Source organism: Gopherus flavomarginatus, chromosome 8, assembly GCF_025201925.1.
Source record: "Gopherus flavomarginatus isolate rGopFla2 chromosome 8, rGopFla2.mat.asm, whole genome shotgun sequence".
Classification (NCBI taxonomy): domain Eukaryota; kingdom Metazoa; phylum Chordata; order Testudines; family Testudinidae; genus Gopherus; species Gopherus flavomarginatus.
In genome coordinates, this window is record NC_066624.1 from 19,418,245 (window position 1) to 19,706,602 (window position 288,358).

The following is a 288,358-nucleotide window of genomic DNA, read 5'->3' on the forward strand; positions in this document are numbered from 1 at the left end:
TGCTTTTCAGATCGTAGTCCAATGAGGCATTGCTGTACAAACAGATACTTTTTTCCTTGTCATACTCATTTGAAGACTGTTGTATGCATGTGACACATGTGCTCTCTTACACTTAGGTCCCTGGGTGATGCTGTTCATTACAGAGTCCAGGAATGGGTAGCGGAAAAGGCTTGAGGGAAGGCTAATAGTAAGTAGTAGTCCAGGAAGGCATTGGCAAGGTGTCTAACAGAGCAGTACTTGGCTGCTGTTTGTAGGGTCCTTGAACTGGGACCCTGTGTAATGCAAGGGCTTTTGTTCCTTGACTAGCCCTTTGGAAGATGGCATTAAGCTCCCTGATTTAAAGGCATGGATAAGGGCAACTTAATGCCCTGAGAGGAGGGTGTACGCATCATGGGGTAAAGAGCTGGGGTCAAAGATCAGATGTAAGGACATTCTGTCCACCCAGAAGAGGTGGGGAAAAAATGTGACTTGGTGAGAGAGACAAGTAGTGAGAAGAGGATCCAGGGGGATCCAGAGCAACTGTTGGTGGGGAGCAGCTAGAGAGGAGTCCACTCTTTTACTGCCCCAAATTTGTGTCATTGGGAAGGTGACTCTCCATAATTGTGCTGGGGTTTGGATTTGACACGTCCTTGATGTTATGAGGTAGGTATTGTTTCCATAAAGGCAAGAAAAATATAGGGTGTTTAATTAATAAAACATTAGAAATTTAATTAAGTCCATTTTTAACCTTATTTACACTGTGTATACCTGTTCCCTGCTTGGGTGATGCCACCAATTTTGAAATAATTGTATACTTTCTCTGTTGGTCCATTTTTTTTCTAAAGCTTTGTGTGTATTGGTTATTGATGGGCTGACACAGCTTGACATCACAACTGCTGTGAATACTACCTAAGGTGTGTCCCCTTGGGAGAATGTTCATTAAGGTGTCCTGTGTAAAATTCTCTGGAAAATAGTTTTATTCACCAGCCTCAGGGAAAATGTGCTTTCCACCATTAGGGTTTTTTTAAATACCTTTTAATTTCTTTTGCTCTGAATTTAGCCGCTGCTAATTGAAGGTTAGTAATTGCTGAAAGTAGACATCCCACCAACAGGACATGCTATGATCCCTATTTGGACAAAGGAGCTTAACTTTTTTTTTAATTGGGTGAATTTTTGCAATGTTATCCTTCTCCCCCTACTCCTACCCCTGCCACCTCAGTGCCATAGAGTACAAAGAATGGAAACTGCACTTTGAAAAGTTTTGTCAAATTCTATAAGAATAGTCATGGTGTAAGCAGATATTAGAGGACATGTCCTAGGATCGGTTCAGTATGTACAAACAGTTCAGAGTTGTTTATAGTTAAACTAGGTAAATTTGGATTCTCTAGAATTATTTCAGAACTTCTAGGTCCTTGGTTGGGTAGGAGGCTCTAACTAAGCCTTATCAGTTTATAATGGTAAAGACTTGATTTTGAGACTTTTAAAACGGAGGTTTTAAAATAATGGGGGTAGTGGTTGTCTTTAAATCCCCTACTCAGATAAGATCTTAACTTTACATTCTAAACCACAGAAGTCAGTGATTTTTATTTTTTATTTGTATCTGTTAATTTTTATGGAAAACTCAAGAATATAATTACTCAGACTTATAGCAGGATAAGCTAGTACATCACATCAGTACCTCTGCAACATCTTGCTTAGACTATAGGATTATTCTGCTTGAAAAAGGGAAGATTAGTTGTTGTGGTAAATTGAATGGCTCTTTCAGTGAAGATGAGTAGAGATTTAGATTTTATCAACTCTCTCTAGCTCTAAAGAGTTGCTACTGTCAGTTCCTTCTCTGGTCAACTTGTCCAGTCTGTGAACTGAAGCTGTGGAAGTAACTGCTTTGCTGCAAGAAATCATGTTGATACTTAGATCTCAAATCTTTAGTCGCTCAGAACAGTAAGATGGAATCACAAACAGGCATGGCTATGGTTTGCCATCTATTAGTCATTTTGGTACGCTGAAATTTAGCCAATGAAGGTGCAGTCATGCTGGTTGAGCTCTCCAATGGCAGTTAGAGGATTTGGATGTGCAGTCCTCATCTCCACTACTTTTAATGGGACTTAAGTGTCCAAGTCCCCTACCAGCCTTTGAAAATCAACTGTTGAACTGTAGACACCCCAACTTGACATCTAGTCGCTCTCTTTTTGTACATAAATATGTGTATATGTTCCCGGTTACCAAACACTTGATGGAAGCTTGTATCTTTTGACATGCAGCTTTTCTATTTTTTCTTCTGCCTACTTGCATATTTCAAAGAGCATGTTGTAATATTCAGAAAGGCACCTGCACATTCTCTCTTCCCCAGCCTCTTTTCTCCCCCCACCCCACCCCATAGGAAAGGAGAAGGGAAAGAGGTTACCTTTACACAAACCACTCCTCCTTGGAACAGTTGTTTGTTTTAACCTTTTGAGTCATGTGACTGACTTGCTCTTTTGTGTACTTTTTTAACCTGTCTGATCTTTATAACATATTAAAATGTTTGTATCATGGAGACATCAAATGTTGTTCCATGTCAGACAGCAACTCAGTCCATTGCAGGCACCACCTAACGCAGCCAAGACTGAATGAGACTCCTCAGAGCTGCTCAACTCTTCCTCTTAATGGTCATTGTTGAGCAGAATATGGAATTCCTTTTCTTTGCCTTGGTATCATGTACACCACCACCTTGCACTGTCAGTGAGGACTGAACCAGATACACTGAGCACCAAAAGCACAAGGCTTTTTCACCTTAGCTAAAGGAGTAACTGTTACTTCGTCATAGTAATAAGCTGTTGTTCTCTCTGTAGAGCAGTGGTTAGAAGGGGACATGAAACATCCAAACATCCAGCATGTTATACTTGGAAATATGTATGACTTACTACCTATGTAATTGGCATATGTATTTATTGGAGGGGAGACAGTTCCTTGAACCTGTAGTCCAAGTCTGGGCATGAAAATAATTTGGCTTTTAACTCGTCCGTAGGGTCAGGCAGTACCTTCACGCTTTTCTATCAGTAGGCTGGTAGAGCTCCTGGGGTTGTGGGTGGTTCCCGCCCCCCCCCCCCCCCCACTTTAATGGAAACACAATCCCTGTGCAAGTCAGTAACCTTATTGAAAGCCCTGAAATTTTAAAGGGACTAACAACAAAATACCACAAGTACTGAAACCCTTATTTTACTTTTGTTTGCTATAGTTACCTTAAATATTTCAGAAATCTCACGTCTTTTGTTTAAATTGCAGCTTTAGAAAATACTGCTCAGCTTAGATAACATCTTGATATACATTAGTGCCACCAGATGCCTGCCTTCAAGGTGCTTCTGATTTCTACCATTGTCCTCCTCATACTTGTAGCCTGTGGTAATATGGCCTGTTGGCCAATTCTTCCAAACCTGTTGCTACTTCAGAAGCCAGGAAATCATTCATAGGAACAACTATTTGCATGACCTTTTCTTTCCTTCCTTTCACAATGTTTGTTTGATCCTAGGTGCTGTCTGAAAGTGTTCAGGACATTTGCGGCGCTTTTAGTGTTTGTTTGGAGCCTGATGTTAGCCAAGTAACTGATTTAGCTCAGTCTGGCTTGTAATATTTGATTATCAACTCTGTTGCATTGTCAGTACAACTATCTTCACTGGTGAACGTAAAGTGTAAAATGTTTTGGGTATGAGTTTGCGCACCTATGTGATTTCACCTTTGGTAGGAAGGGGAGCAGAATAACTTAGTATTGATTTTCAGCATGGGCAATTATTTTCCTTAAGATTGGCTGTCTCTTCCCCCTGTGCTCTCTGAAGTACTCAGTATTACGTTGTATTTTTAAAGTGAATAATTACACTTGACACTGGTAATAGTGTGTTTTGAGTTAGTTTTTTTTTTTTTATTCTTACAGCATGTTCTGGCAGAGAGTAGGACCAGAGGGCTCCAAATCTGTACTAGTTTATGCTTGCTTTGTAGTTTTTCACACTTTTATTTTTAAGGCAGAAGGCCTACTGTAAATAAACTCAGCCACTTCACAAAAATTGTATGCGAACAACCCTATACTCTGTATGCAAACAACCCTGCACCTTAAGAAAATTCAGATCCAAACATCTCTTACTAAAGTACAGTATTGAAACACAGTGATCAACAGGGAAAGGTCCTGCATTGCTTGTACTTGAAGTAAGTACATGGTCAACCACACATTGTATATTTGGAGTGAGCAGACTATACTTTTACTCTGTATCTACACCTTGTCAGCAGACACTGGAATGGATTTAACCAGTTAGTGGGCTGTGGGAACCAGATTTTCATTTTAGTTACTCTGGATTTACAGCAGTGTAACAATGCAGAGTAACTCCACTGATGTTACACCAAGGTACCTTGCCCCATGCCTGTACCCTGCACAGGTGACTTTATGTGGGACCTTAGTGCTGCTTAGGCAGCAACTTTAACAGGTGTTCAGCAATCACTAGTGATAGCTCAAGTCCTGGTTCAATCTTTGCACACTAACATCCATAACATTCAACACTGTTCGAGGCAAGTGTCTTTTCAGAAGTCTTTCAATTTTAAAATTCATCCATTATTAAAGACAATTATCATAAATACTGCAGGAAAAAAATCTGTGTAATTCTGTGTGCCTGCAAAATTAGACGTCACTGTTACTAAAGATCAGGCTGCAGCAATGTGGTGGTCGCCCCCACTCCACAGGAGCACTAAACCAAAGGTGTTTGCAGTAAGCAGCATTTTCCGATCACTTATCTGTTTTACTCTGTGCCAAGCCTTCATTTTAATTTTTCTGTCCTCCTCAGTATCTCCCTGAATATGATGTCTTTTCTCATTGTATATTATAGAAATGTGCTCCAAGCAAAGCCTTTGATCCCAACATTGAAGGATGTTCAAATTAGAAATCCAAATCTATATTTTCCAAATGGCTCCTTTCTTCATAATGGAAGGAGATGATTACTTTGGGTGGTTTTGAAATTGGGATCCAAACTTTTTTTTTAAGCTTAGATACCGAAAATAGATAGGAACCCATCTGAGCCTGACCATTAGAGTGTTTGGATTTCCGGGGTGAAATTCTGGCTGTATTGAAGTCAATGGGAGTTTTGTCACTGACTTGGATGGCAGGACTTCACCCCAACATACCAGTATTTGCACCCCTCGTTGCATATGGTGTTACAAAATAGCTGTCATGGCTACCAGATGCTCATTGCCTTAGGTGCACAGTTCGTAAACCTAAGCACCTGCACAAATCTCCACAATATCACAGCCCTGGAGTTCTCCCAACAACGATATACTAGAGTTGAATGTGATTTGGGGGGTGTAGAGCCTTTGAAAAGGTTCTGCTGAACATGGTACAGATATACAGATCCAATGCTGTTCATAAATATTTATTATCAATAGGCAGCTGGAAATGTTACATCTGAAAAGGTAGAAACACCTTGAATTTCATTAGACATACATTTTTGGAAAAAAGTAAATGCTTTTTATTTTTTTTTTCAGTTTACAATTAAGCTAAAAATACACACAAAATAATTTCATTTGTTATGTACATCATTTCTCTGCATTTTTACATGTTTGGGAATGATACAGAGTTTGCACTGCTCACAGAAAATAGATAAGTAAAGCTAACTGTGGTCCCCCCCACCCCCACCCCCAAGGAGGCTATTATTTAATGGCCAAATCCTGAGCCCTCGCTTAGTTTTTACACAGTCAAAATTTCCACTTAAGGGAAACAAGATTTTGACCAAAGTTTAAAAAACCAAAATTCTCCCACCCATTGTTTTTAATCTTCTGGAGTAAAATGCCATTAAAATAAATGTGTTTTAGATTCTAAACTGTTTCTATGATTAAATTCTGAGAAGATGCAACTGAATGATAGACATCGCAAAAAGATGTTGTTTGGCAAAATAAGCCCATTCCCCTTGGGTCTGCCATGTAGGGAAATAGAATACTTAAACTTCCTACCATCATTTTCCCCTTCAGCAGATCAGTCTATAGTTCCCAGACTATATCATATAAATAAATACAGCTTAGCTTGTAAATGAAACTGCACAATACCCCCAAGTAGCTACACTTCAAAAAAGCCAAACCTCCAAACCAAATAAATTGACTGTTAATAGTCAAAAAGGCATCTCCTCTGAACTTTGTTGGCTAAAGATATCACAGTGTTTTAGCTAATTGTGCTTAAGAGTGGTTCTCTGATCATCATTCTGTGTGTGTGTATGTGTGAGAGAGCAACCACATCTTGTCACTCTGTCCATGCCACCAGTGTGAAAGTGAAAAAACAAACAGTGATGGAGGAAGATGTGTTCAGAAGTGGTCTCTGAAGACCATTAGAAGTGCTGTTTTTCATAGCTGCTAAACTGTTCACTAGAAATTGACCTCTGGAAGTTTTTCTGGAGGTCACTTTCAAGGTGGTTTCTAACAAGTGAGTTAATGTTCTTTTTCCTCTCTTTTGCTTTGCGCACCTTTAAAAATCAAAGGAAGATTGATAGTCCTTCATTCAACAGAAAAACTACGATTCTGAAAATAAGGATCCAGCACTTCCACCAAATTTCAAACACTTCTTTAGATAAAAGACATTATCTTTCTTTCTGCATCATGATTTGACTTGGAACTTTAATCACTTCTATGGCAAAACACATTATGAATAAAAACACAAATTGATTTAACCTTGTATAAATGTTAGTGTATAAAACAGGGGAAAGAGTTGTAAGCTAATTTGTACAGGAAAGGGAATAATATAGCCAGATAATATAATATAAAAGGAGTAAAAATGCTTGTTTTGAATGGTTAGCACAAGCCACAAAAAAAAAAAAATTCTTGTTTTAGTTCTGGAAAATGATTTGTAGTAATTGGGTTTCATTTAACATGTTTAGTAAACTACAGACTATTTTGGTAACACTTTATTTTAGAAGTTCAGTCGCTGAATTTGTTTATTATTCACTGTAGACTTACTGATTCTAATTAATTTCTCCATTATGCATCTGAGAGTCACAGGTGCTTCCCTACGGGTGTCTCTGCTTCGACATGCCAGCTACACTTGTGCTACCTCCCTCTATGACATAAGGCTGCAATATATTGGTGAGACTTGCTGTCCATTGAAACCCACTCTTGTGAGGAGAGGAAGGGATAAATTATACCTTGTCTATTTCAAAATTGGCAGAAGGCATTTTTTGTTAAACTATTTCTTTTAGTAATTCCAGGGTTTTAAAAATGGTTCAGACTTGTTTTCCCATGTGCCTAACCAAACCCATCTAAAACTAGTTTTTAAGTGTAACATGCCAGTGGACTGGTAGAAATACTAATGTAATTATGTGGAAATCAGCCATGGAGACTGGATAATGTCTCAGAATTTACGCTTGTGATAATGCTAATGAGCTAGGGATTAGCATCATTTTGGCACTGAACCAAATTCACCAACATTCAACCTTTTCCAGCTAACAAAATATATATATCATTTTTTTTCTTCTAAATTCTAGTCTTGGAGCAGAAAAGGGAAATGCTAAAAAAGCATGAAAAGCAAAAAGCCTTGCAATCCATCCTGAAGTAGGAAGTATAATAAGCTCATGAAATTAGCTGGTTCTTGCACAATTTTCCATGTCCGTTTGAAGCCCCAGGAAGAAGTCGATGCTTATCCAAACGGCTGGGCGCTTATCCAAACTGCTGGGCACTTATCCAAACTAAATGCAAAATTCTAAGTCTTTTGCCATTTGCCCATTAGTATAATGCACGGTTCACTTCCCCATAAAAATTCTCAGCACAATCCCAGTGTGAAATGGGCCAAATCTTAGGCCTGGTCTACACTGGGGCGGGGGGGGATGTAAGATATGCAACTTCAGCTACAGGAATACCGTAGCCAAAGTCGAAATATCTTATTTCGACTTACCTCCCGTCCTCACAGCGCGGGATCAACAGCCGTGGCTCCCCCGTTGACTCCACTACCGCCGCTCACTCTCGTGGAGTTATGGAGTCGACGGGGAGTGCGTTCAGGGATCGATATATCGCGTCTAGATGAGACGCGATATATCGATCTCTGATAAATTGATCGCTGCCTGCTGATCTGGCGGGTAGTCTGGACGTACCCTTAGAGTCCCTCTGCTCATTCAGTGTAATGGAATGCTAAACTGTATTGTACTGTTCAGCCACTAGCTGGCACTGTGTGTAAAATATCTTATTTAAAGCCAACCTTAGCCATACCTGGCAGAGTATCAAAGGATCTTTAATGAACGCATCTGGTATATATAACCAAGCTCTGTAGTCAGTCCATATCTGGTACAGGAACATGACATGGTGGCAAAAGTAGACTATGAACAGAAAGAGAAGGAACAAAGCAACAAAAGTTGCAGGATCTCATGACCCACAGAGAAGGTTTGTTAGACTGGAAACAATGTTTTGCAAGATTTTGCATTGCTACCAAGCTCCACAAAGAAACTGGAGATATACCGGTATCTTCTTTAATTTATGCTATAGGGAAACAGGCAGAGTATATCTTTAAATCCTTTGACTTTACTGAAGACAGCCACAGAGATGACTATGAAAGGGTTCTGGTGCTGTGTTTGATGTGTACTTTATACCCCAGAGAACTGTGGTTTATGAAAGTGTGTTTTCAACAGAGAATTCAAGAACTAGGGGGAAAGGTTGAATATTTTATAAGAGCATTGCATACATTGGCTGAAAACTGTGATTCGGGGAACGTAAAATATGAAAATATCAGACAAGTTCATTATTGGGTTAACATAAAAAATCCTTCCCAACAGGTACAATTAAAGAGAGATTGAATCCTAGCCAAAGCTATGCAGATAGCAAAGCAGTCAGAATTAGTCAAACAACGGAACAAAAGGCAAGAGCAACTTGAGAAACCTGAAACTATCTTAGAAACTGTAAACAGACATTGGAGTGTTAACAGCAGCAAAGAGTCCTGTGGCACCCTATATTCACCCACGAAAGCTCATGCTCCAGTACTTCTGTTAGTCTATAAGGTGCCACAGGACTCTCTACTGCTTTTACAGATCCAGACTAACATGGCTACCCCTCTGATACTGGAGTGTTAACAGCTATCATAAAACCCCTGAGGCAAAGAGAGAGAACACCCAAGCTAAAAGGGACAAAATCCAGCCTACATGCACAAGATGTGGAACAAGTAATATCTCAAGAGATGATGCATGTCCAGGCAGAGGCACATGGTGTAATAAATGCATGAAATATAGACATTTTGCAGCAGTTTGCTGCACCAAAGCATCAGAGAGTGCTCATATTAGAGACAATCTAGATCTATTGTTTCTGGGATCTGTCATATATGATGATGGAGAGCCTGCCTGGAAAGTAAAACTGAATATTCATGGAAAGACTATTGGCTTTAAAATTGCCTCAGGAGCTGATGTCACATTCATCTCAGAAGCATTTACAATCACCTTCAACCCCTCCCAGAGTTGCACTCACCTGACACAGCTCTGACTAGCCCGGAGATAGTCTGAACTGCAGGTTTCAGTTCATCACAGAAACAATTTACAGAGACAAAAGCCTTGCATGCAGAGTGCTTGTGATCCAAGGATCACAGACCAACAATCTTTTCAGCTGCAGTGCAGCCAGGATGGACCAAGTGAGAAAGGGATGGAGGATTTGATGAAAATGGACTTTTGAAAGGAGATCCAGAACAAATCAACTTAAGAGACAATTCTGAATCATACGGTGTAGAAACATCTCTACCAGAGATACCTTAGAAGAGACTAGCAGCAGATTTTGTGTGAATTCAAAGGACATTGTTACCTGGTTGTCATGGGTCGTTTCTCTATCGCTGGAAAAATAATGTACTTGAAAGACATGTCACAGTGTTATCAAGATACTGAAGTGCACTTTTGCTCACTTCAGTATTCCAGAACAACTAGTGACAGACAACAGACCACAATTAACTGCAGCAGAATTTGTCATTCGAAATTAAATATGATTTTGATCATATTACTAGCAGTGCACAATCCCCACAAGCGAGTAGGGAGGCTGAGAGAGCTATATAGGCAGCCAAGAAAATACTACAACAGGAAGATCCGTTTCTTGCTCTTCTGAGTTACAGATCTACACCAATAGCAGCTACTGGATGTAGTCCAGCACAACTCCTGATGGGGAAAACAACTCAGAACTACTGTTCCCACTTTGGAAAAGAATCTGTCTCCAAAGTGGCCAGGCATGAAGAAGGTAACCAAATCAGATAAAAAGGCTAAAAGAGCATATGAACATTTTTTACCACAGACGTCTCTCGAAGAACTACTAGGTCTAAAACCTGGTGACACTTTGAGTAAAATTGGATGGAGAAAAGGGGTGGACAACTCCAGCTGTCATAAAGAAAAAAGAATTCAGCACTCTGATTGTATGTAATCAAGACAGACAGTGAAGAGTTCAATAGAAACCATCAACATCTACAATTTGTTTAGCAGAAAAAGCAATCAACAAAACAAACTCTACATAGAACACGATGACTCAGCGATTCTCGAATGACCGCAGTCAGTTGTTGCAGCTAATGGACAGCCAGATGACCAAATTGTTTCGTATTCGGGTCATATGATTAGAAAACCAGTACAATTAAGAGACACTTAACACTGATATGTATTGAACTTGAAAGACAATGTGATATTGTAAACATTGTAAATGGTAGGCATGTCGAACTTTAAGCCCACATCCAGACTAGGTATTAAAATCGATTTTAGATACGCAACTTCAGCTACGGCAATAACGTAGCTGAAGTCAAATTTCTAAAATCGAGGTACTCACCCGTCTGGACGGCGCGGCATCGATGTCCGCGGCTCTCCGTGTCGATTCCGGAACTCCGTTCGGGTTGATGGAGTTCCGGAATCAATGTAAGCGCGCTCGGGGATCGATACATCGCGTCCAGACTAGACGCGATATATCGATCCCCGAGCAATCGATTTTAACCCGCCGATGCCGCGGGTTAGTCTGGACGTGCGCTAAGGGGGAGTGTAATGGAATACTAAATTGTATTATACTGTTTAGCCACTAGATGGTACTGTGTGTAAACACCTTATTTAAAGCTAAACTTAGCCATACCTGGAAGAGCATTAAAAGATCTTATGATGATCAGGTCAGGTGTGTATAACCAAGCTCTGTAGCTAGTCCATATCTAGTACAGGAACATAACAGTATGCACTCAGATTAAAATCCTTTTGAAGTAGATTAGAACTTTTCGCTGAATAAGGACTGCAGAATTTGGACCGAAGATGGAAGCAAATAAAAAGATGTAAGCTATGCCCATGCAAATCTTTGGCCACATTTGGAAGCGGTGAAGGAAGAAAAAACATAAGTTCAGTGTAATGTATGTTATATAGACAACAATAGAAAACATTTCTAGCAGGGTAGGATCTGAATCTCTTCCCACTGAAATAAATTGGTTTGAAATTGATGTCACAAGGATCAGGATAGGGCTTCACTCACAACTTCTCTGGGAGTTACACAACTTTTTCCTTGTACACCGTGCTGTGCTACATTTCATAATACAATTGTAAAGTGTAATTTATGTAACTGTACAGTGGTTACACAATTCCCATACTATATGAGCATTCCCTTTTTTGTGTGCTACCGTACGTATCCCTACTGATTATGTTAACTCCATGTCAGTAATAGTGATTTCAGACATAGCTCCTATTGCCAGCAATGGGTGATGCATAAGACCACTTACTTTATGGGGTTAACTATATATGTAAAAGTTATCCTATTCCTATTCAGATTGCTTGCCATGTGTACATGCAGTAATGCTAGACTGTACATGAAGCCCTCTTGTTACATCTCTAGTGCATTAACCAATTTTAATCTCTTTAAAATGTAAGGTTTTATTGATACACTAATTATATATCACTTATTTAAATATTACAACTCTTAATATTTACATTTCTTTCTATTTCTGCTAAAAATATATTACATATCATACCATTAGAAAAAGAATGTGGAACACACAAAAAAAAATACAATAAAGTAACATTAAGGGTGAGACATAATCCCATGAAAGCAAAGATGTTCAGAGTTTAGGCGGCTAGGTCACCCTGCTCTTGGTACCTGTCAACTGCAGACATTTTCCTAAATCCCTCTGTCTGACCAGCACATTATTTTTTGTTTGTGGAAAACTGTCACGTCACAGTTGACAGATAAAGCCTTACCTGAATTAGTTGTAAGAAAATAAATGAAAATATTTTACTAATATTGTCTGCTTACTCTATATAGCGCCTTTAATCTGAGGATCTCAAAAGTGCTTACAAATATTAAATAATTAAAACTCACAGCCCCTCTCCCCTGCGAGGTAGGTAAGAATATTATCCCTATTTTACAGATGGGGAAACTGAGGCATAAAGAGGCTAAGTGACTTGCCCAAGGTCACCTAGTGAATCAGTAGCAGAGCTGGGAATAGAACCCAGGATTCTTGACTCTTGGTCCTGTGCTCCAACCACTAGATATGCTTCCTCTGAAGAGATCACTTACGTAAATATTCAAGTATTTGTATATCTACTTTTGTCTGCAAACATGTTTACTTAATTTTCTGTTTCTGAAATGTGTTCATTAATCTCTGACATCAGTATAAACACCTCCCTTATACTACATCTTAAATGTAATTTTGTGGTGTCATCATCATCAGTGGTTCCTTTATGGCGAGTGTCACTTTGAAGAGTTGGGAGATGATGTGTAATTTAGGACCAATCTCACATGAAAAGAAATCTAAAGATCTGAAAAAGTGAGGAAATCAAGTAAATATTCTTAACTTTAAGTTTCTTTGCACATGTTGAGAGTTAGTGTTGAAACACAAAGAATAAAGGCCAACCAGAGCTGTGAGTGCGGAACTGATGCGTGCAAAAAGATCTACCTCCTGCTACTACTTTCCTAGGAAATTCTCAGCATCACACTACATTTTACTCTCAGGCACACCTAGGGGCAACCTAGAGAACTAAAAATGTTTCAATGAATATTTCAACTACAAAATTTCTTTTCAACCAAAACAAAATTTTTAAATGGAAAAATCGTCATTTTGGTCAAAGTTTTTGGATTCTTTGATTCAATTTTTTTTTAGCAAAAACAATTTTTAAATAAGAAAATAACTTTTTTCTCCAGTTTTCACTTTTGGTTTTTATTTAAGAAAAGATTTTTTTCCTCAGGAAACTTACCATAAGAAATAGTTGGTGTTTTTTAATTGGCTTTAGTACAACTAAGTCCAGAGGGGTCCTACTGCCATAGTTGAAGAGAAGTTGGCCCTTTTCCTGGCAGGTAAGAGCAGGGTGAAAGTTTTATAAATGCCCAGTCGGGTGCTTTACTCTTTATAGCGGGTTCTTCTTTGTAATTAAATAGTTGTGTTCAGTTGAAAGGCTTGATGTAATTTGCTCTTATTTAGGGAGTGAAAAAAATCTGAGCCACCAAACAAATCCCCAGAAGACTCAGCCAAGGGGCCATGGTGGCACAACATATCTCTCACCCTCAACTTAACTTTACCATGGATCTTTGTGTGCAGCACTCTCTTGTTCCTATCTGTGTCCTTTGCAGACACAGCAGGGCAAAACATCTAATGCTGTTTGCACAGATGGGGTTTATGAATCCAGCAGTCACTGTTGCATTCTGTTTATGCACTGCTACAACGTGGCAACTCTGTTGCATTGTTTGATGTGTGAACTGGCTGATACAAAAATGCTGCAGTTGAAAGACAGGCTGTAATCACGGCCACTAGCAGTGTGCTCACTGTCCTGATGGAAGTAAAACCCCTTCCACACTCAGAGCCATCAACCCTGATTGTAGCCCAGTTTCCTTGAGCTCAGCGGATAGAATCTGCATTGCTATCCCAGGAGTGATTTTTATTCTTACTTGCTAGGCAGGGAACAGCACTATGGCTGGCCAGCCCCGTTCAGAGATTCATAAATTACAAAGTCGGCAGGTGAAGCATGAAGGGATTTCAGACACTATCTCTGCCTCCAGCTAACTGCTCTTTCAAATGCTTGCATTCCTAAACAAATGCTCGGTCAGATTGGTTTGTAATCTTCAGAAAGTGCTTGCTCTTGGGTGGGGATGCTCCTTTCATTATTCCCTCCAATCCACCCTGAATACCATCCTTCTGCATAGCTGGCTTTGGGGTATGAGTATGAAGGGAGGGTGGATTTGTTTATGAATGAGCAGGAACCTCCCTCTCGTCCTGGGAATTTGCATATTTTTGGTGTGCAATATTGTTAGTGCTTCGTTCTCCCTCACAAGAAGAGAAAATGTAGCATCAAAGACAATTTAAACCACCTTGTAAGCATGAGAGCCTGAAAGCTGTTGAGCTGATGGTGAAAGGTGCTTTTCACTGTGCCTTAACTGCGGGACAGGCTTAAATATTTAGGGGTGAATGTTGCATTGGGCTCAAGCAGCATAGTCAATGCAATTTGCAATCAGGAACTCGACACCAGTGGCTGATCTTGCTGAAAACCAGAGCTCACTTAGAGCCACAAAGTCCAGACTGAGCTGCACTGAAACGTTCCACAAGGCTTGCGTGCTGAGACCCAAGGTTTTGTTTTGACCCATAATAGCGATAGAGGCTAACTGTGAATTCGATTTACAGCTGCAATTTCCTGTGTAAGATCCCAGATTTTTGGTTTGGGCTCATCTGTACTGAAAGGCGATCTCATTTGTAACTATGGGTGTCCGAAGGAACCATCTGCCGAAACAGCTTTCCTACTGGCAGAGAAACTGATATTTAATAATCAGGCAAAATGTGTCATGCTTGGGTGTTTTAAACCAGGAAAGGAGCTACTGTAACTGGGAGTCCCTGGAGCTCCAGCCACTTTTCAGAAAAAAGGGGTGTCGCCAACTGTAGACTCAGATGTTCACAATGTTATTACAGTAAACTCTCCTCCAAACACAATCCACAGCCATGTGCAGTTCGGACCTGATCCTGGAAGTCTCAATTCCATTCCCTTCAGCAGGACCTGAGCTAGCTTCACACCTCATAGGATCAGAACCCTGAAGATCACTGCCCTGAGCTATCCAGGGTAGCTTTCTTTTAAGGGAATCTATGTATCGAATCATGGGTGCCCCTTACAGCTGTCTGTATTTCTCTTGGGGAGAATACATGCTGCCCCACGTGCTCTCCTGAGCACCCTTCTTGAGCCACTTTCCTCTGCACATTCAGGCCCTGATATAAGCAAATCACTTAATATCCTCCTGATGGTCTACTTCCACCGTGATTCCTACAAGAGAGCAACTGACTAATAATGGCAAGAGAGAGGGGTGATTGGTGCTAGTCTACATATCTCAGCAGCAACAACCAAGAAAGTTCTGTTATCAAGCACTGCGTTATCAGAATCACCTGTATGTTGTATTACATCCCCTCCCGTACGTCTGTGTGTCTCCTTCAGACTGTGAAGCTGTTTGGGCCAGGGACAGTACCATCCTTTATGCTTACACAGTGCCTAACACACTGTAGCACTACTGGAAACAAATGATAAGGGATATCTACTGCTGTGTTCCACTTTGGTGCAGCTAGAATAGAAACCGCATGGGCAAAGTTCAAGCTGGTATTGCTTAGGCTGGTTTTAAGGAATGCGATTAATGAAAACAAGGAAGATGGTCTCTCTTAGAGCTTGATAGCACAGCAGGAGAGCAGTTTTCTACCTAAAACATTGTACTATCCAGGACTGAAAAATCTGTAGACCACAAAAAGTCAAGGCAGCACTAAAGATGGGCTCAAGCCACAAAATTCAGATCTGAATTTCAAACACCAAAGATTCAGGGCAGCTCATATGTGGGGCTTTGGTGCAACCCAGTACAAAGAGCCAGCTGTAAAATTCAGCCAGTGGGTTGTATTTCAAACACAGGCAGGGAAGTTTGGATCCTGGATTTTAGTGCAGTCCCATCTTTATGCAGAGCCCTAGAACTATGCCAGGCCCTCGATTTCTCTTTCCGTGTAAAAGGAGTAAGTAACTCTACTTCTAATGACAGGAGTAACGGATTGCTAAATGTATCTGATAAATGAAAAATGAGATCAATATGAGCAGAGCACGTAACAACAGGTGATGGTAACTGGCTGATACACTTCTCTCATTTCAGTAATAGTTTACATTGAGACTGTAATGTACAACCTTAAAAATGCACACAAGGGAAATAATCAGAGGCTGTATTGCTTAAAAAAGAAAAAGGCCAGTTATAACAGGAAACCCCTTGTGACAATTCTTCCAGTCTGGTTCTTAGTCTCCAGTTAAGCTGCTTTTCACTAGCTGGTACCGTGGAGCAGTGAAATGAGGAGAATGTGCAACATACAGCAGGGGTGACTTGAGCACAGGTCCATGGGTTTCACTGCACCCACAGAAATGAGGCCCAGATGAACTGGTGCGCACTGGGGGCACTTCTTCAGGGCCCTCATCTCAGGTTTGGCCCGGCTGCCCCTCCTTGGTAATAGGGGGGCAACTGGGAGAAATTTGAGTTGGGATGGTGTGATCTGGTACACAGGTTCACAGACCCACTTGGATTTTGTGCCTGCCATTGGTAGTGCAGGAAGTAACTCACCCACCCTGGCCAAATCCAGATCTCACTTTGGATGAGGTCCAAGGTGGACTGGGTCAGGGATACGGCTCCCACCAGCAGCGGGCCTGGAGCTCAAGGAGAGGCTGGACCAGCCCCCAGGCTGCATACAGAGCAGAGGTCCTCCAGTCCCCATGGAGAGGAAGTAACTCCCCTAAGCCTGGGCCCTCTTTGACTTCTCCCATTCCTGTAGGGAGAGAAATGACCCCTCCCCCGGCCCTCTTTGACTCCCGATCTCCTCCCATTCCTGCAGGAAGAGCAGCAACCCTAAAAGGCCTGGGCCCACTATGATCCCCATCCTCTCTCCCCGTCAATCCCTGCACCCATTGAATCAGGAGGCAACATCTGTCTCTGACATCCAGTGAACAACCAGATAGTTGGATTAGGAAAGAAGCTGTACAGGTCCTTTACTCTGCCACCAAAATAGCTGAGGTTTATGGGATCTGAAGACTGGATCTGCATCAATAAAAGAACCTTGGGGTTTACAGTAAGCACCTACAAGCTAAGCATAGCAATTGGTAGGGAACAGCACTCTGCACCTCTGCTGCATAGTATTGAACATCCTTAACATTGGCCCAAACTGGTAAATAGTTCAGCACTGGTGAGTGTAAAAAGGCAAATAAAAAAATGTGGTAAGGGTGGCTATAAAACAGGCTAAAATGACTAGATTCTTACACCCAATGCTAGGGACCGAAAGGGACTCCTGACTCTGAACCATCGGTGATAGCAAACAATGACAAATATTTAGCTACGTCCTATAGCAGGTGTTTAATAGCTTTACTTATAGCCGAGTTGTAATATGATCTTCCTGCCCATCTTTCCACTGGTTTATAAGCAAGTCACGGGTCTCTCCCCAGGAGTCAAACACATCCTCGGTGGAGTCTATAAGTTTGGAATTAGAGGAGCAAATATTGGAAGCACAGTGAAGAGAGCTGGTACAAACCATAGGGCATTCCTTGCTCTGTCCTGTAAGTCTCATGTTCCCACTGTAGTCCACCTCATTGAGGTTAATTTCACTTTTGGAACAGTTCTCTTCTCTCTCTTTATCAATCTGAGAATATTTAATGTCTTGCCACATGTAATGTGGCTGAATAACTCCATCTGAAATAGTGTACATAGGCTCTGAATCTGGCTCAGGCACGTGTCCATTCATCTTCGAGAAGAGGAGACCCAGTCTTTTGAAAGACTCTTTCTTGGAGCTCGAAAGCCTCTGAACCCTATTCCCGTTTCGGACGAAAGAGCGCTTATTTATTCCATTGCTTTTTGGTTTCTCTTCCACAATTTCAATCCCAGACATAGTTTTAATCAGAGCTGACACATTGAAATCTTTTTTCTTGTTGTCTATATTGAAAGAAACACTCTTGGCTTTAGCTTTTTCTCCAGCACCATCCTCGTTGGTTTCATCCTTTTGGGAGACCTCTGTGCTGCTAGTAGAGTAACTTCTCCTCTGGGGTTTCCTGTTTCCCAAGAGGTCAAGAACTTCATAGCGAAAGCTAGATATGTCCTGCTTTAATTCCTAAGGCAAGAGGGAAAATGAGTTACACTCAGAAGCTTCATCTGTGACATGAAAGAATGATTGTATTCCCCTGAGAGGAGTGTTCAAAGTTATGCAAATATCTGACACCAAATCGCTATGTACAAGAATACCAGATAAATCTTTCATTATTCAGCGATTGAAGGAACATTTTAGTAATTCCATGCCTAGCGAGAGAGCCTTTCTAGATCTCTCTCTCTAACAGCCATTAGGCCAGCCCTCTTGACACCAAGAAAAAAAGGAATAATTGTTTTTTAAAAACCTAATGAAGATGTTCACCCAAGGGGTGAATGGGGACGGGAGGGGGCTCTGCTGAAATTTACAAGCATTAATGTAACTCTGTCTTAGTTGATGTGCCCCACATTTAACTTGGGTGACAAATGTTTCACTCTTTGGGGCTGACTCCCCCAGAAACTCAAGCATACTAAGAAAAAGACATAGCCCATCTGTCACACACACACTGTGATGTTTCATCTATTAATTGTCATCTAAGTCTGTTTCTTCATGGCTGCCTTTGATTGGTCTGCGATCTTGCATAATCATATTCCTTGCTACTGGTGTTATTGTTCATACACACAATCTTTGGTCTTATCTAGACTAGCATTTAAAAGTGTGATGTTAAATGAAATAAGATCAGTCCGATTAATACCTTCTAAAATCCTAGTCCAGACAAACCTACTGCACTTTAGAACATGCTAAACTGCTAAAGCCTAGAGGGAACCAGAAGGAGGCGCAGACCTTGCCTGCTCACAAGAATGCATATAGACATACATGTCACAGGCATGCTCAGAACAAATAATACTGAATAATCCTTTCATCAGTAGGTCTCAAAGTGCTTTACAAAGGAGGTGGCATCACTGAGGTGGTGTCACTGAGTGTTATGAGAGGCAACTGTATTACAGAATAATGGATTACCTTAAAGTTTTCTTCAGTTAATCCCTCGTTGGTTTTGGAATTTCGTATCATTGCTGCAACATATCTTTTCACTAGATTTCTGATCACTTCCTGAAACATAAAAGAACATGAACGATTCCGCTACCTACTTATTGAGGCCAAACAGGGCAGTCTCATTGTGTTTTCACTATCTGTAACGTCTCTGTCCCACTGTTTGCGGAGTCATAGACCTGCCTTTGGTGTTGAAAAATGGGGCATGTTCTTTCAAACATAATGAAGCATTATAAAGAGTTATAGATCTTGCATCTTGAAAGCTCAGCAGTTAAGCATAAGTCAAAGTCCTGTATTTGCGTTGTGTGTATGTAACAATGCTTGTGTGAGAAGAGATTTCATGCCTCAGCCTTCTTAATTTGACACATGACTTCAAGCCACTTAACCTCTCTGCCTTGCTTTCCCCATTTGTAATATGAGGATAATTACCCACATCGCGGGGATAATATGAGTCTTAATTGGTTAAAGAATGTCAAGTGCTTTTAAAATTACAGTACAAGTCTCATATATATGCCAGGTATTATGGAACTGTTAAGTATGTCACTTGGAGATTTGTTTTTCCCACACTCATGAGTCATGGACATCTCCATACTTAAACAAATACATTTACTGAAGAACAGCCAAAATTTGCTGGATTCATTTAGAGCCACATGAGCCCACATGGATATCAGCTGGGGTCCCATGGAAGTAAATGGGAACCATGGACATCTATCTAAGGGCATAGCCTATCCTGAGGGTGATCAGTCTAACATATGTTAACGGCTCCATCCTGCGAGGTTCCCAGACCTTGAGCACCTATTACTGGTACTGGGATCTGAAGATTCTCCACTTCACAGGATAAGCTCTTAGTGACTCGCCTTAGGTCTCTGACTCCTTCTGTGGTCCTGGGCTATTCAATTCAGACTGAATTTTTGGTGGGAAGAGATCCATTTGTAAGTAAAAGTATGTGCCCATTTGCCCCTGCCTTTGCGTAGGTCATGGCTATCATTACATAAGCAAATTGGTTTTTAGCCACTGTAGATGTGTTCACAAACATAGGTGTGCAATTGAACACACATTTTTCAGCATGCCAGTAGGTCTCTTCTCACTCCAAATGTTGCCCTCAATCTCTCTGTGTCTGTAAGTGGGGAGAGTAAATCTATGATACATGTCCCTCAGGCAGATTGCCAAGCCTTAACTCCAGGGGCATCTTTGAAAATCCTCTTTGTCAACAGCCCGGTGAAGTCAAAAAGCTCTGAGAACTACATTTTCAAGAGTGACTGTGGATGCCTTGACTTTGTGGTGCCCAGCTTAAGACATATAAGAGAGGCCTGAGTTTCAGAAAAGTACCAAGTGCCTGTTCTCTGAAAACTAAGCCCCTTTAAGGTGTCTCAATTTTAGGGTATGGCTACGCTTGCAGCTGTACAGCGCTGGGAGTTACAGCTGTCTTCATACAGCTGTGTAGGGAAAGCGCTGCAGTGTGGCCACATTTGCAGCATTTGTAGAGCTGTTGGGAGTGGCTGAACAGGCATTCTGATACCTCCGAATACCTCTGGAGGCCAATTACAGCGCTTTTGGTGGCCACAATGGCAGAGCAGCGCTGCATTGGCAGAGCAGCGCTGCATCACCAGCGCTGCAATCGTTATACCCCAGGCAGAGCAGGAGTACAGCCAGCGCTGCAGCCAGGGAGATGCAGCGCTGTATGTGCCTTGCAAGTGTGGACGGTGAGTAAGCTGCAGCGCTGTAAACCCACCACCAGCGCTGCAACTCTCCAGTGTAGCCAAGCCCTATGACACCTAAAAATTGAAGCACCCAAAATCATCAGTCACTTGTGAAAATGTAGGCCTGATGTACTATGTAACAACATTCAGAGGATTTATTATTATTATTGTTTTTCCTCCCAGAATAATGCATTCAGTGGGGTTCAAGCAGCTGGTATTGTAAATACGCATTCATCCTGTTATAAGTTGAATCTAATGAATTCTTGAACCCGGGCAGGCTAAGAATAAATAGAAGCTACAAAAGTCTTTGCAGCAGAAGAAAACATTCCTCTCATCTGAGCCTTCCTAAGTCATAAACAGACCCCAATTGCTCCTTATTTGTGATGAATCTCAGAATTCATTGCAAAAATAAGGCTAATCTTTTTGACTTTTTAAAGCAGTAATTTTGATAAGGATTTCCCTTCACTGCATGACCAGGCATGAAATCTTGGCTCCACTGAATTCAATGGGAATTTCACCCAGCGTTTGCACTGTATTTGAAGAGGTGAAAGGCCACATGTGAGTCGCTGACCCGAGCCGCACAGACTGTTTGGAAGAAGCCATGCATATTTTATTCCACAATGAGCCGAAACCTCTTAGAGCTTGTACACGTGTCAAAATACATTACAGCACTTTGCAGCCGGCAAGGTGTCACGAATCAAGCACAAGCAAGAAATAGGCAATAAATGACTTAATGTACTGGAGGCTTTACCTGGTAATGTTGATTCTGAATCAGGTTGTCAGCATGCCGTTCCTGCAATTAAATAGGTAGATGTATATTACATGGGCATCAGTCACTTCTCCATATCTCCCACTGGCTCTACCAAAAGCAAAGGGATACTGGACTCTGTGAGCCTGAATTAATAAATAATACTCTGGGCAAATGAAATACTAAAATATAAGCCTCCTTACTGTGAATGTTTTTAGGTTTTCATGCCTCTTCTGTTCATCCTCAGAGTCCATGTCGGGGCACAGCTGCTTGTGGATCCACTTGCAAAGGTACCAGATTGACTTGGGACTTGGGATAATATTAAATGGAGGGGGCAGAGTGCCACCTTCATCAAAGTAACTCATCCACAGCTTTGTCCGTGCAAACTTCCACTCAATATCCGCGTGGTCCTGGGAAAGATGGACACAAAATGTTACTAGCTGCAGGCAAGCTGCATTAGAGGGCACATTGAGAACCACTGGATATGTATCAGCTTAAAGGTTGAGTCCTGCGAGAAGATATCTGCATTAATTCCCATGTACTGAAGGGGATCTCACATGATGAATGAGAGACAAATTCAATTCCTCTGTAGCCCTTGGCCATGTAAATACAAAATTGGTATGAAATGTAGCACAATACCGAGAAATGCAGCAACACCAACATTTAGTGAAAAGTGTTTCCCATGTCAAAACCTGGGTTCATCATTTAAGATTTGTCCTGCCACTATTAATGGTTTCACTGACACCTAAAGCTGAGCAAGGAAAGCCATTCCTTACGCTGAGGGTATGGCTACACTTGCAGCCATGCAGCGCTGCTGTGGGAGCACCCCTGCGGCAGTGCTTTGAAGTGCGAGTGTGGTCGCAGCGCTGCAGGTACTCCACCTCCCTGTGGGGATTAGCTTACAGCACTGGGAGCTGCGCTCCCAGGGCTGGGGCAGTGTTTACACTGGCACTTTGCAGCACTGTAACTTGCTGCGCTCAGGGAGGTGTTTTTTCATACCCCTGAGCAAGAAAGTTGCAGCGCTGTAAAGCGCCAGTGTAGCCAAGGCCCCAGCTAGCACCAGTGAAGTCATCCACTATGAGAGGAGAAAAAAAAGAACTTTTCAACTCTTATTTTCAAATATCATTGTTTTTCCTTTCCTAGTCAGCAGGTGTATTCAGACACTTCTCTGGGAAAGGATCTTAAACAGTTGTGTTTTGCTTTTAAAGCTACTCTTATTTTAGCTCTTATACATTTTAGATACAATAAAAACAATCTTGATAAAAAGGATACATTTTATTGTGCACTAGAATTGAAACCTGGAGTCTGCATCATACTGATGCAAGGTTAAAAACACAATTAGATGCATTTTGCCTATTTTTCCATTTTCATCATCGTTGGAATAGTTCACATGTCTGGTGCATTACATCCAAAGACCTCAAAGCGCTCCACAAAGATGGGTAAGGTATTAGACCCTTCTTCCTGCTGCACAGAGAGGTGACCTGACTGGCCTAAGGTCACAATCAAGAATGAGGGCCCTACTTTGCTGGGTACTGTATTAACACGTAACACAAAGATGATGCCTGAGCCAAAGAGCTTAAAATATAAATCTGTGAAATGTCTATCCATAAAAGGCGTTTGGAAGCATTGTTTCCTTTCTATGGTAACAAATCTCACATTAACTGGAGAGGGACACATCTGATTTGAGCCAGGATTTATAGACACCCTCCAGCTTTTCAAACTGGATCATGTGCTATGTCTTTTGTACTTTAATTTAAAAAGTGTCACTGTTTCATATGCTATGTAGAAATCATACCTTTGGGCACAAAAGAAGATTGCTTGAGTCCTTCGATCAGAACAGTACTCTACACAGCTTACAATGTGACTCTGAATTGCAATGATGAGGCTGTACGTTTTGTATTGTTACCCACACAGGGTAAAGCACTGGGCTGAGAGTTGTGACGCTGAAGCTGTTTGGCTGTTTAGCATTTATGTTAACACTACCTGACGTCAGATGACAATATGGCCTGATTCACACTGCGCTGGGAGGGGGCAGCCATGGAATTTTCTGCTTGTGCAGCCAATTCCATGAAGGGTGGCATCTGCAAACCCATTGGACTGGGATGCTGGTCCCCAGAGCCGAACACTGGAGGAAAAGTGTAGGGTGAGGTGATGTGATTGGTTGCATGTGAGCATGTTTGTACTAAGCATTCACCAACTACAGCACAGCACTGATGCTGGCTAAGGTTCCCCTACACCATGAAAATGGGCACACTGGGTTCTTGGCTACATGGCATTGCCCTGACTTGATTAAAATACAACCAGGTCTTGCCAGTTGAGATGGAACAGAACCATGTTTTGATCATGCACCCACAGCATGCTACAGCTCTGGATTTCAATAGGGCTGCAGCATAAGTCAGGAACACGTTCAGTTCAGCCCACACAGGAAGCATGTCAGATCAGCACCACACTATAGCAGGGGCATTGAGACCATTGACCCAAACTGCAAACCCCATATATGATGGAAACCACTTCAAGCCGCAGCACCCCTATTTCCAGCACCTATGCACTGCAGCCAGGTTTTCCGCACTGGTAGCTTTCTAAACATAGGTGGGATCATAGAGGCAGTTCGCCTTGCCTTGTCTTTTGGCCTATGTTACATTTTGGCCAGATCCTCTGGATGGGCATAACAATAAGTAGCACCAAAAGGCATTAAAAGAAACAGCATCTTAACTTAACACACAAGCTGGAGCCGAAATATATGCAGCCGCATGAAAGCTTTATAGGCAGCCTTCTTCCAGGGAACCTACTGGAGCTGTGCAGGAGGGTGGCCAGAAAGTAACGAGACCCACATAACCCTGGCTACTATAATAGCCAACCAAGATTTCTCTTCCTTATTGTGCAGAAGAAATGTACTACCCGGAGTACAGAGAGGCTAGGAACAGCAGCCTGAGCAATGCTAATACTTTTGAATTGCCTTTGTTTACTGTAGAAATGAACTTTGCACTGTATGATAATGAATTTTAAATGCAAGATAAACTTTTGGAAAGGAAAGGTGGGAGAGAATCTTTTTCCTGGCACACATCTCTGTGTGCGTACTTGCACAGACGTTCAGAGTATCACAGATACACTTCCTGCAATTTGCAACATTTTGTTATATGGTTGCAAAACCTTCATGCTGATACCTAATTCCCCCAGCAAAACTCAGCGCAAGGCCGAACATACTAAACACTTACATGTCGAAAATCAGCCCAAGTGGTCTTTTATTAGCCTTTTTTATCCATGTGGCTGATCCCAGGTATCTTAGTAAATATAGCAATGCAGTAAGGTCCTACAGGATAAAATGCTAGCAAGTCTTTATTTATTGTTGGACAACTGCTTTGCCTAGTGTTATATTTCAGTCCAGGCACTGAAGTGTTAGTTATTTCACAGAGCAGGCACATGGACAGAGCTGAAGTCCATGAAAGTTGCTCTTTTCCTGTGGACTAGAAAAGACCAAAGTTGATATGTTGTTGCAACTACTATTCTAATTTTCTTCTATGTGTTTCTAGCTCAGAGGCACGGATGGGAAAAAGAGACTAGCTTCAGAGATACTAGAGAGAAGGCTGTCAGAAACTGCTGATCAGCTTGTGCCCTGTAACAGGAGATTTGATAGCCCTTGTATAGGTTATCCTAGTTTGTGTCATTGCAATTTCTATTCTTATTCATGTGTCTAATTTTCTTTAATGTCACTACGTTATTTGTTTCAATAATGTTCTACAGTTGCAAGTTGCACAGGTTAGTCATATGTTGTACAGAGAAGTATTTCTTGATTCACAAACCCAAGTCTCTTTTGCGACAGCTTCTGATTCTCCCCTTGTGTTACTTTCTTGCTCCCTGGGAGTCACTCTAATCTTCTGGCCACTGATTCATCAGAATTCAAAATAAACACAAGCATGGCTAGAAGATGGGATCATTCTGCATTTTTTGTCCATTTTTAATGATCTTCTGTATATTTTGAGTATGACCTTTGAATCTGTATGTAGCTTAGTGTTTAAACCTCATCCAGGGCAGAGAGCACTCTCTCTCTCTCTCTCTCACACACACACACATACATGCACTCAAGATCACAATTGCCTACTGTGGCTTGCAGGATCTGATAGGGTAGCAGGGCTTGGCCAGCTGTGGTGAATTGATGGTACCTAATTTCGTGCAACATGTTATAAGAAGGCTGAATGCTTGCTGGAGGACCTAGCTGGTAGTGGGAGATAAGTGGCAGTTGCAGGGAAGAGTTAGTAGGAAGGAGGAAAACAGCTAGTTTTTTGTTGTTTTGTTGGGGTTGGGGGTGTTTAACCAAACTGACATTTTGTCTGAATTAAGCCTTTTTGATTTCTCCATTTCAGACCAGAATAGGGCCTGGTGTGTGTGTGTGGATGTATGTGTGCAGGGTGTGGTGTGGGTGTAAAGTTTTGGGGTAATTTTGCATGACCCCTATAAAACTAAATGTGCCCATCTTTTGGGCTTGGAGAACCCTGGTCCCAAATCTATTTGAGCTTCACTTGATTTGTCACACACACACAACTCTAGTATGATTTCTTTTAAAAAGGCAAACAACTTGCTAAAATCTGACCCAGATTACCCAATCTTGTCCTCATTTGCTGCTGTGAATTCCCTGGAGATTCCAAATCAAGCTTGTTTCAGTTATTTGCACAGCTGTTTTGAGAACCTGAATGATTACGGCAAAGCTATTTTGCTGGTAGTTTTACACTGGGAATGTGCAATGGAAAGGCTATTTAGTTTTACTGAGAACATTTCTGTGTCAGGCAACTGCCCTTTCCTCATTCGAATCCCTCTTTAGAACACAGGTCAGAGGCAAAGTTGTTCAGTGATCATTCACCACAACCAAAGTACTTCTTGAAAAAACCATCTGTCCTGCTTTGAGTTTTGTGCTTCACCGATCACTCAGTGCATTATAGGCCAAACTCATTTCTGCAGTGCACTGAAGTTAGTGCAGCTACCCCGGGGATGAATATGGCCCTATGTATTTGACTTTGTGGTCAGCTCAATTTTGAGTGCAAGTTCCTCAGGGAAGAAACCGTAGCTTTCTCTGTGTTGTACAGGGCTCAGACCACAACTGACATTTAATAAGTAACAAAAACCCCTAAGAAGGCAAGCTGATAGCATTTCTTTGAGATGTGTGTTTATGTGAGGGAGAAGGGTGCTGCAGTTTCACAGATGAATATTAAAAGAGCAGCTTGATTAAAATGTCATTCTCGGTAGCATCAGTCATATTCCAAGCATCTCAACATACCATCCAGAGCAATTCACTTAATGCAACCTGGAGTGACTGTAGAGAACAGGAGTATTCTGTACTTAGCACTGACAGCTCAGCTAGGCTTTGGCATTGCCACCACTTCTACTGAGAGAGAGGGGGGAGGTTGGCCAAGATACGAAGCTTATCCCCTAACCTTTCACCACAGCCGGGCAGAGCAGAGAACTGACCATGGTGGGCCCCATTCAGCAGGTATAACTCCATTGGAGGTGCTGCACCTCCCCCACCTTGTATTGCAATGTTAGCCGGGCTAGAAGCTCAGGTCTTGCTGGGACCCATGCTACTCTCACCCCCATGCTACTCACTGAGCTGGGCAGACTCTGATTCCCAGCTCATTTGTCATTTTTAGATGATTTTTTTCCCCATCCACTAGTTCTAATGTGCTCTGCAACGTGCCCTTGTTGCCATAGCAATTCTGTATTCATATGATGATTAGATTTCACTGCCCTTTCTGTAGGTTCCTGCGGGCCATGTCCGTGCCACTTATCCCGTCCTCCAGGTCATCACTCGCTGTTGTAGCCTTAGCACATTTTAGCTCTTCTGGCTGAGTCAAAACCGCTTAGCCCAGTCAGCCCCCAAAAACAGGGGCACGGCATTTTCTTCCAAAGAAATGTTCTCAGGATCCACTGCAATGAGGCTACACGGTAGTGTCTGCACAATCCTTTGGCAAGTCCCTGCCAGTTAAAAAGATAATTAATCTTGCCTAGAGATCCCCAGGTGGAATTGCCGCGGCCATCTTAGTTTGGTGGCCACACAGATTTTCTAATTCAATAGCCGTGCTGTATTTGCAGATGTGCCAGCTCTGAAATAATTACCTACTACACTAATTATCCAGCATAAGTCAAGCACTAATCTCAAGCTTTATCACTGGGTAGAAAACCTGTTATTTACATTTTTTAAAATGTTTTATAAAGATTCCCATTATCATCTCCCCCCCAGCCACATGATTTGAATCATGCTTTGCCAAATAATGGGCCTGATCCTCAGCTGGTATAAATTTAGCATAGATCCATCACTGGAAGTCCGTCTTATCTAGCTATCTTAAGTGGCCCCATTAACATGCTATCTGTGCACCTCACAATCTTTAAGGTATTGATCGTGACAACTCTTCTGATAGGTAGGAAAGTGCTTTTATTTCCATTTTACAGATGAGGCCTGGATCCACAAAGGCATCTAACCCCCAGACTTGGTTACCTCAGTCCCAGTTTTGGCTCCACTGCAATCCACTAAACTCCCACTAAATCCTATAGGCGCTTACTCACTTGGTGCCTATGTTTTCAAGGCAGAAGTCCCCTAGGTACCTATGTTTCTGCCTCTGGGCTTGTGGACAGCTGCCTCCCTCTAGGCGTCTGGACACCTAAGACAATCTCTCACCTAAGCCCGAGGCGGTGGGTTCCCATTTGTGGATCACTAAGCAGAGATAGGCACCGAAGTCCAGGCCAGAGGGAGGAACCTATCTCTGACATACACTCCCTGTCATTGGCAGCTCCCATTGGCTTGTTTAGGTGGCTCCCCGCCTGGCACACTGGCTAACATACCTATCACTGTGTAACGAGACTAGACGCGTAACTCGGGCTTTGTCGATCTCAGCGGTGTTCCGGTGAGTTACTAGGTGCTGCAATATGCAGCGCTGCAAGACCTAGGCCTCTTTGTGGAACTGGGCCAGAGAAACCAAGTGACTTGTGCAGGTTTGCCCCAGTTTCCTGAGTCCCAGGCTAGTGGCCTAATCAAAGCACCACCTTCCCTCTCAAGTCAATAGAGTCTTCCAGATTTACACCCACCGAAGATCTTGTATCTTAGTACATGAATGGGCTGCTTGTAGGCTACGTCAGCACATTGTGTCATGCCATTTCATTGGGCAAGATTAAACTAATGAGCCCTTGGCAGCATATCAATACAACTCATCAGTTACAGTATCATCCAAAGAGAATACACTCAGCACATGGACCGTCAAGCACTCCGACATCTTCAAATTTCATTTTACTGTACATGCAATAATGAATCCCCACTAACTTCATCCTCTCCTGCTAGGCTGAGGTGCACAAGTGTCTTTGATCCCATTTTTATGACAAGGGGAAGAAATGTGTTCCAAGAACACCCACCTTTCTGCAGAAAAGGGGAGAGATCGTTATCAATCTAGCCTGTTCCTGTTCGGCCCCAAAAAGCCTCTGTGCCCTGCTCCCATATGTTGTTACATGGCAGCAGCTAGTGGGCTAAGTTGGAATCAGGCTGCCTGGCAGGGACAGTTTTCTGCTTGTGACAACACCCTTTGCTTGAGTATGTCACAGGGAAGGTGCAAGGTGGCTCCCTCTTCCCACAAGGGCCACTAGCAAATACAATTCCTGCACCCAGAGTGTAGGGGAACTGGTCTCTGCTTGTGCCCCAAGAAGCACCAGACTCCTCAACAGGTCACTGAGATGGTGTGGTATCACATAACCACCCACACAGGCCTGAGTCTACTACACCCAATCCAGGCCTCAGTTTGGGGGACAGAACTAGCAGTCCTCGTGTGTTAAGCTGCCTGGGCATAAAATACAATGGAAGCCATCTTCAATATAAGTCCTACATTGGAAGGTACCTAAAATTCTGCCAAGGCTTTAGCATGAGTCTAATTGCAGCTTATTATTAACTACAGGTCTGCCTCAGTCACACGTCACTCCCTGGAAAGGCAATTGTTACTATGAACATGTCCATCAATTATAAATATTTATTGCAAGTGCCTTTGGGGATTACAGTGCCATGCACATACTCAGTGCCCAGTAAATAAGAAGAAGAACTAATTATCTTTGTTTCATTGATCAGTCTTTCCTAGAAATGGATGCGTCCATTTGGCAAGTCGGCTGATATTGCCAACTGAAGGGAAGCGTTCAGTGTATGTTTGGAAAATGCACACTCCAGCATCTCTGCTATTTACATCTGCCATGGATAGGATACATTTGGTAATTAAAATCTTTATTCTAGCTTACACTGCAGTACATTCCACAAGGTATTTGGGTTATACACACTAATTACCTCTCATCTCCCAGTAGCATATCTAATGGAAACAATGACAGCTAATGAGGAGGCCTGGGACTATAATATTTGGGGAAAATATAGAACCGCATTCCATGCTGTCCTTCATGCTGTTTGATTATTTTGGGCTGACAAGAGAGATGCATGTGGCACCGCTCTTTTCTTTTCCTCACTAACATGCCAAGTTCAGTTTTGATTTGAATATCCCACATAAATCAGAGCAGTATAAAGGTGATCAAGCCAAACAGCCCCTGAAAAACACCAGCAGGAAGAAATGATGGGAACGATATCAACAAAGGCTTTGTTAATCCTGCTTCCCATTGTTTCTCCTATAGCGCAGTCTGAAAAGAGCCTTTTCTGCATACCAGCTAGGCTGATAGCATTACCAACACAAATACATGTTACCTCACTACCTGCTGCTGTGTCAGACTGAGTCATCCACACCAATCAGCAGCAAACAATTGAAGAGCTATGGCGATGCATCTAAACGACACTAGCGCTGCTGAATGTATTACGTGCATGGTAAAAATGAATCTGCGATGCTTCAGTTCTCCGCGTGCCCCCCTCATACATAAAACCTTGCCTGTGCTTCATGTCCATAGTATGTTGGATTTGGAATGGGGAAGAAAGCTGATGCATTTTGCTCTTGAGCAGTGAGGACCCAGAAGCAAGGGAGAGATAGAAAGCCCGTTTTTCCAATCTGGATTAAAATATGGATTTCAAACACACCAAAATGTGTGGTGTTTGCATCCTAGGATCCAATTATGGCCTATTGTAAAGGCATAAGACATTTTCAAAATTGGGATTCCGGTTTCCAGCACTCCCAAGATTCAAGGGTATTTTGGGTCTCCGGCTTTAGTTCAGCTTGTTCTAAAGGTAGTGGCCGTTTGCAATGTTTAGATCTGGATTCTGAATAACCCCAAAGTACATTTGAGTCTTTTTGCCATCACCTTCTACAGTCGGTAAATGTTTACTAGTAGATTTTGCACTTAATTGACCAGAAAAGTAGCGATACAGTAACCTGCTTGTAAGCCTAACCCTGGGAGCTGTTTTCTCAAGTTGCTGGGATTTTCTTGACTCAAAGCGAGGAGATTTGGTATGAGATTTGTTACTCATCCATCTACCTCTTCCTGCTCCTCTCCCAGTCCTCCACTGCACTCATATTCCCTTTTCGGTTTTTGATGACTTCATCTCCTCCCATATACTCCTATCCGCTCCTGGCATTCCCATCCCAAATAATAAATAAACAAGCAAAATACATAATTAGCAAGAAGCCTGAGTCATTAACCAAAACAAACACATAGTGTTATTGCGGTAACCCCTGTGCTAAGATTCCCCTTCTCTCCAATTGTCTGTCTTCGCTTGCTACAATTTGCTTATATTTAAAGGTGGTAAGGTCACTGGGGCAGGACTATGTCGCTGGTATATTTTGTAAAATGCCTAGCACCAATGGGAGCTCAGTGCCTGCTTACTGAGGTTCTTACGCATGGATTTAGGTGCCTAACTGTAAACTCCCATGTTTGAAAAATGTTAGCCTAAATGCCTGGATCATTTAATAATACTTCCTTAAGCCAAAGGAAAGGAGATTATTATAAATTAATAACTGATCCAATATGTTTTTTTGCTGACCTTTGAGCTGCAGATGTGGCATCGAGCCGCGAGAGTGGGAAAGCCTTTATTTTTCTACAAACTCTGATACTCTGAGGCTATAATGAAGGGGCTGACAGGGCCTTAACTATAGTGTAGCAAGAACTTCATGCTGTAATCACATGAATCCAGACCGATATTTACACCAAAGAATTCTGTTTCATTAGACAGTCTCCAGCTTGTTTCATCCAGTGGGAGCTATCCTGTTTACCTTATTAACACTGATTTAGTGTAGACTGCAGTTTGTTGAAAAATGAGTCCCTAGAGATTTGGAATCCTTTAAAAAAAAGCCATGTTTCCGAGGGCTGTAATGCATCTGTTCGTATTGTCTCATCATCAGCTGGGAATTCCCCCACCCCATTAAATTCCATTTGACCCCTTTTCCCCAGATAAAGCTCCTTTTAATATATATTTTAGGAATATGTTGGAGGGAAAAGAAAGAAAAAAGACAGTCAGAGAAGCAGAGAGAATACTTTTCCTCTACCTTTTGATTGTGTTGTTGTCACTCTTTTAACTAAAGGCTCTTTAACACAGCAGCCCGAGATAATGTTAATTCAGCTTGTCAGGTCTGAATAAAGAACAGGAGATTGCAGCAAGTTGCAACCTCTGTGGTTCCATCTGGATATTTTGACTTCCATCATGTAGCTATAAGGAAACCTTGCTGTGCTGTAGTGGGCACAGAGCCACAGACTTGTCATATGGGGCTCTGGCAGGCTGAATGCAACAGGGAAAAGAGAACCCATCAATATTGGACTTGTGAATGTCTCTTTATCAACAAAGCAAACTGGGAGTCATGGGTAGGTTTTGAGCTCATCCTGATCCTTGGCTTGCCATTTAACACTTTTCTTCCTCTCAAGAAGACATGAGCTGGGTGGCTAGAATGCTACAAGGGGATTGGCTTTGAGATAAAAAGCAACTGGAAGGATTTAACTGCCTGATCCTGCTGAGCCCTCTCAAGGGTATAAGGGTTTACAGGGTTGGGCCCTAGGACGGAAGCGTTCTATTTGCTTATTCTTGCAACAAAAGAAGAATGCAGCCTCTGAAGTCAGAGCACACAAACTAGATCCATCTGGAGGCCCGGCAACAGCAGATGAATATTAACAGCGTGATTCAAGTCCGCAGGTGATATGTAATTAGGCCAAAGCCAGTGAAAACACAAACAGTTCTACATCTTCAAACGACTATTTTAGCTTGCTAGAAAATGAACAGTTAAACTCCCCTGCACTGCACAGATAGGCTCGGAGTCTGATTTTACACACGTCCTCCAGTCGCTGCATTGTGGAAGCACCACACACTTTTGCTGCGCCAGCCCTCCCTTCAGTTCCACATGAAGCCTTACAAGGTGTCCCCCACCAAGCCTCAAGTACTAGAGCTATACTAGTGGGCCCTGTGAATCATGCAGCTTCTCACGAGATGGTGATTACTGCTAAGGAAAACAAAGGCTCACCATCCAACTTTCCTACATCTCATGTACAGAGATGGGGCTACAATGCAAACTTGATTATCCCAGTTTCACAGGAGACATTTAATACACATGGATAACCAGGAGAATTTTCAATGTAGTGAACAGGCATCAGAGGATGTGACCCACTTTTGGATAGCAGAGTAGCAGCTAACTGAGGTTTGGGTAATTGCGATTATGTTGTAGCTAAAAAGATTCCTGGGCTAAAAATGCACTTGTGCACAGAATACAGGAAGTTGCTTTGCAAATTGGAATTGCATGTACAATGAGATGTGCATGCATGGATCCCCGAGCTGCATGTGCACACTGGATGTTTTGGGTACCCGGTTTGTGTGTGCACTTTAAACATGTAGGCCTCAGTATCTATTGCATCTTACCATGACATTCATGTTATTTGAACCAACACAGGGCAGGACTGAGGCCTAAGTCCATAAACTCTGTCAATTCCACTTTCTACATTATTGTGCATAATTATTAGCACAGCATCATAACAGAATACACCACTCAGCAAGGACAAAGCTACATGGTCTTTGCCCAAGAGATCTTACAATGTAAGTAAAATTATGCAAAATAAAACTGGGGGACACATAATGATAAAAAAGAGACTGACAATTCATTTGCAGAGCAAAGCTAAAGGAGTGGTGTACACATCCCCCTTTAAAACTCAGTTGCTTTGCTACTAGGCACATATGCAGCTTCAAGAAACACCTGTCCAAATCCACATGTGCAATAAGAGCATAACTTCATTTCCTGCTGTACCTCAAGGTATATAAACAAATGCAGGCCTTGATTTGCCCTTGATAACAAAGAATAGGTGGACCCGAAACAAAATCCCAGATCCAAACACTTTTCCACTCTTTGGGGAAGCTTGGATACTGATCTAAACGTTGCAGCGGACCTCACTTCTCTTACGGACCGATTCACAATGCCTAAACACATCCTCATTCAGGTGCAGTTCGGATCTAGGTCAAGATCCAAGTTTTGTGGCTTCGACCATCTCCTGAAAAACCCATGAGAAGAATCAACAAAAATGACAAGTTTCTGGTTCCCTAGAATGCCAGAAAGAATATTGTGGCTTGAAGTAAAAACCTGGAAGTTATCTATTGAATGGTTACCAATGCTAGCATTTAGTTATGCAAACTAGGGCATGGAGAATGAAATCTCATGTTTTGTGCCATTAAGCATGTACTGCCAGGGTCAGAAAGGAGTCTTTCCCTTCTCCCCAAAAACAACATTTCACAATTCACTAGGTGCATTATGGAGGTTTTATAGCTTCCTTAGAAGCATCAAGTGTTTGTCACTATTGGACTTGCTGAATGGATGGTCTGATTCTATGGGTCTATGAGGTATAATGCATGTCGCATAAATGACTCTCAAGAAATGGGAGGCTGGTTTTATTTTTGGACTTCTGTATGGCTGTTATTGATAGACTCATAGTGGACATTGAGAAGTATACAACTATCTAAGATGGAAACTGTGGTATCTTGAGAAGTGTCTCATAAAACTTGTTCCCGTACATACACTTGCATTCTTCAGAACCCATCACCCTCAACCCTCTTGGCATGACTCATACAAAGCCTCTCTGTGGCATCTTTAGGTCTTCTTGGAGAAGCTGCAATATGAGGCAGGCACACACAGAGAACCGATTTTGAACTAACTTTAATACTAACAAGCAGGAAGATCAACATGCAAGAAAACTCTCTAACCTGATACATGCTATTATTCATTCCAATTCATTCCGAACTCCATTTCCCCACTCTAAGAAAATGTAAATTGACACAATGCAGTAATATCCACCATGTCTCACAGTCAGAATGATGTACCTAAGCAATATGCAGTTGATGTGAGCAGAGAACGTTAACGTTTTCATCAAGCCTGCAGGTAGCAAACCATTGCGACAAGAGGGTGACAAGTGAAATTCTGACACACATTACAGTAGGCAGTAGTTACAATTGTGGCACTGAAGGAGTTACATTAATGCACAGAACCAGAGGAACAGAAAGCCAGAGAGGTCAGAGGTAGGAGAACTTCTTGTGGGAAATCCACTGCTGTGCAGTAAGGTGGCTGAAAAATCTCTCAAATTTATCTGAGTCTTAATTACTGTGCTGTCTGCTGCTGGCAAAGCAAGAAAATGCCATCTAAAATGCTCCTAGATTTGTAGTCAGAATTTCCTGGTAGTGTTATTTATTTTTAACCACCCATACCAGCTGTCCTTGTTTACTACACATAGGCCCTATATTTTTAAGGAGAATATTTGCCATTTTATCACCTTGTCTCTCCAATAACAATGTACTAATCCAACATATTCCAATCCGGAGTTTAAAAGTATGCTCCTTTTTTTTCTGCTCAATGTCCTAATTTGTATTGCTCAAGCATTGGCAGGCACGTTTTTACTAGGTCAGCCAATCTGCTGTCAGTGATACACGTGCATTTGGCTGTGATTTTCAAGTGTAACAAACACTTGAGATGAGACAGCCAGTCACTGGAAACCTCATTTTGTGGGAAGTGTTTCTTAAATCTCCTACAACTTGATTATCTCTGTGGGGGAATAATCATCTTTCATTTTAGCCTTCAAGATTCCAGAGCACTGTCCCAAATGTATACTGTGTATAGGCATTAGCCACCTTTCAAAAGAGTGGAACACAACAGCTGCCTCGCAGAGCACCACAGCACTACACAAAAGGAGGTGAGGGAAAACATCCTATCCAGTGAACAATGCAGGAGTGATTCACAAAGACTGGCTGCAAGACGCAGTTGAATTTGGCCTGGGTGCTGGGAAGAACACTCCAATTCTTGCTAAAATTGCATAGTTTATTAAATGACTATAAATGTTCAACATCCTATTTTATAAAACAGCCAGTAAACCCATGCTGGAGTGTTGGCTCCGTGCCACTGGCTGAATCACCAACACTACTTCTTACAGATTCCCTAGATTTTTCTTGGAGGCTTCTCATCCAAATACTAACCAGCACAGAACCAGCTTAGCTCACAAGATCACAGACTCAGGATTTTCTGAGTGCAGACAAGTGATGGCTTCAGCTATTACATCTATCTTTGGCTCACGTTGCTTTTGCTGTCTGCGCAAGGTTAAGATGACTGTTGATATAGCTCCCGTGATGAACTCCCACGGGGTATCACAAAACACCTAGAATCTGAATCCATCTGGGCCATGATTTCACAAACCATGCTGAATGTTTACCCTTGCAAAATGCATGTGCATCTTTGGTCCCATAAAAAAAACTGCATTCCTGTGTATTAATTGGACCTAGCATTACCTATAGATTTATATTACACCTTTCACAAGCATCAAGGTGCTTTGCAGAATTACCATCTATACATGCAGAAGGACTCCTTCACTTCAGACGCAACCAGATGGTGACAATATGAGAAATAATTTATCACATAAACTGACCTCATTACCCACCCTGTTACTTTATGCCACTCATGAATGATGGAGCTACCTGGCCACCCCAGTCTCATGAAGATAAATTTCATTGTCCTTCTACTTGTCATCAAGGCATATTCCTTCTGCATTCCTAGCTTGATGCTATTTCTGTCACTTCTGGACAGGAATTTAGATGAGGGAGCCAATCGTGCGAGACGTACAGTAGTGTTCTGTGCTGCTATATAGAACATTCTGATCCTCAGAAGTTGATGAGGCCCAGAAATGTATTGAAACATAATGAGGTGTTTGGATTTTGTCTGCCTTCTTGTTTGGGAAGTGTAGTGGCTCCCATGATCAGATATTGACAATGGTTTGGCAAACTGGAAACGCACGCGGGCTGTGCAGTGAAAAATCATCTAAATTGCCACAGGGTGCTCCCCAGGGAACAGACAGTTATTGAAGTCTGAAATAGCTTGGTCCAAAAATCATAAAACTCTTGCAGCTCAGTAGATTGTGAGTCCCCTTAAGCTGTGCAGAGGTTATGCCATGTGCTTGCCTTACTGTGTCTTCTGCAATTATCATATGGCTTCATATTGTGCTTTTTCTAACAACCAAGAACAAAATCCTGTTGCTGGGAGAACTGACTGAAAGCAAGAAAGACCTAAGTTCTCTCTCTTCTAGCATCACCGCAAATGCAGATGCAGAGATGAAGCACGCAGGGAAAGATTTATCATGGTGATATTATTTGGTCTTTTGCTCCTCAGGTCTGCGAATGCTGCTGAGGCAGCAGCACACTCACGTGTGGGAGGCGGGGAGGGGAAGGAAGAGCTGATGGTGTTGCTGAGGGGCTCATTAGCAAGTGGTGTGGATGAGCTCTGATTGGAATACTGTCCCTTCCATCTCTGGGACACGGTCATGCTAAGACATACTCCCTCACCCGGTCGTTTTGCCAGTGTTCACTCTTCTGTGGGAACTTGACTGTGGCAGAAGGCTTTTCACTGGGGTATGTATAAAATGGACTGCACAACTCTCTGTGTCTCCTGATCCTAGTGAAGTGGGTTGCTGTTATCTAATATGCTTTATATCCCCAGTGAAGATAGCATTAAGATAAGAAAAGCTGCTCAATTCAGCAGCCAACCCAAAAAGAGGGAGCTTTGTTCACTTTCTGTGAAGGCAGGTTAAGAAAATGAACCACAATAATAAAACTCAACCAATATTAATTAATAGCAATTAGGAAGCATATTGATTCCTATATAACCCTTAGAAGAGGCGGGGGACATTTTCTAGCCATGAGAAATGCTGTAAGCCACCAGTGCAGAAATGCCAGCTTTAAGCATTGAGCTCTTAGCAGGTTCATTTTGTGCTGCATCAGGACAGCCAGTAGCTGATTATCTCTTGCCTCCCAGGCAAATGTCACTGCGCTGTGTGGGAATTTCTGTATTACATATTAGGTGACAAGGAAATCATCTACCATCCCCATCCGGTCACTGTCACAAGCTATAGTAGGAAGCGACCATTCCACTCAGCGACAACTTGACAAATTCGTCAGTGTGAATAGCTTATCTGAGCCCTTTGTCTGCTGATCTTTCCCAGACAGACATAGATTTTGATGCAAGAGTTCACTGTTCATGATTGTTTCATAAACCATTTACATCAACAGTTTTCAGTGTATGGGTTGTTCAGACTGTGCACCTCACCTAATTGTTATTCCTTATTGATGGTGTATGCCTGGCTCTCTAAATCACGAGGTGGTGTTTCTGGTTTTTGATAGGATGGGCCTTTAGACAGGAGAATAATCAATACGAAATAACAACAGTGAATAGTAAACACCATGGTTCTCATGACAATCTTTGGTTGGGCTTTGTGTCATCCACAAGCCTAGCTGAAGCCAGGTAAGGAAGAGGATTGGAAAAGCATGTCAATGAGACTGTCTGGGTTCCCCACATATCCCCCCAGAATCTGAAGGGTCAGCGCAGTTCAGAGAGGTAGTACAGAAAGCACCGACACACGCTGAAAATATTTATGCCTTTGTAGTGATCTATTTTCCAACTGGCTGGCTAGATTAAGGGCCCAAGTCTTTCCATAGGCTTTAATGTGAATTAGATCCCTACAGCAATGCAGTTCTGCCCTGGTGGCTAAAGGCTGTTTTCAACTTAGCTTGCTAGTTGGGATTGGCATGAAGCTGCCATTGAGTTTGGAATAGGAAGATGCAATCAGACAAACAAGGTCCAGACCCTCCTCTGTATACAGGCAGGGATTCAAGCATAGCAATTGCTCCCTCTCCTTGCCCTGTTTTGTTGGAGCACTGCTCCCATACACCTTCCCTCCTCTGGCTGGTGAGGTGAGAACTCACCAGCCAGGGGAGTCTGACATGGGAGCAGCAGAAGCTGAGGTGAATTTCCTTTTTTGACTCTTCATCCTCATCCAGAGTAAATAAAGGCATTTATAGAAAGGAGTGTGGGAAGCCCAGCCAGGGATGTGTCAGATCTCTGTGTCACTGGCCAGCTTCGGGGCAAACATTTCTTTCATTTCAGATACTTTTTGACTTCTGTTCCCGTTCCCAGATGATCCAACACTGCATCACCCCATAATGTCAAGATCCACGATGACAGCAGCCAAAATTGTCACACACCCCCTCCCCCCAAATCTAACGTACTTCAAACACTGTGTACACAAAGTTTAGGCTCCCTTCAGGCTTATTTACTTAAGGGCCTTAATAAAATATAGAATGATGCCTTCCCAAGATCACAGACTGAGGCGTTCTTGATCCTCTCAACCTGCTGTGCCTAACCCCTCCTGCTCAAATACCAAATGTCATTCAGAGTCCAGTTTTCATAACATTGACAATGTGTCCCCAATTCTGCCTTTGGGGGTTCAAATTGGCCCTTCGGTGCTTAAAATGAGGGTATGGTTTTAAAGACCAATTTGAACACTCAAATATGGAATTGGTCAAGTTTGAAAGTGGACCCTCAATGCCAGACATAACTGAGCTCAGGTCCTGCATTCTGCATGGGCGTTATCCTAGACTCAGTGACTTCACAGTTGCAGGATCAGGCAATTACACGATTAGGTTGCAGTTCTGTTGAGAATTAACTGATTTCAGTTGGTACATTTTGGAATCAAAAGTTGCACAAGTGGCTCATTGCACATATAAGGAAAGAGGGTTTGGATAATAAATGATAGGACTGAGGAGAAAAGACACCAGAAAACATTGAAAAATGAAACAAAAAGTGGAAAAGAACCCAACCCCTTTCAAATAAAACCACTCAGTTGCATTGGGTTTCCTGTGTGCTCTAAGGTAAGTAAGTAAGCTGTGAATGGCAAGGTGATTAATACTCCTTAGGGCAGAGTTTAAGAAAAAGTAGGACAGTTAACAGCTGATAACCTCTGCATTCAAGGAGCATTAGAGTCTAGCAAAGCATCATCCATGAGCACCGTCTAGTGACTGGAAACTCCAACACACCAGCTGTGGAGGAGTTGAGGAAATAGCTCCAACCATCCTGGAAGAAACCATGGGACACAAATGCTGCATGTAAGGCAGATAGAGCTTGCAGAGAAAATCGGAACGGAAGATGGAGGGACAACTTACAGCGATCAGCTGGTAGGAGTTGTTCATCATGGCTATGAGCATGTTCAGCAGAACGACTAGGGAGATGACATTGTATGTTCCGAACATGGTGGCTCCGACAAACTCCGTGAACTCATGCCTAGCCTTCACGTTGGTGACGTAGAGATTCAACAGACCAAACACAGACCAGAAGAGCGACTGGAGGGTCTCAAAAAGTCTGCAAAAGACAAACTGCACTTTACTACTTAGGTCTGGAGGGACAAGAAAAACAACTGGGTCTCTCTGAGCCGTGTCTGTGATGAGAGTGAGTACAATGGTGCATGGCAGCATAGGGCTTTCTTCACCATAGCCAAGGTGAGGGTGGGGATTGTGCTGCACTGTACCACAGGGCACTATGAGTCATCACCATGAGGAATATGGGTACTGGGGTGCACTGCACCATAGGGCTCTGTGAATCACAGCCATGGGGAGGGCAGGTACTGGGGTGCACTGCACCATAGGGCTCTATACACCCTGGCCATGGGGAGGACAGGTACTGGGGTGCACTGCACCATAGGGCTCTATGCACCCTGGCCATGGGGAGGGCAGGTACTGGGGTGCACTGCACCATAAGGCTCTATGTACCCTGGCCATGGGGAGGGCGGGTACTGGGGTGCACTGCACCATAGGGCTCTATGCACCCTGGCCATGGGGAGGGCGGGTACTGGGGTGTACTGCACCATAGGGCTCTATGCACTCTGGCCAGGGGGCGGGCAGGTACTGGGGTGCACTGCACCGTAGGGCTCTATGCACCCTGGCCATGGAGAGGGCAGGTACTGGGGTGCACTGCACCATAGGGCTCTATACACCCTGGCCATGGGGAGGACAGGTACTGGGGTGCACTGCACCATAAGGCTCTATGCACCCTGGCCATGGAGAGGGCAGGCTGTGGTGCACTGCACCATAGGGGTCTATGCACCTGGCCATGGGGAGGGCAGGTACTGGGGTGCACTGCACCGTAGGGCTCTATGCACCTGGCCATGGGGAGGGCAGGTACTGGGGTGCACTGCACCGTAGGGCTCTATACACCCTGGCCATGGGTAGGGCAGGTACTGGGGTGCACTGCACCGTAGGGCTCTATGCACCTGGCCATGGGGAGGGCAGGTACTGGGGTGCACTGCACCATAGGGCTCTATGCACCCTGGCCATGGGGAGGGCGGGTACTGGGGTGCACTGCACCATAGGGCTCTATGCACCCTGGCCATGGGGAGGGCGGGTACTGGGGTGCACTGCACCATAGGGCTCTATGCACCCTGGCCATAGGGAGGGCGGGTACTGGGGTGCACTGCACCATAGGGCTCTATGCACCCTGGCCATGGGGAGGGCAGGTACTGGGGTGCACTGCACCGTAGGGCTCTATGCACCCTGGCCAGGGGTAGAGCAGGTACTGGGGAGCACTGCACCATAGGGCTCTATGCACGCTGGCCATGGGAGGATGTCAAGGTGCACTGCACCACTGGAGCCATTCAGCCTTCAGTGCACATGGGCAGGCTGCATCCCTGCATTCACACTGCAATGAGTGTGCTGAAGAGCAGAGCCTATTCCTTCCTTTCTGGAGGGTCAGTATGTGCTTCCCTCTTGCAGGCTACAGTCCATCAGCCAGTGCAGGAGGGAGCTGCACCCTGGCCCACAGTGTTCTCGGCCCTGTTTGGCATTTCAATGGCACTATGACTCCCCTGTCCTTGTGCTCAGGGGGGTGCAATGACTAAGGCCATAACTCCCCTTGACAGGTACACAAGGAGATTCCCCTACACACACACAGCGACAGACATGATTGGGCCCCTCTTGTTAAAAATTTGCATGCCACAATATAAATAATCTCTCCCATTCCCACAGTGTCTCCATCTTGAATAGCTCTACATGCTCAGGCAATGTTTCAGTCACCCCTGCAGTGCAGCATGGGAACATTATGACAACACGCAGCCCTATTGCATCACTGGAGAGGACGGGAATATCACATCCATCTGAATCTCCAAGGGTGATATTGGCAGAGAGCATGAAATTACCTCAACTGGATATTAACCAGGACAATGGGGCTCAGACCCCTACTCTGTATCCTCGCATCACAGGTGGTCAGGGATCCCTGTATTATGGCTCATCTGAATGGCAGAACCTACCACACTACAGTGCCCCCTGCATTATGCAGGAGCACTGGATCAGCGCTGACTCAGAAGAAAGTGTGTCACCTAATTAATGCAGCATGATCGAGTTCTCCTTTGAAGTTTCCTGACCCCACTTAACTTTAGAGCTGTTGAGATCATCCTGGGTTGCTATGGCTTCCGCCATAGACAACTGACCTTTTGCAGTCATGTCAAGTACATTATCAGGATTCTGAATAATCGCTCCTTTGGGTATTAGTGTTTCAAGTTTGGGGGAGCTGACATTTCTATCTACATTTAAGATGTTTTGGTTTTGTCCTGGGGTCAGGAGACGATTTTTTTAAAAAGAATTTTACTGTAAAAACCAATAAAGTATTACTTAAAAGAATATAATCTATTTTGGATGTGCCTGAAATATTAGGAATCTGTTGTGTTGGTTGTTCGTGCACCTGTTAAATTCTTTTGGCATTCACACCTTTGCTATCCATAGAGGAATTGACGTTCTTTACAATTTTAACTCTTGTATAAAACTATCTGAGTTCTATAGATCATGGGCCAAATTGTGAAGTCCTTATTAAAGCAAAACTCCCCTTGATTTGAACAACCTGACTTCTCAGAGAGGCATATTAGTCAAATAAGGACGGGGTAAAAATTGAATAAGGATCTAGGGATTTGGCCCCATTACTTAAATCTGTGAAACTGTACATGAATCACGTAAAGAAAAAAGCAGATATGACGCCATAAGTCACATGACACAATCAGTACACCCACTTTTAAAGGGACAACGCCTGTCTCCCAGCTAAACAGCTGAACTCATTTGCTTATTATTAACAATAACAATACCTAGCCCTTATATAGAGCTTTTCATCAGCAGTTCTCAAAGAACTTTACAAAGTAAGCCAGTATCATTATCCCCATTTTACAGATGAGGAAACTAAACTGAAGTTTTAGCAAATCGTTTGTAAAACAATAGAAAAATATGTATTATTTTTAAAGATCTAATATAAGGAATAAGCTATCAAATCATCCTAATGAGCCAGAATACTAAATAAATGATAAGTCAACCAGCCTACTGCTCAGCCCAAATAACATTAAACACATTTAGCCAAAGGAAAAACACAAGAGCTATCCGGCAAACCACCCAGCGACAACAGAGAATAACTCTCTGGTTGCATACAGAATGGGGAAAGGGGACAAGCAGAAGGAAAACCTAAGTGAGGGGAGGGAGGGAGCAGTCAAGAATGAGCTATCTGACATAAAGATGCCTTATAGCCTGCACTAACGGGATTAACCAAGGCCTCTGGGAGACATTGTGGCAGGTAGTTTCATCACGGAGGAAAAAAAACTTACTTGGTTTGCTGCTTGACTGTACCTTGCAGAATTACATCCTCCCCATCCAGCCATAAATCTCAGGTAGGAACATAAGATGGAAGGTATTTGTTCAAGGATTTAGGACTGAGGGGTGAAATTCTGTCCTCAGCCACACTAATATTAATCTGGAATAACTCCTTGAGGGTGAATAGCATGCAACTTTGGACTTACACCTTTGTAACTAAGAGAAGAACTTGATCCTAGGTTAAGCAGGAACATTATATTTACATTCACACATGACCCTGAATGGTATCCTAACATTAGCAGCCAGAGCAGCTTATCAGGAGCAGATATAACAGGCACCCTTATTCCTGAGGGCCAAATTGTACGACCTTTACACTCATACAATAGCATCTTACTCCACACAGAGTGCCCTTGATTTCAGCAGGGCTCCTAGTGGATTAAGAAACTATTTTGTATTAGCAAGGGATTCATACCCTAACCCAGAAACAGCAAAGCCAGTGTTATGTGCTGCAATTTTGTATAAAAATAATATTTTGTTATTCTTTCCTCTCTCTTTATGTAGTACAATCACATACTGCCCGGCCACAATGTCTAACAGGGGACCCGAACCAAAAGGCCAAGTCCATTACTAGGCATTTTTGATGAGGCTGACAATATTTTAGAGGAGTATTCTTTTAAAATAAAAATCATTTCTGAAATTTGAACTCTGAGCATTTACCAGGAGAAACAGCAAAGCTCAATGGTCCTCTAAAAGCAGGGGCTGCTCTAGACATTTTCGCTGCCCCAAGCATGGTGACACGCCGCGGGGGGCACTCTGCTGGTCGCCGGTCCCGCAGCTCTGGTGGACCTCCCCCGCAGGCATGCCTGCGGGAGGTCCACCGGAGCCATGGGACCAGTGGACCCTCCGCAGGCATGCCGCCGAAGGCACCCTGCCTGCTGCCCTCCCGGCGACCGGCAGAGCGCCCCCTACGGAATGCCGCCCCCAACCACACGCTTGGCATGCTGGGGTCTGGAGCCACCCCTGTCTAAAAGCATCTGAGGAAAAGACAGTTCCTGCTTCACCCTCTGGTGCACTGTTAACCTCCAGCAAGGCTGCAGTTTCTAGTGTGTCTTGGAGAAAATGGCAACCCAGTTAACGGCATCCCTCTCAAGACAAAATGACACTGCAGAAAACAAGGAGCCACTGACTCCCTCCCACCCTCTCTTGGTTGACTGAGCCTCTGTAATAAATATATTCCTCAGACTGCCTGTCTAAGCAATAGACACACTCCACTTTCTCAAGCACAGTGAGGCCAAAGCACACAAATTTGAATTATTAATGGCTTCACCTCGTCGCTGTCACAAAGGAATATTACTTTGCCTTGAGCTGTGTTTGTGGGGCAGAAAATTTCTTCACAACAGTATTAGACCCATCCTTGGGGAGTAATCAGAAATAATATGACGATAAATAGGTGCCATATTTCAAACTAGTAGTACAAACACGAACAGTGCTCCTGTTTCTCCTTCTCTGAGATTATAAAATTTGATCCTATTATGTGACTGCCTCAGAACACTTTTAGAAATCGAGGGGACTCATTGGAAGCATTTTGCATTTCTCCTACCACTAAGGCAGGATAAATTAAAGCCAACTTGAGGTAACATTAGCCTTGATTTGAATTCACGTCAATGCTGCTCATTCTAAAAGTCCCATAGATATAATTTCCTATTTTGCAGGTTGCCCATTCTTAGCAAGTCGCACATGCTGTGAGTCTGTTTGAAGAGCGAAATGTCAGCTTGCCCTGGGGGTGTTAATAATGACAATTTAAACTTTTAAGAACACGGTGAATAAACTTCTTAAGCCCAGCTCAGACAAAAGGGCAATGGCAATGTATTCTGCCCCCTGCCAAGGGAGCTGGGTCCTAATGTTTCCCACCCACAGCTACTTTGTTTTAAACAAACCTCTGTCCCCAGATGCCGAGCCCCCTCAAATTTCTCTTTGTGAGGCAGTCTCGTTGGCATGAGGTTTAAATGCATAGCAGTACCGGAGAATGAGTGGTCTCCATTTAAAGAGTGCTGTCAAACTGATTTGTGCACTTTCTGTCAAGTGGTTGTATATCATTTTTTAATTCCCCATTGTGAGTTACACCCTCTTAGAAACTTGAAAATCACTCCCCCTGCCCTGTGACCAAATGTGCTTTTTTCTTTAGTCAAACAGCTGTTATTTCCTTCATTGATCGGATGGCACTGAACGCAGCAAAGTAACTGGCTTGCAATAAAGATGGGCCCAAACAGAAATCCCAGATACAAATACTCCCTCCCTCCTGTACCCTTCAACTCTAGGGTTGTTCGGATCTGGTTCTGACCTCAGAGCTTCAGGCCTTTCACTTGTTAGAAGCTTCATTTTATAGAGCACTGTGTCCTGCCAAAACATTTCTCTCTTTGGATCAGCTTTAGATCAGCTCCAGGAATAATGTTTGTTAGTTAATTTACTGCTGTAAAGGGAGCACAAAACATTTTTGCAGGGGCATTAAAATTTTTTACCACAGGATAAAATGAAGGGCTTTAATTCTTTTTTCACTAACACCATGTGACTCTCTTCACTTCACTCCAGATTTAAATTGGGCTAAATGTTAACCAAGCCCTCCATGTTTCTAATTTGCAATGACTGAAGAGCTCTTCTACGGGTATGGCTACATCTGGAATTTCAAAGCGCTCAGGGGGGTGTTTTTTCACACCCCAGTTGCAGCGCTGTAAAGTGTGAGTGTAGCCAAGGCCTAAGTAAAGGAGAACGACAACATGTCTGTGCTTCTTTCAGATCTGCCACCTTTGGTACCTTTGATCACAAGGAGCTATTGACATGTGGCCTCTGGCAGGAGGGGATGTAATTTCACATAAGCGATTCTGCTCTTTTTAAGAGGAAAGCATTAGCAGAATAGCTGGAGCAGTTGCTCTTCAGCCCCGAGGCCTGGCACACTTGGGGTCTGTCAGTGCCTGGATCTGATAACATCGTGGACATGTTGCAAAGCCCATTTTTAAATCCTAAGCATTTGGGCGAAAGATGAATGGAGAATTTGGGAGCATAATGGAGTGTTTTATTTGATCCAGTATCAAGTGGTGAATAATAATCTCTTCTGCTCATTTGTGTTTTATTTATTTATTTTCTATTGTATTTTTTAAGCACTGTAAAAGCACCAAGAGCAGTTGGAGTGGTGCTGATTATTATCAATATTATGGCTATTATTCATTAAAACAAATGCACAAGAAAGACAATTCCAGTTATTCTTCAGTTTGCACTTGTTTTTTCAGCCGTGATCTGTGCCAGTTACCATCCCAGCAATTTATATAGCAGTTCCTCAGTAAAGAACTAGCATTTCCTCCAAGTCTTTCTGATCTCATCTACATCAGTGTCAGTAAAATCACTGAAGTCAATAGCGTTACACTGGTGTACAACCAGCACAGGTGAGATGAGAATTTTGCCCTAGCTGTATCACCAGGGCTATAACCTATGCTATGTTCCCAGGCTTCAAGTCAGTTCCATTCTTTGAATTTGATTGCACAGGGCACTTGTTATGGCCCTAATGTATATTGTTTTATATTGCTGTTATTTATCATCATTTTAGTTTATTTTATGCAAAGGTTTGTTTCTTCACTTTTATTTTATACTTTCTTTATTTTTTTCCTTCTAATCACACAAAAACTATTCCTTCTGAGGAGCAACTGTGATTTTCTAAAGGATATTGAAATTATACAGGGGGCATTACTAAAATATCTTCCAGTGTATACCTAGGGTGCCATCCTGCACTGAATGGGAGATGGACCAGAGGACCTTGTGGTAGCAGCTCTTTTCATTGTTTAATTTCTATGAGATTTATCACCACCTCCCTCGGGTCACAAACATCACATCATATGGAGAGACCTCGTGCTCTGGAATGAGGACCTTGGGCTCCCATTTCCAGACTAAGTATCGTTCATGGCAGTTAAAAGGCAGACTTCAGCAAAGGGTCTGCCCCAGTTCACTCAGACCTTCCTTACATAATCAACCAACCAGCCTGACAAATAAAGGCATTGGCAGCCAGTGCGTAGAGACTGTTAAGGTAGGAAGCAACAAAAGTCAGCATTACAGAAACGGAATGGAGTCTTACGTGGAGAAGGCATTGTTCTGTTTCTCACATCGGATCCCCTTGCAGTTGTTGGGTTCCTCCGAGGCACTGGTCTCATAATAAAAATAAAGCTGGTTCAGTCCATTGGCAAAAGCCAGAAGCACCAGACAGTAGATAAAAAGGAATTTGAGGATGTCTAGCAGCATGCGTCCCAGAGAGATCTGCAAGGGGCCCAGGTGGGAGTTTGCTGTAAACAGGGATATGAGACGCAAGGAACTTAAAATGTTGGATATTGCAAAGAGAGCTTCTGCAATGAGTGTCGGGTGCCACATTTCCCATTCCTCCCTTGGACGAGAACCATTATACTGAAAGAAATAACAAGGGTACAAAAATTAATGGTGCAGGAAACACTTTAACGTAGCCCCGAAAGCCACAATTGCTAACAACATTTCATTATGCAGTACACTAACCAGCTTTTGATTACTTGAACAGATGGTGTTCAAATCTGGATCTCAGTTAGGGTTAGCTAATGCTCAGGGTTCAGGTTTGAAAAGCTGAAGTGGTTAAGGCTCAGATTTGAATTCAATGGAGTCAACATCTCACAAGTTGTTCCTGTGAGATTTTGTCCTCAGGTGTGACAGTTTTGTGAGATCAGCTCTTCACTAATGATTACTGGAGCGCTGACTGCATCTGAGCTAGATTGAAAAATTAAGCCCTTTGGTTTTGGGATGAAAATTTTATGTGATGAGCAGAGTGGAAAAGGAAGGATGGAAAACATGGATGAACAATGGAATTTGATAACTGTATGCCTTCCTCCTCCTTCTTATTTCAAACAGAGCCAGCCTCCCAGAACTGAAATGCTTTCCTCATATTAATTTTCTTATTAGTTAATTTGTCATGGTAATTTTAGGAGAGTCATTAAATCAGAGGTCATAATTATAGCTGGAACACTGGATGCATCTGAACGCATCAGTTATAAAATTATCTAGGTTTATAATGCAATTATAAAAGCATATGAAGTCTTCGGGCCAAATGTACCCCTGTACAAGTAAGTTCACTCTATTGACATCAGTGTAACTCCACTGGGCTCAGGGCCATCCTTACCCATACACAAAGTACATAGCTGCGTAGGGCACCAGGAAACTTGGGGAACCAAATTTCCTGGTGCCCTACACAGCTGCGTGCTGCTCCAGCCCCTGCCCCGCCTCTTCCCCAGGCTAGCCATGCCTCTTCCTGCCCCTGCTCTGCACCAGCCCCACCCTCACTCCACCTCTTCACCAAAGCCCCCACCCCTGCTCCGCTCCTGCCTCGCCTCTTCCCCACCCCAACCCTGCCCCGAGGGCTGCAGCAGGGCCGGGGACTGCACTCACCGGCGGCGGGAAGTGCAGGGACCTGACCCCAGCCATGCTACCAGTGAGTGCTGGGGAGTGGTTCCCCCTACCCCCCAAGCCAGCCCCCTTCCCACAGAGTAGGGTGCCAGAATAGAAAGGGACCCCCCTCATTGGGCTGACCTACAATGGTGTAACAAATCAGAATCAGATATTTTAACACCAGGGCTGAATTTGGCCTCTTAGTTCTGTTCATTTACCATGTACCACATAAAAAGGCAAAATATGTTCCTGGAATGGCAAATACAGTAACAAGTATTTTATAGCAACTGATAGACTTTGTAACCTTTAAAATAAACACACTGTACTCTGATGGAGATGTCTTTGTAAGACCCTTCAGTTTAAATCTTAAGGTCCAATGCGTAAAAATCACAACTTTTCAAGGAGATAAGTAGAAGCAACCATGGGCTTCACAAAGGAGGACTTAGGCATTGCAACACTAAACATCACATCGCCCAGCACCCTGCCACCTTATGTCTTTTGCAACCCCAGGTGAGGCAACCAGGCTCCCTATGGATTGTGTAGGAAGAGTTAGGCACCTAAAATAGGGATTCACAGACGCCAGCCTGTGGAGTGGGGAGCTGTCTAAGCTCACCTGTAGGAAATACTGAGGAGTGGGGTGGGACCTAAGCCCTGCCCCTCAAAGAGAATTAGGCACCTGTCTCTGCTCAGGATTCACAGCCAAGCGATGAACTCTCTCCTGGAGTTAGGCACCTAAACCATTTCAAGAATAACAGGTCATGGTTCCCCTCCTCACCACAACATCTCACAAATTGGGAGACCTGGATTCAAATCCCTAATCTGTTGGATTCAGAGCAGGGAACTGATTGGAGGTCTCCCATGTGTGTGTCCTAACTACTGGGCTTAGAGTCATTCTCTTGAAGGTCCAATGAATCTTTTAAGTATTTCATACAAGGTGGGAGAGCTTGAGAGAGACTCTCCTCCCGTAGCCCAGAGCAATCATCTGGGAGACCTGTGTTCCTGTCCCTGCTCTGAATCAGACAGAGTGGGGATTTAAACCCAGGTTGCCCACATCCTGGGTAAGGGCTTTAATCACTGGTCTAGCAGAGATAAAGGGCCCCTGGCTGTCCGCTGGGTTTATTAGGCATGCTCTGAGAATACCTACCAGATCAGGCCCTGCAAGAAAGGTAGGCAGGGAAATGCCTAGTTTGTGAATCCTGCCATGGCCTAGGCATGAGTTAGGAAGTGAGCAACTTAGTGATCAGGACTTAGTGAGGTTTGCATATGCTCACAGGCAGTAGTTTAGGCACTTAGGGGACTTCAGAGGCCTACAGGATTAGGTGGCAGCTAAGCAATGGTTTTATCAGTGCCAGTGACAGGCGCCTAAATACTGCTTGAAAATCTAGATGAAATACAGTGCAGCTGCGTTTCTACATGACTTCTGATTGCTTCTGACATTTCCAAACTGTTCTCCACTTCCACGAACACCAGGGACTCACTTTGTTAACTGGATTTGAAGCTGGCCCTTAAACAGTGCAGATGTTATCTCTTTGCTAGTACCTCAACCACATATATGTGTATATATCTATATCTATAGCTTGGTGAGAGAGAATCAAATACTTGGGAAGCAGATTCGCATAGAAGGTTCAAAATTCTGCTTTTCATGCTGGAGAGAAACTTCTCAACAGCACGTGGCTCTCTGCCAGGATTTAGCGTGACGAGGCCTTTTTCATCTCACAGATCTTCATTTAAAAAATGGCATTTTTTCAGGGCCGTGTTGTAATGGCACTATATAAATCAGTGGAACCCTCTCACTTGGAATGCCACTGTCAGTATCAGCCCAGCCCACCAAAGTGCATAGCAGAGGTGTATAAAGAAAATGATTAGACACACAAAAAGACTGAAATGGTTCAGGCTGTTTAGACACCAGAGAAAGAACAGGTATAGAGAAAGGTAGACTGGGCTCTCCCATTCACCCTTTCCCATAATACAAGAACAAGGGGATACTTAATGACCTCAAAAGGCAGGTAATTTAAAACTGATAAAAGGAAATACATTTTACCCTACACTTAATTAATCTGTGGAGTTCATTGGCATTAGATAACATTGAGGCCAGAGTTTAGCAGAATTCAAAACAAATTAGACATTTGCACAAATACTTAGAACATTCCCAGTCACACAAAGAATTTGTAGAACATCAGAAGAGTTATAACCCCCTATGCATCGGGGCACAGGCCAACCAGGATTATGAAGACACTTCTCTTAGGTTATTCCACAACTGACCAATCCAAGGTTTCTAGCAACTTTCTCTGAAACATCTGACACTGACAGATGCAGGCTATTGGATTAGATGGACTATGGGTTTGATCTGGCATAGCTACTGGCATGTTCCTATATTGATTGATGTATCCATGAGGCCCAGGGTGCAGAGATTTGGGGTTCCATTTTGAAGAGGTGGGGGAGGGAAGAGAAGCTGAGAAGGGAGCTGTGCTGGCAAAGGACACCTGAGGAATGAAATGCCAACTGCTGGGCATGTAGTGGCTTCAGCTGTGCCCAGCAGCCTGGGAGGCAGTGCTGCACCTGTGTCTAGGAGACAGCACAGGACTGGAGAGGTGGGCCAGGAGGAGGAGCTGCAGAGCCAGGCTGCGAAAAGTCAGGGGTACTATCTAGTGAGAGTGCGCAGTCCTCTGATATTGGAAAGGCATGGCAGGGCTGAAGGGTTAGGACATAGTGAGGATGTGACATGGAAGGTGTCTGCGCTGTAGCTGGGACTGAACCTCCTCACCTGGGTAGACAGATTTACACTAGTGGGGCTTGAGTTACTGTGCTACAAATAGCAATGTGGACATTCCACCACAGGCAGAAACTCGGGTGTGGCCCCTATGCTGCTGCAGCCCAGCTCCAGACCAAGCTGCACCATCCCCACTATTATTTTTAGCAAGGTTGCCCTGCTTGAATGAATCTGTCTACCCAGGCAGGGAGGCTTGCTCCTAACTGCAGTGTACATACCCATGGATGGCCAGGGTCTGCAGAGGCTCAGTGGGATTAGCCACCCTTTCAGCTTTATGATTGCATGAGAGCGTGGGCGTTTGCATATAGGGCCCTGTGGTTTTGTAGGTATGAATTCCTCGTTCATAAAGAGAATGTGTGTAGCCATATGTTTGCAGACATGCCTGGCTGGGATTGTGTGTGCTGCATTTGTGTGTGTATTTGTTTGTGCCTGGTGTTTTAGGTGTTATTGGTGGGCATGGGGGTAAGTGGCTGTGTGTTTCAGAGAAAGAGAATTGCCAGGTTGCTGATTTGTTCCTGTGACTTACAATTTCCAGCTATTTTATTTTTATTGCTCACAGTTCAAAGACCAAATGTTCAAGTGTTTAATTTTCTGTCCTGTTGTAAATGTCTGGAGAAAAAAAATGTAATCTGGCTTTGCTTTGATACTGATGCAGAACAACCTGATCAGGGAGTAGCTGCTATCTTGGCATTCTTTTTAAAAAGCACAAATTCAGCAGTAAGCAGACTTCTGCACTTTAAAATGGCCCCCGTGCTGGTCTGTTTATCTGAGAGCTTATACTATAGCCTTCCTATTTCAGCTAGCTTGTGAAATATTTAGTTTTCCCGTCTCTCTCCTATCTCCTTACATTATGATTGGCTACAAATGAACACATAACCTTGGAACGGTGAACTTCCCCAGCAAGGATCTGAGTTCAAGCTGCTGTGCTTAAAAAAAAAAAAAAAAAAAAAAAAAAAAAAGGGTAAAATCTTCTCTTGTGTACATAGTGGAACCAATGTTATGGAGCAGCAAAAATGGAAAGCCCTAATTGCTGTGGGACCAGTCACATCCACAATGCAGGGGAGGAGGTCAGGTTATGGAGAACCCCCTGCTGGCGAAGTTCACCACTGCATCCCCTATGTACCCAGGAGCCGTACCCTATGGAGGTTCTCTTCTAACCCTAGAGGGTAGGAGGAGATCTGGGAAAGGGGACTAGTGAGTGTGCAGTGATGTAGATCTACTGCCCTAACCCCCCCGCATAAAGAAATATTCAGCGTCAGACCCATGTCTAAAGCAGCAGGAAGCTAGGTCTGGAATTGTAATTTCAGTGGTGCATGGCCTCAGAAGCAGGAACTCTGGGGTTAGGGTTACCAGACAGCAAGTGTGAAAAATTGGGACAGGGAGTGGGAGGTAATAGGAGCCTATATAAGAAAAAGACCCCAAAATCGTGACTGTCCCTATAAAATCAGGACATCTGGTCACGCTATCTGGGGAGCTGGTGGGGAAGGACTTTCCCAATCTGAGTACAGAGTTACTTCATGTTTGACTTACACCACTGTAACACCACTGACTTCAATAGTTACTCCTGATTCACACCAGCATGAGCGGAGAACCAGACCCATAGACTTTTTGAACACCAGAAAGATTAGAGAAAACTCTGTGAGCCGGATTCTGCAAACACACCATTCCCACTAAAGTTGATGGGAGACTCTGTGTTGAGGGAATGCAGGGACTGAGCTGTGTGTGCGTGTGTGCGAGAGAGAGAGACAAAGAGAGAGAGAGAGTGCTTCTGGCAGTCCTCTGACTTCAAAGCTTGCGCATAAATTAATTTAGAGCATCAGATGTTTATAAATCTGAAAGGTGCGTTTGAAGATGAATGGGGTGATATGCACTAGCTCAGTTAGTGGAGCTGACAGTAGGGAATCTGCAGCATAGCTGTAAAATTTCAACAGAATATTTTACCTTTTTCCCCATTTACATTATAAAACTCTAATTATTTTCTGATCTCCCTTTTCTGGATTCATTGTAACAGTGTAAGTGGATTTAGCACAGTTGAACGGTACTCAGTGACAATCCAGAAACTGAGGTTCACTCTTTACTTTTTGTCACTTTTTACAGATCCAGACTAACACAGCTACCCCTCTGATACTCTTTACCCACAGTTACAAGGTGGGCAGTGGCTATGTGAACTCCCCGCACAACACCCAGCCAATGTACCTCAATCTTAATCAGGCAGGACAACCTGTATGTGGTGAGAAACATGCTCATTCTCCAAGCCAATTCAGTTACTGACTTTCCTACTGAGTTTGCAAACAAGGATGGCAACTAGTACCACTTGTGATGTGGGCACCAGTTCTTGCTGAGCTGGAATTTCAGGGTTGATAGATAATTTCCCGTGTACTATAGTTTTCACACACATGTGCCAATTTACTGTACCTTGACATAAGCAACGATTTTCAGGGAGATAGTTGCAAGGTAGAGTGAGTTCATTGCAAAGTCCATCAGATTCCACCAGTCATGTACATACTCATTGAATCCACCATCCCACATCTCCTTGATTTCTCCCCAGATAAAACCTGTGGAAAGAAAGAGAGTTTATCTGTCTGGGGGAACATTACTGGCCATTAAAGCAGAACAAATCCAAAGTAATAAAAGGCAATTATAAATTAACTGCTTGGGAAAAAATGCCTTATCCTTTTTCCTTTCCTACAAAATGTAATAAAGCTGCTTACTGAGAGTTTTACAGCAGAATGGGAAATGCAATCAGAAAAGAAACGAGGCAGGCTTAAGCAGTCCTGCCCAGTGCTTCACATACAAAGCACAAGGAGATGCTGCATGAAACACACATTCATTTTAACTGTTCTAGGCCAAAGTTCCCCTTTAGAAAGTGTGGGTAACCTGGTCCAGGGGAAATTTTTATTGATTTAAATAAATACATGATTTGAGTTAATTTATTTGTTTTAGTTATTAATAGAGCACCCACCGCTGTAATTCAGTGGTTAATTCAGTGCTCCTTAATGATCTGACAGCCTTGAAGGCTGATTTCCCTACACTTATCCATAAGACAGGTGACAGTAACACAAGCTTCCCTCCATCAACCTGCCTCAGCCCTGAGATGGAAGAGTCACATCCATTTTCCAGGCACATTCATAAATGTCACCTTATTCCATGAATAGCACCATTGACTTCCATAGGACTGCTTCTGAACAAGCAACGACTCAGCATGAGTAAGGGTATCGAATCTGACCTTCAGTTTATGGCCTCTTTGCTGAGGCTGTCAGCTAGAGTTCCACTTACCATCATTTGTGGCGGTGGTTTTTGTGACATGGACTTTTGTGCACTAGGAACTGGACTGAGCCAATCAACTCCTTTCACAAATGCCAGCCCTCAGCCTTCAGCAGGGAATTATTCTCAGTTGTTACTAACCGAGGCTAAATTTGCCTACAGTCGTGACGAAAGTCTCCATACCCCATTACCACTCCCCTAAGTTATCTAGAGTAACATTTTCAAAAGAGCCTATGTGATTTCAGAGCCTAGGTCCCATTTTCAAATGTTACTTAGGTGTTTAGGAGCTTAAGGGTATGTCTACACTGCAACTGAGTGGTACAATTGTAGCATATGTAGTCACACACGATTTAACTTAAATCCAACTAGCACGGGTAACAATAGTAGTGAAGCTGCAGTAGAACAGATTTCAGTGCAGACTATACAATCCAGCCCTGGACCCTGGGTACACACTTGGGTAGCTAGCCTGAGCTGAAGTCCATGCTGCTGAGCTCCATTGCTACTGGCCCCTGTGCTTGCTAGATTAAAGCTAGCTCAGGTATGTTTACACATGCTACAATCACACACCCTGCCTGCAGTGTATTCAGACCCTTCATCCCATTGAAAGTCAATGAGACTTAGGCTCCTAGGTGCCTACATGACTTTTGAAAATGGAACTTCTGCTCCTATGTCCCTTAAGCACTTATGAAAATGTTATCCTTCTCCCCACATATTTTGCATTGAGTTTACAACATTGGACATGACTCAAGAACCAAGCCTTAAATCAGAAAAGAAAGAAAATGCATCAAGAGAACATCCGACAACAGAATTATGACGTGATCCTTCAAATTGGGATATCAGTTTAGTCTGTTTTCTAGAGCTTTAAAGGTTCAATATGAAGAACAAAGAACATGAAAATTAATTGTTGCAAACATAAAGACATCAATCACATTTTCTTGGCTGAAGCCTGATAGGTCACCGGTCAGGTCAGCAGCATGTTATGACCAATAAGGTAATTTTATTACAGCTATCTTAAAATCTTTGCATATACAAAGTAAAATAAAATAAAAAAATCAATGGAGCAGCTTCTGCTGAAGAACAACTATATTGTATTTATTGTGAGTAATCATAGTTAGCACTGTTACTATAGTTACTGTAATGCTGTCTGCACTGTACGTGCCTGTTCTTTCTCTCTCTCTCTCTCTCTCTCTTACAGATATTTCGTAAATAAAAACGGACACTAAAATAGTAAATTCTTCCCAACATCAGCGTCTTATCTGAAGATCTGTTTTTCTCCATAGAATTTCATATAATTTAAACATGAAGTTGGGGGTGTGGGAAGTGGTAGTAAAAAGGGATGGGTTCACTGTTTATTCCAAGGTTTGTGCTCACATGTACATTTCAGTTGCACATTTGCTAATTCCTATTGTTTGTAGACTACAGAGAATGAGGCTCGGGCTGTGTGAGAGCTGTGGGGGGAGAGCCTGTGTGAAGTAGCAGAAACTCTTCTGTGTTTTTGGTAGAGTTGGTCACAATGGGGAAAAAAGTTTGTTAACATTTTCGCAACTCTGTCCTTTACCCATCCTTTCATCCGCAGTTAGAATTTTCTAAAAATTGTCCTAACTAGCACGTAAGCCCAAAGATGGGTTTTTGAAGAGAAGCTTGTTACTAATTTGTTATTCACACTTCCCTTCCAGTGCTGCAGCCTGACTGTCTTTTTGTGGCCCACTGCAGATTTAGGGACTTGGGAGAATTTCTTGCTCAACATTGGATGGTAGTGCAGAAGGAGATTTTTGATACATTAGGTGCATCCCTCGAAAGAAGAACAGCACTATAAACACTGTGTTCAGTACAGAACATGGGACGGGGCAAGATCACCTTAATTCACCCAGTTCATCTAGGAGCATTTTCCAGGGATTCCCACTGTGTCTGGGGAATTCCCAGATGCCATGTTAGGGCAACTCAGCATCTCCTCTGTGCCACCAGAGCAGCACAAAGAGGGTAGAGAAAGCAGACAGAATCTGACCCCAACTAATTTATCCTCACAACACAATGGGGTAGGGAAGTTTGATCATATCTCCGCTTCACACCTGGCGAACGCAGGCACAGAGAAATGAAATACAGAGCTCGGCAGAACATTTTCGCTGACATTTCATGTCAGTGAAATGTGCTGTTTTGTTGAAACCAAAAAATGTTGTGGAGATGCATCAGTTTCCATAGAAGTTTCAGCAGGAAGGCTTTTGGGTCTGGGGACAGAACAAGCAAGAGAAACCCCTATATCTGGGGGGAGGGGAGGTTATTCTGTTGGCCTGGGACAGAGGCTAGACAAGTACAAGTCCCTGATTTGGAATGACTTAGGCTAAAAAGCTCTGCTGTGGAAACAGGAGGAGCCAGGCCTTGCATCTGGGTCTCCCGCACACCTTGTACTAAAACAACTGAATGGTTTTGTTTTCATTCCAGTGCAGATCAAAAACAAACTTTGAAACCATATTGTGATGCTCAGGTCAGCTCCAGTTAACTGACCTGTCCCAGGTGAGACACAAAGCTTATGGTACAGCCAGGAGTTGAACTCCTTTGAGTCCTAACCCAGGGCTTGGCCATTCTATGAATCACCCTTCTGATTAGGGACGGGCCCAAAGTAAGCATGTTGGGCCCAGAACCTTAGGGCTCAGTTTAAAGTAAGTCCAGGTTCCAAACACTGGACCTGATTGTACGTGCCAGCTATAGAGGGATGGCTTAAGGGGGAAGCTGCATCATGAGCGGCCTTGCAATGTCACATTTGGTGGGGGAGAGTGAGGAAACAACTCTCTCTTATTTTATACCTTTTTGAAGCATTTGTATTCACATGGCTTCTAAATTGAGGGAAGCACCTGATCTTGCAGGATTGGCTTGTTGGAACTGAGAGGGGTAGCCAGCAAGAACACTAGTGTAGAATTTTCCCTCTGCCCATACAATCCTTGGCAGATATTCTTCTTGGCCCTGCAGCCTGTTTTCATCAGGAGAAGCAGATGTCTCTTAAGGGAGCCTCAGAATGAGACTCCAGCCTAAGACAATGGTACATGGGAGCAGGTACATTTTAACACAAGAGCAAGGTAGAGTAAAAGAAGCCAGATGTAAGCCTAATGAAAGGAAAGCTTGTGTTTCCTATGTGAGTCTATGAGGTTTTATTTGCCACAGTGCGCATTTGAGCTCAAGGTAGGTCAGCTTGAATGGGGAAATGAATCTGACTCATCAAACATGTATCAAAATGTGGGTTTTTTGCTCTTACGCTTCTGATGGCTCTTTAAGCTGGGTCCCATGCTAACATATCGTCTTTATTCTTTGCTTTTGTGAAACATACAGAACGGGGAAGCTGTCACCCATTTTTCTTCACAATTAGGGCTGCACTAATCAGATCGGAAGAGGCAGCTTCTACTTTGACATTTCAATAACCAGCTCTCCCCTGTTCATATTGGAAAGCTAGACTGTGACTTGGATTATGTGCCAGCACCGAGGGATAAGGCAGAGTAGGAGTCCCCTCCCGCCCCCCGATGCCCCATGTGCAGGTTACATTGGGATTGTGTGCACAGGAGAAGGTGGGCACTGTGCCTGCTGACTCCCCCCAAGTGTAGATGGGTGGAGAATGGGCAAAGAGGGAGCAGACTCTTAGCTCTGCCTCCCCCATGCACCAGCCAGTGCAGTGGAGCCAGTATGAGAGTGTCACAATTTGTTGCTGGTAGAGGCCAGTTATGATTCCCCTTCCCCACTCAGAGCAAAGGGGAAGCGAGGACGGAACTGTGCATCAAAGGGACACAGTACCTCTTGCGGCTACCCCAGGTTGGTGCAGCTTCCTGAGGGCTATGCCAAAAGACACAGGAGGATGTCAATCAAAACAACAAAACAGCCCTACTCCTATAGTTCCAGAAGAAGAGCAGACGTTAATGAAGTTTCCGAATTTGGTTGCCAAACCTATTTACAAGCAGATAACACAGAGACTAGCAATTAATCCACATGCAGTTATCATGAGCGTAAATCTGCCAGTTGAGGCCCAGGCATATTTGTGTTTCCTCTGATTTACCTAGAACCCAGGGTAGGATCATCCATTCAACGATGGTGGGAGGTGGTCCCTGCACATGGAGATCAGTCCTGACAATGTGCTGCGATGCCAGAAGTAGCATGAAGAGGAAGGTTAGATAAGAACCGGTGTGGCAGATAAACTTTATAAATGGCTTTTTAATGAACAGTCCCAGCCTGCTCTTAGGTGCAATTAAATATGCCACAGAAAGCACAGGAAATAGCAGTCCAATGGTGATGCAGGTCAAGAGCTTGACTGCCCAGTGTTTCCGCCTCCATCCCGGAAAGCCGTCGTACCAAAGTGTAGCTAACAGCTGCTGGCAGTTTGGCTGAGCAACAAACTGGAGAGGGAGAAAAAAGAAAAAGGTTAGAAGGACAAAGATGCAGAGGATTTTCCTGGACAGTGATCATCATGCACTTGGGATAATTTCCCTTTTTGGTCATTCCCAGGAGCTGCGGGGCCGATACGTCCCCCCATTGTCCTCTGGGCTCCTAGTGAGCGAGCTGCAGTGCACCATGGCAAGCTAGCGAATAGTCTTTTACAGGGATGGGCTTGTTTTATTTTGTTTTTTTACACAAGATGAAAACCTGTTGGGAAAGAAGAAGAAATGCCGTGTACCTTTACCCCAAACACCAACCGAGGCCTATGGTAGAGCCAGGGATGGCAACCAGATTTCCGGAGTCTCAACCTACTATCTTAACCATGAGGCTAGTCTTTCCCATGAAGGCATTCTGATAATCAGCCTTCCAAACAGGGACGGCCACGAAGCCACACAGTTAATGTGCCAGGCCCAGAATCTTAATCTGCCATTTATGCAGCCTTGCAAATGGGGCTAAAATGGGCCTAAACCTGACATGAGTATGTGGTGTAAAGTGGAAGCAGCTGTCCCCAGTTAAGCCACCTCTAAAGGGCTAGGCACAGTCATACTCCCTCTGTTCAGAGATGTGTCACCAGGGGATGAGCTACTTCAAATACAGTGTGAGGGTGCAGGCAATGGGTGGGGACACAGCCTTGTCCTCTGTCTATTGGTCAGCTGAGCTGGCCTGGATGTTAGGTTTAAGCTTTATCAGAGAGTTTAAAGGACACTCCACACTTTCTCTCCCAGAGCAAGATGCTACGCAGACGTGAGTAAGAGGGGCAGGACAGGGAGCTGGATATTGGTGAACTAAAGTCTGAAGGAAACTTTTCTGGATTTTGGGGACAGTTCTCTTGCTGATCCCAGCTGTGGAGATCTGTGGCATATTCTGGACCAGTTCTGTATGCAGGTCAGGAAGAGAGGGGGATTTTGTATTTTTTTTTTTAAGACAGGCAAGATTTTAATGCTTAACTTTGCTCTAAGAGGCCATTTCTGGTTTTAGTATCCCTCAGTAAAACAGTCACTGGTCACACGTGAGCCCTACTACTAGAGTTACATAATTAACAGTTACTCTGAGCATCTTCTATTCCCAAGCTGCTGTTTCTCCAAATGCTTTTTTCAGCTTTTGGCAGACTAAAAAGAGCACTTGGCAGCATTTAAAAAATGATTTGGAGACCAGATAGGCAGGAAGAGACAGAGATGGTAAAACTGTGTATGTGTGTGTTTGCATGTGTGCCTGAAAGTGAACATATGCATTTGTGCACACAGGCAGGCACATGCAAATGTGTGTGTGTGTGTGTGTGTGTGTGTGTGTGTGTGTGTGTGGGAAGGGCTCGGCATGCGAATGCACGTGGTTATGTGATGTTCCAACAGGGAACGACTGGTGGGAAGCTGGATGCACTTTTGGCGAGCTTGTCTGTTGTCAAGGAAAGGTGGGCAGTTGTAAAATATCTGAGACTAGTCAGGGAGCGGGACGCTTTCAATCACAGAACAAAAATGACACTTTTCAGTTCTACTCTGAAAATGACTTTGAAGAAATGGACTCATGGGATTCTACATTTATGGTGCCTGAGTGACTCCATAGCAGAAGTGCTTACTTTACAAGTAAAAAGATGTTTTTTTCTAACCACCAGTCCTATGAACAGCCTTAGGATTCAAAACTCAAGACAAGTTCTTTGTGGCTTGTGCATCAGCATCAATAATAAATATTCTGCAACCAGATGCTGCCCTCAATTACATCTGGGCAAGCCTATTGCTTTCAGAATATTTCTATTCAGAAACTTTTCGGAACTGAATGTATATTAAGGGCCCTATCCTCATATCCAATCCAAGCTCATTGCAGGATGGAGGCAGAAGTGCTTGCTTTTTGCCTTGTGATTTTTTTCATCCCCCTTGATGGAGTTATCCTTAAATTAGTTAATCGAAAATATTCCTGTGGGACTTTTCACTCACACTCTACCAGTTCTGCATTCAAGTTAACATGGAAAACCCATGACCTTAGTTCTAACCATGTCATTTCACTAAGGACTTGTCTATACCAGGAAGGTGTTGTTTTTTATTGTTATAGTTATACTGGTATTGTTAAATCAGCAAAACCCTCCTAGTATTGACACAGTTAGATTAGTATAAAAGTGCTATATCATTATTGGGCTTTTACTGGAACAGTTTATTAGTTAAAAAAAATATCACACCCCCCACCAACATGGCTAGACCTGTAAAACATTTAAGAGTAGAGCAGGCCTCTGAGACTGATTAGAAAATAGATTCAGTGTGGTGAGTAATCTGAAGATGACAGTATTATTTGTTATTCAATGAGGCTCTCTGGAGAAGTGAGCTTTGGTGTTTTATAGTGTTATTAATCCCCAAGTCACATGGACATTTAGGAAACAGTTATGTGCTCTTTGAGTCATTTCCAAAAAAATGTATCTTATACCTAAACCTGTTCATGGGTCCTACTGTTGCACATCAGATGAGTTCAGATTTGACATGGCAAAGTTACTTTCATAATAAAGATTCCCATGCATACCCAGACCTTTTAACTATCCATTCACCACTAAAACTGCATAACAAGACTTAGCTCTTACTGGGTGCTTTTCAGCCATGGTCTCAAGCAGTATCATTCCCATTTTAGAGAGGAATAAACTGAGACCAGGCAAAAAGAAAACAGACTTGTCCAACATCACACACACCAAGACAATAGCAGAGCCAGCACTAAAACCTAGGTTGCCTGCCTACAAAGAGAGTGGGCAGGCACTTGAGAAAAGCTTATATTCTCTCCTGAGTATTTGAACTATAAGCTGAAGGATTGCTGGCATCCAAAAGCCAGTATTCTCATCAATGCACTGGTGAAGGGGGCTGGTGGGAAATCCTTCCTCAGAAGCTCTCTCAGCACCTAAAGACAGATCTGGGAGGAGTCAAATGGTGATTTACTGTTCAAAGGGGGAAAAAATAGGAAATTGACCAATTTATAAATGCAAGATAATCCCTTCCTCTTCTGCTATAGCTTTTTAACTGTAGTTCACTTTGAAAACCCACAGCAAGGGAAGTAATCAGCCAATGATTGATTACAGAGGCAAACTAACATGTGACAAAAGTCAGACAGAAATCTTTAGGAGGGACTTAATGCCATTACTTTTTGTACATATTGACTTGGATTTTGTTCACCTATCTTAGGCTCTGTAACAGATTCCCTATATAAGAGATGGCTAAATTTGCAGGAGCAGGTAATTCAAATGGATGGGTTGACCTGCCTGAGTGCTAAGAATAAAAGCCCCAGAAGGAACAGCAGGTGTCTGTGGTGCGGGACATTTATTTGAGAGAGACAGATTGACACAGGAGGATACAGGAAAGGAAAATCAGAGGAAACACATTTGCTTTAATTTGACTTTTAACACCCCCTAGTCACTGGTATGGTGATGATCTAAGGAAAACTGCAGGGTGCTGTTTCCCAGGACCACTCGAAAATGCTATTATAATGTACCAAGATTATAGAAAAGAAAAGAAAAAATCTACATCAAAACAACAGAAATCATTAATTTCCTTTTCCTTTTTTAATCTATGATTTCAGAGGAGTCTAAATCACCAGTTGTGCTTAAAAGCCAATGGAACAAAAGACATGGAAGAGTACCTTGCCATATTTTTTACATTAAGGGCTCAGACAAGGGTTCTGACTGGATGTTTTCTACAGTAACTTCCATAGTAAAGAGAAGTATGTTTCCTAAAAAAGATCAGTAGTGACTTTTCTTATGTGGGAGGGGAAGTATCTTATAAAATATTTCTTCTCTTTATTCCATATAATAAAAAGCAGAAAGGGGAGAAGAAGTTTATTTCCCCACTCCTCACACCGAATCAAACCCAGAGCCAGTAGAGCAGTGGTTTTCAACTTATTACGCATTGTGGGCTGCATATGTGACCCACAATGTGTTACCTGGGCCGCAGGGGCCGAGTGAGAGGGCAGAGACAGCCTGGACCCTGACCCTTGACCCAGGACCCCTACCACATGGCTGCCCCAGACCCCCACCACATGGGGTGGGCTGGTTGCCCCAGTCCCAGACCCCGAAGCTCACAGGGCCGGACTGCTTCCAGGAGCACACGGGGTCAGCCAGGAACCCTGGAGCTCACGGGGCCCCCTGCCAGCCCCAACCCTGAACTCCTGCCACGTGGGGTGAGCCAGCATCCCCAACCTCGATCCCGCCATGCTAGGCAGCAGGGCAGCCAAGCTGGACCCCTCCATACCAGGCATCCGGGAACCTGAAATTGAACCAGCACCTGGGTAGGCCTTTTGCACACAGCTGAGCTGGGCTGCAGCTACATGCGCAGCTAATTGGGCTATGTGCGGCCTGCAGGCAGTGGGTTGAGAACCGTTGCACTAGAGAAATCAAAATGTTTTTGCTTCTTCTGTTGCTTGTGCAACTTCCAGGCATCTTAAAAGCTTCCTCCCCTCCTGCCAGCTTAAAGGCTCATTTTTAAAATGTGCTCTGCTTTCCTTGTATCTGATGTCAGTTCTACAAAGAGAAGAGGATTCATATATCATGCAAGGGATCCTTTCAAAATCAGCTCAGAAAAAAGGAGTGGCAATAAAAATGCCATTAAATCTTCCAATCAAGCCCAGCCCTGCCTTACTAAAAATGCTCTAAAGGAAATTTAACAGTAACAAAAACTTCTCCAAAATGGTAGAAATCATTGAAAGCCCTCCGATTCTCACACCAGGGCTGAGCACCTACTGAGTTAACCTTTTACTGTCCCCAAATTCAAAAATATAACACAATATTTATCGCTAATTTTAAAATATTATTCCAGTGGCTTTAAATCTCAAGCAAGGTAAGGACCACAGGGGAAGATGCAGAAATGATGGAATAAAGTTGTGTTTCAGTGGAATGTCCACTGTTTTCAGGGCTGGCTGGGGACACTATGGGCCATTCATTCCTGTAAAAGATGATTATGGTGCCAGGCACTAAAATAAATGAATAAATAATAAAAAGCTCAACTCTAGTGCTTTTATATATGAAGTAGTCCAAAGCTGCATACTTACACTTCGCACTTGTGGAGTTTGTTTCATCCATAGATCTCAAAGCACTTTATAGAGAGAGCAACATTTTATCATGTCCATTTTACAAATGGACAGAACTGAGAACCCCAGAGAGATGGTGACTTGCCCCAAATCACACACACTAAGCCAGAGTCAGAGCCAGCCACTAAAACCTAGCTTCCACGAGTCCAAGTTCATTGCCGCAACTGCTGTATACAAAAATATAGTTTCCCTATCTCCATCTTGCCTTTATGTAAAGCAAAGTTACCAGTGTTTTCTGGCAAAACTTTCTTCAGTTCCCTTATGTTCTCAGTCACAAACATTACTTTCACTCTATTCTATAATCCTTCTTCATTTGCCATTGATAGAACTAATGTATGTGACTATCACATTTATTATTTCTCATGAACATACCAGATGCGACAGGTTTTGTTATCAACTAACGCTGTTGCACTGTGAAAAATGAGAGATCTGGAGTATAAAAAAATTGTGTATACTCCCAGTTTTATAATACTGTTTCTGACACAATAACTTCCTGCATCAATGGCTGGTTTATTATTCTAGGCACTTTTTAAAAAAATGATGAGAATATGATGCCCAAACAATATATCTTTTCAATCAATAACAGTCAAGATATCTAGTATTTTTCTCTAGAGATACGGGGTTCAGGGAGTCTCCAATCTTCTCTTCATTTTCTGGGAGAATTGTCAAGACAAGACATCTCTGTTACCACCCTGAAGACATGATAGATAATCCTGTGACAGTTGCTTCAGTGAAAAGGAATGTTCTTCAAAGGTGCTTTTAAGAGTGTACTCTGCTTATATATGAATATAAGTGTACAATGGTATTGAGTAGAGCTGGTTGAAATGCAGGATTTCTGGTTCATGGGAAATGTCACTATTTGGAAATATGGTTTCGTTCCAGGCTCTCAGGGCTACCAACTTAGGAGTTGGGCAGCATAGGGTCCCAGCTCTGCTTTCACTCTAACTGGCTGGTCCTGGCTTGGAGCAGTCCACCGTGGGTCCCCAGCAGCCCACAAGAAAATGAGGCAGGCTTCCATCTGTGCCTGTGATTCATCAAAAGTGCATCAGACCAGAGATGTTCCTACAAAACATTCTGAGTGCGACAGGTTGGGCATTTCCTCTCTATTACTGAGGTTGTGTTAGTTGTTGGCTTGAATTGTCCCCTCTGTATCACAATCAGTGGAAATGGATTCAGAGGGCTCATGTTCCCTGGAGGAGCTATTGTTGAGGAGAACACCAGGAAAACAAGAAATGCGGGAGTTAGGTTGGAAGTAACTCAGCCATGTGAACAGAACAGTGCACCGGGTTTAATGAAATTCCACTTGTTCAACTGTACTGCACTCAGCTTCACTCTTTGCTAATGAAACATGGTGGCAGCATTTGAGCAGTGAGTTCTCTGAAGTGCAGCAGTTGGCAGCTTGAGCCATGGCTCTTGGTCTGACGTCACCCAGAGCCCTGGGTTTGCAACACCAAACCTAGTCCAGCAATGGGCCCAGCGGAAAGAAGAGTTTAAGCTGTTCCCAGACCCGGCCACAGGGGAGGATGACAACAGCAGGAGAGTAACCTGTCCTGAATCGGGGAGTCACTCAAGTTCTCCATGGGGAATACGGCCATACAAGCCATGGATCTGATCAGGGTGCAGCATCAGAATTTTATAGCTGCCGTTTGAGAAGCAAAGGGGAGTCCCCTGGACTATGGAGACCATTTTAAAAGCCTATGGGGATGTTTCAAAGTTGACAGGTGCCTTGAAGAAAAACTGCAACTGGAAGTAGACCCCACAGTGGAATTTATCGTGAAGGAAAATTCCAGTGGCAATATGTAATCCAGTATGCAAGGAGCTAGAAAATCTGAGATTATAGGTGTCTCATAGCACTGGTAGAGGCTTGTACAGCCTCGGTAGGCAGCATGGTGTGGTATAGAAGCCATCAGGAAAATTACGCAGCTGCCTAGACCCAAAGTCACTGAAAAGATGCCACTATCCATAATTGATGACATTTTGCCAGAACTCTCTGGAGCCAGAATCCTTACGATCTGTGATATGAAGAACTGGTTTTGGCATATATGCCAGACTAAAGAGTCTAGGATGCTGACAACCTTTGCAACACCATTTGGTCTCTACAGATGGCTGTGCATGCTGAGGGACATAGGAGGTGTTCCAGAGAAGACTCACTCAATTGCTGACAGGACCGACTGGTGTGAAAATATTTACAGATGGTATCCTCGCTGTAGGCAAAAGAAGTAATGATACTGATGCCAAAGGAGACCATGACAGAGAAGTATAAGCTCTTCTTCAGCGATGCAGTGACAAGAACATAAAACTCAACTCAGAAAAACCGTGACTTGTGAGATGACATATATTGGACATCTGCTCACAGCAGAGGGACTGATAGCAGAGCCCAAGAAGATCAAAGCAGTTATAGACATGCCAGCTCCAGTGGATGGGAAAGGGGTACTGTGCTTCATAGCAGTGATATATTTTCTGTCCAAATTCTGTCCATACACCTGGCTGCAGTACCACAACCTGTGCATTAACTCAGAATGTTGACTGGGAACGTCCCCAGCATCAAGCATTTGACATGCTGATGCAAATGATATTGGATACCCCTGTGTTGAAGTACTATTAGCCAGAAAAGCTACTGGCACTCCAGTTTGATGCATCAGAGAAAGGATTGGGTGCAGCTCTTTTGCAGGAGCAGCCGGTCGCTTATGCCAACAGACTCCTGTCAGAGTGGTAGGATAGCTGTGGTACCTGGAGTGAAGCAATTCCATCAGCACACCTGTGTCCACCCAGTAATAGTACAAGCAGGGGTGTCAAACAGCCCAGCGCAGACACTGACAGAACAAAAGACTAAAATCTGCTACCAATGAGGGGTGACCTGTTGCAGCCAGAGGGATGGAGACATCAGTGAGAGGAGATGGCTAATGATGTGAGAATGCAGGCACTAGAGTATGACAAGTCAGCCAAGGATTTACCAGACTTGGAGACAGGCACTCTGAAAGGATATGGCCATTACAGATACATGGAGTGGACTAAAGAAGTGGTGAGAGCTGCAGTGGCACCCAGGTCATAAAAAGTGACTCCACAAGAGGGACACATGATCCGAAGGAACAGGAGACACCAGCCATCAGACGCAAACCCAGAGACACAGAAATTATCACAGAATGGAGAGGGAGAGAACTCTTCAGAAGCTGACCTCATGAAAAGGGAGGACTCCAGAGAGAGAGTTTGCATGCTAGACTCGCAGATAGCGTTTTCCCAACAGGCAACCACAATGGGAGTGACCTATCTCAAAGCCTGGGTAACCAGTTGAGTCTGTGGTAAAGATAAGACTCCAACTTTGCTATGTACCAGCACCTCAGGCCAAAGTGGGGATCTGAGCATCAATTATTTGTTTTGAATGTTTATATTACAATGTCTGTAAAATTGGGAAAATGTATCATGATCAGTGGAACTGGAGTCAGAGGGCCAATGTTCTCTGGAGGGACTTCTATTGAGGACACCAGAAAAACAGAACACAGGGAGTTAGGCTGGAGGCAACTCAAGCACAAGGACAGAGCAGGGCACAGGGTTTCATTGTTCAACTTAACCTGCATTCAGGGCTGCACAGAGGATTCAGGGGGCCTGGGGCAAAGCAATTTCTGGGGCCCCTTCCATAAAAAAAGTTGCAATACTATAGAATACTATATTCTTATGGGGGCAAATTGCCCCACTTGCCCTCCGCCTCCCCGGCCAGCCCTGCCTGCATTCAGGTTCACTCTTTGCTAATTATACACTCTGGTGTGAAAAATCCTTTAGAAGGGGATCCTGGGTAAGAAAATGTAAGCAAGGAGATACTCCCCTATCATTCTATTAGACCTTTTCTGCTACAGAAGAGGATGGAGCTCAGCTGTTGGTAGCTGTGATGAGAAATATATTTAGGACGAATTTCCTAGTGTAGACAAAACCAGTGTGTAATATCACTTCTCTGGGCCAAAGTTTTCCGATGTGTAAAAGAGAGATGAAAATATTCACCTACTGCACAGGAGGGGTTGGAGGTTTAATTAATATCTGGAAGCCATATTGATGGCAAAAACTACACACATGCAAAATATTTTGGTTGTTTCTTCCTGCTCTGTGTCCTGCCAGGCTTCTTTTTATACCATTTGGCTTATAGTTGTATGGTGCTATTAAGGAATTTTATTTTCTGTATTCATCACATTCATTGTCACCTGTTTCTCTACTAAGGGGAAACATTTTAAAGGGAGCATCTGCTAGATGGATTATATTTTTATGCCTAATCTTTACATTTTAGGTCATCAATACCATGCTCAAATATTTTCAATGTTGTGTGTCACTAATACAGACATCAGATACACAAATTCTATTCCTTTCCCTCAACATTCAGGAGGTAATCCCTTATCTCTCACAATCATATGTAATTTAGGATTAGATCACTGATGGGTTAAGATGTGAGTGCTTCAAGAAGCAACTGAAATAGCTCTGAAGACTTCATTTTGTATGGGCATGATATTGCTTGGAGTTTTTTCAGATTATCATCAGAGCTGCAAACTGTCTATTCCATTTTGAGTTTATTGGCGGTACTTTCTTGTTTTTGATGTGTAATGCTCTACATAGACGAATAAGCAAGAATTTATAACAGTCGAGCCCAGTATTATTAAGCAGGTCCAAGCTCTGTTGTCAGTTCTACTGGGGTTGCACCAATAGAACTGAGAGCAAAATCTGATGTAGAGTTCAGAAAATTAACCTCTGTTCCTTGTCTGCCACTCCTAATTTTGTTAGATTAGCATTTATTTGCAATGTGGTATGCTACAGTAATAGTCCAAAACATCACAGTTTAACAGCAGTGATACTGTAGCGTTTGAGGCCACTCCTCTAAAATATAATGCTATAACCTTTCTAAGAAAGTTACTTTTGCTTTTAGAAGACTGATTCTGATAAATACAGTGGGCCAAATTTTGCCATCAGTTATGCTCATGCAAATTCATTGTCTTCAATGCAGTTGCAGAAATGTAAATTTAATTCAGTGCTTTATGGGCTGTAAATTTCCCATGAACTCAATTCTAGCATGCCAGTAAGTGCAGAAAAATGCAACAGCTATTGTGTTCCCAGCAACCGTTCACATGGTGCTCAGCGTGTATTTCACAGGTCATTGTTTGCCCAGTGCAGGCACTCCATTGCTCCTCTGCACTGTCTACACACCCCACAAGTCACAACAGTGGGAGAGAAGTCTCTTCAAGGCCATGACTCCTCTGTCCTGTGCAGGGTGTGGGCAGGCAAAGGTGGGAATGGACAGAGACTTGGCTCCCCCCTCCATCTCTCGATGTGTTAGCAGCAGGGCTGAGTCTGTGCAGGGGAGGGGGAGTACATCTCCCATTATTGTCAATGGCAGTTCTACATCTGGAACAAAGGGGAAATGTGGCCCGTAGTCTTTAAACCTCATAGGTAGAATAGGTCTGCTTTATTTCCTAACATTTGGGATATATATAAAAGTCCTGTGTTGTGATATCAAATATCAATCCTATCACAGGCCTGGGACTGCCAGTTGGTTCAAACTCTAAACTGAGGCCATGGCTACACTCCCACTTTACAGGGCTGCAACTTTCGCGCTCAGGGGTGTGAAAAAACACCCCCCTGAGCGCTGCAAGATACAGCGCTGTAAAGTGTCAGTGTAATCAGGGCAGCAGCGCTGGGAGCGCGGCTCCCAGCACTGCACGCTACACCTGTAAGGGATGTGGTTTACATGCAGTGCTGGGAGAGCTGTCTCCCAGAGCTGCCGCTCCGACTATACTCACACTTCAAAGCGCTGCCGCGGCAGCGCTCCCGCAGCGCTGCCGGGGCAGTGCTTTGAAATTCCAAATGTAGCCATACCCCTAGTTCAAGTCCACCAAATGGCACCAACCTTAACGCAAGCCCAGGGCCACATATAATCCTAGCTTGGATCCACCAACTGGCCCAAACACTAGCCTTAGCCCAGGGCCACCTATGAAACCTAAGCCTACCCCAGGGTTGCCTACTGGCCCCAACCCTAACCCTAGTTAGGGAAACCTACATAGCCCAACTCTAACCCTAGCTTGGGGCCACCTACTGGCTCTAACTCTAACCCTACCTCAGGTCCATCTAGGTAGCCCCAATCCTACCCCTATCCTGAGGCCACCCAGTAACCCAAATCCTAATGCTAGCTCAGGTCCACCTACTAGCCCTAACACGAACCCCATCCCAAGGCCACACAATAATCCAACCCTAATAGTAGCTCTACTCCTAGCCCTACTCTGAGGCAACTGATCAACCCCAACCCTAATCTTAGCGTAGATCAAACAATTGGTACCAACCCTAATCCCAAAGTGGTTGTATTATTTTCAATAGTAAGTAAAATTGTTTCAGTGGGGACTTGGTATCTTTTTAGCAATAAAGTGTTTCTTCTTCATCTTTTAGCAAATAAAACATTCATTAACTCCTACTGGTGCAGGTTAAAAGTGAGTTTGTGGTTCCACATGAAATAAGTTAGGTTATCTCCACTTAGTCTTCAGAGATAGGATTGTGTGTTAGGAACTACTACACATAAGACCCAACTGGAATCTATGGAAGTGGTGCAGAGACAGCCAAAGGCAGCATTTGCCACATATTGCACCGCCATTTAATACAGGCAGCTTTTCAGCGAGATGATCATAGGGCTCTCACAGTGACACGTATCCAGCAACAAAAAAGTCACCAGTGATGTAAATACTGGCAGAAGGCAAGACTCTGAAGGAATATTGAAGAGCTTGATCCAGTTCCCATTAAAGTCAAAGGCTTCCACTGGGTTCAATGGGAGTTGGATTGGTCCCTAAATCCCCAGACAAGAGAAGTGTTTGATATACTGCATATTGCAGGACAAAGCTTGCAGGTTATTTGCATGCAGACAGAGAGAATGAAAATAGGCCTTAATTTAGCAAAGCAGTTAATCGGGTGCTTAAATATATCCTTATTCAGGAAAGCATTTAAGAATGTGCTTAATTTTAAGCATGTGGTTAAATCCTATTGTTAGTGGGCTTTAAGCACATGCTTAAGTGGTTTGCAAATAGGGATGATGAACTGGCATCACAAACACTAATCTACCAAATTTCTCTGGGTCAGTCTATGCAAGAATTCAGAATTAGTGCATGGAGCAATACAGACTTCTCAAACGCTGGTTTTCAGCATTTGTTTTAGTAGATATTAGAATACAGTAGATAAATAGTTATTCTGGGAAAGATTTCAGCAAACATTCAGGTGTATAGGTCCATTACAGAAGTTAAGAAGGCCTAATACGTTGAGATTAATACTCTCAATTTACAAATGCAGCTCATTGCAATCCAAACTGGCTCTGAACATGACACACATAGGAGCCAGTCAATTAATTCACAGCAAACTGACTGATCTCCAACAACTGAGGGAAACATCAGGTGCATTTTATGGACATATCAGAGATACTCAGGTTAAAAGTCACATAAAGTCAAATACTGAAGTCTCTTCTCAGTCCTTATGCAAGCAGAGCTCCCATTGTTACAGGTCTCAGAAATAGGTATTGGGAGCTTTCTCAGAACGTAGTGGATAGGGATGGGCATGCTGATTTTTAAATAAAGATCTTTTCTCCCAAGAGTATTTCCAGCATTTAAATTAAAATGTATTAACAAAAATCCAGGGTTTTAAAGGTGACTGGCCAAGATTTCATTATAGATTAGGCCTGTGTCCTTTTTTGCTTCTTTGTTACTAATAAGAAAGCCTGAAAATGTTTTTCTTCTGCAATTTTGTGTTTGTTTCTCTGTCTGTCTGTTTGTTTTGGGGGTTCCTTTTTAAACCTTAGAAATATCAAATCTGGTCTTCCCTGGGTTTGCTGGAGAACTTCTGGGAGGTCCCAGGGATGTCTATTGTGAGTTCCACACCTTAACAGCCTGGGTGATGATGTTGAATCTTTGAGAAAGACTACCTTCTTACAAAATATTAAACAGTCATTGGAATTAAATAGGTGTTTAAGAAAACCCAGCAAAACCCAAAATGCTTGAAGCAGTTTGGACAAAAGTCTTTTCCCCTCTCACTTGCTCAACTTTCATTCTTTTGACTTCTTTGGTGTCATCATTTCACTAGTTCTCCAGTCAGTATGGTCTTCCAGCCTATACAAGACGTGCATTTCAAAATGAAAAAGGAGCCAAAAAAAACCCTTAAAAAAGCTACCAATATCTTTACATCCTTTCTTATACATCATGAAGAAGAAAAATGGGGCCCAAGTCCAGTTTTCTTTTCTTTGCAGATTGCATTTAAGCAGTCTGAATAAAAATCTTTTACAGTTAATCAGGTTTCACTTGGTACTTACAGTGTTATCCTACTAGTTCTCCAGCCATCACAGAGTCCTCCAGACCTGAATTTCTAATTTAAATAAACAAACAGAAAAAACCTTTCTATTAAAAAGCCCCTTTCAAGACTTCTTTTTACTTAATAAAAAAAAAGTCTGACTTTTGTGTGTGTGTAGTACGTCCCCTTTAAGAAGTCATTTGTTAGATTCGTAACCAAACAAACATGTTTACAATCCAAGAGACATTGATAAATCACTGGAAAGAAAACAGTTAGGTAGAATGATGTCAATCCAAGCCCTAATCTTCTCACTGAGGGTACTACTGGCAATAAATCATAAAATATCATGTTAATTCATATACTGCATCTGCAAGGTTGGAGTCTGGGGCTGTGGACCAGATGTCTGGTTAATTGAAAACAAACAATTTATACCCCAATAGGAACCCAGCATATTTACTTTTTTCTTCTACCATGAAAGAGTATTTTCCAGGAATGGTGTTATTTTCTTCAGCTTTCTAATGGTGAAAATACATGGGGGAAGGAGAGAATGGATCTGTGCACTGTGAACACCTCTCACCTTGCTGGGAAGCCCTAGCCTATCACTCAGTTGCAGAATAAATCACTGTTATACAATGAGAGATACACATGCTCTGCAGCAGTAAGCTTGCTAAACCATCAGGGTCGGTGGCAAAACAGTGAGAACCCAGCAACTGCAGTCACATTATAAATGCCATTCTGAACAAGATCCCAATTTGGGAGGGCTATAGTGAGTCAGCTTATCCATCACACTCACTCTCACTTTCCCAGAATGAAGAACTATGAAATTATCATGTTTCCAATCATGACATATCCAAATGGCTTATTTTGATGATGCATCTATTGCAGACATCATAGACATTGAGAGTGAAATCCTTAGTCCAGTGGTTCCCAAACTTTAACAACCTGTGAACCCTTTTCAATAGAATGTCAAGTCTCGTGAACCCCTTCCTAAAAATGAATATTTCCAGGAATTTTCTCCTTTACCTGAGTATAAATTATAAAAGCAGTGATCTTGGAAATATAAAGTTTGTTTTTATGACATGCTTATTACACACTATTTATGATTAAGTATTATTGTTTATCATTACAGTATTTTTATTAAACTATGAAAAGGGTAACACTCTTCCAAGATCTCACTTTCATAGCCTGTGTCACTTTGAATAAGCCTGTTATGAGACAAGGCTCCTATGTTTCATCAAGGAGTATCAGATGTGAAACAGCATGAAGGTATGTAAGATACCAACTCAAGGAGTTCCTCCTACACAACATTCAGGTCTTCAGCAGTCGAGGCAAACAACGTACATTATAACAAAGCTTAAGTTTGTTCTTCATGATCATTTAAAAAACAATATTAGCTGTCTATTTAATTTTAAAAACAGCAAAAAATATCCACCCCCCTTTCCATTTCATATAAAGAGTCTTGAAGTTTAAATCTCCTCAGTGTGATAGATACACTTGCTTTGATCAGCTTAGCTGGAAGTCCAGGGGCTCCAGGCTGCTGGCCGCGTGCTGCCCAGGGTCTCTAGGGCCATCTCTGTCTGCCATTATGGAATTTTTTCCTGAGAACCCCCTGTAACGTTTCACGATCCCCCAGGGGTTCACAAACCCCAGTTTGGGAACCACTGCCTTAGTTTGTTGTCTGTGAGCTTCACACCACATTCTGATGAGCTCGAGAAAAGTTGAAACCTACTCCAATCGGATCACTAATAGCAACGTTTCCACCACCAACAGGGGGCTCTGTATAAAGACTTTTCCCCATGGATATTAATATCTTTGGGTATCTCACAAACTGGAGTGTGAATGATATATCCTTCAATGCTAACATCAGGGTAACTGGAAAGACTGTTTGTGAGTGGGTGCTGTAGACCTTCAAACAAGAGAAGACTGATGAATTTGTTTCTAAGATACACAATATATCACTTCTTTCCCCCATTCCATATTTCCCTGTTGTCTTTGGAAAGCAAAATCAATCATGTCCAGTGCCATAGCTTGTGCTTCCAAAGCCCCTCCTGTCATCAGCAGAAAGATTGATGCAATCTATGGAGCTAAAGGAAATGGTGTATCCCCTTAATCATTAAAGTATGGTCTTGAGTTCGTGACAATTTCCTTTTACTTTCAATATTCCTTCCCTTCTCTCTGTCCAAGATGTCATTCAGACCAGAGACTAGGGGCAATAAAATATTAATGAAAAATTATTCTTACCTTTGTTGCCTGATACATGTTACCACTAGTCAAAAAGAATCCTGACAGTGTTATTCATCCATTACTAGATAGTAGCATTACCAAAAATAATGCAGCAAAAATAGAAGTGTTCAATATATATTTCTGTTCTGTTTCTGAGGATGGTGAAATACTTTCACTCCAACAATAACTAAGGATGATGATCCTCTGAGCCATCCAGTCCCTTGAAAAGCCAGTTTTAAATGTCTTGCCTTTAAAAAGCACACTAGAAATAGTCAGCTTTGCGTTATTATACATCTAGGCAATGTTGCATTAAAACAGACAAAACCACTGGAAAATATCTCTGCACCTATCAGCAAAAAAATGTCCTTGGCTCTCCCTCAAGAAAACTGAATGGGTTTAGAAATAGATATAAACAGTGTACAGTTGATTGGCTTTTATTTTCACATACTCCACACCCCATCCTTCATGAGCCTGTGATATTTTTATAAGCAAACTGAAGTGCCCTTAGAAATTCTCCAGGTTTACTCAAACTCTCTTGGGGATGCTGCACATCTAATTTGACACACTCAAGACACGGCTGAGCATTATACAGAATGGCTGGAATGATTGTCCATACACTCAAGTAATATATCTCTAGACTCACTTGTCTATATAAATGTTTTGGGGAAACAGTAACTGAACTCCTTATCTTAGGAAACAACTTTTAAGGCTGTGTCCTAAAGTGACAGTGGTAAAAAATAAATTAAAAAACTCAAGAAAACCCATCTGATTCCTTCAGATCTCCTGTCAATGATTTAAAGAGTAAAGTGAGTAATAGCAATTGACGGTAAGCCTGCCATGAGGGAATTGCATACAGTCCTTTGATCTCTCAGTGAAAGTATTAAGCCATCCAGTAGCAGATAAAATGCCATTTTCTCTCAGTACGGTAAAAATGGTTTGTGGGGAATTTAAATGGGTCTGACTCTCCCTGGCCTTGCATCTTGTGGAATCATTTATACACACACATGAAGTGGGCCTGGCTCTCCACTGTGTCATCCTCGCATAGTCAACTTCACCTGTCAGTAAAACACAGACACAAAGCACTACCAGTCGGAATGCTGATGTTTTGCCCACATTGATTTAGTGCAAATGCAAAGGATTTCACAGGGTGGAAGGCAATTCATAATCAGGCAAAATGGTGCATAACGGCACCATTCTGGCTTAGCGGCATTTTATGCTCATTTTGCATGGCGTAAATGACTCCTCAAGGGGCAAGGCAGCGGAGAATCTAGTCCTTTAGATTTGATTCCCAGCTGCCACTTTACACTTCTCTGTCAGTGCCTTAAAGTGGGCAAAAATTATATTCTCAATCTACCTCAGATCCCTTTTCACTGCTAGAGCAGTGGAAATGAGAATCAGACCTGTTGTCTTTATAACTGATTGTGTTTTTAAGTAACTGTCGAGGAAGCCTTTCCCAGACCTGAGGAAGAGCTTTGTGTAAACTGGAAAACTTGTGTCTTTCAACTTGTCCAATACAAGTTAGTACCTCACCCACCTTGTTTCTCTAAGGAAGCCTAGAGTTTTAGAGAAGTGACTTTTCCCCCTTCTCCTCTCAGTATAAATTCCATTGATTTTATAGAGCTTAATTCTTTGGGAAATTGATCTGAGAAACATAGATACAAAAACACCAGAGCTAACCAACACATTCATACTGTGCCAAAGCAGCCTTAATTTTTTTGCACACCATGAAGGAATGTCGCGCAACAATTAGATGCCTTCTGTTTTCTAAATAAATGATCATGTTTGCTTGGTTATTTTGAAATTCCTGGCATGCAACCCCTTCCACCCATAGGATTGTTTCCATTGCCAGGAAGATTGAGAGGGACACTGAGCATTGCTCAGTGGATTTGAACATTTATAAACAAGAGATATGCTATGAAAACCACCTCAGGCAGGGCACATTCTAATCTCTCTTATCATAACTGATTCTTCTTCTCCTGTGTAAAAAAGTAATTACCTTCCAGGATGCACATTAGCTTATCCAAAAATAAACATAAACAGCTATACGTTTTATTTTTTTCCCACTTTTTGCCCCCAAAAGGAAAGTGCTCTTACTCAGAAGCTACATATTTGTCAGTTTATAAAATATTTGCAAATGTAACTTTCTGGCCAAATCAAATGTAGGGCTGTATATGCTGTGGGACTGAAATGACCCATTTTTCTGCCATTGTGAAGATAAAGCAAATATCAGTGTGAGAGACACAACAGAGTCTTAAGGAAGAAGAGTGCTAGCAGATAACAATGTTTCTAGTTCCTTTCTTGCCTGCAGTGATTTCATGTTATACACACCAACTCCTGCCACAGGATGCGAGGACTCAGACAGAGGCATAGGAATGCAATTTTCAGGTAGGGAGACTGGTGACAAGGCCAATGAGATGCATATTAGAGCATCCCCCAGAGAAGAATGCATTGCACTGATTCAGGTAAGTGCTAGCTAAGCCACTGGGACAGGTTCCTCCAACTCACTTGGTAGAGTTGTAAACCATGGTGGACAGCAAAGGTCTTGTGTCAAGTCTTGAAGTAGGTGGTGCCAAAAATACTTTCCCTGAATTATCAGGATGTTGTGAGGCTTACTTCATTAGCGCCTGCAAAGTGCACTGGCTCCTTAAAATAACTGTCAGCTCTTTGGGGAAAGGACTGTCATTATCCAGTCCCTAGCACAATGGAGCCCTGGCCTGATTGGCCTCTAGGTACTGTTGCAATATAAACATTAAATAAGAACAACGGTGATAGAGGAATGCAAAGTATTGTTCTGATTGCTCATGTATATTGCCAAGTAGCGAATCCGAACAAATGAAATTAAGTTACGTCAAGATACTATACATGTAAAGATATGTAAACAGAGATTCTCAATAGGTGAGACAGGGTAATAAGTCCAGTGAAACGGTTAACTTATGATGCACTTGGGGTGACTAGTGAGGAGCCAATACATTTAGCACACAGATTTGTGGAAGCTAAAGTGGGCTATCTGAGGCCCTTTGGAGGGGACGAGTGAGTTGGTATAGTAGGGAATATGATTTGTTGGGATGACAAATTCTCAGCTAGGAGAAAGATGTAAGCAGAGTCAGGATGGGTTCTGCCCTGACATCTGGTGGTGAACTGTGGGGAGTGTGGAAGAGAATTTCAGGTATTTGCATTGGTACACCCACCCCGCCTGGCATGGCCCACAGCAGCCTGGGATAGTTGTTTTGACAGCTCTGGGATCCCCAGTTTCTTTGTTGTTGGGGCGGGAGGAGTGGAGTGTTGTCGCCCTGGTTGTGTGGATGAGGAACTGTGGGACTGCTTTGTGACAGAGATGTCTCACCATCAAGTGGGTGGCGCTTGCTAGACAAGGGACATGGGTGCCAAAACCCAGTGAATTGAGAGAGGTTGGGGACTGGTGTGTGTACCTGATGGTATGGGCTCCCTTTTGAGGGCCCGGAACACCAGTTGCACATCCTTCTCTCTCCACTGTTGAAGAGCAGAGCTAATTTTGAATCCATTAGCAGTCCATCTAGAGGCTGCTGAGCTGAATTCATGTTGGGCCAATGGTGCACCAGCACCTGGGCTTCTCTACTACAAGCTGAAAGAGCTAAGCTTACTGAGCTGAGATCACTGAGTGCTGTGTTAACTAGTGGGGGAGCCTGAAGATCTATCACTAAGCAGCTGGCAGAGTGGAGCAGTTTGCAGCACGCTGGAGCAGCCTATGGAACAGAGAGTGGAGCGGTTTGCAGGAGCGGCTCACAGATGGGCTGGAGGAGTGGCACAGCTGGTGGAGTGGAGCTGGTCATGGTGATGGCTGCAGCAGAACTCCACAGAGTGGTGGAGCAGTTTGCAGCATGTTGGAGCAGCCCATGGAATAGTGAGTGGAGCAGAACGGTTTGCGTGGGCGGCTGGAGTGGCTCACGGGTCGACTGGAGGAGCAGCACAGCTGGTGGAGTGGAGTGGAGCTCGTCGTGGTGAAGGCTGAAGCAGAACTCCACGGAGAGGTGGAGCAGTTGGCCCCTGGTCCATGTAAGGTGCCCCTTAACACCTTATGTACGCCCCACCCCATTTCCACCCAGGCTGGGGGGTGGGGGAAGAAACTCTGCAGATAAACTTTTGAACTCTGGGGTGGCACTGACCAGAAACAGAGACTTTTGGGTTGTTGGACTTTGGACTTAAGATCCTAAGGGGGAAAGGACATTGCCAAACTTACTTGGAGGTGGGTTTTTTGCTTATGGTTTGTGTTATAATTCTGTTTGTGGTGTTTCTCCAACGTGATGCCACATTGTTTCCCTCCTTTATTAAAAGGATTTTGCTACACTCAGACTCCCCCCGTGCTTGCGAGTGGGGAAGTATTGCCTCCTAGAGGCGCCCAGGGGGGTGGTATGTAAGTGTCCCAGGTCACTGGGTGGGGGCTCGAGCCGGTTTTGCATTGCGTTATTGAAACGGAACCCCTGGATACTGAACCTGGCCCTTGTTGTTGCCAACTCAGAGGGGCAGAAGGGTTACATTTTGGGGGGCAGAAGGGTTACAGATATGGGGCCAAATTTTCAGTTGACTGCCTTACCTGAGCTCACAAACTTTGAACCACTATTAAAGGTAAAGGAAGCCACTGAAATTGACAGCTGAGAAGCAAGGGGTGATTGCACTGTGGAAGCCTGCAGTGCCAGATTGCTACTGATCAGTGGGAAATCATTTTGGAGTTGGAATATCCATAACATGGGCCTCTGTCATGCAAGTGTGCAGGGTCATTAATCATCTCCTGCTACACAGGCCGGTGATGCTTGGCAATGCACAGGACATAGTGGCTGGATTTGCAGCAATGGGGTTCCCGTACTGCTATCAGGTGATAGCACATATATCCCTGTCTGGGCTCCAGCCCAAGTTAACACATTAAAAAAAGGTACAAAAATTATGGGATACAGATGGCATTATGGGTGGAGAAAGTTGCATGAGGGAAACTTGACCTCCTTCTCTCTTGTGTGTCCCCTACAGCGCATTACAAAATTCCCCAAAAAGGCATTACAAAATTCCACTTCAGGGTAGTGCATGGCACACTGGGATACCCACCCATGATGCACTGCACTTTGTGTTGACACAAGCACCCCTGGTGAGGATGCACAGAACTGATGCAAGCAGTCAAGTATGCATATGCTGAAGTGATATATTAATTGTGGCAGCTTTATTCAGAAGTAACCTGCACTGACTAAAGTTTGTAGGCATGGCCTGCAACTGCCACATCATTTATCGTTAGCATAATATTTGCTGCCAATGGACAGAAAGCTTCCCTGACTCAGGGCCAGGCAGTAAGTTCACACATGGAATAGCATAGTACGGCTACTGGGTAAGGCACTGAATGGAAGCATTCCCATCTGCAATGAGTCTTCCCTGGGGCTTCTCTATCAATCATAAATAATGATCTGTCCCTGTGTCAATACATGTCTAGAGTTTGCTATGTTTTTGCTGGTCTAAGCAAGGAGGGATTGAGAGATATTTAAACACAGAAGCCTGTTATAGACAGGGGTCCATGCTTGCGTACAAGACGTTCGCTGACTTTGGAGCCAGTGGGGCAAGGTAGCACCATTTTATGCTCCTACTCAGTAGGAAAAGTCTCTTTCTAAAAACAAGTGCTCTCTCCTTCTTCCTCTCTGTCCCTCTGGAAAGTGCTTTTAGTCCAATCTTTTTCAATTAAGATAAAAGGCGTTTCCCCATGTCTGTCACCAAATGTCCCTATTTACAGTTTTCACGTGTTGGCAAGGATGTTTATATTTTGCCTGATGATTTGTTTTTATTATCATTATTATGATAAGAAAATTGCGCAACAATTAGAAACATGCTGTGGTGGGCTGTTTGTATTCATCACTTGTTTGCAAACAGCAGGGAGCTGTGGGGGTAGATCAGGGTTGTTTCCCTTTGGAGGCACATTCATTCTGGCCCTATGCAGCCAGACACTGCAAATGGAAACTGCACTGATTTAAAATGACAATTCAGTGCTTGTGTTCCATTTGACGTCGTTTACACACTGGAATTGACATACACATGCCAGTGAAACATACGGAGTTACACAGCCAGTCAAACCTGACCAAAAAAAGAGGCAGAAAAATGTCAAAAAACAATTAAAAGAATTACAGCTTTACCAAGTGTCAATACAGCACAGCCCCCCATTGCAAATAATGGCTTGTACTTAATCCAGATCCATGCTGTTTCACTAACAAAACACAAGGCCCAGTCACTTTACAGACTCCTGCTTGAGCACTTCTGAAGAGCAGCGGCAGGATAAATGCATGTCCTGAGACACCTGGAGTCTGTAGTGATCGAAGGCAGCGGTTCTCAACCAGGAGTACCCAGAAGACTTCTAGGGGTCATCAACTTATCTACATATTTGCCTGGTTTTACAATAGGCTATATAAAAAGCACTAGCAAAGTCAGTACAAACTAAAATGTCATACAGACAAACTCAGAAAGCCAGCAATTTGTCAGTAACAGTGTGCTATGACACTTTTGTATTTTTGTGTGATTTTGTAAGCAAGTAGTTTTTAAGTGAGGGACCCTTGCGGTACACAAGACAAATCAGACTCCTGAAAGGGGTACAGTTATCTGGAAAGGTTGAGAGCCTTTCTGATCTAAGGTATGGTTCTTAGCTCAGAAAAGTGTGTGTGCAGGCATGCTGCCAAGCACCATTCAGGTAAAAATAAGGCCCAGTACTATAAGGTGACACGCAGTCTACACTCTCATTGAGGTCCATTGGGGAAGTGGAAGGCGCCCTATGCTTTGAAGGCTTACTCCCCAAAATCCTGGTGGGACTACTGAACATAAGGAACAACTGTCGTGGTCTAATCAGTGCACTTATTTATACTGTAGTTACATAACAACCTACCCATGTCACTTTACACAATTTACGATCCTCACTGTAATTATCTTTAAGGGTGCCACCAGCTGGAGTGTTTGTGGGAATGTCCCCATTTTGACAAGGCCGTTCTAATTTCTCCGCTGCTTCACTCACAAAAATATGAAAATAAATCGAGTAAAATATTTTTTCTCCTCCCAGTTCCAGTCACAACTTCCAACAGAAAAGCTCTTCCAATTGAAGGATCTGGCTGCCTAACTTCTCTGTCTTAGTGTTTTGTATAGCGTCCATTGCCATAGTAGCTAAGCATGTAGGGGAAACATTTCAAAAATCCCTAACTGACTTAGGAACCTAAGTCCCATTGGCTTTGAGGCTTCTAAGTCACATAAGTTCTTTTGAAAGTTTTATCTGTAGTATCTAAGGTGATCTGGGCAAGAGTGACCAGCTGCTCCAGTGTCCCAGAACACATTTCGGTAGGGAATTCCAAAGCAGCAGCAGCTGGAATTCATTTAATAGTTGGGTAGCTACAGCCTATGAGATGTGCCCTTAATAAATAACACCTAAATGTAGTGTGAGTCACTCCTAAAAGCTGCCACTGTGCCACTCGAGTGCTTGGCTTTCAGTATGTCAAAGCTTCTCAGTCTACAGCAGTAATATCATGATGATGCTGACGTCTGTGATGTAACAGCGATGCGTCGTGATGAAAAGATGCCACATTAAATGTTAATGATGCTCCAGTACCACACTGAAAAACCTCACAATGTGACATGACGTAATTGTCTAGTGGGACTGTGACCTTATTTAACTTATTCAGTGAAAGCCTGGCCTGACTGAAGTCACAGGAAATTTTGCCACTGAGTTGAACATAGCCAGGATTTCGTCCATTGTGTCACCCGGGTCCACTTAAATGATTCCCAAACTCCATCAGTGTGAGCAAAATCACCAATCCATATGAAGAATAACTGGCACGGCAGTATCTCACTCTTAGTCCAACCTACAGCTTATCGGTGTAGCAATCTGTTATCATGTGCTAGATATGGCCAAACTTGAGGGTCTAGCTTTGCTCTTTGCTTCTGGGGCTATGTGCTCTGCAGAGATAGCAGGTCATGTGTAGCAGATGGGAAAGATGTATCTTCCACCACTCTGCAATTTTCCCTCTGGTAATGTGGAGCTGACTTTGTGGGCTATGGAATATGTCATGTTGAGCTCTCTTCATCCAGGACAATGGCCTAACGCAGGGTCATGAGTGGAGGGAGGACAGTAAAAAAATAGGGTGATTAGATAGGCTCTGAAGGGGTTTGTTATTGAAGTGGATGGGTGAGATTCTGTGGCCTGCACTGTGCAGGAGGTCAGACTAGATGATCATAATGGTGCCTTCTGACCTTAAAGTCTATGAAGCTTCAAGGAGGCTTTAGAAAACCCTCCACGCTCCCAGGTGGAAAACAAATGTGATGGACAAGTAAAATAAATTAAACTCCTTAACCACGTTAACTAGATCTTTCCCTTTCCAACCCAGGGATGTCACAGGCAAATGGCAAGTGATATATAATCTACTGAGTTCTGTCCTTTGTTTGGGAACAGAAGGAAAATCCAGAGTCAACTAATGAAATTATGTCCATGGAACTAATGAAACCATGCATTTTACTAGAGTTAGATTCATAGCCCTTGTCTATTGAATGGTACTGAAGTGTCTGTGGATTTACCGGGCTTTTGGATGGCTCTCTCTCATGTTTTAGCAGAAGCATTTCTTCCTTTTTTCTGGCACTAAAGGGAGTAGTTTCCATTTCTGGGAAATTTTTCTGAGTCCCTAGAGCTTGGATGAAACAGAGCCAAAGAATCAAACTGGGGTTTTTCAGGTGTGAAGCAATATTTGTGTGGCTCTGTAGACAAAAGTCCTGTACCCAAATGTGAGAAATATGAGTTTAAACTAGTATTTGCTTAGTAGCAACTGTGATCATTAAGGTTGCAAATTGTCCACCATTACCCTCGTTAACAACATGCCCATAACTTTAATTGTGCAGTCACATGGGTTTGTGCATTTAGTATGTATGTAACAGGAATTTGGATATTGTAGGCCACACTTGAGTTGGTGGAATAGGGGCCAATAAGATGCCTCCAAAAATACTGTTATGCATCTCCTTTTGTCAAGGCCTTTTTCTTTCCTCTTCCAAATTTTTCCACTTCTTCCTACCAGCAGTAGTGAAATGAGGGAGCCCATCTATAGCTCTCAACTTTGAACACTGTTTCCAAATGCATTCGCAACCAGAGTGCCCACCAAGGGCACAGAGTCACGGTTTGTGCTTCACTTGAGTGCATTTGGAATACAGCTGCAAACGAAACAGGGTGAGCATTAGGGATATGAAACACACCAGAATCATTGTCCTTAAGGCTCCTTCTTTGTGACTCCTACTCAAGGCTTATTAAAATCCTCTCTGATTTTCTTCACATCTCATCATTGCAGAACTACTTAGGGATACTGAGCCTATTGTAGTCACATCCTCTCAAATTCAAATCCACAGGCCTCTGAGAAGTGGTAGGATGATGGGAGTTGTTGATACTAGCAGGAGTTCCCTTGCACAGGCAGTCCTGCAACTGGAAAGGCCCAGGGCTTGGACTTTAGTGAGAATAAAATTACTGAGGGTGCCTGGAAGGGGATTTGGTATTAGCATCTTTAGAAATCATTAAAGGCTTATTAGCTAGCTATGGGCACAGTTTTAATTGAAGTCTGACTCACATCTGTCCTAGACAGAAAATGAGGTACTCAATCAATGCTAAAGCAGGATGGCAAATGCCTAATCTTATTCTTGTGGTGTGCTCCACCCTTCCTAGGGGATGCTGAGGGCCCTGAGCGCTCATTGACTTCAGTTGTCATTGAGGGTGGGTGGGCTTTAGAACCAGCACTTGTAGCTCTACTTGCACCTGGTCTTCCTTTCAATCCAAACACGGTCACAGTCCTGGTGTTCCCTCAATGAACACAAGGTAGGCCAGGAAATAATTCATTTTACCCAACACTTGGCTTTGGCAAACCCCCACATTAAGATGACTCTTACCTCTTTCTGATGATACTTTATTGCTACCTTTAGCTTTGCCAAATCATGACATTTTTGGGGATCCAGCTCCTCACTCTGATCATCCCTGTGGTTGAGAATGATCTCCAGTTCCCTGGAGCTCCGTGCCTGGTCCAAAAGGTCCTTAGCAAAACGTTTGCACTGCTGCGAAAGCTCTTCGTATTCAGCCTTGAACTCATTCTCCACTTTGCTGAGCTCCTTCAGCTCCCAGCCCAGCCGGAAGGCTGTCAAAATAGGGTCCTCACTCGATAAGGCAATCAACGAAGGGCTCGCTAAGGCTTTGTAGATGTTCAGCCTTGACCTGGAATGCCTCAGGCTGTCCACCTCAGAACTGGAGACACATTCCACGCAGTTGCATCTGATCTGGTGGGGGCGTGGTATTGTTACCCGTCTTTGGACAAGCAGTTTGATGATTTCGTAGTTGTTGGTGTGGGCCGCCAACATTATTGGGGTGATATCAGGGGTGAATTCTGAAAACTGGGTGTCCATCATCAAGGTAGGGACCTACACATAACAAATGAACATATAATAATAAATAAATAAATAAATAGTATCATTCAGGGGAGTAGGAAATAGACATTCATCTTGTACAATTACACTAAACTTGGGCATTCATAATATTTCACATTCAGCAAACCTTATTTACTCCCCATTAAGGCAAAAGTGCCCAGTGCCTCACTCTAGCAATCCATGGCCCTTTAACTCACATACTGGTATAAAGGTTGCTCAATAGCCTATGTTCATTTTTATAAAGGAAGTTAATAGAAAGTAGATCCTAGTTCATAAATTGCTACTGAAAAGACAGCTGGGTTTGTGAGAGAAAGGCCCAAGGAACCTCACAAAAGGAGAGCCCCCCAAACAACCAATATATTAATTATTATTATTATTAATTTATAATACAGTAGTGCCTTAGAGTCCCAGTCATGGACCAGGACTCACTGTGCCAGGTGCTGTACAAACACAGAATAAAATGATGGTCTCTAGTTGAGCAAAGGGGTTGCTAACTTTTTTCCTACTCTTTTAGTAGGAACAACTCTCCAAAGGAGGAGAATATTACATATATGCCCTCAAGTCACAATTTTTTAAAGGTCTGAAAAATATTAAATGTAAAATTAATGAGCCGCAATCTACTACCGATCAGCCACTACAGGGTGTGCGTTATTTGGTTACTCGTACAATTTTCAAGTAGTTAAAGGCCCAGGGCTGAAGCTGAGGTTGATGTTCACTCTACTGTGATTCATTACCATATTCAGAGTGCACAATTATACTGAAATGCTCATATAGACCCACCCCTCAGTGTGTTTCCATTTGCAGCATAGGTAGCTCTTTTTGTTGTGTGTTAATTATCACTCAAGCGTACTGTATTTCATGTACCCTCCGCACTCACTCCTGTGGCTGACATTCTGCTGCTGAAAGTGTGATTGCTAGTTATGGTGAATAGCAGGCGTGTTTCCCTCTTGTGACTGTCAGAGACATTTCACAGAAGGATTTTAATGACAAGAAACATTACTCAGTCCATTTAAAAAAAACACTCGAGCTAGTTAATAATCCTTTTATCTGACACCTGTAACATGATGTAATGGTGGTTGTGAGCAGCAGTGATTGAACATAGGCATCTAAAGCCATGAGTCTCTACACTCAAAGGCTCTAGTACAAGGGCGGGCAAACTTTTTGGCCTGAGGGCTACATCTGGGTATGGAAATAGTATGGCACACCATGAATGCTCATGACATTGGGGGTTGGGGTACGGGAGGGGCTGAGGGCTCCGGCTGGAGGTGCAGGCTCTAGGGTGGGGCAAGAAATAAGGAGTTCAGGATGCGAGAGGGGGCTCTGGGTTGGGGCAGGATGTTAGGGTACAGGGGAGTGAGAGCTCTGGCTGGGGGTGCCAACTCTGAGGTAGGACTGGAGATGAGGAGTTGGGGGTGTAGGAAGGTGCTCCAAGCTGGGACCAAGGGGTTTGGAGGGCAGGAGAGGGATCGGGGCTGGGGCAAGGGGTTGGGGCATGGGAGGGGGTCAGGGGTGCAGGCTCCAGGTGGTGCTTACCTTAAGCAGCTCCCAGAAGCAACGGCATGCCCCCACCCTCCAACTCCGACGCGGAGATGTAGCCAGGTGGCTCTGCATGCTGCCTCGTCTGCAGGTGCCGCCCCTATAGCTCCCATTGGCCGTGGTTCCAATGGGAGCTGTGGGGGTGGAGCTTGGGGTGGGGGTGGTGTGCAGAGCCCCCTGGCTGCCTCTACGCATAGGTGCAGGAGGGGGGGACATGCTGCTGCTTCCAGGAACCATGCAGAGCCACAGCACACATGGAGCAGGGCAAGCCCCCAGCTGGAGCGCAGGAGCGGGGAAAGCCCCGGACCCCACTCCCTGGCGGGAGCTCAAGGGCCAGATTAAAACATCTGGAGGGCCGGATGTGGCCCCCGGGCCGTAGTTAGCCCACCCCTGCTTTAGTAGACTCATAAACCTCTATGCAGTCCAGCCACTAGAGCAGGACTGAAAGCCAGAGAGGAACACTTGGGGCTACCATCTGTAGTAATTTCCCCAAAACATGAAAAAGGCTAGGTGGGTTGGGAGCGCTGCTGGTGAGAATGGCAAAGCAGATGACCAAGCTGGAGTGCCTGTGCTTGCAAATATAACAAGGTGCCGGCCTGGTTACAGCAAACTAGGAGTTAATTCTCCAGCAAGCCACACCCACACAGGTGGAAAGAATTGTGTTAACAAGGCAGAGCTCCTGACTGCAGGCAATCAGGAGCTAAGGGCTTACACCAGGGAATCCTATAAAAATGGCTCACTGGGTTCACTAAGGGCAGGAGTGGGGGGATGGTGCATGTGTTGGGGGGCGGGGGGAAGGAAATCAGTTGGTCATGATTGTTTAAGGAAGCTGTATCTGTTTTCTCTTCATTAAACAAGGTGATTATTGTCTTTTAAGAAACCTATTAAGCTCTTGGCAATAAAGAGCATGGAGGGAAGCTCTCTTTGCAAGACTTTTGCTGGTTGCTCGCTCTGCCAGTTTAGTAACCTACCTTTCTAAATGGCAGATGAAAGGTACAGAGTTCACTTGGCCACATTTACTATAGTTTCAATCCTAAAATAAAATGCATGTATGAGTACATAATGACTGAGTTATTTCTCTTGTATAGTCAGTAGCTATTGGCTACTATACCCAGATCCTAGGCTTCAAATTAGAAAAGAAACTATTTTCCCCTCTGTAAACCCCATTATGATCAGGTGACAGGTTTAATTTGCTTCTTTCCTGATTGAATGTGCTGTATCTAGAATTGTAAAGGGAGAATATTCAGCCTTCTATATATGATTGATTCATGTTTCTTTAAGTAAAAGACATTTGCAGACAAAATAGTGACACAAGGGGGGAAGGAGCCAAGCCAAGCAACCCTGGACCTTCGCAGGCTTTCAGAATCGGATATCCTAGCCCTGATCCATTATTATTATTGTCTGCATAGCAGTAGAGCCTAGATATCCAAACCAGGGTTGGAACTCTGTGCTAGGCATAATACAAACACATAGTGAGAGACAGTCCCGGCCTGGAAGAGCTTACAGTCGAAAGAGACTGAGGCCACGTCCAGACTACCCGCCGTATCGGCGGGTTAAAATCGATTGCTCGGGGATCGATATATCGCGTCTAATTTAGACGCGATATATCGATCCCCGAGCGCGCTTATATCGATTCCGGAACTCCATCAACCCCAACGGAGTTCCGGAATCGACACGGAGAGCCGCGAACATCGATCCCGCGCGGTGAGGACGGGTGAGTAATCTGATCTTAGATATTCGACTTCAGCGTATCTAAGATCGATTTCCCCCTCCTAGTGTGGACCAGCCCAGAGAGTGGGAAGGGAAACAGAAGCACTGTCAGCTCTCGGTATTGCCCTAGGTGTCACAGCAGTTCACTGGCAAGGTGAAGAATAGAACCCACGTCTCCTGATTTCCTTTGTAGTCCCTTAAACACTTCCAACTTGGGTCCATCTCTAATGACAGCTGTATTATAAACCAAAGCAGCAATAGAGAGACACTTGGCGAAAATGAGGGCTGTGATGAACCTTTTTTTTTTTTTCCCATTCCTAATTGATCTACGCTAAAGGCAATAAGCTGGCCAGAAATTTTACATTTTGTGACTTTTTGGTGCTTTTGCATCAGGCCTTGTTGGTTTTCAAACACAGATCTTGGTCTGTGACTCTTCTGTTTAAAAGTTGGCATTATGCAGAGAAATCCTCTGCTGATAATGCAATATTTGATGTATTGTCATTGGAGTAATTGCTGATGTTCAGTCTGTGACTCAGCATATATTTGCATTGTTCTCACAGGTTGAGCTCATGTTTAGGTCAGCTTATTCCACATTTTAGGCAAAATTACAGGATGGAAGTAGAATAGGAATAAATGTTTTTACCCCAAAGGCTGTGCTAAACTCTCCCAAGGTTATTTTCATTAAGTGACCTGAATAACAAATTCTTTTCCATTAACCTCATCCCCTGACACAAGCTGTTATGCTGAATCCCTCAGAACCCCACTGTCAGTTCTCACATAACAACATGTGCATTTCCTGCATTTTATCTCGGTAGTGTCAGCTTCAGAAATTAAAACTACCATTTATAACAAATGATTGAACACTTATTAACATCTTCTTTGAGTTAATCCTCACAAGGCTGGGCTACTCACCCACTACCTCATTGCCTTTTTTGATGATCCTGCAATGAGTGATAATTGCATTTTTTAACTAATTCTTGTCCTATTTTGGAAACGTGGTTTTCCCTCACGTGGAATCATTGCTCAATCTACTTCTGAGTTTTCAAACTACCAGCAGAAACACTGTTTTATTCATCATTGGAAAGGCAACATTTTCTAGTAAACAATGGACAGGACAGGGAGAGCAAAGGCTTGGATTCCAGGACAGGCTGTAATGTTGAGCAAGTCACTTGACCTCTCTGACTCAGTTTCCTCCAACTACAAGAAAAAGATAATATGTTCTTTATAACATGCTTTAAGATCCTTAGATGACAGACACTCTATAGATGCTGAGTAGTTATTCTTTTCCACAGTTGGAAGATGAAGACTACTAGACTACATTACACCTCATAAAGCAATAGCTTCCATCACTCAAGATGAACCACAGTGCAGAACCTCAAAACCAAAGCTATTCATCTAGATCAGTGGTTCCCAAACTTGTTCCGCTGCTTGTCAGGGAAAGCCCCTGGCAGGCCGGGCCGGTTTGTGTACCTGCCACGTCCACAGGTTCGGCCTATCACGGCTCCCAGTACATCCCTTGGCCCATGCCACTTCCAGCAGCTCCTATTGGCCTGGAGCAGCGAACCGCAGCCACTGGGAGCCGCAATCAGCCAAACTTGCGAACGTGGCAGGTAAACAAACTGGCCCGGAACAAGTTTGGGAACCACTGATCTAGAAGAGTATGTGGGTCTGATCTAGCCACTGTCTGTTTTGTCATAGGTTGGTTTCAGAACCACAAGGGAGTTATTTTGAAGTTCTTGTTTGGACAGAGCTGGGAACAATTGTTCTTCTGAGATTTTTGGCCCAAGGTGATGGTCCTGTCCCCTTTCCAGGCAATTCTCAAGATTCACTTCTACTGTGGAGCCTACAGGAAATTGCTAACTGATAACAACTAATCAGGTGGCCAGCAGGGATTACTGGGACTGTTTATTATTTTACAGCACTAAAAGAAAACCTGCCAAATTGTTCAAATACTGACCCTGGGCAGCTACCTTTTCTTAGGACAGTTACCCTCATCTTGTTACACTCACTTGTTGTATCTTCTTTTCACCTAGAAGGACCCACCTATTACTATGTGATTGTGCAGCACCCTGCAAAATAGGGCCCTGATCTAATTGGGTATGGGGCACTTTTGGAATACAATTCAAAAAGTGAATAATAATCTCATGAGAATGCTAATCATGTGACATTTTCCCCTATTAACGATAGCAGAAAACACCTGAGATAAAGTGAGCAGGAAAGATTTCCACCATTTGGGCCTGAAATTCACAAGAAGAGTTCACAAGATTTCAGTGCCATAAAACCTCTGATTCAGCTTCAAATCTGAATCTTCACCAGCAAGACTGCACAGTTTTGCCCTAGTCTATATTTCCGAACTTATCACACAACCGTTTGCTCTGCCAATGAAACCAGACTTGACATCTCATTTAATTCTTTCTCCCGTCTTCATGGCTTTCTCCATTCTCCCCATTCTGCATAGATGTGCCAGCGTCAAACCCCACCTGTGCACATATTCTCTCCTTACTCAATTCTCTCATAAATACTGTCTTTTTCCACAATTCCCAGAAATCTTAGCTTACTTCAGACACTTTCTCTACTCCACCATGTTATTGAGGAGTAGAGAATGAGATAAGTAAAGTCAAACAAAACCTAAGCTTGGACTCTTCTTTGGGCTTCCCAATACATCTTGTTTTAGCTTTATCTACCTCATAGTCTGTTCGCTTCTTGGGCCAGAAACAGGCTGTATATCTGTGCCCTGTACAGCACAGAAGGTATTAGCATGTTGATAGTTCTTGCAAATAATCAGTAATAATGTTGACCTGAACCTTACCTGATCTGGATTCAAACATCAGCTACTCAGCTCATCTCTAATTCATAAATCAGCTCTACCGGACTAGTGTAAAAGTGTGATATGAACATTTACTTAATGTGGTTATTTCCCACCACTTAATTAATATCTGATAGAATGAAAATCTCAAGGGTTTCCTGATTCAGAGAGTAAGGCATCACTAGACAAAGATTCCCTGGTACAATCTTATGTATAGATCCAACTACAACACTTGAAAACAAAACACGACAAAATCAGAGTCTGGATAATCTACTGACCAATGAACCTTTATTTGTAGTATATCAGTTTTCTATGAACAATTGTAAAGGAGCCACATGGAATTAACTGCCACAAATGGTCTAAAACAAACAGGCTTTTGCAGCATAAACTCTCACCACCTGTGAAACCTGAGACACCAGAGTCACAATGTGGCTGGGAAGATACCTTAACACTGGTTGTCAGTTCAGAATCACTATCCTGTTTGTGACACTTATAGATTCTGTTCTGAAAATAGAGAGACATGGGGGACAGACAGAGTCAATGTTAGACTACAGCGTCACTATTGGCAAAAAGGACTTTAAAACACATACTGGATCATGTAGACATACAGTGACTTTTCTGATCCCACCTCCCTGCCTACATCCACGATACAGACTTTCTGGTCCAAAAAGGTGTTTGTGTCTTTTTGTATTGTGGGGCTCTTGAAAAATGCAACATTAGCTGATACAATAAGAGGATGCTAACCATCAGTTTTAAGCAGTGATTCCAGAGATACTGATTTCAAGGCTGTAACATCTAGTCAGATACACCTGGAGAGGCTCTTTACAGGGCTAAAATGGTGACAATGCACAATGCAGTAACAATGTATAAACACAGTGGTTGATTTTTCAGTACAGAGCAATTAATTGAGTGAAATTACATAGTTAATTAATAAAACATAGTGAATGCCACTATCTATTTGGTGAAAGGAAAAAAGTTCTAGGCTTGTCTTTGGACTTGTCATGAACATCTTTTAACTCTGGTGCTCAGAGTACTCAATTGTAGGCAAGCTTTCAGCCATGGGCCTGATCTTCAGTGGTCTGACTCCAGTAACTTCAATGGATCTACAGTAATATGCTCAGCTGAGGATATTGCCATTGGGACAAATTCTGCTCTCAAACCGCATCAGTGTAAACCCCAAAATGTCCATGTACCTCAGATTTACAATGGCATAACTGAAAGCAAAAATGTGGATCCATACCGTTTTCAGCACACTGTAGTAGCCAATCACTAATCAAAGGTTACTATATAATACAGTACTTAAATTTTAAAATGTTGTCAAGGCCAAAAACACTGGCCTATGGTAAGCACTTTGGTGTTTACTTTCTAAAACAATGCAAGAGAGGGGAAACATATGACTTTAATATGACCAGTTCTTTTTTAGCCAATGGTAAGAAGAAGCAAAATAGATATTCAGCCAGTCATATTTGCCCTAGACTGTTTTAGTTTTAATTTGGCTGCTTAACCACGTATTTAAAATCCAAGATGTACCCCTGGGATAACCTACGCAGAGCTAGCAAGCATACTTAGGGCATTTGACAGTGGTATCAGAGTTGTACCTGGCTTCTTGTGCTCAGCCATGTGTTTCAGGCCACGTCCAGACTAGGGTATTAAAATCGATTTTAGATACGCAACTTCAGCTACGTGAATAACGTAGCTGAAGTCGAATTTCTAAAATCGAGGTACTCACCAGTCTAGACGGTGCGGCATCGATGTCCACGGCTCTCCGTGTCGATTCCGGAACTCCGTTCGGGTTGATGGAGTTCCGGAATCGATGTAAGCGCGCTCGGGGATCGATACATCGCGTCCAGACTAGACGTGATATATCGATCCCCGAGCAATCGATTGTAACCCGCCGATGCCGCGGGTTAGTCTGGACGTGAAGTAAGAATTGCAGTGTAACCAGATAGATTGCCAAAAGATGTCACTATTTATGGCTCATGATGCAATAATAACTCCTCTTTTATGGGGGAAATATGTACAAGGGAATGATTTTGCAAATATAATATCTAAGTAACCTAGCACTGTTCAGTCTGGAATGAGCACTTCCTCCTTTACTGGCATAAGCATACCTATCAGCAGTACACTGCATAAGTCACTCTCCCTTCCTGGTGAGAATGAAAGAAGTAAGATGAGGCAGTTGATGTTTAGACAAAGAGGGAGGGTAACCAATGCATAGTCTCCTCTCCTGATCCCAGCAGGATGCTGTTAAGAATTAGATAGCTTGTCTTTATACCTCTTATGTTTTAAATTAAATTCAACCTGCTGGTTTGCTCTTAACTGAGACAAGGGACACAACTTAAGAGGAACCTACTGGAACAAGAATCCAGTTTGGAAGGCTCATCTCATGTCATAAGGAAGTTTTAATTCCATTATCAGAGGGGTAGCCATGTTAGTCTGTATCCACAAAAACAATGAAGAATCTGGTGGCACCTTAAAGACTACAAAATTTATTTGGGTATAAACTTTTGTGAGTAAAAAACCCACTTCTTCAGATGCATGGAGACTGAAGAAGTGGATCTGAAGAAGTGGAATTTTTACCCATTAAAGCTTATGCCCAAATAACTTTATTAGTCTTTAAGGGGCCACCAGACTCCTTGTTGTTTTAATTCCATTGATTATAAAGCAGCAAGGATTGGATTCTGTGCTGTAAGGATTTTAACGACCGCATCCTCTTTTATATTCATGACTTCCGATTTGTACAAACACTGTTACATATTGTGTTGTGATGTGGTTCTCTGATGCTTCCACTCCCTCCGTTAGTAAATGTATCTCTATTTTTATTCATTTACATAGCGCAGGGTTAGCTGAATAATATTTGTCAAATTCAATAGAATAAACAGAGGACCAAATTCCAACCTTGTTTACATTGAGAAAAATCCAGAGTAACTCAACAGAGTTACTCCACATTTACAGTGATATAACTGAGATCAGAATCTGGCTCACAGGGTGACTGGCGTTATTAAAGCTTTGCCAAAGCCCAATTGTTCCCAAGTTACTTATTAGACACAACAATCATTTCCCAAGATTCTCCAGCAGCAGTTCAGAAACACGTCTAGTAATGCTGATAAAGGAGTAAATCCAATTTAGCCCCTTTGCTGCAGTCCACATTGACAGACGTGTTAGTGCAGATGAGAATTTTTTTTCCCACTTAAAAATATAAAGCACTTTTTTTGTCATTACGATTTGAAGAGCTATTCACTGATAGGAACAGGAGTGTTGGTGACAACATAGACCGGTGGCCAATCTGTAGCTCCGGCGCCACATGCGGCTCTTCAGAAGTTAATATGTGGCTCCTTGCATAGACACCAACTCCGGGACTGGAGCTACAGGCGTCAACTTTCCAATGTGCTGAGGAGTGCTCACTGCTAAACCCCTGGCTCTGCCACAGGCTCTGCCCCCACTCCACCCCTTTCCGCACCCTCCCCTGAGCCTGCCACCCTCGCTCCTCTCCCCTGCCCCCAGAACCTCCCACACGCCATGAAACAGCTGATGGGGAGGTGTGGGGAGGAGGGGGAGGTGCTGATCAGCAGGGCTGCCAGTGGGTGGGAGGTGCTGGGAGCAGGGGTGGGGAAGCTGATGGGTGGCTGCTGACATATTACTGTGGCTCTTTAGCAATGTACTTTAGTAAATTCTGGCTCTTTCTCAGGCTCAGGTTGGTCACCCCAACATAGACTAAAGCCTGACAACAGTGGGCTTTTTGTTTTGTTTTGTTAAAGATGGGAAATTCATCTTGCTGAAGGACTACCCACTTCCAGTCCTGTTTAGACTTTGTCCCAAATAAAGGCTTTGGAGCTCCACTGCACCTTACACATTGTACAATTTACACATAAGCATTCCCTGAAACCCAAACGTGTAGATGTAAAGTCATTGCACGGTTGGCAATTTGCAGTGATTATCAGGCATAGCTTGTAAAGTCATCTGCTTTTTATTATTATTATTCATGATTTTTTCTAAGGTTTACTCAGAAAAGACAATTGCATTTCCAGACTTTTTAAATTACTTCATTTGACTTACACATTCCCAAGTCAGACAAAACGGTAACAGGGACAAGATGTGCAAATACAATTTAATATTTATGCTATCTATGGTCTTTTATGTCATCTTCCTTTTATGTAGAATGTCTGCATTTTCCTCTAATTTATTAATACATGCAGGCAGGGTATGAATCCTTGTTTCAGTGACTAAATATGTAACAGCTTTTGTTTAGAAGAGGGTTTTGTTTTGTTTTTTTATTCCTACTTAACCGTATTTCTTTAAATTTCAGATTTGATGGCAAAAGAGCAGCATTACAAAAAACTATGCAAATGGTTATATCTGGGATCACTTCTGTGCTGGACTTAATGCTGTCTGACCCCGCCCAATGGTCTTTCACAAAACAGATCTCTAAACTTACAAAGCACATGCCTTAGCTCTCCACCCATTTTGATTTTGTTAGGCCAGGCTGGTGGGTTTTGTTTTTGTAATAAAGAGCAGAATATGAAATTTGATGCTATAGCTTCTGAACTAGAGAGTGAAAAGACTACAGAGTCATTGCTGACAAAAAGTAGCAATTTGGAAAATAGATTGCTTCTCCCAATAGGAAAAAAAGATCAGAATGAGTAAAATCTTCCTTTGCTACCAGGTTTCAGCATGGTAGCCGTGTTAGCCTGTATCAGCAAAAGGAATGAGGAGTCTCTAAGGTGCCACAAGTACTCCTCGTTCTCTTTGCTACCACTTATCCAAGACCTTTCTTCAGTGGTTCTAATGCTATCATTTAAAAACCACATAGTTAGTGACACACTTTAAATGCTGCTGGAACAAGATATGACTCATCAATAGCATCAGAACTTTGGCATTTTCTTTCTATGTGGGGAATATTCAAGTGCAGCACCTGAGCCCTGTTCACGTTCCCATGAACTAAATACCATGATGCATGCTGCCCTGAACCATTTCAGTTTGGCTGGTGTGCCAACATGCTCCTTCAAGGTAGACTCAAGTTGAGATTGGCCTTTGGACAGTCTCTACAAGATTTCCACTTTACTAGTAAGCAGAGGTGGGAAGTATTACAGAAATAATATTCTCAGTCCCAGAGTTAGGGGGAATCAAGTATCCTGTCACTAGTAAACACTGCATTGTCTAGCATTGTAAAGTGTAAGTCATTGCCACAGTGTAGGGGTAAGTGAACTGCAAGGTTAGATATGGGTATATCTGGCATTCTGAGCAGATCTAGATGAATTCTGCAAAAGTACTGTGAGCTAGTGCCTTGACATGTGACCGAATCTGGTGGGACTCAACTAAAGTGCTTGGGTTATGTCAGGTCTGAAAACTCTTGCTGATGGGGTCAGGGTAGCAGTAGCTGCATGCCCTGCTCCTGTTAGCCACGCCACCTCATTGTGTTCTGTGTGCGCTGTAGAGTGACTCTGCAAATGGGCTGCAGCACAGCTAGGCAGTGGTATCTGGCAGGAGCAGCACATGCAGCTGCTGCTTCCCCAGCTCCACAGGCAGGAGGCAATTGGAGACAGATCACATGTATGGGGCGAGGGGAGCAAGAAGCTCTCACCAGGTCAAGCCCCAAGGACATGACATAGGCAGCACAGACAGTTTCAACAGGAAGTGTTTGGTTCCAGGTTGTGTCAGTTCTGAAAATGACTCAATACTCTTGGGTCAGCTTCAGGTCGGTTGTGGTTGGGTTCAGCTCCAGGTCTGGACTGAGCTTTAAGATTAGGCCCAAGCATTAGTTTTTAATAAAACCCATGAATTTGTTCTGGTGGTGCCCACAATATGTTCTCTTCACTTCCCTCCAACACTCACCCAGGCAGACTTTCCTTTGAAAATATGAATGAGAAAGTGTTACAAATACTCGTGGCACAAACAGATATTCATGAATATTCACGCTGAAAGAGTTTGAGTGTCCAGCTTGAAATCTCTTTCTGGGCTTGGGAGGTAGCCAGTCAGGAAGCAGAAACAAATATGTGATTTAGGGGACCAATCAAGTTGAACAAATAATGAAGATTGAAGCCATAGTCATGTCGTTTGTGAACAATCCCCAGCCTAAAATATGTTGATTAACCATTATGTTACCAAATATGTTGATTAACCATTACCACAACAAACTGATCAAAACAAATGTTTGTGCAGAAACATAAAAAGGATTAAATTTGTTGAACAAAGAGTTTGTTGCAAATAGTTCACCCAGCTTTAATTTGAGCAGCTACCACCCGACTCTGGAACGGCACAGTGATGTGTGAGGAACTTTCTTCCCCTGTTCTCAGATTTCTGGTCACCAGTTTGCTCAGACAGCTGAGCTAGCATGATATTAAGTTACTGGGGATCAATGACATTTATTTTTATGAGCTGCTAAGGAAGTGACATAGGGTCATGTTGAACACATTGCTTGAGGTATTAGGAACAACTCTCTCTTAAATGAGTAAAGAAGGTTCCTAGTGCAGCATCCATCATAGTTCCAATTGCCTGACCTTCTGTCTGTCTTTGAGGCAGGGAGTATTTCTTCTGTACAGTTATTGGTGGAAGGAACTTGAATATATTATACAGAGTGGACACTAAAAGAAAAGAGTCTGGGCAGTTCCTGGAGTGACTGAGGATGTGGGTGAGAAGCGCACCCTGTCACAATCTGGTATATCACCCTGAGGATGTTGTTCCTGGTTCTTCCACACATCCAGTCTTTGCTACCTACTCTTAAGTTTAAAATATGGCTTTTTCCTGATTAATGCGATGATTAAATGAAGTGGTGATTTCTCTGCTGTTGGTTTAATTAGATGGACTCGATTTGTGACGCAGTTTTCACTGTCAAAGGCCTGTTGCTAACTATAGCTGTGAGTTCTTACTACAGCAATAAAAATAATGAAAAGAGTGGATGCTGACAGAGCTGTTAGACATTTGAGCTGCAACAATCACTTTTAGGTTTTTCAGACACAATCTTTCTTCCTTGTTGTGTCTTCAAATATTCCCATACCAAGTACCTACAGCAAACTTTCTTCTAGTACCACAGTTCCCTCTGAACCTTCTCTGGGATAACTTTGACTCTAAACTCTTCCAACTATTGTTAAACCTTTCCTGTTCCAGTGAAACCCTTGTCTCAGATGCTCTGATACAATGATGAAGGCCACAGAAGTTCCTAGACAGGCGGTTAAATTTAGGCTTTGTGCTCCTTTTGCCAGTAGTCAGTTTCTGATGTCCGGCACTTCACATGCTCATCTCTGTGGCATCTCAGGCAGGTTGGCTAAGGCATCTTCTCAGAGATGTCCTAGAACTAACACTGAAGTTGTGCTTCTACCATAATCACTATATGGAGCAGTATGTACGCCGCACATACATTTGCCTTGCCGCTCCATGAACACCACTCCCACATTCATTTCTTCCTTGGTTTGCCGTCTCAGTGTTGCAGCTCTGGAGTTTGATACCACTGTGCTGTGAGTACACAGATCCCTGCTTTTCTTTAATACTTTAGTAAGGTCAGAGGCAAGGGTCATTCCTTTTTCTACAGGAAAGAAATATAAGGGATGATCTCTTTTATGACTTTGAAAAGAATGGGCAGTTCAGACCTTCAATCTTCTCACTGTGTAGAGGTCCTACCTAATCCCACTGGTTTCCAAGATTTTTCATTCTTTCATATCTAGTTTTAATACCACAATCATCTCTGTGATATCTAAGCTGTTTCCTTAATTTTCATAACCATAGTTAGTTACTCTGTGACTCAGTTACACTTGCATCGAGGTGTGTGGAAAGGTTAGAGAAACTCTTCTCTTGTCTCTTTTAGTTGAGAAGAAGATCCCTACGTGATTATGACTACTCAGCTGGAAACACCCTCAAAGAAGTAACCTGACTTTGGTATGAAAAAAAAAGGTTTAATGTAGCATATCATTTATGGTTCATGAAAGATTGCCTTGGGGCAACAGATATCTGGTATTTACATATACAGAGAATAAGACAGACTTTTATTCATCAACTCATTTGAAACAGGATTTTCAAGGTCAAGTTTAAGTTTTCAAATGTTATCAAGCCTGCTTCTAGCAGGTGTCTGAGGATTATTAACACAGATCCTAAATATTGTCCTTTATTCCCTACAGTGTTTTCTGGAAAAAAAAATCCCCCTGGGCTTATTTCTGCAGTATTTTTTCTTTGGAAGATATGAGGATTGTTGTCTGTTAAGATCTTATTGACTCATGGGGCCTTTTGACCATTGAAACAAATACAATGAGAATTATCAATACTGAAGACACTTTTTTGTATTTTAGTTATTGAGACATTGCATTTCAGTCCCATCTGCGAACCAGATTAATTTGAAGCCAGCTGCCTGAGGCAAATTACTAATTATGGCAGATAGAAGAGGGATGTTAATATCATCTTTATGTAAACATTTGATGTTAGCCCTGATTGACATGAGCAAAACAGCTACCCAGGAAAGTGTTTATGGGTAGATTGAGGACAAAAAATTAATCCAGATAATTGATAGAAGTTCATTTCTTAAAGAACAGAAATAGGGTTCAGAATTCAGCATAGACTGTACATTTTATGTTAGAAATGAACTTATTTCCATGATTTACAATGTATGGCAGATTCATGCAAATTGCATGTATTTGCACTAAGAACTACACAAAGCACTCAGCAAGGCACCTGCATTGTTCTGTAAAAATCACATAGGAAACAATTAAAAAAAACGTAAATGCCTATAGGTTCTAATTCAAAATCCATTGAAGTCAATGGAAAGACTCCTATTGTCCTTCAGCAGGTTTCACTGAAAGATCATGTCCTCAGTGAGAGAGTTATTTGGAAATACTATTGCTTCTAAAAATAAGATTAAGATTATTATGGAGAAAACTTTATAAACATAATGTAAATTTTCAAAGGCGTGGTTTCTCTTTTGTAAGTGAAATTAATATCCACACACCTACAGGCTTGTCTACATGGGGACATCCAGGAAAATCTGATTTAACTAATAGTGTGAATTTGAAGTGGATTCATTAAGATGCATGAAATCCCTATGTGGACAATGTCATTCAGAATTAAAGCGGCCTGAATTTGTTTTATCTTAATTCACATTCGAAGTACACCTCTACCCCGATATAACGCGACCCGATATAACAAGAACTCAGCTATAACGCAGTAAAGCAGTGCTCCGGGGGGGGGGGAGCTGCACGCTCCAGCAGATCAAAGCAAGTTTGATATAACGCGATTTCATCTATAATGTGGTAAGATTTTTTTACTCCCGAGGACAGCGTTATATCGGGGTAGAGGTGTACCTGTGACCACATTGGGAGTTGGATCAGGCCCTTAGTGAGCATGGATGTTATTCTCTACTGGGAATGAAACATATCAGCCTCTCCCTACAATCACTCCATTGATTAAAACAAAGGTCAGAGTCCCATGACATGACACCTCTGTGGCTGAACCCAAAATCTCCAAAAGGGGTCATTGTGGGTCACAACTGCTGTAACATTAAGTTAGCAATGAAATTATTCTGTGTATAACTGGTGTAGTCTCTTTAACAGTTCATCTAGAGACCTGTAGTATGGAAAACAGAAAACTGTGGCTGTCCATTGTAATAATCAGACAGAAGAGACCTTGTGAGAAATGCCAAGTTCCATGGAGGTGAACCTAAAAGGAAATAGAGCTACTTTAACACATCATTGTTCAGATATAATGTGCTACCTCAGTTCCCTCAAAGAGGCTTTTGCTCGCCCCATCTCTCCTAAACTTCCAATGTAAACAAAATCTCATTTCTTTCTTTCCAGACACATCTGATACAAGCCAAGCTGCAGCACTGGAGAAGTGTGTTGTTATAGTAACTGACATATGACATATCACTTCAAATGTCATAGAGCTTTCAGAAAACAGCAGTTTAACATCAAAACTGCAGTTTAACAAAGGCGTGAGGAGTTGCCTGCTGGGTTTAGTAATCGCATATGAAGTCCTTTGCTGCTGTGTCAAGCTCACCAATTTGAATCAGGCTCTGAGAGGCAGGGATGGGACCCTGGCACTCTCATAGGGAAAAAGCAAGCAAAAACCAAAAGCTCTTGCTCTACTTTTGAAACCACTGCAACCCCTGCTACCTTGAGATCTCTATATAGTCCCAGGCCTGAGCTGGGGCCAGGGCCAAGCTTCCATGGGAAGCTCCCTTGTGTGTCTGAGGGGTGCCCAGGCTACATCCATTAGAGTTATATGGGCCCATGGTGCCCAGGCTCCAGCAATATTCGGAGCATGGGGGCTTGGCTTCACCAATGTTTGGGGCCAGGTCTCTCTTCCCGGCCCCACCTGCTGCCCCCACAGTGTCCCCCAGCCTCGCTTGCCACCCCCGTGTGCCTCCCCAGGAGCATCCCTGCCTGCACCCTGGGCAGCTGGTGGCTGCCCTGCTGCTCCACACTGTGCTCCCTCACTGGCTGCTGCTGGCTATAACAAAGGGAGTGGCGTTGGCATCAGGCAGAGGCAGCTGCTGAGCCTCCGGGGGGGGGGGCGGGGTGAGGCACACACATGATGGCAACACCCCCACCCCGGTACCCACCAGGAGATGACTCCAACTCTGAGGGGGCTTCCTGGAGTCTGGACCTAAGCAGTTGGGGCTTGGGTGAGTGTCGGACTTGTGAGACTCTGCCCCCCCTGCACACAGTTACCACTCCTGCCCCTCACTTGGCAAGGGGCAGCGCCATTCCCCTCCCTCCTCCCGTCTCCCCCCCAGTGAGGCTACCGTGAGGGACAGCAACAGGGGAGGAAACGCACACGTGATGGCAGCCTCTCCCCCCCTGCACCCACCACAGGGAAGGCCTGGACCTGAGCAGCTGGGGCTTGGGTGAGTGTCGTGACACTCTCTCCCCCTTCCCCCACCCGTAGTCACCGCTTCTGGCCCACACTGGGCAAGGGGCCGCCCCATACCCCTCTTGTAGAACATCGCAAAAGAAGGGGCTCCATTTTGTTTTAATTTTAGAAAGCATTTGCTTTTGAGTGTTAGTGATCCAAGAGTGCTTGGTCATTTCCATATTCAAAAGAGTATTAATAAAGTTGATATTCTTAAATATTTTTTTCTTATGACAGCGATATTGTGCAATATAGGGAAATTGTTAAATGCTTACTGTTTCCATCCCATTTTTACATTATTTTTAAATATATATATTGGCTTACAAGGCAGGTGGGATGGGGGGTGGGACTTGGAGCCATTCTAGGCACTACCAAAAATTACACAAACCTGCCACCTCCTGCCCTCTGCAGCTGGTTGGTTCAAGCCATTCTGTGGATCATTTGTGGGAGGAGTGGGCTTGTGGTGTCTTCTCCTCAGCCTTCCCCTCTTCCTCTTCTGCCCCATACAGATGCACAGTGACTACAGTTGTGGCAGGCACTTGAGCTGGCTGTGCAAGGAAGGAGGGATAGGCTCTTCGCACGAGGAGCCGTGTACACACCAGCCACAGTCCAGCCTTCAGTAAAAGGTAGACCATATCAGGCTGTCTGTATATGTTTATAAGATTAGTTATGCCTGAAGGTACTAGTGGCCTGCCATCGTGCAAAAACAGTCACAGACCTCGTTCAGGTGAATAGGTGCGACATCAGGAGCACCTGAAACACTTTTATAGGGCAAAAAACTGATACTCCCAGTGAGATGTCAAGAAAGCGTGGCGCTAATAGGGTTTCCAAAGCCCATAACTCAGAGCTGGGAGGCTGGAAGAAGGCTATATCTCAAGCAGCTAGGAGCAGAAACCGAGCAAACAGAACGCCTCTCTCTGGAACAGAACTGACCATGTCTGACTTTAGTTTTCTGCAAAAAAGAGCTGCCCATGTGCAGTTTTGTGCCTACCACTGTCCAGGGAAACAAACCCTTGTGTATAAATAAACAGACTGCGCTCAGAAAATAACATGACTTCATGTCACTGATTTCTCCGCCAAACAGAAACTACTCTGCAAGGCCTGGATTTCAGCTACTGCTCAGCCAAAGAGGAGCAACATTTTTATTTTTACTTGGCATGAATGAGGACACTGCCCAGGATCGCCCAGAGGATTCAGGGGGCCTGGGGCAAAGCAGGGCAGCTGTGGCACTTGTACTCACCCGGCAGCGGTCTGCATCTTCGGCAGCATTTCGGCGGTGGGGTTCCTTCAGTTGCTCCGCGTCTTTAGCAGAACTGAAGGGCCCCCTGACGCCAAAATGCCGCCAAAGACCCAGACCGCCACTGGTCCAGTGCTCGCGGGGCCCCTGTGGGGCCCAGGGTCTGGGGCAAATTGCCCCACTTCCCTCCCCCGGGCAGCCCTGACACTGCCACGACCATAATGTCAGCCAAGGAGGACCTGTATACGTGCACATAGAAGGCATACAATTCAACTTCAGCTGCTATTCTGTGCTAAGAGGATTTCTAGGGTACTCTCATAAAAGATGTTTGGTGGGGAGCTACCCTAGGACTTCCCTAGGAAAGGATCCAGGAGAATGTGCATTGGCACTGCTCTGAGGCTATCATAAGGAGTCTGAGTTCTGACACAGGCTGCTCCGGGATTAGCTTTGTGGGTCGAAGCATTAAGCCATGTGTTCTTATTGTGCTTAACTAGGCACTTCTTTTCATTTCATGCAATAAAACTGTGCATGAATACCAATTCATTAGTATTGATGAGGCTGAAGAGCTAAAAACCCAGTCCTGCAGCCGTCTGCAGGCAAACTCCCAATGAGGTCTCCCAAAGGGCCCAAACCAAAACCGCAGATCAGAACAACCTGAAATTCTGAGATGGTATAGCTAATAAATCCTAGTTTGTACACAAGTTCTTAGGCTGACCCAGGGCCACTCAAAATGGGAATGAATCTGGGCTTGTGACAAACCTCTTTGTCAGAATCTTTAAGCCCAGGAGGGACCATCAGATCATTTTGACTGACCTCCTGTCTATCACAGACTGTTATATTTCACCCTGTGACCCCTGTATTTATAGATTCATAGATTCTAAAGCCAGAAGGGACCATCGTATCACTTAGCCAGACCTCCTGTATATCACAGGCATTAGAACTTTCCCAATATAATTTCTAGAGTAGATCTTTTAGAAAAACGCCCAGTTATGATTTTAAAATGGCCAGTGATAGAGACTCTACTTTGATCCTTGGTAAATTGTTCCAATTATTAATTACTCTAGCCATTAAAAATTCACACCTTATTTCTAGTCTGAATTTGTCTAGTTCAACTTCCAGCCATTGGATTGAGTTAGACTTTTCTCTGCTAGACTGAACAGCCTATTATTAAATATTTGTTGCCCAAGTAGATGCTTGTAGACTGAAATCAAGTCACTCTTTAGCCTTACGTTTGTTAAGCGAAATAGACTGAGCTCCTTAAGTCTATCATTATAAATCGTTTTTTTCTAATCTTTTAATCGTTCTTGTGGCTTTTCTCTAAACTCTTTCCAATTTATCAACATCCTTCTTGAATTGTGGGCACCAGGACTGGACACAGGATTCCAGCAGTGGTCACACCAGTGCCAACAGGGCCGGCACTTCCATTAGGCGACACTAGGCGGTCACCTAGGACGCCAGCATTCGGGGGCGGCATTTTGTGTGCTCCCCACGGGGCGCACGGGAGCTTCCGGTTCCGCTCCTGTCGCACCGCTGAAGAAGGACCTGCTGCCGACGTGCCGCAGGAAACAGCGGCAGGCAATTGAGCAGCTCGATGACTGCTGCTGTCGCCTGTGGCATTTTGGTGGAGGGACCTTCTTCAGCAGTGCGATGGGAGTGGAACCGGAAGCTCCCGTGCGCCCCGTGGGGAGCGCACAAAATGCCACCCCCTGAATTCTGCCTAGGGCGCCAGAAACCCTGGCGCCGCTCCTGAGTGCCAAATACGGAGGTAAAATAACCTCTCTACTACTACTCGAGATTCCCCTGTTTATGCATCCTAGGATTGCACTAGGTCTCTTGGCCACAGCGTCACACTGAGAGCTCCTGTTCAGCTGATTATCCACCATGACCCCTAAGTCTCTTTTCAGAGTCACTGCTTCCCCCATCCTGTAAGAATGTCTGACATTCCTTGTTCCTAGATGTATACTGAGTTAGACCAAAGCATTTCAGTCCTTAGGAGACTAACCTGTGGCACGCCCCCACGGGGAGAGACTGAGGTGTTCTCAATGTCTGAAGTACCTGCAATGGCAGGGAACTGATTAGGTGAGATACACCCTGATGATACTAATGGCAATTCATGCTCTATGCTGCAAAGCTAGGCAACTGCCCTCACCCCTCCGACAGACACACATGGTCCTGCCAATCTGAACTGGGGGGAAATTCCTTCCTGAACTCAAATCTGGGGATGAGTTTGACCCTGATCATATAAGCAAGAAAAACCAGCCAGACATCAGAGGGCGGGTCTATACTACTGCATCCAACGAAGTGGGTATTCACCCACGAAAGCTCATGCTCCAATATGCCTGTTAGTCTATAAGGTGCCACAGGACTCTTTGCTGCTTTTACAGATCCAGATTAACACGGCTACCCCTCTGATACTTGACTACCTCTTAAGTAGATCTAACTTACATCGCTCATGGGTGTGAAAAAGACACACACCCACACCCTGAGTGACACAAGTTACAGCGACCTAAGCGCTGTCCACACCAGTGCTATGTCCTGTCTCCAGCAATTGCCAATCTCTGATGCTTCAGAGGAAAGTGAAACAAAAACAAAAAACCCATCCAGAATGCATCTAGCCAACTGTGCTTTGGAGATAAAATTCCTTCCTGACACCGGCAGGTGATTATACTAGTTTTGATTATACTCACTGTCTTAATGCAGAGCTGCAAGTGTAATGAGCATGTCAAAGGCAATCCTGTTTTCCCCCCACCCTTGAAGAAAGGGGGTCACTCTGGCAACGAATCTGATTCTGTGCCATCTGGATCTGAACCAGGTGTATTTTGTGTGTTTGGAGATTTTATCGGGAACATTTTGCACAACTCTGTGTAAAATGTAACTGTTATATCAGGATGAAAATTGTTTTTCCTTAACAGACATGCGCAGTTCCCACTGGCATTAATGGAACACACACACACATGCACAAAGATATAAACGTTGCTGTAGAAAGAGAAAATAGATACGTATATAGTTTAGTGCTTTGAAATGTAGCACTAAACTAAAGATGTTGGGTCCAATCCTCAGCTGATGTAAATCAGCCTCTCTTCACTGACATCAGTGGAACTATATCAGCTTAAAACAGCAGAGGCGGTGAATCACTAGGAACAAAAAATTCCGAATTACAAGAGAACTTTTTGAAGCCTGCATAGAATCACAGCACTTTCTTTTCATGATCATTCAAAAGTATTTGTATTTAACCTCAGCATTTTCCCATTATACTGACGACCCTTTCAATAAAGCTTCAGTTTATCTTTAGTTCTGTGCTACTTTCTGTCATTCTGGTATATCTCTAAACAAGATAACCAGTCTTTCTAGAACAGTGAGAAAAGACTACAGTTCAATTTCCCATGTATGGTCCATATTTTGTCACTAACATCAGGATAAAACAGAAAAGTAGTATTTCAATTTAACTCTGTCAGAAAATATCTATCTATCTATCTATCTAATGTTCCAGCAACATATTGCTAGTTAGTATTCAAAGGATTTGTGGAATGGTTTCTGAATTGTAAGTGGGACATCCTTCAAAGTTATCTTTGATGATCTGGAGTATTTCTTCATTGTTTGCTTTGGATTATTTACAACTATTATCAAAAGGCTGCACACGAGGGCCTTTTATGGTTAAATCACATTAATCCCTCAATTCTTGGGAACATGTTCCAACAGGGAACATGTTCCAGTGGATTTCAGAACAGAAATTAGGCATTGGAATGGACAGATAGGTAGACAGATGTTCTAATCAAAGGACAGGAAAAAATCTACAGTGTGTCTAGTATTACGTACTGTGACAAAGTTCCTCCTTTACCTTGGTGGGTCCTGCGCTTATTGGCGGATTTGCTCACCTCAGTGATCTTCCCCTCTGGTGGAACCCACAGTCTGGGTCAACTCCTCCTGTGTTGGATCAGGAGTTGCAAGGTTTGAGGGGAACCCAGGCCCACCCTCTACTCCGGGTTCCAGCCCAGGGCCCTGTGGATTGCAGCTGTCTATAGTGTCTCCTGTATCAGCTGCATGACAGCTACAACTCCCTGGGCTACTTCCTCCAAACATCTTCTTTATCCTCACCACAGGACCTTCCTCCTGTTGTCTGATAATGCTTGACCTTCCTCCTGGTGTCTGATAATGTCTTGATTGTCTGATAATTCCTCAATCCTCCAGTAGCACATCCTCCCAGTCTCAGCTCCTTGCGCCTCTTGCTCCCAGCTCCTCACATGCGCTTCCTCTCCTCTGGCTCATCCCTGCCTGACTGGAGTGAGCTCCTTATTAAACCCAGGTGCCCTGATTAGCCGGCCTTGATTGGCTGCAGGTGTTCTAATCAATGTGGCTGTCTCCACTGCCTTCTAGAAAGATCTTAATTGGCCCCAGGTGCCTTGATTAACCTGGAGTAACTGCCATTTGGTTACCATGGTACTAGGGATTTGTTTAGCCTGGGGTTAACATACCTGTTCCTCAGTACTTTACTGTAGCCATCTGGCCTTACCCCATCACAGTACACATAGCAGCCCACTTATCAGCTACATTATTTGTAAATGAGGATGAGAGAAAAAATTGTACAGTACAAAAGGTAACATTCATGGGCCTTGATCTTGCAAGCACTTTTGCATGTGCTTAATTTTAAGTATATGGCCAGTCTCATTGATTTCAGTAGGACTGCCCATGTGATTAATGTTAAGCACATGTGCGACCCAGGGTCTGTTACAGGTCCCCCTCTCTGCCAAACCACAGAGGAAATGAGTTATTGCCCCCCACAACTACAGTGCTTTATTTCAAGCTGTAGCAACTCATGCTCTTTGCTCTGGAGGTCTCCAGTTCAATAGCCAGTCTGTTGGTACGGCCGTGCCAATGCATGGCAGCTATCACATGTGTACAGGTTGAAGTCAATGGGACTGCTCACCTGCTTAAAGCTAAGCACATGCATCAGTGTTTGCAATGTTGGGATCTGTCTTTGAAAAGTGATTCCATGTATTAATAGCAAGAAAACAATAGCTTAGATTTATATATTGGAATTTAATTAAAAAACCCACTAAATTGCTACACAGAGTATCTATCGGTAAATCACTTTACCCACATCCTTAATTTGGGATGTGAAAATGAATACTATCTGAAACTGAAACTGCAGGGGGAATTTAAGTAAGGCAGAATATGATTACTCAGATTGGAAATTGAGCAGGAGACCAGGACTGACACAGCTACTCTTACAAACAGGATCAAAGAATCTTTCATTAGGATCTTCATTTTGTGTGTTCTGTGTTGTACAGCACCTCCAACAGCACAGTACCCCCACATCACCTCCCCAAACTGTTCTGGGACACTGGCTCAGAACTGATTCAAAGGGAAATGTGCTCTCTACAGAATCAACAACATCCTGGGATTTTCCATAGTGATGTCATATTCAATTAATAGCCAGGCCTTATCTAGCTAAGTCTGTGACCTGTCCAGATCCTCTGGAGCTTCTGAACAACTGGGTATCTCTTACCAAACTATTAGCTAATATAAAAATTCCTTGCCTGAATATTTGACTAACCTGCTTTTCACCACTTGGCTTCCTGTAACTCAGAAGCAGCTCCACTGCTCCAACCACCTCCTTCCGTATTGCATACAACAGAGCATCTCCCACATAAATACTGTGGCTCAGCAGTAACTCCATGATCTCCAGGTTTTCATTCTCTATGGCTATTAAAAGGGCACTGCGTCCAAGAGGATCCATACAGTTAATGTTGATGTTGTAGTAGATTTCTGCCTCTTGTAAGGCATGTTTCACACTGGCATAGTCCCCCTTCTCCACAGCAATGAGATAGGCCTTCTCTTCTTGCGAGAGCTCTGCTTCTGCTCGCACAATCTGCAATGGGATCCGGTCTCTGTACGGTGAATAATTTACCTTTTTGTAGTATAGCTGGGCCATTGTTCATAGTGACTGTGCAACCTGTTTGGAAGAAAGAAGAAGGACACTTAGGGACTGAAATTACAGCAACTACTAGCTTCCATTCAAGTGGAACAAATTGCTAAAGGTCAATTGTAGTGAAAGTTTCGGGCTTATTTTCAGTACAATGAATTTAATACTCCCCAACACTCATCAAAGGAGGGGCTACATGGAAAAGTAGAAGTTGCAGTGTCATATTCCTCAGGACAATGCACAAAGTGACACCGGTTGTACTTTAAATGCCATGCCAATGATTTTCTTTATCTGCTAACCAGCACCAGCTGTTGTTAGTGGACTATCCATCAAATGTGTGAATAAGTGGATTTCTCACCTCTGCTATGTTTCCACTCAGTGTTTTTCCTCTCCCTTTATAATCATTGGACCATGTCCTCAGCTAGTATAAATCATCATAGCTCCATTGAAGTCAATGGGCCTGTGTTGATTTACACCATCCAAAACTGGCCTGTTATACTTAATGAATTTTCCTTTTATTGTGCGCTCTCTCATTTGCTATCTTTTATTTTTTCTTCCTTTGAAGAAGGGATTAATTTCCCCCCTGTGTTTATACTCTGGCCTGGTCATAGTTTTATTTTAAAACCTCAGCACATTTTTTTAATTTAACTTTCTCCCATTTATAAATAGCTCCTGAAGTTGAGTTCAAGTTACTGGAGCTCCCTAGAGTCAGCAGGGCTGCCTGCAGCCTAGGAAAAAACTTCCTTTGAACAAGTGTAGCAAATTGAACTTCAGCTCCATCCCATCACTACTTACTAGCCCACAAGGCTACCTGACAAATAGGCCAGGTATACATGCAGCGGCGGCTTCAGGCACCAGCCCAGCCTGCCGGTCCCTGTGGTACGCCGAAGCCACAGGACCGGCGGACCTCCTGCAGACAAGCCACCAAAGGCGGCCTGCCTGCCATGCTTGGGGTGGCAAAAAAGCTAGAGCCGCCCCTGAGCACAGGGGATGGAAAAGCACCACGCTGAGGATACAGGGGCCTTCAGACATTGTTTAATGTTGTTGTCTGCAGGCTGGAGCCAATGAGGTCCAAAAAGTCAGTATCATAGCAGTACATAAGTTAAAAACACCAGTTAGAGCTGTTTGCCCAATGCAGAATTGTTCCACGCAGCAAATTTAACAGGGTTTTGTGTCATTCAGTTTTACGCCAGGTGGCAAGGTGAGATTTTTAAGGGGAGAAAACAGATGGAGAAGGAGGGTTTTGTGAGTCACACACAGGCCTGGGAGTCAGGAGGGCTGGGCTTTATTTTTAGCTTTGCCACAGATTCCCCATACAAGAGCCGACATCTTTTCGTACTTGTGCTTTCAATGAAGTGATCAACCTCAGTTATTTATGCTGAAGAAGTATTCTGTCAAGATTGACAAGCCAAAAAATAGACCAGCTTTCCATCTGTCAGGTCTGACCTTCTGTAACCCAACCAAGTATTCACTTGTTCTATCCCAAATAGAGAGTTTATTATTTTCTTACTGCTAGACTACCAATAACTCAACCAGTGTAACACGTTGTCCTGCACATGCACCTGTTTATTTTTAGTGTTATTGTGATGCCTTGTTTATATGTGCAGTAAAACTATTAGTGAAGGTGGGGAAAATATTTTCATTCCATCCACTTGTTGTGCAGTGAGTGCAAATACTTTTTATTGTAATCTGCATAAATATCTAAATCTGAAGTGTGTGTTCACAGCATCTCGCTACTTAGTGTGAAATTTAAATTTCACTGAATAAGCTGAGGGGCTAACCAGTCAGACCTGATGTGGCAGTTTCCTATTGTACAGAATATTGCACTACAGGTATATCTCTGCTCTCTACGATGTGGCTTTAGAAGTGCTTGCCATAGGGCAGCTGTGTTTAGTAGATTAAGGACTGAATCAGATTCTCTTTTCGCTCGAGTGTTTAGGGCAGGGGTGGCCAACCTGTGGCTCCAGAGCCGCACGTGGCTCTTTGGAGGTTAATATGCGGCTCCTTGCACAGGCACCGACTCCAGGGCTGGAGCTGCAGATACTAACTTTCCAATGTGCCAGGTGGTGCTCACTGCTCAACCCCCTGCTCTGCCCCAGGCCCTGCCCCTACTCCACCCCTTTCCCCAAGGCCCCTGCCCCTTCCCCCCAGCCTGCGATGCCCTCACTCCTCCTCCATCCCCTACCAGAGCCTCCTACGCATGTGAAACAGCTGATTGGACAGGCAGACGGCGCTGACTGGTGGGGCTGCCGGCGGGCGGGAGGCACTGTGGGCTGGAGGGCGGGAGCTGATGGAGGGCTGCTGACGTATTACTGTGGCTCTTTGGCAATGTACATTAGTAAATTCTGGCTCCTTCTCAGGCTCAGGTTGGCGACCCCTGGTTTAGGGGCTTGTGTTTTCTGAAACAGGTTGATCCCAGTTCTATCCCAGCTGTCACCATGAAACTGGGGGTAAGTACTGGCATGCAGCAAAGGGACATCTGTGAATGTCTTAGAAGGCCATATATTCGTTACAATGGGTTAGGCCAGTCAGAAAATGCTCTGTGAGAACCCCTGCTACTGATGAATATGGGAGTATTTCTCAATTTACAAGAATTACAGCTCCACTCACATCTGTTTAAACCGTTAGAAGCACATATGCTTTAGAAACAATCTGAGATATGGTTGAAGCCTTGCACACAACCCGTCTTAAGTACTTTGGCTTCGTTTCTTGACGCTAAACATAGTGGCTTCTGTTATTTTGTTGTACATATTGTCTGTGGCATTTGCGTGCTTAAGTGATGTAACTTAAACAGACAGCTCAATGTGCTAGGATGGTAGTCAGTAAGGCAGCCAAGCCATTCCCAGACTGATTATTTTCTGTGTCCCCCTCTTCTGACATAGTCTAAAAATCACAGCCCTTGCTGATATGGTTATGTCAGTTACATTTGTTAAGTGTAGACTTGCCCTAAGTGACTTAGGAGCTCAGCACCTATTGACATTCAATAAGACTTAGGCTCTTAAGGGGTCAAGAAACTGAAAAATGGAGCTATCCAGCTCCTATGTCACTTAGGCCTGGTCTACATTACCCGAGGTCTAAAAGGCATCATTCTGGCCAGAAAGATGGGAGCTATAACGCAAGGACATCAGCAGCTTGCAAGGAGTTAAGGTGTCAACAGGAGATGGAAAGGGCCTGAAAGCAAAGAAGAACTGAAGTGACCCTCAGCGAAGTGAGAGTGATGCAGAGGACGACATGAGAAGGGAGACATCATTCTCTTGTGAAGATTGATGTTTCAACGTGCCTGAGATCTTTTAGTGAGAAATTCAAGTCCAGCTGGACATCTTTTACTCCTATTTCTATTTGCTTTCATGGAATTATTTGCAAATAGTGGGCCAAATTCTCCAATGATTTTCAATCACTGCCACCCTGTGAAAGTCAGTGGAGTGGCGCTGGGTGTAAATCATTCAAGAATTTAGTCCATTGTCTTTCCAATAGCTTTTTGTAAAGGAAAAAACCCCACAATTCATATTAACCTTTAAAACAGATAGATCCTGGCCTCCAGTATAGCCTAAGGTTCTGATCCACCAAAGCATTTGCTTCATTTCAAGCACGTGAGAAGCCCCATGAAATCAGAGTAGGAAAAATTCATCAACTGAATTATTTGCTCTGAATTATTCATTCAGCTCTGTTAAATACGCTGTCACTTGTACAGCTGCTCCCCCCTCAAACAAACCGTTTCTGGGGGTGGAAATGATAGCATGCAATGTCCAAGCTAATATATTTCTCATTGGGTTACATTGCAGATCGACCAAGCTGTTTGTTAACTCTTGTTTGTCTGTTCAGATTTAGATCTAGAATGGATGAGGAGGGGTTGTAGATGGACGTTCTAATCTCATTATATCTTTCCTGTAAAATCAGAACATAAAGCCACCCGTTAGCAAAATGATCACATATACTCAGACAGCTAACAAATTACCACAAGTGCTACTGTATAGTGTGTCACTCACTTTCATACTTCACTGGCCTGCTGTGAGCAACATCATACACATAAAGAAGTCATGATTGCTGATCAACAGATTTGCATTGACCATTGCTGCTTATTTATTCTAGAGACAGAAACTTGCCCTCTTATAAGTATTTAGGGAAATTTAAAAAAATGGTGAAATCAAACTCAGAAAAGATCTGTGTAAGTCCCAGGGACATCAAAGGGAAGCAGCAGCGAAGTATTTGAAATGTAGCAAAAACAGAAACATGGCTGCTATTACACAGTGACTTTAATATACTGAAATCTGCAGAGAAAGCTTGAAAAATATACATTTTTCATTTGACTTCCTTTCACAGAGCAAAGTCTCCTCCTAGCCAAGTTAATATTTGGGACTAGGGAAAGGTGTTCTGAATGGTACATGTGCTGGATTTCAAAAGCATCAATGACTATATAAACACTATGTATGTGATGGTGATATCCAAACAATAAAATGCAGAGCATTGTAAAAAGCAGGAGAACCAGGTAATAAATTACATATCACATGGTCCATACTTAATCATTTATCTTTGACTATATTGCCTGCCTCAAGCTCATTTATTCCCTCTTTATCAGATCTACTTGTAATATTCCAAATCTTCAAACAGCTTCAAAAAGCCGCTATTTTTATTTAAGCTGCCTCTTAAAGAAATGGGAGTTTTATCCTGTTAAATGTAGCCATTTCAAACCTCTATAAATGACCTGAAATAGCTTTTCTGTACCCACAGCATTAAGGTCTGAACTCTCAGCATCTTCTAGGGCATTTCCCATTGCATAGATTGGCATTGCCACTTTGCAAAAGATAAAGTTCCCTTTCTAGTGCTGCAGAGTCAGGAGACATCAGAGATCAAATATGTCAGTTCTCCAGGAATGAATACTGCTCATCCTTGACTTTGAGCCAGTGTAGTTTTGGAAGAGACAGTCCACAAACAGGGAGGAAGAAAGAAGCCTTTCTCTGAGTTGTAGCTGAAATAAAAAATGGCTCTTGTTTGAAGCTATTGAGAGATTTAATACATTTCATCGCATATGCAAAACCCAGAGAACTCTATTCCCATACCATTCCAAAGCATACAAACATAACAGCACTAACTTAGGATGCACCAGATAAGCCGGATACGGCTCTGTCTCCAAGAGGTGCAAAAATAATAAAATATTAAACCCCTTTCAATGTAACAACATTTTTTTCTATAACACTTCTTCCTCTGGAGAAATGCACATTGATAAGCTTCATAGAAGAAGTGGATTTGAGGAGGCACAAGGGATGGTATGGAAGATGACACAAAGATCAGACCGAGAGAAGGAAACAAAAGAAATGGTCAGGTGGGAAGCTTGAGTGACATGAAGGAAGCACTGGGGATGTAGGAAGAAATGAAATAAGGGAAATCTTATTATTAATAACTATATCCCTCCATAGATAGATACTATCAATGATGGGGACACATAGCTGCCAATCATGAATGCTGCTTTCTGCCACTGTGAACATTTCGTGATATTTCACCAGATTTTCACAGGATAATTTCTCAGGAATATTTGGCATTTGTTTGATTCTGCCCATCACATTTCACAGGATATAATCCAGGGTGTGACATTCTAAAATTCTCATCCCTTGAGACTTCTGGTGAAGACTTAAAATGCAATGAGTCAATGTTAGTTTGTTTCCTTCTAATAAAATAGGACAATCTAGATAACGGGTTTATTTTTTATCACTTGTTTTGCCTGATGATTGACAGATAGACAAGTGACATAAATCACCAGGGCCTAACTATGTAATGAAAGCAGAATATACATGTACATACATATAGTTTAATTGCAGGAACTTATTGCTGACAACTGTTGTGAACATCTGCCTAAGCGATGAAAACAAGAATCAAATACTCAAGAGCCACCTTTCCTGCTTGATGGGGCTCAGTGTGAACAGCCAAACAAAATCGCAGATTGGAGTTGTCAATCAAATACTGTATCTGTCACTGTGCAAATAACACATTAGTTGTTCCCTTTTAGTGTAAGTGCATTCTGGAAGAGATTGACAAAATTGTGTGTGTGTAGCATTAAATGTTGTCAATGCATCTTATGTCACTTTGTCCTATGCTTGTATGGCATTTTTTCCTCCTTGTTGACTCAATGAAGGCATCATCTGCACTTTTCATTCTCTACCTGGGGCTCGAGCTCTTTGAAAACTGGTAGGTTCAATTAGCTCTTCAGTCATTCTGAGAGTCTGTGCATTTAATAATATTGATCAGTTTTAAAAGGTTGTAAAACTGTGTTCTGACATAGTCCAGAAGGGTTATTTAAGTAAATAGTATTACAGTTACTTAATGGACCTACTGAGTCTGTGATTGGATCCTTTTAAGTGCCTTAGTTCTTATTCACTAACTATGCCGGAAAAAGCATATGGCCTCTTATGCCCCAGCTTGCAGGCTGATCTGCACAGGCAGACCCCTGTACTCGTACTGAGCCCCCTTATCTTCAGTGGGGCTCTTTGTAGATGCAAGGGCCTGACTGAATGGATCTCACTGCAGGATCAGGGCTTAAGAGTCCCACATCCTAGATGCCAGCTGAGATTTATATTCCAAGTAGAAGAGGTCCTTTTTATAAAGAGGTGGCATTTTAATACTGTTAAATGCACTGAATGTAGAACTCACCATTGAGGCAAAGTGAATTTTACATGGGTGTGTGACAGTGGAGGTCCAGATACCCCAGGGGGAGAAGAGGGAGTCTGAACCCCAAAGAATAAGCAATTGAATCAACTTATTGTATACAATATTATTATCTTATAAAAGTGTACCGAGTACAATGCCTAAAAACTGATGTCAGGCTGGTCATGAATATCATTCCCTGATGGATGGTGTGTTAAGATTTATGTGTGTGTGCTGAAAATATGTTCCTAAAATGTGTATTGGGGCTGACTTGATAAACAAGTTTGTCCCAGTCTAAGGAATGTTGTTTTGCCTATTTACCCGTCTCTCCAATGTAAATTGATCAAGGTGATGCCAGAGACAATGGAAGTTACATTTCAATATGAATCAACAGGGAGGTGGGAAGTCAACGGGAAGAGACAAACAGCAGGGGAGAAGAACTTTATCTGGGGATAGACACTTCAGAAGAACACATTTCCAAGGTTTGCTGTACTATACAAAGGAGGGGAGAGAACCTCTTTGTTATCCATTGCTTATGGGGAAAAAGAGGCCAGTGCTATGGAAATCTCTGAAAGCTGGATCCTTCAGCAGGGTGGGTTGAAGACTCTGAGAACTGACTGTAGATGAGGAATTGCCCGAGACCACATTTATAATCTGTTAAATTTAGACACTAGAAAGCATATTTTTTACTTTTGTTTTGTTTGTGACCATATCTTCCTTATTTTGTCTTGCTCGGTATCATTTACACCCATGTTCTTTAATAATAAACTTATCCTTAGTTTTACTATAAACCATGCTGTGTATTAAGTTAGAATGTGTCCTCAGAAATCCAACACGCTAGTGTGTACACTGTCTCTTTGGACTCAATAATTTCTGTGAGTGTCCAATGAGAGGGACTGGACCCCGCAGAAATATGCTTCTGGGGAACTGGGGTTCACTGGATGTTACCTGCAAACTTGCAAAGCAAGATTCAGATGGGCAGAGTCTCAGGAAGTTTGCTGGTGAGGCAGACATCTAGTGGTATGACAGGAAGCTGACACACAGTTTCCACTCCAGCAGAGCTCACTCTTGCTGAGGCAGAGAGGTAACACGGTGATTTATGGTCCTGATCTCCCTAACACACGCACACACTCCCTTCCCCTGGGGCCCCTCCCCTGGAATATTCTACTCTGTTCTACTTAGACTCTAATACCATGCCCATCACTACGGTATCTGAGCACCTTTACAAACCATACATCACAATCAGAAGGAAAAAGTTATTCCACAGCAGGACAGAAATTTCTTCTAAAGCTTTTCTCAGAGGACCCTGCAGCAGTCAGGCTGTGGCTGGCTGACTGACATGCACAGTGTTTGTATCTCAAGGTCTGTTGACAGTCAAGACAATTTATCTGCAACAAAAAAGGCCGATATTCTCCCTTTCATCCCTGATGTTTCCCATTTCTGCTTTTTTTCTCCCTTATGGTTCCTTCTGCTCCAAACCCTGGGGTCTGTCAACCTTGGTATTGTCTTTTAACAGAATTTTCCCTTTAAAATGTTGGATTCAAAGAGTATGGTTCTATACCGGCGTGGCTTAAATAAAATATTCTCTATTTGCACCTGGTGGGATTTTTGCAAGCTACGTTAAAAATACAAATTACTTACATTCCAGCTTCATCTTGTAGGCAAACCTCTTAATTAATTCACTAATTGTTCTGGGGTTGGGGGGTTGGAAGACACCTGAAGTGGGACTAATAAGAAGCCCAGTATTCTGCGCGGGAGTCTCCAGGGAGACAAGAAGAATCATGCTGGCTAGAGAGTGTCCTCCTGTCATAAACAGATAGCTAAGGGTTAATGTCTCTTTCACCTGAAGCACCTGACCAGAGGACCAATCAGGAAACCGGATTTTTTTTTCAACTCTGGGTGGAGGGAAGTTTGTGTCTGAGTCTTTGTTTTCTGTCTGCCTGCTCTCTCTGAGCTTTGGAGAAGTAGTTTCTACTTTCTAGTCTTCTGTTTCTAAGTGTAAGGACAAAGAGATCAGATAGTAAGTTCTATGGTTTCTTTTCTTTGGTATTTGCATGAATATAAGTGCTGGAGTGCTTTGATTTGTATTCTTTTTGAATAAGGCTGTTTATTCAATATTCTTTTAAGCAATTTACCCTGTATTTCGTCACCTTAATACAGAGAGACCATTTGTATGTATTTTTCTTTCTTTTTATATAAAGCTTTCTTTTAAGACCTGTTGGAGTTTTTCTTTACTTCAGGGAAATTGAGTCTGTACTCACCAGGGAATTGGTGGGAGGAAGAAATCAGGGGAGATCTGTGTGTTGGATTTGCTAGCCTGATTTTGCATTCCCTCTGGGGGAATAGGAAAGTACTTTTTGTTTCCAGGACTGGGAACAGAGAGGGGGAGTCACTCTGTGTAGTTTCACAGAGCTTGTGTCTGTGTATCTCTCCAGGAGCACCTGGAGGGGGGAAGGGAAAAAGGATTATTTCCCTTTGTTGTGAGACTCAAGGGATTTGGGTCTTGGGGTCCCCAGGGAAGGTTTTTCAGGGGGACCAGAGTGCCCCAAAACACTCTAATTTTTTGGGTGGTGGCAGCAAGTACCCGGTCCAAGCTGGTAACTAAGCTTGGAGGTTTTCATGCTAACCCCCATATTTTGGACGCTAAGGTCCAAATCTGGGACTAAGGTAATGATATGAGTGGCAGTGGTGGGAGGATAGACAGAATCCAGAAGCCAGTAGGAATATTATATTTTTCTTTTCTCTGCTAAGGGCTTTTTAGCAGAGAGAAACAGTTTGGTTTTAAAAGGGAACCAAAGAGAATTTTTTTTCTGCTCTCTCTGGCAGTTTGTGGCTTGCATGTTAAGCAAGAAGCCATTACCAGACTGTTAAGGGTCTTTTGTCATGCAATAGCCCTCCCATTAGGAGGCAAGTACCAGCACTATATGCATGCAAATAAAGTGTTTTTTCAGGTTTACTTAACATTGAAGATTAGCTAAAGGCACTGTTGCTAGGCAGACTCCAGGAGGCAACAGAGCCTGCAGTTCAGAAGATAAACACCGGAGGGCACCCCAACACAAGAAAACAGGAATCATGACTTCTAAGGCAAAAATTGAGGCCGAGGAGCAATTCAGAGAAGCTGAACACAGGCGACAACTGGAAATAAAACAAAAAGAGATGGAGATGAAAGAAAGAGAAGAACAAATCAAACAGGCAGCACACAAAAGAAAACTAGAAGAAGAAGAGTTCGCCCACCGAAGGAAACAAGAAGAAGAAGAGTTGGCCCACCGCCGAGAAATGGAAAAACAACAAAAAGAAAATGAAGAGAAGGAAAAACAGAGAAAGCATGAACTGGACTTGGCAAAAGCTGGGCTGCATGTGCCAGCCAACCCTAACAACCCGGCGCCAATTATTGCTCCACAGCACAGGAAATTTCCCACCTACAAGGCAGGGGATGACACCGAGGCCTTCTTGGAAAATTTTGAAAGAGCCTGTCTTGGGTACAACATCCCCGAAGACCAGTACATGGTAGAATTGAGGTCACAGCTCAGTGGACCTTTAGCAGAGGTGGCAGCTGAAATGCCTAAGCAGCAAATGAATGACTATAAACTTTTTCAAACCAAGGCCAGATACAGAATGGGGATAACCCCAGATCATGCCCGTCGGCGCTTCAGAACCCAAAAGTGGAAACCAGAGGTGTCATTTCCCAAACACACCTACTACATTGCAAAAAACTATGAGGCCTGGATAACAGGAAACAACGTTCAAACCTTGGAAGAACTGCACCTCCTCATACAAATGGAGCAGTTCTTGGATGATGTTCCTGAAGACATCACACGGTACATACAAGATGGAAATCCCAAAGATATCGCTGAGGCGGGGGAGATTGGAGCCAAATGGATGGAACTGGCAGAAAGCAAGAAAGCTACTGTCAAGGGGAACGATTACCCCAGGGGGCACACAGACCATAAACCCTACAACCGAGGACAGCCAAAGACCCCACATACCACCCAAGTAAAGCCACAGACACCCTACCCTTCCACCTCCCCAGTCTCCAGTAACTCACCTCGGCCCAGTGACCCATCAGATGGAAGATGCTTTAAGTGTAATGAACTGGGACATATCAAGGCCAACTGTCCCAAGAACACCATGCGAGTGCAATTCATTACACCACCATCACCCCAAAGATCCCCAGGCCCGGATGCCTCTCAAATACCCTTGGAGCGAAGGGAAAATTTGAGAGTGGGCGGAAAGAAGGTTACTGCGTGGAGAGACACGGGGGCACAAGTGTCAGCTATCCACCAATCCTTCGTTGACCCCAAATTCATCAACCCAAAGGCCAAAGTTACAATTTACCCCTTCATGTCACAAGCTGTAGACTTGCCTACAGCTCAACTGCCTGTCCAGTACAAAGGCTGGTCAGGAATGTGGACTTTTGCAGTCTATGACAATTATCCTATCCCCATGCTACTGGGGGAAGACTTGGCCAACCAGGTGAGGCGGGCCAAGAGAGTGGGAATGGTTACACGTAGCCAAACCAGGCAAGCTTCCAGACCCATTCCTTTTCCTGAGCCGACCACAGACGCCCCGTCTGGGTTACCAGAGACCCAGACAGAGGTAGTGGACCCGGATTCCATGCCTACCACTGAAACAGCCACAGCATCTCCAGTCCCAGGCCCGGAACTGGAACAGCAACCAGCACCAGCAAGTGCAACCACATCTTCAAACTCAACGCCAGAGGGCGCCAGCGAGCCAGAACTGGCAGAAGCAAAAGACAACCATACCCAAAAGGTGCACCAGCGGAGAGCAGTTCACCAGCAACGGAAACAACCCCATCACCTACATCGCTTCCAGAGGGACCAAGCCCAAGTCCACAGTCTGAGGAAGAACTGGTGACCCCAGCCTCAAGGGAACAGTTCCAGACTGACCAGGAAGCTGACGACAGCCTTCAGAAAGCTTGGGCGGCGGCACGGAGCACCCCACCGCCTCTCAGCTCTTCTAATCGATCCCGGTTTGTTATAGACCAAGGACTTTTATACAAGGAAATTCTTTCTGGTGGACACCGGGAAGAATGGCAGCCGCAAAAACAGTTGGTGGTTCCAACTAAGTACCGGGGGAAGCTCTTAAGCTTAGCCCATGATCATCCCAGTGGCCATGCTGGGGTGAACAGAACCAAGGACCGGTTGGGGAAGTCCTTCCACTGGGAGGGGATGGGCAAGGACGTTGCCAAGTATGTCCGGTCTTGTGAGGTATGCCAAAGAGTGGGAAAGCCTCAAGACCAGGTCAAGGCCCCTCTCCAGCCACTCCCCATAATTGAGGTCCCATTTCAGCGAGTAGCTGTGGATATTCTGGGCCCTTTCCCAAAAAAGACGCCCAGAGGAAAGCAGTACGTACTGACTTTAGTGGACTTTGCTACCCGATGGCCAGAAGCAGTCGCTCTAGGCAACACCAGGGCTAACACTGTGTGCCTGGCCCTAACAGACATCTTTGCCAGGGTAGGTTGGCCCTCCGACATCCTTACAGATTCAGGGTCTAATTTCCTGGCAGGGACCATGGAAAAACTGTGGGAAACTCATGGGGTGAATCACTTGGTTGCCACCCCGTACCACCATCAAACCAATGGCCTGGTGGAAAGGTTCAATGGAACTTTGGGGGCCATGATACGAAAATTCATCAACGAATTCTCCAATAATTGGGACCTAGTGTTGCAGCAGTTGCTGTTTGCCTACAGGGCTGTACCACATCCCAGTTTAGGGTTTTCCCCATTTGAACTTGTGTATGGTCACGAGGTTAAGGGGCCATTACAGTTGGTGAAGCAGCAATGGGAGGGGTTTACGCCTTCTCCAGGAGCTAACATTCTGGACTTTGTAAGCAACCTACAAAGCACCCTCCGACACTCTTTAGCCCTTGCTAGAGAGAATCTAAAGGATGCTCAGGAAGAGCAAAAGGCCTGGTATGACAGACATGCCAGAGAACGTTCCTTCCAAGTAGGAGACCAGGTTATGGTCTTGAAGGCGCAACAGGCCCATAAGATGGAAGCATCATGGGAAGGGCCATTCACGGTCCAAGAGCGCCTGGGAGCTGTAAACTACCTCATAGCATTTCCCAATTCCTCACTAAAGCCTAAAGTGTACCATGTTAATTCTCTCAAGCCTTTTTATTCCAGAGACTTACAGGTTTGTCAGTTTACAGTCCAGGGAGATGATGCTGAGTGGCCTGACGGTGTCTACTACGACGGGAAAAAAGACGGTGGCGTGGAAGAGGTGAACCTCTCAACCACCCTGGAACGTCTGCAGCGGCAACAAATCAAGGAGCTGTGCACTAGCTTCGCCCCATTGTTCTCAGCCACCCCAGGACGGACTGAACGGGCATACCACTCCATTGATACAGGTAATGCTCACCCAATCAGAACCCCACCCTACCGAGTGTCTCCTCATGCCCAAGCTGCTATAGAACGGGAGATCCAGAACATGCTACAGATGGGTATAATCCGCTCATCTACCAGTGCATGGGCATCTCCAGTGGTTCTGGTACCCAAACCAGATGGGGAAATACGCTTTTGCGTGGACTACCGTAAGCTAAATGCGGTAACTCGTCCGGACAACTATCCAATGCCACGCACCGATGAGCTATTGGAGAAGTTGGGACGTGCCCAGTTCATCTCTACAATAGACTTAACCAAGAGGTACTGGCAAGTACCGCTAGATGAACCTGCCAAGGAGAGGTCAGCATTCGTCACCCATGCGGGGGTGTATGAATTCAATGTCCTTCCTTTCGGCCTTCGAAATGCACCCGCCACCTTCCAGAGGCTGGTAGATGGTCTACTAGCTGGACTGGGAGAATTTGCAGTTGCCTACCTCGATGATGTGGCCATTTTTTCAGACTCCTGGCCCGAACACCTACTACACCTGGAAAAGGTCTTTGAGCGCATCAGGCAGGCAGGACTAACTGTTAAGGCCAAAAAGTGTCAAATAGGCCAAAACAGAGTGACTTACCTGGGGCACCAGGTGGGTCGAGGAACCATAAACCCCCTACAGGCCAAGGTGGATGCTATCCAAAAGTGGCCTGTCCCACGGTCCAAGAAGCAGGTCCAATCCTTCTTAGGCTTGGCCGGATACTACAGGCGATTTGTACCACACTACAGCCAAATCGCTGCCCCATTGACCGACCTGACCAAAAAGACCCAGCCAAATGCCGTTAAGTGGACTGATGAGTGTCAAAAGGCCTTTACCCAGCTTAAGGCGATGCTCATGTCTGACCCTGTGCTCAGGGCCCCGGACTTTGACAAGCCATTCCTAGTAACCACGGATGCATCTGAGCGTGGTATAGGAGCAGTGCTCATGCAGGAAGCAACAGATCACAACTTCCATCCTGTCGTGTTTCTCAGCAAGAAACTGTCTGAGAGGGAAAGTCACTGGTCAGTCAGTGAAAAGGAATGCTATGCCATTGTGTACGCCCTGGAAAAGCTACGCCCATATGTTTGGGGACGGCGGTTCCAACTACAAACTGACCATGCTGCACTAAAGTGGCTTCATACTGCCAAGGGGAACAACAAGAAACTTCTTCGTTGGAGTTTAGCTCTCCAAGATTTTGATTTTGAAATTCACCACATCACAGGAGCTTCTAATAAAGTTGCTGATGCACTCTCCCATGAGAGTTTCCCAGAATTCAGTAGTTAAAAAGTGTTCTTAAAATGTAGAAGTCTGTTAGTTATATACTTAGTAGTATATGTAAAGGTGCATGTGTTGTATTAATCTGTTTATTTTAAAGTTCTAGAAGGAAATCGCCGCCAGTGAGCTTCCCCACTGTCTGCAATTTGGGGGGCGTGTCATAAACAAATAGCTAAGGGTTAATGTCTCTTTCACCTGAAGCACCTGACCAGAGGACCAATCAGGAAACCGGATTTTTTTTTTCAACTCTGGGTGGAGGGAAGTTTGTGTCTGAGTCTTTGTTTTCTGTCTGCCTGCTCTCTCTGAGCTTTGGAGAAGTAGTTTCTACTTTCTAGTCTTCTGTTTCTAAGTGTAAGGACAAAGAGATCAGATAGTAAGTTCTATGGTTTCTTTTCTTTGGTATTTGCATGAATATAAGTGCTGGAGTGCTTTGATTTGTATTCTTTTTGAATAAGGCTGTTTATTCAATATTCTTTTAAGCAATTTACCCTGTATTTCGTCACCTTAATACAGAGAGACCATTTGTATGTATTTTTCTTTCTTTTTATATAAAGCTTTCTTTTAAGACCTGTTGGAGTTTTTCTTTACTTCAGGGAAATTGAGTCTGTACTCACCAGGGAATTGGTGGGAGGAAGAAATCAGGGGAGATCTGTGTGTTGGATTTGCTAGCCTGATTTTGCATTCCCTCTGGGGGAATAGGAAAGTACTTTTTGTTTCCAGGACTGGGAACAGAGAGGGGGAGTCACTCTGTGTAGTTTCACAGAGCTTGTGTCTGTGTATCTCTCCAGGAGCACCTGGAGGGGGGAAGGGAAAAAGGATTATTTCCCTTTGTTGTGAGACTCAAGGGATTTGGGTCTTGGGGTCCCCAGGGAAGGTTTTTCAGGGGGACCAGAGTGCCCCAAAACACTCTAATTTTTTGGGTGGTGGCAGCAAGTACCCGGTCCAAGCTGGTAACTAAGCTTGGAGGTTTTCATGCTAACCCCCATATTTTGGACGCTAAGGTCCAAATCTGGGACTAAGGTAATGATACCTCCCATGTTTGTTATCTACTAGTTAAGACTAGAGCAGTTCTCATCTAACACCCTGCACTATCCAGGCCATAATAGGTGTACAGATGCTATGATAGAGTATCTCCTCTAGCAACTAGTAGTATGGGAAGTTAGGCACCTAAATACCTTTGAAGATCTGGGCCATAGTACCTGAAAACCATGGCTTCTTGTAGCTAAGAGGGCACTACTGCCTGTTGGTCAGAACAGGAGATTGGGAGTGAGAAGTTCCTGAATCTGAGTCCAAATTTTTCTACTGAGTGGATATGTGATCCTGAAAAAGTTGTTTAACTTCTCTTTAGCTCCTTTTTTATTCACAAACCCTCTACACAGGGCTGCTCTGAGGCTTAATGAATTAATGTCTGTTAGACATTTTGAGATCATCAAATGAAAGATGCTAAACATGCTCAAAATATTATCACTAACTTATGTACAGATTTTAATCTCTTAAGAAGTTTGTCACGGGTGAGGATAGTCAAGTTCTGGAATTGGCTTCCATGGGAGGTTGTGGAATCCCCATCTTCAGAGGTTTTTAAGAACAGGTTAAACAAACACGTGTCAGGGATGGTCTAAGTTTACTTGCTCCTGCCTGAGCATGGGAGGATGGATGAGATGACCTCTCATTTCTATGATTCTATAAATTGCAGCAGTCCAAGTTCTTTGTTACTGGCCCACAGCACATCTGCATTAAGTGGCTGCAGTGCAAATTTCCCTAAGATAGATAAGTCTGTCCCTCCTGGAAATTTCAAGCTGAAATGCCAGCCCATGTCCTGAAATCCTTTGCTGAACCAAACAGAAAAGCTACCAGACCGACTCCTCTTATGATCTGAGAATGTGGGAAAGTGTCTTTAAAATAGACATGGGGTGGGCTGGAGGCAAGGGAGAAAAGATGATCTTATTGTGGGTATTCATTTTCAGCTCAGAACATTAGAATGGTCCATCAATTTAACATAAGCCTCTTATACCAAGATTTATCAGCAGGACAAAGAGCAAATGTCTGGCCTGTGAAGAATGACAATGTCAAATTGACTACTTACCTTTTGTACTTTTTCTTTTTAAACATTCTGATTAGAATGGTTGTACTGAGCTACGATATTGGAGGATATTTTGATTCATTACTAATTTTTCTTTTAAATTAAAATTTTGTTTTTTTTTAAATCCCAATCATTGCAAAAATAGAAGCCAATCTATACGTTCCATTCCATATCCAAAAACAAAAAAAGGCAAGTGATTGAATGATTGTATTGATTCTCTCCCTAGTTGGGAGCTGCATTTCCCAGTGAGCAGACAAACTGTAAGCCGTATCAACTCCGTTGACTTTCACTTGCACAGCTGTGGATTTGACCCACAAAAGTCTAAACGGTATCCACTGGACATGGATGGAAGTTAATTTTTCCAACATTTATTAAGCCATTTTGGAGGTCACATTTAACCAGTGAGTGGTAAATTACAGAGCGCAATCTACTCTGTGGTGTGTCCACATTGTGTTATTCAAACAAGTCCCCAGAATTATTCACCTGGATTGACAGACGAAATTGTCACTGGTTAGGTGCCCAAATGGGCATGGGATGCCTTTTGATTGTTAACAAGAACAAAAGCACTTACTAGGGCATTGATCCTTCACTGAGCAGGTCATGGGCAGATGCCTCCCTCTGGAGCAGTGGTAGGCAACCTGCGAGCCACAGGCCGCACATGGCCTGTAAGGGTAATTCCGTGGCGTGCCACGAGACCGTTTGTGTACATCGACTGTTCACAGGCACTGCCGCCTGCAGCTCCCAGTGGCCGTGGTTTGCCATTTCCAGCCAATGGGAGCTGCGGGAAGCAGCATGGGCTGGCCACCACTTCCCGCTGCAGGTGGCCATGCCTGCAGAGGGTCGATGTAAACAAACTGTCTCACGGCCCAACAGCAGATTACCCTGATGGGCCACATGTAGCCTGCGAACCGCAGGTTGCCCAACACTGCTCTGCAGGTTCCACATCAGCACAGGGATCTGGTATTATAGAGAAGAGAGGCTTCTCCCAGTATGGCCCCATCTGGAAAGTCAGTACAGTTTTCTTTCCCAACCCTTCTAATCTGCATACACCACACTAAGGCTCAGTGTATACTGGGGAAGTTGCACTAATGTAACTACCCTGATGTCAATTACTGGGGTAAATTGTAGTAGTAAAAAACCCATTTTGCAGTGGTACAGTATTCCAAACATTTGTGGCTTATTTTGATGTAATTACATTGATACAGATACACCACTTCTAATTTCCCTAGTCTAGGCAAACTATTATGTATTCTGGGTGAGTGGGTTTAACTTAGTGTCTTCTATAATCTGTGGGCATAACTGAGGGTGAGAATGGCCAGCTCTAAATTTTGAAGGTGAACTCAAACTAACAAGCAACATCTCATCTCCCACCAAAGGAAACAAAAGTAGAAGCCAATATTAGGGATGCCTGCATTTTATTAAATAACAATACATTCTCTCCAGGTCCATATAATTAGCTGGGGTGCTTGAACGCCTGGAAATATGGCCTTTGCAGATTCTGGGAGTCCCTGATTTGGCTGGATCTGTCCTGAAAGCAATGTATTTTTTTTTAATGAAATATATTTCCCAAATGAAACCTCTACTGGAAACAAATGGTCTCCTTTGGTTTGGAACCCAAATGCAGTGTTCTACTAACCTGAAACCCACCTCCTTTCCTGGTACATTTCAAAGCAGCTTGATCAGAAGGTATGAGAGTGAAAACACCAAAAATGGAACTGGAAAGTGGGGGCATGCAGGGACCAGAGTGCCAGAGTCTGCAAAGAAAAAAAAGGGGAACAGAGTGCTGGATGTATGTTTGAGCCACAGCTAGGATTTCAATATGGGATTATTTCTGGTATCATTAAAAGCTGCAATGTATCCATGTGGTTGGAAAGTCTCTGCTGGTTCTGGAAGATTATTAGTTCCAGCTAAAAGAGAAAGGAGTGTCACTGCTACACGGCACATTCACATACTAGGGAGGAGAACAACAGGACAGCAGCAAAGGGAACCTTTCCATTGCTTCAACATGTGTTCTAAGGAATAAAACAATTACAAAGGGAAGGGTTGTGCCATTGCAATCGCATTGTTCTGTGCAGCTAGAATATCCTATATATCAGCTTGTAATACAAGGAGAGGGACGTTGTCCCAGGATTGAGGCAATTTGCTTTCATAGTAAGGCACAAACCTGACTCCTTTGCCTCCTAACAAACTGATCTGTGCTAGCAGTGTAGTAGCTGGAGGCACACCTGCAATTCAAGGGGAGTAGAAATAACACAAGCTGAAGAACCTGTGACCTGAAGAAATTCTGCAGCGTGCAAAACATGAATGCTGGCCATCATCCAGCCAGAATACAGCACTGGGAGAGCCCCAGAACTCCGACATCCCCAACAGAACAGGATCAAAAGCATCAGAGCATGATTTGAGGAAGGGAATCAGGGGATGAACTGAGGGTTGGCACACAGTGCAGAGGTCTGAGATGAGGGTAGGGAGGACAATCTGTAATGGAAGGCAGAAAGAGGGGTGAGACGTTTGTGCAGAGGAAAGGAGATCTCAGAAAATGCAGATAAGCTTTGGGCATGGCTACACTTGCAGATGTCGAGCACTTTGAGTTAAACCAGCCTTCGTAGAGCGCAGTAGGGAAAGCACTGCAGTCTGTCCACACTGACAGCTGACAGCGCACTCGTGTGGCCACATTAGCGGCTCTTGCAATGGCCAGAGAGAGCAGTGCATTGTGGTAGCTTTCCCAGCATGCAAATGGCTGCAACATGCTTTTCAAATGGGGGACGGGTGGAGTGGAGTGTGACAGGGAGTGTGTTGTGTGTATGTGGGGAGAGAGAGAGTGGGTTTTGGGGGGGGCTGAGAACATGTCAGCCTGCTCTCTTGTAAGTTCAGACAGCAGTAGGCCCCCGCCCACCCAACAGCATTCCACAGTAATGGTTGATTTGTCTCAGAGCAGATAAGCAGCTGGCTGTCAGAAACGGAGCTTTCAAAGGGCACTTCCACATTCCTGCAGTGATTCCAAAGCAATGACAAGAGTGGCCACTTGACTTAAGGGGATCATGGGATGTTTCCAGAGGCTGATCAGAGCACAGTAATGCAACATCTCGTTCACACTGATGCCAGGGCATTTCAGCCAAGGCGCCCCTACTGTTAATCTTCTCACTGAGGTAGAGTAGCAGGAGCACTCTAGCCCTGGAGTCAGAGCGCTCTGCGTGCCTTGCCAGTGTGGACGGGTAGTGAGCTAGAATGCCAGGGGCTTCTTTAATGCACTCTAACTCACAAGTGTAGCCAAGCCCTTAGTAAACTCCTCTGAACTTCCCAGGGCTTAACTGATGCAAAGATCTAGTAAAATGCCATTCTGTCAACCGTGTTACCCCAGCTGGCAATAATTGGCACCATTTTGATCAGTCTTAGAGGAGAGACCCCGGTATGCATGGGCCCTAAAGAACTAATTGCTTTCTCAATTCTAGAAGTGATTCCTTCATGTCAGGGCGAGCATATTGCTAGGGAGTGGGGAGTTGCTCTGCTCCTGCTTAGGCTTTACCTGTTACGTGGGGATGAAATGGCTGGCCTGTTTTCCCCATAAGCCCCTCGTAAACAGGTTTCAAGCAAGGAATCTCTGCAGGGGATACAGCCCACTGTCCACCCACAACATAGCAGCTCATGGGCCCAACCTTGGCCAATGGTCCAGCCCTTGGGATGGAACAATGGCTACAAACCCCTACAAGGAATCTTGTGTATGTTTCTTCCATGTGGAGATTCAGTGGCCATGGCCTCACACTAAGCCCCCATTCATGGTCTATCTTGTGGTGGTGGCGTGAAACTCAGCTCCCTCGAGCACAGCAGGCAAGGCCTCAGGCCTGGGTATTTTGCGTGTGCTGCCTCCTGTGATAGGATGTGCAAACCCCAGACTGGGCTGAGGCAACCCTGCCCCTCCAGTCCAGCAGAGCATGCGGCTAACTGGAGAGGAAGCTTAAAAGGGAGACTCTCAGATCAGAAAGAGGAAGCCTGGGGAGGAAGATGGCTCTTCCTGAGGACACTTGAACAAGGGTGCTGATGAAGCCTTGCTGTGAGGAAGAAGACTGCCTGCTGAGCCCAGCTGAGACTGTAGGTTTAGTTGTTATTTCTTTTCTTTTGCTCTCTTCTATTGGGCTTGGAGGCTTTGGGGAAGAGGGATGGTAGGAAAGAAGTGACCCTGGGAGGCAGCCCTGGAGGCACTCCCGAGTGCCTGACACTTACCTGAGCAGACAGCAAGTGTGAAAAATCGGAATGGGGGGGTAATAGGACCCCATATAAAAAAAAGTCCCAAATATTGGGACTGTCCCTATAAAATCGGGACATCTGGTCACCCTACTGACGCTGCATTCTCTGATAGGGCTCTGACTCAGAGCCTGGTGGAGTAGGGGGCAGGGCCTAGGCCCCCCTACCAAGTGCCCTTGTTGCAGGAGGGACATAAATCTCATTTCCACCCCTCTTCATCCCTCTCTAATAAAGAGAGGGTAAGGACATTGAAAACCCTGAGGCAAGAATAAGCCACATACAAGGGTTAGGATCTGCACCAAAGGCCCTTCCTGCTGGAAGGCAAGAGACTGGAAACTGGGTGCACTAACCATTAGACCTCCTGTTGCTCTGAGGTCTCTCCTACACATCCGCATACTGTCCCAGAACAAAGTTCATAGAGAGTAAATAGGGGATTTCAGTCGCCAAGACGTCTGCCTGTCTATATTAATGTTCTCATCTCTTGGAGCCCTCCATGAAAGAGACTCCTTCTGTAAAAAAAAGTTACTTAAAACAAAAATCCAACCAAGCTACTAAAATGACCCCCAGGTTAGGTGGCTCCATTATATGTGTAACCCCTACCACAGGGCACCATTTACAGTTTATTAATTTCCTACTTCTCTTCACATGGCCATCAAAAAGACGTGAATATAAAAATGCACCATTGTGCAATCACAAGGCAATCACAGCCTTCTATCTTCTCAGATACAGAAAGCATGAAGCTTATTATGTCTGCCCCACCACGTCACCACTGCGTTCCTCCTCTTTTGAGGTGTGATATCTATTCACTTTCAGAAAAGAAATGTCAGTTGAACCAAGAAAGCATCAAGCAAGCAACTGCATTGTCTTATCTGCTAATACAGCACTTATGTAGCATGGCACCATTATAATCTCTCATATTCTGCATCCACATTCTCCGAATCCATCAGATATAATCTCTAGCTGTTGCAGCTACCTACAAGGAGTCTTTTTCTGTTACCACTATTGCTTGAAGAGAATTGTAATCACTTCTTCAATCAACAAGATAATCATTGAACAGAGTCCAGTGCCTCTGTACACTGTCACAGTTGCTTCTTCATTGCTATAAGTATAAGGAAGCTGCCCATTCATTTAAAAAAATAAAGGATTATAGAATAGATAGCAACATGTCAAATAATTACTTGGGGAGGGAAAGGGCATTTTGGGGAAAGTGTGAAATAACTAGCATTATCATAATTGTTTATACCTTGCTTGGGCCAAATCCTTAGTGGATATAAATCTGCACAGTTCCATTGGCTTTGCTGGAGCTATACCAGTTTGCAGTAGCTAAAGAGCTGGCTCTAACTAAAAATGTAGCCATTATCTAATATAGCTAGCTAGCTGTTCAGATTTGTATATCGCGTTCATCATCGGAACACCTACAAAGACCCACAACTCAGCATAAAGTCTTCCATGTTTACTAAACAGCAGGAATATAGCACTTGCTCTGCTTTTTCTTTTTAATTTTATCCTTCAATCAGAAGTGTTAGAAAGAGAAACAAACAAAATCCCAAGCCCAGATATCACATTACAGTCATAGATTCTGCTTTCAAAGAAAAGTGTTTTAGAAGGCAAGACACATACACACACACACAAAATCGTTTTATACTGCAACAAACAGGGCAAAAAGCCAAACTGCACAGTTTATGACCACACAGGCATGATACTCCACTCTCTTGCCCCTTGAGTGGTCATGCACACCTCTGCAAAGCAACTACAAAACGTGGTGTCAAATGCTACTGTTTGGACTTGGAAGCATTTTGCATCCTGTATAAATGTAATGGTGATGCAAGAGGCAAAGCGGTGTCTGGATTTTGTTTCTTTTTGGCCATTTTACTATCCTCGTAGTCAAACTGGATTGTTCCTTGCTGGTTTTGTGGAAATGAAAGGAACCTTTGGGGTTTGCTCATTTTGAAATTCTAACAGGAGAAAGAGGATCCTTTAACAGGGATCCCACCACAAAACCCAAATTAGGGTGTGAATTTTGAACAGCCTGAATTCCTGGGTTATTCAGATCAGGGAGGGGTTGGTTCAAATTCATTTCTGAAACAAACCCTCCAATGTGAGAGTGATTTGGTTTGGTTACAGTGCTGAGGAGAACCACTGTTTTAAAAGCAATGGGATTTGCTGAATATACTGTTTTATATTGATGGAGATTAGAGATTATCAATTTCAATGGCAACACAACCAGTTTTTACCCTGCTCTGTCACCTTGGTTTGTTTGTTTAAGCCAGCCCTGCTCTGGACAATCTTCACTGCAGCTTATGTTGAGAAAGACTCTTGACAAAATGACTGCCTCGATTACTCAGGCAAGGGGGCCATTTTTGAGGAAACAAGAAAAATTGCACACACACAAATATCAAGGAACAGCAAGAAGAAATCTTTGAAGAAAGAAGATGGGTCTTTCTCCCTGACAAGGCTAAACAAACAGGATAATCTGCAGATAAAAATAAAAAACGTGCATGAAGATCTCATAGGAAAGCAGCTGCCAGTCTCAGATTGGGGAGCCATGATAAAGCTGTAATCAGAAAGTGCTGTAAATTGTTGCATATTGGAAGATTCACAGAAAGGCTGGGGGAGATAACAACACATTCCTTTATAATAGGAAAATTCTGGTCTCCAGAGAATTAAGCATGTGAATTTAAAAGACATAAATAAATGCTACACAGACATAAACCAGCCTGGAAAAGGAGTTATGCTGTAATATTGCTTGTAAATAAGGGAATTGATGGGATAGGGGGATTTGCTTTTATTAATGCCCTAATAAGGTTATTGAATGATTTCTCCAGCACAAGACTTGCTCTATTCAGTTGTTAGATAATTCTTAGAAGGTGAAGTGGGAGATTTGGGTCAGGAATTTTGAGGAGTAAGTACATTATTTCATAACCTTTACAACTATATTGCACTCTTTGGCTAACAATAATACTTAGCTCTTATAGTTTCTCAGCCATAGATCTCAAAGTACTTAGCAAAGGAATGAAAGCAGCGGTCTCCTATTTTATAGATGGGTAAATTGCAGCAGAGAGAAGAAATGACTTTCCCAAGGTCACACATTGGTCATTGGCACAGAAAGAACAGAATGCAGGTCTCCTGATTCTGAATCTATTGCTCCATCCACTGGACAAAGCAATTTCCCAGACAGAGAAACACATTGCTACAGGCTCATGTCCCTCTCCTTTGGCTGATGGAGTCTGAGAGACTCCAGGTGATGATGCCCTCATTCTCTGGTGTCTGGTGAGTGTCTGGTTAGTTCGTGCCACGGCTGCAGTTGACTCTGGATGCCTGCTAACAGGAGCACAGCTAAGAAAAGAGGGGAGGAAATAATTTCTGTTCAGAATCAAGGGTAGGACTCTTTGTCTGCATTGTAATGGAAGCAACAGAGGGAAGGGACAGGATTTAAGCAAGTTGAGAGTATGCGTGAAATCCAGACCCCTTTGAAATCAATGGCAAAACTCCCATTGATGCCGGGATTTCACCCAACATATTCAAAATATTGTTATCCTATGAGGGCCTGATGTAAAACCCACTGAAGGCAACTGAAAGACTCACTCCCAGGGCTCTCAATGGGTTTCTTCAGATCAGGCCTCTGCTTTATAATTAGCCTAGGCAGTGAGCACTGGCTAGATACCTGGGCCCACTCACCTACTGAAAGAACATTTAAAAAAAAGAGAGAAAAAAAAATCTCCAAAGGTCTTTCATGCAAATCAAAGGCAGATGACCCCATCCCATAGATAGACAGAGACAGACAGTTCCACTACGTTGGCTAAGAATCAGCCTCTCTCTAGGAGAATGGGGTCAGTGGCTCCCTTTACAGTGTTACAGTGTATATTCTCCAACCCCCTATACTGTCTCCCTTCTGTGTGAAGGGGTCCAGGGCCTTTTCGCAACCTGTCCACTGCAGAGACCTTCCTTAACCCTTATGATCAAGGGCTGGGATTGTAGCTGGCTCCTTCCCAGGGGACCTACGGGCAAAAGACATCTTGTACTCTCTCTCCTCAGCTTTGTGCACTCATGCAGGGCCATCCACAATGCAGGTAATGGATGACAGGTGTGTCTTCCCAGGCATGTAATCTGTTCCTTGTAGGGTGGCACACTTTGCTCTTGTAAAATATGATTCTAAAGGTATGTGATGAGAAGTGAAACAAATACAGTTAGCACAATCTCATTTTAAACTTTCCTTATAGCTCTGTCATGCACCTGAGCAAGGCGCAGGGCTGTTACGTCACATTTGGCAAAGCCTGAAAGATGCCCCAGATGTTGTCCACTAGTCCCTTAAAGGTACCCTCTCACACTGTTGTGTTTTGTTGTTTTCCTTTTCCCAACATTCTCTCACCTGGCGTATGATTTCAGTTGCTGTTTCTCTTCACTGTCTTTGTCTGAGGCTGCATTTTAAGATTCCCTTTATTTTTCTCTTGGATTACAGTTTGGAGTTTGCTTTCGAGTTAATTTGCTGTTGCTTTTAATGGACAAGATATTTCTGTTTTCAAGAGACATCTTAAATTAGGCTCTTCGTAGTTTTTCTTCAAGGGGGCCTTATTTTTTCTGTTCTCTGTTTTTAGATTCAGCTACAGTATAAAAGTGCCTAGGCTTTATTATTAAATTGAGGTATATATTTTCAGGTGACACGTGCATATATACAAAGCAAATGCACAAATATACAAATAAGGCTTTGCATAATTTTGCTGCTCTATTAAATGCAGACACTTGCAAGATCTGCATTTCCCCATGCTTCTTGCTTCCAAATCTCTGCACCTGCTAATTTCTTAATTCTGTTTTCAGTTAGTTGAGGCTTGTGTATTCTTAATTATGCTAACAAGGACTATACTCTTTAAAATATTAACATTTTGTAAACTTTAAAAAACTCCTTGAATTTAATTAGTCCTCATCCTTGGGTCTGTCTGCACTCCAGAACTCAGAGTCCACTTCAGAGCTTTAGATCTCCTTATCTAGACCCCTTTGAATGTCTTCTGCTGTTCTCTAGTCTACTCCAAGCCCCACCCCCAGCTCAGCTCTTACACACCCTTGCTTGGCCTTCTTTATCTGCTCTCTAAAAAGAGGAGGATCTTGGAAGTTAATGAGCCTCTTCTCTGAGGCAGTGAACACTCTCAACTTCTCCTGAGTTATGTGGGAATTGATGGCACTCAGCACCTCCCAGGAGACTCAGAAAATCTTGTGAGACCTCGACTCTTGCTAGGGGCCATCACCTCTCCAGTCAGCTGGATTTTTTCAGTGCTGCCATCTACCTTTGCCCCTCTCTCATTCCCTCTCTGCTGCTCCTTTTTGCTCCTCTCTCAGCATCCATCTCTTCACTCCCTCAGGGATCTGAGGATCAACAAAAGACCTCCAAAACTCCAGAAGCCTGATTCTCCACAGCCTGGCACATAGTATAGTCATTTATACCTGTGCAATATGAGTGTCAACCACTACCAAATCTGAATCCTCCACTCAGCCACACGAACGATAACATTCTTCTAGAACTTTGCAAATGATTACGCAAGGGGCAGTACAGAGGAGAATCAAGCCCTGGTGCCCTGATCTTGAGTCCAGCTGAGCTGTGGACAGAGGAAGTGAAGGCAATAGGAGTTATGTGACCATATACTACCTTTGCACTCTCCCAATTCCTGGGGCTGCCAGGGGCCAATTCAGCTGCTGCTATAAATTAGAGCAGCCTCAGTGTTGCTTTAACTGATGTTCACAGCTAACATCCCTAAGGGGCTGTTCCTCTAGCTAGGAATCACTGGAGTGCAGTAGTACTCCATCCCTCCTCCTTCCCCATCTCTTTGGATACACCCTGGCCAGGCAGTCAGTTATACCTGGGGATAAAGGAGATGGGGACTTGACCAGGATCTGGTTTGCGCTTTTTAGTAGCTATAGCTTGTCTACCTCCATACATCCATGACTTCAGTGCATCGCTCTTCTGTTTCCCTGCTTTGCTGAGCTGGTTTACGTTTCCTTGGCTTTTGCAGAAAATGTAGGTCAGAGACATGTCGAGCATTCATCAAAACTGTGATTTACTGCACATGAAAGGAATAGTGAGCACTGAACCTGAGAAACAGAAATGTGACTAATTGCCTAATTTACCCAAACAAACATCCACCTGATGAAAATCTTTGTTCTTGGCTTGTTTGTCTCTGTCTACATGCATTCCTAATGTGCTTTTTGCTGTGGTATCGAGATGCTGGTCTTTTTTGAATGTCTACACAGAACTATTAAAGCCAGCAGCAGAAAAAGCCTAGCTGATCATTCAGTCCATCTCCCTGCCAAGACAGGGTTCCTGTTTCTTACAGCACAGGTGGTTTATAAAATACCAATTTCTGTCAGTGGAGAAGAAAGTGTATCTGTGCTCAATGACCCTGAAGCAAAACACACAGCCATTAAGGGTGGGTACAAATTAAGCTAGAGCTAGATTAGCCCTGTAGGGGGCAGTGTGAGCCATTCCGCCCTGGGGGGAGCATCAGGAACCTTTTCACCTCAGGAGATACAATCTCTTGTAGGGCTGCTCAGTGCACCGCAGGGGGTATGTACCCTGTACAGTCCAAGGAGATGCCAGGAGCCACCAAATTATTATCTTTTGGCAAAAAAAATCATGAGGTTTTTTTAATCTTATGGTTTTTGAATGGTTAACTTTTTTGCTTTCTCTGGGCATGCCAGGCCTTGCACTTAGGGCTGATCAGTCTCACCACTGAAAAATAACAGTACGATTGGGCCAATTTAATGCACCATGGTCATTGTGCATTTTGCACAAAGCAATAATTTAATATATTAAAGAGCCAGCATCATATTTTACACCCTTGCTCATATGTAGCATGAGAGAATGCCTTTGATTCCTTTGATTTATTAAGATAAACATATATATATAAGATAAACATCATATATTAAAGAGCCAGCATCATATTTTACACCCTTGCTCATATGTAGCATGAGAGAATTCCTTTGATTCCTTTGATTTATTAAGATAAACATCACACCAGTTTTACACTGCCTTTGGCAATGAAGAAATACATTTATGTACATGCCTGACAAAGCCAAGGGGACTGATTCATGTCTCTCATCTGTGAATTCGCTGCAGAAAGCCCCTGTAACTGCCAGGCAGAGCCCAAAATCAACTGGAGAAAATATGGGCAATACAAACAATAAAAGACTGTTGTTCTTCATTACCTAAGCATGGCTGCAGCAGTCTGTTTAGAAACACAGGCGTGCAAACTGCTTGTGTACTACTGGATGGGCATTATTTCTACCATTTCTCTCCTAATTATAACAAACGTGATATACCGGATTTTTCTGAGTATTATTAAGGACTTCATCTTGCAAACACTTACTACAAGGCATGATTATGGTCCATAAATGATCCTTACATGGCCCCCACCATGTAGTATCTGAGCATCTCAATCTTTAATATATTCAGCGTCACAACATCCCTTGAGATACTGAAGTGCTGTATCCCCATTTTACAGATGGGGAAGTGAGGCACAGAGAGATCACCCAGGAAGTCTGTGGTAGAACAGGGAATTGAATCCACATCTTCTAAATTCCAGACTAGCATCCTAACAACTGGTTCATCCCTCTCTCTCGTTATGTAAGGACTGCAGGGTGAGTCCAGGTGTAGAAGAGCAGAGACTAGCTGCTCATAGACTAGCACAGAAGTCTTCATTAGCTCGACCGGCTTCGACCTGCATGGTAAGAAAATCAGCATTCTGGTCTATGCGGACAATCTGGCCCTGGTCACCGACAGCTCAGAATGCCTCCAGCAAATGCACGACATCACCAGCCAAGCCGCTGAGTGGATGGGCCTGCGTTTCAACCCCAAAAAGTGCTCCTCCCTCCATGTCGACGGTGGCACCAGGGTGCTGGTCCGGCCTTCGCAGTTCCTTATCCAGGGTGAGTCCATGACCTCCCTTGAAGAGGGAGAGATATACCAACACCTAGGCACACCCACAGGAGTCCGCATCCGGCAGACCCCCGAAGACATCATCACAGAGATCCTGCGAGACGCGGCCCAAATCGACTCCTCACTGCTCACCCCCTGGCAAAAGATCAACGCCCTCAACACCTTCCTGATCCCCCGCATCTCCTTTGTCCTCAGGGGACTGGCCGTGGCCAAGATGCCCCTGAACAAGGCCAACAGCACCATCAGACAGCTGGTGAAGAAATGGCTCCACCTTCCCCAGTGGGTGAGCACGGACATCACCTACATTTCCCACAGACAGGGCGGTGCCAACGTACCTCGGATGGGTGACCTGTGCAACTTGGCGGTGATGACCACGCCTTCCGCCTCCTGACGTGCCCGGACCCAACAGTGAGGAGCATCGCACAGGAGTCCGTATGGGGTGTGATCAAGAAATGCATCGCCAGGGCCCCCTCCGAGCGGGATGTTGCCACTTACCTCAGTGGCTCCCTGGAGGCTGAGTTTGGGAGAGAGGGGAGAGACCTATCCTCTCTCTGGACCCGTGCCCGCAATGCCTCAAGACGCCTGGGGAAGAGGATTGGCTGCTGCTGGAAGTGGTGCGAGGAACGCCAGGAGCTGGGAATACTGGTGCCATGCATAAAGACCCCGGACCACACCATCGTCACCCTGACCGCCAGAGCCATGCTAGAAAGGTCCCTGAAAGATGCCATCTGCTACCACTACGCCGAGAACCTCAAGCGGAAGCCGGACCAGGGCAAGATGTTCGAGGTGTCCAGCAAGTGGGACACCAGTAACCACTTCCTCTCGGGGGCAGCTTCACCAGGCTGATGTTTTCTTTGGAGGAAAAGAGGGGCGAATGCTGGCTCTGGAGGAAAGTTAATGGGCTGCTAGCTCTGAAAACTATATTTCTGCCCAGATGCCTTACACTCTAAGCTGCCTCTAAGCAAGCTTAAGTGCACTTTCCTGGCAATGCCATCAATTCTGAGCTGTGTGGAACTGCTCTATCGAAGGCTAACAGGCACTGTTTATGACAGCTGACATATACTGTCCTTAATGCCCGATCAAGATAAAGGTGCAATCATTTAAAAATACCTCTCTCCCTAGGAAAAGAGTTCAGATTGCCCATTTCAGTTCAGATAATATTTGACGACAACTATGCTGCGAGACCTCACTCTCTCACTCACTGAGCCATTCAGCACCCCCAATTATTGACAATGAAGTTGTTTGTTTGTCATCTTCAGACTGAACAAGAATGACATTTCTGTTGCAGTGCAGTAAAAGGTTAGTGCTTGCATAAGCTGATAAATAGGAAGTCAAGGTGACTCTGCTTTATGTATTACATTAGCATAGAAGTGCAAATCCTTAGGGCACACATAAAAATCTTAGTAAGCAACACAAGTAACCACTGCACAGCAACAGAAAAAGTCCAAAGGAAAATACGTTTTGGAGAAACTATATGCAAAATTATGAGAGGCAAGCAATCTTGCAGTGTGGTAGGCTGTATCTATGCAGATCACAGAACTAAACAACCTTGAGGTATGTAGGATGAATATTCCCTGCTAACTCAAAAGATGCTGTTTTCTATTTGACTCTTTTTTGGTAATTTGCACATATGCACAAGAAGACCAAGCCCTTGGAACAGCATCAAGTTGATAACTTTTATGTAATTAGAAAAAAAGGCTCTCTCCATAGCTTTTTTCAACATTTGTCCAAAATAACATATTGCAAGAAAGTGAGAGTCAGTTTTATCTGACTGCTGGCTTTGAGATTTCAAATAAGCCCCTTACAACAGTTCCCCGCTAATTAAAAATCACCACACATTTAGATGTGAACTCAGTTCAGTAAAACATTTAGAGCTCTTCTGACTTTTAATTTTTCTTTTCAATGTCAGCTATTAAAAAAATTATACAAGATGAATTCTGTTTCTTCTCATCACTCCAGTGACAAAGGAGCTAAATTGTTTTAAATACATTTTAGAGCATCTGGGTCTGATTCTGCTCTCACTTACCCTGATGTAATCCTATGACTTCAATGGAGTTACTCCTGATTTACACTGATGTTAGTGAAAGCAGAATCAACTATTCTGGCCCAAATTTTGCTCTGTTACAGTGGGGTTTCTCCATCGTCAGCGGAGTTACCCTGTATTTACTCCAGTGTAATGAGTGCAGAATATGGCTCTCACTCACTCAGTGGGGAATGCATTGATAAACTTTGGTAGCACATAAAAAGAAGGGGTATCTCACTTTCCCCTTCACTTCTTGTTTCATTGGCATTCATGTAGCTTCTCCCATATAGCTTCTTCTGCTAGGGTTGCCAGTTTTGGTTGGACATGTTCCTGGAGGTTTCATCACATGATATAATCTTTAATTAAGGATCAATCTTTAATTCCTGGAGACTCCAGAACAATAATGGAGGGTGGCAACCAATACTTATGCTTTCAGACCTAGGTCTTACAACATTCTGGCCTATTCTATCCTCACTTCTACTTCTAGGGCCTTCTTTCCCACGCAGAGCACAAAAGGAAAAGATGCAGAAACGAAAGCACCCATTTAGGGGAGCCCAAATTATACCTCAGAGTCCCCCAAAAATTCTATGTACAAAGACATCTTTGGGTATGTGCTTCAGCAGAGCTCCAAGACCAAATAAGGAAATAGGGCTGCCTCTGAATTGCTAGAAAGGTTCTTCCATGACAGTACAAATGATAAAAGGCAGAGGTGACATCACCCAGACAACAGCGTTGGTGAGGGAACTTCCTAAATCACTCAAGCAAGGCATCTGTGGCTGTTAATTGTGTTAAAGGCTGATGAAAAAAGCTGCACAGAGGAAGCCATTTCCTGTGCACAAGAAGTCTTAGTCGCCCTATAAAACCCAGGAATTACGCTATGTGTTCTTGAGGACCATCTACTGGCACTTTAGCTATTAACTCTACACGCATACAGACACAGAGCCCTCTCATAGCATATCTCTGCCTATGAAGGAAATGGAGTAATTTCAATTAACTATGTAGTCTTTCAAATGAACAGGCAACTTTAAGAACATAAGAATGGTCATTCTGGGTAAGACCAAAGGTTTACCTAGCCCTGTATCCTGTCTTCTGACAGCGGCCAATGCCAGGTGCCCCAGAGGGAATGAACAGACCAAGTAATCATCAAGTGGTCCATATCCTGTTGCCCATTCTTAGCTTCTGGCAAACAGAGGCTAGGGACACCATCCCTGCCTATGCTGGCTAATAGTAACAGCCATTGATGGACCTATCTCACCTAATTCTTTTTTGAACCCTGTTATAGTCTTGCCCTTCACAACATCCTCTGGCAAGGAGTTCCACAGGTAGACTGTGCATTGTGTGAAAAATACTTCCTTTTGTTTGTTTTAAACCTGCTGCCTATTAATCTCATTTGGTGACCCCTAGTTTTTATTGCTTTTCTATTTGTGTAGTTTTATTTTGAATCCCTTCCTTCTCTTGCGAAGATTTCTGGGCTGCTAGATTATCTGGCATCATATTCAGCAACTACTAAGGGTCACCCATAGGTAAACTCCCCTCACAGTCATCCCCCCAACATCCACATTTCTGTGTGGTACTCATTTGGGTCATCCCTTGAAGACAATTGTTCCTTAGCTGTTAGGAAATAACAGGTGTGGCAGTAGAGCTGTCCTCGTACTTCTACCATGTATGACGTTGGTGCTGCTCATTGCATACATGTTCCTGAGCTCCATCTCTTGTTTCTGAAATTAGAGGCTGGTTGTATTCTTATTGGCCTATCTGGACTTCAGGGAGCACTTTGGTACCTCTGGAGGAGCACCATTTAGTTTGCTAGCACGGTTTAATCTGTTCGGTCACTTTTCTACTAATGGCTCCAACAGTTGGGTTGTTTTTTTTTCTGTATTCAGTGTATTATTTGTTTTTTATTTGTCCTGAGGTGTTTCCTAGGAGCCCCAGTCATGGACCAGAACCCCAATGTGCTAGTCGCTGTACAAACACTGAACAAAAAGATAACCCTCTGTCCCCAAAGAGCTTATAATCCAAGTAAATGTGGCCATTTTGATTGCCAGGTGGAGAGGCTCCCCACTGCCTTCTGGGATTTGAATTCTCCATTAATACAGATCCAGATTCCCTGTTTATTACTCACAAAATACCGTGTATTTTGGGGCGATGAAAGATAATTAAAACGGGAAACCATCCATCATAAATTCTGTGTAAGCTTCCTTCAGGCTTTGCTTTGAATTAATAAATGGAACGAAGCAATAGTCTTGAGTGGCAAAGGACTAGGAAGCAAAAGATGTGGTGTCTAGTCCTGGCTCTGCCACAGACTTCCTGCGTGAACACTGGCAAGTCGCTTAAGCTTTTTATGCCTCAGTTTCCTGATCTGTAAAATGGGGTCGAAAATCCATTACAGGCATGGTAAAGGTTTAATTAACTCATACAAATTGTCAAGCCCTTTGTGATCCTCAGTCAGAAGGTGGTTAACATACAAAATGTGTATCTTCTAGAAATGAACAGGGACGGAGGGCCTGATTCTGACTGAATCTAGCTCCATATTATCTGTATCACTGGTCTTTTAAACTTTATCATGAGAGCGCTTGTGGCAGGGCAGGGGTGAAACCCCTTGGATGCTCTGCTAAAATGCTGGCTAAGCCCTGCTTTCGGGCAGAGAGGCCAGAAGCAGAGGTGCAAAGCAGCCAGCTGGGAGCCCAGCTGTGGGCCCTAACGAGGGTTGGCTCACTGTAATAGACTGAGCTAACCAGTGACAGCTGGGCTAAAGGCTGGGCGGGCTATAAAAGCCCTGAACAAAACTCAGTTAGGAGGCTAGCCTGGTGGGGGACAGGAGGCTACAGCTCTGTCTCCTCACCACAGGAAGGGAGCCTCAAGGGCCAAGAGATCCTGGAATGGGGTAGAAAGGGGATAACTGTTGGGGGATAAAGGGGACTGCACGGTGGCACTGTAAAATAAAGCACAAGGGTGAAACACCAGAAGAAGATGTGAGAACTCTTATTTTACCAGCCTCTGCACAGGGCAAGAAGGCAGAAACATGTGCGGACCCTGTCACAGCGCTTAATGGACTGCATTCTAATCTTCAAGCCTCACTGCTTACTTGTATCTAGTCAAGGTTAACTTAATCAGACCACAGTACAACTAGTTACATGTGTGTTCTTATATAAACTTCTACCGTGCCATAATGCTAAAAGTGAGGCAGATCTAACTGGCAGAATGAAGGTTTTATAGACTCCCACCAGGGCTGCATGAAACTTATTTTCAAAGCTCTATTACTTTTTTAAAAAATACAATAATAATATCTTACACTTAAAAAGCATCTTTCATCCTGAAGGATCTCAAAGTGCTTTAGGACTATGGGGAAGCATTTGATTTACCAATAAAAGGAAGCCAACTCTGAGACAGAAAGCATCAACAGTTTAAAAATATGCAGCAACCCTCCACAAGAGATTAGGACAGGAAATGAAGAATTTTGCCTAGAATACAATCTTCAAAGCGACTTTTGATAAGCAGAATATAGGAGGTTGTCAAACCTAATGCCCACTTATTTCTACAGAAACCGCAGTAAAATGTTTGACACAAGTGGTCAAGTTTTATTTCTCGTCTGGAAATCAGTGCCTGCAGCAATCTGCTGTGCTCTAACACCATACTGGGGCATTGTTTCAGTAGTGACTCTGGAAGAGCTGGAAGAGTGCCACCTACTACATCAACACTACCACTTGCTGTAGCAGCCTGGATTTTCCTTCACATGCCACAAAAAGATAAATACCAAATCACCCACCACAAACAGTTCATTAGCAATCCACAGGTGAAATCTATTTGAACAAATACTTTGGAATAAGGAAGACAGTTGTAGGAATCAGGTTAGTGTGCGAATGATTCATAAAGAGGAAAAAGGGATATTATTATTATTTAGCAAATAATGTATTTGCAGTGATTACTTTAACCCACTCTTTTCATGCCCATTGGCCAGTTGCTTGGATGTGACATGAGTTGGTGGTCTTTTTTCATTTCATACTGGATTGGTGTCCATAATACAAACACCAGCAGGCTTGTGCTGGGAGGCCAGGACTGAATGTGGCATGGAGACTGAATTACCTTCCCAAGCCTATGGGTGGAGTCCTGCAGAGTTGAAGGACATTGGCACTATGGAGGGAAAGGGGAATCTTGCCCTGGCTGTACCTATTCTATGGATAAATAGTGGAATTCAGTCTTGAGGGCTGCCAAACCAACAGCTTTCCTCAGCACTAAATGAAATAACCATTTAAAAATGACTATAAAAGAGCATTGGCATGCAAAGGTCTGTGCAGCAGGATTGCTGGACCTGCAGGTGCTGTGGGTCTGTGAAAGTGTCTGAACTGACTGCTTTATTCTTTTTCCCCTTGGTCAGCCAGAGTGCAAATCTACACACACAGCCTCCACTCACTTTCATCCGGCAGCCTATAAATATGCACTAACTGTGCTGAGGTGAACCTGGAAGAGAAAGAAGGCTGCTTACAGAGATGCTGTTGCTTACATATTATCTGCTCCTGCTCTGCACATGCACACATGGTTCTGGGGTCACTGAGAGATGCTTCTCATCTGCTCTGAAGATAGAAAGACAGGACAAAATACATTTCTGGCCCAGGGCCACCCAGAGGGGAGGGCAAGAGGGGTAATTTGCCCCAGCCCCACAGGGGCCCCCACGAGAGTTTTTCAGGGGCCCTGGAGTGGGGTCCTTCACTCGCTCCGGGGGCCCCGGAAAACTCTCATGGGGCCCGGGCCCCAGGAGCTTCTTCCCTCTGGGTCATCGTCGGCAATTCGGTGGCATGGGGTCCTTCTGCTCCAGGACCCGCCGCCGAAGTGCCCTGAAGACCTGCGGTGGGGGGTCTTTCTGGCACTTCGGCGGCAGGTCCCTGGGCGGGTCTTCAGTGGCAGTTAGGCGGCGGGGGGTCCTTCCGCCCCGGGACCCACCATTGAAGTGCCGGGTCTTTGGTGGCAGGGGCCCACCACCACCGAAGACCACAGTCCCCCTGAATCCTCTGGACAGCCTTGTTCTGGCCACACAGCTGCTGGTGCAGAAAGTTTCCAAGCCCTGCCCTTCCCTGCATGGGTCTGTATCATGGTTGGGGATCCTGTTAGAAAAACATGGGACTCGAAGATGATCTTTGTCTCCACCACTTCACTTGGCTACTGTAAGAAGGACTGAGGCCATGTCTACATCTAAAATTTTGCAGCGCTGGTTGTTACAGCTGTATTAGTACAGCTGTATAGGGCCAGCGCTGCAGAGTGGCCACACTTACAGCAACCAGCGCTGCAAGTGGTGTTAGATGTGGCCACACTGCAGCGCTGTTGGGCGGCTTCAAGGGAGGTTCGGGGAACGCGAGAGCAAACCGCGGCGAAGCTGGTCTCCTTTCCCGGTTTGCTCTCTCGTTCCCCGAACCCCCGAACAAGCAGGTCTCCTTCCCTGCGGTTTGCTGGGTGGTTCGGGGAACGCGAGAGCAAACCCGGGAAAGGAGACCAGCTTCGCCGCGGTTTGCTCTCGCGTTCCCCGAACAAGCAGGTCTCCTTCCCTGCGGTTTGCTGGGTGGTTCCGGGAACGCGAGAGCAAACCGCGGCGAAGCTGGTCTCCTTCCCCGGTTTGCTCTCGCGTTCCCCGAACCCCGAGCAAGCAGGTCTCCTTCCCTGAGGTTTGCTGGGTGGTTCCGGGAACGCAAGAGCAAACCCGGGAAAGGAGACCAGCTTCGCCGCGGTTTGCTCTCGCGTTCCTCGAGCAAGCAGGTCTCCTTCCCTGCGGTTTGCTGGGTGGTTCCGGGAACGCGAGAGCAAACCGCGGCGAAGCTGGTCTCCTTTCCCGGGTTTGCTCTCGCGTTCCCGGAACCACCCAGCAAACCTCAGGGAAGGAGACCTGCTTGCTCGGGGTTCGGGGAACGCGAGAGCAAGCCGGGGAAGGAGACCAGCTTGATTACCAGAGGCTTCCTCAGGTATGCTGGGATACCTGCTTATTCCACGGAGGTCAAGAAAAGCGCTGGTAAGCGTCTATACTTGATTACCAGTGCTGGATCACCAGCGCTGGATCCTCTACACCCGAGACAAAACGGGAGTACGGCCAGCGCTGCAAACAGGGAGTTGCAGCGCTGGTGGTGCCCTGCAGATGTGTACACCTCCTAAGTTGCAGCGCTGTAACTCCCTCACCAGCGCTGCAACTTTCTGATGTAGACAAGCCCAAAGAAGAGTTCAGACTGGAGCAAGGGTGATGAAATTGGAGCAATTACAGCAGCACTAGCCTACAAAGACACTCTGAATATTTGGCACCACTAGGTTTGTGGCACCGCTAGCTACTCAAGTCTTAAGAAAGTGAAAATGAGTCATTGAGACATTAGTAACAAGGACATTTAAGACGAGGGAATGCTCTATGCCTGGGGCCAGATCCTTACCCCTTGTTCGAGGCATGATTCAATACTCACTGAAATGAACAGGAGTTTTTCCACTGACTTTGATTGGCTTTGGACTGGGTCCAAGGTTCATTTGTGCCATCGGTACAATACAAAGGGATCTTTGCTGAGGATTCCTTTGGCAGTCTGACCCTTTGCCAAACACAGGATCAACAGCGGCAGATAGAAAGTTTAGAGCCACATTGCTTCCCGTTCCACACATCTGAGGATTGAGCCCCATATTTCTAGCTCTTTGATTTGAAGACACAGGGACCAAATAGGAGACAGAGCTCTAAGGAGTCTGACTCAGATGCAGGAAATACAGCTCTTTTGTCAAACACATTTCAGTGTAAATCTACATAGCTCCACTGGTGTAAATCTGCCTAGCTCTGTGTCATTTGTATGTAAATCAGTTTTCTAATGCTGCCTTTGAGAAAGAAAAAGAAGATACAAATGACAGTTAGAATGTACCCATAACACCCATGCAGATGCTGTGACTCCCACAGAGCTGTCTTGCCATGAAAACTCCAAGAAATGGGTCATCCAGCAAGATGAGGACAAATGAGAGCAGGGGGATGGGGTGGGAGGCAGGAATCTTTGCTTCCAGTCCCACCTTCACATACAGCAAAGGGATATTTAACATCCAGAAAAGCACATTCATACCCAGCAAAGGCCACTGATTATTGTGGTGAATTATTTCTGCACATTTTGGAACAGGCCTGTCCATTTCTGGCTTTCTGCTGCCAGAGCACCTCTTCTCAGCCAGACAGCCACAGACTCAGGAAAGACAGGTCCAATATCAAACAGTGGAAATCATGCTGTCCCGCCCAAAGTCACCATTAATTTGCCAGACAGACTAACTGAATTGTTGCTGATTTTTCAAATCCATGAATAGACCATAAAATAATTTACAGCAGATATTTCCAGTCTGATGCTATCATCCCTCCCTGCGGTGAAGAAGATCTGCTCAGCTCCTCTTCCCTCATCTGTCTGGAGGAGCTGCAGCAAGATAAGAAGCCATGATTACCTCCTTATCCTTCCCCACATTGGTTAGTGTCAACTTTTCCTCCTCTCCCTAGCTCATTTAGAGCTGAGCAAGGTGGCCCTATATCTTCCTGGTCCCTGATAATTGCTGCACTATATTCAGGAAGTCGACCTCATTGCAATTTGAGTGTGTAGATCCAAGAACTGCTCAGGAAGTTTTGCAAGCCTGGAGTCTACCCTTGCAAACCTGGAACTGCTCATGGGACATTTTGTTCACTACGACCATAGAAAATGGCTGGGTCCCAGTAGGTTAAGACTGTGAACATGTCCCTAGCAGGAATTTTAGCCCCACAGCTTGAGTCCAAGTCAGTTGATCTAGGTTCTGCGACTCACTGCTGCAGGTCTTTGGTTGCTGGGTGGACATACCCATAAGGGCTAAAGATTAAAAATAAGAACAATGGGATACTTTTTGCAAAGTACTTATGTGCATCCCAAGCCAATCAGATTGATGATTCCCATGTGCAAGCTAAAGACTTTTGCATCTTTCATTGCCACTGGTGCTTTGTACCACTAACTGCACTCTTTTTCTACTCTGATTTGTGTTCACTGCAACTTTGTCAGGTTCCCATCAGCAGCTGAAAAAGCTAATGGCTTTCATTAATTATTTATTTGTTGTTTTATTTATTTCCTAAGACAACAGTTTTGCCATATTGTTGCAACAAGGGTCTCCCTTGGTGGAACCATTATGTAGCTCTTTAATTAATGCCTATTGATATTGCTGAAAGGTCATGGTAATTGCTGCTGTCTTGCGTTGTGTTGGCTTAGCATTACACATCATGTCTGAACTCTCCAGATCAAAGTTCCAGGACATCTTTTTCAGGGACGTGATAAAATGTTGTTTTTTGCTGCTGTATCACTGAATCTCTCACTGTTGAGGACGACAGGGTCCCAGAGGTAGCGTGAGGGGAAAACCAGGTGCTGACTGATCCACACTGCAACCCTGTTGACATTAATGTAGTTGCCTGTGTGAAAGTCAAACCCTGTATTTGGTCCAGAATGCACAGAATTTGGCCCACGCTATGAACAACTCTATAAAAATAACAACACTTATATGGACATTTGAAGATTTCAAAGCATTTTATAAATCTGAATGAATTCAGACTCTCAGCCTCAGTGTGTGGCTGTTGGGCAACTAGCATAAAATAAGTTGGTGGTCTCAGTGGAAAAGGATCCACAGCACAAATAGGATTAATTGGCAGGAATTACCACTTCTTTATAGCCTATGCATAATGTGCCTCAGGTGGTGTGTGATCAGGATTCGTCACCGAATTTGGTCCATTGGTAGAATCATTAACTTCCTCAGGTACTGACGGGGAGTGTGACATGAACACTAATTGGCTATGATAAACAGCTAACATCCCAACTGTAGAAGGGATCCTTCCAGCTCAGGCGCATTGATGAAGCTGTATACAAAATCAGGAATATGCTACCTGCAATACATTAGCTCTTTGGATACATACAATACTTCAGTCTCCGGGGTTCTCAATCTGGCACTTTCATGAGTATTAAATTCCCTTGCAAAACCACCAAAATAATCTCCCAGAATGTGATGTTAATACTCTACAGCTCTATTCAGCAGAGAAATTACTTGACTACTGCATAAGGATAGGCCTATGAAAGGGCAGAAATGGCCTCCGAATATTTTTTTTCATGTCCTACTGACCTATACAGCCGACATACGGCCACTGCAGGGAAACTATTTTTGCCTGGCAGTTTGATAGGGGGCCTTGCATAGAAAGCCAAAAGACCTGTAAATAATGCCTCTCCTTCTCTCATCTCAGCTAAATTACTCACAGCCAAATCATTCTTGCATGGCAGCATGGAGGCTATTTTCCAAAATCATTTCAGTCAGCCATGGGTTCATAGTGATTTCATAGATAGTGATTTGTTTATTTCTGCCAGGGGGTGCCTTCGCTAATAAGACTTTGTGCGTATAGATAATGTGGTGGCTTGCCTACTGCCTATATTTATACCAATGTCTTTAACGGGAGATGCACCTACTCCCCAGCTAATAAGACTGTTTGATTAGGTTACAGAGAGAGCCACTAGAAAACTACAGGAGATAAATGTGAAAGTGAAGCTTTTGAAAGTTGTAACATACCGGACCTCCCATTCCTTGTCATAGATTCTGAATCAAACCATCACACCGTTCATGTCTATACACAAACACATGCAGATCCCTGCACATTATTCATACAGATAAGAGCAAATATAGCTACAGAGATATTGTTTGTAACTTAGTGTGACCAGTAAGAACACATGCCCTACCAATCTGCAAAATACAGATTTGAACAGATTTTAAAATATCCTTTAAAGCTTTTAAACAATGGTTTCACACTGTATTATGTAGTTATTTTAGACCCCAACTTTGAGCAACCTTAAATCCTTTCTAATCTAAGGAACAGCCTCCGGACAATGGCTCAGATTGCTCCCCATACATCCAGACACAGAGGGGAGTCCCAGTGTGCTGATCTTCCCATACATGGCACAAATGTGGGATCCAAGATTTTTGCAGGAGGAGGAGTGGATACTAGGTGGACCAGGAGAAGGTGTGAGTGGACCATATTGGTGTTAGGGGAATGTACATCATTTCCCTCCCTCCTCCAACCACACAGAGATTCCACAGAAAAGACAATAAAGTCTGGGGTTGGACTATGTTTTCCTGGGATCCTGAAGCCAGGGGTGTCCCTGACTGTGACCTCCAATGTAGCACTGTCAGGAATCAGGGTTCTTGGAGCCAGAGCAGGTGTGGAAACACATAACTTCTAGATGGATGGCCCTAGCCTCCCACAGATACCCTTGGATCTGCCTGGATCCACAAGGTTTGAGTATGGACCCTGTGGTTTTTAACTCTAGGGAGGGCAATCCTTGTGTTCCCAGAGGCCATGTGATAGTTGGGGGGAGGGATAGCTCAGTGGTTTGAGCATTGGCCTGCTAAACCCAGGGTTGTAAGCTCAATCCTTGAGGGGGCCATTGAGGGATCTGGGGCAAAATAATCTGTGAGGGATAGTACTTGGTCCTGCTGTGAAGGCAGGAGACTGGACTCAATGACCTTTCAAGGTCCCTTCCAGTTCTACATTTCTGTGATAGTTCTCACTGAGAAGATTTTCATGAAAACTTAGCCTGCTCTTTCCAACCCACACTCCACCAATCTTTGCCTGCAGGTTTTACATGAAAGGACCTGATCTGGGCCTAAAATTGCATCCTTGGCTTTAAAACATTTCAAACCCATGCATCTTTTCCCTCTCTGCTACCCTAGCACAGTCCTCTTTTTTCTTCCTCAATGTAATCTCTTCTCTTCCTGGGGTGATATACTTCTCCTCAGCTGCTCCTCCTGTTCAGAGTAGCCTTCCTGTCTCTAGCTACATATATTTTCAAATCTCATCTTCTGCCAGGGCCCGATGCTGCAACTCCTTATTCATGTGAACAATCCTTACAGGGAAAGTCCCACTTGGGCTGCTCTGCTGAGTAAAGATTAGTCATGTGAATAAAGTTTGCAGGATTGGGTCCACAGTAGATGAATTGAGCACCTACATGGTACTCGTTACCAAATGGAGCAAAGAATTCTTGTTGCAGATAGGACAGTTTCATTAAAGTGACAGTTTTCTTGCACCTACCTTGATCTTTCAAGGCAATGAGCTGGCTGAAGACAGTATGAAGAGGAACTGTCATCCTAACAATCCATCTAACTAAGGCACCTGTCACTGTGATATTCTATGATTAAGCACTATTCTCTTGTTTCCATCAGGAAATGTATGGCATTGCTGAGAATTTCATTGACTGAAATCTTTCTAATATTCCATCATACATTCTAATTACCAGAATTAATTGCAGCTAGAGGCCAAGTGAGAGAATGGCACCTCCCCTTCATAAAGCAGAGCAAAGACAAATTGGAAAGCTCAGAACAACTGAAAGAGGAATTAGAATTATTTCACCCACTGCACCAAAAAGTGCAACCACCACACCTTAGCATGGTAGGGATTGTTCCCTAACTGGGGCCTCTTCCACTACTGCAATAGAAATTCTTATTAATAGAACTTTGAGGAAGATAAATGTGGACACAAGAAATTAATAACAAGATGACTAACCCATCCACGAAATGCAGCCATGTTCATAATTCTACCTCAGTTTTCTAATGACATCACAAATCATTCCATACTTAATGTTTACGGAGTTTTACTAGGAAGACTTAAAGGAATTACCTTGTTGCATCTTCCATGGTTAACTCATAATTTACTATTGCAGCTGGTTGAATACTCCCCTCATTTAATAAATAATTCATCAAATAAAGTATTCAACAAATATTATTTCACTAGTGCTGGATTCTTTCCTTTATTTTACTGCAGCAAAAGAGAATTGTTTTGTGTTGGCAAAGGTGTGTGTGTGTGAGAGAGAGAGAGAGATGGGAGTCACAGTGAGAATTGTATCTGACTGTTTGGGGAACTGTTTTCAAACACTTAGGCCAAAAGATTGCATGGAGAACAAATAATACTAAATCTCTAACAGCCTTCCTGTCCTAGTGACACCTACAGCTACAGAGACACCCATAATTGTTAGTAGTGAAGATTTGCCGATAGAATCTTTTCTGTCCAAACTTATTGCGTGAGTGAGACTCTCTCTCCATGCATGATATTGTCAATACAAAGCAAAAGTTGATTTGCACGGAGGAAAGACATACAAGGAAAAACAAGAGTTGAGGCCTATACATTACTAGAACACATACAGAACTACTCTGGTGTCTCCCAACTCCAGCTCATTTCATTCTCACACAACCTCTCATCCTGTCATACAAAATGCCAACAGAAACACTATACCTATGGCTAGTGACAACCTCTGTCTAAAGACTCTTCGTTACTTTCCCTGCAACATTCTGCATCCCTAAATCACTACATTTTAATAAGGAACAACACCTCCCAACACCATTTCTTCAACACATTGGCATTAGTGTTCTAAGCAGATTGAAACAGGAGCAGGAGCTCTCAATGCACCAAGCAGGGAAGCTCATGCAAGCCAAAGGAGGGTCCTGTGCACGCCCCACGCTTACAATTTAATCCCCGATTGCCACTACATTATTCCCTTAACCAAGCATGAGACTGAAGGCTCAGAGAGCTGACCTTATCACTGCTGAAAAGGGATAATGCTTCTCCCATAGCCTTACAATGAACTGTTAGACACAGAGGGCTTGATTGTCCCATATCTTAAACCCTGACCCTACACCAGTCAAGTGCATCAGGGTGTGTCCACTTGAAAGGGGATATGGTGAGGGTGCCCCTATATCATAGCGATCTGTGGCTGCTGGAAGACCCCATGAGAACCTTGGTAGCCAGCACTAAGAGCTTGGCTACACTGGAGAGTTGCAGCGCTGGTGGTGGGTTTACAGCGCTGCAACTTACTGACCGTCCACACTTGCAAGGCATATATAGCGCTGCATCTCCCTGGCTGCAGTGCTGGCTGTACTCCTGCTCTGCCTGGGGTATAAGGATTGCAGCGCTGGTGATGCAGCGCTGCTCCGCAAGTGTGGCCACCAAAAGCGCTGTAATTGGCCTCCGAGGTATTCGGAGGTATCCCAGGATGCCTGTTCAGCCACTCTGCTGTTTTGTTGTGCACTCGGGGCTCCCAGAGTTGCTTATCTAAAAAACAAACACAGCTTGTTTGCTCGAGCAGAGGCAGGCAGGGGGATTCCTTTGGAATGTTAGTGTTTGCTTGAGGAGAGAAGCAACACGGTGGGGGGGGGAGTCCGTTTTGGAGCAGCTGCTTATCTGGTCTGAAGGCTATTTGCATTTAGTGAATAAGAGAGGGGTGGGGGAAGGGGTCAAAACTTCTAAAATGATTGAAGGTTGGTGCTGTGTATCTTCCAGTCCTTAGAACTTGCAAGGCAGGGAGCTGACACAGTCAGCTCCAAAAATCCACTCTCTCTGTCTCCCCCACGCTCCCTGTCACACTCCACCCCATTCCCCTCTTTTGAAAAGCACGTTGCAGCCACTTGAACGCTGGGATAGCTGCCCATAATGCACCACTCCCAACAGCGCTGCAAATGCTGCAAATGTGGTCACACTAAAGCGCTGGTAGCTGTCAGTGTGGCCACACTGCAGCGCTTTCCCTACACAGCTGTATGAAGACAGTGGTAACTCCCAGCACTGTACATCTGTAAATGTAGCCATACCCTAATAAAAATAGCCTACAAGTAGCTCTAATTTGTGCCGGGGACCAACTTAGCATCACATTAAGGACGCATACAGGTGGCTGAAAGTCACCTTCTTGTCCCCTTATCCCCCAGACTATGATGGGAGAAGTGGTCTGGGTCCTTATGAACTTATCTACACCTAGGCAACATGAGAGTATTTGTCCACCAGCATAAATGAGTGGACAATTCTGATGTAGTAGCACTTTACCTTTATTTAGCAGTCACTTTGCACAGCTGCTCATCCCTAAAGAAGGTAAAAGGTAATGAGAAATCTGACCCTGCATCTTTGGATGGCTTGATTCTGCTAAATTTGATGAGACTTGCTGACAAATGTCTTGTTCTTGAACATAGCTTTGTCTGCTCTTAGGTGGTCTCCCTTTCTCTTATTAGCCAGAAATGCTTTGCATGTTTGTTTACTCTGAGCTACATTCATCTGAGTCATTCAACAGCCTTTCCCTACTAGCACATTACAGTGAATTCTGAAGCGAGGCATCCGTAAGAGAGTATTATGTTGCTGTGAATATGCCAACAATGGGCTAAATTCTGGCCCATATCTTGCCATCAGAATGCCTGACTGATATTAATGGGGAGTGTTATTTAAAGATCAGCAGCATAATATGGCCCTTTGTTTCAGTTACCCTGGTTTTCATCTGGAGTAACTCTATAAATCAAAGGAGTCCCTCCAGGTTTACACCAGTATAACTGTGAGCAGAGTTTGGCTCACATTGTGCAAATGATGCTACTGTACTTAAAAGAATAATCCCAACAGTATCAGCCTCGTTTTAGCTACACTTGGGTGATGGTTATCAAACTATCCAGTCTATTGTGAGGAATAATTATTCGCACATGGTTTATAGCAAACTTCCCCTTCCAAGATAAGTTATCCAGACTTGTAACCTTGAGAATCCAGGGCAAACATATTGTGGATGAGACCCATAATTCAGTGAGATGACAATACCATAATTTTGCCTACTTGAAAAAAATCCACATAATCAGAAGACCTCGGTATTGATCATCTGAGGATTTTTTTTATGATTGCCTGAAAAATAAATCTTTGCAAGAAATGAAATAATCAAAGAGTTTTGCATTATCCATGATCTCTGAGATGCAATCCTGAGCAGAAACTAGTTTGAACGTCTAATTTAAAACAAGAGAAGAAGGTTAAGAAACTGATACATTTTAAATATCCAATAAATAATCCAACACATGAATAGTTTTAGATTGTAAATGAAACATATTAAAGAGAAAGGGAGAAAAGAGATAGATGATAAAAAAACAAAAACACAAAAAACATTCTCCTGAGAAAGTAACAAAATTGTATAAATGTTCTGTGTGCTTCCAAGTCAAATCAAAGGCAATTGTAGGGTACTTCACATTCAAGCCATTTCCCAGCTAGTTCCTCTTCACAGTTTGAAGAAAGCGAACACCTGGGCTCTTTTTAGTTTTTTTCTCACTAAAAATGTGCCTGGCAATAATATCTCAAATTACACAGTGATTGTCTATCAAGGCTTACATTTAGCTGACAGCTTATTGATCTCTGCCAGTTACATTTCAACATTAAAAAAAATCAAATGAAATGACAAACTATAGCATGGTAGAGAGGGGAGTCTAGGAGGCTCACAAGGAGCCTAGTTAATGCCAAGAGACTTTGCATGTTCCTGTATATAGAGACATTCAAAAACGTTTATTAGCTAGATGGTCTGAAATGGAAATGAACTGAACTTGCTTCAGCTGATGTTTATCCAGCAGTTCTACTTAGGGAAAATGGACGTAAATATTCATGAAGTGAACAAACTACATGTATCTTGGTCCCTGGTTGTGTCGTTTTTGTCTTCAGAAATTATACTCAACAGTTCCTACTAGGGTTTAATATTCAGGAAAAGTAGGCCATTCTGACTATTTGTCAACGGTATTAAAAGACATTTGGCTACACATTCCTAATAAGCTAACAATCTGAGTTCCCCTTTAGCTCCTAAAAAGCATTTTTGGACTCATAATCATTTGCCCTGAGATAGCATCTTCCTTCCCAGGACTGAAAAGTGTTTCGCAACATAAATGTAGCTTCACAACAGTCCTGTGAAGTAGCTAAGCATGATTATCCCTATTTTACAGAGATTGAAAGCAAGGCCCAGAGAGGCTGAATGACAAGGTCATGCAGGAAGTCTGTGGCACATCTGGAAATAGAAACTCCTGACTCCTTCTCTTCCCCTACCTTAGCCAAGTGACCAACCCTTCTTCCAAAAATCTTCCACTCTCATTTCACACACTGTACAGGACCTTGCATTAGGTAAGGGCATTTGTTACAAAGTGTTCCACCTAATGCAAAAGCTGTTTCTTTTTCTGATTTGTCCAACAGGGAGATTCTCAGACAAAATATCTGAAGAACACAAGGGAAAAGTTGAGAGAAGGTGATCAAGTGGATTAAAAGTCCAAACACCCTTTGAGGCAGCTGTGAAAATGTAGGACTTCATATAAAATCATTGGAATGGATAACTCAGAAGTGTGCGGAAATGTAAGGAATAATTATACGTATCCTATGCACAGTCATGAACTAAAATGATACTATCAACATCGCTAATAATAACAAATAGTCACAATTTCCATACACAAAAGACACAGCTAAATAGCAAATAGAATGAAATCAAACAAATCCACTGTTGTGAGTTCTTGAGAGACAGAGATTGAAGGCATTGTTTTTGGTTTTGTTGTGCTGGGAATCTAATAGATTGTGAGGAATTTGACAGTTTGTAATTTATATAGTTTGGGATTCATAGTGGAATTTTATTTTTGAAGTTATGGCAGAGAACATCCTCCTATGACACCACTATTAGTGGTTCTGGTTTCAAAAGCTGTGGATCAGTGATATGACTCACAAATGTGTCACAGAAATGGTCCATCTAATAAGGTAAAATAAATGTTATACGTGTACATAATATATAAAGTAAAATTACATGAACACACAGGTGGCTGTTACAAAATTCACGATATATATATTATAATTTAGCAGATGGACATATATATGTAATAATCTACTGCATGGACAGCTAAAATTAAACAGGGTCCATTAGATTTAGAGTCTCTGCATCACCATAAACTCTTGCAATGAAGCCAGCTAGTCTGGACTTTATTATAAGTTTTGATGTCCTCCTGATTTGTACTGTAATCCGACCAGCTGGCAACTTGGCCACTTCTGCAGTAATGAACTTCCCTGAGCAAAAAATAAATAAATAACCAACCAAATAAATACATGCCGCCCATTGTAACAGTGATTCATTGTATCTTCTATCTGCATGGAGGGAGGGGGAGAAATCCCTGAAGCAACTAGCAGTCTCCTTTCGGCTTCCTTCTAATGTGACACGTGCTTAATTTACAGTATCCTAGGAACTTTGAAGAGGAGATGCTATAAACATGTGAAACCCGGGGATATAATTTCAGGGAATGAAACAAGGCGATCAAAGGGGTGGTAAAATCTGGTTTTGAGCCCCTCAGCTCTAGGCGTATAAAGCAGGGGACCCACCTGGGCCATTCGACCCGAAAAGGCTTTCGCCTGAATATCCCGGCCAAGCGGAGGTTATATAGATTCGTTCTCTTTTCCCCGCTGACCTCCTAGAGTTGAGGCCAAACATCCCGGGAGGAAATCCGCCGGGGGGCAGAGGAGGGCTGAGGCGCGTTTGAACAGAGCGCTAGCGCCTGATGGAGGCTGCTGTCAGAAGCGGTGTGGGGCTGGAGCCGGTAAACCAGCCTGGGGCTCTGCTTCCCTGGCTCTCCTGCCAGGCGCCCATATCACAGCCCCTCTCCAGCCAGTCCTGCCCCCAGCGGAGCGAATCGCCGGGCGATCCCTACAATCTGTTGCTCCGCTTCTGGCTGCGGTTTTAATAAAGCGTCCCGCCCAGCCCGGCACAGCGGGAGACTCACCTACAAGACGCTGCTTCCAGCTCTACCTGCTCAGGTCCCCGCGGTCCATGTCGTGCGGTCCATGCCCCTCATTTGTAATCCGCTCCGGGATGAGCCGCGGCAGGTCCGGGGCCACCCATTTCCCTCTAATTCTTCCCAAACTTCCCCAGCGTCGCTCGCCGCGGCTCTCCCCACCGCCCGGGCGGGTGTCAAGCCCAGGCAGGGCACCGGGGCCCCAGCACGGTCTGGTGACTCGCCTCTCCCCGCGGCTTCCCCCGCCGCTCCTGGGTCCCCAATTCAGCGGCGAGCGGGTAGGGCTGCGACCCCTCCTCCCGAGTCCTCCTGCTGCTGCTCCAAAAATAAATAAATCTACGCACAGATGCACTCCGGAGCCGGAGCCGGAGCCGGAGGGAGTGAAACTGACACACGCTGCACGCGCCCCATCACACACTCACACACACACACCCAGGCAGGGTGCAGCGACTGATTATCTCAGCCGCCGCCGCTCCCCAGTCCCCTCTCCGGCTGGCCTGGGCTGCAGCCCCCAGCTTCTGCAGTTTCTGGAAAATGCCATCGGCAGGGATAAGCAGGAATGGCTTTAAAAAAAAATTCACACACGCAAATCCGCTCCTTCTTCCTTCTCGCTCTGTCTGGCCCTTCTGGTGCTCGGAGGTTGGATTGCCTCTCTGGGGGGGCTGTGAGCCGCAGGAAGCGCTCCCCTGGGGGCGAGTAAAGAGAGATGGAGAAGCAGCAGCCGGTGCCTAGTCAGTCAGCGAGGAAGCCAAGTTCTCCCTGGTCTCCTCCAGCAGCTGGAGCTGCCTCTTGTCTCACACCTTGGAGACGACAAGAAGGGGGAAAGGTAAACGCTGGATCGCACTGGCTCTTACCGATGTGTGTGGCCCCTCGGCCCTCGGCACTGTGCCATCAAACAAGCCGGAAAACGAGTCTAGCTGAGGCTATTGCACCAAAGGGAAAAAATCCACCCCTCCGTGGAACCCGGAGCACGAGCTCTGCGAAAACCTGGATCTGGCACCTGCTGCAGCCACTCACATTCTGACCCCGAGGCCACCAATTCTAATGCCTGAATAGAGAGTAACTGCTCCTACAGCGCCAAAAAATGTCTGGACCCCGGGGGCTTTAGAACAAGACGAGCGCCACCAAAACACAGATCTGGCGCTTGGACTGCAACTGGATCCGTTCAATGTTAAACCCTCATCCCTCAGATTTCATGGCAGGATCAGCGAGCCAAGAGGAGCTGCTCCTACTGCATCAGAATGTTCTGCACCCTGGTACATCCTGGCACGTGAGTTCCACAAAAAACACAGATCTGCTACCTGGGTCCACCTGGATCTTCGCAGTTTCTGACTCCGAATTATAAATCTATCCTTCCCTGGAAACACCTGGACTGTGGAGTACTCGTGCTCAATAGCACTAGAAAAAACATGTATTCAGTATCTGGATGCTTCCAAATTTTAACCCCAACCCCAAATTGTAATAGGTAAATAGAGGGGAAAATATGGCAGCTCCTAGTAGACCACAATCTCTAGACCCTGCAGGAGCCGCACAAAAATACATACCTGATACTTGACTGCATCCAAATCGGTTATTTTTCAATCCCTTTCTTTCCCCCAATCCTACCAACAAAACAGAGAAGCGCAGCTGCTCCATCTCATGGTGGTAGCACAACAAAGAAACCTGGAGCCTGTTGGTTCCATTGCTCCCAACCCACCAAACTGCACAGACAAAATAGTTAGCACGGGCTGTTGCTGCTCCTGTGTGACCAGAAAAATCCAGGCTCGTACACATCTCAAAGCAAACGCAATACAAAAACCAAAACAACAATAACAAAAACCATAACCAGCAACTGGTCAGTTTTGGACATAAACCTGTGAATTCTGCTGCAGAAACAGACATCAAAGGTAGCTGCTCCTTGTCCACTACGAAAATCTGTCTCCCGGTGCATCCTGAAGCACTTGAAAACTCCAGATATGAAGCTACATATCTCAAGTTCTTGCCTATTTTTTTTCCAGCTAGATTCCCAAATGTTTACTGTCTAGGACAGGAAGCAATTGTAACCATTCTTTGACATCAGACTGACCTGCTTCTAATACATTATGTTTCGGGGAATCCACAACAAGCCATATCTGACATCCTGATCTTTTTTAGATTCAGCCGAATTTCATGCCGGAACATGGACATTTGGCAGTGGAACTGCGCCGGTGCATGATCCCATTGTAGGTGGTTTTAGCTGATCAACTCTTGGTTGAGATTTTCCAGGCAGTCTAAGGAATGGGGAGACATATTCTCCATTACCTTTACACACCTTTTGAGGGTCAGTGTCTAACCCCCCCTAGACTGCTTGCAAGATTCTCATTACACTGGATACAGACTGAAGCCAGCGAGATCCTGCTTTTACCGCTCTCCTGACCAAGAAAGCTTCCCTCTTCACCTGCTGCAGAAGAGAACTGAAGAGAGGCAGCGTTTCCCTTCCTTTCCCTTGCGCCTATCCCCATTTCTTTCCCTTTTTCCCCTTTCCCACTGATTTTCTCCCAGCCACCTACTAGTTCATTTTCCCTCCATTTTCTTTTTAAATTCAGAAGTGCATTTTATTCCCCTCCTCCCCCCAAACTGGTGGGCTCGCCTCTCCCTTGGAAAATGCTACGATCTCTTTGTGGTTTCCTAGTGAGCAAAAAGGTGGATGCCTCCAGGAGCACAGCAGCTGGAGGCATAAGGTATGTCCGGGGAGTGGAGGGGAGGGGGGACCCCGTGACGGAACAGCAGCGTCGCAGGAAGAGGAGCTCGTGGCAAATTTACCCATGGCCCTGGAAGGTCACCCAAAATCACCTGTGTGAGGATGTGGAGGGGGACTCAGCTTGTGCTGTTGCTGTGGGTGTTTGTTGATTGGGCAAGGGGCCAGAGGGGGGAATATTTCGCCCTAAAAAAGGAGTGGGGGGAGGAGGTTGATTATACAGCCTATAGTCACATTAGTAAATTGCATCTCTGGTCTTTTGCCCCACAAGAATCAATTGTATGTCCTGCCTTTGACCCCAGTGTAACTGACATTACAGGGATTGTCTCAGCTCTTAAAAGCCTCAAGCCACTTTTGAAGGAAACAGTAGATAGATAGGTAGAACCCCTGGAAGGATCCACATTTTGAGTCCTGTCCTATGTTCCCCCAGACTCATTCTCCTGCAGTTCTGAGCTGGGCGTAGAACCAGACCTGTTATAATTGTATCTAAAGCATTAACACGTGTCTCTATTGAAGGTACCATCATCTTTATGATCAGAGTGTTTATTGCCTGTTTGTGTTTGGGATCAAAACTTGTTTTTTTAAGAGGTGTTTGTAATTGGCCTTATAAACATGTCAAAATGCGTCCTGTCATATTTAATTATTGTTACTATGTTACTCCAAATATTATTGAAACGTGTATTAAAAGATGAATAATAGATGGGAGTACTTTGCATTTATATAGCACTTTTCATAGGAAAGCACTTTACCAACAAACTCCCTTACAAATCGTGCACAGGGACCACTTTATCCATCACTGAAATGCATCCACCTATGAGATGAATTGTGACAGATGTTTTAATAGTGTGCAACAACATTGCACAGTTTTAGGGCAGAGAGTGATGAACTCCTTATCCAACTGAAACGGCATAAATCTGTAGCTAGACATACTACAGCTACTCAAATTAGAGTATAACCAGGCCACCAGGATTAACAAATACTTCTCTCCTTGCAAATAATAATAATAATAATAATCAATTCAGTCTTTCATTACTAGTGGTTAGGAGCCTGTCCTGCTGCACAGGGGCATTGGCTAATGCTGACTAGAGCTAAGTAAATTATTAATAGCAAATAATTTATTGAGAGTTTTTACCCTCTCTTTCTGCACATAGAATGTCCAGAGGCAGATCATGATTTCCTTGAATTTACTTATTACTCAAATTTAATCAACCAATTTTTGAGGTTTATTTTTTAATGCTGTGGATTAATTGTAACCTGTTTGCTGCACATATTGGATACTCCATATTTGAGGTTTGAGCTGTGTTGGTTAGTTGCAACTGGCCACATAAATGACATGATATTGTCCCTGTTCCCTGTTAAGAAGAATGTAATTTATAATTAGGGGAATGGCTTGTAGAAGCCAACAGGATACTTGTAGAGAAACCCTCTTTACATATGATTAGGCTGATATGGTAGGCAGAGGCAGACAGCTTTAACTTGGGAAAGAGAAAAAGCACCTTTTTACCATTCGGCTGAAAATATTTTACTATCCTATAATAAATCTTAGAGTCACTCTAGTGATGCTTTCAGGTATATTTGTTTAGGTGACTTTGTTCTGTAGTGATTGTCTTATGATTTTTCTCTCTATTTCTCACCTGCTTCCAATAAAATATCTTTGCATTTAACACTACCTGGCTGGGGTCTCAGAAGTGTTAGTGGAATAGATACTGATGAGTGCATTGGAGAGAGAAACCAAACTCTAGCCTTGTGGAGAGAAGGGTAGAGATAATAGTTTGGGTACAAGGTCTTGTGCATCTAGGAGGCTGTGATCTCCATCCCAAAAGATGCCAGGGATAGGCTGATGAGAGTCGTTGTGGGCAAAGAGAGAAGTGAATAACCAAAACAGGTTCTATGTGTTATTACCCCTTATGTGAGTAGCTTTTGGTTAATCCCGTCTATATGTTCTGCTGTGTGAAGATATAGAGAACATCACCCAAGGAACCCAAACTGCAATGGTAGTGGAAAAAACAAACAAAAATTCTAATATGCTCATATCTTCATTTTTTATTTACTTTCAGCCTCTTTTTTCTTATTTTATAGGTGACAGGCTGATCTACTCATCTGCATTGTGATGGTTAAATCTCAATCTAAACATCTTTGAGTGATTTAAAAAAATCAGTTTAGGAAGAGCAGTTTTAAACCAAATTCCTGATCAAAATAACATATTCTGTTTGTGAATGTTCCCCCAGAGCTATAGGCCTGATCTAAATTGAGACATAAAGGATAAGATTTACAGCACTCTGGCAGATTGTGTAAACAACATGCTAGCATAAATGAGAATCAGGCCTCAAACCCTTTTTTTATATGCCTGTTTCTGTTTCACAAAAGCTGTACAGCACCTGTAATTTCAGGAATGCCAGAGGTGTATAAAATGGTCTGGATTTTTCTTTTTCCTTCTGTAGCTTTAACATACAGTAAAATAGGACAGTATTCAAGCTGTAAAAACAGAGGGGAAAGTAATTACGCCTATAAATAATAAAGGTTTTAGACAATGTCTTTTATCTCACTGAAAAAAATGCATATTCCTTTATTGTGCAAAGGGGAGATTTTGCATATTTTAATTAAATCAGTTGAATGGTTGGAGGGGAAATATCTGCTTCGCTATCAAGCTCTTTATTGAAGAAAAGTTCTCAAAGTTCAGGAACCTGGAAAGAGCTTTAAATCTCAAAGGCTAAAAAGTAATTTGCCACCTAGGAAAATGCCATGGCATTTTTTACCACTGCTTTAGATGACTTCAGATAATCGGAATATGGAAATTAAATTAGGAAATTAGAAATCAGGATTTTAAAAAAATCCTTAAAATTTATTTTGCTATTAATTGGACACTGCATAATCCCTTGAGACTGCAATGTTAATGATAATTTCAGCAGAGAATGATGTAATCTGATGAACTGTATCTTGATAGGAAGAGGAGGGCAGCAGCAGGTGATTCAGAGAACAGCAGGAGAATTTGACACCTTTTTTTAGGTAGTTTCTATATTATTTTATCTGGACTTTTTAAATTATTGGTTCCTTGTCTTTAGCTTCAGTGTAAATATCCCAAGCAAAAATTCTGGCCCAGGTCATCAGCTGGTGTAAATTGCTGCACCTTTGTTGAAATCAATGTTTGCAATGGAGCCACACTGATTTACAGCAGCTGAAGACCCGTCCCACCATATTGACCTTAAAATGGGTGTGCGAATCATCTGTTGTTCCCTCTAGGCCAAATTCAGAGGTGAAGTTAAGGGTAGTTGGTGCACCGTACCGCTCCTCCACCCTACAGTGTGTACATTACACTAGTTAGACTCCTGCTTGGTTCCCTTTCTTTGCTTAGGCTATGTCCACACTTAAAATGCTCCACCGGCACAGCTGCAGCACTGCAGCTGCACTACTCCAGTGCTTCAGTGTAGACCCTCCCAACAGCAATGAGAGGCGTTCTCCCATCTGCGTAGTTAATCCACCTCCCTGAGAAGAGATAGCTAGGTTGGCAGAAGAACTCTTCCATCAACCTAGTTCTGCCTATGCCAGGGATTATATCAGTTTAATTATGTGTCTCAAGGGTGTGAATTTTTCACACCCCTGAGAGACATGGTGGGTCAACCTAACTTTTCAGTGTAGACTAGCAGGGCTGCCCAGAGGATTCAGGGGCCTGGGGCAAAGCAATTTTGGGGACCCCTTCCATAAAAAAAAGTTGCAATACTATAGAATACTATATTCTCGTGGGGGCTCCTCCAAATTGCCCCACTTGCCCCCCCTTCTGGGTAATCCTGTAGACCAGGCCCCAGACTCACCTAGGTTCACATCCTCTTACCAGCATGTAACTTATACCCCTTTCTTCCCACTCATACACAAATACATACACAATATCTCCGTGTTTGAACGCGGAGCTGGTATAACTCATGTGCCAAGGGGACCAATGCAGAGGTGTGTAGAAGGAGGCTATAAGAATGTGCCATTTAAAGTAGTCCATGCCCAACTTTAGTTGACTCCTTCATACACATTCCTCCTGCTCCTCAGGGGGAAAGCTACACCAGCACAGACTCCTTTACAAAAACATATGGTTGCAAGTAGGTGTGACAGAGTCTAATTGAGTATAAAGGACACTGCAAAGCCCCCAGTGAAGTCGGTGGGGCCCTATGCAGCCAGGGCGGTCAGCCTATGCGCTATCATTTGCAGGAGTCTAAATGAGTATAAAGACATCTAACTTACACCATCCCACAAATCATGTTTGAATTTAGGCCAGCGTCTCAGGGTGAAGATTCCTGACTCACTGGTTGTAGCTCTTCTCTTCCTGTCTAGGTACATGGCATCAAGCTAACACCATGACTGCTTCCTTTCTCATTGCATCAGGCTTGATTTTTTTAAAGGCAGCATGTAAACTAAATAATCATTCTTGAGCCAGTCACAGTTTGAGTCTGATTAAGTAATTGAAACTATTTTAAATCCCATCCCAATCTCCCTCTAATTTTTCTACTTTCTGTCCTCGGCTGACAATCTTCCTTTTTTCCATTCACCTCAAGTGACTTTGCACTTCAAGAAAATCATTGGATCTCTAGCTTGATATAGAGAATTATTGGCAGCTTCATTAGCTTTTCTTCCTGAGCCAGATGGGCAAAAGATAATGCTGTCATATGCTTGAGAGAGAGGGCTTGCTGTCAGGGCTGCCGGTAATGGGTGCAGTGTGCGTCCCCTTTTAGTGGGGCCCTGTGTGTCTCCTGCTCATTTCCGTCAGTACAATCTGTGTAAACAAAGAGAAACCCTGGCGATTAGAGATAGGCTTAAAGTGCCAACGTTTGGATCCCAAGTCCAGAAACTCCATAGTTGAGGGGTGATTGTGTCTGTAATTTATGGTGTATGTTCAGATCTTTATAAAGAAAGATGTTCTTTGCAAAACTTAGATCTGGGTCAAATCCTGAACACCCTGGAAGCTCAGGAGTTTTCAAGGGCATTGAGGCAGGCCCAGCTCTCTAAGAGGGAGCCGCCAGTTTAAGCAGACTACTATGTGTGCTGCATCTGTGCAAAGCCCCAGTTTTTCCTAGCAGATTCAGAAAATGTTGTTGGGCCCAGTAGTCATGCATTATGCCTGAACATAAAATGACCCTTATAAAGCTTCAAGGAGCCTATTAGATAGCAAATCTACGCAGGGGTGGCTCTAGGTTTTTTACCGCCCCAATCACGGCAGTCAGGCTGCCTTCGGCAGCGCGCCTGTGGGAGCTCCGCCAGTCCTGCTGCTTCAGCGTACCCGCAGCTGAATTGCCACCGAATCCGCGGGACTGGCGGAGCTCCCTCAGGCAAGCTGCCAAAGGCTGACTGACTGCTGCCCTCGCAGGGACTGGCAGAGCATCCCCTGTGGCTTGCCACCCCAGGCACATGCTTGGAGCGCTGGTGCCTGGAGCCGCCACTAGTCTACCCACCATCTACCTGTCTGTGTTTGTCTAAGGAATATAGGAATTGCCATCCTGGATTTGGCCAGTGGAAAATCTAGTCCAGGATCCTATTTTTGACAGTGGCCAGTAGCAGGTGTTTCAGAGAAATGCACAAATCCTCCCGCAGAGCACAGTGATGGAATAAGGTTCCCAGCAAGGACACTTCTTCCCAGCCCCTAACAGTTAGTGGTTGCCTTCTGCCCTGAAGCATGAAGGTTTTTACCCCTTTCAAAAATACAAACCTCTCCTATCTGAAATAGCAATGGATATGCTCATTATCCAGATAAATGTCTCATTCTTTTTGGAATCCTACTAATCTCCAGCCTCAAAGATCTCTAGTGCCAATGAGTCCCACGGACTAATTCTGTGTTGTGGATTTCTTTTTTGTCAGTTTTAAATGTGTTACAGTGCCGTTGGATGTCCCTGATATTGTGAGAAAGGGTAAGGAAGAGCACACAATTTACATTATCTATACTATTCTGTAGTCTGCGTGGCTCTATATGCCCTGTGTCACATGGCTCCTCTCTAAAGAGTCCCCACCTTTTCAGTATCTCCTCTCATGGAAGCCTTTCCATGCATCTAATCATTTTCATTTTATTCAGGACTCTCCCATCGCCTCTACAAAATGACTGGATCTAACCTCCCTTGCCCTTAGTCCATAGCCACCTGAAAACACCTAAGACACTGATGCTATGCTATTGCACCAGGCCACCTGCGACCAAATTCTGATTTAATTTACATGTAGGTTAAGACAGAGTAATTCCTTTAATTTCACGGTGACACCAGCTTTACATCCATGTAACTAACAGCATTGGCCCTGCTGTATAAATCCAAAATGTCCTTCTCTGAAGGTTGAAAGCTATTTGCTGGAAATATAAATCCTCATGTGGGACTAATTTTGTTTCCTTTACAAAACTGGATGCACTTAGGGGAATACAAGTGAAACAGAAGCCATTACAATGGGCCTGAATTTACTGAATAAGAAACATGGGGATTATCTTTTCTATGTAAAAAGCTGGGTAAAACTTTTATGAAAAAGGCCTTTAGCGCTCTTCTCACTGCACCTTGCCAGATAGATATGAGATCAGTGAAGGAGCTGCAGTGGAAGTGTAATAAACTGATTATCACTTACGACAGCTTTATCACAAACCTGCCTTTATCATGGGATTTGGTGCAGTATTTTAGGGTGAAAGGAGCAAGTGGATTTATGTATCAGCTTCTGTTTGCAATTCCAAGCAAGATCATAAAAATAGATTCTTATTATGTAGCCAAGGATAAAAGGTATCAGGTATATTTAGGATATAGAGCTGAAAGGTAAGTATCAATTAATGTTGTAACACGGGGCCTTCAAGGCCTCAGGCCTGTAAAATATTTAGCTTAGACAGATTAGGTATTAGGATTTAGGATATGTTAGCATAATAAGTAAATTAATAATAAATCTTCTGAGCTTGTGTCTGTGCTTGTGATATGCAGATGTTTTGAAAATAACTGCTGAGTTTAGCTAATAATGTTTACACATAGACAACAGGCACCACAAGGCAACTCTTGGTAGCCAGGGAGAAATGTTAGATTTCCTTAAGGTAGCCACCTGTTACTATGGTGATAAGGTGATGTTAAATGTTAATGAATATAAGGGGAAACTAATGAGTAAGGGGACCCCAAGAGTACCGAGGTGTGAAAGTTCAAATAAAGAAATGGAGTTAAAACCTTCATAAATATGTATGACCCCAGTGAGCACCAGCATAACACATTAAAACAGCTGGATCCCGGCCACGTGCCATGGTGGGGTGTCGCTAGGTTGATGACCACTGGTGGCGATGGTGATGACGATGGGGGTGAGGATGAGGATGAGGACTAACACTTTGGGTTTTTCCACAAGGCATAGTGTGAGTGAGACAAATATTATACATTCTGTACTGGTATCTCTCCCCTTTAGAAAGAGCACGATGACATCTCTGTGGTGCTCCGTGTGGCCCCCCTTCTATTGATAACCTCTCCACCGTAGTCTGTCTTGTGGGCTGAACTCTCACAGATTAAAGTAGGTGTAAACCCTCATCCTGGGGTGGGTAACTGGTTAAAGTAATCAATAACTATAGATTAGGGTACAACTAATCCATAACTATAGATTAGGGTACAAGTAGAAGCCTTTAAATCTGGGCTTCTTGCTCTTGCAGTGCATATTCCCCCACCCAGGGGCGGCTCCAGACCCCAGCATGCCAAGCGCCCTGCTTGGGGCAGCGAAATGTCTAGAGCCGCCCCTGCTCCCACACTAATAATATTTCCAACAAATATCCTCAATTCTTTCCTTCTTATCACCCCATGTTTATTTACAGCACCGCCCTTCATTTAATAGAATCAATACAATTAAATTAGCTATAATGGCTTAATTACGGCATATTCATGATTAGGATGTTTAGGGATAGTGGTTATGAACATGACAGGTTCATTTGCATGATTGTCATTCGTATGCTCGATAAATCAGTGTGCTTGTTAAATAACTGTTTAACAGGGCTGTGTTACTTTCCCTAAGACAGCAACCTGGAAGAGAAGAGCTAGTTTATCAGTCTGAAACTTCTGCAAATTGCACTAGTTTCAGGCTGACAGAAGGCATACAATGACTTTTTTCCAACTCAGCAGAAAATGGGAAAATATAATAAAGAGACTACAAAGATCAGTGTCTTTATCAATGACTTGAAATCTAGTGCACCATATGCTGAGTACAGAAATATTCATGTGAACGAATAGCACAGCATAGACTGGATTTATGAGTTACATGTGTTCTTCTTCATAGACTTTGCTGATACGTTTTATTCATTTATTTTGGGCATGATGTGTAATTGCCTGCAATGACAAGTGGGTGCTATGATATCTTCTTCCCCAATCCCTGGTAGGACTCCTTTGTATCAGTTCCCAGTGCTGTACTTATTGTACAGTCAGGTGGAATTTCATAAGAGAAAATCTGTAGGCACTAGCTGTTATTCCTCCTTCCACGTCCAGACTCAGTTTGCTCATTATGGTCATGAATCAATTCCTGTTAAGGTCAATGGGAGGCTTTTCTATTCATTCAGTGGGTATTAGATCAATCCTTGTCTTCTGGGCCAAAAGTCCCTCAACCTGTAGGAGAGCACTTCAACCTCCCTGGCCACACTATAGCAGACCTTAAGGTGGCCATCCTGCAGCAAAAAAACTTCAGGACCAGACTTCAAAGAGAAACTGCTGAGCTTCAGTTCATCTGCAAATTTGACACCATCAGCTCAGGATTGAACAAAGACTGTGAATGGCTTGCCAATTACAGAACCAGTTTCTCCTCTCTTGGTTTTCACACCTCAACTGCTAGAACAGGGCCTCATCCTCCCTGATTGAACTGACCTCGTTATCTCTAGCTTGCTTGCTAGCACACATATATATACCTGCCCCTGGATATTTCCATTACATGCATCTGAGGAAGTGGGTATTCACCCACGAAAGCTCATGCTCCAAAACGTCTGTTAGTCTATAAGGTGCCACAGGATTCTTTGCTGCTTTTACAGATCCAGACTAACACGGCTACCCTCTGATACTTGACACCATGCAAGGCACTGCATTTAGCCGTATGGAATGGAAATCCATCAACCTCATGAAGAAACTTGCACAAATACAGACAGATATCATCTTCCTTTCCAAATGCAAATGGATGGACATCATACCAAATGGACTAAAGGTAAAAAATCCACTGCTATCTACATACTACACAGACCACAGTGAGAGATTATGTCATACTCTATCAAAAAAACTGAGGAACCACCTGATCAGCATCCTATACAGCAAACAGGAAAACATCAAAAAAGAGCTCTCCAACCTGGAGACTCTCATTAATAACCAAACTTCTGCACAAACGGACTTCACTAGAATAAGACAGGAGATCTACATTACTCACTTCACCTCTCTTCAAAGAAAAAAGGACTGTAAGCTGTCTAAACTCCTACCTGCCACATGGGGCCACAACAGTGGTACCCCTAACCCACCCAGCAATATCGTCAATCTATCCAACTACACACTCAGCCCAGAAGAAAAGTCTGTCCTATCTCGGGGACTCTCTTTCTGCCCTGCCACCTCCACCAACATGATACAGTTCTGTGGCGATCTGGAAGCCTACTTTCGCCGTCTCCGACTCAAAGAATACTTCCAGGACAACACTGAACAGTGCACTGATACGCAGGTGCCCTCCCACCAACAGCACAAGAAAAAGAACTCCACATGGACTCCTCCTGAGGGTCGAAATGACAGCCTGGACCTATACATTGAATGCTTCCGCCGGCGTGCACAGGCAGAAATCGTGGAACAACAACATCGCTTGCCTCACAACCTAAGTCGTGCAGAACGCAATGCCATCCACAGCCTCAGAAACCACCCTGACATTATCATCAAAGAGGCTGATAAAGGAGGTGCCGTTGTCATCATGAACAGGTCTGACTATCAAAAGGAGGCAGCCAGACAACTCTCCAATACCAAATTCTACAGGCCACTTCCCTCAGATCCCACTGAGGAATACACTAAGAAACTACAGCATCTACTCAGGACACTCCCTACACTAACACCAGAAGAAATCAACATACCCCTAGAGCCCCGACCAGGGTTATTCTATCTACTACCCAAGATCCACAAACCCGGAAATCCTGGACGCCCCATCATCTCGGGCATTGGCACTCTCACTGAAGGACTATCTGGATATATGGACTCTCTACTCAGACCCTATGCCACCAGCACTCCCAGCTATCTCCGTGACACCACTGATTTCCTGAGGAAACTACAATGCATTGGTGACCTCCCAGAAAACACCATCCTAGCCACCATGGATGTAGAGGCTCTCTACACAAACATCCCACACACAGATGGAATACAAGCTGTCAGGAACACTATCCCTGATGATGCCACAGCACAACTGGCTGCTGAGCTCTGTGCCTTTATACTTACACACAACTATTTCAAATTTGATGACAATATATATCTCCAGATCAGTGGCACTGCTATGGGCACCCGCATGGCCCCACAATATGCCAATATCTTCATGGCCGACCTGGAACAACGCTTCCTCAGCTCTCGTCCACTCACACCCCTTCTCTATCTACGCTACATTGATGACATCTTCATCATCTGGACCCATGGGAAGGAGACTCTGGAAAAATTCCACCATGATTTCAACAGCTTCCACCCCACCATCAACCTCAGCCTGGACCAATCTACACGGGAGGTCCACTTTCTTGACACCACGGTGCAAATAAGTGATGGTCACATTAACACCACCCTATATCGAAAACCCACCGACCGCTATGCCTACCTTCATGCCTCCAGCTTCCATCCCGGGCACATCACACGATCCATTGTCTACAGCCAAGCACTGAGGTACAACCGCATCTGCTCTAACCCCTCAGACAGAGACCAACACCTACAAAATCTCCACCAAGCATTCTCAAAACTACAATACCCGCACGAGGAAATAAGGAAACAGATCAACAGAGCCAGACGTGTACCCAGAAGCCTCCTACTGCAAGACAAACCCAAGAGAGAAACCAACAGGACTCCACTGGCCATCACATACAGCCCCCAGCTAAAACCCCTCCAACGCATCATCAAGGATCTACAACCCATCCTGGATAATGATCCCACACTTTCACAGGCCTTGGGTGGCAGGCCAATCCTTGCCCACAGACAACCTGCCAACCTGAAACATATTCTCACCAGTAACTGCACACCACACCATAATAACTCTAGCTCAGGAACCAATCCATGCAACAAACCTCGATGCCAACTCTGCCCACATATCTACACCAGCGACACCATCACAGGACCTAACCAGATCAGCCACACCATCACTGGTTCATTCACCTGCACATCCACCAATGTAATATACGCCATTATATGCCAGCAATGCCCCTCTGCTATGTACATCGGCCAAACTGGACAGTCTCTACGGAAAAGGATAAATGGACACAAATCAGACATTAGGAATGGCAATATACAAAAACCTGTAGGAGAGCACTTCAACCTCCCTGGCCACACTATAGCAGACCTTAAGGTGGCCATCCTGCAGCAAAAAAACTTCAGGACCAGACTTCAAAGAGAAACTGCTGAGCTTCAGTTCATCTGCAAATTTGACACCATCAGCTCAGGATTGAACAAAGACTGTGAATGGCTTGCCAATTACAGAACCAGTTTCTCCTCTCTTGGTTTTCACACCTCAACTGCTAGAACAGGGCCTCATCCTCCCTGATTGAACTGACCTCGTTATCTCTAGCTTGCTTGCTAGCACACATATATATACCTGCCCCTGGATATTTCCATTACATGCATCTGAGGAAGTGGGTATTCACCCACGAAAGCTCATGCTCCAAAACGTCTGTTAGTCTATAAGGTGCCACAGGATTCTTTGCTGCTCAACCAAGAGATATCTCCTTTGCACTTCACAATCAACCCTGATATTTTTGTAAGGACTATTTTTGTTGCTTTGTGATGATGGTTAATGTGTTAAAGAGCCTTTGAACCCTCACACACCCAAATACAATTGGAAGTGTTATTTTTTATTGGTATCTAAGGATGGGAGGGCTTTGGGGAGTTTGTGGTTGGAGGAATCCCTCAAAGTGTTTGGATGGGGAGGGTTGAGTCCACAAGTGTTTTTCTTTTCCTATAAATTATATCCATGTCATCCCCTCCCCACGAAGAGTGACTGAGTTTAAAAGCAAAATTCTCTAGCTACAGAGAAACTGTGCTGTGTATTAGGAGCAGAAAGTCATGGGCCAAAGTCAACCATCAGGTCACTCCACTGAAAGCAGTGGAGATACACCATAGATTAATTTGTCTAGCTGAGTCAAATAGAGGATCATAGATTTAAATCAAGATTGGATATTTTTCTAAAAGATATGCACTAGGAATTATTTTGGAAAAGTTCTATGTCCTGTGTTATATAGGCAGTCAGACAAGATGGCCAACACTGGTCCCTTCTGGCCTTGGAATCTATGAACTGTGAATCTATGAAAGCACACTCTTAGCAAATTAACTAGTAAACCCCACAAAAACTAGGCTAACAAAAGTGGATCACCTATACATGCTATATAAATAAGACTCATACTATATGCATTTTTTCATTGGATTATTACTTTCTGTCTGTTTTTTTCCATGCTTCTCTGTGTTTGCTTTTTAATCTTCCTTTTCTTGACTCCCTTTTTCAACTTTTATCCCACTGGATTCCTTCCCTCTCTCCTCCTATTTTCACCATCTAAGCATAATGTGCTACTTACGCTACATCTACACTGCAATCGGGGGTGTGATTGCAGCTCATGGAGGCATACGCAAGCTAGCTTTTAATCTAGCTAGCTTGCTAAAAATAGCAATGAAAACACAGTGGCATGGGCTTCAGAGCAATCTGTGCAAGGTCCCCCTGGGTACATCCTTGGGTTTTTAGTATGTGCTGAAGCCCTCACTTAAAGCTAGCATGGGTACATCTACAGAGCTGTAAATCACAGCATTGATTGTAGAGCAGGCTAGCCATCAGAGTCAAATTTTCAAAAAATGCTGGTTGAGATTTTCATAGCAGTCTAGGGGATTTAAATTTAGACACATATCTCCCATTAGTTGTAATGAAAGATCAGTGTTTAGATCTCCAAGACTGCTTTGGAAATTTCAACCTGCATTTGGCTAGGTTTGAAATTAAACAAACCAAAAGCTACCGGCCACTTCGTTGCTGCCAGATATTGTGGTCTTTTAGGATTTTATCAAGGCACTGTATTTTCTCAAGGGCTGTCTCGCTGAATTCAGTGGAATGGCCAGTAGAGGCTGCCCATATTATCTCGTTTACAACCTCCAGAGTCATTACAACAGATGGCCATTCCATTTTCATCCCATTTCCTCATGAAGATTTCGATCCCATTATGACGTTGGCTATTGTGAGCCAGATTTTCAATGTCTGAGTCTAACTATAATCTGCACATGTAATTAAACAGAGATGAACTAACTATGTATGTTACTGAATAGGATGCGCTTGTACATTGTGTAGCACACAAATTGTTTTACCGTCGTCGGTATTTCACACCTCCAGTTCAAAGAGAGTAAAATGCAAACGTCCTGATTCTGCAAGGTACTTAGGTACATGCCTAACTTTAAACACGTGAATAGTCCCTCTAAAGTTAACTGATGGGCTGAAAGTTAGGCATGTTCTAAAGTTAGGGTGATCAGATGTCCCAATTTTATAGGGACAGTCCCGATTTTTGGGTCTTTTTCTTATATAGGGTCCTGTTACCCCCCACTCCCTGTCCTGATTTTTCACACTTGCTGTCTGGTGACCCTAGTTTAAGTATCTTGCCAAGCCAAGGCCAGAAATTAAGATTTTATATACAAATGAAGCCAACTGTGGCCATGATTATTCCCAGGATAAAATCTCTGTGACACCAGGGCCTGAATTTTGTCTGTGGCATGAGGACAATCAGAGCCAGGGCTAACAACAGAGAAAAAGACATACACAAGGGCCTGATCCTGCACTCACTGAAGTCCCATTTTGCCATTAATTTCAATGGGATTAGTATCGGCCCCTATGTGTAAATGTTGCAGCAGCTAAAACTATTAATCAGTGGTAATTCTGAAACGACAGCACTTAATCATTTTTTAAAAGCAGCAAAGAGTCCTGTGGCACCTTATAGACTAACAGACGTTTTGGAGCATGAGCTTTCATGGGTGAATACCCACTTCGTCAGATGCATGTCATTTTTTCTCTCTCTCCCCCCTGCCCACTCCCTTGCCCCATGTATTCTGCAGGGGTAAACTATTGGACAGAATCTGAGAGTTTTTCAAGGACACTTACATAAGGACATGGAAATGTTTTCTACCAAGAAAAGCCATTCACCCCATCAATTTTCATTCTTTTCTAGCACTCCAGACAAGATTAGAGCAAACCAGAAATGTGCTCAATTCACTTATTCATTCAGATAAAATTATTGAGGCAGCATGTTCAATTAAAAAAAATCACACCCATTTCAGTGTCAGCGAAGCTGTACCCGTAATGTCAGAGTCTGGAATGTTAGAACAGCTAAGGTGACTTACAATAGCAAGATTTAGGTATTAACATGTCTGCATTTAGATGTGATCGTAAGCAACACAAAGACACTAAGAACTAAATTATCCAGAAATGATTAATAGAAAACAAATAACTATTGGAGAAAATGTGGTTAAATATTTAGAGAAAAAATCCTTGTTCTTACCTTTTTTTGATTTGATAAACTGGCTTCATTCAGGTTCTTTGTCTCTCTCTGATCTTATTACTGTAATATTTCTTCTTTTCCTTATTATTTATTTCTGTAGCACTATAGATTTAGCATTTTAAAGATGAATACAGTGAGGAAGTCCCTACTCAAAGGAGCTAATGTTCTAAAAATTTATCATCTTCCCCACTGTTCGAGTCCAGCCAGATCACTCGAGTTAAGCTGAGTAAGCTCAGGACTTGTATGGAAGACCTCCAAGCATGCAAAGTGGTTCTGGCAATTCAGTAGGTGACACGCCTCTTCTCTACCACAGCATTATGGACCCGAATCAAGAAAACATTGAAGTCCATCCCTATTCAAGCAAGTGTTAAGCACATGCCTCACTTTGACATCAGTGAGACTTTAGCACATGTTTAATCACCCATCTGAATATAGATACTTTCCTAGATTAGGGCCTGTGTTAGGGTGACTGTGCTTGGGGAGGTGCCATCACTTGGATGAGATGTGAAACTTAGATACTGACCACTTTTGGTCATTACGCTTCTTGAAACAATGTTAACTGGTTAAATTCCAGCTGGGTTACTTTAATTCTTCCTATTTAAATTCCCTGTACTGTTTCAGATGGAAAGGCATATTTCTAACTTCTCATCCTAAACTTTCTGTCCTACCTGGTGTAAAACTGGTCTACCCTGTTGGAGAGTAACTGTAATTCAGTCCAGTGATGATCACATTTCAGTAATAGATTAAGTGAACCCAGTGTGTAATTTAAGATCATCAAACAATGTAAGGTAGTCCAGACTGAGGACTCTATAAAAATGAAGAGTCTTTCTTTGGGTCACTGCTTCTCCCCTCTTTATGCCCATATAACCCTATTGAAGTCAATGGGCTTGAGTGTCCTTTGAGCTGGAACAGAATTTGGCCCTTTGTCTCTGTTTGTTTTAAATAATTACAGTGATGTTGATCTTCAAGAAAAAGTGGACAAGGTGGAAAGTACATTTTATTAGAACCCCAAATACTTTCAAATACACAACATTTCGAGTACTTGTGATAAATCATGAAAGATCCTGAAGTTTGGCTCTATCTTAATGTATGTATTAGCTCAATAAAAGACATGGAATGATCTACCTTGCCCATCCATGTTGTTGTTATTTATTATAGACTCATAGACTCATAGGTCAGAAGGGACCAATATGATCATCTAGTCTGACCTCCTGCACAAGGCAGGCCACAGAACCCCACCCATCCAATTTTATAACAACCCCTATCCCAGGACTGAGTTATTGAAATCCTCAAAATTGGTTTGAAGACCTCAAGCTGCAGAGAAACCACCAGCAAGCGACCCGTGCCCCACGCTGCAGGGGAAGGCGAAAAACCTCCAGGGCCCCTATGGTTCCTGGCAGCCCCAGTCTTGGGGCAGGATTCCACTGTGCACACAAGAAAATGGTGGTCCTTGTCCTAAAGAATTTACAATTATCTTAATTGTGTCCATTCCCACTCCTGCCAAAGGCAATTGCCAAACTCCTATTGACTTCAGAGTGAGCAAGATCTGGCTCATCATTCTTGTCGTTATCATTTTGAACCCTATTCTGCTTTAATCAGAGCTTTTATGAACACCAGATGGTCTATTGCACTCTCTACAGGCAGAGATTTCTAGTGAACCACGGGAGCAGAGTCTGGCATTTCCTTCTGATGTCACTCCCCCTTTGTCTGTAGCTGTGCTGCAAAAATGAAATGAGGGAATATTAGGAGAAGAGGAAAAGGAAAATATTCAAATCAAATTTTAGTGGAGCTTTGGCAGGATTCAGAGGGAAAACACTCAAGATCCAGTAAGCCTCCAATAGTACTTGAATGGAGATATGGTCTGGTGAGAGATTGACTGGTCCACTAAGGCCCAAGTCCTGCTCCAGAAAACTACACCGGTGCAGGAGTCCTCCCATGCAGTTCACTTTTCAGGATTGAGGCTGAAGTTTGGATTCTTAAAGTTTGAGGAGGTTGCTTCACTCCATTCTATATAGACTAGCTGGCTGCAACGTTTGGATCTGGTTTTACAGTCACATTTCCCAGGCATTCAGCATGGATGAAGGAATTTCAACTCAGCTCTGACATATTCTTTCCTAATTTGTAGCTATTCTTCATTTGTCCATTAACTTCTTTCATGAACGCAATGTATTCGTTTTTAAATGCCCAGAAACTATTCAGTGAAAAGCTGCTGGCAATTACGAACTCTCACAGCAGCTTAGCACAATGAGGGGTAATTATTGTCAAAATCCCTTTTTTTTCACAACATGTTGAAGGAACTTTCAATTTAGTTTTGTTCATTACCAAAGGTTCCCTTTATAATTTTAGTATTATCTTGATAAATGTGAGTAACAAAATGGTATGTGCTTTATTGCTGGTGTTACAGTGAGACTTCTCGCTGTTGATTTAATATCGGTGTATATCAGATTTCTTGCCATTATTTAAAGAAAAATTAAAAGGCTTTTGCATCTCAGCTGTTCTTTTGTAAAAGAAATGCACTTCTGCTCTGTTTCTCAACTCTGCTTTTTGTCCCACACAAAGGGGGACAAAGGAGGTGGCTTAAATTGCATAAACCCATTCGCTAAGAGGATGAGTGACTGGGTCATTTCACAACAGTTCTGCAAAGAGAGCTGACCCTTTAGTACTCTGATCACAAAGCCTAGAGGTTGGCAATAACATATGTTTTGTAAATGTAATGCCAAACGAAGAAGGAAGAGGAACTCCCTTTTGCTGAATGGAACTGCTGTTTTCTTCCTCTTTAGTAAAGTTACAGAATGCAATTTTTGACCAAAAATAATAATAATAAAAAAAAAAAACCTGGACAAGGCGTAGGAAATACCATTAGGGCCGGGGCGTGTGCAGAAATTTAAATTTGACTGCTTTTGTATGAGCACATTAAACACACAAAATGAAAGGTTTGTGTGAGCCCTGACCCCCAGATTTCTCAGGACACCTCTAGTGGGGAGGCCCAGCAGCTCCCCCTGGCAGCAAGTCTGTCCCTGCAGCCAGAGGAGGGAGGAAACAGCAGGATGGTTGGCTGCCGACTGAGCTCCTCCTCCTCCCATCCCTACAGCCGCTGCTTTTCCTTCCCTGCTGCTGGAGTCCCAGCACTGCTACCTGGTTTGCAGACTGCCCACTCAGGTGAGTCAGAGGGTGGAGGCAGGGACTCCAGCAACAGGGAAAGAGAAACAGCAGCTGTAGGGATGGGGGGAGGAGGAGCTCAGCCAGCCACTCTGCTGCTTCCTCCCTTCTCGAGCTGCAGGGACATACAAAGATTGTCAGGGGAGTGCCCAGACTTGCCACTCCCTTGTGTACACCTCTGGTAAGGGCAAAAATGTTAACAAAATGCATGCTGGGAAAATGTTCCCCCGTGCAAAGGTCCTGCACAAGGCCTATGTCCTACTGAAATCCCATTGTGCTGGGGGGGGATTTCACCCATTATGATTGATTGATATAGAAGAACTTGATATGAAACTCACCATGAAAAGTGTTAAGCACAGACTGTCTGTATACTGGCCTGTCTTCTCTGAAGTTCCCTGCCACTGCTGACTGGTGCTGCTCCATCTGTGGTAGCAACCATAGAGTACTAGTTAGGGGAGGGCACCAAGCAGATGCCAGTATTTTGAGTACCGTGTCATCTAGTCTTGCTCACAACAGGTGCACACAACAAAACATCAGAGCCTTGTCTGTACTAGGTGTCTTATCTGTTTAACTGAAGCTAGTTATTGCCCTGTTTGTCTCAATGGTAGGATTCTTCCTGGTCTGTCTGTACAGTAGAGAGAGAGAGAGTGTGTGTGTGTATGCAGGAGCGCCGCCAGCTTTTTTGGCGCCATAGGCGGCAGAAGGTCCCGCCCCCAAAATGCTGCCTCTGACAGAGGCAGCGGAAAGTCCCGCCCCCGAAATGCTGCCCCATCAGAGGCGGAAGAAGGTCCTGCCCCCTAAATACCGACGACGACTGGGGTGGCCGAAGATCCGGCCACCGCGGTCTCTGCCTCCCAAATGTTAGTGCCCTAGGCGACTGCCTAGGTCGCCTAATGGGTTGGGCCAGCCCTGTGTGTGTGTGCGTGTGCGTGCGTGTGTGCGTGCATGCGTGTGTGTGTGTGTGTGCAACCTGTCAGTGCAACCTGTCAGTAGAACCATTAGTTTTCCCTTCTACACTGTTCACCTGTCTGCTGATCTTGTAAAGAATAACACTGTTTGTTTTAAGGTATCATGCCTGTTTCTCTACAATGCATAACTGGATTTCTATTTCTCAGTTACAGTTCCTTTAGGTGAAAGGCCATGGCATGCTGTTTGACAACTTCTGTTCACATGGGAATTGGAGAACAAGGCCAGGTCATGCTCTTGGATGCGCCCTTATGTCACTGACTAAACCAACAGTTGTTACATGTTTGTATCCAGAAGCAATATTTGGCTTCATGTAAGTAAAGTAACAGGATAACTGAATTGTGCAAAAGGCTGGGTAATGTAATGACTGTCATTTAGAGTTGAACTGTACATGCTAAAGTAGAATAGGTTGCCACCGGTCAAGAAGGGGATTCTCTTTCCTCCCACACTAGATATCCATCATTACCTAAGCGGCGTGGTGGTATATGAGAACAGATGTGGTCAGCTTCTGGACATTGCTGAGGGCTAGATCTCAGACAAGATGGACCTTTGGTTTGATCTACTGTAGGAAATCCAATGGGCCAGTTTCTTTAATGGTTTCAAAATCATTTGCCCAGTGTATCTTGGGAGAAGCATGCTAAAAATCAATATTATGCAAGAGTAAAACCAGTTTAAATGAGAAGACAATCAGGTTCTCTGTTCCAATACTGTGCAAAAAAATTCATCACAAAGTAGCATATCCTTGTCATTAAAGTGCTTTTCCCTTTATCTTTATTTACATATAAGATATGGAACTCAGATCTCAGATGCATGCAGCAAAAACAGGAAAAATTTCCTCCAGACTGTAAAGATTCGTCATTTTGTCACTACATTTATTTCCTCCGCTCCCTCTTGCACATTGCTTTCTGCTCGGGGTTGGGGGGCCTTCAGAGGAGTCAAAGGAGAGCATCGTTTTGAAAAACACATTCTTCCCATTAAGGGTTAGAAAATTAATTTCCTTCATAGAGTCTATAAACATATTCATTTAAAATTGATCTCCACTGAACAAACACTGTGCACATGGCACACATTTCTCATCCTGCTCACCAGAACCCGTTCCTTTGCTTTTCAGATTTTGAAACCTTATTGCAAACGGAGAAGAACGTGAATTTTCTGCTTGTTGTTTTTAACCCCATGTTCTGTACCCAGAACAATGCAAACCTAAAAGAATTTCAAGATGAGAGGCTGAGTCTCCTCCCATTCACCCAGCTGTTAATCAGAAGTCAATGGGGTTACACGGCTTTAAAAGTGTGATGGGTCCCTGAAAAGTGACAAGGTAAAAATGGCAGCTTCTTATTCACTAGCTGTGCACCCTAAATGCAATTAGAGCCATAGTTGCTTATGTTAGTAACAAAATAATTTTTTTCCACCTTTTACTCCTGTTAGCTTTGCAGAGGCAATGCAGCTATGGGAGAAGTAGCTGGATTCTACTCTGTCTTTTGCGTCATCAATCTTAGTTGTTAACTAAGGGCCTGATTCTCCACAGCCTTGAACCTCGTGTTGAGATTCATGCCTGGGCAAAGTGTGTGTAGAATGTTACCGTTTCCTTTTGGTAGCACTGTATATCCAATTTGAACTCATTTGGCATGTAAGTAAAGGTCTACATAGGTATAAGTCAGTGGGGAATCAGGTCCTGTTTTACAAGGCCTAATTTTCCCTTGGTCACATCTGTGAAACTCCAGTGACAACAATGAGGTTGCAGAGGGCATAAATTCACCCACAGAATATTAATAATGATGCACAAAACAGAAAAGAACCCAACTTAATTTTCAAATGTTAGGTTGAGTTTCTTTGTAAACTAAGCAATATGAGACACAATAAACACGGAACCCCAGGATATTTTTACAGAATCACTGCTTATTGTTTTAAATGCAAAATAATTCAAATCCTGCAGGACTATCAAGTAGGATATTGAGATGAGATTATTATGCCATGTGTTGGTTAAATCTTATTTGCGCTCTACATTCTCAAATGTAACTAGAAAGAGCCCAAGATTATTCACATAGGCAGAAATGTCACTATGGAAACAAAGAGCTAGTTTAATTTAGTTAGGCCAGTATCAACAAAGCCTGCTCTAATAAGCCCAGTAAACAGGCACAATCTACGTTAGTGCTCACTGAGGAACAAGTGAGTACACCAAGTAAACCACAAGGTAAAGATGTTTCGGAGGGGAACAAAATGAAAAAGATATTGTACTCTGTATTGTACATCAGCTGCAATCAGAAACAAATCCTTCAATATGAAACATGTAAAACAATTACAGATATATTAACAGTCCATATTACAATATTATAGTCTCCAGCAATTCATCACAGTGCCTCACCATATCTAAATGAATTTTGAGTGCCGGGGACAGCAACTTGTGCAAACCTATGACCTTTGCAGAACAAAGTCTTGCTAGTAGCCTCTAGTCTAAACCAGCTGACATGTTCCACCCGTGCAAGCCCTTCTAAGTGATCAGATTTTGGTTGTTCTAAAGGCAGTAGGAGATTGAATTAATCAATTAAACTATTTTTATCTAAACACAGTAACCAGAGTCTGCTGTCTGCAGTCCTGAGCTCCACCTTTCAAGATGGAGAATGATTTTTGATCTCTGAAGCCGCACCCCCATCTTCCTGTAACAACAGCAGCTGCTTCACACAAGATTGGCCAGCTGAACACGTAGTCTTGAAAAGCAAATGTTGAATGTACAATGCAAACAGCTTTGTTAATGGAAACAAAGTTGTAATTGTTGGAGTCCACATATGTCTGAGTAACATATGAGGCAAGTATGGAGGCACAATCCTGCTGTTACTGGACCTTGAATATGTGGCTGTTTGGGGAGAGTTTACTGTGCTGATTTTCCTCCTTCCATCACTCATTTCTTATGAATTTGTCTGACTTCACACAGAGTGCTCCACAAGAGATGCTGCTGTAACCATTTTCCCTGCAGATTTATTCTCTGTGGGGTCTTATTCTGTAGTCATTTGGCTGCCAGAGGAGTGAGAAGAACACATAGGAAATGTGATTGTCCCTGAAGAAATAGCACAGGAAAAAAATATCACTTTATTTTAGGCTATTATTCCTCCCTTAACAGCAAGCATGCGCATATATCACCAATGTCTAAAGCCAATTCACACTGAAAATACAACTAGAGCTATTTAATGCCAACATTTTAAAAATGCCTATTAGACACTTAAATGGCTGTCTGGACACCAAATTGGGGACCTACGTGCAAGGTAGGTAATTTTCAAAGCGGTGCCTTTGGGTGTGAGCAAGGCACCCCATTTATGTGTTATGGGCATGGCCAAAGATATAGCTGCCAAAGTGGGATTTCAACATGGACAGGGGCCACCTTACTCTAGCAAGGTTTAGATGCCCCCAGTTAGGCATGTTCAGGGCACATATTAATTGATCTGCTCTGGTTCAGGGTTCTTTTCAGGGTTAGCACTGGAGATGCAAAGTATGCTTTTAAAACCCTAGTAACTTGACCATATCAAAAATGCCTTTCACCAGACCATTAAAGGGTGCATCTATGAGCAATGGACTATAACCCTGCCAAATGTATGCAGGACCTTTAACTCTTCTGTTCAAGAAATGTTGCAAACCTGTTTAGTATCAGCAAGTGTTGGGAGGGAGAACTTAAAAAGGGTGCGGGTTCACTCTCTTAATTCATGAGCAGCAACCAACCTTTTTGGCTCAAACTTTTAAAACAAAAAATGCTCCTGGGCTGGGAAGTCACTTGGCCTCTAGCAGAAAATGAATGCAAAAATGCTCTGCCCTTTCAAAGCCTTAGCAGCAATAATCCAAGATGAACATATAGGGCCAATTTCCCCCCTCAGATATGCATGCATAATTGGCAGTGACTTCAGTGGAATTTTTGACCAAAATAAGAGAGATTCCCCCGGCCCATCTGCCCATCCGTCACCATCACTGTCACCGTTATCATCGTCCTTCTCCACCAGGGTTCTCATCCAGACTCAGCTCGGTCTCTCCATCAGCTATTCCACTGCTAATTTATATTCCTTGCCTCTCAGGTAGGGACTACCAATGACGTGCAAAATGTAAACTTGTGGTGAGCACCTGCTTATCTACCCATCCTCCTTAGCAGACTAGCTGTTTGGGGAGGGGTTAACTCCAGTCCTTTGTAAAGCCAGCGTAAGGTCCTTTCCTCCCATTTGCAGGAACTAAGCAAATGTAACTGTGAGGTAGAATAAGGAATGGGTTGGAGATCTGGAAACATCAATCATCATGTTTTCTTTCTTTCTTTGTGTGAGAATTGCTGTACTCAATTCTCTAAAGTGTTCTCTGTCTATTCTGCCTTATCCTGGAAAGCATTCTCTGATACTTTGTGCAGAGGACACTACACAGTACATACAAAATAAATTGTATTGTAGACACTTCTTCTGTGCCTGGGATCACAGAGGCATAGATGGAATTAGATTAACATTAATCACGACATGTTGTACACATCAGAGGCAAGATGTCAGGTGCCAATTGAACATGATTCTAGACAATGAAATCCCAGACCTGCTCCACGTTGGTATTCTGCAACATCAAGGAAACATCATGTCTTTAAGCACTCCAGAGAAGCATCTCCTTAAAGGGTACTGTCATTGCAAAAGGGGTTAGTCTGAACAACCGGAAATCTTATAATAAGTTGAATATAGTAGAGTGGTTCCTCTGGTAAGAGAAACCATGCAAACTAAGGAATAATTTTGTCCTCCATGGGAGGGAAATCTGAGAAAGCTGAAGAGACTTTACCTGTGTTCTTTCAGCTAGCTGAGTAATTAAACATAGGGCATGACATATCTCTCCATATATCTGCAATTGTTTTGGCTAACTTGCTTTGATGCATGGAGTACTGGTTATGAATTTCCTAGCTCTGTGGGTTCTTCCTTCAATTCTCCTCTTTCTTCCCTGAAACAAACATAGTAAAATGACAAAGCAGTGAAGAAGGGTTTGTTTTCATGTCTCAGCCAGTGTGTGTACACTATATGTTAGTTAGTCTTAAATTGTACATAATGTATTTGAAAATAGAATGTTATCCAAGTAATGCATGTAAGAATGAAGGAGTCGTTAGGCTCCTGGTACTCAATTCTAGATGAAAAATGCCAAATGGTGATCAGTTGTCTAGTGAGCAGAGCAAAGGATTGGCTACCAGATTTCCCAAGTTTTATTCAAATCTCTGCCACTGGGTTGTTGTGTAATCCTGAGCACGTCATTTATCCTCTTTGTGCCTTAGCTTGCCGGTCTGTAAAATGCGTATGATATTATTTACTCATCTCTCAAGGTTGATTAATATTTGTCAAGTAAGCTGAGGTTGATAGTGAAAAGTATTTTTTTAGTGTTCCTGTGCAGTGCTGTTAAGTGTTAAGTACGGTCTTTCTTTTTTATTCTTGTAGGTACCAATTTGCTTCAACAACAACTATATATATATATATATAAAGGACCCAATAGATTAAGAATTAAAGCAACTGGCCAAATTCTGCTCACAAATGCCCAGCATAAAACTTTTAACCATGAGCATGAGCTGTTTACTTCTGTTCTAGCTCCTATCGACACAAGTGCTGCCAGGAGGGGTCTGTATGTTTAAGTGTGTACCACATACCCCAAACCTAGCAGTTACCCCTATCCACATATTGCTACACTGGTAATGTATGTGCCTGACTGTAACCATCTGTATGGGGATTAGGTACATGGAACACCTACCAGCCAACATATGGCTGTATATTAGTACTAATTCTACAGTGTAAACTTGCTCATTTTGTGACCATTCTGTGTTATACAGGAGTTCAGCTTGGTATCAACAACAGGGTAAAGGAGTGACTTGTTCTCTGCACCTTTAGAATCACTCAGCAATGCTTCTATCTCTACCCCTCTCACTCTGGCCTTTTTACCTCAACTTTACTTTTCTTCCCTACAACATTTTAGAAGACACTGTCCAACACAATCATGACAAAAATCATGTGGCATTGCTAAGAGACATGGTTTTCTCTCCCCCTGACCCCTGAAATTAATTTTTAAAGCAAGCAATTGATTCATTTTATTTTTCATTTTTGTCTTTTCTTCTGCAGCACATCATTCCTCAAATTGTCAGTTAAACCATTCTCTCCCTTAAAACAATCATGTGTATTAAATTGGAATGATTGATTTTCTAATCCTGAAAAATATTAATATCTTGATGCCTTGTGGGATTGCATCTCTGATCTAATCATTTCTCCTACATGGAAGACTTCTGGTTCTAGGCTGCTCAAGAGTCATTAAAACAAAAACAAAACAACCAACAAAAATCATTGACTTTGAAGGTAAAAAGGAAGGCAATTCTCCAATATTTCCATTATCTGATTCAGATGGTGCAACATATGGGATAGAATTTGTAAGGATCATCATTCACTTTACATTATATGTGTGAAAGTTTACAGTATGACCTTCATCTTGGGTCCAAAAACTTCTCACTTCTTTAAATACCCTATTGTCATTGAGATGAAATTGAAGCCATATATTAAGAAAGAACAGTGCAATAGTGCAACAAATATAACTGAACAGGAGGAATGGATCTTACAGCACTTCCAAATTCCTCCATGTTTGGAAATGCCAGCATTTTGTTTCAGCTGGTTAAAAGAAGCAGAATTTCTAATATTTTCCCCCAGAGCAGAAAATGAAATTAATACCTTTGTAAACTGTAACGTCCATGAGAGGAAGTGGTCTTCATCTAAGTGATATTGAAGATGTTTTCATTTTCTTACACCGTTCTTCGTTTTCAATTCATCTGTGCGAGAAAGATTTCCCTCGGAGAACACTGAAATTAAAGACTGAAGCTAGAATGAATTAATTAATTTGACTAATTTTACTGCACATGTTATTTCAACAGTCTCTTCCTTCAGTAAAAAAAATGAATGTAGTTTGCTGAAGTTACCATAACTATGGTTCTGATCAACTACACCAGGGAAGATTTTAAAATCTGATTTTAGCAGTTCTCAAGGACGTGTGTTGTAGTCTTTCATTTCTCAATGCTAAGAGTAAAACGTTCATTAAGAAGTAAGGGTTCAGTGTCCTAAGTTACAGCTTCATCTAGGCAGTGAGCTTTGCCAAGCCTATTGATTCTGTCTAATATTTCTCCCTATTTTTAACTTGTGGTTGGGTCTGTACTCCATATTGACACTAAAAGAGTTAACTGGAGACAGCTAGTAATGCCCCTGGTTGCACTGGAGACTGGTCTGGCCCAAATGAAAATGAAGCCCAGCTGGGGAGAGGCTGTGTGGTAAGCATAAAAGAAGGAAACTCAGATGAGAAGGAAACTGCAGAAAGAAGCAGGAAGAACTCTGTAGGCCCCCTCTGGTCACCAGAGAGTGGAGTAAAGACCTAGAGGCAGATGTACAGTAAGCTTAGCGAGGGACTGTAGGAAAGGGCCTGAGGGAAAGCCAAGCTAGGAAGAAGACGAGTCTGAGGGTGGATACCTTAGTGGCTCACCACAGGGTCCTGGATAGGAACTGAGAGGAGAGGAAGAGCCTGGGTTCCCCCACTAGCCCACTGGAAAATGAGGTGCAGAAACACACTGGTGCAAGCGGGGAGAAGAACTATTGAGGTTTGGCGCCAATCCTCCAGGGAGAAAGTCTTGAGATGTATCATTCCACACAACAGTACGAGGATAACCCTATAGCATCTGGGAAGGGGTGAAGAGTCTGCAGAGAAGAGAGCCCTGATGGGGTGAATAGTTACGTGTATTTGAGTTTAGTTTTTTGGATTTTGTTTATGCCAGAAGGGGTGGGACTAAATGTTACCTGTCCAAAGGGCTGAGCCATGAAAAGAGAGACCACTGTAGGGCTGAAGCAGCTGTCAGCAGGGAAAGGCAAAAGGAGATCCTGCTATGGTATACCCAGCCATGAGTGGGACATGCCAGAGGTGAGTCAACTCTGACATTCCTCACTGTAGAATCCCTTAAAATCTAGTCAGGAAATATAGAAGTCAAGAGCCATCTCATCTAATCTATTGAATCGCTAAGCACCATTCTATCTGTTTTAAATTTTAGGAGTATTCCTGATCTGGCATCTTCCTAAATTCTTTCTTGTCCTTTCCCAATATGGCACTGTCTTTGAGATAGGACTGTGGGGAGGTGTAGTGGGGTGGCTCCCCCACTCCAGCGGAAAAAGGGTTAAAGTCAGCCCTGGGAGAAGGTTGTGGCTGAGAGCTGCTAAGCTGGGCTGATTGGGAAAGTAGCTGCAGCTGGGCCATGCACCAATCAGGTCACAGCTGGCCTGTATAAAAAGGCTGTAAGGCAGAGGCCCAAGGAAGTCTTTTTTCTCTCTGGGCTGGGAGAGAGCAGGGCCTGGCTGTCTGCAGAAAGGGTACTGGGAGTGAAGCAGGGCTGGGGAGAGCCAGAGGAGCAGAGGCGCTCCAGGCTGGCAACTCCCCAGGCTGCAGGGCCTGGTCCAAGGCCCATAGAGGTACTGGGAGGCAGAGGAAGGCAGCAGATCCAAACCCCCCTTGCCTATGATAAGTGGCTTTTACACTGCAGTCTGTCCCAGTGAGTGGGGGCTTAGTGATGACTGGCAGTAGCTCAGACTGAGGCAAGGTGAGGATTAGAGGGTTGGGGGTTTCCCACAGAGGGGAGACCCATAGAGACTGGTGGGGGTATTGCCAGGGGGCAGCCCCTGGGAAAAAGGGCACTGGGGTCCAGGAAGAACATGGGGCCAGCTACAAGCAGGACACTGGCCTGCAGAGGGTGCCCAGGCTGGAAAAGAGCTAATTCCCTGAGATGACCAGCAGGAGGCGCTGCAGTGCTGAATCCCGCATGTTTACAGACGGGTTTCTTTTCCATTCAACACTCACCAGCCTGAAGGATAAGATTTTTTGAGTCTGCTACTGATCTTGATCCCCCACCATAGCAAAACAATTAATTTAAACAATTTTCTGTTGAACTCCTAATATCCATTTGCCTTTAATGTGTTCAGTGAAAGCCTAAGTGTGGAAAATATTTTAAATAACAAATTCACCTTTTTGTTTTGACCTATGCAAATAAATGGTCTATCAGTCATGTTCAATGTCCTCTGAGCATTAATCTGAAGAATCACGCAGGTTGAATCCACCAGTCAAGAATGGCATCCTATAGGTTTTTAAAATCTAGATGAATATGATCCCCTAAGGAGAACACTAAATTTTACACTGCTTATTAGCAAAGTAACTATTTGAAGAGTGCAAAGTGCACTGTGGCATAATGCTGAAGCTGCTATTGCAACAACAAAGTGCTATTCTTTGAATTCTGTGTGGAACAGGTATAAAATAGGGCTAATTTGAAAATGTATATACCTATATTATAGATCAGAAGAACTTGCCATTGTCTTGTTTTCAGATTTAAAGCCCATGAGGGTTTTTATTACATCCATGTGCTTACATTCTCAAATCCCTTGACAATGGGGCTATAATTAGACAGGGAATCAGTTTGCTTAATTCTTCTGGTGGTTCACAACATACTCTTAGGGCCCAAGCCAAAGTTTCCCATGAACTTTAGAGGGTGTTAGGCAGAGTCTTTGTGGAATAGCGAAGAATTGAAACAAAAACATAACTAGCAAAAAAGGGCAGTGAATACCATGATAATTACTAGCAATGAAGACTGTTGTTGCTTTTCTAGGAAGAAAATTCCTTTCCTGCTTCCAAGTTGTATACCTTCTTTCAAAAGTATCAGCAAAAGATTGTGCCTTTAGACCTTAGAGTTCACCAGAAAAAAAAATCCATAAAGGATATACTTCATATTTTTTTCAAAGATCAGCTAAGCAAGCATTCAAGCTCTGGATCTAGCAATGCTAGGTCTCTGTTCAAAACACAGCATACACCTAGACCCTATCTCTTTAATGAGAGCTCACTGAAGATTAATGTTCTCTATATGTCTTTTAAATAGATTCTAAAAGGCTGACCTTCTCTCTGAAATTGTCCCTCTGACATACAAGGCAGTACCATTGTTCCTTTCATTTTTAATTCTGATTAGTTCTTGTCATTCAAGTCACCCCTTCTGTGTTTCCACTGAATGTATTTTTAATAATTTTAATTTTAAAAGGCCTTTAAATACATTTCCCATTATAGAATCCCATTATCCATGGCTGAGTTTCAGAACTACTGTATGGTATGGAAGTCCTCAGAGGTTTCCTATAATTCCACAATATATTTCTGTCATTTGGGGAAGGAATGTCTTGGTTCCAAGTCTTTACATTTCAACCTGATAGAAGGCCCCACTACTTATTACTATCTGGCACATTCAGTGCCTTGGAAGTTGAAGCAGTTAGATTAGAACTCTCATGGCACCAATACATTATATATATTCCTAAATTTAGATAATATTTTATTTCTTCTTTCAGCCGAGTGACAGGAAGAAGCTGATTTGCTGTCTAGCAGAAATCTCCTCTGAATTTCTGGGATGATGAAAAAAATGAACACTAGGTAATTCCCAGTCCCAGACCAGTCATCACTCAGTCCTAAAACATAAACAAGCATGGCCACTAATGAGCCATTATTGTTCTGGTTCAGATCATAGACCCCAGTTTTCTGATGCTGGCAAAGCCATTTTAATAAAGTGGATCATGGAAGGGACTTTGAGAGATCATCTAGTCCAGTCCCCTGCACTCAGTGCAGGATTAAGTATTATCTAGACCATCCCTGACAGGTGTATGTCTAGCCTACCTTTAAACGTATCCTCTCACGCATTCAGACCACTGGGGATAAGTGGTGCATTTCCATGGATGAGCTGAGGGGCCCAACCCCCAAACTCCACAGATTCCCCCAGGATTTACATGAAGCCAGGTACTTTGCATCAGCTCTGTGACCCGGCAGCCCTCTTGCTCCTTATTAGTCCTACTTCAGAAAAATCATGCTACCAGAGACTATTCCTGGCCATCATTATCCCCACAACCTCAGTTAATGGGACGGTTCTCCACCATGGAGGGGCTCTATCTTTCTGTGGGAATCTCTGCAGGGCTTGTGCAGGAGATGTGTGTCTCTAGACCCATCCCCACACAGCATGGGACTACCCACTCTTCACCTATAGCTAGCCCTGCTCCCTCACTACACTTGGATTCCAACTCCACAAAAATTCTGTGTGAAATATTAGAAAGGTGGGAACTCTGCCACAACGGCAATGCCCTCCTCTTCGTTTCTGAACAAGAGCGACTGGTGACCCACACACGGATGCTCCTCTGTGCATAGAACTTGGGGCAGATGGAGAGGAAATACTAGCTACCAAACTAGCAAGAAAACCGTGCACCTGTCTGATTGCAGCATAGCGAAAACAAAATGTCATCCATTTTTGTCTGATGGGAGCTTTGCATGAAAGAGCCCAGGTTAATTTCTATGAATTAAAGGCATGGTACTGACAATACAAATGGTTTTGCAGTGGATGAGCAATGGCAATGCTTGGGTTATATTTGATGGCGCGCTTCTAGGTTGCATCTTCCTCACCATGTGGATGTGTTTCTATAGCTGGTATTATCTTGTAATTGTCAATCTCTCTCACTACATGAGCGGAGTACAATGTCTTTAGCCCAAACAGAGATAAAGGACAGTACACACCAGGTGGCACCCTGGCAATGTTTTGTCATCCTTCTCCTAACCACTGAATAAGAGCATTTGCTCCTTTGTGGGAAACTTCTAATACAATTGAACTTTCTTTTATATGGTCCTTTTGATAGAAGTTACAAGTTCAAAATGCTCTGTGGAATTTAAAATTATAAGGCAGTAGGCTGTATACAGTGAAAGAGAAGGAAAGGGTTGTTTAAAAGTAGTGGGGGGGAATTAAGGACTTGATTCTGATTTCACTTACATTGGAATAAATTGAGTACCTCCACTGAAGATAAAATCTAGGTGATGAAGGTAACATGCCAGATCAGAAATTTCCCCTACGTCAGTGTCTCTCAACCTTTCAGTTGGTGACCCCTTATTGAAATTCAGAAATTTTCCTGATCCTGTTACATGTACTGTAAGAGTAAAAATATATCAGTTATAACAATAAGCTTATGTATTTTTGTGTGTATGTATTTTGAGAGGTTGACAGAGAATACTTAACCTTGAAGGGTCAGGGTGTGTAAGGAGTGGGGGTGGAGGCCAATAGGGATTTTCTTTGCTTTAGATTAAAATAAAATTTGCAACTCCTCCATAAATCCATAAGGACCTGTGCTGGCTATAAGAGGGACTCACAGGGTGCATAAGTCAGTGTTAGCCATTTGCACAAGGGTGAATTTCACTCCAGCAACTTTTTACTAAATACAACATAGGTCACTCAGTAGTCAATGACAGGCACCCACCAAGATCAGCCGAAAGGTACATAGTATTGGCTGACCTACTCTGGTTGTAAGTGGCCAAAGCAAAACCTTATGATGGGACTGTGAATGCTGGCCCAGCAGCACAGGAAAAAACGTTCCACACAATAAGCCAGCACACACCTACAGCTGACACCCCATTCTGCACGGGGCCCAAAGGAGGGCATTTTAGTGCCTGCTGCAGAAGAGGTGTAGGTGGGGAAATAAAGCTGAGTCATCCTCCATGCCATACAAATAAGAAGCACAGCAGCTATTTTCTGAGGAAACCAGTAGCTCCACCTGCTAAGAGCATCCTGAGATTGTGAGGATGTTCACACCAAACTGAGTACCTTCCCCACTGCATTTGCATCCACTCTCATGCAGAATCAAGCCTATCAGTTGCATGATGAAGTTAGGCCTCCAGGTAAGTAGCGACTACATGCATGCAGGAGATATGAAATAGACTGCTACAGGGTGCTCTGTCTTCTGCAAAGGTGCTGTTTGATGTGTACAGAAGCCATGCTCAGAGTTTGGTCATCTTTAGCCATCATTTCAGAGATCAAATTATATGAATCACATCATGCATGGGGGTGAGATCCCAAGAAAAGTAGGCCCTGGAGGAGACAAAGGGGGTTACCAGCTCCTCTCGATTTTTCTCACTTCACCCTGCCTTGATGGATATAGAGTAAGTGTAGTCTGTAGGAAATGAATAGTATCCCTTAAAGTTAGGGAGCCCTCTAGTGCCTTCTGTTGCAAAAGCCATCAGAACCTAAAAGACTAGCAGTGCATATGCAGTGCTGTTGTTGCTTTGTTGGTCCCAGGATATTGGAGAGACAGGTGGGAAAGGTAACATCTTTTATTGGTCCAGAAGTTGGTCCAATAAGAGATTACCTCACCCCTGTGTCTTTCCTGTAGTGCTTATCTGTAGGTAGGCCTTGTACGTTTGTGTATGATTAGATGGTTATTTGGAACCCAGGTGTGTTTCTGGTTTCCTTATATTCTTAATATAGTACAGAGGAAGGACCTAACAGTAACAATGAGAGGTTCCCTCCCGCATGGAAAAACTGTTGGAGCCTGGTGAAACAAAATGGTCCAAGCAAAGAGATGCAGCTCTTGAATTATATTTAATTTAGGAATGGAGGAATCATTTTAATGGTGTAATAAAATAAAAGATTAGCTGTCAGATTTTCAAATTAATTAAATAAATATGAAAGCCGACTTATTATTTTATAACTCATTCAAGATGCACAAAGTTTATCACCTTCATTTAATACTGAACATAAAGCATTCCCCGTTTATTACTCTACCCCAGCTGTACTGTTCAGAGTAGCATTCCACCTCAGCTGTAGTCCAAAGAATTGTCAGACATAAACTAGTATCAAGTGTGGGAGATGGGAGAGAGGAAGACAACAGAAGGAGAAAACACTCAAGGCCTCTGATATTTGTGAGAGGATCCTGCTTGGACTACACAAAGAGTGTCCTTCACTAAACCTAACCTTTGCACATTCCTTGCAGGTAATGAATAATTGATCCTTGCATGCAGGATCCTTACACTTGTTTTGTTATGAGTGGAATCTCCAAATACAATCACAATGTTAGCTTGTGGCAGGCTGTCATTATTGCTGTCACTTGCAAAAGTGATTTATTTATCAACGTCTGTTTCATCTGATGATTTCCAGATGCTCCTGCTCTGCATTAACATCAGTGGTAAATATGGTCTTAAAAAAGAGAGCGAATAGCTAGTTCCTTCTGAAGCTCTAAGCTCACAAGCCTTTGCCAGTCGATCCGATTGGTAGGTTTCATGACACAGCTTCAACTAGCAATAACGTTCATGTTAATACTATTCTTTGTTTGCATTTGATGTTTAAGACTTCCCAGTTTGTTTGAGAAACCAACAAGGAGATCTGCTAGACCAGGCATGTTATTGGGTATTCAAAGCTCTTACTCACAACATACCTGTTTGATGCAGTACATGTTGTGTGTGTGTGTGTGTGTGTGTGTGTGTGTGTGTGTGTGTGTGTGTGTGATAGATAGGTAAGATAGCACATGTGTATTACAGATACTGGGTCATAGCTAAAAGCCTTCCCCACCATCACTAAATGACTTACTGGTACTTTGGGGGCAGCTGCCAGAAAAATGGAGCATGATGATTAGGTATAAGTACTGTATTTATCAACCAAATATTTATAATGTCCCCATCACCAGAATATGTAAGTGCCCATTTAAATGTGTGCAGGTCAGATAAGTATCTAAATGACTATTGTTAAAAAAGACAATGAGGTGCCACAATTAGGGGGACAAGATCCATTCCTCATCAAGAAAAAGGCTGAACAGGTTCTTGGTAAATATTGAGATTTAACACACTTTCTCACACTCAAACATGCATCTTGTTCATCTTTGATGCTCCCATTTTTTGGAATTGCCCAGAATATCGGCTGAGCTCATCTCTTCTCTGACTGAGGAGCTCAGACTCAGAAAGAAGGAAAATGCAAAACACACTGTTTGCAGATGTATTGAGTGGGGTTAGAAAGAGTCATATAGGTGTGTACAGAGTATCCCTTAAAGCATGAGCTGAAAGATGTTAAGATGACATCAACTGACAGCCAGAGATAAGAGAAGTAAAATGAAGATACAATTTTGGAGATTGAAGGGCAAGGAAGGGAAAAAAAAATCAAATTCAATGAATGTTATGGTTTAATAAAATCTGACATTTTTCTCTCTATTTTAAATGTAGGTAATAGTTCTGAATCCTGAATTTCTGATCCTGTGTTTAGTGAAAAGTTTGCAGTGCTTACTGCAAGGGCCATACTTTAGTAAACGAAGAGAACATCTTAGCTGAATAAATCCTTCCAACAATACATTTTCTATGTGCAGAACTAAAATCTATAAAAAGGGAAGCCTCAAGAGAAAAATGAGTGACTTTATGAAGCTGGGCTGAGATTTAGAATGTGGGGTATGCCTTAGCAGAGACTGATTAGTGAGCAGACAGCAAGTCAGGTGGCCAAAGATGCATGATAAATGCAATTGATCGTGTCGTTGGTTCTGCAATTTATAAGGCCAAATTCTCTGCTGGCCTTACTCCATTAAAGTCAATCAGTCAGGCCTGTGGAGTTTTTAGCTCATCATATCACCACATTCTACAGAATTTGGTGTGTTTGTGGTGTGATTTGGGAATGGATAAAGTACGCATAATACATGATTATACGCCCTAAACATTTTATTGGCGTATATTTTAAATGGGCACATTACTTATAAGCACCCATAATGTCTTTATACTACTGCATCATATATCCTGAATATGCCATACACAGATTTGGTCATTTTCAGAAAAATATTATGCAATATTTTAATACAAAATTTTAAATGAAATTTTATTGAAATTGTTATGGCAATTTCTACTTTACCAAATTCACTTCTGAAATAGCTTTTCTGTACATCAAAATGTCATAAATTTTAAGTCTGATATTGCATCACCATCCAAGTGCTGTGTATCTGACTGAAAAGCTGAATCTCTTATCTTTCAGATTGTAGAAAGGTCTTGCTTGTAGATATAATGAAACACAAGATGAGATCTTAAATCTGCCAGTAGTCCAAGAATGAATATTGCCCACTCTGGATTTCAACCCAGTGTAATTCTGATGTGAAATTCCACTTGTGGGCAGAAAGAAGGAAATATTTCTAGAGTAGGTTATATTTTAAAAAAGTCTGTAGCTATTTAAGGTGCTCTGGGTTTTGGAAAGTTGGAAGTAGTTCTGGGAGAAGATGGATTAGTGGCAGAATGCAGGTGCAATTGTCAACAGTTCATCATTAATACAATTTATCATATGGGTCTTTAATCTACTACATAAATTACAATACCACTTGTGATTTAAAATAAACGTGTTAGCTGTAATTTATAGTTCCCTCTGATCCTGTAAACATTGAATTAATGGTTCTCATCAACTCTGGCTTTCCAGGTGGTTGCAAACAAAAATATAGTCACCCAAAAGTTTGTAAAACTCTCTAAAATGGTTTCTCTGTAACAGATGTTTCATATACTATGTGTGCTGGTGTGATACGAACATTTTACTGGAACTTATTTGGAGTAACTTACAAACGATTCCAGTAACTCATTGGTGGCTTTAGCATACATAAGAGATGTAACCATCCCAAACTCAAGCTGATAAAACTACATCATCTTGTGTTGTAGCCATAGATCAAGCAGAGAGACTGACTGACAAGGAGATAGGTAGATAAGGTGGGTGAGATAATATCTTTATTGGACCAACTTCTGTTGGTGAAGGAAACAACCTCATGAGCTTACACGGAGCTCTCTTAAGGTCTAGAAAAGGTAGGTAGGTAGGAAAGCAGGCACACCATTATAGTAATAGAATATTACCGTTCCAAAACAACTTGACAGGGTTACATCAGATTTATTTTCTTGAAATGATATAGTTACATCCTGAAGACCATCAGAGAGCATTGGCCCCATTAAATTCCCTCAACCAGCTTTGCTCCTACCTTTTCATTAGGTTCTGTCTGTCAGATGCTGTGGTCAGTACTGAGGTATTTGTTTTGTTCCTCCTAAAGCTTGCACAGAATCCGAGTATCCACTTCAGAAGAAGTAGCTGCACTGAATACTGATTATTTTTCCCTCTGCATGAGATAACATTAGTGGCCCAGAAATAGAACTCTGTAAAATGAAGCTTGCAGCCATAAATAGGTGGCTGCAGTCTGAAGGAGCAGAGGGGGAATTTAATCAGGAAAATGTGCTTTTAATTTTGACTGTTTTCCATAACAGACCTAACTGAAGAGGAATAATTAAAACAGAAGGACTGAGTGCAGAATAGGTAATAACTGTGGAAATCTCATTGAAAGGAGGATTTAATTATGCCCGCTAGCTGTGTTCCAATAAATTGCTGTTACATTGAGTACTTAAGGGAAAAAAGAGGCCAGTTTGCTAAACAACATACCCTGATATTTCAGTCTCTTTAATCCTTTGCTTCCATGCGCAATGAGCCTTCCTGTCCTGGGTTCTGTTAGAATGTCAATACTCTCTGTGGGGACTGACTGGCTCACGGGCAGTAGGGGGTGCTGGTGAGGCACTGCACCTACCGCTAAAACACACGGGGGGAGGCTATCAAGGTAAAACTGTTACCATCTCTACTCTATGTGCCATGCATATCTGTTAATGTAAGAGCACAGGGTGAGGCTGTACCTGGCCTCTGCACAGGTGGTCAAGGTAGTTACTCTTTTTATTCCCACACAAGGTTGTGCCATACTTTGCACTCAAGGAGACTTTGTGCCACTGAGTGCTAGCCTCTCCCTTTGAACCATCCATCAGGGCTGGCTGAATACAGGAGAGAACAGTTGCTCCTCCCCCTGAAGGGGCAGGGCAGTATCCATATTCCCCTGGGGCCTCCTTTGGGGCCTCATTCTGCTTGCCCGAGGCATGATGCCTGCATTGTCACTGCTGCCTGTTGCAGCACAGCACCCCCACCCCATTCTCCAGCACAGGGCTATGTCATGAAGGCCCCACAGAGCACAATCATTTCTATTTTCTATAGGATGGAAATCCGCAGGGCTGCTCATCTCATGCTCGGATTGTGCAGAGTACATTCCAACAGGGGTGCTGCATTAGCAGCAAGGTCTCGGAGATGGTACCTGCAATTAAGGCTGGATGGGTCACTTTTGAAGATGACTATTAATGAATGAACAGCTGAGCAACTGTGGAGGTTTACAGTGACCCACTTACCATTTTGGCCTAGAGCTGACATTGCTGAGAAGAGTGTTGATGGGTTATCGAGCAGGTCCCTGGTTCAAATTTGGTCCAGACCAATAAAGATCAAAAGTCAACACCATTTGAAAGCTGCTTTATGACTTATAAAATTGTCTTAATCCAATTCCCAGTAAATAGTGTTGCCCACTACCCCAAATATACTGGGTAAAGTTAATTTTAACCCCTTCTTCAGGAACTCTCACCCCCACATCTGCCTGTCCCCCTACCCAGCAATGAATTCTGCCCCCCCCCACACACTCTTGAGTCCCCAAATCATCCTGTCCCCAAGATCCTGCATCACCTCAGCCCTTCTCCCACACTTCATCAATTCAGCCCCCACTCAGCCCTAGCCTCCCATCAGTTCAGCCCCTACAGCTCCTAGCCTCCATCAGTTCAGCGCCCAACTGCTCACAGGAGGGAAGGAGAAAGCGGGGCTGCCCTAAGCTATTGGGCTCTTTAACTCTGACCTCCACTCCTGTAAGAATAGCTTTAGGTTGCTGAGGGGCAGGGGAGACAGCCAGATATGTTGAGTTGATAGACATTCGGAGGGTGCTTTCCCTCAAGCAGGACTCAAATTCACACAAGGCTTCTCATGTCACTGGGAGACTGGTCTGCAGCCCCAGCCACAATCCTATCACTGTGAAAAAATCATGAGCGTTCATAACACTGTAAAAATAATAATAGTCTTTTTCTATGGGTTTTTGGACCATCGTACTGAATTCTTTAGCATGGATATAATTCTCCCTTAAATATATGGGATGGTTTATACCAGCTATATTAAGGGTGTCGTTTTCCATTAAATGCTATAGGATTTTTTCATAATCGTGAAAATTCAGTAAATGTGTAGGTTTCATTGTCAGACATCTGTGTGGAGCTGAGGAGAGTCATTGAGAACTAATGCCCCTCTCCTGCAAATGGGAAATCAATGGGGCTTAGCTCAGTACAGGGATCTGCACGACAAGATTTATCCTATCAAAGAGAAGGTTAAGATGTGACTTGATTATGGCCTGTGAGTGCCCAGTCCCACCCAGAGCTCTGATAGCAGAGGGCTCGTTTATCCAGCAGACCAAGGCACAACAAGATCCAATGGGTGGAGGATGAAGCTTGACAAATTCAAAGTGGAAATAAAGTGCAAATTTTTAACCATGAAGGTAATTAACCTGGGAACAACATACAAAGACAAATGATGGATTTGCCATTACTTAAAGTCTGTGAATCATGCCGAGCTGTCTTTCTTGAAGATAAACTCTAATTCAACCAGATGTTGATAAAGAGATTACTGGGTGAAATTCTATGACCTGTGTTGCACAGGAAGACAGACTAAATGATCGTAATAGACTTTTTTCTTCTTAAAATCTATCAACCAGCCTGTTTATCTGATTGCTAGATCAGAGCTTTTAATCAGTCCCACCTTTTTGCCCTATCTGATAATATAAGTACCATAGACTGGCTTGAATAAATTAGAGGGAAGTAACTTTAGAACCACTACCTACATCTTCTAGTCATTCTGCAACACCGCGGCTTCAGGAGGACAGAGAATCCATAGCATAGCTGTAGTTTTTAAAGGACTAGGTAATTGTCTGAACATTACCAATACACGTAGTTACAAAATCTTAAGAAATTGTATGAGAAACAAAATCTGATTCTTCTGAGTGAGATGCTGGCAGACCAGCTGCCAGTTCACGCCAAGGTCCCTAGGCCTCATTGAACACTGACAAATGCATAGCTGGAAACCTTAGTGTTTGGACTTTATGAAATCTTTGTGAATTGCTGCCTGCATTAATCTGACATAATGTCTGTATCTCACATTACAAGATAATATTTGACCATTTTCTTTGTAACTATAGAAGTGTTTGCTATGAAACTAGAAACCCGCACAATCAGGAGAGAAGCATTACTAGTGAAATACTAGTTTACCACAAGAGGTGTCATCTCCTGCTCAACCAGAGAAGGCCTATAGACACCATACAAACTGTGATAAATGAGAGGTGGGGTAGCTCTTTTTTGTGGACACCCAGACAGACAGTTAGCTATAAATTCCTCTTAGTAGCTGTTTTCTACTTGCTTTACCTGTAAAGGGTTTAAAAAGTGCAGGTAAAAGGAAAAGAGTGGGCACCTGACCAAAAGAGCCAATGGGAAGGCAAGAACTTTTAAAATGGGGGGGGCGAACTTCCCTTTGTCTGTTCTGTTGTTGTTCTCCAGGAAAGAGGGGAACAGGGAGCAGTTAAGCTGTGAAAAGCTGAAGGCCAGATATGAAAATCATCAAATCATAGAACTTATTTAACAACCTGGATATGTAAATAGATCAGGAATGTTTAGAAAGACGCAATTAGGTTTATTTCTGTTTATTTCTTACTGCCTTGTGGACTCCTCTGTGCTAACCCCAAATGCTTTTTGTTTTGCTTGTAACCTTTAAGCTGGACCTCAAGAAGGTTATTATTGATGTTTAATTTTTGTAAATGGGTTTTTTAAATCTAGCAAAAGCCTAAGTTCCAGATGTATTTTCTTTATTTTTGTTTGCTTTTAATAAACTTTTCCTTTTTTAAGAACAGGATTGGATTTTTGGTGTCCTAAGAGGTTTGTGCAGATGTTGTTTAATTAGCTCAGGGCAACAGCTAATTCCCTTTGTTTTCTTTCTCAGCTCTTCCCTGGAGGAGGGTGGGGGGTGAAAGATACCCCACAGGAAGGAATTCCCAAGTGTGCCTTCCTAGGTTGCAAGGGGTTTTGCATTTGGGTGGTGGCAGCATCTACCTATCCAAAGTCAGAGAGAAATTGTAACCTTGGGAGTTTAATACAAGTCTGGAGTGGCCAGTATTATTTTTTGGAATCCTTGCGGGCCCCCACCTTCTGCACTCAAAGTGCCACAGTGAGGAATCAGCCTTGACACAAACCATTGTGAAACATCAGAGGACAAAAGACTTTGTTGATTGCTCCCCTTCATCCATGAAGAGGGGACATGCACAAACCCATTCTATCCCCGTTTGAACTCTAGGGGAAGGGAATAAAAATCCCTGACCAGAAAGAACTGTAGCACTATGCTTCTTGGAATTTGGAGAAGGCAGTATTTCTAACCTTAAGCAAGGGATCCCCAAGCTGCGCAGCTTGGGTTTGCTCTAAAGAACATATACAGCTTGCATATTCTTGCAGCTTCTAGTACATTTTGAAACCTAAAACTGTAACTCATGAGTGTATGTATTTTTACCTGCTTTAACCTTATAAATAACTCTTTTCCTAGTTAATACATCTTTAGTTAGTTTATTACAAAATTGGCTAGAAGCATTGTCTTTGGTGAGAGATCTAAGGTACATTTGACTTAGGTAAACAAATGGTCCTTTGGGACTGGGAGTAATCTGAATATTGTTGTGATTTTTGGCATAAGGAGCAGGGTAACTGGGGTGGCAAGATAGACCACAGTGCTCAAGGGGACTTCTGTGGCTCCATGTGAGGGCTCTTATAGTGCTTGAAGAGCTCATACTTGATACGTGGTTTGTGAAATCTAATTATAGAGAACACAACCAGTTTGGGATTTGTGTCCTGGTTTGTAACAGTCTGCTCTGAGCTTGGCACCCACGATCATGAGCAACTCCAGACAGCTTGACACTGAGCACAAATTTTGTTCTGAGTGCAAGGACCAAGAAAGAATTCTCTACCTTCCTTTCTCCCCCAGGTCCCACAATTTACAGCCTTACAGCAGTAACAATAATACTCTGGAGTTATACAGCATTTTGAATTGGAGGATCAAAAAGGGGTTTTTATAAAATGGATGCATGTAATTATCACCGTGTATGGGAAAACTGAGCTCAATAGCGCTCCCCCCCCATTAGTCATTGGCAGAGATGGCAATAGAATTAAGGTCTTTTACTCTCAGTTCCATATTCTAACCATGTATCAGCCTCAATTGGCTTTGGTGCATCATGTTTTCCATTTGCCTCTAAATCATCAGATTTTGTTCACTGATGGAGTGACGTTAACCTGACTACCTGAACCAATACTCTGATTCAGTATGCTTTGTTCTTGGGTGGATTACAAAGTCATTGTCATATTTAGATTCATTAGTATCCTGTCAAAGAAATCATCTATGATCTTGTTGATGACACTTTGTTTACATCCAGTTCCAAGCATGCTAAAATCCTGCTGACAACAGTCTGTGTTGTTCCCAGCCAGTTGTCAGTGAGAGAAAAAAAAATTGCAAATTTTGTCACCATCAGTTGGTCCAACATTGGAAAATTATGATAGAAATTTCAATGTTTCATGAAAACAGAACTATTGACTATTAGGTGCATTTGTTGGCACTTGCTCTGTACACTTCATATAATCCTCACCGGCTTTTTGCAAACAGTAAGGAACAGAGTCACAAGGGCTATCTGATAAGAGATAAACACCAAGATTTTGTCTTCATGTTCAAGTTGCCTAGTGCGATTGTATTCAACAACTGCAGCCTTTGGAAAAGAAGGAGATTGTCTGAAATTATGAACAAAACAGAAAATACCTTGCAGCTTTTAAATTCATTTGCAACCAATGACTGATTGGCTGTTATAACCAACTCACATTTTAAATAGCTTTCTGGCATGCTTCCACCTCCTAAAACTATACAGATAATTCTCTGTCAATATGCCAGAGATAATACAATTATCACAGAGTTTCCATAGACATGTTTTATATTATCTATTTAAAATAATCCTATTTTCTTGATATAATCTAATCTAACTGTGACTCGATTTGCTAAATGAGATATATAGTTAAAAGGTGACTCAGAAATACTAAACAAGAAGAGGATAAAAGCTACTACCCTCATGTTTAGATTCAGACACCATGGATTCAAAAGAGTCTCGTAAAGTACATTAGTGATGCGTACAAAGTCTAGATTTATGTAATATGCTTGTTACTGATCTGGAAGCCAGAATAAACAGTGCATTATTTAAATTCATATATTAAGCTGCACAAGGAGCGACTTGTTCTATTTAAAAGTTATGGGCCAGATCTTCAGCTGCTGTAAATTGGCATAACTGTATTAAGTAGGCCTATTTACACTCGCCGGAGTTCTGGTATAACACGTTTAATGGAACCATTGACATGTGCATGTACGTACCCATACTAGAGTGACAGTGTGCTCTTAACTCTGTAGCCTTTCTTCTGCCTTACCCTTCCCATCCACAGTGTGTGTTACACTGGCTGGCTGCATTTTGTCTAAAATCAGATTGTAAGCTCTTTGGGGCACGTGTTTTCATTTGCTCTGTAAAGCACCTGGCATGTTATTTTCAGAGCTCTAAGAATGAACAATAACAAAAACAGTAATAATAGACTGGAAGGTGTGTCAGCTACTGGCAATGGCAAAGGAAGAACACAAAGAGTGCTAAAGCGATTTGAAACAAATATTTGAATGCAGTTTGGAGAAATACAAGTGAATGTGTGCGGATATAATCTGAACCAAAGATATTTACTGGAATGGAGAAACCCGGGTGGTAATTCTGAAAACAACCTATGGTGATAGTGGAGTTCACAGCTATGTGAAGAAGTTGAAATGAACTCTTTGTTCATTGAACCCTGTTTCTTCTGCTCATGTGATGTTCACAAGCAAATCACAATTTCCTGGCAAACATTTGTTGTTTGAACTTTGGTGGGGCAGAGATTATTGTGCACTTTACTGTTAGCTGCATTCCTCTGTGCCTTATTTAGTATTCATATGACAGTAGTGTGAAGAGGTCTTAATGAGATGGGTCACCCCTCCCCCCCTTAGTGCTAGGCAATGTATATACACGTAGTATGATACAGTGCCTTCCCCAAAAGGTCTTGCAATCTAAACAAACCAAAACTACAATTATTCCCATATTGGAGAGGAGGAACTGAGGCAAAGTGACTTGCCCAATGTCTCTAGCAGAGCCAAGGTCTCCAGAGTGTCCAACCACTGCCCTAACTGCATGACCATCCTTGCTCTTTGACACACAGCTATTAGTTTCCAAAGTATTATTGTTATCTTTAAACTTTCCACATGGCACAGTGATACAAGAGCATTTGCTCCATAAACCGATCACCTGTTGGGTCCACGAGGCAATCCCTCCTCACACTCCATAGCACTGCACAACTGGCCAGCTGCATTATGTGTGGTTGTGGCATTCCGCTGAAGTATCCAGTACAGGTCTCTGTAGGAGACAGCCTGCAGAATTAGATGGAGCATTGTTTTTTTTCTGGTGTGGCAACTCCTCTGTTTGAGTGAAACACCAGCTTGTCCTTTAACACGAGAGGCGCTACTGGCAGCGCTTTGATAAATTCTTTTCCAGCAATGCCAAAAATGCAGTAAGGGAATAATGTGAAGTAAAACATTAACAATTATTAGTGTTTAAATATGAATTGACAATCTAAATATGGGATCTAATAATGACTGATGTTGTTTAATCCTCACTGCTGCACTTATTTTCTCTGGGAGAGCCATCTTCCCCACATCACATAATTCTGAAACGTCTGTGACCATCTGGAACAACCTGTATGAAACACAGAGAATTTCCAGGTGAAGTAACATTTCCCCATGTCTACAAGGCATTTGCTCCAGAGAAAGTTTTTATCGTTCTCTAATCATCTGCTTGGCACAGCATGAGTTCTGAAAAAAAATGAAAATCTTGCAGGACTTTATATATAAATGTTCCCAGTCTGACATTGGTCCTGTGCAACCACAGGCATTCATCACTCCTGCTGTTACTCTCACTGCACTGGTCCATGGGCGGGTGGGAAGCATTGGCTTGGAAAGAGAGGAGTAAACATACTTATTGGTGGTACAGTAATGAAGGGAAACTTGTGCTAGAGAAAATAATTGTCCAATCAAACGTGTTTTGATAGTATGCGCTGTCTATCTCTGGAACCTGTATGGCAACCATTACCACAGTAGCTAAGCACCTCATGATACTCTGTGAGGTAGGGAACTATTTTTTTACATATGAGGACCTGAGACACAAAAGGCCTATTACTTGCCTGAGGCAACACAAGAAGTCTGTGACAGAACAGGAACTTGACCCAAAGCCATAGGCCAGCAACCTAATCACTGGCCCATACTTCCACACTAGGCATTGTGCTTCTCTTCTAGCTGTGAGTTGCCCTACACTCATGTCCAAAGCTTATTTGACAATGCAAATAAGGGGAACATGGGTGTGTTCCTTCTGTCACTGAGCCACACAACCTGTTATTGTGATTTTCATAGATTTAAAGGCCAGAAGGAATCATCACGATCATGTAGTATGACCTCCTAATTATAAAACAATGATCATGAAACTGAGGTCAGAGGAAATGCTACATGTTAGAGCTATTATTTACCACCAGACCTTCATTTTTTTTAATGGATTATTTGTTTAAATAGAATAGATTAGTTTGAATACCAACTCAACAGATTAGTTCCTGTAAGCCTACTTTTCTGCACATTCCGTACCATGCTTAACCATTTCCTTTAAGTCCCCTTTCTGATGTTCAACACAATAAAATAAAAATACTCCCAGATTGTTTTAAGATCCGACAATTATTATTTTCCTTGCATGAGTGCTGGCACTAGAAGGAAAGGGCCGAGAGAGGAAGAGGCCTGAGGGGCTCCTCCGGGGGCCCAACTGATGACTTGTTGGCAGTGTGGGCAACAAGGACATAAAAAGGGGGACTGCCCTTACATGGAGTGTGGGTTTGCTGAGTTCTGCGGCTGGACGAACGCTGAAGCCAGAGAGTAGAAGGAGAGTGTTAGCTCTCCCCTCCTGGCTGCAAGAAGGGGAAGCCCCTAAGGCTGGAACCTCCAGCAACATGTGACAAAAGGTGGTGGGTTTGCACCATGTAAATAAACTGCACCGGTGACTGTTGAGCCAGAAGGTGAATTGAAAAATACTATTTATTTTATCATTTTTACAGTGCAAATATTTATAATAAAAAATAATATAGACTTTGATTTCAATTACAACACAGAATACAATATATAGGAAAATGTAGAAAAACATCCACAATATTTAATAAATTTCAATTGATATTCTATTGTTTAGCAGTGTGATTAAAACTGCGATTAATTGGATTAATTTTTTTAATCATGAATAATTTTTTTGAGTTAATCGCGAGTTAACTGGGATTAATCGACATACAATAAAAGTATTGACCCTGTCACGGAGAGTCCATAATCCAAGTATGAGATAAGATACAGGGCAGTAGATAACACCTACCAGACTGGGGACCATTAGGTAACATTGAAACATTTGTTTGATTAATTAGCTATTTACTGCACTGCTTGTACTGTGAAATTATTTGCAATGTATTTGCTCACAACCAGCATTTTGGATCTGACGAAGTGGGTATTCACCCACGAAAGCTCATACTCCAAAATGTCTGTTAGTCTATAAGGTGCCACAGGATTCTTTGCAGCATTTTGGATGTGTCTTTGTCATAAACAGATAGCTAAGGGTTAATGTCTCTTTCACCTGAAGCACCTGACCAGAGGACCAATCAGGAAACCGGATTTTTTCAACTTTGGGTGGAGGGAACTGAGTGTTTTTGTCTTTGTTTTCCGTCTGCCTGCTTTCTCTGAGCTTTGGAGAAGTAGTTTCTATTTTCTAGTCTTCTGTTTCCAAGTGTAAGGACAAAGAGATCAGATAGTAAGTTCTATGGTTTCTTTTTGTTGTTTTTCCATTTCTTTTTGGTGCTTTTCCATTTCTCGGCGGTGCTTTTCCATTTCTCGGCGGTGGGCCACCTCTTCTTCTTCTAGTTTTCTTTTGTGTGCTGCCTCTTGGGCCGCCTGTTCTCTTTGGAAGGCTGCCTCTTTGATCTGTTCTTCTCTTTCTTTCATCTCCATCTCTTTTTGTTTTATTTCCAGTTGTCGCCTGTGTTCAGCTTCTTTGATTTGTTCTTCGGCGTCAATTTTTGCCTTAGAAGTCATGGTTCCTGTTTTCTTGTGTTGGGGTGCCCTCCGGTGTTTATCTTCTGAACTGCAGGTTCTCTGTTGCCTCCTGAAGTCTGCCTAGCAACAGTGCCTTTAGCTAATTTTCCTTTTCTCTTTCTAGCTAATGTTCAATGAAGGGAAACCAGAAAAACCACTTTATTTGCATGCCTATAAGTGCTGGTACGACTCTCAATGGGAGTGCTATTGTGTGACAAAAGACTGTTAATAGTCCTTAACGACTTTTGCTTAACATGCAAGCCACAAACTGCCAGAGAGAGCAGAAAAAAAAATTTCTCTCTGGTTCCCTTTTAAAACCAAACTGTTTCTCTCTGCTAAAAAGCCCTTAGCAGAGAAAAGAAAAATATAATATTTCTACTGGCTTCTGGGTTCTGTCTATCTCCCACCAGCTGCCACTCATGTAATAACCTTAGTCCCAGATTTGGACCTTAGCGTCCAAAATATGGGGGTTAGCATGAAAACCTCCAAGCTTAGTTACCAGCTTGGACCTGGTACCTGCTGCCACCACCCAAAAAATTAGAGTGTTTTGGGGCACTCTGGTCCCCCTGAAAACCTTTCCTGGGGACCCCAAGACCCAAATCCCTTGAGTCTCACAACAAAGGGAAATAATCCTTTTTCCCTTCCCCCCTCCAGGTGCTCCTGGAGAGATACACAGACACAAGTTCTGTGAATCCAAACAGAGTGAATCTCCCTCTCTGTTCCCAATCCTGGAAACAAAAAGTACTTTCCTATTCCCCCAGAGGGAATGCAAAATCAGGCTAGCGATCCAACACACAAACCTCCCCTTGATTTCTTCCTCCCACCAATTCCCTGGTGAGTACAGACTCAATTTCCCTGAAGTAAAGAAAAACTCCAACAGGTCTTAAAAGAAAGTTTTATATAAAAAGAAAGAAAAATAAGTACAAATGTTCTCTCTGTATTAGATGATACAACACAGGGTCAATTGCTTAAAAGAATATTGAATAAACAGCCTTATTCAAAAAGAATACAAATCAAAGCACTCCAGCACTTATATTCATGCAAATACCAAAGAAAAGAAACCATAGAACTTACTATCTGATCTCTTTGTCCTTACACTTGGAAACAGAAGACTAGAAAATAGAAACTACTTCTCCAAAGCTCAGAGAAAGCAGGCAGACGGAAAACAAAGACAAAAACACTCAGTTCCCTCCACCCAAAGTTGAAAAAATCCGGTTTCCTGATTGGTCCTCTGGTCAGGTGCTTCAGGTGAAAGAGACATTAACCCTTAGCTATCTGTTTATGACAGTCTTGTTGGTCACTGTGATAGGAAGAGAGCCTCTTTCATTCATCGTAATCATTTATCCCACAAGAGGAACTAGTAAGAGTGTTAGGAATTCAGTTTGACTAAGCTGTAATAACAGCAATTTTGAATCGCCTCTTCACCCTAGTGGCCCAAGCCATGCTCCCTTCCCCTACCTCCCCCCAAAAATGCAGACGCTAGCGGCTTGATTTATCACTGTCACTGCTACTTCATTATAGTAGTTTAGTGCCTAATGGACCAAAAACTGAACACACGGGAATTTATCAGTGCTGTTTGAGTGACTGCGGGTATTCATCACAGATCTAAGTTTTGCCGAACATTAATGAGAGGTGAGAAGGCTGAGCTTGTCTTTAATTATATGCTTGAGGAATTGATCAATACAGCTGAAAGCAAGTACTAACTTTCTTTTAAAGGTTATCTTAACACCTAACCACCCCATCAATCACTGTACTTTAGAACCACTATGTCTCGTGTTTTGTCGTCATTCATCTGTAGGACTTTTTGTTCTGGAACCATTAAACAGCCACAAAGGGAGAGAAATCCACTCCCCAGGAAGCCTAGTGGAACATGCAGTGAAGGGCAGATAAGTCATGACAATACTTTCCCCAAAAGCAAGCAGCACAAAGGAAAAATAGGGCAAAAAAGGAAAGCTGAGCCAGACATTGCAGAGCTGGAATCCATTTATAGCACGGTGCGGGAATGGTGAAGTGAAGTGGAATGTATATTGATACCCAAAATGTCCTTCTCCAGCTCACAGCTGTCTTGCAGCAATGTTAGACTATCTGAGCTCCAAGAATAAACTGTCTGTACTGACGACTTTGCAATTCAGAACTGTGGACATTTTTTTCCTCCTTTCACTCTGGGCTTTTACTGAGTATGGGTGGAAAATCTCTAAGAATCTCATAATCATGCCAAAAGGGGCCAAGTGTTCCCCTGGTGTAATTCCACCAAAGAAAAAGAAATGATAGTGGAGATGATTTGGGGCTCATTTTCCCTCCCTTCTTGCTCAGTACATGAGGATGACTCCTTTGCAACTGCTAAAGCATGTTTTAAATGTCCAGAGAGTCCCCAGTGGGACAGTGCTTGGTGGCAAAACCCTGGCATGTAACAACTGCACAAGTGATAATTAGTGATCCCATCTGAAGAAACATGCATGAATTTTTGTGTTCAAATAAGCACTTAGAAACCTGTCATTACAAGCAGACAGTTGCAGACATAACTCTGGCCTCAGATACATGGCTCCACTCTCAGCAATGTCAAAGGGAATTATGCCAATGTATGTGGCGGCAGAAGTGGGCCTTCTGTACTTAGGGAAAGTTTGGAATCTTACAGTCCAACTAAGGACACCTAGATTAGCCTTTCTCTCTGGCTGTTTCCTCCTCTCCCAGTCTGTGCACTGACTGTAGATGCCCATAGTTATTTTTGAGCAAGCTTTTCTAGCTCTTTCTGCAGATGCTAGTGAATCCTAAATTCAGTCTGCAGATTCTTACTAGGATAGGGTGAGTGTGTGTGTGTGTTCTGATTGCAGAGTGATGAAAAGATCATGACAAACACTCCATTAAAAGCATGAAGAATGTACTAATTGTTGAACAAATAATAAATGGTTTGGGAATGTAATTTAGGTAACCAGTAATCACACTGTGTGATAAGAACAGATTTAAAATTTTATTAACGCTAATGTTAAAATTATATAATACACAGGTTGAGAAAAGAGTGTTTGTACATCTGGGTCTAGTGCTTAGATTATCCACAAATACGAAGTTTGTTTTTAAAGTCATAAAATACATATAGTGCATAATCAGCAGTAACCCAAATTTAGGTGAGTAAATGTAAGAATACAGTTTAGATATTAGCATCCAAGTATTCGGGTACATCATTCATGAAAAGTTGTGGAAAACAAATATATCAATGAGTGAAGATTGTCCCTCAATAATTGAGGGACAATCCATTTAGAAAATACAATCCATGAGGAAAGTATTTCAGATACTTTCCTTACTGCACTTGTGATCAGCACTCCAGCTCATCCCTGCTGGTACTGCCGATGTCTGGTGATGCGCTCTATGTAGATGTCCCTTGTCCATCTGATGGCATCTGACACCATGAGTTGCTGCATCAGCCGAGTGTAGCATTGACCGATTCCGCATTCTCTCAACACTCGCTCGTTACGGGGGTCCCATGAGCCTAGGGCTCTGATGATCAGTGTGTGTATCTGAACCTGGTAACCCTTAGCTCTCACGGTTTTAACCAGAGGGGCGTATTTCTTCACCTTTTGAGCTTGGGCATCGTGGAAGGCCGGGGTCCTGTTCTTGACGGGCACTGTGACATCCACCATCATGATCTTCTTCCGGTACTCGTTGGTGATGACAATGTCCGGTTGCAGTTGGCTGTTGGTTCTGGGGATGGCGGAGTTCACAGCCACCTTCCCTACAGGTGGCAGAATGGCTCTGACCAGGTGATCTTGGATGGCGTTGTGTCACGGCTGCCAGGCTCTGGAATGGGGCTTGCAGCTACACAGGACATGAGGTAGTGTCTTGTTGGCATATCCGCCCTTCCTGCATCACTTGTCCCGATTCCCATGGCAGACGGCTCCGTTCAGAGGGACACAGTTAAGCCAGGCCCTATGGATGAACCTCCAGTCGGCAAAGTGGATGAAGCTGCCCCCAGGTAGAAAGTGGTTGCTGGCATCCCACTTGCACATCACCTCAAATGCCTTGCCCTAATCTGGCTTCTGTTTCAGTGTTTCCATGTATTGGCAGCAGTTGGCATCCGTCAGGGTCCTCTGTAGCATGGTTCTAGCTCTCAGAGTGATGATAGTGTGATTTGTGTTCTTCACCTGTGGCACCAGGACTCCCAGCTTCTGGCGTTCCTCACACCCTGTCCAGCAGCCATCGATACGCTTCTCCAGTCGGCACGTAGCATTGCAGGCACAAGTCCAGAGTGAAGCAAAGTCTCCCCTGTCTCTTACAAATTCTCCTTCCAGGGAGCCACTCAGGTAGGTGGCAACATCTTGGTTGGAGGGGGTCCTTGCGATTCATTTCTTGATGGCATCCTGCATAGCACTCTCTGCGATGTTCCTCGCCGTGGTGTCTGGGCATGTCAGAAGGCAGAAAGCATGAGTAATTACGGTAACGTTGCAGAGATCACCCGTTTGAGAGACATTGGTGCCGCCTTGCCTGTGCGAGATGTACACAAGTTCATTGCTAGCCCTCCGGGGAAGAAGCATTGAGATTTGAACCCCAGTACGCAAATCTGCCTCCACAGTTCTGCATTGGATCCAAAAATGGAAGGGGCCTTTATTCCAAATCAGCTACAGACACAACCTCACTTGTTGAAAATTATTTACATCAGAAATGAAGAATAATTAAACTGATGTTACAGCAAGAGTTATTTACACCGAATGAATAAATCCCATTGTAATTTCTTTGCACACATTGCATTTATGTTCCTAGTTTTGGATCTTTGTCACACATTGCACTCTACACCTGACGTTGGTGGTGGTGGTGGTGGGGGGATATGCAGATTAGGGCTTTGCGTTTTTTGTACCCTATGACACTTCTCGGGCTTAACACAGCACAGGTAAACATTCTGTAATGACTAGACCCTGCTCCTCATTAATGCTGTGGAACGCTGTATGTTTTACTTGGATTTAGTCAGCAGAATCCACAGAAGAGATTTGAATACAGCTTTTTCTATTTCTCTCTTCCCAAGCTATTTTTTAGTGTTTTGGCTCTCAAGGTAATCCCTTTCACATGCATCCTTTCCTCCTGAATACATTCAGAAGAGGGGGGAAACATGGTAAGGAAGGGAGGGGCAACAGGAAACTGTGTATCTTTAGAGTTGTTGTTGGAAGCAAAGGAAGCAAACAAGGCATAGAGGAGGCTTTCACTCTGATCACTGGTGCCTAAGTATACACTCCTGCCTTTTCTGTAACACAGCCTGTACTATCAGCAGGAAGAGGGTTTTCTTCAAAATCAGTACTTACAGATGCTTCTCCTACAATCTCTGTGGATACTGCAGCTCTCAGTCTTTGAAAGCTGGATTTGATTCATTTGGTTCCCAGCAAAATGATGTTTGTCTTATAATGACCATTTTAGAGCAAGTTCAGTCTGTCAGCAAATCTCTGAAAGATTTTAGTGACAGGCTGCCTGAACTGCAAACACAAGCTGAGACCATGATGTTTCTTAAAGTTCTGATTTAAAACCATAATATTACATTGAAAACAGGAGACTTTGGTCAATATTGCAAAACCAAGTAACGTTCCTGTTTGAGGAATTCCTGGTAGTTCCCCATTCATTTCTGTTATCTAGAGAGATCTCTGCTTTACTGGGTTTACATTCCAATTTTGACCCTCCTGTTTGCAATTTTGTGTGTATTCCCATCAAATCCTCTTCAATCCTGGTATCACTGTAACATGTTCTCCACTGGAACCATCATTGTTTCTTTAGATTAAATGACTGTGAGTGAATTACGAATCAAGTGCGTAATTAAAAGGATTTATATTGGGCCCAATCTTGCATCCATTGGCATCAATGTAGAATTCCTATTGACTTCAGTAGGTGCAGAACTGGGTCCTAAAATAGGACTATGCCCATTGATGAATCCCTATCACTATGGTAGCCATATTTTTTCTCCATTCCCTTGCAGTCTTGGACCAAACTTTTCAGACATCTTATTCATGGAAGCCACCCTTTTTGTCAACAGTCTGAGAGATTTTTCTTTGTCTAACACTATCTGACCCTTCCCTTTGGGGAGAAAAAGCAAACATGTCTGCCTCCAATGCAGTGGAAAATTAAAAGAGACAGCCACATGTTAATCAGAATCGTATTTGCTTTTAAGAGTCATATTGTCTCGCTGACTTTCTGGTAACATATGCAAACATATATTCAGCACCACCTTAACCAGGACTGCGGTTTAGAACTTGTGATTCTACAGAGTAACATAATTGCAGGTGTAATTTTAATAATGTCAAACAAAGTGGGTGCAGTCTGCTACTTCGACTTGAGCAATAACTTTAATTTTGTTCACTGTTATTTGGTGGAGCACAAGTGGAGGCCAATTTTGGATAATCAGGCTCAGTAATGCTGATTCAGCAAAGCGTTTAAGCAACTGGTTGGATGAGTCCAGGGCCTACATGACTATAGCTATCTCAGCCTCTAAAGAATCCATAAGAATCTTTTCCTCAAAACTCAGTCTTAATCTCATCCCACTTTTCTTTCGTGTCCCTCTGTTCTAATAGGAAGAGAGCAATCCAGCTTTGGACAAGCTAAAATGCCTCTGGAGGCTTTTTTACAGCAAGAGCCTTCCAGAGGCAACAGTAAAGTGTGATAATTTGTCACCCTAAGGTGGCACCCAGGTCCCTGTTATTGTAGTTGTTGTTACTGGTAGTAGTAGTCAGCCAGGGCGCCATTGTGCTAGATGCGGTACAAACATAGAACAAGCAGAAGATGGTGCATGTTGTTCCCTGAAGGCTGACCTTAATCACGGGGCATGTTGAAACCGTTGAATTTCTTTGCAAATGCTCTTTGGGCCTGATTTGCAGAGGTGCTGCTGAGCAGCCTCCTCTCCCAGTGACTTCATCTGGAATTGCAGGTGCTCCTCCCTTCTGAAAAATCAGGCCCTAGTTCTCCTGACATCCAGAGTGTATAGTCAGGCAAAAGCAAACAAACATGTAGCAAATGATTTATCACTTTATTAACTCCAGTTTTTCACCCTACTGATTCCAGTGGAGTTCCATCAGCGTAAAACTGGAGTAATGTTATGGTGAATGAGGCCCATAATCTCTTGTGTATAGCAGGCATGAAAGCATACATGACCCACCCCATTATTTAATAGCCTTCACCCTCACCCAGGCCTTAATTCTTAACTGTTGAAAATTAATGTAGACGCTTGATGCATTCTGAGTATGAGATAAATTACATCTGAATAATTTAAAGGACATTTTCTCAAGGCGTTGAGCGCACTTGAGTGCTTCTTATTTTTCATTGCTTCACACTACGCATGGAAGGGGTTCTAAATAACAAATATCGGTGCCCTAATTTCTTTTAAAATAACTGCCTATAGGGCATGGCAGATAAAATTTAATTTTTCTTCCCTGTTAACTATTCTTTTTATTAGCACAGCTCTCTAGCAGAGAACCTGACATTGATAAACCAAATGGTATTTTTCACCCCTTCCCAAGTTTTACTCAAATATGTATTGACAGCAGAAATGATTTTCCACCTGCAAATAATAAGAGTTGGAAAGATACAGCATTTACTGTGACAGATGTCCTGTGCTTTAACATTCATTCCATTCCCAATGTCTGTTCCCAGGAGGCAGCAATAACAGTTGTTGACTTAATAATTTTTTTAACAGACAGGTATTGAAGTGTTGTGTCATTTATTTTGAAGTATCATTTATTCTGAGATGAAACTGATAACTTTGAGACTCAGCTTCATTTGGTTTTTCCCTTCATTTTAATAATTTGGCCCTGCAAAGAATGTTTATCAAATTATTTGTTTTGCTAAAACAGGTCTTGTAATAATGAATAGATTTTTATTAGTAAAAAGCAATTTTAAAAGAAATTTATTTCCCTATGTAATATTTTAGAGTCAATATTCACATTCATCAGGTCATGGAATGGAGAGGTAATGGCTTTTTTCTATGGTTCTTGGGCAGTGGTTCCCAAACTTGTTCAGGGTAAGCCCCTGGTGGGCCTCGAGATGCTTTGTTTACCTGGAACATCCTCAGGTATGGCCGCTTGTAGCTCCCAGTGGTCACAGTTCACTGTTCCTGGCCAATGGGAGCTGCGGGAAGCAGTGGCCCGTCCTGCCAAGTTAACCTAGAATATCCCTGACAGGTGTTTGTCCAACTTGTTTTCGAAAGCTTCCAGTGATCCCTTGGAAGCCTATTCCTTAGCCTAACTACCCTTATAGTTAGAAAGTTTTTCCTACTATCGAACCTAAATCTCCCTTGCCGCTGATTAAGCCTATTACTTCTTGTCTTACCATCAGTGGAGATGGAGAATACTTGATCACCTTCTTTATAACAGCCCTTAACATATTGGAAGATTATCAGGTCCCCTCTCAGTCTTCTTTCCTCAAGGATAAACATGCCCATTTTTTTAGCCTTTCCTTATAGATCAAGTTTTCTAAATCTTTTATCATTTTTGTTGATCTCCTCTGGACTTTTTCCAATTTGTTCACATCTTTCCTAAAGTGATACATCCAGAACTGGACACAGTACTCCAGCTGGGGCCTCACCAGTGCCAAGAAGAGCAGGACAATTACCTCCCATGTCTTACATACAACATTCCTGCTAATGCACCTCAGAATTATATTAGCCTTTTTGCAGCTTTATAACTTTGACAACTCATATTCAGTTTGCGACCCACTATATCCCCAGATCTTTTTCAGCATACTATCACCTGGACAGTTATTCCCCATTTTGTAGTTGTGCATTTCATTTTTCCTTCCTATGTAAAGTATTTTGCACTTGTCTTTATTGAATTTCATCTTGTTGAAATCAGACCAATTCTCCAATTTGCCAAGGTCATTTTGAATTTTAACCTTGTCCTCCAAAGTTCTTGCAACCCCTTCCACCTTGAGGTTACCTGCAAATTTTGTAAGCATACTCTACTACATTATCCAAGGCATTAATGAAAATATTAAATAGTACCAAATCCAGGATTGACCCCTGTGCAGCCTCACTAGATATGCCCTCCCGATTTGACAGCAAATCATTGATAACTACTCTTTGAGTATGGTGTTTCAATCAGCGGTGCACGCACCTTACACTAATTTCATCTACACCACATTTCCCTATTTGCTTATGAGAATGTCATGTGGAACAGTGTCAAAAACCTTCCTGAAATCAAGGTATATCAGGTCTACTGCTTTCCCCCATCCACTTGGTCAGTAATGCTATCAAAGAAGGAAATGAAGTTGGTGTAACATGATTTCTTCTTGACTAATCCATGTTGATTATTACTTATAACCCTATTATATTCTAGGTGCTTACAAATTGATTGATTAATAATTTGCTCCAGTATGTTTCCAGGTATTGAAATTAGGCTGCCTGGGCTATAATTCCCTGCATTCTCCCTGTTCTCTTTTTAAAGATAGGAATTGTATTTGCCTTTCTCCAGTCTTCTGGGACTTCTACCATCCTCCAGGAGTTCTCAAAGATAATTGATAATGGCTCTGAGATTGCTTTAGCTAGTTCCTTAAGTACCCCAGGATGAACTTCATCAGGCCTTGTTGACCTGAGTTGTCTTTAACCTGTTCTTTCCCTATTTTGGCTTGTGTTCCTTCACCTTCGTTGTCAATATTAATTGTGTTGAGCACCTGGTCATTGTTAACTTTTGTAGTGAAGATTGAAGAAAATAGGCATTAAGCACCTCAGCTTTCCTGATATTATTAGCTTTCTTTCCCCACTAAGTAGAGGACCTACACTTTAATAATAATAATGAGGAACAAGGAATGAATTTGAGGGGAAAGTATCAGGAAAAAATTTCTAGCTGCAAAAACTCTCATGGGAAGCAATGGAAGCCTCATCATTTGGAAATGTAAAACTAGTTTGGACAAAATGCTAGAAAATGTAGGCAACACTCCTGCATTGGCAGTGTGTGTGACGGGTTCCCCGGGGCACAACCTGGGACTGGGATGCCATCAGGGCCAGCTCCAGGCACCAGCATTCCAAGCTGGTGCTTGGGGCAGCAATCTACAGGAGGCGGCAGTCCCTGTTGTTTTGCCCCCAAGCAGTGCTCCGAATTGCTGCCACGGGCTGGGCAGTCCTGTGCCCTTAGGGCAGCAGGCACGTTTCCGCTGTGGCTGCAATTCGGCGGCAGCTTCTATGTATAGCTGTCCGCGGCAGCTTCAGCTAAACATAGAAGCTGCCGCCGAATTGCCGCTGCCGTGGAAACGCATCTGCCGCCCTAAGGGCACATGGACTGCCCCCGTCACCCACGGCAGCAATTTTGCACACTGCTTGGGGTGGCAAAAACCGTAGAGCCAGCCCTGAGTGCCATTGACTCCTCTCTCTTATCAGCCTGGACTCCCTCTCACACTGTGACAAGCTGCAAACCTCTCCAGATACTGCATTTACACAGACATCCACAGGCAGGGACACACCCAACTGAGTTACATGAATGCCTTCCCAGCCACTGATGAACCAACAATAGAAAGGCTCCAGCCAATTCCTCCCCAGCCCAGCTCCGCACCCTAGGACCCCAAAGCTGTACCATCTCGCCTTGGTCAGATGCCCCTCCCTCAATGTGGAGAGGATATGCACCAGTTTTTATTCCTGAACAGATTTCCCAAGCACTTCAAGCAAAACACACTGTTTTAGGTAAAACATAAAACAGATTTATTAGCTACAAAAAGATGGGTTTTAAGTAAATATATGTGGTAGGCATAAAGGATAGAGATGGTTACCAAAGAATATAAAAATAAGCACATAATCTAAGTTCTATAACAGGATTTGAATCAAGCAGTCTCACACTCTTATAGATAATACAAGCAGGTTACAGATCTTCCATACGCAGGCTGGAACTCTCCTTCAGCCTGGGACCACCACTCCAGTTTAGTCTTTTTCCTCCAGAGGTGTGTCCAGGTGTTGAGTTATGTGGGGAGTGAGGCCAAGTAATGATGTCACTTCCCCTCTTTTATAGCTTCTCTCCACTTGTTGGAAGGAGCCTTTGCTATGACATGGGTCAAGCAGCCTCCAGTGTCTACGTGCTATCTCTTAAAAAGTCTCCATTGTATACATCTTCTAGGATTGTTGTGAGTGTTGACTCCCTTTTAATGGGCCACCAGCAGCATCTGGCAGCTCCATTGTTGTATCTGAAAGGCTGGTTGTAAGTGTTCCCAACATCACAACATATTTCAGTAACACACACATAGCAAAACTTCATAACTTCAATGTTCAACAGATCAAGGCTTTTAAAATGATACCTCCCAAGGCATACTTTGTACAAACATATCATAATTATATGACAGTGATGAATACGGGGGTTTCTGGGTATTGATTGCTTTGAGGCCCAGCATGCCACAGTGAACCACTAGATTTTTCTGTTCCTAAAATCTGAGATTCTATGACAAGTGATTAGTGTGTGTCTGAATCCTACTCATATTATGGCAAAGTTTGTTATGACTGGTAATCCCTGCTCAATAGAAACCAATGAGTGGAACAGTAGGTGTTATTGCATGTCAACACAGCAGTGTATTGGCAGCGCTGGAGTTAGAAAAGCTTGTACGGTTCCTGAATCAAGCTAGTACCACCAGCACCTCAGTCTCCTGAACACCAAATGTTTTCAAAGGTCATTTTAAAATGTTTGAGTTGCGACATTCCACCAGCCCAACAAATACAGATTATAAACCCAGAGAGTGAAATTCTGGCCCCATTGAAGCCGTTGGGAGTTTCTCTTTGATTTCAATGGAGCCAGAATTTCATCCCAAATTTTTTTAGGTTTTGTTATCCCAGCAGCTTTACTCTTTTGAGAGAAGCATAGAGGTATCACTGCTCAAGCTGAGGTTTAACATGTTACAGATCTAGCACAAAGAGATTTGTCACTTAAGAGGTTTAGTTTAAGAGAATAGCAGTGTTATACCCAAGACAGCATTAGCATTGAGTCAGATGTCCCAGTTATAATGGTTTAATTTAGAAACATACAAAAAAATCTGATGTGCCTTCTTGGTCTTTAAACAAGGAGAGGCATGATCTCCTGCATTTGCAGCAAATCTTATTTTTTTAACTGTATCAAACTATATGCTGATTATAGTAAAACAAATATCAAATAACTTCAGGAATTTTTTAACATAGTAGACCAAAGAGTAGAAGAACACAGGATTTGTCACCATGGATTAAAGCAATGATCCATCTACTCCACTATCAGACAACGGGCAATGCTTGCTGTTTCAGAATGAGTCTTAAAACCACCAAAATTCACTTAATTTTGTATTATTATACCATACCTGACATTCACCTAATGATCAACTTATTCCCTGAAGTATGAGGCTTGAGAGACCTGGACAGTTAAGTAGATTGATGAGAAATCCTACTAGTAGAGGAGTGTTACTATCGTGTCACATCAGTACTACTACTACTACTACTACTAATAATAATAATAATAATTAATAATGATTTTTGTTAAAGTGAATATCAAGATTCACATATTTGGAATGTCTGCAGCAGAAATATCCGAATATAGCTTTTTTCCAAATAGGGGGAAAAAATCAAACCTGTAACAGTATTTTTTCCTTGAAACTAACTTTCTAACAAGGAGCTAAAGTTAGCAGTGCAGGAGGAGCTATTATTTGTGTTTGATAACCTAACCAGAAAGAAAAAGGGATAGCTCAGGGGTTTGAGCATTGGCCTACTAAACCCAGGGTTGTGAGTTCAATCCCTGAGGGGGCCATTAAGGGAACTGGGGTAAAAATCTGGGGATTGGTCCTGCTTGGAGCAGGGGGTTGGATTAGATGACCTCCTGAGGTCCCTTCCAACCCTAATAGTCTATGATATGCAACAGAGATATATAGCAATAATCACTAAACTAATCAGGGTCCATCTTGTTCTTCTCATATATCATGGTGATGGACACATTACAGTTAGAGAGCAAGAGTCTATTTGCATATGTGATTCCCTTGGTTAACATTGTGCCATACCTCAGTATTAATGACACCTAAAGAGGCAAAAAAAAGCACTATATTCATCCCAGAACTGTTTGCCACTAAACATGAGACAGACCTTATCTCCCTTATTTAAAAGTAGTAATTGCTTGGGGGATGAAATACAGACCAAAGCTTTTCACATAGAAATAGTGTAACAAATATGCAACAGTGAGGAAACTACATTCTTGAGATCTGATGACAGACTAGCTGCAGTCACATGGTTTATGAGCTTGCCAAAGACCCCTGGTGGAATTATGGCCTTTTATGCAAAGTTGTGTACCCAGCATTGTTATTTTATAACAAAGTCCATATCATGGTTTGAAGGGACCAAAGCAGATGAATTGTCAAGCCGGAGGAGGCTTTGACTCAAGTTTTCCAACCCCATCAGCCAAGTATGACCCCTCAGCCTTTCCTGTGATTAGTAATTCTGCAATGGCTCGTTGGAGCATTTGTTGTTGTGAAATAGCAAGGGGTATTTTTTTTCTGAAATGTACAGTAATTTGTTATTAATAGCAGGAAACCAGTTCCCTTCAAAGCAGAAATACATAAACAAGATGAATCTTTAAGGAGGTGCTATCAAAAATGAAAGGTCAGAAGGGAAACATAGGCATTAAGGTACCCAAAAAGCAGCCTGTTGAAAACGGTATTTTTTAATAGGTTTGCCAGGAGAAATGAGGTCGACGAGGCATCTCTCACTGATTTAGTTTATAGGCAAACTTTCATAAAATGGTAAATATTTCTAGAGAGCCTTTCATGCCACAGGATACCTGCTATACAAACCATAGACAGCAATACTGGGAGCCTAGTGCCACGCTCGTTACAGGTAAGATTTTGTACATCTGTAACATGAGGATAAAAATACCTACCCTGCTTTGCAGGAATGGAATGCTGAGGATTGTCTAGGTAATGTTTGTAAAGCACTTTGAGAGCCCCAGATGGACAGCAGAAGAGAAGAGCAAAGTATGATTAATTATTAAGGGCCAGATCCTGTTCCAGTTGCTGTCAATGGCAAAGATGTAGGGGAGACCTTAACGTTGGCTTTCTAGGCTTTACACTGCTTCATTTGGCAACTTAAACATTATTTTATTTATACATATAGGTAAATAAAGTGAAGTGGATTTAATTATTACTTTCCATATAATTATACAGCTGCACTATTTCAAGAATCATTTTATGTCAGCATTTAGAAACTAATTAATCTTGTCAATAACCACTGAGTGGCAGAGCATTTGTTAAGTGTCATCTCATCTTAGCTGTTTCTTTTTCTTCACAACCATACTACAGGCTGTTTCTGTTCACTAACCCTTCTCCATGGCACTGGGGAAAAGGGATGTGACCCGTAAACACCTCTCTTAAAGGACTCAGGCAACAGACCTCTTTCCTTATTTAGATCACTTTGATCGGTGGAAGAGTTCACACAGCGCTGTGCTGAGGCTCAGCTGTCCTGTCTCAGGAGCACTGGGGAGAGCCGCAGGGGCTAAGGAAAGTGAGGAATTGTCTGCTGCTATCCCCCCTTCAGCTCCTCAGGGGTTCAGCATAGACATGTAGCCCCTTGTCTTTTTCTAGATGAGCCTCTTTCCAAACTGGGGCCTTCACAGTCTAAAGCCTCAGCCCCATCAGTGACTCTAAATGATTCTCTAGTCTCAGGTGGTTAAAGGGGTGGCTGGATCACTGTACTGCTGTGCTCAGATCACAACCATGGGCCAGATTCGGATCTGGGCTGAGGCCTGGGCTAGGTGTGCTGAGAGCAAAGCAACATGCCAGCTGAGTGCCATGTACAAGCACACTGAAGCAGAATTGTCAGTAAGCATGTCTTGTTTAAAACTTTAGGGGAGCAAGGGAAGGGAGTTCTGAACCTTAATTTCCACTTTCTGTTGTGACTATACTGATTATGGAGCCTCTGTGTGGATTATTCAGAGCTCCTGCTGTTATGGCCTTGAGGGGTTCCCTCTCCACACCTGCAGAATGCCAGAGCAAGATAAGGAGGAGAAAGAAAAGGACTCAGGATGACATGTTAATGGAGATCCTGCAAGCCAGTGCTGAATCAGACCATAAGCAGAGGCAGGGCCACTGAGAGTGGGTTCAGGCCCCAGTGAAAAAAAATTTTCGGGCCCCTCAGCAAGGCCAGACTGGCTAAACAGGACTGACGAAGTCGGGGAAGCCGGGCCCCAGGCCCCCTTCTGGACCGCCGGGCCCTGGTAATTTGTGCCAGCTTCCCCCCGGCTCCCATCAGCCCTGAGCAGAGGGCCTGGAGAGTGAATATTGCAGGCTGTTTGCAGAAGGAAGGCATTAATGTGGCTTGCTGTGAAAGCGTTCTTCTTCAAGACCTCCTTGAGCTATATAGCTCCTCTTTGAGTCTTCTAGTAGCCTTTGTGTCTGGCTGTTCAAACTTACTAGACAGCCACTCCACCTCCGCCCTCTATCCCAGCAGCAACTTTCCCCACTTTACCTCACAGATATTATGCAGGACACACCACAGAGCTATAACCATTGGGATATTTTTTTCAGAAATCCAACCTTGTGAGTAAACACCAGTCTACCAGAAGCACATTCAGCTGTAAGTCTGCACTTGCTGAGTTGGCAGTTGAATCTTTCTTTGGTGCTGTCAAGGTGGGTGTGTACGGCTTCATGAGCCAGGAGAACAAGCGATAGGCAGGGTCTCCCAGGATCAATATTGGCTTTTAAATAACCCCAATGGTAATATGCTGGTTGGGAATGAAAGTCCCCACTTGCAGCTTTCTAAACAGTGTGATGTTCTTAAAGATGAAAGTGTCATGCACCTTCTCTGGCAAGCCAACACTGATGTCAGTGGAGCACTCCCAGTGAGCCACTAATGCTTGTGGAAATAGAAAAGTAGCCCTATTTGTTGACATACTCTGGGGCAAGGTGGGCTGGTGCCAACATAGAGATGTGTGTGCCGTCTATTGCTCCATTGCAATTCAGGAACCCTACCGCTGTAAATCCATCCACTATGTCCCACACGTTGCTATACCTGCAGGAATTCTGCCCAAAAAATTAAAAATTCTGTGGCAAAAAGTTTGCACACAATATTTTGAAATTCAGCAAAATTCTGCCAATTTTATTTGTCAATAAATAAATGTGGCTTCAGCCTGGCAGTGGGGAGCACAGGCCACTGGCTGCATTGAGGTGGGAGATCAACCTGAAGGCCCCACATCCCCCTGTACAGGGACTCAGCAGTGAAGCTGCACCAAACCCTGACACAATGCAAGGGCTGGGCCTGCCCCAGAAACACCCTGAATCCCTGCCCCTCTGTGCCAGATGCACCAGGTGTGGCTGGCCAGGCTCAGTCCAGCAGGATCTAAATGTGGAGGGGCTTAGTGTGAGGGGATTCAGGTGTGGGGTGAGAGGTTTCTGTGTGGGGCAGTCTGGGTGCGGGCAGCTCAGTGGGAGATCTGGATGCACAGGGGTTCGTTGGGGGTTTCCAGGTGCAGGGGAAATGGGACTCTGCAGGGGATCTAGATGATGGTTGTTGGGCTCCGCAGGGCAGTCTGGGAGTGGGGAGATGGGGCTTGGCAGGGGGGTCTGGGTGTGGCAGCTCAGTGGGGGGGTCTGGGTGCTGGGGGTATGGGGCTTGATGGAGTGGGGATCCAAGTTCAGCTGGTTGGGGATCAGTGGTGTGGGGGGCTTGTTGGGGGGTCCAGGTGCAGGGGAGGTGGGGCTTATCAGGGTGAGGGTTTGATGGGCCTGCTTAACAGGGGAGCCCCAGCTGCTGCCAAGGGGACACCGCATGCCAGGCTCCCGCTTCCCCACATGATTCCCCTGTCCCCTTTTCTTCTCTATCCCCCTCCCGTCACTCCCACATTCCCCTCTTCCTGCCCTATTTCACACCCTTCCTTCACCACTGCCTCTTCCCCTCACCCCGGTTACCCAGACCCACCACGGACACTCACTGTTCCACAGAAAACAGGAAGGCTCCCAGTACTCAGAAGGGGAGCACAAGTGGCACTAGGACCCAGGAGGCTGCATTCAGCTGCAGAGGTGGCTCTTCTTACAACTCTGCAAATACCGGAGGATCATGCGTCCTGTGCTTGCAAACTCTCATGACAATAATGCAAAGCTGTGCAGGTTCCATGCACCTGTCAGAGAGGGTGGACAGTGAGGAGGGCCACATGGAGTTGTGGGATTTTTAAAAAAGGTATGAAATTTATGGGATATAGATGACATTGTGGGGTGGAAAAAATTGCATGCTGGGAAGATGACACCTTGTTCCCAGTCACTCCTGCATGACTTGTTTCTGCCACACCGGAATTGCCAAAACTTCCCAAAAGATGGATGGTGGTGAGTTCCACACTGGAATACGCAGTCATGGTGTACCACACTACGGGTTGACACATGCACCCCTGGTGAATACACACAAGATGCACATACGAGTGATATACTAACTGTGGAGACTTTATGCTGACATAACTTGCGTCAGCCAGACTTTGGAGTGTAGATATGCCCTACAATAAAGTATAGCATGATAGCATGCAGGTAGCTCTTTGAGTCTGGAACCAGCACAAGACACATTTACCTTCCACATTACTTAATGTTCTTCTTTGTGTGCTGAAGCTGCTAGTCAAGGTGAATCTTTTTCCTCTGTTTTTTTCAGTACTGCTTTTAAAAGAAAACTAAGTAGAGTCAGAATAAAATTCCTTTTACTTTTTGGCGGTAGGGTATTTGTGGGAGACTGGTACAGAAAAATGCAAGGGATGTGAAACAGATCCCAGTTTGTACTTAATCTGTAAGGCTACAAGATGGATGGAGAAAATTTTGTATTTGGAAAGTGAAGAAGCTGATTTAGAAATGTCCCTGTGGAGGATGCCACCAGATCGCCTGGCAGTTAGGTACTAGAATGCATTTTAACCTGGATGTAGTCCAGGGCAAGTTCCAATAAGGCTTACTAATCACTTACAGGTGGGGTGATGCAGCTAAGCAGCCAATGTTTTCATAGTTTCTTTTTCAACACTTTAGATGCATGACAATATCTCACAAATCTCCAGGGGGAATTCTACATGCAGTTTTTAATTTTGGCCTAGGACATTATCATTTCACAATAGAAACACTAATACGTTTTGTGTTTTCCCTCTAGCCTTCCCAGATTCTCGGGTTTTAAGGCCAAAAAAGATTATTCTGATCATTTAGTCTGATCTCCTGCATGACACAGGCCAGAGAACCTCACCCACTTCTCCAACTAGCCTCCCACATGTCCATCCCATAGATACTCCACTGCTAAATGGTGATCTCCCTTTGATCTCTCCTTCAGTTCATCAGAGTCACTTCTAAAGGGAAATAACATATTAGCACTGACCTTCCTACAGCCTGCTACTAGCCCATATATCGTAGCTCATCTTCCCTTTCCAACAGGCTATAATCACTCGGATCAGATTTTTTTTTTGTAAGTGGAAAAAAATCCCATCATCTGTCCTTAAGCACAGAATAAAGGTGTTGGTCTGACTCTCTCCTTATTTATGCTGCACTTTATTTCTGAGCATGACAAATGTTTATGAGGCTTCAAACTCAGGGGATTTTGATTTGTTTGGGTTTTCCTCTGCCTGTATTGATGCATCCTTGACAAAGCGAGGGTTATGGTCTGGACTGTGGTTATAAATTATGGCTGGCACTGGAACATTTGCTGCCAGCTGAGTACCCACACCAGAGAAATTCTTGATGACTCACCCAGAACGCCTGCTATGGGATCTTGGGGATTATATACTGGAGCAGCACTCTACTGCCCTGCCAAAGGTGCAGGATGTGCTCTTCTCTATACCAGGACAGTGCAAAGGGTGGATTGGGTAATGGAAAGGACAGGAAGGGAGGATTGGGGTAATGGCCCCACACTTACCCCTCCTCCTTTCAGGTAGTGAGTGTCTGCTGGAAGTGATGCCCTGAACTCCCCAATGCAACTGTGCTCTTCCTCTATACAGAGGCAAAAGGTGGGAGGATCATCGCGCTCCCTCCATATGAGCATGGGGTAGACCCACACAAACCCTTGGTATATATATCATCATATGTAATTTACATCGCTAAAGTCCTGATTTGTTTGTGTTCATGACAGAACAAGTTTTCAGCCTGCATTCAAGAGTTAAACAACAGATAATAAAAGTTACTAGCTAACAGCTGAATAATGAATATTTGCAGAGGGAGAGAAGGCAAGCGGGAGATTTAGAGGATAGTCTAAATTAAACTGAAATCCAATGTGCATACAGAGAGTCTGTTCCAGATGCCAGGAGCTGCAGAGAAGGCTCTCTCACCAAGAGTAGCAAGCTTGCAAAAAGGGATAGGAAAGAGACCTGTTCTACCAGTTAGGTAATGGGAGGACTCAGTGAAGGGAATAGAAAGAGACAGGTTCCTTGAGGCTGGATTGAATGAGTTCATGGAGAGTTTAAAAACAAGGAGGGCAATGTTGAACTGGCTCCCTTGTAGGATTGTGCATTTAATGCTCAGGGAGATTAGAGAGGCTGCAAAAGCAATAAAAAGCAATAACCATTGTGAATATAGCTAAGCTGCTCAGTCATAGCAACCATAATGTAATTAACTTTAACACCCCTGTAGGGGAAACAATGTCAAAGAAACCCACCACAGTAGCATTTAACTTCACAATAGGAACTACACAAAAATGAGGACTCTAGTTAAACAAAAATTAAAAGGAACAGTGAAAGGGGTGAAATGCTTGCAAACTGCATGGAGACTATTTTAAAACACCATAATGGAGGTTCAAACTAAATGTCTACCCTAAAACAAAGAGTAAGAGGACCCAAAAAATGTCACCATGGCTAAACAGCAGAATAAAAGAGGCAGTTAAAGACAAAAAGGCATCCTTTTAAAATGTGAAGTCAAATCCTAGTGAGAAAAATGGAAAGGAACAACCTCTTGCATGTCAAGTGTAAAAGTATAATAAGGCAAATAAGAAAAAAATTGAAAAACAACTAACTAAGAACACAAAAACTACCAGCAAAAAAATGTTAAGCATTAGAAGCAGGAAGCCTGCCGAGCAGTCAGTGGGGCCCCTGGACAACTGAGGTGCTAAAGTAGCACTCAAGGAAGATAAGGCCATTGCAGACAAGGTAAATGAACTCTTTACATTGATTGTCACTGCAGAGGATGTAGGGGGAGATCCCAACACCCGAGCCATTGTTTTTAGTTGACAAATCTGAGGCACTGTCCCAAACTGAGATGTCAGTAGAGGAGATATTGGAAGGAATAAGTCACCAGGACCAGATGGTATTCACCCAAGAGTTCTGAAGGAAGGTAAATATGAAATTCCAGAACTACTAACTGTGACATATAACCTATCACTTAAATCAGTCTCGGTACCAGATGACTGGTAATGTAACGTTGTTGTTTTTTTTTTTTTAAAAGGCACTACTTAATTATAGACCATTAAGCCTAACATAAGTACCAGGCAAATTGATTGAAACTACAGTAAAGAACAGAATTGTCAGACACATAGATGAACATGATATGTTGGGGAAGAGTTAACACAGATTTTGTAAAGGGAAATCATGCCTCACCAACCTACCAGAATTCTTTGAGAATGTCAACCATCATGTGGACAAGTGTGATCCAGTGGATATAGTGCACTTGGATTTTCAGAAGCCTTTTACAGAGTCCCTCACCAAAGGCTCTTAAGCAAACTAAGCAGTCATTGGATAAGAGGGAAGGTCCTGTCATGGATTAGTAACTGGTTAAAAGTCAGGAAACAAAGGGTAGGAATAAATGGCCAGTTTTCACAATGCAGAGAGGTAAATAGCAGGGTCCCTAAAGGCTCTGTACTGGGACCTGTGCTGTTCAATCTACTCATGATCTGGAAAAGGATTTGAACAGTGAGGTGGCAAAATTTGCAGATACAGAATTATTCAAGATTTAAGTCCAAAGCTGACTGTGAAGAGCTACAAAGAAATCCCACCAAGCTGGGTACAGGGCGACAAAATGGCAGATGGAATTCAAGGTTGGTAAGTGCAAAGTAATTTCACATTGGAAAAAATAATCCCAACAGTTTATATATACAAACTGATGGGGTCTAAATTTGCTGTTACCACTCCAGAAAAAGATCTTGGCATCATTGTGGATAGTTCTCTGAAAACATCTGCTCGTTGTGCAGTGACAGTCAAAAAAGCTAACAGAATTTTAGGAACCATTAGGAATGGGATAGATAGTAACACAGAAAATATCAGCATGCTGCAATATAAATCTATGGTATGCCCATACCTTAAATACCACATGCAGTTCTGGAGATATACATATATATATATATATTTAGGGCAGCGGTTTTGAAACATTTTGAGCTGAATCCCCTCTTTGAGTTACAATTTTTGGCTGAACTCCCACCTCCCCTCCCCCGCCCCCAAGCCCAGACAAAAAGAGGTGAGTTGGGGGTGGAGGTGACACTCTCACCCTGACCCCCATCTCCCTGGGCTGAAACACGGGGCGCCTGGTATCACCGCTGGCCATCCCCTGCCCCCCGAATATTCATCCACGCATCTCTAAGGGGGCGTGCCCCACAGTTTGAAAACGTCTGATATAGGGAGACGGAACAGCTTCCCTACCAAAGAGAGATTAAAAAGACTGTGACTGTTCATCTTAGAGAAGAAACAACTAAAGGGGTGGGGTGGGGATATGATAGAGGTCTATAAAATCATGACGGGTGTGGGGAAATGTTATTTATCCCTTCCCATAACACAAGAACTAAGGGTCACGAAATGAAATTAATAGGCAGCTGGTTTGAAACAAACAATAGGAAGCACTTCTCCATCCAACACACAGTCAGCCAGTGGAACTTGTTGCCACTGATGTTGTGAAGGCCAAAAGTATAAATGGTTTCAAAAAAGAATTAGATAAGTTCATGGAGCATAGGTCCATCAAAGGTCCCAGGAAGCAACACCATATTCCAGGTGTCCCTAAAGCTCCAACTGCCAGAATTCACTGGTCTGACCCCATAAAATCATTCTTATATTCTTATTCTTCCATTTATTGCAGGTCCTGGAAAGTAAATTAAGTAGCTCCAGTGATAGTCTTCCCTAAGTAGTGACAAAGAGGATTTGGGGGCCCAGTTGCACCTTCACTTACTCACGTGTAACTTCCATTACCTCAGATCAGGGAGAGTTGCCCTCATTTAAGTACGGACAGAATTGGACCTATCACATTTAGAATTTAGGCTAAGCAATCGGTATGCTGTTCTTGCTGCTTATTACACTAAGCAAGTTCATTTTACTGTTTTTGTTCTCCTTCCCTTCTCCTCCATTTGTTGTATTCACCCCTTGACTCTCATCACATGTTAATATTGTAAGTAAACTTTTTGGAGCGAGGGCTGTCCTATTTGTTAATATGTATACAGTGCCTAGCACAATGGACCTTGATCTCACAGTGGGGCTTCTAGACACTATGCAAACAAATAATTGAGACACAGAGTCTCATTTTTGTGGGTGCTTCTGCTTGACTTCAGTTGGTGTTGTAGCTGCTCAGCACTTCTGTAAAGTAGGTCCACAGGATGTGTTCTCATCTGACTGTATTTTATAGACAGATATATGAGTCTTACATGGACAGTAAAGAAAACCTGACGATATTCACTGGGTGACTTGTTTCACTAGGTTCTATTATTCTGAGGAACCACCCCAGATACCTGAGTAATTAAACAGCGAAATATTAAGACACAGAAGGAAGATCAGAATGAGAGAGAAAACCAGAAGCCAAAGTGAGACACATGCATGAGAGATTATAGTCTGAGGAAAGGGATACAATAAACTGATAACTACACTGAGGTTTATCATTTTAATTTATGGAACTGACTGAAACATTTTGAGTCATGGAAAAACCACTTCAAAAGAAAGCACATCTTTTCTTCTTGCAGCGCTCTTATCAAATTAAAGATCCAGCATTGTTCACCAATTTAATCAAGATTGCAGCATATAAAGCTAATTACTGGGGGAAAGGGTGAAAGGGATAGAGAAATTCATCATTCACAGTCACAGTGCCAAAATATAATTTACCATATGCTGTTTAACTCATTTGTATTCATTAGACTGGCAGAAAAAAATCTAACTCAGGAATAATTTATTAACCACAAATATGCAGTTACTACTGGACCTACTATACTTGCCTACTGGATTTCCTCTTGCCTTTTTCTTTCTCCTACCACTATGAATTTGTCTACACAGGGGTTTCTTACCTTGAGTTTATTGATTAGCATATTAATCAAGGTAAAAACATCTTTGTACAGGCTAGCCTGGACACTCCTCAAACATTTGTTCCAGGCTACAAATTTGAGTGTCCAAATTAACCTTTACAAAGGCAAAAATGTATTAACTACCCCAAGTTAATTGTGAATGAATTAATTTGAGGTAAAACATTCTAATGAAGACTAGCCCTATGTTATTGTATCTCAGACCATGTGGTCACTGTAAAAACACACTAACTACTCTCAATAGAAAATCCTCCATGGAGTTAGTTGAGGTCAGCACTATACCCTTCACAGAGTGTTTTCGTTGACTAGCTACATCAAGGTCAAAACTACAGTGTCTTGTCTCCTCTAGGATTCTACATCCAGCTAGCTAGTTCACATTCACTATCGCCATGTAAACCTCCCCCCTTTTTTTTTAACACAATGCAGACAATATTTAAGGCCTGATCTATACACAGTTTTTGCATGCCCTTTAACTATTTCAGATAGGGTGTGGTTTTCTACTGTGGCTGCAATTATAGTGGTATCAAGGAAATAAGCTATGATGGTATAAACCTGTCAAGGTCTGATTCCCACTTTGAACTTTAGCGTCCAGAAAGTGGGGACCTGCATGTACCCCTCTAAACTTAATTCCTAGCTTAGATCTGATAATGCTGCCACCAACCAAAATATAGTGTTTGGTACACTTTTGTCCCCCGAAAACCTTCCCTGGGGAACCCTGAGATATACACTGATCCGAACTCCTTGGATCCTAAAACAGAGAGGAATTAACCTTTCCCTCCCCCTTCCCCCTTCCCGACTTTCCCTGAGAGGTACACTGATCCAAACTCCTTGGATCCTAAAACAGAGAAGAATTAACCTTTTCCTCCCCTTTCTCTCCCCCCACCACTCCCTGATGAGTTCAGACTCAGTCCCCTTGGGTCTTACACAAGGACAAAATCAATCAAGTTCTTAAAAAGAAAAGCTTTTAATTAAAGAAAGAAAAAGTAAAAATTATCTCTGCAAAATCAAGATGGCAAAATGTTTACAGGGTCTCAGCTTTACATAGACCAGAGGGACTCCCTCCCTCCTAGCCTAAGTATAAGTTACAGCAAACAGAGGTAAAATATCCTTCCAGCAAAATACACATTTGCAAATCAAGAAAACAAATATAAAGACTAATTCGCCTTCTATCTAGTACTTACTATTTAGAACATGAGAGACCGTTTTAGAAAGATTGGAGAAACCTGGTTGCATGTCTGGCTCCTCTTAATCCCAAGAGAGAACAAAGAACAACCCAAAAAGCACAAACAAAGACTTCCTCCACCAAGATTTGAAAGTATCTTGTCTCCCGATTGGTCCTTTGGTCAGGTGTCAGCCAGGTTCACTGAGATTGTTAACCCTTTACAGGTAAAAGAGACATTAACCCTTAACTATCTGTTTATGACAAAACCCAATAGCCAAACTGATATAGTTAAAGTAGTACTGTTTTTGTGTGTAGGTGAGACCTTATTGTAGCTTCTTGATTTTGTGCAGCTCTGTCTGGGAACTGACTTGCTTCTTCAAGAACATCACAGTCTGTTTGCAAACATTCCTCAAAGAGGGACAAGAGAGGCAACTGTTAAATAATATTTGTTACAAACTATCTGATCCATTCTTTTAGCTACTCCCATTAAGGGTACGTCCACACTACCTGCCAGATCGGCAGGTAGCGATCGATCTATCAGGGATCGATTTATCGCATATCATCTAGACACGATAAGTCAATCCCCAAACACTCTGCCGTCGACTCCAGAACTCCACCAGAGCGAGAGGCCGTCGATCCCGTGCCGTGAGGATGGGAGGTAAGTCGATCTAAGATACGTCAACTTCAGCTACACTATTCTCGTAGATGAAGTTGTGTATCTTAAATCGATCCCCTCCCTCCCCCAGTGTAGACCAGGCCTAAATTACCAATGCTTATTTCTTTAGGCCTTGACCCAGATAGCTGCTGAGAGTTTTCATGAAGTGCTGAGCATCCTTGACTTGAAAAGGAGTTGAGGCTACTTAGCAATTGGCAGAATCGAGCCTCTAGAGAGAACCCAGTCTAGAGGCCATCGCTAGATACTGGTGCAGAATCTCTTTCGTTGTCAAGGATCATTAGAGGAATGCTCTTTGTTTTGTTTTTAAGGTTGTTTTAAGAGAAATGCTGCAAGAATGCTCATTCCGATGAGATTTTTGTAGTTGATGTATCTCTTGGAAGGCATTTGTTTTGTAACATGCATTCAACTAAGTTGGCTAGAACTCAATATGTCTGAAGTTTCCAGTTCTCTGTGGGCTGTAAGCATATTCCAAGGCAAAATCTCCACTGGTTAGAGAGAGGCATGTTCTAATGATCTAAACACAGGACTAGGAGCCACAAACCTCTGAGTTATAATCTCAGCTCTCACACTGATTCCTTGGACAATTAATTTATTCACTGCCTTAGTTCCCCTTCCTGGGGAATGGGGCTGCCTATCTCACAAGGCTAATGAGAAATTAGTTAATCAGAGAGGAATAATGGGAAATACTCTCAATGAGTACTGACCACCTCTCAGAAGACTGGAACCCCAGCATTCCCTCGTTGCCCCCCACCAGTGACTGAGATGGTGGATGGAGGCACAGCCATAGAAATGGGAAATTCCACATGGGTAAAGTAGTCTTTTAGGAAAGCTGTTGGGAATTCTTCCTGGGCGATATTCACCCTTGTGCAGAGGCACCAGCACAAAGCTTATGGGGCTTTAAGTCCCGACTCCCATTTAAGTTCTATTTTGACTTCTGTGGGATTTCAAGTGGTGCAGAGACTTTCTGCAGTAAAGCAAACTTCACCCTAAATTAATTTTTGGTTTGGGGATTGGAAAGACAAAAAGAGAGTGAAATGTGGGGATTCTGGACAGTTTTCCACTAAAGTAAAGTCCTCAGGGGATTCAAAGTGAGATAGGTCCCTTCATCAGGACTGCAAGGCGCCACTGAACAGGGAAATACTGGCATGTTCTTACCAGAAGTAAAGTTATTTCATCTTGCAATAACTTTTATCCAGCCTTTTTTTTAACAAGTAGCTGACACTCACTTTATGTGCTTGATCTTTTCAAAGCAACCCCCGCATCCCTCCTCCCTTGAGGAAAGAAGTAAACTGCTGCTTTATGCTTTCTCCACAGCCTACTGAAAAAATGACACCAATTTTGTCCTGCTGTTCTTTAGTCTCTTGCTCAGCATTATCTCAAACCACAAAAAAAAATTCACTATCCCCAGCAGGAGCAGGGGAAAATTAGTAGGAGAATTTGAATCCGACCCCATGCAACTATGAATATGAAATGAGAAAAGGGCTAATAAGATGACATTAAAGTCTGACGCTCGCATTGTGCTAGTCAGTTCTTGAACTGTTTATACTACTTATACTTACACTATTTATAACGCTCTGGGGGAAAGAAAAAATCTCTATGCTTTATGAATTTCTTTCCATTGAAAACAGGTTTTAAAGAACCCCAAAGTCCAAATAATCACAATGAGTTTATTATAAGGTTGCATTTGTGCATATTGAACAGAGGAACCCAAAGCGCTATAATAATAGAGGGAATTAATTTCCTTGTCCTGGTCAAGTCCAAACCCAGTTAATTAACTTCCGCCCTGGTAGACACTCTTCCCCTGTGGTTTCACTAAAGGTATGTCCACAGAATCTACAGAGACTATAACAGCATAGCTATGTCGACATAGCCTCTTAGTGTAGATGCTGCCTACTGATAGAAAGGGATTTTCTGTCAGTGTAGGACAGGTTTCCCAAACAGGGGTTGCCGCTTATGTAGGGAACAGCCCTGGCGGGCCAGTGTGTTTACCTGCCCCGTCTGCAAGTCCAGCCAATCACAGCTCCCACTGGCCGCGGATCGCTGCTTCGGGCCAATGGGACCTGCTGGAAGTGGCGCAGGCTGAGGGACTTACTGGCCGCCGCTTGAATGAAGTTAGCTAACACAACCACATCTACATTGAATGTTACATCAGTCTAGCTGTACTGGCCAGGGGCTTGTTCTTTTCACATCCCGGACTGATATAGCTGTGCCAGTATAACTTTTCCATTCAAATCAGGCCTTAGAGGTGTTTTCTTTACTTCCCTTCCTGAAAATTGTTGTGGTTCTGGTGCAGAATGGCAGAATGGTGCAGAACAGCACCTGCACCCTGAATGCAGAGGGGGCTGGTTTCAGTTGTGAGCAGCTGTATACAGGAAGTGATTCAGCAAAGCTTATGCAGTGAGGTGTGAACTGCATCTCTTTCTGGACCCCCTTCCCACTAGGCCAGTAACCCTGTCAAAGAAGGAAATTAGGTTGGTTTGGCATAATTATTCTTGACAAATCTATGCTGGCTATTTCTAATAGCCCTATTAATCGAAGTGCTTATAAATTGATTGTTTAATAATTTGTTCCATTATCTTTCCAGGTATCAATGTTAGGCCAACTAGTCTATAATTCCCTGGGACTTCTTTGTTCCCCCTTTTAAAGAGAGATACTATGTTTGCCCTTTTCCAGTCCTCTGGGGCCTCACTTGTACTCCAGGAATCCCCAAAGATAATTGAGAATGGTTCTGAGATTGCTTCAGCTAGTTCCTTAAGTACCCAATAAATTTCACCAGGCCCTGCCAGCTTGAATAAATCTAACTTATCTAAATATTATTGAACCTGTTTTTTCCCTATTTTGGGTTTCATTCTTCCCCCCTTGTTGTTAATATTAATTGTGTTGAGCATATTGTCACCATTAACCTTTTAAATAACAAAGGCATTAAACACCTCAGTTTTCCTGAAGCCATCAATTATTAGTTCTTCCCCTCTAGGTACAGGACCTACATTTTCCTGCATCTTTCTCTTACTCATAATATATTTAAAAAACCTGTTCTTATTCCCTTTAATGTCCCTTGCTAGACGTAACTCATGTTGTGCCTTATCCTTTCTGATTTTGTCCCTACATGCTTGTACTATTCTTTTTACTCCTGCTGAGCAATTCATCCTTGTTTCCACTTTTTGTGGGATTCCTTTTTTATTTTCAGGACATTAAAGAGCTCCTGGTGGAACCATATTATCCTCTTACTATTCTTTCTATATTTCTTTGTATTGGGATAGTTTGCAGTTGTGCCTTTAATATTGTCTCCTTGAGAAACCACAAGCTCTCCTGAACTCCTTTCTCCCCAGGGCACCCTACCCACCAGTTCTTTGAGTTTGATAATATCTACGTTTCAGAAGTCTGTCATCCTTATTCTGCTACACTCACTCCTTCCTTCCCTACCATTTTATGATCACTTTCACACAAATTGCCTTCCATCTTCAAATCTGCAACCAAGTTCTCCCTCTTGGTCAGAATCAAGTCTAAAATGACTTTCCCCCTGGTTACTTCCCCCACTATTGAAACACAAAGTTGTTCCCAGTACATTCCAAGAGCTTATTTAAAATTGTGTTTTGCCAAATTACTTTTCCAACACATGTCTGGGTAATTAAAGTCCCCCATTACTACTAGGTCTTGTGTTTTGGAAATCTCCATTATCTGTTCTAGAAATGCCTCATCCACCACCTCTTCTTGATCTGGTGGTCAATAGTAGACCCCCTACCAGATGTCACACCTATTTTCCCCTTTTATCTTTACCCAGAGACTTTCAGCTGCTCTTCCTCTCCTCTCCTTCCAGACCTCAGAACAAGTGTGTATATTCTTGATGCATAATGGAACATCTCCTCCCTTTTTTTCCTGACTGTTCATCCTGAACAAGCTGTACCCCACTATATCAATATGTCAGTCATGCCTGTGATGTCAATTAAGTCATAATTTAGTTTTTGTACTAATACTGAGCAGATTCCTGCACTGATTTCCTCCCTTGTTGCTTCTATGACTCTGTTATAATTTTCCCTGACCCCCACAGCATCTATCTCTCTGTTAAGATTTCTCGTTTCTGCTTACCTGTGGGGTTGTGTCATCTTCCCGCTTTGAATCTAGTTTGAAGCCCTCTTTCTAGGCTGGAAAGTGAGTGCACAAAGATGCTTTTCCCCTTCTTGGTCAGGTGGACGCCATCACTTCCCAGTAGTCCCTGGAATGGACCAGGTTGGCCCAGAAATGCATTATCAGGCAAACAGATATCCACAAGGACTACTAGCCATCCCCAGCATCACTATCTTTGTTCTGTAAGAGAACAAAAGTAACCAGTAACCTCGTTTCTCCTGAAGACTAGAAAGTAGGATTTCTCATGCATAGGCTGACACGTTGCATGGCCTTTTTTCTGTTTAATATATGGCTCCTGAGTTAGTCTGCCTGCTACATCTCTCCTTTTTATTGAGAAGTGAAGGAGAAAAACACTAAACTATCCATTTATATAATATCTCACTTCATCTTTATCCTAATCTAGCAGATATCAAAAATGAAGCACAGATTTCCTCTAAAAGACCTTTTCTTAAGTCACAGTACGTATTATTTCATGCAATAAGCTGAATCATTAACCCACAATAGCTTTAACTGGATCTCATCGAAGAGCAAAGTAAAACCATTTCAGTTTTATTATTTTTATTTATTTCAATATTTAAAATAATTAAAGACACCAATCCAGTGCTCTAGGAACCCTAGCATACATGAACAATATAATTTTTTCATTAAAATGATCAATTCAGCAGACGCTCAGGCAGACAGCCACCTACAAAAACTCCTCTATGGCCCGTCAACATCTAGGAAGGATACTCTCAGCCCTCTCCCACAGCCCAAATTAAACAGGTGTTTTTTGCAGTGTACCCAGAAAGTCACTGAATTTGGATCCTTTTGGACTCAGGAGGGTGTCAGTCTATTTGTGGATACTACATCAGAATTGCTTATAAGGAGTAACCAGGGATATGTTGGACATATGCCAGTCAACAACTGCTTAGTGAATAGTGAAGGTCATTCCAAAATTATTAAGTTAAGTGATACTGGCAAACCATATACAAGAATGTGCAACCCAGCATTTTTTATAACTGTACATTTTGCTGTATCATCCAGCTGCTGTAATTTATATGACAGTAGTGCCAATACAATATGGGAATACAAATGTCATTGTGTAATTAATAATTCCCCAAAGCATGCTCAGGTTTGAGGTTTGGCTTAGTGAGTTTATAGGGACCAGTATTTTTTGAATGAGTTTTTCTAGCTAGATAATTTTAGGTCCAGTAATGACATCTGTAGACAGACATATTGGTCCAGATCCTCAGCTGGTATAAATTGGTATAGCTCCAGGTAAGTTTCCAGAGCATTTTAAGGTGTTGGTTTTAATCTTTAAAGATCTAAATGACTTGAGGCTTCTTAGAAGGTTCTATATGGTCCATAGTGGTGACCTTCTGCTCAGCTGACATGCTGGTTTAAGTGAGTGTGACCAGTGACAAGTCATTTCCATGAGTCTTCAACTATGGAATTCACATCACCTCCTGATCCACCAGAACCCAGAGCTATTGACAAGCTCGACATGCTCCAAAGTCTGTTTTCCTCGGATTTCTCTGAGGTGGTCAGAGTGGACTGAATGGGAAGATTTTAGATCCTTCTTTTTGATACTGACCTAGCTGAACATGTATGTTTTATGATGATAGGGAGATACCTAGAGTTTCATAAACTGAAAGAAATAAAATAAATAGCTGGGTTATTGAGCCTTATGCTTCTGGACATAAATTGATTGCAAAAGGGATCCAGAAAGATGATATTTCTCTTTGTATATAACACTGAAAAATTAGCCATGCACTAGATTCAATTTCCACTGAGATCCATAGAAAGAGTTTCATTGACTTCAGCGGGATTTGGATCAGGTTCTAAGAGCATTAGGTTTTGATGTAATATTTTTTCCTCTAAAGCATCATGAATTGGCCAGTGAGAAACAAAATACTCAACATGATAGCCCAATGGTATTTCTATCAAGACTATGTTCCTTTGTCACTCAAGAGCATTTTCATATTTTTTAGCTTCTCTCTTTAGGATTAAATAATTAATGCAGCTGGACAAGCAGATTGTAGGTATTTGTTTATCTACCTGGTGAATATTTTTGGTTTTTTTTTTCCTAAGCTCACCCCTTCATGTCTATAGGATGGCTTTTTAATCCAGACGTTTAAAGACTCTGCCTATTGATTGACGACAGCCAGCTTTCACAACAACCTATAAATAGGGAAAAGATGACAGTGCCATGAATGGACTGAATATACATATAACCAATCATTACAGGAGACAGCACAGTAGTTTATAGAAATACTTTGCAGCAAGTGCCTTCTGTACTCTGCTTCACTGGACAGCCAGAGAAAGTTATACCTCATACAATGCACTCCTAAAGGATCGGTGATGCCGTCTGTGGGTTAGACATGGCTACTTTTCTCCTTTACCTATGGCACAAATCACTATATCCCCATGTCAGAATATTTAATCTCTCCTACACGAACAACTTCTTGCTTCTTTACAGAAGTGGTCAGTTCCAAGATGGAGGGTTACTGTAAGTGGGTTATGGACAAAGCCAAAAGGAGTTGCATAATGAATTTATAGGCAATTCATTATTCAAATAGCCATCACTGTATTGCCCACAGTCTGATAATTTGGAGTCCCCTTCATCATCATTCCCATAACTGCATTGGTCGTTGGGGCACCATCACCAATGAGCAATCAACCAATTGTCTCTACCCTTGACGATTGTGTGTCAGTGCTTGAGTCTCTGCGAAGTCCATTCCTGTCCACTCTTTTATGTTGTCAATCCATCTCTTCTTCTGTCTACCTCTTGTTCTCTTCCTCTGTACTTTCCCTTGAAGGATGATTTTGGATAGGCCAGATGAACTTGTTACAAGGCCATACCACTTCAGCCTGCGCTTCTTCATGGTCATCAGGAGGTCTTCATATGACCCAGTGCATTGGGTGATGAGTCTCTTTACTCTACAACAAAATTTCATATGCTCTAATAGAAAAGCTGCTACATGCTACTGATATTCATTATGTTACTGATATTTATTTGTTGGTCATAAATGCTGATATTCAGTTCAGTAGATGTCCATTTATGTACACCCACTGAGCTGCAGGGACCATTAGCCAGCTTGCCCACAGTTACATGCAAGTCACTGACTGTGGCAGTCTTGTCCCCTGTTCTCATGCGTAGATCAAGCACTATCACATGGATATTAGTGGTGTTGCAATGATGTAAAGACTCAAAGAAAACTTGGTATGAGTCACCTGAATTTATCCTTTCCAAAAATAATAATTTTCCAACAATTTCAACAGAAGATTTTTTTTTAATTTGGTGGGGCTACGCTGTAGCAAGGTATATACCACACCGAACTGCGTGATTTCATTGTTATTTTCTGTAGCTGATTATGTTATTTACTTGGGTTTATTCTTGGTTGGTTAGGAAAGGCCTTCTTATGCTAGCTCTGGTATACAGATAATTAAACTGTGCTGCTTTTTTTTTGAAATCTTGGTTTTAGTTATCAGCATATATTTATTATTCACTCAGAAGCCTGTGCATACAAGCACGTTAAATTACAATATATTAACAAGTTAACCCAAGGCAGCTGTTTATAGAGCACCAGACCCTGCAGTATCTAGGGACTTATTCACCAGGACATTTTCATGGGTCTGGTAATTTTTTTTAAAAAAATGCATTTAAAATGTTAATTGTAACACAAATACATTTCCACCTAAATAGCCAGATATGGGTGCCTGCCCTCCTTTGGAAATTGTGTGAGAGAAAGGTTAAGCAGCGGAACTTTAAACAAATGACATTTTAGGAAAACCATTAAGTCATGCAGCTCACAGAAGTCAGATGCTCCCCAGGAGATTTCATGGGATAGGTGTGATAAACTAGAAAGTCATAGAAACAAAACAATGAGACAATCAGAGTGTTATAAAGTACTAAAAGCTGCCAGCCAAGGACCACATCTGAAGTCTGGGATCAATACGTCACTCACTGAGTGAAAATCTCTTCTGTATAACTGTATTCACCATGGGGAAAATTCCTCAGTTTAAACTATCAAAACCACGTTACCAGAATTCCATCCAATTCCAGTTTGCTTTTATTTTCTAGAATCGATGCAAAGCTAATTCTTTTCCCATCCATTGCTTCAACAGCCTTTAAACACCACTGAGCAATTAAACAAATGGGAAATTTGTTTTTTAAAATGTATAGTTCATATTTTCAGGTAAGAAATTAACTGATAGGAAAAGTGTGATGACCCTAAATGGGGGGGCATAATTCTTCTCATCACCTAAGGAATATCTGAATCTGGGTGTGTGCCTTTTTCTTCAGGAGAAAGAAGTAATCCAGTCAACAGGGCTGTCTTTCTGATAAATATTGGCATTCCCACAGTCACTAGCTATGGGGAAAGGTGCCATGTCTTTAATAGCAATATGGAATATTACAAGGCACTCTGGAACCATTGGTTTCAATGAATATATATTTTCAGCGGCACTTTCAGAGTAGAGGTACAGTCACATAGGCCAATCCTATCTCCACTGAATTCAGTGACAAAGTGGACAAAACTGTGATTGTTTTCTGTGAACTGTTCTTTTACATTTAAAACATCTGTTTTAAGAAGTTCAGATGCAGTCTGTCACAGAGGAGACACACACACTTTGCTCCCTCTCTGGTTTTGTCTTGATGAAGAAATGCAGCTGAGTTTAAGTCAGGCTTAGTTGGCTCATGCTAGCACAGGGTTTCTCAAACAGGGCTCACCGCTTGTGTAGGGAAAGCCCCTGGCGGGCCGGGCCGGTGTGTTTACCTGCCCCATCCCCAGGTCCGGCCGATCGCAGCTCCCACTGGCTGTGGATTGCTGCTCCGGGCCAATGGGAGCTGCTGGAAGCGGTGGCCAGTAAGTACCTTGGCCCGTGCCACTTGCAGCAGCTCCCATTGGCCCGGAGCAAAGATCCGTGGACAGTAGGAGCTGCGATCAGCCGGACCTGCAGATGGGGCAGGTAAACACATCGGCCCGGCCCACCAGGGGCTTTCCCTACACAAGCGATGACCCCTGTTTGAGAAACCCTGTGCTAGCAGAACCTGACCTAAATTCCACCACTTTTCCTACTCAAGACAAACCCACTGAGATTTACTTTTGTTCTTTCTTGTTTTGTTGGTTCTCTTAAGCTAAAAGTCATTCAGACTGAAAGCATATGGTTGCCCTTGGTGCATGGAGAACATAGGATTGACACAGTCAAGTGGAATAATACATTTCCCTAGTATCAGATCTTATATTGAAACTCATACTCCAGCTGATTATGTGGAATGGAGATTCATTCAAAATAACTTATGATGGAAGATCTTATGGATAGTGGGATTTCCTGGTACACATTGGGTGAAAATGTTCAAGAAGCAACAGCAGCATTCATGTAGAATTTTTTGTTCTAGCTCTCAAAATGCTTGAGCCAACTCAGCTTTCTTGTACTTTAGATTTGTTAAAAGTTGATTATAGCTAGGTAAAAACTGAGCAAAACAAATCACTATTTTTTATTATTGAATTGCTACTTTATGGAGAGAAAAAAATCAACCTTCCCTCTTTGGACAGATGGCTTACAAAAATATGAGAAACAATGTCCGTGGAAAAATTACTAGTCTGAAAAATGACTCACACAACAAATATCTGGACAATCAGCTTCCTTTCATTCCATAAATCAAGAAAAACAGTTGGACTAAGAAGCCATTCTCACTAATTCTCACTTTTCTTCTTGCCTTCTGTATAACTATAATATACATGTCTGCATACTGCTTAATTTCTACTATTATCTTCATCTTTTATGTTCACTTATTACAGGCACTAAAAATTTCAGACAAAAATGCCCTTTATCCACAATGATTTTTTGTGAAAAATTGTTTAGAAACCTACTGTAAACATTTCAATGACAATTTTGTCTGTCTTGTATCATTTTTCATTAAAAAAATGGTAATTTTAAAAAAATTTCCCTTTCTCCCCTTTTAAAAAATCCTACCACATTACTAATGTGACAAAAATTCATTTTTCTAATACATGGGAATGTGATAATACATGATAAATATTGAATAACTTTGATAAATTAGGGTTGTTTTTTCAAAAAACAGAAGAAACCATTTTGAACTTTTCAACATTTTTCACATTTTTTTTCAATTTTCAGACATCTCCTCTCCTTAGTCTATGATAAGCTTTGTGACCTTTTGTTGATTTCCAACTGATTGCATATGCCTTAAAATGATTTAATTGGTGTCTATACTTTAGTATTATAAACAATACAGAAGTTGGTGTTGAGAGTTTCACATGAAGAGTCTAATTCCTTCATCCCTTCTTTATACAAAGAATCCTTACTCATGTGCATAGCATCACTGATTTCACTAGGAGCACTCCTTGTGAGTGAGGATTGCATGATGAGAAAGCCAGTGGAGTTTTAAAATGCAGAACTGGAGAGAAAGTGAAATGAGTGGAAGACACTTGATCAGAATGAACTATTACATGAAAAATCTCTTGCAGACAAGTGGAGGTGTTTGTAGGGCAGATAGAGGTGACGTAATAAAGTTCATCCTAGTAAAATTGAACGGAGAAACTGCAACAGAAGCCAGTGTAATTTCACAGGAAGGTGTGGAACAATATTTAAGATAAACAAAAAACATTATCAAGCTATAAAAGGATATGGGAAGTGAGTGGACTGATGGATTCCTGAAGGAGCTCAATCAAATACAAAAGAGCTGATTAGGAAATGGAAATTGAATGTTAAGATATTTTGGGTAAGAGTTAAAAGGATGTGTTTTGTTTGTTTTGATTTTTTCCTATTAGTATATATAGTTCAGTCCACAAGTGTAAGGGGAAACCTAGCTGTCTTGACGATGACAGTGAAGGAGACAACAGATAAGGCGGTGGTAGAGACAGGACAATTTTTTTTTGTATCTGTCATTTGAAGAGAGGGCTCAGTCAGAAATCCTGTATTTTCAGAGATTGCAGAATTGAAAATGTATAAAAAATGGTTGCTAAAAATATTACAAGAAGCTCCTAAAAGTGAAAACATACTGGGAGTAGTCAACAATTAACCAGGATGTGATGAAAGGGACACCATAAACTGAAGACTATTTAGTACTGATACCCCAATTACTCAGAATAGAAGTATGTACTGGTCTTCCGAGGTATGCAAGTGTGGTCATGCGCTCACTGTCTCTAAGAGAGAGAGAAATGAGAGATGAGACAATTTTTCAGGAGAAAAATTAACAAAAAGGATGTTGATAAATTAGAGATGGTTCAGAGAAGAGCCATGAGTATGATTAAAGGATTAGAAAATATGCCTGATAGTGACAGACTCAAAGAGCTCAATCTATTTACTTTAACAGAGAGGGTTAAAAGGAGACTTGATCACAGTCTACAAGTAGCTACAAGGGGTACAATATTTCAAAATTGGCTCTTTAGCCCAGCAGAGAAAGGTATAACATGAACCAATGGCTGGAAGTTGAAGGTAGACAAAGTCAAACAGGATTTTTAAGTCATACATTTTCAACAGTGAAGGTAATTATCCATTAGCACAATTTACCAAAGGATTCTCCATGGCAATTCACCGGCAATTTTTAAATCAAGATTGCGTGTTTTTCTAAAACTTATGCTGTAGGAATTGTTTTGGGGAGTTTCTCTGGCCTGCATTATAAAGGAGGGCAGGCTAGATGATCACAGTGGTCACTTCTGGCCTTGGAATTAGGAATCGCTCCTAACAAAACAGGTGTCAAACAGCTATACTTTAGTAGAACTTTTCCTCGGCTTCTGATGACTGTTGGGTGTCCTATGAAAGTGATGAAGAGAGACGGGTCTCAGAGAAGTTCACATTTCCAAAGCAAGTTCCCCTACAGTTGACATGGATTGATTCCCTCTTTGGCAGCCTCAGAACTTAAGCCAAAATCTTGAATGAGCACGGAGGTGGAAGTGTCCATTCATCCCTACTAGAGCATGGCTGGGGACAGCATGAGGGAGTATCGTAAAACACTGGAAACAGCTGTATATCCTCCATTGTCTGTGCCCACCAAAGGGCAGCAACTCAACCCTGGACTCCATCATTAGGGCAAAGGCATTGATCTGTCTGAGGCTGCCACCAAAAGTTCCAATTTTCTTGGTTTCTACAGGACCATCAGTCCAGCATTGTTCACAAGCATTGAACTGTGTTCCCTTACATATGCTTGTTTGGTGTGCTCAGCTCCATGCCACTCTTAAAACAAGCCCAGGGACATATCCAATGCACAATCCAAGAAGTTTTAAGGCAGTTGTATGGAATGCCTTAAGCTTCAGTTCCACTCTGACAGTGACTGCAAAAATGGCATCCTTCATACTCCATAGTTTTGCTCCTTGTGTGGGTTGAGACAGACCTGCTAACTTCAAAAAAATAAGGTTTTATTGTTTCTTTTACTCAGGCTAACCCTACAAAGTCCATTCTGATAAGGGCAAATGAAATAAAGCCATGTTCGTCTTGTACATCAAGGGAGTTTTCTAAATTCTAATCAGTTACACCTGTACAACCCCATTAAAAGCAGCAGTGTTTAAGAGGGGTCTTTGAGGAGTTAACTTTAAGACAATGGGGTTTTGCTGGCATCTGAAGATATAATAGTGCCAGCAAAACTAATTACTGGTGATGTGCGAGATGTAAGGAACCAGACTGACCCACAGAGGATAGGATGAAATTTCCATGGCTGGCAGTGAGAACAATCATAGTTTGCAAACGGAATACATTCAATCTGGGTCTCACTGCCCATGGAGCTCCCAAATGCCACTCTTACTGAATGGAACTGTATTTTAAGAAGTGGTTAGAAAACTGCAGCTGATGTTTTTCTGGAGTGGAAGATATGGATGGAATTTTCTTTACAGTGTTAATGCCAAGACAAACTAAGCAGATGGAGCAGGCATCATATGCTTGATTTTTTTTCTCCCTTAAAAAGAAGCAATTGGCAGAGCTGCGCAATGAATGTTAATGTCTAAGGGCCGTAGTTACGAATCAGGAAGAAACAGTGCTCATTAGTTTCTGAGTTTGCCCGCAGGGCAGGAGAGGAAGAATGATCATCCATTGAACTTTTAAAGCAAGAAAGGAATTTTGAGTGGGGTACCACAGAAAGAGTGCTAGGTCCTCCAAAGTTTTTTATTATGTATCCAGAGCAAGACTAAAGATTTTTAATTGGAGGGGGACGGTAAATAATGATGAACAAAGCAGTCAGACTTAAATAAATGATCTCAGGCCTGAGCTAAATTAGGTGAGGGAACAAATAATGGCAGATATAGATAAATGTGAAATAATAAGTACTAGAGAAAAGGATAAAAAATGAGGAAAGAGGTCTGTGAGCCACTGTAGCAAAAGAGCTGAAGTCCAATATGTAGTTATTGGACTGGAGCTGGTAGGGGCTGGTAGGACTCTCCAGCCCTGTGCAGCCTCCCAGAAGCAGGCAGAATGTGGTACTAAAGATTTCCAAAGGGAAGTTTGGTGGGGAAAGACGGTCACTGGGAGACAGCCTGCCAGTGACTGGGTGCTGTCGCTCTGATTCTTATCAGTGTTCTCCCTCTCTGTTGCCTACTTTTTATTTAGTCATCAGTCTGTGCTCTGAAATACCATTTGTGCAGATGAGGGATGCACATGAACACTACAATGATTAGGAATTAATAACATTACCTAGCAATGTGTCAAAGCTGAAATCCAGATCCAAACTTCCAAGACAGTTAGATCTGGGAGATAAGTGTGGACCACTATAGCTCTGTATCTAGGGTACTTTTATGGCTCCCATCACCATAGCATGAGAACACTGCCCACTCTTTCACATATGCATCCTCAACATCCCTCTGAGGTAGATGTGAAGCTGTTCTGAGAGCACCCGGAACTGTAAGCCATTGTATTGCCCCTCTGCCTCAGCAAAGAGTTTAGACCATGTCAGCTCTCTGCCACACCAGTCTGTCTGCTCCACATAACTTTTCCTTGCAGGTACCATTCAGTGAATCCAGTTCGCAATTTCCCAAATGATGCCTCTGCAGTATCCAGTCCCTCACTGGACACTCACAGAAATTATTAAGTTTGCTGCTTCCAAAGAGATATTGTACAAACCAGCCTGCTGGCTCGCTGAGGATGCCCTCTACCTTAAAACGCAGCATTGAGATCGTTTGTAGTAAAACTAAGAGTAAGTTTTTAAATAAAGAACAGATTTAAGTGATATTAAGATGAGATAAAAAAGAAAATAGTTATATGCAAAACAAAATATAACATGCTTTGTAGTGCCTAAAACTTAATTCTAGCATGCTATGTCTTTACCTAATACAGCTTCTCACTTACACCAAGCTACTCTCTTCCCCAGCCTGCCAGGTATGAGGATCCAACATTCACAGAATCAGAAGGTGCTGTCCTCTAAGTGGTCGGTAACAAGAATTGGAAATATAAGAGGAGAAAAAAGACAAAGTCTATTGTCTTTGCCTCCAGAGCCAGGAAGACCTCCCGGGGGTTCAGACTCCCATGTGTCCCCTGGTGTGCTCACCAAGGGATTGCCTCCACCACTTATTAGCTTGATTGTTTTGTTTACCTTATCAGTGTTATGTACTTTCATTGTCAATGGCTTACGAAGCTAGACCCAGACACACAAATTCACATTACTTTGCCTAAGCAGGCTCATTTATTCACTGCTTCCAAAACATATTTAAGAACATATTTCCAAAACGCGCACACACAACTCTACACAACACATACATACATCACACAATGATAGTCATGACCAGCCTAATTGATTCCCATGGGAGTTGGGCACTTAAATAACTTTGAGGATCTAAGCGACTCGCCCAAGGTTACACAAGAAGTCTGTGTTCTGCTGCTAATGGAAACAGCCCACAAGACCCTGAATTTGGCTAACTGCTCAGGTCAAAAGGAGTAGGAAGACAAGCTAAATAGAGAAAGAAAAGCTGTTTAAGCATAGGGTTTAATTTGGAAGAAGAGTAATCAGCATGCACGGCAGGGTACTTTGACTTACAGATCAAGCATTCAAGGAACTGAGCTGCACATGCTTACTAATGAAGAGGCTGGTTTAGATCTCTAAGCATCCAGCTTCAAATACCTAGATTCCATGGAACCCCAATGGGACAGATTTAGCCCTTCCTCCTTTCAAGGTACTGTGGATAGTAAAACATCATGAAACTGAATTTAGGCTGGGGGGGTTTGGATTCTCAGGCCAGATTCTCCAGGTCTAGCAAGCTACACTCCCTGCAGAACTCAGGAGGTCAGAGGAAAAGATGTTTATAAATCACCTTTCCCACAGTCCTATGCCACCCAGGAATTATGTTGGCACTTAGAGCAGTCTTTAGGTTGCTGCAAATTGTGCCAAGTTACATTGGCAGGAATGGTCCATTAGGGAATGTACTGCTGGCCAGGGATCACTGGAGTATACAATTAGCTAATGGCATGTACAATTACCCAACTCTTATGCACTGTCACAGCAATCATATGAGAAAATTAAATGCTCCTTTTGACAAACCTATTGAAAAAATCCAGCCCTGCAGATCCCAAGGCACTTTCCATAAGAACAGAATTTTGCACTAGTGCCTTTGGCCAAAATTTCCCCTCCCTATCAGTGCTGAGCTGTGTCCTGGGCATACCACATTCCACCCTAGATGTGGTGAAATAAGTAGCCTGGACAGAAAGGGCAATGGGATTAAAAGCCTTCTATAGATGTAAAGCATTATTATTAGCACCACCTCTAGCTCCTCAAAAATACCAAAAGGAAGGCTGCAGTAAACCAAGTGATATGATCTGAATTGCCACTACGCACACAGTGTAAGTCCTGTTACATCACAGAGAGCTTTGCTGTATTATTGAAAGTAATTGATCAGACGATAGTACAGCCCAAGAGTCTGACTGGTCTAATTCAGTCAGAACAAGAATAAGTCTGTATTTAAACCACATACGTAGTCTGATATAAAAAAGGCATTGTACATCTTAATAACTTCTCCATTTTTATGTGTCTTTCCTTTACTGTGTTCTCTTGCAAAAGCCATCTAAAATCCAATCGGATTTTTACAGCAGCTGAAGAACATTATTTTAGTTTCTGGAACTTCCACATAGTAGGTCTGTGTCTGAGTCGAGGAGAGAGGCACTGCATCCTTTTCTGAGTGCCTCCTCTGCAATATTTCAGCATTATAGACCGGTTAACCTCCCATCCCATTGGATATTCATAGCAGTGCCAAGAAAGGATTTTTTTTCTGCATTAAAGCCATAAAAACTGTGAGTCTATTAAGATAAGAGCTTGTTATGAGCCCCTCCCTAAGCTTTAGTCACCAAGAAGAGGCTCACATAACTAGGTTGCAGTAAATCCAGGATTTTTCTTCATGACATGACAATCATGGATGTATTTTATCCCAAATTTTAAAGGGAAATAAATCCTTGCCACATAAGTATATATAATTAGCATAATATAAAGAGGAGAAGAAATTGAGGGTTTTTTTTTCAAGGAATGGCATGTAGTACTGTTAGTGGAACTGGATAAAGAGGGTCAGTCTTCAGGAGAGACCTCGTTTGGTGTGGCACAAGGAACTCAGAAATGCACTCTGGGACCAGGTTCTGATCAGACAAACAAAGGTCTCTCAGCATGCTCTTAGAAAGATCTTTCGCCTGCAACTTTTTCTGCACCACTTATTGTTAACGAAACCCAGAAGACACATGTTTTGCCATTGTTTGTGGACCAGTCAACTTCTCAAATACATATTGGTCCCTGTTGAAAGAGATACTACAAACTCACTTGCCACTATGTTGCTTCTGCTCTTAGATGTAGCAGCGAGATACCACTAGATCCAGATTCTGATTAGATGCAAGGGATTAGATTTGAGCGTGCATCAGGGTGTGTGTTCGGGTGTGAAATCTCATGAGATTTTTGGCCCCAACTGAAGATCATTTAATGAGATCAGTTCTTTGAACAAGATAGTTTTCTCAACGTCTGAACCAGAAATGGAAAATAGGTTATTTAAAGTTTGTATCTCATTCTAAACCAAACCGTAGGGGAGAATTTTGAGCTGGGAGTCAGACTTGAACCCACCCGACTCCTGAGATGTGAAGGGTTTTAGATTTGAGCTCGTTGGGGCAGGAACTGCCTTTTTGTTCTGTGTGAGTACAGTGCCTAGCACAATGTGGTGCCTAGGGCCCCCAGGCACTATGAGTTCCAGTTTGGTTCATCCTTGCTTTCTGTCTATTCATCAATCAGCATAGGGAATAATTGGCACTTGCCTACACACACTCACGTCTGCTCTGCTCTCTTTCTTCATGCCTCATCCTCTTGATCATTTTGCCAGTTGTCTGACTGAAAAGGAGGAAAACTAGCTATCTCATACTTGAAAATTAACATTAAAAAAGCCTCCTCAGATATAGGAGTCAAAAAGAAAATGTATCTGATTGTACTTTCCATGGCTACAAAGATGCAAAAGACCCTGGAGTTGTCCGGGATGAGTCAGCCAGAATGCCACTGGAGGAGCAGACACTGATGAAGGTATTCATTTAGCCAGTGGTAAGCCATCTGCCTAGCTAAATCCTTAGATCGCTCCATCAGCGGTTGTACCTGAGTGCCTCATCCTGTGAGGCAAGAAAGTAATTTTTCCTTCCTACTTTTATGTGGAGAAATTGAAGCACAAAGAGAGTAATGCCTTCATTCTCCACTCTGTTCAAATTCGGCTCAGCCAGATTAGAGAGAGGGCACTATAGGCTTGCAGCTCCCTTATTCAGGGCTACCCAGCATGCTGCAGATAACCTCACACTAAGTGACTCGCCTCAGGTCACAAATTTTGGGCAGAGTCAGGAAGTAAGCCTAGTTTTCTGGTGGCTCAATGGCCTGCCCTGCCTCATCCAGACCCCAGACTGAAGCCTGTCACCCCACCAGTGGATTTACTTGTACTCCCCGTAGAATCGTAGAACTGGAAGGGACCTCGAGAGGTCATCTAGTCCAGTGCCCTACACTCATGGCACGACTAGGCATTATCTAGACCATTCCTAACAGGTGTTTGTCTAACCTGCTCTTATAAATCTCCAAAGATGGAGATTCCACAGTCTCCCTCTGCAATTTATTCCAGTGCTTAACCACTCTGACAGTTAAGAGGTTTTTCCTAATGTCCAACCTAAACCACTCTTGCTGCAATTTAAGCCCATTGCTTCTTGTCCTATCCTCAGAGGTTAAGAAGAACAATTTTTCTCCCTCCTCCTTGTAACAACCTTTCATGTACTTAAAAACTGTTATCACATCCCCTCTCAGTCTTTTCTTCTCCAGACTAAACAAACCCAATTTTTTCAATCTTCCTTCATAGGTCATGTTTTCTAGACCTTTAATCATTTTTGTCGCTCTTCTCTGGACTCTCTCCAATTTGTCCACATCTTTCCTGAAATGTGGTACCCAGAACTGGACACAATATTCCAGATGAGGCCTAATCAGTGCGGAGTAGAGGAGAAGAATTACTTCTCATGTCTTGCTTACAATATTCCTGTTAATACATCCCAGAATGATGTTTGCTTTTTTTATAACAGTGTTACACTGTTGACTCATATATAGCTTGTGATCCACTATGACCCCCAGATCCCTTTCCACAGTACTCCTTCCTGTACTCCTTGTTTATATTATGGCTGGCTCACCTGTAGGGTTCAAGGAGAAGCAGAGTGTGTGACCTTTCCCCTCTCTTTGCATACCCAGTCTGAACAAGCCACATGCTGGTCTTAACCAAATTTTCACGTGACGTACTACAGCAAAAATACCCCATGATTTAAGGACATTGGGGGAAAAAACCAGTAAAGCAAGGTGGTGATGGCATAACTTTATCCATCAAAAGCACATTTTTAGAGCAATCCCCTGGGATTAAATTGTGATGTAACCTTCAAGACAACAAGCTTTTTGCCTGTAAAAATGATTAATTGTTTCTCTCTGAGGAGATACTGTCCATTTGCATATGATCAGCAGCCATAGAGGTTCAGTATGTTGCAAAGGTGAAGGAGGATGAATCAGTCGCATGAAATCTGTTTTTCATCTTAGGAAAAAAAGCCTCATTCAGAAATATAAATAAGCCATTGAAGCTGAAACCCATTTTATGCCTACAATTGGGCACCCGTTTTCCATTTAATTACACTTTGTGAAATGCTCTTGGATTTCACAGGCTTGTATTTGTGCCTTTTAAATAAAACATCATTATCTGGTGCATCATTAACTGTCAGTAATGTCGATACAAACATGACTGATTATTCATATTAACTCCAAATGATGTGTTCTGATGTGGCAACTGGGTGGCTTGAGATTCTACCTGACCCAAAGGCAGGCAGTTCAGGGCCTGCTTCTCCACTGCCTTACATGCTGTGCCAATGCCTTACACACCCATAGGCGTAGCGATAACAGTTACCAGACTGGGCTGTGGCATAATAGGCACTATAGTTGAGAAGTGGGTAAACTCCATTTACCCAGGTTTACCCTGGACTACACTATTATGTCTGTTTAAAGTTGAAGCACAATACTATACATTAGGATTGTCCACTCACAGAAGCATCAAGCCTGCAAGTTGTTTGGTGTGGTTGGCTCCCTGTCCCCAAATGCAGCCCAAGTCAGGCCTAGGGTCTCTCCCTTCAGTAGCCCCTTGCTCTCCTTCCCTTCTCCCCCACTTGGGAAGAGAGAGGTTCTCCAGCCCCAGAGCCTGACAGATCCATTTCAGACATGTCAGCCAGTAATGATGCCTTCAGGCCAAGTCCCTCATTGATGATTATCTCTCAGCTAGTAGGAAGCCAGCTCCCATCCACGCTCCCAGTGCTACTGCTAATATGCACCATTTCCATAGTGTCATTTCCATACAGGGAATGGGGTGGGATGATTTAGTTGGGGATTGGTCCTGCTTTGAGCAAGGGGTTGGACTAGATGACCACCTGAGGTCCCTTCCAGCCCTGATATTCTATGATTCTATGAAATGCGAGTGCAGAGGGGAGGAGTGAATGACCATGCAAAGCTTCTGCAGCCACTCCTGGAGAGGATAACAACTTGAGCATATGCATAATCTCTATTGCCACAGAGCCTAGGTGGGTTGCACAGCTCCATACTGAATTCATGCATGGATAACCTACAGTTAGTATCATGTAACCCATCCCAAAAAGGTAGCACCTCTGGGGTGAAACACATCAGGCACACAGCAATACTACTCTTTTAATTCGTATCAGTTAGTGTTTAAACCAGGTAAGAAATGTCTGTCTACTAGGGAAGTATGTAGGCTGGGATTTTTAAAAACACAGGGCCTAATGCTACCACCACAGACAGCACAAATAATTCCTCTTGATTTTAATAGAAGTCATGCCTGAACAGTTGACGAAAGAATTTGGCCCTTAGCTTATCAGCCTAGAAGCCTGGGCTGATTCCAGTTCTGTTGGCTCCAGTTATTCATAGTTACTTTTTATTTTTTAGCCAAATTTCAGTTTTTGAAATCAACCCTGTTCTTGAGTTCTGCATCAACAACAAAATAAGCATCAAACTTCACTCTCCACACGCTTAGCTAATTTTTAAATGAGTAAGACTTTAATTTTTTTTAAAACAAACTCTTTAAAAAGAAAGAAATCAAAACAACAACATGCCTGAGGTGAGAGTCAATGTGGCAAATGACCAGCCAGAACCAACATTGCAAATGTTGATGACTGGGTTGTTAGCCCCCAAATATAACCGATGATACAAGGAGCAGTGATGGGTCCTTACGTGCACCAGAGCTCACTTCTATGATAAAATTAAAAGCCAAATGAACCTGATTCTCTTTTACATTGAAGCCTGTTTACATCGCTCCGCCTGTGGAAAGGAATCTTAAAGTGGGTGGTGCGTTAAGGGGCCTGTCACTGCTAGCTCAGTGTTAAAGGTCTTAACTGATAATCAGACTCAATATATTGAAGAATTTGTTATTTTAATTATGTGCTGGGCTGTATCAGAATGTTACTCTCAAGGTGACTTTTATTCCTGAACTGACACCTTATGTGCAAGCTGGATGCAATGCTTAATGGACTAACTTCATCCTCATTGTAACTCCTTTGGCTTCAGCGGTGGGATTAATTTGGCCCTGTGTGCCTGTTCCACCTAAATACAATATGGGAAGAGAATGTAGCACAACATAGCAAGTGCTTGTCCTGAGAGCAGTTTAGGTTGGCATTTGCCAATTGCTAAAAGAATGGCACTTACGCTGTTGATATTGTGTTTTATGCTATGACCCTTTGAAATACGTAAATGCTTGCAGGGATATGTAAAATCCACACCCCTTACAGTACAGGAGATGGTGAAATGTTCATAACAAAGGCAAGCAGTACATGATTAGGACATATTGTGACAAGTTCATCATAACCATCTCTTCCATTAAATAGAAGATAAAATTGAAGAAAAATAAGTTTGCAAAGTCCAGTGTCACTCATTGTCCAGCCTATAATTCCCTGAGCCTGCAAATCCTTGTGGGATGCACAGTAGGGTCTGCAAGGTGGTTGCACTGCAGTGCACATTTGATTAGAGGCTACACAAGTGGTTCATGTAGCCTTCAGCACTCAAACCTTCTTCCTTACTCACAAGAGGGCAGGGGACTGGTGGCGAATGAGAGCTTTTTTTACATGGGAAAATAGCCTGGACATTGGAAATGGATTAAGCTAAACACCCAAAGGAAGTTTTAATGCAGACTAAGAGTGTCTGGACGGGGAGCTAGAATGAAATAGCTACTGCACTTTAAATTCACCTGAGCACCTAAGCTATGGGAGAGCCAGTCTGTCCTGCTCGCATCATGCACACTCTGTCCCTGCTGCAGGTTTTCTCTCTTTCTCCCTCTGTGTGTATTTGCCATGCAGCCAGCTTTTCACTGACACACTCTGGGCAGCCTCTCCTAACTTACCCAAAGCCCCTCCCTTTTCTGGAGTCTTTAAAGTTTTAGATCCCCTTGAATCCCAGGCTTTAGCCTTGGGAACAATGCAGCAGTTCTAGCCTACATGGAGCCAAGCATGGAGTTTCTTCCCCATTGAGAGCCATTGTTTCCCAAAGGAACCTTAATTGCCATTGTTTAATTTCCAATTGATTTCTCCCTTAACAGCCTTGATTTAATGCCTGGAAGCCAGGCAGGTTAATATCAAACAGATAACCTGAGGGGCATATAATATTTATAAAACAGAATTCACATAACTCCTCCATGCTCTACAATTTTGCACCTGCATTCAGCAGCGTCAGACCTTAAATGTAACTGCCCCTCACACAATTAAAAAATCCAGTACAAGACCATTTATAGTTAGAGCTACTTTTTTGGTAAAGAGGAATACTGACGAATCGCTGCATTTCATAGACTCATAGGTCAGAAGGGACCAATCTGATCATCTAGTCTGACCTCCTGCACAAGGCAGGACACAGAACCCCACCCATCCAATTTTATAACAACCCCTAACCCAGGACCGAGTTATTGAAATCCTCAAAATTGGTTTGAAGACCTCAAGCTGCAGAGACACCACCAGCAAGCGACCCATGCCCCACGCTGCAGGGGAAGGCGAAAAACCTCCAGGGCCCCTGCCAATCCGCCCTGGAGGAAAATTCCTTCCCGACCCCAAATATGGCGATCAGCTAAACCCTGAGCATGTGGGCAAGACTCACCAGCCAGCACCCAAGAAGGAATTCTCTGCAGTAACTCAGTTCCCATAGCATGCAACATCTCCCCGCAGACCATTGAGCAGACCTATCTGGTGGTAATCCAAGATCAATTGCCCAAAATAACGATCCTATCATAACATCCCCTCCATATACTTATCAAGCTTTGTCTTAAAGCCAGAAAAGTCTTTTGCCCCTACTACTTCCCTCGGAAGGCTGTTCCAGAACTTCACTCCCCTAATGGTTAGAAACCTTCGTCTAATTTCAAGTCTAAACTTCCTAATATCCAGTTTATACCCATTCGTCCTCATGCCTACATTAGTACTAAACTTAAATAATTCCTCTCCCTCCCTAACGTTAACCCCCCTGATATATTTATATAGAGCAAGCATATCCCCCCGCAGCCTTCTTTTGGCCAGGCTAAACAAGCCAAGCTCTTTGAGTCTCCTTTCATAAGGCAGGTTTTCCATTCCTCGGATCATCCTTGTAGCCCGTCTCTGAACCTGTTCCAGTTTTAATTCATCCTTCTTGAACATAGGACACCAGAACTGCACACAGTACTCCAGATGGGGTCTCACCAACGCCTTATATAACGGTATTAACACCTCCTTATCCTTGCAGGAAATACCTCGCCTGATGCATCCCAAAATCGCATTTGCTTTTTAACAGCCGTATCACATTGGCGACTCATAATCATCCTGCTATCAACCAGTACCCCAAGGTCCTTCTCCTCCTCCGTCGCTTCCAACTGATGTGCCCCCAACGTATACCCAAAATTCTTATTAATTCCTAAGTGCATGACCTTGCACTTTTCACTATTGTATTTCATCCTATTTCTATTACTCCAGTTTACAAAGTGGTTCAGATCTTCCTGAATAGTATCCCTGTCCTTCTCCGTGTTAGCAATACCCCCCAGCTTTGTGGCATCCGCAAACTTTATTAGCACATTCCCGCTCTTTGTGCCAAGGTCAGTAATAAAAAGGTTAAATAAGATCGGTCCCAAAACCGATCCTTGAGGGACTCCACTAGTGACCTCCATCCAGCCTGACAGTTCACCTTTCAATACGACCCGCTGGAGTCTCCCCTTTAACCAGTTCCTTATCCACCTTACAACTTTCATATTCATCCCCATCTTTTCCAATTTAACTAACAGTTCCCCATGCGGAACCGTGTCGAACGCCTTACTGAAATCTAGGTAAATTATATCTACAGCATTTCCTTTATCTAAGTAATCCGTCACCTTCTCAAAGAAGGAGATCAGATTGGTTTGACACGATCTACCTTTGGTAAATCCGTGTTGCAATTCGTCCCAATTACCTTTGACCTCTGTGTCCTTAACTACTTTCTCCCTTAAAATTTTTTCCAAGACCTTACATACTACAGACGTCAAGCTAACAGGCCTATAATTACCCGGATCACTTTTATTCCCTTTCTTAAAAATAGGAACTACATTAGCAATCCTCCAGTCATACGGCACAACCCCCGAGTTTATCAATTGCTCAAAAATTCTCGCTAACGGGCTCGCAATTTCATGTGCCAGTTCCTTTAATATCCTCGGATGGAGATTGTCCGGGCCCTCCAACTTCGTCCCGTCGAGGTGTTCAAGTACACCCTCTACCTCAGTTGCGGTAATATCCACTTCCATATCCTCATTCCCGTTTATCATCCCTCCATCATCGCTAGATTCCTCACTAGTCTTATTAAAAACTGAGGCAAAGTACTTGTTTAGATGTTGGGCCATGCCTAGGTTATCCTTAACCTCCATTCCATCCTCAGTGTATAGCGGCCCCACTTCTTCTTTCTTTGTTTTCTTCTTATTTATGTGGCTGTAGAACCTTTTACTATTGGTTTTGATTCCCTTTGCAAGGTCCAGTTCAATGCGGCTTTTAGCCTTCCTCACTTTATCCCTACATGTTCTGACCTCACCAAGGTAGCTTTCCTTACTGATCCTGCCTTTCTTCCACTCCCTGTAAGCTTTCTGCTTTTGTCTAATCCCCTCTCTGAGTTGCTTGCTCATCCAGCTTGGCCTACAACTCCAGCCCATGGTTTTTTTCCCCTTTCTTGGGATGCAGGCTTCCGACAGTCTCCGCAGCTGCGACTTAAAGTAATTCCAGGCCTCCTCCGCATTTAAATCCACTAATTCCTCCATCCAATCCACTTCCCTAACTAATTTCCTTAACTCTTTAAAATTAGCCCTTCGGAAGTCGAAAACCCTAATCCCGGATCTACATTTGTTTATCCTTCCATCTAGTTTGAACTGAATCAGCTCATGATCACTCGAACCAAGGTTGTCCCCTGCCACCATTTCTTCTACGAGGTCCTCACTGCTCACCAACACCAAATCTAAAATGGCATCCCCTCTTGTAGGTACTTCAACTACTTGATGAAGAAATCCATCCGTTATCACATCCAGAAAAATCTGACCCCTGGCATCCTGTATCTTAGCCCCTGGCAGACAGCACACCCTTCTGTTCTCCCGATCAGGTCTAGTTACAGGCCTGTCTACTCTTCTCAGTAAAGAGTCTCCAATAACGTAGACTTGCCTTTTCCTGGCGACAGTGCGATTCTGCGGTCTATCCCCCACAGCAGCTGGCCGCAATTCCTCTCGATTTGTATTCGCCCTTACAATCCTCCTAGGGCTCGTACTTGGTGTCGCCTCCATTGACTCCTCTCCTCCTTCTGCAGGACTAGCTGCTCGCCTCTTCTTCCTCGCCCTTTCTCCTTCAGCAGCCTGCTGTGCTCCATCTTCATTTCCCAACTCAGCAAACCTGTTCCTGAGTTCTATTTCTCCATCTCTGGCCCGTCTTTTCCTCTACCTGGTTCTCCTAGTCACATGCTTCCACCGTCCACTTTCCTCATCCGGCAGCCCCTCCTCAGAGTCTTTTGGTCCTACTTCTATCCGCACGTCTGAGCTTGTCCCCTGTGCCTCATCATGTCTGTGTTCCATCATCTGCTCAAATCCCCTTCTAAACTCAGCCAGAGTTTCCACCTGCATCTCCAGTCCCCTTACCTTTTCCTCCAGCAGCTCTATCAGGCGGCACTTCATGCAGATGAAACTCCTTTCAGGTGCCCCTTCTAGGACCATGTACATGCCGCAGCTACCGCATCCGGTCATCCTCAGTGTGTCTCTACCTGCTGCCTCTGCCTCCATCATACCCTTCCAACTCTGTGCCTGGCAATCCACGCCTCACACCGCACCGCAGGCCACCAACAAGCGCACGGCTGCTGGCAGACTCCTGCCTCTTCCCTAGTCTGATTTCCTGGTTTCTCTGCCTTGGTCTCCCCTGCAACCTCCCCCTGGAAACTCCCACTGAAACTCCCCTGTTAGCCGCTCTGTTCGCCGCCTCCCTCTATTCTCCTCAGTACTTAATATTTGTGTTTAGATATTTTTGGAGGGGTGTTTTTAAAGCCAACCTTTCATCCCGTATGTGCAAGGACGTTGAAAAGAAAGATAATTCTATGTATAATATTATGACAGGTAGAAATGCGTCTCTATAAATCAATATGGCACAATACAGTAGGCTAAAGGCAAGATTCTGCAGCCTTTACTCCCCTTGGTTTTCACTTGAATAGGCCCACTGAAGCCTAATGCATCTTCCATGAAGTCAATGACATTACTTGCATGAGTAGATGCTGTTCAAAGTAAGTAGGGACTGTAGAATTTAACCTTAAAAGGTGACCATGCTTTCCAAGAAGGCATTTCTACTGTCAACATACTGTTTTTTCCCCATTAGCATAATAATAAAATTGCTGTGTGTTATGTAAATGCAGGGCATGGTTACAAAGCTATTAATATTAAATAATTCTCTCCGAGCTAATAAAATTATTATTTGTATCAGCCTAATAAACATTAGTTCTTACACTGGTGATTTGGCTCTGAATAATTCATATGCCAATATGTTCTGAAAAGTGCTCAAAATGCAATGCAGCACTTTTCATGGATAAGATTTTCATGTTATTTTGCTTCATGTTTGTGCTAATGGTTTGGCCCTTGTGTCTCTAAATTTGCATTCTAATCTCATCTGAGTACTAATTCCTAATGCACCTGCCACTGAGGTAAGCACTGGAGGGGTGGGGCGGGGGCCATGATCATTTGCTTTATGTGAAGTCTGTATGCAGGAGGTATTGTGCAATGACTAATCATGTGAAAGGTCATGGGAAAATGATTTGTCATCATTCTGAAAACATTTCTCATGGTTTAAACCCATGGAAGATGGAAATCTTGCTGAATACTGATTTTTTTTCTCTCCATCACGTGCCCTTCCACTTAGTGGTTTGCTATTGGAGTACTGTAATATCAGCTACCTGACCGTCCCCTGCACTTACATGGGGGAAGGGAGCAGACTGGGAGGATAAGATGGAAGAGTGTATAACAATCAGGGAGTGAATCAGCATATTCACTCACAGACACCTCTGTGTAGTTCAGGACCACCCAGAGGATTCAGGGGGCCTGGGGTCTTCGGCGGTGGGGGGCCCCTGCCACTGAATTGCAGCCGAAGACCTGCCTCGGGACCCGCCGCCGAAGTGTTGGAAGGACCCACCTCTGCGGGTCTTCGGGGCACTTCGGCGGCAGGTCCCGGAGCAGAAGGACCCCCCATCACCAAATTGCCGACAACGACCCAGAGCAGAAGAAGCTCTGGGGGCCTGAGTCCTGCGAGAGTTTTCTGGGTCCCCCGGAGCGAGTAAAGGACCCCACTGTAGAGGCCCTGAAAAATTTTCATGGGGGCTCCTGTGGGGCCCAGGGCCTGGGGCTAATTGCTCCTCTTGCCTCCCCCTCTGGGCAGCCCTGATGTAGTTTCAAGGCAGAGCCATCCCATGAGTAGGGCGAATCAGGGCAATCGCTCCGGGCCCTGTGCTTTGGGGGGACCCCACAAGAACTGGCTGGGAACTGCAGCCAATGGGAGCTGCGGGGATGTGCCTGTGGACAGGGAAGCGCACAGAGCCGCCTGGCTGCGCCTCTGCATAGAAGCCGGAGAGGGGAAATGCTGCTGCTTCCGGGAGCTGCTTGAGGCAAGCACCACACAGAGCCTTCACTCCTGACCTCCTCCCATGCCCCAATCCCCTTCCCCAGCCCTGATCCCCCTCCCACTCTCCAAACTCCTTGATCCCAGCCCAGAGCACCCTCCTGCACCTCAAACCCCTCATACCTAGCTCCACCCCAGAGCCCTCACCCCCAGCCAGAGCTCTCACCCACCCCTGTTCCCCAACCCCCTGCCCCAGCCCTCATCCCACTCCCTCCCTCCAAACCTCTCAGTCCCAGCCCAGAGTATCCTCCTGCACCCTGTATCTATGGGCAGGAAATAGACTAGACTTTAAAATAAACAACATAACCAAGTAACTACACCCATTGCATTAAAGCACATTTATTTTCATCTTGTCACTTTAAAAGGTCTCCTAATAGTGTTTTTTTGTGTAAGCAAGCACTATAATTGCTACAGGGATTGTTTAAAATTAGGGTTGGAAGCCTGGGAGAGGAGATGATCTATGTGAAGATTTCTGTCTTAACAGGTGCCATGGTTCACAGTATGAAAACGAGTTTGAGAACCAGTGCACTCTACTGGCATTATATAAAATCAAACACAATCCTTTTTCAGCTACCCTGGCCATCTAGAAAACCATTTGTCAGGCTCCAATCCGATACACAGAGGAGTGCATGCACTGCAGTGGTTTAAAACCAGAGTGAATTCTGTTGTGGTATTCCAGTGACATTACAAATTAACCTTACATCAACCCCAGCCTAAGCCTTCTCCGTAGGAGCTGCCACTTATAGGGGTTCTTCCTTTGTGACCTGTCTGTCCCTGACCCCAGCTCCCTCTGCCACACACCCCTTATTTCTAGTATTGAGTTTGCCCCAGTGAGTCAGCAGTAATTAACATGTAGCTTCCTGCAGGGTTCCGGCCCCTATTAACAAGGGACCTGATTCAGCAAGATGCATAAGCACATACCTTACTTTAAACACAGTAGTATATCTGTTGACTTCAGATGTAAGGAGTCTGCTGTAGGGGTAGGAATTCAGGATGGAAGATCATAGAGTCAGAACACACTCTCTCTCATCCAGACTCTACTTCTATTCCTTGTTATTTTTCTTAATCTAAAATAAAAGTCACCTACACCAAAAACCCTTATTTTCCCCTTTGGGTCTGGAAAACTTAATAATTGGAACAAAATAGGAGCAGTTTCTAATGTCACTAGAAAACTACAGGAAATTCATTCCATGTTATTCACAGAATTGTATTATGTTGTAGGTTTAAACTATGTATTTATTTTCTGGTTTTTGTTTGTTTTACAATTTATTTATTAGTTAGAGATTCTTGATTCTTTGTTACGATTGCAACAATGGGCCAAGTGCTGGAATTTGGAGCACAGCCAGGGTACAAATATTTTCCTGGGTGGGAACTGAGTTCAAGCACAGGGAGGCTTGAGGAAAGGGACTCTCAGTCCAAACATATGCTTTGGGTACTGATACCACATAGACAGTTTATGGCCAGCCCACTAAGGGGGAAGTGAAGTAAGTAGTGGCCCACTGACCCTCTCCAATGGATGCTCCTATGTATTCGCAATGTCTGTGCGAACTCACTAGCTATGCTCCCAACAAGCCCGTTTCTTGCCCTCAGCAGACTTGCTGCTGAATTTCATCTGGCACTCTCCAGAACATTCACCTAGCATGGTTAGGGCTATCTGAATTTCCTCACAGTCTTTGCCAGTTGCTAACACAGATTTTACCACTTCACTGTTCATCTCTGTCTCCAGAACCTTAATAAACACATTAAACAACACTGGCCCTGGTATGGAGCCTGAGGAGGAATATAAATAGGATTTCCAGGTATCCAGGTTTCAACCGGAACACCTGGTGGAAAAGAGATTCTGGTGGCTCCAGTCAGCACTGCTGACCACGCTGTTAAAGGTCCGATGAGCAGTCATGCCTGGATCCAGTGTTTTTGCCACCCCAAGTAGCGAGAAAAAAGAACAACCCGCGATCGGCAGCACTTTGGCAGCAGCTCTACTGCCAACTCTTCATTGTTTGGCGGCAATTCGGTGGCAGGTCCTTCCCTCTGAGAGGGACCGAAGGGCCCACTAATGAATTGCCGCCGAAGAGCCGGACATGCCGCCCCTTTCCATTGGCCGCCCCAAGCACCTGCTTGCTTCACCGGTGCCTGGAGCCGGCCCTAACAGCAGTACTACAGGTCTAAAGCAGGCTAGTCTTACCTGTCCTGGCATCGCGCTGCACCCAGAAGCGGCCAGCAGGTCCGGCTTCTAGGCGAGGAGCCACAAAGCTCCATGTGCTGCCCCCACCCTGAGCCCTGATCCCCTTCCCACACCCTGAATCCCTCATCCTCAGCCCCACCCAGAGCCCCCTAGCCAGAGCCATCACCCCCTCCCGCACCCCAGCTCCCTGACCCAGCCCAGTGAAAGTGAGTGAGGGTGGGGAAGAGCGAGTCACCGGGGGGGGGATGTACTGAGCAGGGGCGGGGCTTTGAAGAAGGCAGGGGTCAGGGGGTGGGACCTCAGGTAAGGGGCGGGGCTAAGGTGTTCTGTTTTGTGCTATTAGAAAGTTAGCAACACTAGTGGGGGGCCCAAGCCAGCAGGGTCTGATTTGCAGTGGCACTGGAACATTTTCAATAGCGGGGGTGCTGAAAGCCAGCCCCCTTATGCCTGTCCACCCCCTAGCTGACACCAGGAGCAAAGTCCCAGGTGCAGGGTGGCAGCTGGGACCCTGGAGGTGCTGCAGCATCCCCCGCACCTCTAGTTCCCATGCCTATGCTGATTTGTGCAGGGCCCCGCACTTCCCTAGGAACAGCCCTGCTTCAAGGCAACATTTGGACTTCATTGATCTCAGAGAGGAGGGTGAGCAGAAGGAAGAAGGGGCTAGAGGCAGAAGACTGTTGATCTGTGGCATGGTCTCATCCCAGTCTGTAATTCTGGAAGGATTAGATTATCGGTAATGTCAATTTCACTTTACACACAAACCCTTGAAAAATTATTGCCATCTTTAAACAAAATATATAGATGTACAATGTAAGAGAAACGCCGCTTGACAACTTATTAGAGTTTGATTTATGGATACTTTGACATGTGATGTTGACAATTTGTGTTTTAACAGTTATAAAGCTTTACCTTTTGGAATTTCAACATCTACAGTAATTATATAATTATTGTCTGATCCCCCCGCCGTTGTGCGACATCCCCTTAATTTCCCACAACTGAACATTTAAATCGATAAAAGAAAAAAAGTGAGAAATAAACACATTACCTGTCAAAAAGATAAAAACTGAATTCTGCCAAGCCTACCGTTCTGACAGGGATTCCTTACAAAGGCCAGGCTGCCCTGTCAGGATGGTCTGGCCCCGTTTCCTCCTGTGCTGTGTGAAAGCCATGGACAGGAAAGGGGTGGTTCGGTGGGGAGTGGACAGGAAGAGCTTTGTAGGGCTGAACAGAGAAAGCATCGCAGAGGAACAGGCCTCCACACATGTCCCAGAACACACAGGACCCAAAACCTTCTATCTATTCTAGGACTGGGTGGGGGCAAATTCCATTCCTTCAGAGGTTCAGCTGCTGTTAATCAGTTATAGCTCCACTGAGTACATCAGTTTATACCAGATGAGGATCTGGCCCAGGGTTCCCTGACCTTTGAGCAGGAGTTCTCTCTAGGAGTGTTCAATCCACTCATTTTTTTGCCAATTAAAATAAAAAGAAAATAATGAACCTTGTTGGTTTTTTGTGAGTATGCAACCTACCAAGCCCAATAACTGGCCCTTCCAAAGTAGGTTATGGGCTTTCCAGTCCCGTGCCTGTTTTCAAGCTGTTCCTTTCTCTTTGCCCTGCAGTTTCCTAAATTTGCATTTTAGTTGAGTGTGATTCCCCTCAACCCCATTTTGTTCAAGTCTGATTGAAGAAAACTAACCAACACGTAAGAACTTCTAGGCCTGACTCTCCTTTGACTTGGACCTGACACGTAGCCGTATATTCCCATGCAAAGTGAATGCAAACCACTGTCACATCTGCATTTTGCAACTGGCCTGCTCTGGGCTAAATGACTGCACAAGGTGCAGGACGAAAAATCAGGCCCCCTGCATAGAACTATCAGGTTGTAAACAATGAAAGCTGAGATTTTTATGAAATAACATGACTCCAAGGGCTGAGCTTGAAACAATCCGTCAAATATCATGAGACTTGCAAAAGTTTGGCAATGCTGTATCTGCACAGGGACCAGCACAATAGGACCTAGGTGCTGCCACAGTACAAATGTTAAACAAGCTCATCCCAGATCCCCATTTTGCAGTTGGGCCCATCTCTGTGATACGTGGAACCAAAACTCTGGATACAGACACCCCTGAATTTTAAGGGTTCAACATTTGGATCTGAATTTTGTGGCGTGGGTACATCTCTCATTGTCACCACATTCTATGGGGAACTAGCCAAATTAATCCCTGGTGTGATTCCATTGACTTCGGTGGAAAGGAAAGCAAAGCTGAATCGGTATTTTGTTCTGTTCCTTGCATCTCTCATGATGTCCTTTCCCTCAGGATCCTGCTTTTCATCTGGCATCCAGTAGATCCAGTCATCCCCTGCCATGTACCCACAAGAGAGCAGAGCTCATAGTTTTTAAAGTATTGCAACAGCATCCTGTGCCTGACTGTGGCATGGGTCTGAATTTCTTTTCCCAGCAATGCAACCTACAGCTATGCCAATATATTCAGTTCCACCGAGATCATTTTCTTCTGATTTGTTTTTCAGCCACCAGTGCATTAGAATTCATAGCATATGGCCGTACCTCACACAGCCTTTCATTCTGGACCATGTATCATGAGAGTATATAAATAAGTGTAGACCGCTTTGCTCATAAATCATGTAGCTTCATTTCCCCATAATATTGACTTCAGTATTTGCTAGGTACTGTAATTGATTGCTCTGAAACAACTGAATTATTTGATTTCTATTGATGGTTTGGTTGGATTCCACTATGTACTCTGAACTCTCTGTAAGTGAATGTGTTTTTACTTCATTTTGCTTCTTGTAAATAAGAAGCATTTTGAACTTTAAAATTCTAGACTGCCTTTGATACAGAAAGTCCATTGCTTAATGAAAATGAAGGATTCTCTTAGGCTGAAGTTATTATGAATGATTCATCTGAACATTTAGAGAGAATTTTTCAAAGCTTCCTAGACCTTGACAATTTAAGAAAATATGCTCCTCTTTTGGCAAGGAAAAAAAAAGTGATATAGAAACCCAGTAACAGAAGATGGCTAGTCTGAAGCTGGGAGATGCAGACAGTTTGCTATAAGGAGGGAAAGGTAAAACTGTTACCAATAGGGCTTTCTTGGAAGTAAGAGCCAGTTAAATTGGGAAGAGAAATCTCTTCTCTGGGAAAGGATTCCCTTGCACAGAACATGTTCAATTTGTCTTGAATGGCTTTGTATATTTTTTTGAAAACACTGAAATTGCTGTGGTATTTTAAGGCTTTTAAATTGGCTCTTTTCTAAGGTCTCTGAAAACAGGAAAGAGCTAAAAAAGGTTACCTAAATTTGAAGGGAATTTACTAAATTAGATTTCACAGACTAGATAGAGCAGATTGAAAAGAGTGAGAACAAGATTGCTTACAAGCTGTGTGGGAATGGAGCAGCGCTGATGACATGTTGGGTCCCTCAGCCATTCTTTCTTCTGGCCCTCATGTTAGCAGCCCATAAAAGCAGGAGTGAGCACATTAGCCACTCCCCCAGCCTAGAACCAAAAGACAAGCTAAGTTTGAATAGTACCCAATGCTGCACAGATGAGGTGCTCTAGTGAGGGATGAGGATTTGTATCCCCCACCCCCAGTGCATACACATAGCATGGCGCAGGATTCTGCCCAGAGCAAAAACCATTTCTTGCCTATTTTCTCCTGAAGTGACATTCTGTGCATTCACACCACCAGGAGTGTCTCAGAATGAGCTGATAAAAAGGATTCAGGGTTACTGAAATATACTTGCCTGAGGCTTCAAAGTGTTGACTGGCAGGTACAGTAAGTGCATTAGAAACAGTAGCTAATGAAATACTGTAGATTTGAGGGGAATATACTGATTTCATTTATTTCCCCCCAGCCTTTGTGGTGAAATGGATAACAGTTAATCATAGACTATTAGGGTTGGAAGGGACCTCAGGAGGTCATTTAGTCCAACCCCCTGCTCCAAGCAGGACCAATCCCCAGATTTTTACCCCAGTCCCCTTAATGGCCCCCTCAGGGATTGAACTCACAACCCTGGGTTTAGTAGGCCAATGCTCAAACCCCTGAGCTATCCCTCCCCCCTAATGCTCTCCTGATGAGTACAATACCTATTCTACTGCACAAAAGTCACATTTGCCTACAAAATTAAAACTGCATTTAACACATAATTGATCCAGCAACATTTAATAACTGCTGTATTCTTTACTCGTAACAGCAACAATTATTTGACTCCAGTTAAGAATTACACTGTATTATATTTGGAAAATTAGTATTTCCTTATCACTAAGCATCTACTGAGCTCATACCTCAATGGCTGCAGTCCTCAGATTCAACTGAGCTTAATTTGGTATGGAATCTGGCGGCAGGGGGCAAAATTGGTTTTATGCCACCTATTTGCTCCCTGGCCCCCAGGGCTGCTGTGGGCTGGTTTAGCTTCTGGCAACATTGCTTTTACTAATGGTTACTAAAAACATCTTCCAAGAGGCTGTTAGACGGGCTAGTGATCACTAGAATGCAAAGCACTAGGTCATGCCCCTTCAAACTACCAACATGCCCTTTAAGTTAGGGTGCTCGCAGGTGATGACATGGAATTGATTATGCCATCTGGACATTTCCTTGAGCTGCAAAAATCCTCACTTACCCACTTAGAATAGCTTTATTGCTTCTTTGTGCTGCCAAAATGGCATCACTGTAGGACGTCCACCCCTCCATACCTAAGATTCTTTCCTTTAAAAAGGCCAGCAGCAGTGTCAAAGGCTGACACAATCATATGATTTGTGCTAGCAGCATGGATTGTGGTAAACTTTATATGCTAAACTGACATGTAAGCAGAGTTTATATTACCATGTTCTCTACCTGTCATAAACAGATAGCTAAGGGTTAATGTCTCTTTCACCTGAAAAAAAAGTAACCTGAAGCACCTGACCAGAGGACCAATCAGGAAACAGGATTTTTTTCAACTCTGGGTGGAGGGAAGTTTGTGTCTGAGTTCTTTGTCTTCTGCCTGAATCTCTCTCAGCTATGAGGAGGATTTTTCTATTTCCTGCTTTCTAATCTTCTGTTTCCCAGTTGTAAGTACCAAAGATCAGATAGGGGATTTTTATGTTCTTATGTATTTACATGTCTATAGTTGCTGGAGTGCTTTGAATTGTATTCTTTTTGAATAAGGCTGTTTATTCAATATTTCTTTTAAGCAATTGACCCTGTATTTGTCACCTTAATACAGAGAGACCATTTGTATGTATTTTTCTTTCTTTTTATATAAAGCTTTCTTTTTAAGACCTGTTGGAGTTTTTCTTTAGTGAGGGACTTCAGGGAAATTGAGTCTGTACTCACCAGGGAATTGGTGGGAGGAAGAAGTCAGAGGAAAATCTGTGTGTGTTAGATTTACTAGCCTGACTTTGCATACCCTCTGGGTGAGGGGGGAAAGAGAGATTAACTCTCGGTACTTCTGTTTTCCAAGGCTGGGAACGGGGAGGGTGGAATCCCTCTGTTTAGATTCACGAAGCTTACTTCGGTGTCTCTCTCCAGGAACACCTGGGGGGGGGAAGGGGAAAGATTTATTTCCCTTTATTGTGAGACTCAAGGGATTTGGGTCTTGGAGTCCCCAGGGAAGGTTTTTGGGGGGACCAGAGTGCCCCAAAACACTCTAATTTTTTGGGTGGTGGCAGCAGTACCAGATCCAAGCTGGTAACTAAGCTTGGAGGTTTTCATGCTAACCCCCATATTTTGGACGCTAAGGTCCAAATCTGGGACTAGGTTATTGACACTACCAAATCATGGAACAGAGATTATCATTTTTTAGCCTTGTCTGATATTTTTCCAACACAATTATCCCTCTTAAAGGTCTGAATTTCTTAAGTCCTTTATACTCTGGTTTTAATTTGTCATTCCACTTTAATTGACCTGGCAAAGATTATTCGCAATCTTTGAAGAACAATAAATTGGGATGTGGACTCACTCAGGTATTCATGGACCTAACAAAGGGGTTTTGACAGATGACTTATAAAGTATACTAATAAACTGTTAGTGAGGTGGTAATTCCTTAAATCTTATTTTATAGACAATTGCTATTAACTGAAACCCTTTGTACAAAGGCTGGCCTGGTTCTTGCTAGCAATCCCTTCGGAAAACAAATGCCCACATTATAAGTTTATAATAAATGTTGGAATTTATTTACCACTTGTAATCTGACAATCTCAAAAAGTTTTACAAATGTAAATTAACTCTCAGACCACTTTTTACATGCTGTGCAGTCAGGGTGTAATGTAAACAGATGAAGAGGGTCAGCTTCAGAAATGAAACAGGAGTTTCACCAAATGAAATGTGTAGACCATTTAGTGGACCCAAGCTACAACAAAAGATAGTTAGACAAAGAAATACACAGGAAAACTCACTTGGACTATATGCCAGTCTTCTAGTAAGTGGCTTGGGATCTTTGCTCTCTGCTCCCAGATGCTTTTCTCCCCTGAGATGACTGATTTTGCAATTTCTTGAATTCATTGTGAACACCTGATTGCGTCTTTAGTCACCAGCTCTGCCTCTCCACTCCACCCTGAGTGCTTCTGTGAGGGGAAGAAGGGAGGTAAGGCTCTGCTAGCAGCAAGCTATTAGGGCCTCTGCCTCCTGCCATGTGCAATTTCTTCAAGATTCCTAAGGAGAGGAAGCATGGTCCCTTGGTTTGGGCACTGGCCTGTGATTCAGGAGACCCAGATTTAGTTCCTGCTCTGCAGGAAGCTTGGGCAAGTCGCTTCGTCTCTCCCATCAGTCCCCCATCTGTAAAACGGGGATGATAATATGCCCCTGTCTCATAGCAGTGTTGTGAGGATGAATACATTAAAGATTACTAGGTGCTCAGATGATACAGTGATGGGGGTCATGTAAGTACCTTAAAAGGATGCCTCAACATCTGGGAATCTGTCAGCTCTCTTCATGGCACAAAATGACTGTGCAGCAAAGCATCTTGCTTCTGTTTTGAGTAAAAGGCACCAGGCGACTGGATTATGCTTCTGTGAGCCCTTAGCAAAGTCCTGGGGACTTCCTTCCCCACATTAATTTATGGAGTGTGACACAAGTTGCCTCGCTCTGATTTGGCTCCTTAGTCAGCTGTCTATGATGCCTAATGGCTTAGTACTGACCCTGGCATTGGCATATAAGCAACAGACTGGAAAGTCTGGCATTTCTCTTGAAGGGACATCTGGTACTTTAAAGTGTTGTTAATTAGAATGGGTTTACTAACAATTTGCATTCCCAGCCATGATAACAAGTACTCACGTCGCAGGTTACTGGTGCTCTGTGTTAGCTTAGAAGCTCTTCTTTTAGCACAGATTCAATCTGTACCAGCTTTCTAATTATATTAAATCCTATTGCAGGACCTCTTGAAAGGGAAATTCTGTGCATAATCTATGAAATACTCTGGGGTAGCTGTAGCAGGATACAAGATACCTGGATGGCTCAGGGCCTCTGCGTGACAGAATGGTGGAATGGTAGAGGCATCCACAAAGAGGGTAGTTTTACACCTAGGAAATGTGTAGAGACATCTACATTGACTAAAAAATAGCACAAGTTACCAAAGAGGAAATTCTAAAAGATGTTCTCCTTGGGCTGATTGCAGAAGCCAAGCAAAGTGGGGCCTAGTTAGCATTTGAAATGAAGAAAGATGTTGCAGTAACTACAACATGAGATAAGAGCTTGGGCAAGAGTTTTACCTGTATGGATGGGTAGGAAAGGATGGATATCTTAGAGATGTTAAACAGAAAGACTGCAAGATTTAGACATAGCCTGGAAGTGAGGTCTAGGTAGATGTCCAAGATGATATTAAGGTAAGGTAAGAATTGGAGGTATACCAGTCTCCTAGAACTGGAAGGGACCTTGAAAGGTCATTGAGTCCAGTCCCCTGCCTTCACTAGCAGGGCCAATTTTTGCCCCAGATCCCTAAGTGGCCCCCTCAAGGATTGAACTCACAGTGCTGGGTTTAGCAGGCCAATGCTCAAACCACTGAGCTATCCCTCCCCTCTGGGTTACAGGCCTGAGACCAGTAGGATCATGCTGTTGTCCACAGCTTGAGAAATGAGTTCGCCATTGATCAGGTGCCTCGTTGGCCTATGAGTTTCTTCTGACTATACAACATGGCAATTAAAAAGGAGGTTTGAATGATGGGAGCTCTCACAAGAATCTATGTTCATAGGTTTGTGGCTGGGTGCTCTTCTGCTCCCCATCTCTTGTGCTTTAAAGTATCCAACTGATGTGCCCCAGTCTGGCAGCCTTCAGGACATAGTGCCAGATATATCTATTTAACATGACTTCATGCTGATTTGTATCAGTAGCTAACTGAGCAGGATATTCCATACCTATGCTTTGGTATTTGTGAGGTGTGATGGTCACCTAAGTCACATGGTATTGTTTCTGCTCTCTGATTGGGAGAGTTAACCTTTATAAATATGAAGAGTGCTTTAACAAATAAGTCAGGCTTTGTATGTCTCAAAAGACTGTGAGGGAGCAATTTACTCTAAATTATTGACAAGCAGGCCTAGGGAATGTAAGGAAAATTTAAACCTTTTGCACAAGAGCATTATATTTAGCCATTTGTTTGGACTAAAGATTTTACAGAACTAGGTTCCTTCCTGCCTGCAAGAGAGAGTTAGCCATTTTATCAGCTGTTCAGTAGTATTTGTATTTAGTTTTTCCTCTTGTCCCTCTCACACAAAGTAAAGAAAAACTCTGATTTGCTGAACTCTGATTAGCTGAACCCTGATTTCTGAAATTCAGATATGTCCTTCATGTCCAAACTCCATGTAAGAAGCAAACTTTGTATATCTGTTATTTGGATTATCTCTGAGATATTTGAATAATTGGGACTCACCTGTAAATGAATGTGCATGTAGATACACAATCCTGTTTGTGAAGAGTTCTCTTACTTATTTTCATCTTGTAAAATTAATCGCTTCAATGACAGGATTCTGACTATGGAGCTTGATAAATGCTATACATACTATATGCCATGTACTACAGTAGCTCATTGTGACGTTCAGTACCTCGAGGGAACACCCTACACCCCCGTGTTCATCCTTATAATATGATCATGTGGTATCTAATGCAAAGTTTGTCATGATGGGTGTCTTCAGAAGGCTCATGATGCACTGAGCATTGTTGTTATAGTAATGTTATAGTAATTGTTGTTATAGTAATATAGCTATGAGGCTGAAAATGTGTCCTCATGGCTTAAAACAAGCCAAGGCAAAAACTTTCTGAGAGCAGAGAGGCAGTTCACACCTCATCAGGGCATGTATGGGACAAACCCAGCACATCCTCACAGGAACAAAGGACATTGGCCTAGGCAGCAACAAAGGATCTGTTATACTCTCAAGTGAGTCACTCCCCTTCCTTTGGTCAGTTTGGGACTACGACAAGATGAAGCTCACATGACTCTGAAGGTGGCGGGGGCAAAGCCAAGAGGGAAGAAAGAACATGATAAAAGGAAGAGACATTTGCCATGCTCTTCCTCTCTCTTCCACCTCCATCTACAGACATCACCACCAAGCAACTGAAGCACTGATCAAAGGGGAGAGCCTGGCTGAAGGGCAACCAGCCAGCCTGTGGTGAGGAGCATCTATGTTTGTAAGGGCATTGAAAGTGTTACAATCAGCTTAGAATGTGTTTTGCGTTTATTTCATTTGACCAAATCTGACTTCTTGTGCTTTGACTTATAATCACTTAAAATCTGTCTTTTGTAGTTAATAAATTTGTTTGTTTATTCTACCTGAAGCAGTGTGTTTGGTTTGTAGCGTGTCAGAGACTCCCCTTGTGATAGTAAGCCTGGTGCATATCAATTTCTTTGTTAAATTGATGAACTCATATAAGCTTGCAGCGTCCAGCAGGCATAACTGGACACTGGAAGATGGAGGTACCTAGGGTTGAGTCTGGGACTGGAAATATTGGCTAGTGTCATTCGGTTGCACAATCCAAGCAGCTTACATGCCAGAGGCTGTGCGTGAACAGCCTAGGAGTGGGGGTTCTCACAGCAAAGCAGGGTAAGGCTGGCTCCCAGAGCCAAGGATTGGAGTGATCTAGGAGATCACCAATCCACATAACACTAGGGGAAAGTCACACTCATATCTGCTAAGTCCGTTAGTGAAGTCATGTCATTTATGTTATATCATCGCTATTCAAAAATTTACTGGTTGCAGGTGCATGATGGTCCTACTAGCAAAAAAAGAAATCAATAACCTTCTCCATTTCATTTGGTTATCGATGTTAGTGCCAGCTTTCTGTTTCCTAGCTTTTGGAGCAACCAAGGCGCTGCCATGCTGCCATAACTGTATTGGAATGTACTTTTGAAACCTATATGGGTCCACTCTGACGTAGTCCATGAACATACATGTATTTCTGTCTTACAATGAATCATCGCTGTGGCTATATGATATGCATCATCTGCATATCATTTCACCACATGAGCAGATGTTACAAACCTGCCTTTTGTGTTTATTTTTAAAAGGACCCTTGAGACCACATTTGAAACTCCCATTGGGTCTTAGGAAACATAGTGATTTCTTGCAAGAGGGATGTGCAAGCTCTATAATTCTGTAACCTGGGAGGAAACACATCAGAATGAATTTGTTGCAGTTCCCTTAAGGGAAGCAGAAAAGCTGAACTCCACAAAGAAAGAAAGACTTCCTGGGGGTAAGGGAAAGAGCTGCTTTGACCTAAGGATAAAGAGGTTCCCTGGGAGAGAGTGTAGTAGCTCCAGAAGTGGCACTGTGGAAAAATAAATTAGCTTGTAGTTGGCTGATTTCAACTTAATTTTGACCTTAATTATATAGATGAATTAATACTTCCTACTACAATGGTTATATAATACAACATGCCTTTGAACAGTGTCTTTAAAATAAATATTTCAGTGAACTGTACAATAAAAGTAGGAGCAAATGATTACAGCTGGGTTCATTTAAATCACTTGCAATGCCTGGGAGAGCACCACAGTCTTTCAGACATGAACCTGCTTTCAAATATATAGTCTGAGGGCACTGAGCTAACATTGACTACTAAGCACTGAAGCCCGGCTTGATCTTCAGAGGGGCTGGGTACCCATTCGTTTCCATGGGAGCTGTGAGTGCACAACATCTCTGGAAAATCAGGCCCAAAGACTCAGACATGTGCCCTGGGTATTTGTAGTTACAGGCTGCATTTGTCCTGTGTGTAAGAGCTGCTAGAGAGAGAGCGATAATGTGGTTTTATTCTTAGAAGACAAGATGTCTTCATCTCAATAAGTGAATTCCTGGTAATTATTTGTTTAATTTATAAATATGAGCAGATTAGCTGGGCTAAGATATGCTCTGAATGCTAAGAATTGGAATAGGACATAGGCAGAAATGACAATGAATTTTTAATTTCTGTACTGCTTGCCTGTTTGAAGGTTTCAGGGTTTTTTGGTAGAGTACTGGATGCTAAACTTTCTGCAGCCATGCTACCCTGGGCTGTCAAGTCATCCAGTCTCACAAGCTAAGCAGAATCAGAGCTGGTCAGTGTCATGCTGCTGCAGAAGGTGGTGCTGGCAAGTCAGAAGCTCTTTCGTTGGAGTCAATCTCATGCAACAGTGATGGTCTTCAGATGTAGAATGCATGTCAATAGTCCAAGCAGGAAATGACATTCCCTCACCATCTGCAGACTGTCCTACTGTACTGCACTATACAGCTGAAGGCCACTCAGACCTCAGCTGATACAGAAAGAGGTTGCTCATTTTCTTCCAGCTGGGAAAACATTACCTATGCTCCATCATCCACTCTCGCATCCAAACTGTTATCAGGCAAAAATCCAGCAAGTGGTGTTTCATCTAACAGCACCTCATGGCTACTTCAGCAACCCCACCAAATTTCTTCATGTGATACCACGGTATTGAGAACAACCAAGGCACTTGAGCTTGCAGCCTCCAGATTTAAACAAGATGGAGCTGCTGGCAAAGCATTCTCAGTCACATTACACACACACATACTCAGAGTCCAACAGAGCCCAGATCTACAAGGCACTCTACCAGGCTTATCTATTTGTGGGTTGACTGTATATGAGTGGGACAGCATGAGGGAGTGAGGCAATGAGTATCAGCTTTAGTTTTTCTGGACACGTTGGACAGCAGAGTTTTTGCTGTGGATATTAGCTAAGTCTATTTTTGTGCCTAAAACAATGGATGTTTGGCACATCTTAGAATTCTTAGGGAAAAAGTAGTATACAATTATATATAATTTCAAGTCCATCTCATAAAAAAAATTCCCTTTCCCCCCCTTCACTTAGCCCATGTTCCTCTGGCTGGCAGCTACCATAGCAACACAATAGGAAATGAAAGTATCTCAAACAACATCCACCTCTCAGGCAGCGGATTTTGGTAAAGAAGTACAGCCACTGCTGTATCTTACGATTTGCATTGATCTGGCATCGTATCTGTGAGGTTTAGCTCATTCATCTTAGCCTAATAATTTCAGGAGTGGAAGAGCTTTCAAAATCATTAGGATAAGGTATCTCTCACAAGTTATTGAAATTAGGAATGGGAGAGTTGACTGTTTTTATTTGTTCTGCTGGATTTCTGGGTACAATTCATCTCCTCCTTCTTATCTTGTTAAAACAGTTATCAGCTCCTTTGAACATAAGCCCTTTCAATCTCAGAGAAAGCATTTCCTCATAGTATTTTAACACTGTGGTCCTGCTCCCATTGAAGGTACCAGTCATATTCCTCCATTTCCAGTCTTAATGCTGAGATTTCATGTAATGCCCATGAGACAAAGTTTCTTTTCTTTAAGCTAGGAGGGCAGACATTGCATACCTACAGTAAACTATGTCTGTGTTTGCCTAGTGAAGGAAAGCCAATACACAAATACATTCAGGCTTTTGTTGGTGCTTGACATTAAAAATGCTTTTCACACTGTCTAATTGAGAGATTACACGGATGCACAGAAGCATTTCCAACCATAAACATGCTCTAGGCTATATTATTCAGCCAGATAGAGTACCAATCAGTGAAGAGAGGCCAGAGATCCCTACTGAAATTAAAATCTATCCTTCCTCGCATCTGTTTTACATACCAAAGTGTAACTCCCAAATTCATTCTTCTATAAAGGGCTTGCCTGGCAATTGTTATGTCTTTTAGATCCAATCTTATTCTTCTGATACTTAAGTATGTGAATAACATGCTGGTGTATAATGATTGTTCTGGTAGTGAATCATCTGATATTTGTGACCTCCAGTACTTTGTGGAATGGATCTGTGTACATTACTGCAGCATTGGAGAGCAGTTGGGATAGATAAATTACCAATCCCCACATTTGCTATATATCTAAGGGCTCAGGACAAAGCATTTCTATAACTTGATCTACCCCCTTGGCCCAGATCCTGAGTTTGACCTCGTATGTACACAGGTTGAATTGGTTTTCACAGTTTCCTTTTAAGCTTTAATAAGTAAAGCTTGGATTATCTGAAGACTTTTGTGAGTGCCTCAGATAGCTGATGTTAGCAAAGCTCCCATGATCTTCCATGGTGTGGAACCATCCCCTAGAACAGTCTATATAACACCAGCATGTTATTCATATATCTCATTAACTCTTCAGGCTACTAGATCTGTTGGCTCCTTGTCCTCTGTATTAGTCAGCCACAAGACCATGTTTTTCAAAGCTTCCTATAAAGAATCTAAAACCTTTAAATTTCAGCCACAGAAGTCTTTAAATTCTAGAGCCTATAAAGTAGTAAATCCTTGGTTTTCTACATTTTCCCGTGTCTAGCTATTAAATTGTGGTACCTGTTGAAATTTTAGTAACAAAAAATGTGCAGCCACTTATAAATGGATAGAAATTAGGTTTACACTATTTGTGCCGTAAACAATTTACAAGTTTGAAAATATTTATCTTCAGTTCAATTACAACCTTGGGAGTCTGATTTCTCTGTGCTCAGAGGGAGCTAATTAAAGTTTTTAAAAAAAGACTAATAAGTGCTGATATGGTAAATATTTAACAAAGAAAAATCACGTTCCCTTCTGCCTTCTCTTCCCCCATGTTGCTTTAAGTAAACAATATTTGCTTTATTAAATTTCAGTTGAGGAATCATAACCACATGCACAAAGAATCAAACAGATTTCAGCTGATCAAGGAAAAGAACTGGAAAAAGTAATTCTCTACCTATATCTTTCTTTCAGGGTATTTATACCATGTCCTCCCAATGGCTTCTAATCCCCTTACGCTCCAAACACTGCCATGTGAGTAGTATGTTACTCTGCAAATAGGGCCATTGGCTTCAACGGACTACTGAGGTCCCAATAGGAGTAAGGGTATCAAATCTGAACCCAGAATATTCATAACTCTATGCAACAGCTCCTGTATCAGGAATCACAGCAGAATACAGAAGAGGCAATCTGAAATGGAACAACTAAGAAATAACTATATAAACACATTCAACATTGTCTAATAAGAATTCTCCAAGAGTACCACTTATCAAGATCAGTCACACTTTCTTCACCTTCTTCTGCCTGGATAGGTGGAGGTTTAGAACTTGGGAAACATTTAGCTTAGTCCTAGTCATTTTCTGTGACCATCTACAATTTTATAGGCCATAAGACAGAGGCTGATGTTCCAGTTCTCTAAAACGCTGATTTTACATTTTCATATTTGCATCTGCGATTCTCAGCTCCCATAGGTACAGCCAGAAATACAGGGATCCAATTCTCCTTACTTCTCAAGCTACTGACCTTAACATGATACAGAGTATAGGAATAAGTGAAAGGCTTTTGCAAGTCATCAGATGAATAGTTTAAAAGTCCTCTTCTAAAAGGGGCATGGTACTGCCACACCAATTTGAAAGCATGGGGAGAAATCCATTACTTCTCTGCTGGCACGGTTTGCCATTATGCTTTCTTTTCATGAATTACTAAGAGAATCACAAAACTAGGTGCACTTTAAAAGGAGTTGAGAACAAAATAGATCTCCCATAGTAGTAGTAGTCATTTTGCTAATATTAAGCAGCCTTTATGGAGTAGACCGTATTTGGTAGCTGCATTGTTAGTAACGTCTCTGGATTTTTTACTCATAAGAATGTGAAAGTCAAAGTCAGAGAGGTAAAGGCTTAAACAAAAAATGTTTGGTTCTGCTCATGTCATGAAGTAAGCTACAGTGAGGAAGGGAGGAAGGGAGGGAGATTAGTTACTATGAGCCTGATTTCTCCATTCTTACTCAAGTGGAATAATGCCTTACTCCATGTGCATCAATGGTATAACTTGAGTAGTAAACCTTGAGAGTAAGGGTATCAACAGCCGACTAATGCAAGAAACTGGAAAGCTTTCCCTGAAGACATCGGTAGCTAATTCCAAGAATGTAGCAATTTAGGAGATGACTAGTGAACAGATGATGAACAGCCTCCAGGGGGCATCCTGAAAAGGTGGGTGTTTCCTGATGCCAGAAGCAATGTGTCTCATACTCAAGACTAGATGCAATGCAAGACTGGTCACCATCACCACACTCAGAGGAGGGGAGGAGCCTAGCAGTCCAATCCAGCCCAACACCATCTACGACAAACTCCCGACTGCTAAAAAACACTTACACAATGGTGACAGACTTTTTCCTGACACACTCATGCCCACAAATACCTAAAAAGTCAGACCTAGCCAAAGATTTTATTCAGCTGTCAACTAAGACATTCACACTGAAGCTACTATAATTCAATTCCTGATAGTGAGAGCAGCTAACTGGGGTTAATATTCAAATACCTTTAGGACACTGCGTTCAGTAGCATACAAGGCTTTCGAACCAATTGCAGAGGAAAGGATAATTCAATTCATGGGGGTAAATAATAAAGATAATGCAACATGGGTTTGCCAAAGGTAGATCATGCCAGACTAACCTGATTTCCTGCTTTGAGAAAATAACTTTCAGATAAGGGAAGTGCAGTTGATCTAATTACTTGTCACTGCTTCCCAGCATCAAGTGCCCCATTGTATAAGTATGGCCTACATTCTTTGTTCCTAGATGTACACATTTACATTTAGCCATATTAAAACGCAGCGTATTTCCTTCTTGCCTCCAGTTTACGAAGCAATCCAGATTGCTCTGAATTAGTGACCTGTATTCTTCATTATTCACCACTCTCCCAATTTTTGGGTCATCTGAAAACTTCAAACAATGATGATTTTCTGTTTTCTTCCAGGTCAGTGATGAAAATATTAGATAGTGTGGTCAAGAACCAATCATTCTGGGGACCCCACTAGAAAAATACCTGTTCAATAATGATTCTTCATTTCAAATTACACTTTGAGACAATCAGTTAGCCAACTTTTAATCCATTTAATGTGTGCATGTTAATTTTATATCTTTCTGGTTTTTTTTAATAAAAATGTCATTGAGCACCTAGTCAAATGCCTTAAAGAAGTCTAACTGTATTATGCCAACACTATTACATTTGTCAACCAAACGTGCAATCTCATAAAAAAAAGATATCAAATTAGTTTGACAGGGTCTATTTTCCATAAACCCATGTTGATTGGCATTGATTATATTATCCTCCTCTCATTCTTAATTAACCAAGTCCTGTATCAGCCACTCCATTATCTGTCCCAGGATTGATGACAGGCCTATAATTACTCGGATCATCCCATTTACCCTTTTTAAATATTAGCACATCATTTGCTTTCTTCCAATCTTCTGGAATTTTTCTGGTGTTCCAAGACTTATTGAAAACAGTGAAGAAAGCTCCTCATCCAGCTCTTTTAAAACTCTTGGATACAAGTTAACCAGACCCGCTGATTTTAAAATGTCTGATTTCAGTGGTTACTGTTTAACATCCTCCTGAGATACAAGAGGAATGGAAAGAGTGTTAATCATATGATATGAGTATATTTCTTGAACGGTCTTCCTTTTCTGCATTATCTGATAATTTTACCATTTCCATCTAATAATAGACCAATACCATTGTTCAGATTCTCTTTGTTCCTAATACATTTAAAAGATATTTGACTAGCCCACTGTTTTCCCCAAAACAAACACTTAAATGGAGAAAAAATGTTCAAACTATATCACAAGGTCTTTTAGGCCAGTGCTATGCACTAAATGATGTTTTGTTAAGTTGACAATTAGTGTGTCCCTAGGGAAATTGGAAGAGAAGGGAAGCTCTCCAAAATATTTTAAACCACGCAAGTGTTCCTGGTGAAGCCTTTTTTAAGGCTATTCTGTCATCCTTCTTCAAAGCAAATGTTATTTTTATAATGATATGGTATAAAAATGTTCATCCAATTATTCCTTAAAGTGATTTCTAACCAAAGCTGACAGCAGAGGAGAAGGTGGGATGGTGCAAAGTAAAAATGTTTCATTTCTATTAATCTGTAGTGCTAGGTAGATATATCACTATTTCCTTCTCTGACTAGAAACTCCTCTTCTGCCCTGCCTCTGTTGGTGAGAAAAGTCCATTGGAAGGCTAACTGTATGCTTGAAACCTACATCTATATGTATTTGAACCAGGGTTTTCATTCTCCTTGTGCAGCTCATCTCTCATCCTACATTCCAATATAGCTCTGCAAAGTTTAACACCAAATTATAGAATAATTTAGATCTGTTAATCTAATTTCTCCATGGCCATAAGTGAACAACTTTCAGTGAGACACTCCTGGCCTATTCAGTGTTGAGTCAAATCCAGCTCCAGAATGGAGGAACTCCGCAAGTAAAGAAAAGACACCTATTGAGTTACAGTCTCATCTCACTTACACTACTGTACATCTACCACCACTCTATTGATTTCAATGGGGTTGTTCTTGATTTACCCCAGTGTAAATGAGTTCACAATTTGGGCCATTGTTTATAGATTGAAAAGAGTTTAAGAAGAAGGCACACAGAGATTTGCACTTGCAAGCACTACACTGAGGAGGTAGGTTCAGTAATATTACTGGATCTAACACTTAATAAAATAATTGAGAGAGACTTTCGCACTTCAAGGTACTAACTTAAGTTCTGAGACAGAGTGCACCTTACCCTAACAGCCACACAAGGCCATGGATCTATTCTGCAAACTTTACATTTCAGAGTAGTAACTGTAAAAGCTGTATTTGCACCCAGATGTCAACAAATTTCTGATTTTAACCGACAATTTTTTTTGCAGGGGGAGGAGGGGGTTCAGATTCATAAGGGAGTTGATCTGAGTTCACACTGGCAGAGACGTCTTTTAATTCTTCTCTGTGATGGACAGGACCGGGGCCATATGCACACAAAAAAGCGGCCAGACAGCTTGGCCCTTAGGACCTGTGGATACATAAGCTCCACTAGAGGCATTCAACCCTAGCTCCCATACCTTGACAGCATGGCTTCTGCATGAGTGGGCTCCTCCTACTGTTTTCACTACCTGTTCCCAGAACACCCTTTGGGAATTCCTTTTGGGAGTTTGGCAGCAGAGGGGAATACTCCGCAAGTTACTGAAGACTCAACCTGCAGTACATTGCTCGAATTTGCCCTAACAGAACATGACAAGATCTCAGTCCTAGTCTTTCCACATACCTAGGAGCTTCAGTGGCACTAGCCAGGAGTCCTTGCATGCCACACAGCATAAGAACCTCAGCTGTGGCTGGGCCACAGACAGGGAGAAGAAGAGAGAGGCTCCTTTCATCATCTCCCCAACTTGTGCACCCACACAGGCACAATCTACAATCCCTATAAGGACTCATGTTACAACCCTTCTGAAAGGGGCTGCAGACCCTTTGGGGCCCAGCAGTGATTTCATGGAAACATCTGTTTGAGAGCAGGAAACTGGGACTCAAAGTATTCCTTCAGGGTCAAGAGAAGGAGGCTGGACAGCTGCAGACAATCTTCAGAAGCACATCTAAAGAGCAAATCTCCTTGGAAAGGGGCTGCTCTTCACTCCCAAAAGGAGAACTCAAATGCATGTGCTGTTGCTCACTTATTTTGCATCGTGATCTTTCTAGCAGATCTGAGGGTTTGGTTGGGTTGGGTTTTTGTTGTTGTTTGTTATTTTGTGTTTTTAAATAACTTCACTTGTGCTAGCTCTCTTACAACTAAACAGCAAGGCCTCTTTCTCAAAAGAGGGTGAGGTTTTTCAGGGTGGGAGAGGTGGTTCTTTGCTAGAAGAGCATCTGCTGCAGCTGCTTGTGGGGAAGAGTTCTGGCACTGAGCTCTGCAATCAACCCCATCATCTTCAGAATAAAGAAAAAAAAATTAGAGTATCTTGTCTGATCCTAACTTCTTGCATTACATGATAAAGTCTGCATGTGGGTCCTCGAACTGAGTCTGGAGTAGCACCCCACAACACACTAGCTCCAAAGGGCGCATTCCATCTGTGCAAGGCTCAGATAATAAGACATAGATATTATCCTTATCCCTTTTATTCAGGGGGTGGGACGGAGGAATCATGCTCCCATTTTGTTACCATAATGGCATTCTGGATTATTTAGATTGAGAGCTTTTGTGAAACTTCAGCAAAGGGCAGAGTATCTCTTTGAAACTGGAACAGATGTAACATTGCATGCCTATATACCACTGGGGAAAAAAAATCAGTTGGCAAAGGAGACATCATCAGAACGATAGCCTAACCTGTATTGTGGAATGGAAAATGTCAGTTTCCCTAGATTACAGGGTAGGGTTATAAAGCAAAGAAAATTGCATTCACGTACATAATTGCTGAACACCATTCTTAGCAAGGATATGAACCGCTGTTAGAGGAGGGGGTTGCATTTTTGGCTTTTTTCTCCCCTTCCTTCCAGAATTTGATGAACTGCCATGTAATACAAAGAAAAAGTTGTTAACATTAAAAATTAATTAACCCTAGTACACTGCTTAATGAAACCAACCCCTGAGACATCTTATTTGCAAGACAGGATGAATTATAAAGGTCCTCTGCGAGAACAATGAGTAATGGCAAAGTTCTAAAGCAGGCTGAAGTTACTTTATCTGTTCATGTTCCCAGAATGCTGTTGGAGCAAGTATTATAATAATAATTGTGTTCATGGTCCAGAAGGGAGTGTGCAAATACTGTGCAAATTAATGTGCAAAACAGTTACACACTGTTATTCTGTAGCAATTTGGGGACCACGCCCGAGGCACTGAGCATATTCAACTCCCAGAGAAGTCAACTATTACCCATGTCACCATTAACTTGCATGAGTTACCCCACTGTAGGTCAAAACCCATGAGTGACATCAGTAGAGTCTCCTGCAACAGGGAGATTGACCTTTAACTGTGACCCCCTATCATGTGACTGTGGCCAAGAAATCATGTGTCCTATGAGTTGCGTTTTTATTTCAAGGTGAGGCATTTGCCTGCAAGGCAGTTTGAAGATAGGGAGCTGAGAATGGGGCAATGTAGCTGCTGAGGAACCAGGTCCACCTACAGTCCTTAGAGAATCCACCAGTTCAGTGGACTGAATCTCCTACAATTCCCTCAAGACGTTGGCGGGACAAATCCTTCCACCAGCCTCCCGTGGAAGATCAAGCAGGAAATTTTGCAAGCCCCCACCCCTCAAAAACACCCAGAATTCCCCACTGCTTTGGCGAATAAGCCAAGTAAAGGGAGCATGTAGCTCATGGCTTTCAAATACAGCAGTGTCTCAATCTCTATTACCAGACCCTAAATCCACTTACCAACTCCCTGACAGAGGGTTGACACATGGATCAGGCCAAAAATATAAATGAGCACAAAACCCAAAGGAAACACATCAAATAAGGGAAAACTGAGCGCTTTTCACCAGAAACTTGAAGCTTTGATTGTTTGGGTTCTTCTGCTAGCAGGCCTGTCCCTCCACAACCCTGCAAGCACAGCTCCTTTCAGGCAGAGGTCCATCCTTTTCTCCTGGCCAATCAACCTTGAACTGAGCCAGGCTCTCTCTTTTTATTCTCATCCAGGCTTGGTATAGTGTGCAGTACTAGTTGGCCCATCAGCTCAACTTAACCCCTTCTCTATTGCTCTGGGGTCTCTCTGACCTATCCCAGAGAGAGACTGGCAATACACTCCAGCGCTCCTGAACACCAGATAGCACGGACCTTGCATGAAGTCACGGCACAGGAAATACTGTAGAGAGTGGAGAGACTGGGCCAGCAGGCAGCAAGATGGAGTTGAGTCCCAAATAGGATGCACAGGGAAAAGGCACACTTGGATATTGCTCCATGGTGGGTGGGGAGGAGGCAGTGTATGTCCAGTAACAGGGTAGCAAACTAAGAATGCATCTCTGTTGCAGATGTGGCTATGTTTGCAGCTTATGTAGATGTAGTCATGCTAACTGTACTCCAGCTAGCTTGCTAAAAATAGACGTGAGGACACCACGGCGCATGCCCTCCTGATCCCCATCTTTTTCAGCCTATTCTGAAACTGGTGCGGCAGCATCCTTACTTCTATTTTTAATATGCTAGCTGGAGTTCAGCTAGCCGGGAATGTCTACACGAGCTGCAAATCACACCAGTGGCTGCACTGTAGGTGCACCCTAAGACTCTCTATAGGCTCGTCTAGGTTCTAAAACCCTGCATTAAAATTCAAGGTAATTGCTATCTGTTGCAGACAGGTGGCTCCAGTTAGCTCCATCCAGGTTATAAAGGGTATCCATGTCCTTTGGGGCTGGAGGAGACAAATCAGAGGAGGAAGCCACAAAGACAGCCATGCTCAGGCTGAGGTCCTGTTGTGTTATTGCTTTAAGTTGCCAGCCAAGCCAGCCCCCAGGAAGGAGGTGGGTCTGGACACAAACTTACTGTCTGTGTGCTCTCCTGAGCCGGGGACAGTGACTCAGGCCATTTCCTGATTTTATTGTGAGTCTGTCTGTGCATGGGCTAAGTTAAAACATTATAGGGGTTTGGGTACTTGGGGCCAGGATCTTTCTCCTGACACAGAAAGGTGGGGAAGTAGGGTAGCAGGGTAGCATTTCCTCCTCCAGTGTCCCAGGGATCCCAGAATGGATGGAGAATGAGAAGGTGGTACAGGCCAGGGATCTGGGACATGCATCACCCTATCCTGCACCTGGCAGCTGTAACTTTCCCACAGAGCCCCCTACGTGCTAAGGATGCTAAAAAGCGTGTCTGGAGGACCAGCTGGGGGACCTTAGCAGAGCAGCTCCCTTGGAGTCAGCCTGCCAGGGATCTGGACCCGTGCAGAGGAATATTGCCTCCATGCAGGTAACTCTCTGCCTCCAGCAGATCTCTGAAATCTATGAGTTTCTGGGCCAAACTCCAGATTCTGCTGTGGGGAGCAGATCCCACTTCCCGGACAGAATTCAGAGAAATTGCATGAAAGGAACCTCCAAAAGTTCCCTGGGTCCTATGTGGATATTCCAGTTTACACATATAATCTGTCATGAAGAGGGGATCTCAGGTTTTGGCTTTACATGCACTCTTGCACAGAGGTGTTCAGAATAGTATGTGTGAGTAACTTGTGCTTGCATTTAGTGCAGGTCTGGTGGTTGTGGGTGCAAGTTACCAGGCATGTTTCTGCAGTCATGTTTCTGGCAAGTGTGGGCCTTTGTAAATATTAATAGTAGGACAGCTTCTTCTTCATCATGCCTTCACACGCCCAGGATCTTTAAAACATTCACTCAACTTTCATGTGAGGAGAACTGTGTATCTTTTTTTGTCCTCATTCAAGGGGCAAAAATCCATCTTTTTGAAGTCTCTCTCCGTAATTGCTTATAATTTAGCATGTAACTTCTGTGTGGCCGCAGCTATTCTTAACTTCCTGGCACCTTTATGAAGCAAAAATGTAAAATTCTCAAGAGGCTTTTCTAGTAAGATAACTTGTACGAAGAAAAACAAGCAAACAAGGCTGTTACTAATGAGATTAATATTCCTTTTGGATTCTAACAGCAGCAACATTTTCTGGGACAGCTAGTCTTGGTCTATGGTATTCTTTCTGAATGAAAATTAATGCCAGAGCTTTCCTTCTACATTCAGTACTCTGAACTCCCTCTGGTCAAACCTGCTAGTGCCCAATAATTTGGATACCTCACCAGGTACAGGGGACATTAGATGATTGGCGTGGCAATGCCTTGCTTTTTAAAGCAACACAGAGCAATGGGAAAATCACTAGCAAAGATCAGAGGGTCTTGTGAGAAAAGCACTGCCCGTTTTGCAACACCTTAGAGGCAACTTAGCTATGAGTGTGGTACAGTAGGTGTGAGATGAAATGAGGTTAGCCTAGAAAATCAATAGGCATGGTCAAATTACAAGTCTCCTCATGAACACTGCATGGTGCTGTCTGAAAACTGATATGATTTGTTGCTTTGTTCTACATGTGTATTTGTAGGAATCAGTAGCTGTAACATAACCAGAGCTCTCCCTACCAGTCCCTAATAATTTTTTTCCTCATAAGAGACAAAGTGCAAAAGAGTTTCCTTTATTTTCCCTTTGCCCCACATCCCCTTCCAATGGCTAGACCCCTAATTCCAGTTTCTCACCACAAATTGCCTGGGATTCCCTCTGCCTCATTCACTACACACAGGGTTAGGGATGTCCCAGACAAAAAGTAGTGTGATTCTATCACTGTACCTAGCACCTCTGAGCTGGCTGCACAAGCAACCCACAGCACACACAGCAAATAAACAAACTCATCAACAGCTCTGTCCAAGTTGCCCTCCTGAATTTCCTGGAGAAACAGAGAGAGGTTCCCTCTGACAGCCTTCTTTCCTTAGAGAGTACACTCGCTTTAGAAGCCCATCTATTAGCAGTACAGCAAAGCTCCTTCTGTTACAGTGAGTCAGGCTTCCAAGGCTCGCTCTCTCTACTTCCCTGAGTTGTGCAGGGAAGTCTCCTTACTCCCCCACCCCCACCTCCAGGGCCCTCCTGTCCCAATATCTAGGCCCACCTCCCCTCTCTTTAATACAGAAACTTAGGCATGAGTGCCATGAACCCCATGTTGTGTCCCCACACAGAATTTGAGTCCTTGCATTATTTAGATAAAGTTATTCGGCTCCCATCACTTGGCTTATGCTCACGAAGTCTTTTAATGACATGTGAGCCTCCTTTCAGCACAGTTTAGTGGACTGCAATCTAGTTTTTTCTCCTGCATATGTCATGCCTATTCCTTAATCCTGTTGTTCCTGCTATTCAATTTTTCAAACCAAATCTCTGCTTTTAAAAGTCATCCTGTCACCTGCAATTGTAAGTTAGCCAGCTTGGTAGCAGATGAGTCCACTACTTCTGGGTTTTATTTCTGCAGGAGGTAACAGCTTGGTTTTTGTTCTGCTTCTGCCCACATTAGTGGCCGCAATCCACAATCTGAATCACTCTCATCATGAGATCTAAGTAAATTGTCCTCCAAGCTCTCAACTAGTTCAATAGTTTGGGGACAGCAAGCTCAGCTGAATACAGCTGCTTTGACACCAATTTGGACATCAGCATTTCTTCCAAAAGTACTTGATTTATGGTCACTTTTGCATGATACCTAGTACATAGAGTCAAGACTTTGCCAGCAATGAATGTTCTAAATCTGCATCTTTCTCGGGTGGTCAGCCTGATTCTCCTTTCATACTACTCTGATATATTTTCTGATTTACACCAATGTGAGAGGAAAAACAGGCCAATTGTTCATCTTGCCTATATGAACTCTGATACATAATCCAGTCACTGAGATAAGGAGCCAACAAGCCTAGAAGCATAAAGAAGAGACCTAGTTCACTGTTGTAATATCAGCAGATCAAAAGATGACTTTGAACAAGAGCTGTTCGAGGATATCCACTTTTCCTCAAATCTACTCAGAGGGCAGAGCCTTGGGTTCCTGGTCTGATACATTTACAAACCTCGTCAAAGTACAGTGTGCGTGGGCCAAGCTCATGCAGCTCGGAAACAGGGATCATACTCCTTTCCCCACAACTTACCTTTGTTTGTTTTTACCTGACAAGTCATGGAAGCCTCTGCTTCTTACCTTAGATGTCTTCAGGGAGACCTGGGCTTCCTGATAGGGAAGCGATCATGTGGTAAGGGGTATTCCTGTTGGAGGTCCAAATTTAACCAGCTAAGTTCAGTTGTCTGTCCCCAGAAATAGGCTCCAGAGCACAGGAAGCAAGGTAAGCTCTTCAGGGAAGACACTGTCTGTATGTATTTATACAGCACCAGGCACCATGGGGCTCTGAGGTCATTTAGAGTCTGTCATGACTCCAGGGCTTGCTGCACCTCATTCCCTCTTCTGGTCTGTAAGAGTACACCCCCAGAGGTGTCAGGCCCTCACCTCTCCAGGGCGGAATCCCGTGATTCTCACACTCCTAGACTGAGCCCTGACCTATAGCACTCTGTGTACCAATTGTGCTACAAAGCTGGCCCAACTGAGTTCAGCACTCGTAAGTCTTCCCTTCGGGAACTGTGACCAGTGATTAATACAGGTGAGGAGGCAACTTTCTTACAACATAGGATTAAACAATACTAACGGCCAAGACAAAGCATAACACAAGAGAACAGGATTTTAAAGCCATAAAAGGGCTACACACATGTCTATTTTACTCTAAGCCCTACCATCCTGTGGAAGTGTGCCAGATAGGTTCTGCTTGCTCATACCCAGCAGTGTCTATCTCTGTGTCAGTCTGTTTCCCAGAAACTACTTCTGGCAGTTGCCTCCCACTCTCTCTAGACAGGGGCTTTTTAGCTGTTTAGCATCCTTTTGATCTTTTTATTCCCAGCCTTGGCAAAACAAGTCTTGAATTTAGGATGAAGTCTGCAAGTAGCATCTTAACTCAAGATAGTTAAGTCCCAGGCAGACTGCGAACAGCTACATAAGGATCTCTCAAAACTAGGTGACTGAGCAGCAAAATGGTAGATGAAATTTAGTGTTGATAAATGCCAAGTAATGCACACTGGAAAATATAATCCCAACTATACATATAAAATGGTGAAGTCTAAATTAACTGTTACCAATCCAGAAAGAAATCTTGGAGTCATTATGGATAGTTCTCTGAAAACATCCACTCAATGTGCAGTGGCAGTCAAAAAAGCGAACAGAATGTTGGGCATCATTAAGAAAGGGATAGATAATAAGACAGAAAATATCATATTGCCTCTGTATAAATCCATGGTATGCCCCCATCTTGAATACTGCAGGCAGATGTGGTCGCCCCATCTCAAAAAAGATATATTGGAATTGGAAAAGTTCAGAAAAGGACAACAAAAATGATTAGGGGTATGGAACGGCTTCCATATGAGAAGAGATTAATAAGACTGGGTCTTTTCAGCTTGGAAAAGAGACGGCTAAGGGTGGAATATGATTGAAGTCTATAAAGTCATGACAGGTGTGGAGAAAGTAAATAAGGAAGTGTTATTTACTCCATCTCATGACACAGGAACTAGGGGGCACCAAATGAAATTAATAGGCAGCAGGTTTAAAGCAAACAAAAGGAAGTATTTCTCCACACAACACACAGTCAACCTGTGAAACTCCTTGCCAGAGGATGTGGTGAAAGCCACGCCTATAACAGAGTTCAAAAAAGCACTAGCTAAATTAACTGAGGATAGGACCATCAATGGCTATTAGCCAGGATGGGCAGGGATGGTGTCCCTAGCCTCTGTTTGCCAGAAGCTGGGAATGAGCAACAGGGAATGGATCACGTGATGATTACCTGTTCTGTTCATTCCCTCTGGGGCACCTGACACTGGCCACTGTCAGAAGACAGAATACTGGGGTAGATGGACCTTTGGTCTGACCCAGTATGGTTGTTCTTATGTTCCCAACTAATAGGTCAGGTATTGCATCCTAATGACCCCCTGTGTTTACTAGAAGGTTACTTATCTGGAGCCATTGTGTTGCCATACAGTACGCATTCCAGTAACCCCATGTTCAGTACAGTAACTCTCTCAATAGCTAGGTCATATACAGTATTCATAAATTATTCAGGATCAGTCCCACATCTTTTACTGGGTCTCTAGGCACTACTGCTTATTGTCCTTCACAAGCGCCCCAAGCAGCAGAAAAAAAAAAAGCACTGCTATCAGCAGCACTTAGGCTGCTCTACCGCCGTCGCTTCATTCTTCAGCGGCAATTTGACAGTGGGTCCTTCAGCAATCACGTGATGATTACCTGTTCTGTTCATTCCCTCTGGGGCACCTGACACTGGCCACTGTCAGAAGACAGAATACTGGGGTAGATGGACCTTTGGTCTGACCCAGTATGGTCGTTCTTATGTTCCCAACTAATAGGTCAGGTATTGCATCCTAATGACCCCCTGTGTTTACTAGAAGGTTACTTATCTGGAGCCATTGTGTTGCCTTCCTGCTGATTTCCTAACAGCCCTGTTATTGAACTAAACAAGCTCCCATACAGTACACATTCCAATAACCCCATGTTCAGTACAGTAACTCTCTCAATAGCTAGGTCATATACAGTATTCATAAATTATTCAGGATCAGTTCCACATCTTTTACTGGGTCTCTAGGCACTACTGCAGTATAAATACCATTGTAGTTCATCAGAATGCATCTACAATAAGCCCAAGTAATTGCTTATTGTCCTTAGACAAGGGGAATGTGAAGGTTTCTGACTTGCTGCAAGTGACCAAAAATCACCAGTGCCACCTGCCCCTTCTAATAATTCAGAAAACTTTATGTGGAGCTGTCATAACATATTCCCAGATTTGGACCTTAGCGTCCAAAATATGGGTGTTAGCATGAAAACCTCCAAGCTTAGTTACCAGCTTGGACCTGGTAAAGCTGCCACCACCCAAAAAATTAGAGTGTTTTGGGGCACTCTGGTCCCCCCAACAACCTTCCCTGGGGACCCCAAGACCCAAATTCCTTGAGTCTCA

The 288,358-nt window shown here is 43.1% G+C and overlaps 1 protein-coding gene and 1 long non-coding RNA gene across 4 annotated transcripts; one reads left to right on the top strand and one right to left on the bottom strand.

The window, feature by feature from the left end:
- Positions 1-16,828: 16,828 nt before the first annotated feature.
- Positions 16,829-159,977, bottom strand: TRPC5 (transient receptor potential cation channel subfamily C member 5). Of its 3 annotated transcripts, none has more exons than XM_050966215.1 (11): positions 158,849-159,977; positions 108,832-109,230; positions 84,631-85,152; positions 58,796-59,132; positions 53,911-54,050; positions 47,398-47,720; positions 39,825-40,020; positions 21,643-21,849; positions 21,443-21,484; positions 18,962-19,051; positions 16,829-18,028 (listed from the first exon to the last, which is right to left on the bottom strand). In XM_050966215.1, the coding sequence occupies exons 2-11, from the start codon at positions 109,207-109,209 to the stop codon at positions 17,294-17,296; spliced, it is 2,970 nt and encodes a 989-aa protein (XP_050822172.1). In that variant the 5' UTR covers positions 109,210-109,230; positions 158,849-159,977; the 3' UTR covers positions 16,829-17,293. The 3 variants fall into 3 exon arrangements, with proteins under 3 accessions (XP_050822172.1, XP_050822171.1, XP_050822170.1); XM_050966214.1 differs by lacking the exon at positions 158,849-159,977 and adding an exon at positions 157,888-158,235; XM_050966213.1 differs by lacking the exon at positions 158,849-159,977 and adding an exon at positions 157,293-157,872.
- LOC127057320 (uncharacterized) lies at positions 159,926-181,728 on the top strand. Its single transcript, XR_007776065.1, has 4 exons — positions 159,926-160,003; positions 178,966-179,129; positions 179,928-180,131; positions 181,384-181,728. It is a non-coding gene; the product is annotated as an uncharacterized LOC127057320 (long non-coding RNA).
- The last annotated feature ends 106,630 nt before the right edge of the window (positions 181,729-288,358 follow it).

Coding starts and splice junctions, on each gene's coding strand:
- TRPC5 (XM_050966215.1), bottom strand. CDS start 109,209: ATGGCCCAGCTATACTACAAAAAGGTAAATTATTCACCGTACAGAGAC. Junction 59,133..84,630: donor TAAAGTATCATCAGAAAGAG/GTAAGAGTCATC, acceptor CTCCCTCTCCAG/TTTGTTGCTCAGCCAAACTG. Junction 19,052..21,442: donor TTCAGAATCAACATTACCAG/GTAAAGCCTCCA, acceptor TTTATGTTTCAG/GAAGTGATCAGAAATCTAGT.